The 288,358-nt window shown below is 39.8% G+C and overlaps 5 protein-coding genes and 2 long non-coding RNA genes across 7 annotated transcripts; 4 read left to right on the forward strand and 3 right to left on the reverse strand.

Annotated features, from left to right (window-relative positions):
- Positions 1–19,954: 19,954 nt before the first annotated feature.
- LOC125381582 (uncharacterized protein K02A2.6-like) lies at positions 19,955–21,556 on the reverse strand. Its single transcript, XM_048398640.1, has one exon. The coding sequence runs from the start codon at positions 21,554–21,556 to the stop codon at positions 19,955–19,957; it is 1,602 nt and encodes a 533-aa protein (XP_048254597.1).
- A 14,600-nt stretch (positions 21,557–36,156) lies between these two features.
- Positions 36,157–121,305, forward strand: LOC124126953 (blastula protease 10-like). Its single transcript, XM_048398641.1, has 6 exons — positions 36,157–36,238; positions 38,246–38,415; positions 42,333–42,474; positions 70,166–70,498; positions 89,832–89,998; positions 121,157–121,305. The coding sequence occupies exons 1-6, from the start codon at positions 36,157–36,159 to the stop codon at positions 121,268–121,270; spliced, it is 1,008 nt and encodes a 335-aa protein (XP_048254598.1). The 3' UTR covers positions 121,271–121,305.
- LOC125381509 lies at positions 78,054–83,103 on the reverse strand. Its single transcript, XR_007221828.1, has 3 exons — positions 82,809–83,103; positions 81,589–81,659; positions 78,054–78,147 (listed from the first exon to the last, which is right to left on the reverse strand). It is a non-coding gene; the product is annotated as an uncharacterized LOC125381509 (long non-coding RNA).
- On the forward strand, positions 103,635–108,364 carry LOC124147892. The gene is made up of 3 exons (XR_007221827.1): positions 103,635–103,963; positions 104,695–104,741; positions 105,105–108,364. It is a non-coding gene; the product is annotated as an uncharacterized LOC124147892 (long non-coding RNA).
- Positions 107,002–112,007, reverse strand: LOC124147891. Its single transcript, XM_048398133.1, has 2 exons — positions 111,753–112,007; positions 107,002–109,863 (listed from the first exon to the last, which is right to left on the reverse strand). Exons 1-2 carry the CDS (start codon positions 111,845–111,847, stop codon positions 108,429–108,431), a joined length of 1,530 nt encoding a protein of 509 aa, XP_048254090.1. The 5' UTR covers positions 111,848–112,007; the 3' UTR covers positions 107,002–108,428.
- On the forward strand, positions 121,297–188,246 carry LOC124120816 (deleted in malignant brain tumors 1 protein-like). Its single transcript, XM_048398642.1, has 5 exons — positions 121,297–121,335; positions 123,914–124,061; positions 150,840–151,172; positions 167,062–167,230; positions 187,264–188,246. The coding sequence occupies exons 1-5, from the start codon at positions 121,297–121,299 to the stop codon at positions 187,310–187,312; spliced, it is 738 nt and encodes a 245-aa protein (XP_048254599.1). The 3' UTR covers positions 187,313–188,246.
- On the forward strand, positions 187,335–232,278 carry LOC124127866 (blastula protease 10-like). Its single transcript, XM_048398134.1, has 5 exons — positions 187,335–187,430; positions 190,553–190,700; positions 216,580–216,912; positions 228,780–228,949; positions 230,364–232,278. Exons 2-5 carry the CDS (start codon positions 190,658–190,660, stop codon positions 230,448–230,450), a joined length of 633 nt encoding a protein of 210 aa, XP_048254091.1. The 5' UTR covers positions 187,335–187,430; positions 190,553–190,657; the 3' UTR covers positions 230,451–232,278.
- Positions 232,279–288,358: the final 56,080 nt, after the last annotated feature.

The following is a 288,358-nucleotide window of genomic DNA, read 5'->3' on the forward strand; positions in this document are numbered from 1 at the left end:
ACAGTAGGCTTACTGTTTGCTGCTCAGGACCAGTGACTTCCCACTTGAATCCACCAATGTGTGATTTTGCATCAAAATGTAAATATGAAATGTAGATTATGCAATGAATTTAATGAGACTGTCCAACACGTTGTCAATGGATGCCCCGCTTTGGCACAAACACAGTATCTTAAGCGACATGACAGTGTCTTGATCATTTGATTACCCTCTTCACCATGCTTGTGGTTATGACAGAGAGGTCCATCCATGGTACGACCCGGAATATGTAGAGGGCATCATGGAAAATGATAAATACAAAATTCTTTGGAATAGGCCCGTTTACAGCCTCAGATCTTGTCCTTTGTATCCCCCGCCCCAACGAAGTTGACGGGGGATATAGAAATGGGTTGCGTCCGTGCGTGTGTGCGTGTGTGCGTGCGTGCGTGTGTGCGTCCCGAAATTGTTTCCAGAGCATAACTATTTCTCTACGAAACTTTGCATGTCTATCAGACTCATGCTGAACTGGTGCCTTTTGCTATTTAGGAATTTTATAGATTTTTATTTTTTACGTTTCCATTGCAACAAGTTGGACTTAGGTTCTATAAGGGTGGTGCTCGTTTCCGGAGCGTAACTCAAAAAACGTTAAATAATTTCTTACAAAACTTTGCATGTTTACCAGACACATACTGAACTGGTGCCTTTTGATATATAGCACTTTTAGAAATTCTTATTGTTTATGTTTCCATGACAACAAGTTTGATTTAAGTTTTAATATAGGATTGGTTTACTTAAGTAGTATAACAAATAAACTGTTAAATATTTCCTTGCCAAACATTGCATGTCTATATATAAAGCGCATACTGAACTAGTGCCATTTGATATTAAGGAGTTTTAGAAATGTATATTTTAGAATTTCCATTGCAGCTTTTTTTACATGGGCAAGAGATATGTTGGGTCAGTTACCTGCAGCTGGTTTGGGACCATAACGTGTTAAAATGGGTGGGGGATATAGATGACTTTGTCAACTATATGCTTGTTTAATTTGACAGCTATGTGGTCACTGGTCATTGTCGCATTTTAGCAGATACTAGTACCTGGATAAGTGCAGTATATGAATGTATAATATTAAAATTATCATTAACACCATCAACATGGTCAAACCATGTCAAATAATTTATTTTGTTATTGTTTCGCTGAATATGATGAATAATACATCAACTGATGACCTGTTACTGTATTTGTGATTAAATATTCATATTCGTGACCATATATTCTTGATATGAATCGTATTCGCCTCACAGCGTATTCGTTGCAGCCCTAATATTTACAACACATTTATAGTCTCATTGTATCACTATAATCAGACTTATGGACAAACATGTGTTTTGTGTAAGCTCTGACATTTTTGTAGTTAATATGATGTTATACAGTCATCATATGGTTACATGTACACGGGGTACACTGCTAGAGCATTGACCTCACTTCTTTAGATGTTTTGTTTTTGCTTTTGTTGCAAACAAATTTTCATAAATAATCCACTCTTTGTGTTTCATATGTGATACATGTTTTGCAAGTGTCAAACTTTCATAAATTTTCTGTTTTGCAGTTACTTCAACTGAGTATGCCAGGTTTGACAGCTATGCGACGTTGTCATGGACTCTCCCGGATCCTGGGACCAGTGAGTTCAGTGTCTGTAAAAGTGAGACAAAGAAATGCCTTCTTCACGTCACAGGATATAATGATGTCAGAGCTGCCAGTGACAAGTTCACATCTAGAGTGAGATTCATTGGACACGTGTCAACATCAGGAACCGGTCTGTTCAGATTCGTGCTCTCTGATGTAACTCGGGAAGACGAAGGTCATTACAAGTGTTACAGAGGCTCACCAGACTCGGACGGACCACTCATCCCTGACTGTGGACAGAATCTTGTAATACTGGGTACGTAATCCATATCCATTCACAAAACATGCCTACAAAATGCTATTATTCTACTCAAGGCATACACTTTTTATGATATAGGAATTAACTTCTCTTCATGTTCAACCCTGTTCACTGTAAATTACAAACAATTAGTTGCCGCCAAGTAGTTTGGTAACTACCCATGCCGTGACGTCACATTAGCGGCCATATCACTTTTTTCCTGTGTGTGCTAGAGTCAACACCTACTATAGTAGTAGTGACAATCTAGCACATGGTAGTAGATCACAGTAACCGAAGATTATTCTAATAAGATTGCTATTGTAAGAGACATAAAAATAAATATATATTTAAAGTAATAGTGTTGCTGAAAGAGACTACACGCACGTGAGTATAGCTGGTGTTGGGTTTGTGAGGTCGCCATGCAGTTTCCCATCACCCCCGGTTGTAAGAAGTGTGATCGATTTATGATCATGGGAGATCCTCATGTAAACTGCACGAAGTGCAGAGGGAAAACTGCACATTGGAGAAGAGATGTGAGAAATGCACCCACACATGCGAAGAGATATTCTCCAAAATGTCAGAGGCTGCGACGAAGGCCAAGAGGAGAGAGGCGGTGATGAAGAAAATGGTTGATAAGATCACCACTGAAAAATCAGTATCAGCTCTGGCTAAGACTAAGAGATCATCGTCCACGGCCGTGGGCCATCCTACACAAGATCTACAAGCTGAGCCGCACGATATCCATGGACAGGCCATCCACGGCAACCAGCCATACCAGCCAGACGCCGTATGGCCCCACGGTATTCCACCCAACTGATAAGCCGTCCAACCATCCATCTGTGAAGACTCAGACTCCATGGGCCAGCCACCAACGGCTACCAATCCTACCGACCACGGCTTACCGTTTGATCATCCAACGGGACCCAAACCAGTCTCATGGACTCCACAGAATTACCCAGCTCGCTGCCAGCCGAATGACCAGCCAGCTGTGAGGACAGCCACAGCATGGCTACCATTGCCCAAGGGCTACAAGCCACGCAGACACTTATCATGCTGAAGTCATGGTCACCGGAGGTTGACGAGCGCTACGGGACAGAAGCTGAGGGATATGATTATCCACCACCAACAGGAGATACCCAAGGCTACTCAGAGCCAGAATCAGAGGGTTTGGAGGAGATAGACAACTCACCTCAACGATATCACAGCGAAGGCTACGCTTTTGTAGAACCGAATGAAGAGCTATACCACCTTATGCCTTCACTTCGGCTGCATTTGACAGAGGATTCACCACCCCAGGTGCCAGAATACAGGGGATGTCATGTGCCTGCTCCATCTCAGCATATTTATCAGACTTTACCTTGGCCCAGCTACGCGGGCGAGGTCGTAGATCAATAGACGAATAACATCCATAGATTCAAGCACGATGAACGTCTACCTCTTCCACCTATAAAACAGAAGTTATACAAGATGCACAAGGCTATAATTCCGGAGTTGCAACACTTGGATGAAGATTTCTTCAAATAAGTACGCAATCCCGACATGAATGTTACATTATCAGCATCACGTTTCAAGGATTTAGCATCGGTTGCCAGATACTCCATGGACATCAGGGCATATATAAATTGGTTTGTCGCTGGAATCAGACACACCATACCGCCTCTACAACCATCCTATGAAGGATGACTATGACTACTAGGACCGATCAAGTCGGACTAACCCACAGTCTCCATGATTCAGGAAGATTTACTGTCATCCCAAGTCTGGCAGGACTGCTTCAAGAAACGAGGATATAATCGCCGTGGAAGATCAAGGGGCAGAGGGGAAAGAAAATTCTGACTTCCTTACAACCCCCTCCGACGTTATAGGCCCTTTCCACTTGGCTACGTCTATGGATTGCGATTTACACCAAGGGTTTTTACTGCCTAGTCTTTTTAGTCCCGAAGAAGAACACAACCGAGATGAGGGCGCTAATAGATCTAAAGACCCTCAACAAGAGATATCTGGTGCTGCCTCCAAAAGTACAGATGGAGTCCATGCAGAAGTTGCGGTCGACGTTGAAGAAGGGAGACTGGCTTATCAGCCTAGATCTTACAGATGCATATCTTCACGTCCCATTACATCCATTATCCCGGAAATATCTTCGCTTCACAATCAATGGCTGACACTACAAATTCCAAGTCCTACCATTTGGGATAGCAATAGCACCTTGGATATTCACCAGGATTACAGTGCCAGCCATCTCTAGCTAGTTCGAATCTATGGTTATCTGGACGACTTCTTAGCGGAAGACCAAGGGAAAGATCAGCTACATCAGAACATGGTATTCTTGGTCCAGCTTATGACTTACCTAGGTTTTCTAGTCAACCCAGCCAAGTCAGAGATCACTCCGGTCCAAGACATTATATACATCGGAGTAAGATTCCAGCAAGACAGGGGATATCTATGTCCACCAGAGCATCGATTCGACAAGACTATTAAGATGACCCAATCAATCCCAAGTCAAACCAGCAAGTTGCTGAGGTGGTTGATGTCTCTGCCATGCAACTTGACATCTTTACAGGATATGACCTTCAGAGGAAGGCTGAGGCTATGTCCTCTACAGACATGGGTCAACTCTATACGATCGAAGGGGCTAGAATTCCAGTCTCAATTACCCCCAACTTTGCTACAAGACCTCCATTGGTGGAATCACAAAGAGCATGTGTGTGTGGCATGCTGCTGACTTATCCAACGCCAGAACATCATCTATTCACAGACGCACCAGATTCGGGATGGGGAGCTCATATGGACGATCTCACAGCACAGGGATCATGGAACACAGAGAAGATCCTTCATATCAACTGCAGGGTATGAAGGCCATATATTACGCATTATCATATAATGGGTAGGTTTCTCGGCAGGATAAAGCCAACGGATAAAAACGATATCCGTTGGGGTCATATGCGGATAGAGATGCAAATATCAAAGGTCAAGTAGGGACTACTTTCACTGTTTATAAACAAACATGGCGTCGCCCTCGTCATTTGGCGATCGAGTCAGAATTAACCATCGGGAATCTGGATAAACTACAGAGATAATTGCTTTCATTATCAAAAGAACAGTCTAATATACTGAAAATCGGTGTCTAACTGTGACGTAGCTAAGGCATTTTATACGTTTTGGCAACTTTGAAGATATAAATTTCGACACAATTTTGTGAGGCCACGAGGACTAGCCAAGTGGGATCAGTAGCCATATCTGTGCTTGTAGTCCTCTGCGGCTTGAACCGTTCTCCACAAATTAAAATAGTTGGATTTGGCCGAAATATGTTTAAATTGTTACCTTGTTTCGTTTTGTTGCTGTGTGTACATCTGACTACACTTCTTAACGTTTATGACAGGACAGACCGACTGTCAACAACGTCTGACCGTGGCTGTGACGTCTCATAGACTAGGATTAGAGTAGCTTCCCTTTGACAAAGGGCAGTTACTCCAGCAGACAGACCGATGGATTGCCGCGAAAGGCAATTATAAACACCCATTGCGTATATGTTGCTTTGCCACTGTATAAGAAAGAGATTTCAGTTGGAACTATATTGGCTACTGTCACTGTCCGACTGACACATCACTTACCCTCAGACGTAATAAATATTAATGCGCGCATTCCAGGAAAACTTGCAATGTTTCGGTATTGTTTGTGAGAGAGGGAAAGCGATTTTGAAGCACAGAATTGAAGAATGACATTATATGATAAAGAGGTTATCACGCCTGTGTGTTTGGGGATGGTAAATATCCTGCATTAGGAATAAACACTATGTATTTAGCTCGCCAATGCTCGCTATATGCAATGTTTATTCCTAATGCAGGAGGGGCGGTCAGGTAGCCTAGTGGCTAAAGCGTTCGCTCGTCACGCTGAAGACTGGGTTCGATTCCCGACATGGGTATAATGTGTGAAGCCCATTTCTGGTGTCCCCCGCCGTGATATTGCTGGAATATTGCTAAAAGCGCCGTAAAACCATACTCACTCACTCACTCCTAATGCAGGATATTTACCATCACCAAACACACTCGCGTGATAACCTCTATATCCTGGATTGAGAACACATCTTCATCTATCATAAGTTCTCATAGCAAGGGACAACATTAGGGCTGCAACAAATACATGATGAGGTGAATACGATTCGTATCACGAATATAGGGTAACAAATACGAATATTAACTCTTTCAACACCAGTCAACCAGAAGTGTTTACTGCTGGGACACCGAGTTCCCAGAGACTTTTGTGTGATAGATGAAGCCAACATTTATCAAAGAAAATTCCTGCTTGTAAAATATATTTGCTATTACATGTTATACACCATTTGAAAGGTCTGATCCTATGGTTTATAAATATGAAAGTTATGTTTTTCACATTATTTAAAATAATGCATTTACAACTTAATTAAATTCGTTGTAAATAAAAAATGTACGCTAACACGTTGTTAACATCCAGATTAAGGACCAAGGAAGCGAAAACTTGACGATTTTTGGAAAATATATGATTTCATAATATCCACGTACCTATTTCTGTTTTATTTTCATTGTTTACATAATTGGAAAATCATTTTAAAAAGAATTATAAATAGTTTCTGTCTTCACCCATTTCCCGATAACAGCGACTGTCCGCTCAGTAAAATGAAGAAATACCCCCGTTTTCGAGGTTTTGTATGAATAACACGTTCATCGAAGAATGGCATATGACACATCGCTGGAAAGCTTATTCCTTCATCTACAGGCTTGTAATTTTTGTCGTAAAAAATGTTAAATTGAAATGGAATATGTATTTCAGACATTGTGAAATGTGATAGATTTAATAAATGAATGATATTACAGGTAGGTCCATAAAAATATATACTATTTTGACGTGACTACGGCTTGGCCGGATAACCGGCCTGCGGTGTTGAAAGAGTTAATTCACGAATACAATAACAAGTCAGCAGTTGATGTATTATTTATTATATTCAGGGAAACATTAACAGCATAGATTATCTGACATGGTTTGTTAATTATTAATATATTATACATTTATATACTGTTAATTATTAAGATATTATAAATTTATATACTGTACTTCTCAAATGCGACAATGACCAGTGACCACAATACTGTTAAATTAAATATTATAAGAGTGTTGACTTTGAAGAAATCTAGGCATATAATGTGTTCTGATTAGGGCTGGTGATTTAGATCGATAATCGTAATTATCATCGATGGAAGAAGGTTGTGACGATTATCGATATGAATATAATGCTATCGATAATGACATGTATTTTTTCGACAAATAAAAGTTTTTACTGCAACACATTTGACTTATTTGTTTTGCTATCCTTGTAATTATCGCTAGATATAAACAGACAGATTCACCCTAACATACAGTTTTCTCCCCTTCGCTTGATGTTTAGTCGCAAATAAAAATCAAATGTTTGAAAAAGTAAAAAGTTCTGCTTTGAATCGAACGACGACGCCATTACGTGTTGATAGTGGGTAATTACAAATGTAGTCACAGGCATCTAAATGCGGAGTCAGGATTTTAGAAAATATGTATATTTTCGAAATAGTATGAAGTATCATGATTAAAATAGGTTTCATAATACTTTAATTCTTAAAAAGAATTCTTCCCATTCTATTTCCTAAAATTTCAAATTTTATGTCTATTTGGTAACTACGTATTCCAGTCTGTTTCGATTTTTTCAATGATCATGGTTTTCGTTTTTGCCGGTATTCTCAACTCACAGCCCACGTGAGGTCCACGTGGGGTTTGACATTTTTACGATATGGCAGCAAAAATTCCTAATTTCCCCGTTATAATCGCACGATGTTTGTTTAATATCAGTCTGCCACCCAATCTATTACGTATCACACCTGTGAACCTAGTACAACCTACTACGTAGCACACACCTGTACACACCTGACATTCACAATGGCGGAATATTTGATGATTTTTTATCTGAATAGTTTCGTGAATACTGTACATAAATGACAAACGACTATATCAGGTGAAATTACATTTAATTTCTCAATTACCGTATTTTCTTGAGTACAGTGCGCACCCATGTATAATGCGCACCCCTCTAGTGGGTTCAATATTTTGGAAAAAAAGAAATTTGAATATTATGCGCTGAAAAAAATTACACCGTACCCTTTCAGCGAAGTCCGGCACACGAACGGGTGATGAGAAACTTCGTCAGTACAAATTCGAAATTTGAGAAAAAAAATCACCAGACATGTTTATTTACCGTTTAAATAGTATTTATTGTTCTGCTAGGCATTGTTTTATATCCCGGGATTAAGATTACCTTGTGTATTTTCTCGTAAACTAAGCCGGAAACAGCAATCAGCTGTACACACGTTTTCTTGGAATCGACCGGTGATTCGGTCAAGACACACCCAATGAAATAACTTAATAGGATTTTTAATGCAAGGATCGGCAAAAATTGTATATGAAACTATTTTTTTTATCAAGAATCATATATTCCATTATTTTCTTAATTATATACAGCCTTTACTAAACATATTTAAAATAGATAATAAACCTAAGCGAAGCAGCTGATCGCGATTCCCGGGTATTACTTTTTACATGGACTCAGTCTGACCAGTCACCGTCAAGGCTCACGCGCACGTAATCGCGAGAATTTCATGTTGACATAGAATCGTCAAACAAAAACAAATATGACTTTTAACGAGTCAAAGTATGTCATTTATGATATATGTATCGATTCTCTGTTAACTAAAGTTCGTTTCAAGACGTCAATAGCGGTATTCTGACCGTGGTTGCTGTTAATAACGGTGAGTTGTGCGATCTTCCGATCGCTTCACACACGATTTCGCCGAAATTAATAAAAACAATATTAAAAGGAATACTCAAGAAAATACGGTATTCTCACTTTATAGAAATAATAATTGTCTTTGACGACATGAATCTTAAACTCAAATTGTTCATCGCTAAAAATGCGATGTAACGTGCGTATTGTTGAAACACTGAGTCTCCGGAGACGTGAAATGCCATTTTTCTGTAATGTCATTTTACCAAAATAGAATTCTTTGATATTTATCGATTATTGATCGATATGTGACTACCGATAATCGATCTGAGTAATCCATATCGATAACCAGCCCTAGTTCTGATAGATATTTTTAGGTACAGGGTATGTAAATGCTTGCATATTCATAAATATTCAAATCTAGTGGCCATGAGTAATGAATTCAATTCATATATAGCTATGGTTCGATTCACCGAATACGCAAGTGAATCGTAAAAACCCTAGACAACATCACAGTAGTGGCATATATTCAGAAGCAGGGAGGAAACAGATCCAACTCCAAGATGACAGAGACGACACGCTTGTTTGCCTTGGCAGAGTCCTTCAGTTGCCGGATGGAAGCGAGACATATACCCGGGAAACTGAAGATACTGGCCGACAGCCTCTCACGTTGGGGGAGAATAGATCTTCAGCTGGATAGCTCAGATATGGGACATACCATATATAGATCTATTCGCCACCTGCCAGAGCAACAAACTTCCAGTTTATGTCAGTCAAGTTCCCGACCCAAGAGCTCACCAGATCGATGCTCTTTTGATGGATTGGACGAATCTATTCGGCTACGCATTCCCACCATGGTCTCTCCTAGACAAAGTCATCCACAAGCCGGAGGCGACGGATTGCATTATAATACTGATAGGCCCAATATGGCCAATACTACTAAAGCTACTAGTTGAGGAACCAATACAGTTAACACTTCGTCGAGATCTGCTACGACAGCCCAAGTCCAGCATATTCCACGAAAATCTGCCCAGCCTAATTGCGTGGTACAATGCTCATGAGGTCAATCACTGGATTGTCTGGTCCAGACTAGATTATTTTCAGACCACCATCATATAGCTGGAATATTGCTGAGTGCAGCGTTAAACAACAAACAAACAATCCGGATACTCTGAGCTTGCCTCTGAAGCTGTGGCAAGATCGTGGCGACCTTCATCCTCCCTTTTAAAAGAAAACAGATGGGACAAGTTTGTCCAGTGGAGAAGACGACTAGGGATTATTGATAATGCTGTATCAATCCCTATGAAAGTGGACTTCCTTCTTCATCTACGTCAAGACACTAAATTCAGACAAGGGATTATAGAAGGTTACAGATTAGCCCTTCATTCTGTACTTCAACATGATGGATTATCTATCGGAAACCATCCCATCCTCAACAGATTAATGAATTCATTTCTACTAGAAGATATTAAGACCCCTCGTATCTTCCCCAAGTGGAATCTATCTGTGGTATTATCAGCACTGTTATTGGAATCTTATGAATTCATAGTGAAGACTACCCTACTTCAAAAAGCCAGGAAAACATCGTTTCTGCTAGTCATGGCTACAGCAGCAAAGTTTTTGAGTTACATGCCTTAGACTATTCTAGTCTTACCCATGATCAACATTGGACTTCTATAAATAAAAGATCGCTCCAAGAAATTGTAGCCAAGTTGGGTCATGGACACTATACAATTCCGGCATTGGAACCAACAGTGGATCACCCAAACACACTCTTATGTCCCATCAGAGCTCTCAAGTTCTATCTCTCGGCTTCAGACCCACATAGACGCCATCGAAAGGAGACTCTTTCTTTCCTGTAAGACCAACTGGAACAAGGATATCACAAAGGCTACTTTAGCAGGATAGATGAAGGCCACAGTTGCACAAAGCTATACACAGGCTCAGAATTCCATACCACGCCTCGGATCCTGCTCAGCTCAAGAAATAAGAGCCCTAGCCATGAATCACGCGTCATGGACTACAGTCTCTGTAGAACAAGTAGTGTCCAGCTATCAGTGGGCCTGACAGAACACCTTCACCAGCTTTTGCTTACGTACCGTGCAGCCGGACCTACAGGACATTTATTCCCTTGGTCCAGTGGTCGCGGCACAAACTATCGTCCAATTCTGAGAATACTTCTATTACATATGAATTACTCCCTCCAACCTCCCCAATTCATCTACATCTAATAGGAGATGAGCGAAAAAAGTGAGGTTGCCGCCATTGTGACGTCACGGCGTGGGTAGTTACGAAACTACTTGGTGGCAACTAATTGTGTGTAATTGACAGTGAACAGGATGTATGTTGAAAATCTGAAAATTTTAGTTAGTGTGATTGAAGCCAAAATACAGGATTAATGGCAGATATGTAATAGAGGTGGTATTCTTAGAATTATTTACAATGATAACTATTGTTCGATTTTGGCTGCAATCACACCATGCTAATTTTTCAGATTTTCAACTGGGGTCCTCTTCACTGTCAACTATACAATCTGTTGTCCCCGCCATAGCACCTCTAGCAGCCTACAGCTCTTCTGTGCGTAAAGTCGGGAAAACCTCACTTGTTTCCTGTGTGTGCTATTCAACACGTCTACGTATTTCTCTAGAACTCAGCTGTAGTCACACTATTCTAATACATTTCAGTATAAGTTTCTTAATCCAACTAATGATTTAGTGGTTTTATGGGCTTTGATTCATAAGTATTAGTTGCATAATATAGCCATGGGATTTCCCGGCGTCCTCTCCTCCTGAGTCAGCTTGTCACAAATATGGCCAATTTATGATCTCGGGCGACCCTCACGTAGAGTGTTGGAAGTGCAGAGAATCCACCTGTCCAGAGGATGATCGCTGTCCCCTCTGTCTCCCTCTCTCCAGGAAAGGGAGAGAAAAGATGCAGCCAAGAGAAAAGTGGATGATATTATCTCCCAGACTGAGAAACATCCTAGCTCTCTGCCTGATCAACCATCAGACACTAAACAGTTGTCTGTGCCGCTGACACATCCAGAGTTTCCGGTCACCCTGCTGGAGCTATTATTTGCTCAAAAGATTTGATTCCACCAGGGCGCAGAAGAATACCCTGGCCATGAGGCCACATGGGGGACTGTCCATGACCGTTCAGGTCCCCGCACAGCTCTACCAACCGTTTGTCTACGCCTACAGAAAGAAATCATGCCTCACAACCCATTGTGAAGGAGTCGACCAGACTGGGGGTAAATTAGCACTGATAGGTGTAAGAATGGACATAGCAAGGGGCAAATTGAAGCCAGCTAGGCAATTAGCCCTGACAAAGATCAAAGCAATCAGTCGCAAGCACTGGGCAGATGGGTTCCCTGGTCACGGTTCATGGCTGGCTGGTGTCTCCTGATGTCAATGGCTTCTTGTAGTTTCCTTTGTCGCCAGTTGTTGTTGTTGGTAGACAGGACTTTGGTGGCTTCCCACATGATATCTGTTATTACTCCAAAAATAAATGAAAGTTGCCTTCCTATTAGCCATGGCAACTGCTGCTAGGTTCTCTGAGCTACACGTACTCGATTACTCAAGCCTCACTTGTACCCCCAATGGGTCTTTTGTCACCTTGCGTTCTCTCCTGGATTTCGTAGCTAAGAACCAAGCTGCTGCTCTTGGCCCCTTGGGTCACAGACATTACACCATTCCTGCACTATGACCTACAGTGGATCATCCTGACAGTCTTCTGTGCCCCATAAGAGCTCTCGAGTTCTTTTAGCAGCTACAGTTGCCCATCGCCGACGTTGCTAAGGCCACCGTAGCTGGATGGCTAAGGCCCCATAGCCTCATGGTATCGCCAGGCCTCTCTCAGGATTGTGTTCTGCCTATGAAATCAGAGCTCTAGCCACAAGTCTTGCCTCATGGACTTCAGTTTTCTCAGAACAAGTGGTTTCAAGTTGTCAGTGAGAATCAAAGAAACTTTTACATCCTTTTACCAATGCGATATTCAGCACAATCTTAAAGGGATTTGGGGTGGAGGGATCATCACCTACAGCTTCAAAAGGTGGGTACACATTTCTTCCTCTGATGATAGATCCAAGCATAGGGATAATCATAAATAGGATCCACGGGTACTTATACCTCTCTATCAGCGCCAAGATCTTATCTGGTGGACTCAACGAGATCATGTAATGATTGGGGTTTCCTCTCACCCTACCTGCTCCTGAACACCACCTGTTCACAGATGCGTCGGATTCAGGTTGGGGAGCTCACATAGACGACCTCGAAGTTCAGGGTTTATGGACCGAGACTGAAACAGCTCATCACATAAACTGCAGAGAGATGATAGCAATCTATGATGCTCTCCAGACTTGAAAAGATCGCCATATCAAATTATCCGTACTGATTGCCACAGACAGAAGGCTGAAGTCCAGTTCGCTGATGAAACTACTCAGCTATTTGCCTTGGCTGACTCATTCAGCTGCCAGATGGATCGAGACATATTCCAGGCAAACTGAACATACTAGCGGACAGCCTATCCCTGAGAGGGAGGGTCGTACCCACAGAGTGGGCTCTTCCCCCAGATGTGTTTAACTGGATAACCTCCATTTGGGACACCCCACATCTGGACCTCTTCGTGACCTGTCTCAACCATCAACTTCTGGTTTATAAATTTCAACTCAGATCCAGATAGATGCACTATCCATGGATTGGACAGGACTGTTCGGTTACGAGTTCCCTCCATGGTCTCTCCTAGATCTCTCCTTGACAAGGTCATACATAAGTTGGAAGTAACCAATTGCACAGTCATTGGCTCGAACTTGGCCAAGCAGGACATGGTATCCCAGACTACTATCGCTCCTGATGGACGAGCCACTCACACTTCCACTTCGCTAGGATCTCCTGCGTCAGCCCAGGTGGAACCTATTTTACTCCAATCTTCCAAGCCCCCATCTCACCACCTTGAAAGTATCTGGTAGAGAATTCAGGCCTGCAGGTTCTCCCAAGCTGCCTCTGCTGCTGTCGCAAGATCATGGAGATCGTCATCCACCCAACTTTATGACAACAGATGGAACAAATTTGTCCAGTGGAGACACAGGTGTGGTCTAACTAATGTCACAGTGGACATTCCCATGGTTGCAAATTTCCTTCTACACCTATGACAGGATAAAAACTTCCGACATGGAACCATTGAATGATATAGATCCGCCCTCCATTCCGTTCTCCAGCTCGATGGATTAATGATCGGAACACATTCAGTGCTTAACAGACTCATGCGAGCATTCAGCCTAGAGGATATTCGCATTCCCCGGATCTTCCAAAAATGGAATATATCAGTTAAAATAAAAAATCAGTCCACGGCTACTGGTCCATTGGGTCATAGACATTATACTATTCCCGCCTTGGCACCTACAGTGGATCATCCTGATCGCCTCCTTTGTCCTATACAATCTCAAGTTCTATCTGACAGCCACTGATCCACATTGCCGACGTCTTCGACAGCTATTCCTCTCATGCAAAACCCACTTGGATAAAGATATCACTAAGGTTACGGTTGATGTATTAGAACCGCTAATAAATAGAGGTTATCACGCGAGTGTCTTTGGGGATGGTAAATATCCTGCATTAGGAATAAACATTGTATTTAGCGAGCCTTGGCGAGCTAAATACATAGTGTTTATTCCTAATACAGGATATTTACCATCCCCAAACACACAAGCTTGATAACCTCTTTATCATATAATGTCATTCTTTGATTCTGTGCTTCAAAATCGCTTTCCCTCTCTCACAAACATTACCGAAACATTGCGAGTTTTACTGGAATGCGCGCATTAATATTGATTACGTCACAGGGAAAGTGATGTGTCAGTCGGACTGTGACAGTAGCCAATATAGTTCCAACTGAAATCTGTTTTTTATACAGTGGCGAAGCAACATATACACAAAACAACAGTCCTCATTTTTGGAGCAGATATTGAAAACTGTACCATATTTCTTCACCAAACTTGACACATAGATAGATCTAGTGGTGAACTGGTGTCTTTTGATAGTTTGTGATTTTTAAACAAATTATTTTTTTAGTTTCCATGGGAACGACTTTGATTTAGACTGAAAATGGCGGTAGTCCTCGTTTCTGGAGCAGATCTTGAAAACCGTACCATATTACTTCGTCATACTTGGCACATAGATAGGTTTAGTGGTGAACTGGTGCCTTTTGATAGTTTGGGATTTTTAAAAACAATGTTTCTTTAGTTTCCATGGCAACGACTTTGATTTAGACTGAAAATGGCAGTAGTCCTCGTTTCCGAGCAGATCTTGAAAACCGTACCATATTTCTTCACCAAACTTGGCACATAGATAGATCTAGTGGTGAACTGGTGCCTTTGATAGTTTGGGATTTTTAAACAAATTATATTTGTTGAGTTTCCATGGCAACGACTTTGATTTAGACTGAAAATGGCGGTAGTCCTCGTTTCCGGAGCAGATCTTGAAAACCGTACCATATTTCTTCACCAAACTTGGCACATAGATAGATCTAGTGGTGATCTGGTGCCTTTGATAGTTTGGGATTTTTTAACAAATTATTTTTGTTGAGTTTCCATGGCAACGACTTTGATTTAGACTGAAAATGGCGGTAGTCCTCGTTTCCGGAGCAGATCTTGAAAACCGTACCATATTTCTTCACCAAACTTGGCACATAGATAGATCTAGTGGTGAACTGGTGCCATTTGATAGTTTGGGATTTTTAAACAAATTATTTTTGTTGAGTTTCCATGGCAACGACTTTGATTTAGACTAAAAAATGGCAGTAGTCCTCGTTTCCGGAGCAGATCTTGAAAACTGTAACATATTTCTTCTTCATACTTGGCACATAGATAGGTCTAGTGGTGAACTGGTGCCTTTTGATAGTTTGGGATTTTTAAAAACAATATTTTTTGAGTTTCCATGGCAATGACTTTGATTTAGACTGAAAATGGCAGTAGTCCTCGTTTCTGGAGCAGATCTTGAAAACCATACCATATTTCTTCACCAAACTTGGCACATAGATAGATCTAGTGGTGAACTGGTGCCTTTTGATAGTTTGAGATTTTAAAACAAATTTTTTTTTTAGTTTCCATTGCAACGACTTTGATTTAGACTGAAAATGGTGGTAGTCCTCGTTTCTGGAGCAGATCTTGAAAACCATACCATTTTTCTTCACCATATTTTGCACATTGATAGGTCGAGTGGTGAACTGGTGCTTTTGGATAGTTTGGGATTTTTTTTAAAAGTTATTGTTCGAGTTTCCATGGCAACGACTTTGATTTAGACTGAAAATGGCGGTAGTCCTCGTTTCCGGAGCAGATCTGGAAAAACATAATATATTTCTTTACAAAAAGGCCGAGTGAACATAGTTCACAGGAGCTAATGCATTGCACACACCCGACATGTCATATTGGCGGGGGATGTGAGTATTTCATGCTTGTTATCCGTTGGCTTTATCCTGCCGAGAAACCTACCCATTATATGATAAACAGATCTACCAGAAGTGACATCACAATCGGAAGGAATATAGAATGATGAGTTAGAATAGAACTAAAGACATCATTTCATGATTATCAGCAAATGATAAGGTACTTCAATTAAAGGTATTGCATATTGACCGATATAATCATAATACCCTATTTCAAGTCCTCTAAAAGAGATTCTAGAGTAATTACCTCTTGAAAGGGTTTGAATCTGGAAATATACAAGAACTCATATTGGATTGCTGTCAACTACACAGGGAGTTACTAGAGGCAGATCCCGCCTTATCCCTCTGGTATATTCTGGCTATGATGTAATAGAGGTAAAGGATTCGCAGGAATTATCAAACAATAGTTATCATTGTTAATAATTCTAAGAATACTACCTCTATTACATCAGTAAATACTCCCACCCACATCCCCAATTCATCTGCCTCCAGTGGTGAGATGTTTTGGAAAGAAGTGGCGTTTTTCCTGTCTTTATCCACAGAAGAGCTGAAGATCTACATGTGCTATTGGGGGGAAAAACTAGTTGTGTGTATAGTCTGGAAGGTAATTTAAGGTACCGACGTTTACTACAATATCTGAAAAACTATCGGACCTACTTCAGTCAAAGTTGGTATAAGATTATTAAACAGTCATGCATAACTGGATATTACATTTAAAGACAATCAGTGCATGAATAAAAAAATCTGTCTCTTTAGCTATCACTATATTTCATCAAAAACCAGACCTGTTCAGCAAGGGTGGAACGAGCATCAATTGAAACAGCCATCTGCATAATGCTACCCCTGCGTCACAGGGCAATATGACACAGTTGAACCAATCAACTCTACTCGAAACGGTGCACGGGATTCACGCACGTTGAGACACCCAACTCTAACACAGTATTCGTGCGTGCGTTATTCCCGTGCACCCTTTCGAGTAGAGTTGATTGGTTCAACTGTGTCATATGGCCCTGTGACGCAGGGGTAGCATATGCAGATGGCTGTTACAATGAATACTCGTTCCACCCGTGATGAACAGGTCTGGTTGTTGATGAAATATAGTGATAGCTAAAGAGACAGATTTTTTATTCATGCACCGATTGTCGTTAAATGTAATATCCAGTTATGCATGACTGTTTAATAATCTCATACCAACTTTGACTGGAGGAGGTCCAATAGTTTTTCAGATATTGTAGTAAACGTTGGTACCTTGAATTACCTTCCAGACTATAGTTGACAGTGAAGTGGATTTCTGTTAAAGATATCAAGAGGTTAAGTAATAGTGTTCTCTGCTGCCAAAATACAGGATTTATGGCTATGATGTAATAGAGGTTGTATTGTTTTTATTATTAAAACTGATAACTATTGTTTGATGATCGAATATGAAATTTTTTAAAATTATAAAGAAAATATCCAACTGCATGCCGCTGAACGTGAAGTGCCAAAAGTTAACAATGGCCGTTTCTGGTAATTGTGTGCCGATAAATGTGGTCGATATTTTCTCAACTCGCTTTATTTTATTTTTATGTAAATGAACTACTGAAAGTTTTGATATTTTGCAAGCTGAGCATTTATGAATACCATACATAACTTAAAATATATGCAAAGCCAACTCGTTAAACAGTTCTAGCAAGTTTCATTTTGGGGTGTCCTTCAACTATGTGCCTGTTGAATGGGTTTGACAGTTGCATTGAGAGCATTAATCATGCTGGAATTGGCAGAGAAATATTGTTCCACATTAAAAGTAATTATGTTATCTTCTGAAACAACTGTTTGAGCTTTTACTCATTCACACACTACACCATTTTTTTTATAAATCCTTTGATTTCTCTAATTTCTTGGTGAGAAGACACAATATAAACAAGCCATGTTAACAAGCCTTATTGTATCTACTTCAGGATGCGGTGGGCGCTACACAGGCTCTTCTGGCTCCATCTCCTCACCTAACTACCCTGGCAATTATGGCAACAAGCTGTTCTGTACCTACATCATTGATGCAGGAGAGACACTGATCACTCTTGTGTTTAAAGACTTCATTACAGAGTCATCAAATGATGTTGTCAAGGTATGTATAGATGTTGTTTTTTGAGGATGTATACTTGGTCATAATGGAATGATTTTGTTTTGTTTGTTGTTTTACGCCGCACTCAGCAATATTCCAGCTATATGACGTCAGTCTGTAAATAATCGAGTCAGGACCAGAAAATCCAGTGATTGATATCATGAGCATCATTCCACGCAATTGGGATCAATGACATGCTTCAATCAAGTCAGCGAGCCTGACCACCCTATCCCGTTAAGTCTCCTCTTACGACAAGCAATAAAAAAAAATACCTTTACAGACAGAAAATATGAGGTAACACTGGTATGATACTGATAGGACTGAGCCCATTCTTTGATCATCAATAAGATTTTTGAAAGGCTTTCAGTGTATGATTACACAAACAAATGGCATCATGTTTGTCAATGTTGAAAAATTGATCTACAGAATGTTACCTCTTCCACCTTAGGCATGTACTGTAAAGCATTGATTCCATAGCACTCACATGGATGTCACCAACAGAAAATATGAAGTTTTTAGTGTAATAGAAACACATAATGGTTGATTTATATGTCTCTGTAATCTTCAGCTAAGTGTTTGTGATGTGAGAGAATGTTAACAGAAAATATATTCAATTCAAGCAGTGATTAGCTATTTCCTGTAATAACCTCTGGTGATGTGATCATGAACACCTGTGTATCGATATATTAACCTACATGCATTGTGATGTCATCGGTGCAACACAAAACATCTTTGGTATTCTGAAAAAAATATATTTGTTTGCCGCTTTCTTCCAAAAGTCTGATTTAGATTGAATTAATACATGGGCCTGAGTGACAACAGTACTACATTGTGTAATTTATCAAAATGAAAACCCTTGGTACTTTCAACTGGAATCTTCTCTACCCCAGACATTGGCGCACTTTCAGACCTATCAGGGATTGTTATGTCCTCAGTTGTGGATGTTACTGATAGATCAGGCGTACCTGGCATAGTTATTAGCTGATCAACATGGCGCTTCCACTCAAAGTTCTCTACCTGAACCTTGTAAGTCACAGGACCTAATGCTTTTAGTACAACCCCCTGGAGCCATTGTTCGGTACGTCCCCTGTAGTCCCTCACCAGGACTGGGTCGCCAACTTCGAAATGCCTCCCAGCATCCACTTTCGGAGACACTTTTCTTTGAACTGAAGAAGCAAGATCCGGTCTCAGCAAGTCGAGTCGAGTATGAATACGCCTCCCCATGAACAGTTCTGCAGGGGTCGTTTTCGTTGTACTGTGAGGTGTGGTTCGGTAGGACAGCAGAAATCTGCACAGTTGCTGTTGAAGAGTAGACGTAGATGCCCTCGTGGATTTCATAGTAGTCTTAAACGTTCTGACGAATCGTTCTGCCTCACCATTAGAGCTTGGGTGGTACGTCGAGGACAGAATATGTTTTACTCCATTTTTCTTCAGAAATGTCTTGAACTCGTGAGAGGTAAACTGAGGTCCATTGTCAGAGATTAGCTGATCGGGAAGGCCATAAGAAGAAAAGAGCTTTCTCAAAACATTTATGGTACTTATTGTTGTTGTTGATTTCATCTGAACTACTTCAGGCCATTTGGACAAATCATCCACCACAATAAGAAAGTTCTCACCCATAAAGGGGCCAGCAAAGTCAACGTGAATCCGTTGATAAGGACGGGAAGGCCAGATCCAGGGATTCTGTCTGGTTGTAGGTGGGACCGGTTGTACACTTTGACAAGATGCACAGTTTCTAACTAGCTGCTCTATGTCCGTATCCAAATTTGGCCACCACACATGAATCCTTGCTCGAGATTTCATGCGAACAATCCCCACATATCCTCACAGCGCCTGAAGGTTTGAGTATCGGTACAATGGGAGCAGCCCATTCAGAATATTCCACTTTCTCAATGACCCCAATCTTCTCTAGTCTATCCAATTCCTCAGCTACCTTATCCTGCAGTGCATATGGCACAGTTCTTGGTTTATAGAACTTTGGTTTTGCTCCGGGTTTTACAGACAGATGAAGCTTAACACCCTTCACAGTTCCCAAACTGCCATCAAATAATGCTGAATACTTTGACAACAACTGTTCCAAGTCCTTCTGGGAATTGTCAACTCGCACGGTATTGACTCTGCCAATGGAATACCAGTCAAGCTGTATCTGAGATAGCCAGTTTCTGCCTAGGAGCGCCGGTCCACTTCCTGTCACCACATATACAGGTAAAGTGATAGACTGTTCATTATAGTCAACATCCACCTGTATTTTTCCCAAAACAGGGAACTTTTCTGCAGTATAAGTCTCCAAGTAAGGCAGGTTGGTGGTTTTCAGCGGAATATGCCTAAAATCTTTCTTGTACTGCTCCTCCGAAATCAAAGTTACTCCAGCTCCAGTATCCAACTCCAATGAAATGTTTGACCCTTCAACAGACATAGGAATGTAGATGGGCTTATCACCTGCAATAGATTTTACAGTGAATAAAGTATTACTCAATGTGTCCTCATAAGAGTCTGCATCCTCATCACTGCCATCAGGTAGCTCATGTTCCACTGTTGAATCCATATACCTGTCTTTGGATGATTTTTTCTTAAATTTTTCTGGTTTATGGGCCTTCTTCTCCTGTGGTTTCTCATGGCACCTCCTGCTAATGTGTCCTTGCTTCTGACAGATATGACATATGCTTTTCTTGTAATAGCAATTGTCACTGTTGTGGTTTTTCTTTCTACAGCGCCAACATTCACGGTTATCCCGAGACATCGATCCAACTTGCTTATCTGAATACTTCCGGTTCTTGTCAGACTTCACTAGTACATTCACTTTATGACTAAACTCATTGGTCTCCTTATTCGCAGCTTCCATACTCAAAGATATTTCCATTGATTTCTTTAAGTTCAAATCCTTCTCAGCAAGCAATCTACGTTGCATAGCTGCTGAAGCGAGTCCACACACAAACATGTCTCTCATTGCATCATCAAGAAATCCACCAAAATCGCAATGTTCACTCAGTTTGCGTAGTTCAGCCATAAATGCACTCACTGATTCACCAGAGTGTTGTTTTTGCTGATAAAACTTGAATTTTTCAGCGATAACTAATGGTTTGGGATTCACATGGCTTTTAACGACATCAACCAATTCTGTATATGACTTGTCAGCGGGTTTTGCCGGTGAGACTAAAGTCCTCATGAGGGAGTAGGTTTCCTTACCTACTATGGTAAGCAATATCGCTTTCCTCTTCCCGGCATCTTCAACATCGTTAGCGACGAAATACTGATTAAGTCTTTCAATATACTCAACCCAGTCTGCATTTTCAGACACTGAAAATTCCTCCATTCGACCATATGTCGAGGACGCCATTTTTAACAGCACAGCGCACACTACAACAAGCGCTATCAGTCCCATTAACACAGCGAATGTTCGTCACCAACTTACAGATTGATCTTCTTGGTACCACACATGTAGAATCCCATCCTCGTCGCCAAAATTGTAGTGTTCTTTCAATAACCAAGAGACAACCTGCCAACTTCCCACTTCGTTTATTTCTCAGACGACAAGTGACAATCGGTAGCCAAGCCCGAGCACGCATTGCACGTGCGTTACGTAACAACGTTTTCCGAACCACTGATTACATTACATGAACGACTTCTGTTTACCATCAGAATTTATCAAACAAAACCCTAATATTTTACATTATGTGTATCTTTGTAAAAATATTTTTTGATGTTTTTAAAGTCTCAAAATAGTCTTGACCTATTGTAGCAATGTACGGTACTGTGGCTTGAAGAGAGACAATTTTATTTTATCAGTGGTGATAAAGATACATATAAAACATACCTGCCTTATCATTGCCAGATCCCTGAATACCTATGATCAGGGTGATACTCTATCAGCAACATCATCGCAATGATTACTTCCATTCATAGACGTCCCAATCCATGGCCATCCAGATCAATGTTTGGTCACTGACACATGCACATCGTGGAACTTGGTGTGGGTGAGACACAAATCCTTCAGACATAAAGTGTCTCAGAGTTACATTTAACTTTTTTATTTGTTTCTTTCACAAAATAGTCCAACAGTATTTCTATATTCTCACCTACTATGCTTTTCATATCTGATATTGGAACTGCACATGTGGTACTGAGAGAAGAAATACTGCCTATTTTTGAAACGACATACTGATATATCAAATGGATTTGTATGCTTATGTATAACGTAACACTTTCAATGCGAAAATAACTTGTTGTAATGACAAAAATTGTTTTTCTTCTATGACATCAAAGACAGATTGGTATTAAAGTGCTCAAAGGTAAGGGACCCAACTCTACTATGCTTAGAACAAGGCCATTGTAACTCTTAAACATTGTGAAAATTTGCTTAAGATCCCAAGAATATGTTTTTGTATTGTTTTGTTCATGAGTAATGAAACTGTTCCAACGCAAATATCGATATTGAAGTCATGTACATGAGCTATCATCCCAAATCATAAGAGATGGTGATATCATACTACATATAAAGATGAGGAATAATGAAATGGATGGCTCTTGATGACATTGTTCTTAGATACTCATGTTCACCTGATTGTTTAAGTGTAATTTGACTCATGTTACCCAATTACTACTTGAGTATGAGTTTTATCATCAAATGTAATTGAAGCCTTTTGTTTGACATCATGGTGTGTCTTTCAAAACATCAGAGAAAGACAACATTTCTATATTGATTTGTATATATTTCAATAAAGTTTCACAGTATTAAAAAACAACGTTGGAACCAGAATTTGATGCTTTTATCATGGTATCCAAATCATGACAACCTTTGTCCAATATAACACTTATTTTAAAAGATGGGATACAGTGGAATCTGTCTTAACCGGACTTGCCTGGGACCGAGAGTTAAGTCTGGTTTAGACAAAAGTCAAGATTAGACAGAAAACTGATTCTAACAAAGAGTCATGTTCCTTGGTTTCTCGCTTGAAATGAAGATCGAAAACGTGTGTACATGTACACTAATACTGAAATGCTATTCCCAGAAGAAAGACTGACACCACAATATATACAACATACACTTACTGGATACAACTGATATATTAACATCATACTTGCTGGCGATGCCTTAAATCTAAGCTACACTGGCTACGCTTACATGTCTTATGTAGTCATTTGAAGGCAATAAACTACTAATCCAATATAATATCTTTGAGAATATCTAGAGTAAACGAGGAATATCTCAAAGAATGTGGCGATGACTCCTGGAAATTTGATACAAGAGTTGGCAATATTCATACACTACTATCATACAGTTTATGTACAAAACATGACGAACTGTCAGAATGTTTCATGAACTACTTGAGAACCTGATAGATTTCTTTCATCTGTTAAGGGCCCTACCTTAGCATAATTGCACCCATGTTATACATTTAGCTACTACATAGGGAGCCCGGGTTAGAATATGACCTCAGGACTCTTGCTGGTCATACATGGCAACTAGACTGGATCGGTGGGTCAGACACAGTGACTTTGTTGAATGCGTGCAGTCATACCCTGACTACGTGGGACTCTGCTCATGATATCAGTCACTCGATCACATACAGATTTACAGAATAGCAGAATACTGCTGATTGCAGTGTAAACATTCAAGCCAACAGATAAACACATGCATTTAACATGCTAAACTAATTAAATGATCTGTCACAGCACTTCAGAATTAACTGACCATGTTCCGTTTGTGCATGCCTTATTTCTTTATGTAAGAGCTTCTGGTGAGAAAAACACCTGGTGGGAAGACAAGTCTGCTTCAGGAAGATTTTGTGTGAAACTGAAATGTATGATATATTCTTTTTAGTGCAGTTTTGAAACTGTCTCTCAAATGCACATTATGTTTTTCGGTCCAGTCCACATGTGAAAGAACTTAAATTTAGGTAATAGTCGCATTATTTATATTCTGTCAGAGACTGAAGCAAAATATAATACATTGGTATTTAAACAACTCAACACCATTGGTCATGTACCCTGTCTGAGTTGCAAGCTCCTGGTTATACAGTACAAGTAATATACATGTATGTAGTTCTTCCTGTTCAAGGCAACGGTGATCAATACATTTAATGCGGTAAACAAAATCAAACCAAATTCCAAATGACAGAAGTAAGATATTCAGCGCACAATATAAAATCCAGGTTAAGTAACAAGGTCATAATAAACCATTAGATTTATACAGCTACATTAGCACAGTGTTAATTGGACCATCGATTGAAATAAAACCAGACAGTTAGTCAAACAAATGAGGTAAGAGTAATGGCCAAAAGAATTGATCAATATGGCTGCTGTGGCAGATCGTATTTGATACTCTTGAACAAATTGGGATGTCATCTTTGTTGGGAACAATTATGTGGAATTTCAGCTTCATTGATCCAGTGGTTTCTGAGATGATGTTTACTGATGATGTATTTTAATAGAATTTAGGAGCATGGTTAAAATGTAAAGGTGAACATTTAATATATTGCAAAAAACGTAACATATATTTTGAGCACCACTACTAACTGCACACACCAAATTTCATTAAATTTTAAACACATCTGACAGTAAGTTTCAGTTTTCAGTATTGTTAAACTGCATAGGTCAAATAAAGGTCAAAATTTAATATATTGATGAATATGGAACATGTGTTCAGCCCAGCAACTAGTTACACATCAACTAAATTTCATTACATTTTGATCAAAACTGACAGCAATGTCCAGGACAAGTTTCAGCTTGCAGTAAGGTCGAAGTGAAAAGGTCAAATCAAGGTCAAAATCTATAATATTGCAAAAAATGGAACATGTCTGTTGAGCCCCACTACAATTGCACATGCCAAATTTCATTTCATTTCATTTTCAACAAAAATGACCGAATAATGGTCTAAAATAGGTTTTCAATGTGACTGACAAGGCGGCCATATTGAAAGTTGGATTCCAACCTCTTTATTGGAATAAGTGTAAGGATTTTCAGTACCATTGGATCAGTGGTTTCTGAGTAGAAGATGTTTAGGACAAATGACTCACAAAAAGGCCACGACATAAGCTCACCTGAATTTCAGTCAGGTGAACTAAGAAGTAAAGTCTCTAGAATTATTGATCCATGCAATACATTGGGGCATGTTCACTCATGGTGTCGAAACATCAATTCATCAGGAAATGTAACGTGTCAGGTTATTAGAAGTATCCAGATTAAAAAAACTTTTATAATTTTTTCACCTATATTTACAGCAACCATGGTCAGATTACCGCCACTGATGCCTTGAAACGAACCTTAGTTGTCAGAGAATGTATACATAATCGTCAGACTTTGACATGTAAAAATTCTTTGTTATTTGACTATTATATGCCAACATACTGTTTTCGTGATCGAAATAGCAAGACTGCGGGAAGTCTCAAACAGTGACTCATCATAACTGAATCACCCGTAGACTGCACACAATATACGCAATAGCATTTTTTCTTAAAACATGTACCCAAGAATGGGATGTGTGCATCATACGTAAGTGCACACGCTACACAAGAAAATATGGTATATGTGGATGATTAATTCAGCTCTGATTGTCAAGGGCGTGTTTAACTTTGCTCTTGTGATAGGCTGATTGTTAATTCAGATGTCAGGTGTCATGTTGTTTCCTGGTACGTTCATTGGCAAATACATTTATAGAGAATTGCACAGTTATAAGGAAGAAAATTGTGGACGGTTTCCGTGACTCAGGGATGTTTTTTTATAGCAACACTGAAATTTTCATTTATTGTGTTAATTTAAAACATGATGTGTATTCGTTTCAATTTTTGACAGGATAATGTTTATGCAAATTTGACTTCATTTCCTTCAAATCATAGTTTGAAATGAGCCAGAGTTAATCCAATAACTGTTTAACGAGGTATACATATGAGACAGTCATTATCAATTTATTTTTTTCTCTTGAAGAAATTCACTATTGAAATGGAACGTTTTATTTTGTTCCTTTTTCATTTAAAGGAACCGTGCACTGAGGCTATGTACTATGTACTATAAGTTAATATCCAATATACTCAACTTGAACTGTAGATATATATTCTGTTATGAATAACATTGGGTATAAGTGTCACAGGTTGCAGGGTTAAAGATAACAACTCAAGTCTGAGGCTGAGTAGTCTGAGTAGAATTCAGGAAGGACAAGTGACATTTCCTTGTGGACTGCCACTTTTGCCATTAACCAGATGGCAGCTCTGCAGAAGATCTTTTTTCTGGACAAGTGCAAAATAAAATTAAATGTACTAGTCATCTAAGGTGCTGCAATATGCTGTGCCAAAAACTTATAATTATGACAAATCTTTCTACCTCCATTACGTCATTGCCATGATCATGTCTAGCTAGTTCAGTTATCTACTTTATTCAGCTAAATTAGGAACTTATCTTCAGTAAGTTGGTTGATTGGTTGATAATAACGCAAGTATAAAGTTTATGTTGTGAGTGTGAGCTGTCATGGCTTCCTTTATCTCTCCCTCCTCATGCAAGTTGTGTGGTCATTATATGATCATGGGAGAACGTCATTCTTCCTGCTGGAAGTGTAGATGTGTCTTTTGCTCTGTAGAGACGAGATGTGAGCAGTGCACCACCCTCCCTCTATTGGCCTTCAGCAAGTTGTTGGACTCCATTAGGAAGGCCAGAAGTAAGAGGTGGCTAAGAAGGCAGGGAACATCTTCATATCTTCTCCTTTCATCCCAGCCAGTTGTCTCCTAAAGTCATAACGCCTAAGACTCCTGCTCTGGGTGAACTGACCCCTGCCATCTCCATAAGTTTGCTGAAGCAACTTTTTGACGAGCAGGTCGGCAATGGAATTAGCGCTATTCACAGAGGGGGAATAACTGAAGTGCCGTCATGATGATCAGACTAAGAAGAATCCCCTGGCCAAGAGGCCTCATGTGAGACACACAAGACTAGCCCATCAAATTCATCCTCAACCCAGACTGCACGGTCATCAGATGGAGCACACGACAACACAGCACAAGCCCGTCATTGGGGTAGAAGCCCCAAAGCTTTACTCATACGTGCAGTCAGGCACAAATACAACTATCAACGGGGAGCCCAGTGTCTTTGCCAACCATTAGAGAACCAAGCCATCCACCGCATGGGCCAGATTGCCAGCACACACTCTATTAATTACAGAGCATATTGATAAATGCAGCATTAAACAACAAACAACCAATTATATTTGATGCTGCCATAATAATGGAACCTTTTACATGTTATACACGACCCATGAAGAGGTCTTCAGCAACCTATGCTTGTCATAAGAGGCGACTAACAGGATCAGGTGGTCAGGCTTGCTGACTTGGTTGATGCATGTCATTGTATCCCAATTGTGTGGATCGATGCTCATGATTTGAATCACTGGCTTGACTGGCCCAGACTCGATTATTTACAGACAGCCATCATATAGCTGGAATATTAGTGAGTGCAGCGTAAACAAAAAAACAACAAATAAGCATGTTATACACAACACATTTACAAGAGATGGGCAAGATAGGGTTCTTCCGTATCTTGTTATGTGCAATCAAGGACAGCAGCATAAGTCATTCAGTACATTCATAAGTAACTGGACATCATCTGGTGTATAATCTGTTTGACAGGGCTAGAAGGCATACTGTATCAATTTCTATAAAAAATAATTATGATATTCACTTGGGCAGGCCCACTATTTATGAAAACCAGGAAGTATCAAACACATGCATTATGAAACACTCCACAGCCAACTCTCATATAAAGTGACATCTCAGTTGGGGATGATTTAGTCTTACTGGATGACTGAATATGCAGGTGTCAAGGGTGTCTTGTGAGTACATGTGGACAGTACGATGACTCACATCAAGATGAACCATACAAGTAGCTGGATACTGTATCTCTCTGTTGTGTGTTGCATTCTCGTTGGAAAACTTCATAATGCCAATGGTAAGTGAATGCTCATATGTCCAGTTATAGTAATGTACTATAAAGAGAGGTTTCAAGTTTCAGTGTATTGATGTCAGTTACATTACACCTTTAGTATGGTTGCCTGTAACAAAACGAATCTGAATCAGACACACCGGGTGTTAATCACACGAGCAATGACCCATGTCATCTGAAGCTGATGACCCCAAACCTGTCATTACCACCCAATCCACTATTTTGTGTATCTTACATGCTGGATTAGCCATGGCAAAGTACTTTTACTAGTTTGATGATATAATTGGGGATAATGATGTTTAAAATGCTCTTGATAACAGTTAACCTCCCTTCACTTGTAGCATTGGCAAGTAAGAGGAAAAAAACACTTAACTGCGATTATAGTTAGTGAAAGCTTTAGTTTCTGTTTACTGACGTTGATACCTTTGAAGTTTTACTGCTTCTGCATTGATACAATCAAGCCATCTTGAAATTTTTTAGATACAAATAGTTGTGTAATTTGTGTTAAGATAAAAAACCAAAACAAACTTCCTTATTCTTTGTGCAAGTGCAAAGTCACCCTGTCACTATATATATAGTAGCTTTCAGTTGGTGCCAATGTATAAGTAGTTCTTATGAAAAACCTTATTCTTTTTGTCCCTGGTCGACATACTTCCACTTGAAGCGGGGACATAGTATTGGGCTCTGTCTGTATGTCCCATAGTTGTTGTTAGCAAATTATCTCCTGAACCTCTGCACGAATATGGTTCAGTGTCTGTGCCAAGGTATATTAGAGGTGTTTGCAGACCCCTGTTGATTGTGATGTTGTAGAACACAGTTAATATTAGTGATCTTATTTTCTAGGTCACAGAAAGCATTTTACCTATTTGCTGTTTGTTAGCGATTTTCAGTTCAGTTCAATGTCAAGGACATTGACTTATTGTCATCTAAAATGTCCCATAGATTTTTAAAAATTTGTTCATGATGTAGAAGAATGCCCTTTCAAAAGTTGATACAAATTGAGAATATTTCCAAATGACCTCAGCCATCAGCAATTTGAAGATTAATTATTAAGATATCTGAAATAATTTCCATGGATCAGTCAAGTTGGTTGAAAATGTATGAACCTGTGGAATCCACTTTGATGGTCACACCCCATCCATGATAATCATTGCCTTCAGTATATAGATACATCCGACCTCCCTGATTCATTTATTTACAAGTCTGGTCATTTTGCGCGACTGTTGTTTTATTCTGGTTTCTGTAACTGCTGTCATCATTTTCAGATATCACTTATCCATATATTTAAGCATTTGGAAAAAATATGTCGCTCATGTCGAATGTCCTTAAAGGCAAGGTCTGTTTAGAACACATGTCCTGAAGAAACATTTCAGTAGCTAAATGACTACACTGTACAGATTTTATTCAATTGTTTTGGAAAGTCCAAGAATGAAAGTGGCGACCTTGACCTCATTTAGGACAGTCGGCAGACCACACTTTATTTGGTATTTCGTGGCCGGGTATATAGCAACGGAGTTTGTCCGTCAGTCCGTCCATCCGTCAGTCCCTTATCTTCTCAAGTAGACACAAAAGTTCACAAAAAGTTCGAGAAATGAAATTTACACACAGATGTTACTGGTCATGATCTGAAAAAAGTTTGAAAATTGGTGTTCTAAATTTATTTTTTTACAGATTTATGGGCCTTGCCCCGTGCTTTTCAACTTGGTGTAAATTGCATGAAATGGGGACAACTTTTCTCAGAAACTACTGAAGTTACATGAATGAGGGTTTGCATGCTTATTAGTGGTGTACAGTATTGTATCCCGATGCACAGCCCATGATACGATGCATTGATTTGGAAAGCATGTATCGCGATACATACGATAATTTCATAACAAGGTTTTACTTACTGAGTATAGTTACTTGAGTATAGTGCCCACTTTTTTCCCCAAAAAACACAGCTGTGTAGAAGGGGGTGCGCATTAAACACGAATGAATGAGTTTTGATGTTTTTTCCCCCATGGAAAGACATTACCGTGAGCACTTAACACCAGAAATACCATGTCAACAAATCCATACTGAAGTACGCAAATAATTCCGGTAATTACACTGTCTGGTCATAAAAAGTGTTTTTGTCCCCCGCTGCGCGAAAGCGCAAGTGCGGGGTATATAATATTCACAACCGTCCGTCCGTAGGTACGTCCCACCTGTTTGTTGCCGCGATATCTAAAGAACTAAACACTAAAAAGTGTTTTTGTCCCCCGCCGCGCGAAAGCGCAAGAGTGGGGGATATAGTATTCACGACCGTCCGTCCGTAGGTACGTCCCACCTGTTTGTTGCCGCGATATCTAAAGAACTAAACACTGGATTGTCTTCATATTTGGAACTATGGTGTATATACAGACTCCGCAGACACCAGTCGGTTTTGGTTACCTTGACCCCATTTTCAAGGTCACAGCAGGCAAATCTGCTTTTGGAGTTGGAAAACGGTGTTGCCGCTATATCTCAAGAACTAAACTCTGGATTGTCTTCATATTTGGAACTATAGTGTATATACAGACTCCGCAGACACCAGTCGATTTTGGTGACCTTGACCCCATTTTCAAGGTCACAGCAGGCAAATCTGCTTTTGGAGTTAGAAAACGGTGTTGCCGCCATATCTCAAGAACTAGTCGCTGGATTGTCTTCATATTTGGTACTATGGTGTATATACAGGCAGGGGACATTTCGTCACTTTGTGACAAATACTTGTTTTGTATATCTGGACTTATGTTTGTAACTTATTTCATTAATTTTATTCAAAATTCCTTTTAATATTGTTTTAATTAATTTTGGTGAAATCGTGTGTGAAGCGATCGCAAGATCGCACAACTCACCGTTATTAACAGCAACCATGGTCAGATAACCGCTATTGACGCCTTGAAACGAACTTAAGTTGACAGAGAATGGATACATATATCATAAATGCCATACTGTGACACATTAAAAGTCATATTTGTTTTTGTTGGACGATTCTATGTCAACATGTAATTCTCGCGATCACGCGCACGTGAGCCTTGACGGTGACTGGTCAGACTGGTTTCCATGTAAAAAAAAATACCCGGCAATAGCGATCAGCTGCTTCGCTTAGGGTTAATATTATTACCGTATTCGACGTAATAAGCGCCCAGGGCGCTCTCAAAATAAAAAAATCGGGGGCTCTTATTGGATTATTATTTTAGTGAAAAAAACTGAGTTGAAAGATAAAATTCGTGGTTTATGCTGACAGCCTAAAATATTCATGTACGACAGATATATTTTTCCCGAATTTAATTGCCCATTATTAAGGGTGCATATAACACATGAGTGCGTATTATACGCGAATAAATAAGTCTTGTGTACATTGATCAATCGGAAGGGGTGCTAATTGGGATTGTTCAACGGCCATTATATCAGCAAATATCGCCGTGGGCGCTTATTAGAGCGCGGCGCTTACTACGTCGAATACGGTATTTGAAATATGTTTAGTAAAAACTGCATCTAAATGAACAAGATATTGGAATATATTATTCCTGATAAAAAAATAGTTTCAGGTACAACTCTTGTCGATCCGTGCATTAAAATCCTGTAAAGTTATATCATTGGGTGTGTCTTGACTGAATCACCGGTAGATTCCAAGAAAACGTGTGTACAGCTGATTGCTGTGTCCGGCTTAGTTTACGAGAAAATACACAAGGTAATCTTAATCCCTGAATACAAACAATGCCTAAATGAACAAAAAATACAATTTAAACGGTAAATCAACATGTCTGGTGATTTTTTTATCTCAAATTTCGAATTTGTACTGACGAAGTTTCTCATCACCCTTTCATTTGCCGGACTTCGCTAATTTTTATCTGCGAATAATATTCAAATTTCTTTTTTTCCAAAATATTGAAACTGCTAGAGGGGGGTGCGCATTATACATTGGTGCGCACTATACTCAAGAAAATACATGAAATATGTTTAACAGTTTCAAAGCCAGTTTGTTGTTTCAGTAAAGCATACTGTATTGCTGACAATTTGCTATAACAGTAAATAAACACCTTATATCTTCTTCAGCTGTACTTGTCACATCTTTTAGAGAGCAGAAAGACATCAACTTGGCTTAGCTTGAACCAGTAAACACTGTATCGTGATACGTATCGTATCGCGACCCCTGTATCGTGATATGTATTGTATCGCGACCCTCCCGTATCGTTACACCTCAAATGCTTATGTAAGACATACTTGTCAAGACTGAGTTCGGTAATTGGTGCGTGAATTATTTCTTTACAGAGTTACGCCCCATTGATCCATGAAATTTTACTTGGTGCATGTGCTGAAGTTAGGTTATGTAAGAGATACTTAGAAAGACTGAAGGGTTTTTTCCAGAGACGGCACCTTTTGTGTGTATTAATTTCACATTTAATCATTTTTTCTGATGACATAAGTGGCCAAAGTGGCTTTTTCTTCTGAAGGCTCAATAGGACTCTTTTTTTATAGTCTATGTTAAAGGAGAGGCACAGGCCACCAAACTGTGGATGCCCTAGCCTATAATAAAAACGAGATAAGAGTGGATTAAATGGCCGAGGGTGTGCAGGTACTACAGTAATCCCTCGCTACAACGCTACCTTTAGGGTCCAAATAATTGATAAGAATTATGAATGATCAGCGGTTTAGCCGAGGTGGAGTTGTAGGTAGTAGATGACCAACAAAACAGTATACATGCTCTGCCTACCTACCACCATCTACGTTGCACGTTTCAGAGTTTAAAAAAAGATTAGAATAGAAGTTGTTAATGATTCATAGTGTAAAAAACGATTTATCGAGTATTAATATGCACTAAAAAACACATCATATCCCTTCAGTGAATTCAGGCGAATAAACAGGTATAACAAACTTGGTCAGTTAAAAAGATGAAATTTGATATAAAAAATGACTAGACATGATGATTTACCATTGTATTTCCTGCTCTCCAAGACATTGTTTGATAAATATGCAGAGATTTAGATGACCGTGTGTATTTTCTCGTAAACTAAGCCGGAAATAGCAATCAGCTCTGCACACGTTTCCTCCCGATCTACCGGTGATTCAGTCAAAAAGTACTCAACTTCAAAGAATTTCGATGCAATGGTCGAAAGAAATTGTATCTGAAATTATTATTTTATCAGGAATAATATATTCCAATATCGTGTTTGTTATTTTAGTTGCAGCTTTCACTGTATATATTTAAAATTATAAGAACCATAAGCGTAGCACTTTGGTACAGATGGTATGCAGGATATGTTTACGTATGGAACAATCTGACCAGTCACCGTAGGGACTTCCCGCGCTACATGTATTTCCATTACGAAAACGTTATGTTGACATTTAAAAGTCCAACTGCCTCAAATATGACTTGTAACGAGTCAAGGTATGGCATTTATGATATGTGTATCCATTCTCTTGCTACTGAAGTTTGTTTCAAGGCGTCAATAGCAGTAACCTGACTGTGGTTGCTGTAAATAACTGAGTTGTATGTTGTATCTACTGATCACTTCGCATACGATTTCACCGAAATTATTGTGAACATTATAATAATTATTGAATGAAATTATGAATAAAATTAATAACTATATTGCAAACATTAGTCCAGATAAACAATGAACACCTTTTTATAACCAGATATTATAGTAAAAGGATTAACTTCAGTTCAGATTTGTTGACTATTTCCGGTGTTACATGATTGCGGTGATTAGCTGATAATGTTTTTGAGATTGGGGAAATAGTGGCAATAGTGTTAGCATCGGTACAGACATTCTTTGCCTTAAACAGAATATTATACCGGAGGCACTGCAGGATTAGGTAGCGGAGTAGGATCATCACTTTTGGGGCTTTGGTAGACTGTTTGTTGATGATTGCGACGACGGCTTGGTTGTCGCAGAAGAAGAGGACCTTTTCCAGTGAGATGGGGAATAGCTCCAGTAGGGGCAAGTCGCATGTAGTTCCATCCGTCACCCATTGGTTTGGCCATCTGCCACTAAACCATTTGCCCTCCAGGTAGGGCCCAAAGCCAGCCCCAGCGGCTGCATCTGTACACAGCTAAAGCAAATGGCTGTCTACCTGTAGTTGATCCTGAAACACTGAAATGCCATTATAACGGGTGAGAAATGTTAACCACATTTGTAAGTCTTCCTTGACCCAGTTGGTAATCCTAATGTGGTAAAATGGTTGTTTACTTTTGCTGAGCAGATCAATAAGCCTACGGCTGAATGCCCTCCCCATTGGTATAGTATAACCAGGGTATTTTAGAAAAAGGGTTTTTGGTATTTACTTAAAATGTAGTTTACTTTTGGGTAAAATATAGACGCATATGAGAGAAGTGATTGAGCAGGGTGAGGGCATCACCCCTGGGGCAAGTGATTATTGGTTTTGCTTCTCTTAAGTGATAGAGTATAAACTTTTCATTAGTACAATGAATTAGTAGAATTGGTCTTGAAAGGGGAATGTTAGAAGGGAGAGAGATGGATGGAACAAAATGGTTAAGACTTGTGGTGATCAAATATTTCTGAGTACTACTGCTTGATTGAAATGTCTAAATAACATGATTAAGTATCTTTTTCGGCGCCTTCCAGTCTGGCAGAGTACTTAAGGGAATTTGATTATATGAGTATGTCCGAGTTGACCAATGACCTTATGGAGGTAATCAAATTGGTTAGTCAGAAGGGCTTGATGGTAAAACTAATTACTGTGGAAATTGGGGAATGACCATTATGACTCATTTCTCATGATGTCAAATGTCATTTTGGAGGGATGAGCTAAAATTATCATCGATAGTATTTTGTAAGCATTTATCAAAATAGAACTCACCTTCAAATCTGATGCCAAGAAGAACGAAATTGGATTGGTGAAATGGTATAACTCTAAAGGCGGACGTAATGTCGAATTTTGCTGGTAATGCTCCCTTTCCCAGTTGTTGAACCATGTGAATAGCTTCATCAAATCTGGCATACACCACGGAGCAGGCCTCTGCGTCTATAAGGTCATTTATAGATTTGATCTTTGGATAGGATAAATGGTGAATTAGTCGGATTTCATCCGCGTGCTTACCTGAGTGTTGAACGTGGCCTGGCTGCTTCTTTGGCACCAGACCTATTGGGGATACTTGAACATTGTCAAGGTCCACTTCCTTTTGTAGCTTTTGTTTAATGTAGGTTGCCGTGTCTTTGTGAATCTCTGAACGCAAGTTTCGTGCAAGGCGGCTCGTGTGGCTACCCTGGAACTCAAGCTTGAAACCAAAACTAAAACCTACCTATAAGTAATCTGCGTCTCTATAATTGACCTTATATAATTGAGCATTTTGGTGTAACCAGGGTGCCATTTCATTGAGATCTACTGGGGAAGGGGCCATTGAATTTACCTTTCTTGTCTGACCAAGCCGTGTCACTGGCATCCATGTTAAGAGCTTCGGTGATTCTCCCTATGGTGGGTGAACCGAAGCCGAGCTGTACCTCTTGGTATGTGCTGACCGGGTTGGGTGCTGAATGTTCTAGTAACTGAAGTATTTTATCTAGTTGTTGGTTTACCTGGCTATCCGAGTTAGTAGCCTGCGCGGCATTTATAAGCTGTGCAGATTGCATGTTAATTGCGTTGTTGGGAGGAATTGTGGACATGCTATACTCCCGTTATTCGAAAACTCCCCATCGGCTGTGGCCTCCTGTACTTATATGAACTCCCTGGGTTTGCATCCAGGTTGTCCTTGCCTGCTTGGCACCCCTCATGAGTTGTGGTTGATGGCTGCTCTTTCTCTTGGGAGGCATCACGGAGAGTCGAGTTGATGAAGGTGGTAATCATCAAGTGGTAAATGTCCCTGGGGTGAACTTCGAGAGTGAAGCAAAATAAATTTGATACGATCGAGTGCTGAAATGGATGGTATTCGAAGTGTAAATCAGCAAATCAAACACGATTGTGAACAAAGAAAACGAACAAAGCGAGAGCAATTAGATATGGCGAAACGTGTGTATTTGAAGAGAGAAGTTGCACGAATGGCTATAGACGATGGAACAAAGGAGGGGTGACGCTTGTGCCCTAGGCACGGGGCAGGGTGCTGACCTGGGGGTGGGGGGATTGAGTTACAGCAGTAATTAGCCCATGGTTTGGATACGTGTGATAAAGCCACTTTGTAGTTAGTACAAAATGTAATTATATTCAATACTTTATGAACAAACAAAATTCTAATGTGCCCAATGGCGGGGGGTAGTGATAACGCTGTTTTGCTGTTGTGATATTGACCTTATTTTCAGGGTCTCAGTTTGATTGTTTGATTTTGCAGTTTGTACACATTTGGTAGCGAATATAATTCGGAAACCTACAGTTCTAGCTGATTTTTATGATGACATTTGATTCTTAAGGAAACCTGAATTTTATTTTGGAATAAAGAAAGCAAATGTTTCCAGTATGGAAATGTGGACCCAGCTTGTTATATAAAAATCCCTCTTTTTAGAAGAGAGTTGCCAAATAATAAGGGCCACAACAACTTTCAGTGTCACTTGGCCACCTGTTCTTCCCCTTTATTACTGGGTAATTATATATATAGTAATAATTAACTAAGTGGAGTAAGATTGAACACAGTTTTAATTGGTTAGCGCTTTCAACTCACCGCGTACAAGTCTCATCAGGCCATAGCTGAATAACGGACTTGAAGTAGTAACATACAGTTACGTGACGTCATAACATTTGGGAGAACTTTGACATCACAATACCAAGGTGACAATGGACAAATAACTTACGCCTTTACATTTAACTTAGGTGTGTATTTATGAATGAAATGTTGCTCTTTTTGAAACGATGTAGGTTCATGATCAAAATTTAGCTTATATAGCGGGAAAACTAAAACATTGCCACTTCCACATGTATCTAAATGTTCACTGAGTGGAATCTTACGTTTGTGTGGCTGCTTTTTTTGTGATGTACGAGTTTAGATTGATTGTTTGTAGTGGATGCAATGAAAAGTATATCAGAAAGACAGAACTTAGATTAAAAAGAATGAATCTTCACTGTTCACAAATAAAGCAGCCACACAAACTGTGTTCAATCTAACTCCACTTATTTAATTATTACTATATTGTGCCTGAGAGTTAGAACTTTACTGTGCTTTATATATATGAGCTTGAGTTACTCAGAGAAATTAGGACTAGTGTAATATATCAATGTTTTCAGAGGTGATAGTATCAGAAAAGTGTTAAACAGAAAAGTCTTTGCGAGGCATTTAGAAAATTGAGAACTAAGTAAGGATAAGATATATGGATGAACAGCCTCTTTTTTACAATAGGAGCGTATCAGTTGGTGATTTGCTTAGTGTCAGTGGGCTGGTGGCTTATAAATGCAACTTGCCTGTATTGAAAGTTGAAGGTCGGCATTTGTAAATACATGCAGAGTAGATAATCATTTTTCTCAGATTTAAAGCTATCTGATCACTGAGATAGCTTTTGCTCTCAGGTAAGTGAGTCACATATCAATGTCTGATTCAAAATTGTCAGTGAGGTAATGAAATTTTCTACAACAGAGTCGGGCAGGTAGGAATCAGTTTCACCTATCCCTACAGAAAGGTTACCAACAACTGGATAGCCATCAGGCAGCTATTTTGATCACTTGATGTGCTGTGATGTGTCACATCACTTACTTGATAACAGTGTTACAACCTACACCTAAACGTAGCTCCAATTGTAATAAAGAAGTTGTTCATCCATATATCCTTACTTCATTGAACAGAATTTGATACAAGATTTCTTTCCAAGTAGGAATTGTTGAGAGCAGTTTATCTGTCACACATAAGTAGGACATGTAATTCATCCTCTTTACACTTAGTTATTTGGTGATATAACGACAAAGGCTTTCTGCATAAGTTACACTTTTATATCTTTCCTTAACCTTGTATACTTTACTCTTTACTTTACTCTTAATTATGCTGGAATTGGCGGAGAAATACCTTTCCTCATTTAAAACTCATCATCTTATGTTTTGGAACTATCTTTTTAATTTATACTCATTCACACACTACAGTAATTTCACAGATTTCTCTAATTTCTTCATAAAAAGATACATTGTAAACATGCCATACATTCAATCCTTAATGTTTCTACTTCAGGATGCGGTGGGCGCTACACAGGCTCATCTGGCTCCATCTCCTCACCTAACTACCCTGGCTATTATGACAACAACCTGCACTGTACCTACATCATTGATGCAGGAGAGACATTGGTCACTCTTGTGTTTGAAGATTTCCTTATAGACCCCTATTTGGAGGATTTTGTCGAGGTATGTGTTGTTGTTATTTTGTTTAAATGTATGCTAGGTATTGTGCACTTTAATTTTAAAGCAATTAGAACCAATATGGCATGAAGGGTTATCTCCCAAAACCCCTACATCCCATTTCCCCTACAACCCAGTTCCCCTACAATTAGTTAAAACAACACGCGGCATTTACCTGTCTGGCATTATGAACTCACCTAAAGGAGAGATTAACGTCTGGAGTAGAGGTAGTAGAAATGAAAGGGGTAGAGCTTTAGGGGATTAGGGGACTTAAAGGAAAGTTAAAAAAAAAATTAATGTAAGTGTAATGAAAGATGCCTGTATGATGAGAAGACAATTTTTAGAAATTACAAAAATAACAATAAGAAGAAACAATTATTACACTGAGAAACTGAGATGAGACGATTTACAGTTGAGATGAAAAATGAACATTTTATTATAATGTATTATGAATTTTGAAAAATGAACATTTTATTATAATGTATTATGAATTTTGAATAATATCGTAATCGTAATTAAATATTTATCTCAATCTATTCGAGTTTCTTGGGTTGTTCCATTGTATGAAATAGGTAACAGACTAGGGATTAGCAGTGCCATGGACCATGAACTTTGTTGTCTTAAGCTGTAGGGGAAATGGGATGTAGGGGTTTTGGGAGGTTACCGCATGAAGCATGCAGATAAGTCTACCAGATTAGTGAATATTTTACAAAATACTTTTGCAGACAGCAAATAGAACATATTATAGCTAAAATGGATAGAATTATCATTAAACCGCCCGCACGTTATTAGAAATAAGCGGGCCATTGTAACTTGATAATGCCCTCATATTGCTTGACGACGGGCCATTATCAAGCCCGTTGTTCGGTGACGTCATAGGGTAGAGAAAATGACGTCACGTATTATAGTGACGTCATCTGGTTTGTTATCCCCCGCCGCGCGAAAGCGCGAAGCGGGGGATATAGTATTCACGACCGTCCGTACGTCCGTCCGTCCGTCCGTACGTCCGTCCGTACGTCCCACCTGTTTGTTGCCGCGATATCTCAAGAACTAAACACTGGATTGTCTTCATATTTGGAACTATGGTGTATATACATTTTCAAGGTCACAGCAGGCAAATCTGTTTTTGGAGTTGGAAAACGGTGTTGCCACAATATCTCAAGAACTAATCGCTGGATTGTCTTCATATTTGGTACTATGGTGTATATGGCGGGGGATATTTCGTCACTCTGTGACAAATACTTGTTCTATGACGTTTCCATATTTGTAAAATGTGGTCAGTGACATTCGTGTCGATTGCAGTAAATGTTTCAAAACTGATATTGTTGTTCTTTTAATTTGATAACAAATTCCATCCATTTTAGCTATAATAACGGTAACGCTCTCTTTCAGGGCATTATCATTGGCAGAAGCCCTCGGTCTTTTCAACTGCCCTCCTTCGTCGGGCAGTTAATGGAAGACCTCAGGCTTCTGCCAATGATAATGCCCGGAAAAATAGCGTTACCCTTATAATACTGATACGATACTGATATGAATGAGCCTATTTTCCAATCATCAATAAGAAATTTGAAAGGCTAATGATTACACAATCAAACAGCATGATGTTTGTCAATGTTGGTGAATGGATATAAAGAATGTTACATCTTTATATTGTAGGGCTGCACGGTATTACTGGTATACCGGTAAACCGAAATATGAAATTGAACCAATTACGTATCGCGATATGTTTGTGATGTAGCGGTATATTGACAATGATTTTGTGTTTTCAAATTTAACTTGCTTAACTCTTTCAACACCGTAGGCCTGTAGATCATCTATACGGACCAAGAAGCATCAAGTATCAAGACACCGTAGGCTGGTAGACCGTCCAATCCATAGTCATGTCAAAATAGTATATAATTTTATAAACCTACCTGTCATATCATTCATTTATTAAATCTATCACATTTTACAATGTCTGTAATACGTATTCTATTTCAATTATCATTTTATCATTTTTTATCGATAGATTAAGAAATTATTCACTATTTCCCGCAATGTTATTGAAAATAGGTAAGTGGATTTTATGAAATCTTATATTTGCCAAAAATCGTCAAATGTTTGCTTCCTTGGGCCTAAATCTGGATGTTATGAATGTGTTAGCTTACATCTTTTTATTTACAAGAAGCTTAATTAAGTTGTAAATGCATTATTTAAATAGTAGGATAAACATATTTTCATATTTATAAACAATAGGATCAGACCTTTCAAATGGTGTATAACATACAGCAGCAAAGATGTTTTACAAGCAGATATTTTCTTTGATAAATGTTGGCTTAATCTATCACACCATCAGAGAGTTAACTTACTGTAAAAGTCCAGTTTCCACCCTTGCCAAAGTAGGCTGGTATCATGGAGTTACATTTTGGCTGGACTAGCGGGTCTATGCATAGTCCAATCAAAATCGTGCAACGAAATTGAAACCCGGTTCGTAAACTGTCGTGCAGATTTCGGTCAATTGCAGGATTTGCAAAGCATGTGCACTGCCAACTCGTTGTCAACAGATTTTCCAAACCTTTTCATGTTTTTAATCAAGGTGCTCACGTGATTTGATGCACTTTGCGATGTAAGACCCGTTTTATCACAATATAGATCTTGATTATCGATCAGATCGTCTTGATTTTCCTTGAAACAAATGCAAGCGATGGAATCTGATTGGTCCATAGGAGAGGCTTAGAAGGGACATAACTCATAATAACCACTGGTGGCGCTACGATCATGCCAGGAATTCCAGCCTAGTTCGGCAAGGCTGGCAACTGGACTTTTAAAGTCAGTTAATTCTCATGCCTCAGGAAGATGCTATCACACAAGAGTCTCTGGAAACTCAGTGTCACAGCAGTAAACGCTTCTGGTTGACTGGTGTTGAAAGAGTTAAAACAACTGATATTGTCAGTCTTTTTACCTACGATGTCATTGTGATTAAACTGTGCGAACATCTCTTTGATAAACCATTACAAGCTTACGTTATCACAAAGACTGGACCAATATACATAAATACCTCCATTTCTTCCTGAACCTATGAGCTAAACGCATCCATGATATCACTGAGTCTAGATCATATACAGAGTGAGATCTTTCTATAATCCATACAATAAACTAATGTTCATTCATTAAGATATTGATGGGTGTTGGGAACAGTCCCTTTGAATATTTATGATTTAACACACACATTTATATACAGTTTGACAGATTATAATACTATGAATGTCAAAATTCATCACCACTTGCCAAGTTAACTAAAATGTCACCAGTGGGAAGTTGTCACAGATAAACACGAATGCTAACCATGTCTGATCTTCTTTTACCATCGAATGCATGAACTGTTTGAGACACTTCTTTCCATCACACAAAAGAAAACACTGCAACATAAATGTTTTGGCACACTGTGATATTAAAAATCAGTAACGTAGTCATCAAAATGCTTGGGCGGTCTCCTTTGTCTGACGGGATGCCTCTGAAGAGGTAGTCTGGGCATGTCCTGGACAGGTGTGCTATCATTGGAAATAATTCTTACAAATACAATACCTTAATTACATCAATGCCTGAAATCCTCTATTTTGGCTGTAATCACACTAAAATCTTTAGATTTTCAACAAGTCCTCTTCATTGTCTATAAGCTATCATCATGTTTGAGACCTAACACAGGAATTTGTAGTTATTATTGGTATTTTTATTTGTGTATAGCTGTGAATTCATGTGGACCGTTCAAAATGTACCCAGTATTTAATTTTGAGACGTCTCATTGTCAAAAATGTCCTATACTAATAGAAATGTGGAGTAAAACAACAAACGAAAAAGAAAAACAGATAAATCCAGAAAAATCTTCATTTCCTAGACCTACATGATGTAGATTTACATGTAATGACTCCATTTGTAATCTGCAGGTTTATGACGCCTCCGACAACCTCCTTGTCCAGCTAAGTGGAGACAGACGGGGCTACATTGTCCAGTCAGCCGTCTACTACCGTGTTGTGTTTACTACGGATGGATATTATACCTGGAAGGGATTTAAGGCTGTATGGACAGGTATGTAGATGTGTACTTCCATGATATTTTGCTTGCTTTGTAATTTGTCTCCATTTACTTCTTATCACTTCTATCACTTCACTATCCCCCTACCATGGGGCACATTAGAAATTAGTTCATATAGTAGTGCATATACATGGAGAAAGGGAGACTAACTTCAGAATCTTTTTTATACAAAAACTCAATCTTGACAACTTCACTGAAACTTCAATGTGAAAATATTTAAACCCACTGTTAGGAAGTAGGCTGGTTCAGATGCCCTTTGTAAATTGTGGTTTGTGTTTTTCTTCACAATAATTCACCATATATATACCTTGTACAAGTTCCTTTGTCAAGTAGTATGCCTCTCAATTAGGTAATTATGGTATCGGTTCTTTGACAACCATGTGCAGATCTTTTTTTTCGAAAATCCAACATAGCACAACAATTTCAGTATTTCGTTAATATGAGTATAAAGTTTCATCGAAGATATTAAAAGAAATATGGATATATGATCCAGAAACAACCCATCTGGTTGTAAAGGTACGCCCTGGTAATGAAAGAAACCTGAATTTTTGTTAAGTAAAAAAATATTAAATGGTTTCCAATTTATACTCTGGAAACTAAATGTGATTGCTGAATGGACGAACAGACTCATGGACAGACAGCACCCATTCCTATGTGCCCCTCTCACTTTGTGGCAGGGGATAATAAAATAGTTATTTGTCAGGTTTGCAGCACCTTTATTGCCTTATAATATATACCTTTTGTGGTGATATGACATGACACTAAAATGTATAATTCTTGCGAATCCTCTACCTCTATAACATCTTTGCCATAAATCCTGTATTTTGGCTTTAATCACACAAACTAAAATTTTCAGATTATCAACAGACATCCTCTTCACTGTCGATTACACAATTAGTTGTTCCCAATATAGCACTATAGCAACCCAAGCTATGATGTTCGTAATGGCGGGAACCTCACTTCTTTCCTGTGTGTGCTAGAGTCAACACCTATTGTTATAGTTGTAACTACCTATCACTTGGTATTAGTCACATTAATCTTAGATTGTTCCATAAGTTTTCTTAAAACAGACATATTAAGTCTATATCAATAGCTGCTTATTATAGTGACTATCGTACTCACGTGAGTACAAACCTGGTGCGAGGTGTTTGTGAGGTCGCAATGGAGTCTCCCACTTCTGCTTGTAAGAAGTGTGGCCTTTTTATTGTCACGGAAGATCCATCAACTGACAGTACCCAAGCTGACCGCTCGGACTGCACGGGACCGTCCAGCCGACCGAGACGAAGATTACATCATGGGACTGTCCAGATGGAGGACCATCATTCCCGTAAGGGCTCCGTTATACACAGGCAGTCATCACAAGCTGCACGGACCTTACTCATAGTAAAATCCTGGCCACCAGCAGATGATGAACCGCACAGGGAACATGTTGAGTGTATGGATTATGACAAACATCCTCCCCTCCCGGGAGTCACCCACGGTCATTCTGAGGTGGAATCGGACCTATATGAAGAGGTTAATCAGGCTGATGATTCACCCCAGTGCAATTATACAGAAGGATACAGCTTTGTTGAACTCATTGAAGAATTGTATCATCTTATGCCTGTACTCCAACCTCCAATGACCAAAAATTCACCACCTAAGATGCCAGAATACGGAGGATGTCATGTTCCTACATCATCTCAACACATCCACCAGACAGGCCAAGTTATGCAGGCAGGCCGGTAGATCAGGGGTCTGAAAATCTACTTAAGCTCAGACATGATGACCGGCTACCCTTACCCACATTGAAGTGGAAGTTGTATAAAATACATGATTCTCCACTTCCGGATCATCAAGTTTTTGGATGAAGACTTTATGAAGCCAGTACGCAACCCTAATACTAATGTCACGTTACCTGCTTCATGGATCAAGCACCTGTCCATCACGTCCAGACATTCAATGGACATTGGCGCTTATATCAACTGGTTTGTCGCCGGAATCAGGCACATCATTCCACCGTTGCAGACATCATATAAAGGCATATCCGGAGATACTTGTATGAATATTAGGACGGATCAAGTCGGACTCATTCTCAGCCTGCTAGACACTAGGGCTGTTACGATTTACTCACGTATTCAGTGAATCGAACCGTATCCATTCTTGAATTGAATTTGTTATTCGTGGCCACTCGAATCGAATATTTATGAATATGCAAGCATATGCATTTACATAAAAAAATACCCATAAGAACATATTTTATGCTTTGATTTCTTCAAAAGACAACACTTATACTATTTAATTTGACAGTATTGTGGTCACTGGTCATTGTTGTATTTGAGCATATACTAGTACCTGTATAAGTGCAGTATATAAATGAATAATATATTAATAATATATTAATAATTAACAAACCATGTCAAATAATCTATGTTGTTGTTGCCTCACTGAACATGCTGAATATAACAAATAATACATCAACTGCTGACTTGTTATTGTATTCGTGAATTAATATTCTTATTCGCTACCCTATATTCATGATACGAAACAGATTCGCCTCATAGTGTATTTGTTGCAGCCCTACTAGACACCATAGTCAGAATGTAAGAAGACTTACTCTCCACCCAAGTCTGGATGTCTTCACAGCTTCTCTGTGTTCAGCGTCAACAACTACTAGCACAGAATCGTTCAAAAGCTGTTTCAAACACAAACGAAGAGATTAATAATGTCACAACCAATATGTGCTCCCAAGACGTTCAGTGGCAATTTGGGACATGTCATAGACAAGATCAGACATGATACACCAGAACGATTTCAAACATCAACTATCAACCTAGCTGCCAAGGCACATGGATCTTCCTATCCCAGAAGCGTTCCTTGGTTCAGAAGGACTCGTCATATAAACAACCACCCGAGAAGAAGTTTGTCCCCTCGGGGAAGGATTCATTCATCCAACTGAGTCGGGGGTACGACAAGCGTCAGTCTTCTCAGTGCTCTTTTCATCTGTCCAACTATAAGAAACGAGGATCCTATTGCCGGGACAGATCCGGGGGCAGAGGTGAACGCAGGTTCTGAGTTCCTTGCCACCCATTCCGCCGTTATGGACCCTTTCGACATGGTTACGTCTACTGACTGCAATTAACGCCTACCATCCTTCAACATAATGCTGACTCCAGGGCCAGTGGGAGGGCGTCTTCTGTCAGCCACCGAAAATTGGAAGCAGATTACGCCCGACCGCTGGGTCCTAGCCGTCGTGGCTCATGGATAAAAACTGCATTTCAAGAAGCATCCCATACTGAAATCTCAAGCCGTTGGACGCAGCTTTTGTCGTGTCAGAGCCAAGCTAGCACAGCAGATCTGGCTGTCAGGAAGCTACTAAAGAAGTTAGCCCTTCGGAAACTATCAGAGAGCAACAAGACCAAAGGCTTTTATTCTCCAGTATTCTTAGTTCCAAAAAAGAATTCGCCTGACATGAGGATGATCCTCAACAAGAAATTTCTGGTACCTCTTCCATAGTTCCAGATGGAATCTGTATGGAATTGCGGTCGACTTTGAGGACAGGAGATTTGCTCATCAGCCTCGACCTACAAGACCCCCATCTTCACATCCCGATACACCCATCACGATTGAAATACCTTTGCTTCGCAATCAATGGTCAATGTTACGAGTTCCAGGTCTTACCATTTGGGATATCAATAGCCCATTGGCTGTTTACCAGGATTACAGCACCAATCATCAGGTTTGCCAACCTCCACCTAGTACGCATCCATGGCTACCTGGCTGATTTTCTGGCAGCTGACCATGAAGAAGATGAGCTACACCAGAACATGCTATTTCTGGTCCAGCTTATGACCTATCTGGGCTTCCTAGTCAATCACTCCAAGCCTGAGACCACTCCGGGTCAAGACATCGTTTACATCAGAGTGAGTTTCCAACTACACAAGGGATATATATGTCCACCAGAAGATCGATTTGTCAAGACTATTACTATGATACAATCCCTACCAAGTCAACCCAGCAGGTCTCTAAGGTGGTGGATGTCTCTTCTAGGCAACCTAACATCTCTACCGGTTATTACCTTCAGAGGAAGGTTGATGTTACATACATGGATCAGTTCACAATGATCCCACACCTAAGAGTTCAAGATTAACTTACCTCTCAACTTATTACAGAACGTGCATTGGTGGACTCACAGAGAGCATGTGATGAGCAGCATTCCTCTGACTTCTCCGAAGCCTTAACACCATCTATTCACAGACGCGTCAGATTCAGGATGGGAAGCCTATATGGACGATCTCACGGTACAAGGATCTTGGAGCACCGGAGAGAGGATCCTACATATCAACTGCAATGAAATGGAGGCCATCTATTACGCCATCCTGGCATGGAAGATATGTCTTTCCCAATCACCTATCCTCATAGCCAGGGACAACACCACAGTAGAGGCATACATTCAGAAACAAGGAGGAACCAGATCCAGTTCTCTGATGATGGAGACTACATGACTGTTTGCCGTGGCAGACTCCATATTCCCGGGAAGTTTAACATCCTTGCCTACAGCTAGGGGAGAATAGTAGCAACATAATGGACCTTACATCCCCAGATCTTAGTGTCCCATAACCAGGTCACCTAGATCACCTGCCAGAACCATTGACTTCCGGTTTATGTCAGTCCACAGTTCCCGACCCAATAGCTCAGCAGATCGATGCGCTATCGATGGATTGGACGGGTCTATTTGCATACGCATTCCCACCATGGTCTCTCCTAGACAAAGTCATCCACAAGGTGGAGGAGACGGAGTGCATAATAATCTTGATAGCACCAATCTGGCCCAGCAGAGCATGGTTCCCCACATTGTTTAATCTATTAACTCTTTCAACACCAGTCAACCAGTAGGGTTTACTGCTGGGACACTAAGTTCCCAGAGACTATTGTGTGGTAGATGAAGCCAACATTTATCAAAGAAAATAACTGCTTGTAAAATATCTTTGCTACTACATGTTATACACCATTTGAAAGGTCTGATCCTAGTGTAAGCTAACACGTTGTTAATGTCCAGATTAAGGACCAAGGAAGTGAAAACTTGACGATTTTCAGCAAATATAAGATTCCATAAAATCCACTTTCCCATTTCTGTTTTATTTTCATTGTTTACATAATTGGAAAATCATTTTAAATGAATTATAAATAGTATCTGCTCATCACCCAATTCCCGATAACAGCGGTTGTCCGCTCAGTAACATTAAGAAATACCCCCGTTTTCGAGGCTTCGTATGAATAACACAATTCGTCGAAGACTGGCATATGACACATTGCTGGAAAGCTTATTCCTTCATCTACACGCTCGTAACATCGCCTGGAGTTTTTTCATAGTTATTACAAGCTATTTCATTGGATTAAAATTGGTTTCTAATGACGCTTTCTTGCCGAAACCTGCTACAATGTTTGTGATTAGTCAAATTTGATCACGTGACCTAAGGCAGTCTATCAAATTACAGGTGTTGTACAAAGCTCGTTTATGATAAATTTGAGAAGTTGACGAAAGATTTTTGTTAAATCGTGTTATTCTTAGCGTTTGAAGCAGGAAATCACGATATATATTTAAAATATGGAACTTCGTGAATGTATCGTGCTAGGTTACAAGCTGTGACAAAGATTTTTCATGCATATATTTTTGCATTACACATCGAGTCCGAGCCGAGAATTCAAGGCGACGAAAGCCGAGATGTCATTTGACTTACATTACACGCGATCGCGCGAAAATATGGAAATAATAACTTAGATGTAAGTTTGAAAAAACTAGTGGGGCTGATAGACCAGTTAGGTTTGAATCGTCTAATAGCCTGGGGTACAGATCGAAGGCCTCCCGTATTTGGCATCTTGGTGTAAAGGGATGTGACGTCCATAGGGACAAAGATGATGTTGCTGTTTGGTGGGAGGTTGAAGTTACCTAGGGTCTGGATAAAGTGGGTGGTGTCCCTGATGTAGCTGGGATAAATGACAAGATCTAATCCTGGAATTCCCCCCACTCCCTCATTGTCTTTTGTTTCTCTCTGGAACAACAGCATTAGTTCTTACAGACTCTTTCTCCACACAAACCCAATTCTGATACACCAATCAAAACATGACTACTACTAACTTTGACATCTATCTCTATGACATCACAATCAGCACTCACAATCATGGAAGCCCTTGATTGCCCACAATGTTCTAAAAGTTACTCCCGCCAGGATGGACTACAAAAACATCAGGAGCGCTCATAGCTCCTACAGGTTCATCTGTGCAATATGCCAAAAGACGCCAGGACGATCATAAAAATCACCTGAAGCAACACGAACCACCATCATTGCCATCGGTACAACCAACATGGCTGATGGCCCATCGTCATTCACCATGGTTACTCATCCCAACATACAGTCCAGCATGTGTATTACCCCACCTTTCGTCAGATGGATGGATTTTCTAGATGATCCGATTGTCCATCTAGACACAGGACTCTGGCCTGTGTACAGGCAACAGAACAGGGAGGATATGGCCAAGACATCAACTCCCCGAAATGTTAGTAGACACCACGTGCCTACACTTAGTAAAGGCCACCTAGCTTTACAAATAAATAATTTTGATCCCATCTCAATGGTTTGTCTTGTATTAGGTCCACTGATCTAAGGTAGACTCCTTAATCCAAGCTGGGACTTCATCCAGTGATCACAAACACAACAGCAAAACAATAAGTTTTAAAATACAAATTTATTGAAGCAATCATTGCCAAAAGCGGCGTAAAACCAAACTCACTCACTCACTCATAACATGTCATGTCAACATCCACTTTTATTCGAAATTGTTGAATTATATAATGAACTTGCTACTGGGCATTATGGCATCTTCTTTTGTTGGCTACTCTGCCATGTTGGTGCAGCAGGGCGTGGAGTCATCCTACAGATGACATCCTTACCTTGTCAGCTTGCTGACGGGGTTTACCTCTTTGGTCATGTGGACAAGGCGTCCAACCTCGGATCAGAAGGTCCATGGTTCGAATCCCATCACTGGACACGGAAATTTTATGGCTGCTTCATTAGGATCACTGGTAAAGCAGCACTCAACAAATCTGTGACACCACTTATCCGCTACAGCGATAACAAAGCTGTCATCAGATGTTGCATTAGAGATCTAATGCAGAAGTGAGACACCCAAGAAGCTATAAATAAATTACATGAAATTAGGTGAGGATCCTTCCTTCTAAATCCCTTGTGATGAAAGCATTGCAGTCAAGCATGTCCTGCTTGACTGAATTGATTTTTCCATCACAAGGGATAACTAGTTCAAAGTTTCAACCATAATGAATCATTTTAATATCAGTTCTCATTTAGTAATTGTTTTTTAAGAAAAGAAATTGAATTTTCATAAATTTTGATTTATATGTTGTGTTTTTATATATGTATTGTCATGTATAGTGATGTATTTATATGATTCCATGGCTAGTTTTAATATCAATCTGTGATAAGTCTAGTTATTTTACTGTCTGTTGTTGCCAATATGACTTTAGATTTTAACTAACTCACTCACTTGTTGACATGTCCTACATATTTTGATTTGGGACTAATGTACATCCCTGATATATACTATGCAAAAACAGTAGGGGATAGTGGGAATCATCAAGACATATCTTCTGATCTATATCATATAAGCAAATGGAAATGATACAAGGGCTGCAGGATCTCATGGGTTCTAATGGCAGGTGTGATGAGAAGGTGGTGCACTCGGTTGTTAAGGTTGGGGATCAATTTTGAAATTTGCATTTTGCAACCAACCTCACTAATATTAGGTAAACCACACAGACATGCACGACTTCTTCGAGGCATGCAAAAGAGTTGCCCAATGTCAACTTGATTCATGTTGTTCCAACCCATGAAGATCCAAGTTAGAATTGGTCTTCAGCAACCCATGCTTGTCGTAAGAGGCGACTAATAGCTACGTATCCAAATTGCGTTGATCGATGCTCATGATATCAATCACAGGATTGTCTGGTCCAGACTCGATTATTGACAAACTGCTGGAATATTGCGACGTTAAACTATAAAACAACAAACAAACAAACAAATATATTCTTCCGCTCATCAGTGAGAGCAACACCGAGTTCATTGAGAGTAGTGGGTGGAATCGACATTGACGTACCGTATGTCGCTGTGTATAAGGCGACCCATCGTATAAGACAACCCCCCTGTACACGCCTTCAAAATCAACCCAAAATCCTACACTCTGTGTATAAAGCGACCTGGAATGAAGCACATCACAAGTGCGCACACAAACCTTATATTTTCTACGAAGATTGGTTGCGTGTGTACCTCCAGCACAACTAACTAGGCTTATGTTTGCTTCAGATTCACCGTGTTTATTCAACTATCACTTACACACACCGTCTCCAACGGTTGTTAATACAACTGTAAGAACAACAGGAATTGATTTCAGCTTCACCGGCTATCACATGTTAAGTCACATGTGCAATATGCAAATGCTTACCAGTACTTCCGTCTCTCTACTCACGGATGTTGATTGTTTTACCGTGTCAGCTGGCTTAACAATCTGCATCGAGGCGAGGGTCATTTCAACTTAATTTGCAGAAATTATTAAACTTTATTCAAGGAAAACAGATACAAATCATGTTTATGTATGAAAATAGTTATTGGAACAGTTATTTAGGACGAAATGCGAAGTTTTATTGTCAAATGCTGGGCTGGCTATCGAATGCCGGTTGAAATCGCCAGTGGAAGCTGAAAGTGAAACAACTGGAAAAAACCATGAGATCTTCGACTCCATGTATAAGATGACCCCCCTTCTTAACCCCCTCATTCTAGGTACGAAAAACTCGCCTTATACACAGCGATATACGGTACACGTCTGCCAATGAGGAGGAGGTCAGGACTGAGTGATGGCCATGGCATGACGTGGCTGTTTTGCTGTTGGAGGAATTGGGTCACAATCCTGGCACGACGAGCACATTCATTATCATCTGGAAAGATGACACGTTGTAAAACATGTTGTGCAAATGGCAACATGAGTTGTGCAATGATGTTATCCTGATAGTATTGACCTGTGACTCTGCCATGGACCATATGGAGCACAGTTCGGCCAGTCATTGTGATACCACCCCATACCATTATGGACCCATCCCAAAGATGATCATGCTGTTTGATATTAAAGTAGTAATGTCCATAAAATCCTCATTAGGACATTTCCAAACTCCATTACTTTGATCATGGAAGTTGAGAGTGTAACTCGATTTGTAGGAAAACATATTAGCCTAACATCGATTATCCCAGTGCTGACGTTCCCTACAGCACTAACGCCTCAGACTCGGATGACATGCAGTGAGTTGTGGGATGACACATGGACGTCAAGCACACAAGTGCTTTCTGTGCAGACGATTTTGCACTGTCTGGGCATGTACTCTTACACCAGTTGCCTGTTGCAACTGGTTCCTTATCTGAGTGGCAGATTGCAACCGATTTCCAAATGCCATCGTTGTGACTAATCTGTCCTGGGCTTGAGTTGTTGCCCTTGGGCGTCCAGAGCGGCATCGATCATCAATGTTATGTGTTTGTTGGTATTTGGCCCACAATTTGCTGATGACAGATTGAGGAACATGCACTGTTTGAGCAGTAATATTCTGACATGTGCTCACCTAGGGCACTTTGCAAACATCGCGTGATAATGCTGTCGCTTCCTTCATGAATAAATGTATTTAATAAAGTTGCTTTGTTCGAGGTGAGGTGAAATGGGGTTGGACGTCATATCAAGATTATTGATCTTATGTAACCTTAGGCGTCGGGTACTGTACCCTTCTACCTTTGGTCACTATCTCTGGTTAACCACTCCTTGGTTCTGGGGATAATGTAGCTCTCAAATCAGAAGTCAACTTGGGTGCTCCAGTCCATTTATTGAAGATAGAAGTTCTAGTAAATGTAAACTAGGTCCTCAGTTGTTTTCTTGTTGCCTGTATTACTTAAATACAACACATACCTAAGGGATGTATTGAAGAGCATGATAGCCTTTCTCGCCATCTGTTAACTCTACTGCTTTTCTGACCCGGAATTCAAATCTACAGAGAGAACCTCTCTGTTCAGCTGTGAGTTTCCGAATCCCCGCACTACTCCCGGACAACTAACAAAATACTATCTATCATAATTTTAGCTCCTCCCACAAAAATTATGTTTGACATCATGTGAAATGAGTCCTATCGCTCACCTCCTTATGAACCCCAATTTTCATTCCAATCAGTTTTACTATCAAGCTCCTCATAACCAAACCCTCAGTTAATTTCCTAAATCATTGATCAACCGAATGTAGCCGGGCGTGGTGTGATGTGTCCAGCCACTGGGCTGCTAGTCAAAACATGAGGCAGTTCTTGAAGATGATGATGATTTTATTCTTTTGTAGTAGATGGTGGGAGGGAAGCTGTAAACAAGAGTCCTCCCTCCATAAAGAGTTCATGCAGAATATGTTATAATTTAATTTAAGCCAAAAGGAAACAGATTAATTTATAAGGATATGTTGGGTAGCACATGGTTGAAGACCATGTGCTCAATTAATGTAACACAAAATGTGTGAGCTGGCAAATATTTAGATATGACAAATTAAATAATAATGCAATTAAATATATTTTACTTTAATGAAAAGCTGTGATACCCTTTCTATGAATATAATTGTTTCTAAAGCAGGATGGAAAGAGATAAGAATATTGAAATGTTTCTCACCTGTAAACAAGAGTCCTCCCTCCATAAAGAGTTCATGCAGAATGCATGAGGAGGGCAGGTGAGAAAGGAAGTTTAAAGAAGTGGACCAAAGGGCCAATCAGAAGAAAGGTAGCATCTGACAGGTATTAAAAGGAAGTCAAGATGCTTCAGTCACATAAAGTGGTGGACATGTCTAAAAATAGATAGGGGGAAGTCCAGGTGAAGCTGGAGAAATTACAGAGGCTGCAGAAGGGTATCAGGTTGGTGTTAGTTGGCTGACATTCAACTGCAGACAAGGACAACATATAATGAACATATAATGAACACAGAATGAAGTGATGGTGATAATAGATGAACATGTATGTATGTATGTATAGAATGAATCTAAGGGGGGTTATAAGTGGGTGGTACTTAGGGCTGGTGATTTAGATCGATAATCGTAATTATCATCGATGGAAGAAGGTTGTGACGATTATCGATATGAATATAATGCTATCGATAATGACATGTATTTTTTCGACAAATAAAAGTTTTTACTGCAACACATTTGACTTATTTGTTTTGCTATCCTTGTAATTATCGCTAGATATAAACAGACAGATTCACCCTAACATACAGTTTTCTCCCCTTCGCTTGATGTTTAGTCGCAAATAAAAATCAAATGTTTGAAAAAGTAAAAAGTTCTGCTTTGAATCGAACGACGACGCCATTACGTGTTGATAGTGGGTAATTACAAATGTAGTCACAGGCATCTAAATGCGGAGTCAGGATTTTAGAAAATATGTATATTTTCGAAATAGTATGAAGTATCATGATTAAAATAGGTTTCATAATACTTTAATTCTTAAAAAGAATTCTTCCCATTCTATTTCCTAAAATTTCAAATTTTATGTCTATTTGGTAACTACGTATTCCAGTCTGTTTCGATTTTTTCAATGATCATGGTTTTCGTTTTTGCCGGTATTCTCAACTCACAGCCCACGTGAGGTCCACGTGGGGTTTGACATTTTTACGATATGGCAGCAAAAATTCCTAATTTCCCCGTTATAATCGCACGATGTTTGTTTAATATCAGTCTGCCACCCAATCTATTACGTATCACACCTGTGAACCTAGTACAACCTACTACGTAGCACACACCTGTACACACCTGACATTCACAATGGCGGAATATTTGATGATTTTTTATCTGAATAGTTTCGTGAATACTGTACATAAATGACAAACGACTATATCAGGTGAAATTACATTTAATTTCTCAATTACCGTATTTTCTTGAGTACAGTGCGCACTCATGTATAATGCGCACCCCCCTCTAGCGGGTTCAATATTTTGGAAAAAAAGAAATTTGAATATTATGCGCAGAAAAAAATTACACCGTACCCTTTCAGCGAAGTCCGGCACACGAACGGGTGATGAGAAACTTCGTCAGTACAAATTCGAAATTTGAGAAAAAAAATCACCAGACATGTTTATTTACCGTTTAAATAGTATTTATTGTTCTGCTAGGCATTGTTTTATATCCCGGGATTAAGATTACCTTGTGTATTTTCTCGTAAACTAAGCCGGAAACAGCAATCAGCTGTACACACGTTTTCTTGGAATCGACCGGTGATTCGGTCAAGACACACCCAATGAAATAACTTAATAGGATTTTTAATGCAAGGATCGGCAAAAATTGTATATGAAACTATTTTTTTTATCAAGAATAATATATTCCATTATTTTCTTAATTATATACAGCCTTTACTAAACATATTTAAAATAGATAATAACCCTAAGCGAAGCAGCTGATCGCTATTCCCGGGTATTACTTTTTACATGGACTCAGTCTGACCAGTCACCGTCAAGGCTCACGCGCACGTGATCGCGAGAATTTCATGTTGACATAGAATCGTCAAACAAAAACAAATATGACTTTTAACGAGTCAAAGTATGTCATTTATGATATATGTATCCATTTTCTGTCAACTAAAGTTCGTTTCAAGACGTCAATAGCGGTATTCTGACCGTGGTTGCTGTTAATAACGGTGAGTTGTGCGATCTTCCGATCGCTTCACACACGATTTCGCCGAAATTAATAAAAACAATATTAAAAGGAATACTCAAGAAAATACGGTATTCTCACTTTATAGAAATAATAATTGTCTTTGACGACATGAATCTTAAACTCAAATTGTTCATCGCTAAAAATGCGATGTAACGTGCGTATTGTTGAAACACTGAGTCTCCGGAGAAGTGAAATGCCATTTTTCTGTAATGTCATTTTACCAAAATGGAATTCTTTGATATTTATCGATTATTGATCGATATGTGACTACCGATAATCGATCTGAGTAATCCATATCGATAACCAGCCCTAGTGGTACTTATGTGGCTATAACTCATTCAGAGTTAGCACCACCACCCGGCTACATACACCCCCACTTTGGGAAATGGCGACCTCGCCATTAAATAGCGGCAATGTATAATTACATCCTCACACCCAGACACTTTGTTTTACAACAAAATGCCCATCTGTCATCCACTTTGGCTTTGTTCGGGTTCGTCCAACTCGCCGAGGTGGTGGCTGTGGAGTTGACGGTCCTGAGCCAGGGATAGAACTGGTTGGTGCAGTTGGTGCTGGTGTGGATGGTGAAACTACTGGTGACACACTTGCAAATGGCGGGCTGATTGGTGGCAGTGCTGACACTGGGGATGATACTGACACTGGAGAAGGAGAACTCTCAATATCCATGTTGGTTGTTGAGATCTCCAGTGTTGTGTCAGTACTTGTGTCCTTAAGCTCGCCAGAAGATGGTGTTGAAACAGAAGTAGTAGTAGTCGTCGTCGATGTCGATGGTGTGCACCGTGGCCTGGGTATGGGCTGACCATTCGTACCAATGGGAAGGAGTAGATTACGGTGGAGTACACGACATTCTCTGGTTCCTTCCTTATGAACTTTAAACACAGGAATGTCAGCATGAGGTTGAGAATCAACCACGTAATACTCCTCTTCCCACCGGTTAGCCAGTTTTTGCTTCCCACGTATGTTGACGTTACGCACCAATACAATGTCACCAACCTTGATTGTAGCTCCGCGTGCCTTAAGATTATAGGCTTTGCGTTGTTTAGCCCGAGCCCTTTCAAGGTTTGCAGCTGCAAGCTCATATGCAGTGTGTAATTTGCGCTCTAGATCAGCAGCAAACTGCGTATAAGCTGGTGATGAAATATTGGCCAGTGATGTACCAAAAGCAGCGTCAACAGGCAGCCTAGGTTGTCTGCCAAACATGAGGAAGTAGGGAGTGAACCCCGTTGACTCATGGAGGGAACAGTTATAGGCATGAACTAAGTGAGAAAGGTGATCTTTCCACTTTGCCTTTTGCTGCTCCTCCAGAGTGCCGAGCATCCCTAAGAGCGTCCGATTAAACCGCTCACATAGACCATTACCCATTGGATGATACGGAGTGGTCCGCGTTTTGAGAATACCCAATATGCTGCACAGCTGTTTGATGATATCACTCTCAAAGTTCCGGCCTTGATCAGAGTGCAACTTCTCTGGAATGCCACAGTGAACAATGAAGTGATCAAACAGTACTTTGGCTGTAGTACGTGCCGTTTGGTTGCGAGTGGGAATGGCAACAGCATATTTGGTGAAATGGTCCGTAATGACCAGGATATTCTCATAACCACCAGAGGAGGGCTCCAAGCTGAGATAGTCCATGCACACCAACTCCATAGGTTGAGTGGTTTGGATGCTAACTAATGGTGCACGCTCAGTTTGGTTAGGAGCTTTACGAAGTATACACCTCTGGCAGCAGCGAATCCTTTTCTCCACATCCGTGATCATTCCCGGCCAGTAAAACCGTGTCCGGAGAAGAGCCACGGTCCTGTCCCTACCAAGATGTCCCATGCCGTCATGTAGATGGGTAATGACCTCATCTCTTTTAGACTGAGGAACAATCAATTGATAGTAGGGTACTACACCATCTGAAAGTTGTTGCCTGTGGAGAAGGCCATCTTTGACAGTGAGTGAGTCCCACTGCCTGAGAATGGATGCAGTGTCCCGGTCCATGGATTTGAGAGCCTCCTTGGTTGGACGCGTACCATTACGGATGAGTTCCAAAATCGAACAGATTAAGGAATCAGCTTGCTGATATGTTCTCATCCGTTGGCTAGCGACAATGTCAGAAGGTTCCATACCATCGACCGCCAACATACAATTCATCACCTCCTGATTGAGGGAGAGTGTCTCCACGGCACATGATGAGATGAGTTGCCCATTACAGAGAGCAGACACACTTTGAATGTCCATGGACTCACGCGGCAACCTGGACAAAGCATCTGCATCAACATTCCTTGCACCCGGAACATACTCAAGGGAGAAGTCATAAGTAGCAAGTTCTGCGAGCCAGCGATGCCCAGTTGCATCCAACTTAGCAGAAGTTAGGACATACGTGAGGGGATTATTGTCAGTCTTTACAGTGAATGAGTTGCCATACAAGTAATCATGAAACTTCTTGGTGACAGCCCATTTTAGAGCCAAAAACTCTAACTTATGAGCAGGGTAATTGCGCTCGGCTTTGCTGAGACTGCGACTTGCATAGGCAATCACTAGCCTTTGATTGTCTTGGGATTGGTACAGTACTGCACCCAAGCCATCCCCACTTGCATCGATGTGCAATTCAAAGGGCAGAGTGAAATCAGCAAAAGCCAAAACGGGAGCACAAGAAAGCCTGCTAATAAGCTCCCTGAAAGCTGACTGTTGAGCATCCCCCCATACAAATGGTTGGTTTGACTTGATCTTGCGCTTGGATCTCCCGCCATGACCAGCAAGCAAACTGGTTAGTGGCTTGGCAACTTTAGCGTAGTCTGGAACAAAACGTCTAAAGTAGCCGGAGAATCCAAGAAAACGACGAACATCTTCGACATTACGTGGAATTGGCCAGGTCTTCAATACTTCAATCTTCTCAGGGTCTGTTTTGATACCCTCCTCGGAGATTACGTGACCTAGGTACTTAACGGAGGTCTGCAAGAATTGGCATTTTGACGGCTTTAGCTTGAGCCCGTTCTTGCGCAATCTTTGAAAGATTGCTCGTAATCTATCAAGATGCTCATCAAAGGTCTTAGAAAACACAATTATGTCATCAAGATAAATGAGGCATTGGAGAAGATGAATGTCGCCCATACACCTCTCCATCAGGCGTTGGAAAGTAGCTGGAGCATTTGTCAGTCCAAAGGGCATAGAGTTACACTCGTAAAACCCAAGTGGGCCAACAGTAAAGGCAGTACGGGCCTTGTGCTCCTCATCCACTTCGACTTGCCAATATCCACTCTTAAGGTCAAGACAAGAGAAGTATTTTGCCCCGTGTAAAGCATCAAGAGTTTCCTCTATCCTTGGTAGAGCATATGAATCTCGAATTGTGCGACTGTTCAATTTTCTATAGCCAATACAGAAGCGCAGACTCAAGTCATGTTTGCGAACCAGGACAACAGGCGAGGCATATGGACTAGCAGATGGACGGATAACTTTAGCATCTAACATCTGCTTTATATGGTCCTTGACCTCTTGATACATAGAGGGCGGAATACGTCTATGTCTTTCCTTAAATGGAGTCTCATCTGTGAGTTCTATTCGATGGGTGACCAAGTCAGTATGTCCCATGTCCATATCAGACTTGCTAAACACATCGTCAAACTCATTCAGTAGAGAGCGCAATTGAGTTCTTTCATCTGGAGTGTGATTATCACCCAGAGAGTCCAGTTCAAATAACTCTTTTGGTAGTTTGGTAGGTACAGAGCCAGTATTACTGACGCCATCCTCAGGGGATAAGCCGTCCAACACAGCAACTTGTTCCAAATGACAAAGTACTGTTTTGGCTGGAATTGTAACAGCCTTGGTGGACGGGTTAGCGACCTCAACCTTGACCCGTGTTGTTGAGTGGGTAGACTGAAACCCAACAACACCAGTAACGAGGGTAAGTGAACCAGGAAGAACGGACTGTGTGGCACAAAACTCCATACCAATCTGTGGAGCACTACCCCTGCAAATACCTGTTATAATCTGGTTGCAAGACGGGGGTATGGTTATAGATTTAGTTGTCCGCACATTCTCAGTTCGGTTCAGGTCATTCCAACGCCTACTGAGCCACTGAATAGCCATGGTCCAAGGAGAAGAACTCCTAGATACCCTGTCACCAGGGTTGCTTTCACAAGCAGCACGCAGGACATTGGTCCCCAGGATAAGAGGTACCTTAGAGGTGAAGTCGGTAGTGGGCACCACAAGGATGAGTGCGGGTACCTCCACTACTTGACCCATGAAGTCAGGAGGTATAGCAATCCTAGCCTCAACATACCCCAAATAGGGTAGCTTGGCTCCCCCAGCTCCATGCACCTCTAGTAATGAGCTGATTTGGTGGAGTGGCAAGTGAGGGAGGTAAGCTCTGTAGAAGTTTTCAGAGATAGTGGTGACCATTGAACCAGTATCTATCAAAACATCACAGGCATGCTCCTCTACCTTCACATGCGCAATGTTTGGGTGCCCAACTAAATTGGAAGGCACCTTTCGTTGAGCGCTTTGGTTAGAGTCCTCAGACCGCTCCATAACTGGGACTCTTAGAAGTTTAAAGCAGGGCAATGCTGGTGACCCCTTTTGAGCCCTGGCCTTCCACAATCAAAACAGAAAACTGATGATTGTTGTGGAGGGGGTTTATCACCGACCTGCTTTACTAAAGGTTTATTTGTCTGGGCACCTCTGAAGGGAGCTTGGCCTTGACTCCTGGTGGGTGGTTTGTAAGAGGAGGCTTGAGCAGACCTGAGCTCAAGAGAGTGAACTTTGTCCCCGATAGACTTTAGACTCTTATCAAGGTCTTTAAGCCTAGAGAGCACATCCTCCATCTCCCGACCACATGGTACAAGAGTGGTAACGGGACACTGATGTGCCTCCTTAGGGGTAAGCAGTTCCTCCTCCACCCGACGTACAGCAAGCAGCAGTTGGCTGTACTCGAGACCAGAGTCAAAGTGATGACGAGTTGCCTGCTTCAAAGCATCCTGGGACAACCCCATCCAGAAACGGCTTCGAAGCAAGGTCATGGCAGCATTTGGTGGGAGCATTCCTGAGACTTCGATCTTTGAGATCAAGTCACGAAGTCTACAACTCCAAGCTGCAGCAGACTCGTTTATTTCCTGGCGAGCTGTGTAAAAGCGCTCCATGAGCGTCTCGCCAGGCATCACATTGCCAAAGACAATGTCCAACTGCTCGAAGGCAGAATCAAGGGTTGCCTCAGCAGGGAAACCACTGAGAAGATCTGCAGCAGAACCCTTGGCTGCTCTCCGCATGGCATTGAATATGGCGGTGTCAGAGTGAGCATTTTCACGTCGACACCCCAATATTTCAAGGCGCCACTGACTATATTTCACATCACCCTTTGCCCTATCCCCTGAAAATGTTGACAACCGGGGACTTGGTGCATTGATAATTGGCATGTACGAGGTGTGTGATATGGGCATAGTGGAATGCGGAGTTGCCAGGAACTGACTAGGCTGAGCAGTTGGAGTGTACCCAGGGTATAGAATGGGCATGGGTACATGTCTGTTGGGCCAAGCCTCATTTGGTGCCCCAGTCGGACGTGTAATGACACGCGACTGCTGTGAGTAAGGGGTTGATTATAGCTAAAGAGTGACCCGTAGGGCCTAGGCAAAGATTTCGGCAATTCTATCCTAGGGCTATGGTCTTGTGGGGGTATTGTCCGCTGGGAAGGCTCCATGGGTGACCATATATCAGGCAACAAAGGAGACCCCAGAGGTGAATGTGTTAGCAGTGACGGTAGCCCAGGTGTATATGGTTGAGGAACAACCCTTTGGCTATCCACAGGAGGTGGAGGCACATGCGGCCGAAACAACGTATCTCCAGACCCAACATCAGCTACATAAGTGGTCTGAGGTGGATGTGGATTAGCGTCATCTGCTAGACGGTAGAGTAAACTAGTACGGACTAAGGGATCAAGCTGATGGATGAAATCCACAACCTGATCAACCTGTGATCTAACATCACTGTCCGACTGAGCCATGATGTGTATGATAATACAAGTATGACAAACCTCCAAAAAGGCAACAAGGATCCTATACGTTGGGACCCAACAACAATATTATGAACCGAGGCGATCGCAAAGTGCAAAAACTCCTAAGTATTAGGAAACCAAGTGCAGGGCTCCTACAAAAGCAAGGATACAAGATGGACTATGGTGTGATATGGGTAGACTTACAACTGCGGGGAACTAACCACTACCCCAGGTAAGCAACAAAGTTCAATAGCAATGCAAGTAGCCGAACAACAATCAGGATGTAGTCACCTGAAGGACAACTTATGCATGTACTGAGGTCAGGTAAAATGAAACACTAGCCAGATGATCCCAATGGAAATGAAATAATCCAGCAAGCAAAGGCTACGTGGTGAGACTAACCTGGCAACAACTACAAAGTCATCCCAGATACAAGCAGTAACTGCAAGTACTACAGACCAGACAACCACTGGAAATAAGTCAAGATGCAGCAATAACTGAGTTGTACATACAGAAAGTAAATGTAACAGTAGATACTGACTGAACTCCACTGTCACATATGTAACTTACATATGAGGGGAAACTATACAAATATCTCCGATCACAGATATACTGTTACTCGAGATAATAGATATGCAATTGAGGGAAATACTGAGGACCTAATCACTGATGGTGTTCAAATATTTCAAACAGAAGATCTGATATGACTGATGATAGTGATGAAGCCTATAATGGGATATGGTATATGATGAAATGAAGAAACAAGACAAGACAAGACAAGACAAAATACTTATGGTAAACATGTTAGTGGTTTGCTGAAGAGAGATATGTCCACACGGAAGGAAAGACAGCAGGAACAGCATGGAAAAAGAAGTACTGAGGATAGAGTCTGACACAGGTAAAGTAAGAAGGGTATCAATGCAAATATCAAAAGTATTGACAGAAAATATATCAAGTAAAAAAAACAAACTTTGGATTTTGAAATTGAACTGTTTAAGTTAAATGTTAAATAATTTCAAATATAAATTTGGAATCAAAGTCAAATAATTACCAGCTACACTTAATATTAACCTGAAATTTTGATCAGTGGTGAAATTTTGAATAGATATGAACTCCAATTAATTTTTCAGAATAAACTTGTCAGTGAGATGAAAATGAATCTATACTATATATACATATAATTTAAATAAACACTGTAGACATAGAAATGTGGTAGAAATAGAATTTGTACTATAATATAATCAATACTCTGTAAAAGTCAATAGGATTATAAATTTCAAACAAATATAAACATGATAAACATATAATATATATCACAGGATAAATACAAAATATATAGGGTGGATCACAAATGTCTAGAAAGTCAGGCTCAAAAGTCAATGTCCTGAATTTGTGAAACACAAAAAAAATCAAAAGTCACAAGGTCCATACACTTCATAAAACATTGATGAATGAATTATTCATTCACATAAGTGTATATGATGTCCTTGGAAACTGCATGAACTCTTCTATGTTGAATTCCATCTAATGAATGATGAACTGCCTCTTCTCACTGTACAAGTGATGATGCTGATGAAACTAGCAGCCCCACGTTGGGCGCCATTTTGTAGCCGGGCGTGGTGTGATGTGTCCAGCCACTGGGCTGCTAGTCAAAACATGAGGCAGTTCTTGAAGATGATGATGATTTTATTCTTTTGTAGTAGATGGTGGGAGGGAAGCTGTAAACAAGAGTCCTCCCTCCATAAAGAGTTCATGCAGAATATGTTATAATTTAATTTAAGCCAAAAGGAAACAGATTAATTTATAAGGATATGTTGGGTAGCACATGGTTGAAGACCATGTGCTCAATTAATGTAACACAAAATGTGTGAGCTGGCAAATATTTAGATATGACAAATTAAATAATAATGCAATTAAATATATTTTACTTTAATGAAAAGCTGTGATACCCTTTCTATGAATATAATTGTTTCTAAAGCAGGATGGAAAGAAATAAGAATATTGAAATGTTTCTCACCTGTAAACAAGAGTCCTCCCTCCATAAAGAGTTCATGCAGAATGCATGAGGAGGGCAGGTGAGAAAGGAAGTTTAAAGAAGTGGACCAAAGGGCCAATCAGAAGAAAGGTAGCATCTGACAGGTATTAAAAGGAAGTCAAGATGCTTCAGTCACATAAAGTGGTGGACATGTCTAAAAATAGATAGGGGGAAGTCCAGGTGAAGCTGGAGAAATTACAGAGGCTGCAGAAGGGTATCAGGTTGGTGTTAGTTGGCTGACATTCAACTGCAGACAAGGACAACATATAATGAACATATAATGAACATATAATGAACACAGAATGAAGTGATGGTGATAATAGATGAACATGTATGTATGTATGTATAGAATGAATCTAAGGGGGGTTATAAGTGGGTGGTACTTATGTGGCTATAACTCATTCAGAGTTAGCACCACCACCCGGCTACACGAACATACTCATAACTCAAAGAACTTTATTATGAAAACTAAATACTCTGTCAGACTGGAAGGCGCCGAAAAGATACTTAATCATGTTAATCAGACATTCCAATCAAACAGTAGTACCGGTACTCAGAAATATTTGATCACATCAAGACTGATAATTTGTTCAATCCATTCATTTCCCCTCTGACACTTATATTGCAAGACCGGATTCTACTAATTTCATTTTACCAATGAAAAGTTATCTCTAGCAAAATCAATAATCATTTGCCCTGTGGGTGATGCCCTCACCCTGTACAGTCACTTCTCTCATATCCATCTGTATTTTAACCTAAAGCCTGATTTAATAAACTACATTTTAAGTTAATATTAAAAACCCATTTTTTCCAAAATACCCTGGTTATACTTACATATCGATCTGTCTGTCTGTCTGTCTGTCTGTCTGTACTAGTATTGGACTAATGCCGATTTGATAGTTCTAGCCAACTGAGATACCATGCTGCAGTGTAACATAAATATCCCACTCAGACACTGTATACCAACTCCAAGGGGACCAGTCCTTGATTTAACACCTTACTGCCAAGCGCCCGGCTTGGTAACAATATAAGTACCATCTTTTAACATCTTTTGGTAGGACTCGGCTGGGGATCGACCCCCAACATTCTTTCCTCCGTGCAGACGTTATACCACCAGAGGTTTGGTTCCAAGATAACAATATGCATCTGCATAAAAACATGTGACAATGGTAAATCAGGCACACCACCCCTTGAAATGTGCTGTCCGAGGTCATGTGTTTCATGACTGTCACAATGTTATGTTTGGTAGCTTCATTTCTTCGGAAATATTCCTGCCACATTTATCACTTTCTTTCATTGGTTTATTTTCATATCCCCTCGTTTCTTTTGCATAGTTTATATACTCTTCAAAAAAAGAAACGCAAAAACTGATATTTTTGGCCATAAAAACAAAATTAGTTGGGAAACATGTACGATTCGGAAAAACGCACCTAGTACATTAACAAAAGGGCCATGGAGCTGCACACACTGCATGTGCAGCAGCACTATGAACTGTATTAAAGTGCAGGGTTTTCGATTGCCTGGCATCTGTGTCAATCGAACAGTGACAGTTCAACAACATTGCCGAGATTTTCAATGTAGCGCCCAGCACCATCATAAAGCTATTAGATCGGTTTCAACAGCATGGGTCAACACATGATTGGCCAAGGTTGGGACGACCAAGAGGAACCACCCCAAGATCGCTACACCCGACTACGCCACCTACGTGAAAAGATGACCAAAGCCACCTCAATAGCATCCCAAATACCCAGACTGCGCAGAATCTCCGACCAGACCATACAAAACCGTTTAAGAGCAGCAGGTCTACAAGCAAGATGTCCTGTTAGACGTGTCATAGTGAGTCGACAACATCGTCAACAATGACTGCATTGGTGTTGTCAACAGGGTATGGCCTCAACTGCGATGGAGAGATGTTTGGTTCAACGAAGCATCAAGATTTCTCCTCCATATGGAGAGGATGGAAGAGCATAGGTCTACAGACGTCGGGGAGAACATTATGCAGGAAACTGCGTTTAGGGAGTGGACAGGTTTGGTGGGGGTAGCATTATGATGTGGGAGGCTATCTCTCATCATGGCAGGGCAGGTTTGGTCCATATCCAGGGCAATCTTACGGCTCAATGATACATCAACGAAATTCTCCTACCACATATGCTCCAAATTGCAGCAAACGGCAATGGTGTATCATTGTGCGAGAAACCTGGGTGTCATCATGGATCCGCTCTACAGCTTGGATAAACATATCACAGCCATATTCAAATGTGCATATTACCAAAGGACAAACTCATATCAACATCGGACAAAGGAAATTTCATTGTTGATCCAAGCTTTTGTCGTCTCCAGGTTGGTTTATTGTAATTCCCTCCTCTATGTTCTACCAAAGAGTGATGTAGTAAAACTACTGCATGTTCAGAATGCAGGTGCAAGAATTCTGACTAGAACACCTTAGCGAGAACACATGACTATAATAGCTGCCAATCCAAAATGGCTGCCAATCCATACTTACAGGAATTGCTTGTACCATACAAGCCAGCATGGCTCCCCGATCAAAAGATCATCATCGGCTAGTGACTTTGGTACCACTAGCCGATGATGATCTTTTGATCGGGGAGCCATGCTGGCTTGTATGGTACAAGCAATTCCTGTAAGTATGGATTGGCAGCCATTTTGGATTGGCAGCTATTATAGTCATGTGTTCTCGCTAAGGTGTTCTAGTCAGAATTCTTGCACCTGCATTCTGAACATGCAGTAGTTTTACTACATCACTCTTTGGTAGAACATAGAGGAGGGAATTACAATAAACCAACCTGGAGACGACAAAAGCTTGGATCAACAATGATAGGTCATTTCAACATGGTGACCCATTGCTATGAACAATCTGCCACAAGAAATCTGAGAAACAGAAAATCTCACAATCTTTAGAAAGACGCTCAAGACATGTCTCTTCAAGGGAACCTTTGTCTAGATCAGTCATGGTCTCAACACATTTCAGAAGTTGTTAATTTGAAAATGCACTGTACAAATTCTTAGTTTGATTTAATTAAGAAGTATAAAATCCTGGCCAACATCCATAAACACCACCTATCAAACAAAGTCTCCTTTTACCTAGCGAACTCCACATACGTATAATCACCCCTTGTCCTTCAATACCTAAACTTTTGTCTATATGCCTTGCAGACCAACTTCTAAGCCTTCAAAACAGCTTTTTTCACTTCATTATTGTTGAAACTAACATCAATGGGGAGTGCTGAATAAACTTCAGCTGTGCCCTTCGAAACACTTAGCAATAACATTACCCAATGCTCTTGTGGTCATATAAAGTACGTTGCAACCTTCTCAAAGTGAGTGGAAATCCGATTTATTCAACACTCTGATTTGCCCCTTACTTGGAGACACAACGAATGTCTCACCCTTAAACTTCATGCGATAGTTACAAACTTTACAATAACCCTGTGCAAAGCAACAAGGTACAGGGCAACTACTGAAATCATTTTGTTTAAATTTTAAAATCCCCTGCAAATTTAATTCAGGTCACGGACGAGCCCACAATTTCTTTTTCGAGCTGATTCCCAATTTGAAAGTAAGGTTAACCAAAGACTTATATACGTCTTTGGATTAACCCAGAAATCAAATGAAACTATTTCTGATTTCTCCAGATATATATTGGGCCTGAAATTATTATAGAAATCAAATTTATCATGTAATTTGTATTGAACCAAGCAATGTATAACACAAAAGCAAAAAAACTTCCAGGTATTCTTCTGCTCCATCTTGAATTTTCTGAATTTGATTTCTTTTTCTTGTGGAAGTTCCTGAATATATTTCCAATATTCTAAACAGTATACCCACCAAATATCCGACCCTCCGATTGTTTGCCACCCTGGAAGGCTTTTTTCTGAACTTGAAACAGGGGGTTCACAACATTGGAAGTTTGCAGATTAATGCCGAGGTGAAACCGGAATCTGTTGTACCATTGCATATTGAACAGAACTGTTGTTCTTATGAGAGATTGCATCAACAACCACTTCATACTTTCCTGGTACGCAGACTGGCTCTCTTCCCACTACTTTTACAGTACCCAAGATGGATCTTGTTTCAGATATTTTCATGAAACTCTTGATCCATGACTCATTGACAGACATCTTAGAGACCACATTTAAGTTCTGTCCATGCTCTTGAAGTAGCATGTCTCTACATAGTTTAATAACAGTCATCCCAAGTATACGTGGCACCTGCTTCCTCTGCTGCCTGGTTGCCAGATCAGAGCTGTTGTCAAGATTCGTCTTTTAGGAATTGTTTTTTGCAATGTGTCAATGTCCAGTTCAAAATATCTAATGTTTGGTTTCTCCAAACCGTTGGCTGCCTTAAGCATGAGCCACCCATGTTTTTGGAGAAGCTTAATACCGAATGGTTTGAAGAAATAGTTGAAGAAATATTTCGTAATTATTGACCCTGTATCTCACAGGTATTTGGTTTCCACCGCACCAACAACCCGACTCATGGCAGTAGAGGGTTTCAGTTTCCTGGCAACTGAGGTGAAGCTGCCCCTTGGTTACCTTGATGCTGGCCCCTGCCAGTTCCTCTGCTTCGCTAGTGATAACTGCCTCTACCATGTTCCTTGCCTCTGGCTCTGTGATGCTGATAATATTCCTATATGTACTTAGGGATGCAGGTTAGGGAAAAACTCCAGAATGCACATATCAAGGACAAACTTCGGGCAGGGTACAAATGTAGACTCAAGAAAATCTGGAGTTCAGAGCTGAACACCCGCAATAAAGTTAAAGCCACAAATACTTATGCTGTACCAGTCCTTTCATACTCTTTTGGTGTTGTTGATTGGACGAAAAAAGAAATTCAGGGTATTGACACCCTCACACAAAGAATCATGTCTGACAATAGATCCCACCACCCTCGCTCTTCCCCCAATCGCTTATATTTACCAATCATAATGGGAGGGCATGGTTTGATTAATGTGGAGGCTCTTCATGATAGAATTGAATTGTGCATTTTTGCACACATTTATTTGTCTGACGATCATCTTCTGAGGCATGTCAAGACTCATGATGACAACAAGGCATTCCACTGTTTTCATAAACGAGCTAAGGGTAAGGGACATAATCTCAATGTCAGTGTTTATTTTGTTGATGGTTCTGTACTGCTGGAGGGTACAGAAATAAGTGTCAACCAAGCAAAGTGCCATATCAAAACGGCCCAGACTCAGTTTTTCAAGGAGAGGCTATCTGAAGGACTACTGAATCGAGTTTATGTGCAGTGTGTTGAGAAGATCGGCAACCCTGCAGAGTCCTTCGCTTGGATGAAGTCGTCTGGCCTGAAAAGTGAAACAGTAGGCTTACTGTTTGCTGCTCAGGACCAGTCACTTCCCACTCATGTGTGATTTTGCATCAAAATGTAAATATGAAATGTAGATTATGCAATGAATTTAATGAGACTGTCCAACACGTTGTCAGTGGATGCCCCGCTTTGGCACAAACACAGTATCTTAAGCGACATGGTAGTGTCTTGATCATTTTTTTACCGTCTTCACCATGCTTGTGGTTATGACACAGAGGTCCATCCATGGTACGACCCGGAATATGTAGAGGGTATCATGGAAAATGATAAATACAAAATTCTTTGGAATAGGCCCGTTTACAGCCTCAGATGTATCCAGGCCAACAAACCTGATCTTGTCCTTTTTCATAAATCCAATGAAATCATTTATATCATTGAATTTTCTGTCCCTTTTGACACTAATGTGATTGACAAGATTGGCAAATATGCGGACCTTGCTTTCGAAATGTCATGCTTTCATCCCAAGTACCAAGTTGTCCGACTCCCCCTTGTTCTCGGTGTCTTAGGTTTTGTACCTCCCAATCTGTTGACAGACATTGAGAGAGTACCCAGGTTTGCTACCAGGAATACAGCCCTTCTGACAATCTGGGTAATGCACAGAAGGCTGCAGTGTTGGGGAGTCTTCACATTCTCCGAATAGTTTTGGGCGGGTTTAACTAGGCAGCGCTTCCTAGGAGAAGTCCCATTCACTGTCTGGGCTGCATGTAGAGGGGGCAAGGGCCCGGAGCTGATGATGAGCCTAACCAGCCTGACTGTGCCAGTACCACCCAAACCCTCTTTGCAGCATTTAATATTTTAATCTGTACATCATCATCATCATCATCATCATCATCATAATAATAATAATAATAATGATAATGATAATCTCGTGGATCAGCTTAAACTCTATGCAAAGGATGGTTGTGTTCAGTCAACATGGTCAAGGTGTAATGGATGATGTTCATGTGAATTTAAATGCTGAGTTAGAATTTGAACCAGACCAATCGGAGTAAGCTGACTTGAACAAATTAACTCCATAAAACATACTGAAATGACCCAAGCTACCTGTCATATCCCACAGCTGTTAATAGTTGCAGCTTATTCTTGTAAATAGAGTTGATTAAAGAAACGTCCACACTCTGGAAGCAGCTCTGTAGAGTAGATCAGCTGTATGGGTTCATTCCATTCAGAGCAACACTATACAGTAAAATGTCAGTACATTATTGCAGTACAATATATACAAATGTGCAGAATACAGGGAGTACACATAATTACTACACTGCCAAATTTATAATCTTATTTACACGTGTATGACTCTAATCAGACTTATGGAGAAAAATGTGTTTTGTGTAAGCTCTGACATTTTTGTAGTTAATATGATGTTAAACATGTGATGTCATCATGATGTCATCATATGGTTACATATACATGAGGTACACTGCTAGAGCATTGACCTCACTTCTTTAGATGTTTTGTTTTTGCTGTTGTTGGAAACAATTTTTCTTCAATAATTCACTCTTTGTGTTTCATAAGTGTACTCTCTGTCAAACTTTCATGAATTTTCTGTTTTGCAGTTACTTCATCTGCATATGCCAGGTTTGGCGGCTATGCCACATTGTCATGGACTCTCCCGGATCCTGGGACCAGTGAGTTCAGTGTGTGTAAAAGTGAGACAAAGACATGCCTTCTTCACGTCACAGGCCACAATGATGTCAGAGCCGCCAGTGATAAGTTCACATCTAGAGTGAGATTCATTGGACACGTGTCATCATCAGGAACCGGTCTGTTCAGATTCGTGCTCTCTGATGTAACTTGGGAAGACGAAGGTCATTACATGTGTTACAGAGGCTCACCAGACTCAGGAGGACCAATCATCCCTGACTGTGGACAGAATCTGCTAATACTGGGTACGTAATCCATATCCATTCACAAAACATGCCTACAAAATGCTATTATTCTACTCAAGGCATACACTTTTTATGATATAGGAATTAACCTCTCTTCATGTTCAACGTGTCTTCCTTTCTGTTTCATTCAAAGATCCTTGAAATAAAATGAAATGGAATCATGTTGTATGTAATTTTGTATGTAATGGAAAAACAGACAAAAAGAGAAAAATCATTGTTTTGCATCCCTACTGTTAAATAGCATTGTGAACAATTCTGAACCACAAGTTAGTTATGGATTCATTTACATGTCATTCCAACAAATTCATCTTCCAGTGTGTTGAATTTTACCTCTGATCATGAAAATCCTGTCAGCAATAACGCCAGAGTTCTATCTGTAAAACTAGAAAATGCTTCTGTGCATTCCTTAATTATCGAATATGGATCCTGCAGCATGGCGACAGGGCAAATAATATTCTTATCAAATCCTTCCATGATAACAAGGCGCAACCCATGGCAGTCAGCCTGCCTATCCCTATCAGCTGTTGACTTCAAGTGACTTTGCAGATGCTTCGTTCCTTTACATAACCATAATTAGGACTGCAGGACGTGAAACAAAATTTCCTGTAAAGCCTTTAATCAACTGGGCCCACTTAACAGAGCAACCTTAGTTACTATCAATCTCAGGTGCTGTCAATCAACTTTACAATCAACATACCTCATTCCACTTGCAGGGGCAGTCGGGTAGCCTAGTGGTTTAAGCGTTTGCTCATGACGCCGAAGACCCGGGTTCGTTTCCCTACATGGGTACAATGTGTGAAGCCCATTTCTGGTGTCACCGGCTGTGATATTGCTGGAATATTGCTAAAAGCGGCGTAAAACCATCCTCACTCACTCACTATTCCACTGATTCTGGCACAATTGAAAGACAGCTTAGATTTAAGACTGGGATCCTGGCTAAGATTGAAATCTTCAATGGTGAAGGTTCGAATATCTTTAGTTATGATACACTACACGTACCTCCCATCTCACCTCCCATCGCATCATTGCCATAAATCCTGTATAATTCTTATGAAATTTCTACCTCTATTACATATCTGCTATAAATCCTGTATTTTGGCTTCAATCACACTAACTAAAATTTTCAGATTTTCAACATACGTCCTCTTCACTGTAAATTACAAACAATTAGTTGCCGCCAAGTAGTTTCGTAACTACCAATGCCGTGACGTCACATTGGCGGCCATATCACTTTTTTCCTGTGTGTGCTAGAGTCAACACCTACTAAGTAGTAGTGACAATCTAGCACATGGTAACATGGTAGTAGATCACAGTAACCTAAGATTATTCTAATAAGATTGCTATCGTAACAGACATATAAATAAATATATATTTGAAGTAATAGTGCTGCTGAAAGAGACTGCACGCACGTGAGTATAGCTGGTGGGTTTGTGAGGTCGCCATGCAGTCTCACATCATCCCCGGGTGTAAGAAGTGTGATCGATTTATGATCATGGGAGATCCTCATGTAAACTGCACGAAGTGCAGAGGGAATACCTGCACATTGGACAAGAGATGTGAGATATGCACCGACACATGTGAAGAGATATTCTCCTAAATGTCAGAGGCCGCGACGAAGGCCAAGAGGAGAGAGGTGGCGACCCCATCATCTCCTGCTCTCACCCTGAGCCTCATCCAACAACTTCTGAGAGAACAGCAGGAGATGATGAAAGACATGCTTGATTCTAAGCTGTAGGATATGGATGCTAAGATCGCGATGGTAGCTCTGGCTAAGACTAAGAGATCTTCTTCCACGGCCGTGTCCCAGCCTACAAAAGATCTACAAGCTGAGCCACTCAATATCCATGGACAGGCCGTCCACGGCAACCAGCCATACCAGCCATACGCCATATGGCCCCAAGTTCCACCCGACCGTTAAGCCGTCCAGCCATCCATCCGTGAAAAAACCTTAGGGCCGCCGCACAGATTCCATGGGCCAGCCAGCAACGGCTACCAAGCCTACCGACCACGGCTGACAATCCAACAGGACCCAAACCAGCCTCACGGACTCCACAGAATTACCCAGCTAGCTGCCAGCCGACTGACCAGCCAGCTGTGAGGACAGCCAAAGCATGGCTACCATTACCCAAGGGCTACAAGCCACACAGAGACTTATTATGCCGGAGTCATGGTCACCGGAGGATGACGAGCCCTACGGGGCAGAAGCTGAGGGATATGATTATACACCCCCCACAGGAGATACCCCAGACTACTCAGAGCCAGAATCAGAGGGTTTGGAGGAGATAGACAACTCACCCCAACGTTATCACATCAAAGGCTACACTTTTGTAGAACCTAATGAAGAGCTTTACCACCTTATGCCTTCACTTCGGCTGCATTTGACAGAGGATTCATTATCCCAGATGCCAGAATACGGGGATGTCATGCGCCTGCTCCATCTCAACATATTTATCAGACGTTACCTTGGCCCAGCTGCGCGAGTAAGGTCGTAGATCAATCAACGGATAACATCCATAGACTCAAGCACAATGAACGTCAACCTCTTCCACCTATGAAAGGAAGTTATACAAGATGCACAAGGCTATAATTCCGGAGTTGCAACACTTGGATGAAGATTTCTACAAATTAGGTTACGTTATCAGCATCATGTTTCAAGGATTTAGCATTGGTTGCCAGATACTTCCATGGACATTGGGGCATATCTAAATTGGTTTGTCGCTGGAATCCGCCTCTACAACCATCCTATGAAGGAATTGCGCCGTGAACGCCCATGACTATTCGGACCAATCAAGTCGGACTAATCACAGTCTCCTTGAGTCGATCGTCAAGATTCAGAAAGATTTACTATCATCCCAAGTCTGGACTTCCTCACAGTTACTGAGACACCAGCTCCTATCCCAGATTAGGTCGAGGGCTGTATCTAGCCAGACCAAGAAGTTGATGACATTGCAACTTATATCAGCAAACACCACTTTCAACGGGAAACTCAGAAATGTGATAGATGAGGTGTAACAAGATACAGCCAAGCATTTCCAGACTTCAACCATAGACCTTGCAGCGAGAACTCATGAGTCATCACATTCTCACAAGAATAAATGGGACCATAAGTCATCTGTGCACAAACAGCCTCCTGAGAAGAAGTTAGTTCCCTCCAAGAAGGATTCGTTCCAGCTGAGGCTGAAGGTACGACAAGCCACAATCTTGGAAGCAGGTTACACCCGACCACTGGATTCTAGACAACGTGGCTCACAGCTTCAAGCTACACTTCAGGAAATATCTGAGTCTGAACATCCACGTCGTGGGTTGAAGACTTCACCTGACCGGTGCGAAATTAGCAGCTGCAGAATTAGCCGCCAGGAAGCTACTAAAGAAGCGAGCCATTCGGGAATTAAAGGAGTCCCAACAACACCAAGGGTTTTTACTCTCTAGTCTTTTTAGTCCCAAAGAAGAACACAACCGAGATGAGGGTGATCATGGATCTAAAGACCCTTGACAAGAGATATCTGGTGCTGCCTCCAAAATTCCAGATGGAGTCCATGCAGAAGTTGCGGCCGACTTTAAAGAAGGGAGACTGGCTTTTCAGCCTAGATCTTACAGATGCATATCTTCACTAACCAACCGACCGTCCACTTCTGCTCTACCCCCACAGGTGGCAAGACCGTTCAGGTCCCCGGACAGCTCTACCAACCGTCCGTCTAAGCCTACAGAAAAAAATCTCATGGTCACATCATGCCTCTCAACCCATTGTGAAGGAATCAGCCTTACCACATTAGCCTTACCTTACCTTACCTTACCTTACCTCCGGTTCCTGTGCAGACCACCCACACAGAACCCGTGAAGATGGCGGGTAGTTCCTGATGTAAAAGGGGACGAGGCTAGTCTTAAGAGGGGACTAACGGGATCAGGTGGTCAGACTCGCTGCCATAGTTGATACATGTCATCATATCCCAATTGCGTGGATCGATGCTCATAGTAGGGAGGTCAGGCTAATTTTGTTCATACATAATTTAATTCAGGTTTATACATCAACTTTTAGTTCATGTTAAAATGAATAAAAAACACTTTACCATTTTAATTTATGTCAAAAACTTTTTGAGATATGGCTGTTTTAAGGGGTGTAAAAAGCGGCCATTTTGTTTTCCAAAATGACCACCATTGAGTATGCATATATTTCAGGATTAAAAGGGGCCGGGAAAACAAATTGAAAAGGCATTTTCCTGTTTTTAATATATCATTCATCTGAAAATAAAAATCTCAACCAAACCATATATCATCAGCTCCATGATTGTATCATAACATTTAATAATTACAATTAAAAAAATGCAAAATAGCCATTTATAAGGGCAAAAATAGCCAAAATGACCACACTTTGTATGGTCTTAGAAATGCATTGACAATTAACTATCATTTTAAGATTCTTAATGTGATTCAAGAATAATATATATTAACAAAATATAAAGTTAAAAACAATTAAATCCTTCTTTATCATTGAAAAAAATCATCACAAAAATGTGACTTTATCATTTTTCATCTGAATATAGATGTGGCACCAAGCGATGAACGGAGTTCCTTCAATGACATGCACAAAAATGAACATAACTTTTTAAAAAACGAAGATATCTCTATGAAATTTGGAAGGCATGTACATCTTTCAATGCTCCATGTGTGGATACAGCAAGATATTACTTACTGCAAGTAATGAGATTTTCTCTCTTCTTGAAGTACAAAAAACACAATGCAGATATGCAGTTTTGATTGGTTTTATTCACATTTTCATTGTCATATGTTCATCGCCATACTCTCTCATCACAGTTTTCACATTTTTAACGCTGTTGTTCAGTATTGAATCACTAGATGATTGTATGCGTGATTGTATAATGTGGCTCTCACGGCTATGCTGTCAAAACATGCTTTGTGATTCTAACAGGTTACCGTATATAACAAAACAAGTCTTGTTTTCTCATTTCTTATTCAACAAGGATATATATTCATCAGAACTTTACATTGATGAATATGAATAGCATATGGATATCATAATGGATCATAACTGCAGATGAAGGAGGTCGCCCACGTGGTCAGCATATTCCATCTCACTCAGGTGTTGGTTCAGGAGCTGGATCTTGAGGGACGCAATACGTGCATCGATTGCCTTGTACTTCTTTCTTCGTGAAGGTTCTGACCACTGGTGAGATAGTCTCGCTCTCTCCATCAGTCTAGCCTTAAAGGCATCAACCTCAAACTCGAACGGTAGTGCGTCGTGGGAGTGACCCATGATCTCAATGGCGTGGAGCAACTCACCCTGAGTTGTGATCCTTGCAGTGCACTCCTTGACAATACAGGACCAGTATCTTCTTTCACCACGACTGCTCTTACACCGAAACTTAAAGCCATCATAGTATAAATGTACGCCTCCTCTGCTTACTTACTTACTTACTTTGGAGATTTAACGTGCGCTTTCCGACTGATGCGTATTTCGCACACGGGCCCGGCCAGGCCCTTTAATGTGTTTCCGAAAGGGGCGAAGGTGGTCTGTGCAACCCAAGAGGGGGGTTTTAGGGGTTGCTTATATAGAATTTGGGAATTTTGAGATTTGGAATAGATGCCGATGGGATTGGGGAGGAGAACTAAGGGAGCTGGGTATGGTGGATGTTTGTTTGTTTATGTGATTTTGATTTGGTGAGTTATTGTGTTTTTAGATGCGTTTTATTAGTTCCGTTTTGATTAAGAATACGCCTAAGGCCTTGAAGTTTTCTAGTTTATTTTGTGGGTTTAGTATTGCTTCTAGAGTTAGAGCCTTGTTTAGATTGAGGGTGGTTTGTAATGCGGTTCGATGTGTTAGGTAGTGTGTGCAGTGGATGAGTGCGTGTTCTGGGGTTTCTGGTTGTTTGCAGTGTGGGCAGTTACCTGTAGTGTGTTTTTTAAATTTTTTTAGGTGGTTATTTAGGTTGGTGTGTCCTGTTTGGAGTTTAGTGATTACTCTGTCGATTTTTTTGGATGGATGGAGTATTTTTGGTTTGGTTAGTGGTTTGCTGAGCACTTTTTTGATTTGGCTATTTGAGTTTAGATATAGGTTATGCCATTTTTTGGTGATTTTTTGCTTGTTTACACTTTTAATTTCTGATTTTGAGATGGGTAAGTTTAAGCTTATTTCTGGGATTTTGAGGGATAGTTTAGCTGCTTTATCGGCGTTTTCATTACCGTATATTCCTACGTGGGCGGGTATCCACATATTTATCCGTTTATTTGTTTGCCTGCCTTAGTTAGGTCGTTGGAGCTTTTAAGTATTTGATGTATTAATTTAGGTCGGTTTTTGGTATTTTTGTTTTGGAGGGCTTGCAGTCCACTTAGGGAGTCGGTAAGTATTAGGATTTTTTTGTGGTTTTTGGATTCTTGATTATGGAGGGCTGAGGCCATGCCCATTAGTTCTGCCGTGAATATTGATTGGTTGTTTGGGAGTCGGAAGGATTGTGTGGTTTTAGTTGGTTGTGTGGTATGGACTCCGAAACCTGTGTGTTTGGAGGTCGGATCTGAGGATCCGTCCGTGTAAATGTGACACCAATTTGGCCAATTTTCGTGTATGTATGCTAGTGTGGTAGTTTTAGCTATGTTTGGGTCGGTTTGTTTATTTATTTGGCTAGCTAGTGTTGTGTCTATTTTGGGTATTTTAAGTTTAGGGGTGAAGATATTTGATTGTTTGCAGTTTTGTTTAAGATTTTTAATTTGGTGTTCATTTAGGTAGTTTGTTATTCTTTGGGATATTGGGGTAAGTAAGGGGTGTTTACGAGCTAGAGCTTGGTTTTTGGGGCTGATGTTTTGGTTTATTAAGTTTTGGATGAGAGGGTTTGATTGGGACGCGGCCCAGAAATTTAACGCCTCCTCTGACACTTTCAATGAACTTTATTTGAACTTGTGCGTTTGCCATGGTTATGATATGGAGTGAACACGACATCACTTAAATATGTTATGAATAACAGGATGAACTCAATGTCAATTAAGACGGCCTTTGATCTCTAAAGAACACCACGCTTAGTAATTTAAATGTGAGATACTCATTTAAAGGTATCTCTAAAGAACACCACGCTTCGTAATTTAAATGTGAGATACTCATTTAAAGGTATCTCTAAAGAACACCACGCTTAGTAATTTAAATGTGGGACACTCATTTAAAGGTATCGGTAATCGGATTAATTAATTACCCGCTAGAATAGGTGAAATGCACTCAGCTGGAAATGTGGCCCTACCGGCAATAGCCATTTCTGAAATGTGGCGCTCCCGGCTAGACACCCAAAAAACATTATATCAGAAAATAAGTTGTTTTTGTTGACGTTAGTCAGCTGATGAAGGCAGTGCCTCACATGAGCTTGAGTGCTTCGCACATCATGGAATTAGTTCACATGAGGCATTGTCTTTATCAATCTTTATAAATCTAGCATGGAGGATATATGATTAATCTTGCCAAATAAATATTCAAGCTTGAGGATGAGGGAAATGTTATTCGACAACAGTTATTTGTTGTAAGAGAAGAGCATACCATGTTTCCAATTTAGATAATATCTAAACTGAACACACAGTAGACTCATCCCTTGAGTTACCGGTATGAATGCAGGGAGGGCTCCAACAACGAAAGACATTGGGTCAGGATTGGGTCACTGAAACAAGAAACATATCATGTGAAAAATTCATCACTATAATTTTCATACAATGTATCAAGTTTTTGGTGGTTATTTTCCCCACTAATGAAGTATAACCTTCCGTTCAAAGTGCAGATATCAAGTCCAGAATAAAAAACATATTTATTTTCAACAATTTTAACATTTTCTGGTTGTGGCCAAACAAGACTGCTTCCTTTCCGTCTCATAAATTTGACATTTGCTTTTTCAGAATTATTTTGAAAACAAATATTGAGGACAACACCAACAAACCACCCTTCATTGTATGCAACACAAACATAATCCCCTTCTTTAAATGAATAACAGTATGAATAAGTTTGTAATTTTGTTTTCTTTGTTGAGGTTTCAGTTGAAGTTTCATTTGATGGCGGTTGTTTTCTTTTTTCTCCCTGTAAAACAGGTGGACCAGTAGTACAAGTACTAGTACTTACATTAGACACATTAACTGAAAGCTTTCAGAATAATTTCTAAATTTGTACGTAGCTCTATACTAGAAAACTTCTTATTGTCTTTCTGAAATTGATAAAGCTTAATGAAACATTTTTGATAGTTTATAAGTTTTTCATATTTAATTAAATCTTTCAGAATTGACAACTGTCTTAATTCTGTTAATCCATTTAAAAGTCTATCCAAAGAAGAGACTAAACTGATTGGTCCACCATACAAATTGTTTACTTTATGGATGATAGACAGTCTATTTTGTATTGCTTGATTTTCCTTAGCAGCTTGTTTCTCTGCTCTCTCTTTTACTTTTTCTTTTATTTTTTGTTTAATAAGTCTTTTTCTTTCTCTGTATTTAACAAGCATTTCTGGTGCAGCTGACCTGGCTTTTCCAATTAATCTTTCTCTCTCTGCAGGTGACAATGAGTCAAGATAGTCCACACTTTTATTCAGTGACCAAAGTAAAATTCCCTCAATTCCAATTGTGTTTGCATTTGGCATTTTATGTATTAAACGATCAAGGCCTGAAAATAATCTTTCAGTTGCAATGTTATGTTTTGGAACACCTGAAGTTTCCTGAATGATAATTGCTGAAGGACAATGAAATCTGCCACCAGGTAAATGGTCTTTGAGCATACGCTCAGTTACGACAAGAAAACTTGTGCAGCCCACAGAGAGAGCTTGATAAGTTAGAGATTGAATATCTTCCTCAACATTCATGTACAAACTGTCATAAACATAATCTTTAACAGGTGAAATATTGTTAAATAAACATGAACTTCCATCCAGTAATTCGGAGGGATCACTTGACCATGTTTTTATTAAACTGTGAAAGATAGTATAATAGTATGAGACATCTATTGCAGTAATATTTTTTTTAACCATTAGCTTCATCAGTGGCGTCGTAATTTGTCTTTCCAGAATTCCCATAGCCCGGACACCAGCAATAATTAGTTTATCTTTAGCATCTAATTCAATGGCTTTCATTAGTTTGTTTTTATCAGGGCCTAAGGTGCTAATGAAATTAAGCATATCCTGTAAGTGGTAATATGCATATGAAGCATTTACAAATGGTACATTAAATCTATTGTGTCTGAATGAATCTAACAGAACTGGCTTTTCAATGAATTCAAAGAATTCTTTTGGTTTCCCACTTTTTTCACAGGCATCCTTACCAAATGCAGTACAAGTTGATCTAATAAATTCAAGGGCAGCACTACCTTTTCTGTGCCAGTTCAGTCCTTCTTCCCTTCCAATTTTATTTCCATTAGATTCTACCTTTTCCCATTCTTTAATGTTAGTCTCAAAGTTATCTTGGAGACCCAATATGAAATGAAATCCACAATAAAAATCATTAATTTGAATCAATTCCTTCTGTTTTTCTGTCGACAGTGATTTCCAGTTTGAAACATATTTAGGTAATATTCTGGAACGCCATTGTTCAATGATTTTGACAAATTTTTTATTGACTACATGTCTGTCTGTCATTGTGTTCTTAAACTTCACCAAAAAGTCATGAATGATATTTTCTTTTCCTTCAAAGGGATCCTTTTCTTCATTATCATCTATGCATGAAGCTAGTTCCTCTAACATAAGCTCTAATCCTTCCACCTGAGATTTAGCGTCTCCACTGTGATGATCCTGTAACGCTAGGCCAAACGTTTGCCCTGTGTTAGTTGTAGAAATAAAGTTTACATATTTATTGTGTTTTTTTGTGGTACCATCAGTCTGTAATGTGCAAACATTAGCATTTTTAATATTAACTGCAGCTATAGTCTTAGCTATGATTCCAGCCTCAGTTGACATATACTTCAGCAATGTAGCTTTAGGCAAATCTTCTAACTCAACAGATATATTTGCAAGTTTTTTTAAGACTGTCTGTATTATTCTTGGGATGTGTTTGGAACCAACACCATGATTCAACAGTTCATAGCACACAATTCTCACCTCATCTGTATAACTGCCATTTTTAAATGTTTCAATTTCTGGTTGTAGACTTCCAATCAACATATTTATCTCAGCATTTTGCAACTCCAATTCCTTCACTTCACTTTACTGAGCAATGGATTTGTTTTGATAGTAGGTCTTTAATGAACGAAGTCGTTGATAACGGTTTTGGATTTTTCTGCATTTTAACATCATAGATGCTAGCTTCAGTTTTTGTTGACTATTTTCAGATAATAAACTTGTAATTTTCTTTTGTTTCCTCTTTATTCGTTTATTAACATTTCTGACTGAAAAAGATTTGATCTTCTCAATAGTGTTCTGCTGCTGTGATTCAAGATATTTTACTTTCTTTTCACACTCATAAAGCTGTAATGATACATTCTTCTTTTTGTAGGTAATAGACTGAATATGATTCTTGAGAGTTTCATTTTCAACTAAAAGCTTATCATTTTGAGTTCTCATTGATTCTGATTGCCTCACATTAGAATTTGTTTTGGAACCAAGCATGGATTCAGAGGCAGAAGACACAGGACAAGCTACAACAGGATCATATTTAGATCCCAGAAATATTTCTTGTTGCTCTCTGTGGCAACTTAAGTTTTGTTTCTTTTTGTGAATAAAATCCCATTGAGACCTCAGTGTATGAGGATTAGGTTTTCTGTCCAACTTGTAAATGTATTTAATCCACAAAGAGCATTTATGATAACAAACATTTTTCCGAATCTTGTATGTGCGAAGAGCACAAACAATAGCTTTGTTTACAGAGTTTTGATTAACATCAATAGGCAAAGGGTTTTCAAGCCATTGTTCAGATATACCAATTTCTCTCAAAATTTGAGGGAACTCATCAGCAGGTAAAGAAACAATTGGATACATTAAAGATTCATAGTTCCAATCACGTTTGGAAAAATAGCAACACTTGTTACGGAGTTTCCTGAGGAAAGTCCGTACACACTTGCATGACTGCAAAAGATTTTCAAATACACATGTCAAATTGGTATTAAATGTGAAGTGCTGGCTGTCTTCTATCACCTGGCAAACCAGCATCCAGAATCCCAAGGAGCGGAAGACAGGTTGGCTGATCTCCTCCAGTGACCAGTCATCTGAAACACATATTTGGAACCATTTGAACTTATATCCATTTCAGCATCAAGGCAGATAAAAAGAAGCTATTCAAGCATTAGTAATGATAAAATATTATATTCTTGGGAAAAGTATATTTGCCTGACCTAATCACATTAATATTTCATAGGTCTTTTACAGGCTTGGGTTTCTGCGCCACTCCATCCAACTGTTGGATACATAATGACTAGTGAGATAGGATAAGTTTTTATACACAAAGTCAAAATATTATCACACACTGTCACACACTAGGACCATTCAACATTTTTCAAACAGTTTAATAAATGTAATGTTAAATCTGCACAGATCAAAGTGATGATAATCAAATACTTGTAATAAATAAGAGACTATCTGTTGTATGGCCTCTGATAAGATTTATAAATGTTTGGTGAATATGGATGTACATAATTAAATCATCTAGAATCTAATGGGAATTTTGGTAATGACTCTTCATATAATTTTTAATTCAGTTCAATTAAATTTAATTAAAAAAATTGTTTCAGATTTGATAAAAACCTAACTTTGCATTAAATCTTATTCAATGTCACAGGAGCTTTTGTTGTTCAGTATATTTTGACCATCACCCCTTTCGTGGGGTCATTTCTTTTATTTGTAGATATAAAAATACATTGTCAACATTTTCTTCCAATTGCACAGTAAATACTATGAACTAACAAGTTTTCAGCCACTTATCATTTAAGTTGTCAGATCAAAGCAAATCTTCGAAAAAATCTCATCTAAGACTAATGTAGTAAGACTACGACGGCCGGACACGAAGCAAACCGGAAGTGAAATTGTGAATAGTTTTCATGTTTCTATGACAGCAGTTCAGTCGACAGTTCACTGGCAAATTGCAGAATCTTGTTGACATGATCTCATTTAAAAGAGCCATCGTTTAAATATTTGAAGATGGTAAGCAGACATGAAAAGCCACACAAAATGCCTTCTTTAATAAAGTTGTAAACAGTCGTAGTATGAAACGTGGATTAGTCCATTCTGATACGGGTATATGTGCTGCTATGAAAATCTCATTGTACATAAAAATAAAATTTTACATGTTGTTATCACAACGATAAATGTATGTTGATTTTCTTTACAAATTAAAATGTCTACAAGCGAGATAGTCCTACCCGTTAAGTCAGGGCGTGTCAGCAAGTCCTGCACTTTCTCCCTTGACACCCCCACAGCGGACCAAGCCCACTCGGTCAGCGACTGAACTGTCTGCACCGCTGTGATGGAAATTGGGTCTAATTAGGATAAAATGTAAACAGAAAATGTTCCTAATATAACATTTCGATGGCAGTGGTGTTGTGAAGGAAATTTTAGGAATGTGAATGAACACAGGAAGTCTGGAATGTGTTGATTGTCATGATTTACGACAGAAGGCGACAGCAAGGTAAACACTTGGGCGAATTCAATATTACAGATGGGGGAGAGCAAGAAATTCTATAATCTTAATATTTGTTCCCCATCAAAGAACATTCATTCATATATTAAAATGGAAGCGTATTAGTAAGAATTAACAACATTCTACTTAATATAAGTTTTTAAAGGGGATTACCTGTTACATTGTCCGTGGGGACACTTCCATCATAAGCTTTGTCCCCTTCCACAATAAACTTGTCCGATTGCGAGTCGGCTGTCATGTCGGCTGCTAGATGTGAAAAACGATGGAACTTTGTTTGAAAAATAGTAGGTGTGCTTAGCATTTTTATGTTTTTTATTTATGAAATTTTGAAACTAGATAGTTTTGAAATGTGTAGTAGTTATTCGTTTTCCCGCCATTTTAAGACTTTCTCAGAAAATTTGAGTAAACTTACCTTTGAGTGATTTTGTTGTTTAAATTTCCCGCCACGATCTCCAGAACGAGGTCATAGTCGTAAAATAGACTCTTCCATCTGTCATGTGATATAAATATCGTTGTCATGTGAATCCAGGCACACCTCCTACTTTTACCCTGAACTTCAGGGGTACGAAGATTGGATGGTGCCATTTTGGCAAAAAGCTGACATACCCGGTAATCAAAAGAAGCTGCATACTTGAATAAACATTCTATTCATGGTGAAATAACAAAGAGAACAACACAAGAATAGGCATAATGTTTTATTAAGACATTCTTCATAAGCATGTATCTTCTTCTTATTTCTGTCAATGAAGCTGAAATGTGATGAAACTTGATTAATTTCTTTTAAAAAACAAGATGGCTGCCGTGCCTGACCTCCCTACTCATAGTGTCAATCACTGTATTCCAGACTCGATTATTTACAGAATGCTGTCATAGAGCTGGAATATTGCTGAGTGAGATGTTAAACAACAAATAAGGAAACCGACAGCACAGGCTCTGCCGAATTCCAAGCTACTGTTAAAGAGACAACTTAGTTTCTAAGAGAGGCCTAGTTTACGAAAAATACACATGGTAATCTTAACCTCTGCATATAAAACAATGCCTTGGAGAGCAGGAAATACAATTTAAATGGTAAATCATAATGTCTAGCGAAGTTTTATCTCAATTCCATATTTTTATCGACCAAGTTTTTTATACCTGTTTGTTCACCTGAATTTGGGGAAGGGATAGATCTACAACATGTTTTATAGCATACAACACTCGATAGATACATAGATCTAATATGTACAACTTCAACCTACGGGGATGTAGGTCACTTTGCCTGTGGGGACTGATGTTGACCTATGGCTACAAACTACACTTCCAGACCCAAACTCTTCTCATGTCTCGACTGCCATCAACACATTATTGGAGAAAAGAGCCCGAGGCAGTATCCACTACAAGGACATCAGCAAGGGCTTTTATTCTCCTGTATTCTTGGTATCAAAGAAGAATACCCTGGAAATGAGAATTATCATCGACCTCAAAATTGTGAACGAGAATTTTCTCATACCATTCCGCAGAGATCTTCTTTTTCAACCTAGATCGGACCTTGTCTACGGGAATCTTCCCAACCAAAATCTCACCACCTGGAAGCTGTCAAGAAAAGAATGCAGGCCTCCGGATTCTCCGAATCTGCCTCTTCAGCTGTGGCTAAATCATGAGATTGTCTTCATCTCTCCTTTATGACAATAGATGGGATAAGTTTATCCAATGGCGATGACAATCGTGATTAGAAAATGTTGCTGTTACAATCATTATGAGGAAGAGAATGTGGATGTCAACTTCTTTATTATAAGGAACACAACATTTCAGAGTATATGCTTACTCCTTCAAGAGGTGAATGAATGCCTTACTTACTTACTTTGGAGATTTAACGTGCGCTTCCCGACTGGGTTGGGGATTGAGGGTGGTTTGTAGTGTAGTTCGGTGTGTTAGGTAGTGGGTGCAGTGTATGAGTGCGTGTTCTGGGGTTTCTTGTTGTTTGCAATGTGGGCAGGTTCCTGTTGGGTGTTTTCTTATTATTTTGAGGTGGTTATTTAGGTTGGTATGTCCTGTTTGGAGTTTAGTAATTACTCTGTCGATTTTTTTGGACGGATGTAGAATTTTTGGTTTGGTTAGGGGTTTTTTGAGAACCTTTTTCATTTGGCTATTTGAGTTTTGATATAGGTTATGCCATTTTTTGGTGATTATTTGTTTGTTAACACTTTTAATTTCTGATTTTGAGATGGGTAGGTTTAAGCTTATTTCTGGGATTTTAAGGGATAGTTTAGCTGCTTTATCGGCGTTTTCATTGCCGTATATTCCTACGTGGGCGGGGATCCAAATGAATACTATTTGTTTGCCTGCCTTAGTTAAATCGTTTGAGCTTTTTAGTATTTGATTTATTAGTTCAGGGCGGTTTTTGGTGTTTTTATTTTGGAGGGCTTGTAGTCCACTGAGCGAGTCGGTAAGTATTAGGATTTTTTGTTGTTTTTTAGATTGTTGATTATGAAGGGCTGAGGCCATGCCCACTATTTCGGCCGTGAATATTGATTGATTGTTAGGGAGTCGGTAGGATTGTGTGGCTTTAGTTGGTTGTGTAATGTGGACTCCGAAACCTGTGTGTTTGAAGATCGGATCTGAGGATCCGTCTTTGTAAATGTGACACCAATTTGGCCAATTTTCATGTATGTATGCTAGTGTGGTGGTTTTGGCTATGTTTGGGTCGGTTTGTTTATTTATTGTGCTAGCTAGTGTTATGTCTATTTGGGGTGTTTTAAGTTTTGGGGTGAAGATATTTGATTTTTTACAGTTTTGTTTAAGATTGTTTATTTGGTGTTCATTTGAATGAATGCCATGAGGCAGAGAGCATATATATGTACATGTAAGGACAACAAAATTAATAAGATAACGAAAGGTGGAAAATAACAAAAGGTACAAGCTAACAAAGGAAGCCAACAGATGATTGGCGCTGATAGGTGATTAGCAATAGACAATGGAAGCCAACACTTAAGTTATCATAGCTAAGTAATTGGAAATGGACACTGGGCAAATTGGGGTAAATTATCACTGATAGGTGTAAGAATGGACACAGCAAGGGGCAAATTGAAGCCAGCTAGGCAATTAGCCCCGACAAAGATCAAAGCAATAAGTCCCATGCACTAGGCAGATAGGTTCCCTGGTCACGGTTCATGGCTGGCTGGTGTCTCCTGATGTCAATGGCTTCTTGTAGTTTCCTTTCTCGCCAGTTGTTGTTGTTGGTAGACAGGACTTTGGTGGCTTCCCACATGATGTTATGGTTTACGTTCTTCAGGATGTGTTCGGAAATAGCGGATTTCTGGTCGAGTTTGCTAACAGAGATTATCTGTTTATCTGTTATTACTCCAAAAATAAATGAAAGTTGCCTTCCTATTAGCCATGGCAACTGCTGCTAGGTTCTCTGAGCTACACGCACTGGATTACTCAAGCCTCACTTGTACCCCCAATTGGTCTTCTGTCACCTTACGTTCTCCTGAATTCGTAGCTAAGAACCAAGCTGCTGCTCTTGGCCCCTTGGGTCACAGACATTACACCATTCCTGCACTATGACCTACGATGGATCATCCTGACAGTCTTCTGTGCCCCATAAGAGCTCTCGAGTTCTTTTAGCAGCTACAGTTCCCCATCGCCGACGTTACTAAGGCCACCGTAGCTGGATGGCTTAAGGCCCCACAGCCTCATGGTATCGCCAGGCCTCTCTCAGGATTGTGTTCTGCCTATGAAATCAGAGCTCTAGCTACAAGTCTTGCCTCATGGACTTCAGTTTCCCTCAGAACAAGTCTGAATGACGTCTCAATGTGGATCAGTGGCCGACAACAAGAACATCCATCTGATTAGAGTGATATATCTATCCCATGTTATACATAAGTTGGAAGTGACCAATTGCACAGTCATCCTCATCACTCCAACTTGGCCAAGCAGGACATGGTATCCCAGACTACTATCACTCCTGATGGACGAGCCACTCACTCTTCCACTTCACAAAGATCTCCTGCATCAGCCCAGGTGGGACCTATTTTACTCCAATCTTCCAAGCCTCCATCTCACCACCTTGAAAGTATCTTGCAGAGAATTCAGGCCTGCAGGTTCTCTCAAGCTGCCTCTACTGCTGTCGCAAGATCATGGAGATCGTCATCTACCCAACTTTATGACAACAGATGAACAAATTTGTCCAGTGGAGACACAAGTGTGGTCTAACTAATGTCACAGTGGACATTTCCATGGTTGCGAATTTCCTTCTACACCTATGACAGGATAATAACTTCTGACATGGAACCATTGAATGATATAGATCCGCCCTCCATTCCGTTCTCCAGCTCGACTGATTAATGACAGGAACACATCCGGTGCTTAACTCATGCGAGCATTCAGCCTAGAGGATATTCGCATTCCCCGGATCTTCCAAAATTGGAATATATCAGTTGTCCTGTCTGCTCTACTAGCTGCTCCATACCAACCTCTTGGAAACACTACTCTTTTCCAAAAATCCCGTAAAGCTGCATTTTTACTAGGCATGGCTACTGCAGCCAGGGTTTCTGAACTCCACACTCTCAACTATTCCAGTCTCACTCACGCCCCCTACTGGACCTCCATCACCTTGCGGTCTATTCCGGATTTTATAGCCCAAAATCAGTCCACGGCTACTGGTCCATTGGGTCATAGACATTATACTATTCCTGCCTTGGCACCTACAGTGGATCATCCTGATCACCTCCTTTGTCCTATACAATCTCAAGTTCTATCTGACAGCCACTGATCCACATTGCCAACGTCTTTGACAGCTATTCCTCTCATGCAAAACCCACTTGGATAAAGATATCACTAAAGTTACGGCTGCTGTATTAGAAAAGCTGATCAACAGATCTACCAGAAGTGGCATTGCAATTGGAAGGAATATAGACCGGAAGTGACGTCATAAATGACGTCAGAGGTTCTAGAAACCAGTAGTGACGTCATAACCGGAAGTTACGTCACTCTCAGAATCTGCAACAAATGATGAGTTAGAATAGAACTAAAGACATCATTTCATGATTATCAGCAAATAATAAGGGACTTCAAGTGAAGGTATCGCATATTGACTGATATAATCATAATACCCTATTTCAAGTCCTCTAAAAGAGATTCTAGAGTAATTACCTCTTGAAAGGGTTTGAATGTGGAAATATACAAGAACTCATATAGGATTGCTGTCAACTACACAGGGAGTTACTAGAGGCAGATCCCGCCTTATCCCTCTGGTATATTCTGGCTATGATGTAATAGAGGTAAAGGATTCGCAGGAATTATCAAACAATAGTTATCATTGTTAATAATGCTAAGAATACTACCTTTATTACATCAGTAAATACTCTCACCCACCTCCCCGATTCTTTGTAAAGAAGTGACGTTTTTCCTGCCTTTTTGCACAGAAGAGCTGAAGAGCTACATATACTATTAGGGGAAAAACTAGTTGTGTGTATAGTCTGGTACCGATGTTTTTACAATATCTGAAAAACTATCGGACCTACTCCAGTCAAAGTTGGTATGAGATTATTAAACAGTCATACATAACTGGATATTACATTTAAAGACAATCGGTGCATGAATAAAAAATCTGTCTATTTAGCTATCACTATATTTCATCAACAACCAAACCTGTTTGTCACAGGTGGAACGAGCATTCATTGAAACAGCCATCTGCAAAATGCTACCCCTGCGTCACAGGGCCATACCACACAGTTGAACCAATCAACGCAACTCGAAAGGGTGCATGGGAATCACGCACGTTGAGACACCCAAAGCTAACACCGTATCCGTGCGTGCGTGATTCCCGTGCACCCTTTCGAGTTGAGTTGATTGGTTCAACAGCATTATGCAGATGGCTGTTACAATGAAAGCTTGTTCCACCCGTGACGAACAGGTCTGGTTGTTGATGAAATATAGTGATAGCTAAAGAGACAGATTTTTTATTCATGCACCGATTGTCTTTAAATGTAATATCCAGTTATGTATGACTGTTTAATAATCTCATACCAACTTTGACTGGAGTAGGTCCGATAGTTTTTCAGATATTGTAGTAAATGTTGGTACCTTAAATTACCTTGCAGACTATAGTTAACAGTGAAGAGGATTTCTGTTGAAAATCTGAAGATTAAGTAATAGCGTGTCTGCAGCCAAAATACAGGATTTATGGCTATGTTGTTATAGAGGTAGTATTGTTTTATTATTAAAAATGATAACTATTGTTGATGATCTAATATGAAAAATATTAAAATTATTAAGAAAATATCGGACTGCATGCCGCCCAACGTGAAGTGCTACAAGTCAACAATGGCCGTTTCTGGTAATTGTGTGCCGATAAATGTGGTCGAGACTTTCTTAACTCGTGATGTTTTATTTTCAGGTAAATAAACTACTGAAAGTTTTGATATTGAGCAAGCTGAGCATTTATGCATACATAACTTTAAATATACGCAAAGCCAACTCGTTAAACTGTTATAGCAAGTTTCATTTTGGGGTGTCCTTCGACTATGCGCCTGTCGAATGGGTTTGACAGTAGCATTGAGAGCATTAATCATGCTGGAATTGGCAGAGAAATATCGTTCCACATTAAAAGTAATTATGTTATCTTCTGAAACAACTGTTTGAGCTTTTACTCATTCACACACTACACCAATTTTGTTATAAATCCTTTGATTTCTCTAATTTCTTGGTGAGAAGACACATTATAAACAAGCCATGTTAACAAGCCTTATTGTATCTACTTCAGGATGCGGTGGGCGCTACACAGGCTCTTCTGGCTCCATCTCCTCACCTAACTACCCTGGCAATTACGACAACAAGCTGTTCTGTACCTACATCATTGATGCAGGAGAGACACTGATCACTCTCGTGTTTGAAGACTTCATTACAGAGTCATCGAATGATGTTGTCAAGGTATGTATAGATGTTGTTTTGTGAGGATGTATACTTGGTGATTATGGAATGATTTTGTTTTGTTTGTTGTTTTATGCTGCACTCAGCAATATTCCAGCTATATGCCGGCGGTCTGTAAATAATCGAGTCTGGACCAGAAAATCCAGTGATTGATATCATGAGCATCATTCCACGCAATTGGGATCAATGACATGCTTCAACCAAGTCAGCGAGCCTGACCACCCTATCCCGTTAGCCTCCTCTTATGACAAGCAGAGTGGCCATTATGGAATGAAGCGTGCAAGAAGATGTGCAAGATTAATGAATGTCTTAAAAAATACCTTTACAGACAGAAAATATGAGGTAACACTGGTATGATACTGATAGGACTGAGCCCATTCTGTGATCATCAATAAGATTTTTGAAAGGCTTTCAGTGTATGATTACACAAACAAATGGCATCATGTTTGTCAATGTTGAAAAATTGATCTACAGAATGTTACCTCTTCCACCTTAGGCATGTACTGTAAAGCATTGATTCCATAGCACTCGCATGCATGTCACCAACAGAAAATATGAAGTTTTTTAGTGTAATAGAAACACATAATGGTTGATTTATGTCTCTGTTATCTTCGGCTAAGTGTTTGTGATGTGAGAGAATGTTAACAGAAAATATATTCAATTCAAGCAGTGATTAGCTATTTCCTGTTATAACCTCTGGTGATGTGATCATGAACACCTGTGTATCGATATATTAACCTACATGTATTGTGATGCCATTGGTGCTACACAAAACATCCTTGGTATTCTGAAAAAAATATATTTGTTTGCCGCTTTCTTCCAAAAGTCTGATTTAGATTGAATTAATACATGGGCCTGAGTGACAACAGTACTACATTGTGTAATTTATCAAAATTAAAAGAACTAATTCATGTGTATCTTTGTAAAAATATTTTTTGATGTTTTTAAAGTCTCAAAACAGTCTTGACCTATTGTACCAATGTACGGTACTGTGGCTTGAATAGAGACAATTTTATTTTATCAGTGGTGATAAAGATACATATAAAACATACCTGCCTTATCATTGCCAGATCCCTGAATACCTATGATCAGGGTGATACTCTATCAGCAACATCATCGCAATAATTACTTCCATTCATAGACGTCCCAATACATGGCCATCCAGATCAATGTTTGGTCACTGACACATGCACATCGTGGAACTTGGTGTGGAGTAAGACACAAATCCTTCAGCCATAAAGTGTCTCAGAGTTACATTTAACTTTTTTATTTGTTATCCCCCCGACATATAATGACAGGGGGATATAGCCATCAGTATGTCCGTCTGTCTGTCTGTCTGTCTGTCTGTCTGTCTGTCTGTCCGTCTGTAATCATTGTTTGTCCGGAGCATATTTCCTAAACCGTACAACCTAGCTTCCCAAAACTTGGTACACTTACCAATCAGGCTCAGTAGAAGTGCCTTTTGCTATTTATAGATTTTTAGAATTTTATATTTTTGTCGTTTCCATGGAAATTGATGAACTTAGGAAATTTGAGGGTAGTGCTCTTGTCCGGACCATATCTCCCGAACCATACAACTTAGCTTCTCAAAAGTATTTACACCTATCAAGCAGGTTATGTAGTGGTGCCTTTGCTATTAACAGATTTTTTCTTTTTTTTTCTTTTTTCAATTTAAATTGATGAACTTAGGGTAATGTCCTCGTCTGGAGCATATTTTCTAAACCATGTGACAGAGATTCACCAAGCTTTATGCACATATCAATCATGTTCACTAGTAGTGCAGTTTGTTATTTATAGATTTTAATCTTTTTAATTTGTAGCCCCTGACATATAATGAAACAAGATGTTTAGGTTTGTTTTTTTGTCAATCCCAAACATACCATGTTTAGTGAAACAATTGTGACTGATGTGTTTCTGTGTGAATTATTTTCTATTAGTGTTAATCTGTAACCATCTTACTTTTAGTCAATCCCCAGCATACAATGTTGAGGGAAACATTTGTGACTGATGATTCTCATTATATCCCCTGAGTTATAATGTTGATGATGATATATTTGTAATAATGTCATGTTATTGTCATGTTCAAATGGTAGAAGGAAAGTTATTTATCTTTGCCATCTGAGGGAATTGATGGCACTCATGGCAACCTACTTCCTCGTAGTGAGTGCCGGTAACATGAACATCAACCGACATGCCACGTCGGGGGGATATGTCATCTTTGGATGACTCTTGTTCTTGTTTCTTTCACAAAATAGTCCAACAGTATTTCTATGTTCTCACCTACTTTGCTCTTCATATCTGATATTGGAACTGCACATGTGGTACAGAGAGAAAAAATACTGCCTATTTTCGAAACGACATAGTGATATATCAAATGGATTTGTATGCTTACGTATAACGTAACACATTCAATGCGAAAATAACTTGTTGTCATGACAAAAATTGTTTTTCTTCTATGACATCAAAGACAGATTGGTATTAAAGTGCTCAAAGATAAAGGGACACAACTCTACTATGCTCAAAACAAGGCCATTGTAACTCTTAAACATTGTGAAAAATTGCATTAGATCACCAGAATATGTTTTTGAGTAATGAAACTGTTCCAACACAAATATCGATATTGAAATCATGTATAGTAGCTATCATCCCAAATCATAAGAGATGGTGATATCATACTACATATAAAGATGAGGAATAATGAAATGGATGGCTCTTGATGACATTGTTCTTAGATACTCACGTTCACCTGATTGTTTAAGTGTAATTTGACTCACGTTACCCAATTACTACTTGAGTATGAGTTTTATCATCAAATGTAATACAAACCTTTTGTTTGACATCATGGTGTGTCTTTCAAAACATCAGAGAAAGACAACATTTCTATATTGATTAGTATATATTTCAATAAAGTTTCACAGTATAAAAAAACAATGTTGGAACCAGAATTTGATGCTTTTATCGTGGTATCCAAATCATGACAACCTTTGTCCAATATAACACTTATTTTAAAAGATGGGATACAGTGGAATCTGTCTAAACCGGACTTGCCTGGGACCGAGAGTTAAGTCCGGTTTAGACAGAAGTCAAGATTAGACAGAAAACTGATTCTAACAAAGAGTCATGTTCCTTGGTTTCTCGCTTGAAATGAAGATCGAAAGACGTGTGTACATGTACAATAATACCTAAATGCTCTTCCCAGAAGAAAGACTGACACCACAATATATACAACATACACTTACTGGGTACAACTGATATATTAACATCATACTTGCTGGCGATGCCTTGAATCTAAGCTCCACTGGCTACGCTTACATGTCTTATGTAGTCATTTGAAGACAATAAACTGCTAATCCAATATAATATCTAGAGTGAACGAGGAATATCTCAAAGAATGTGTCTCCTGAAATTTGATACAAGAGTTGGCAATATTCATACACTACTATCATACAGTATATGTACAAAACATGACGAACTGTCAGAATTTTTTATGAACTACTTGAGAACCTGATAGATTTCTTTCATCTGTTAAGGGCCCTACCTTAGCATAATTGCACCCATGTTATACATTTAGCTACTACATAGGGAGCCCGGGTTAGAATATGACCTCAGGACTCTTGCTGGTCATACATGGCAACTAGACTGGATCGGTGGGTCAGACACAGTGACTTTGTTGAATGCGTGCAGTCATACCCTGACTACGTGGGACTCTGCTCATGATATCAGTCACTCGATCACATACAGATTTACAGAATAGCAGAATACTGCTGATTGCAGTGTAAACATTCAAGCCAACAGATAAACACATGCATTTAACATGCTAAACTAATTAAATGATCTGTCACAGCACTTCAGAATTAACTGACCATGTTCCGTTTGTGCATGCCTTATTTCTTTATGTAAGAGCTTCTGGTGAGAAAAAAACCTGGTGGGAAGACAAGTCTGCTTAAGGAAGATTTTGTGTGAAACTGAAATGTATGATATATTCTTTTTAGTGCAGTTTTGAAACTGTCTCTCAAATGCACATTATGTTTTTCGGTCCAGTCCACATGTGAAAGAACTTAAATTTAGGTAATAGTCGCATTATTTATATTCTGTCAGAGACTGAAGCAAAATATAATACATTTGTATTGTAAACAACTCAACACCCTTGGTCATGTACCCTGTCTGAGTTGCAAGCTCCTGGTTATACAGTACAAGTGATATACATGTATGTAGTTCTTCCTGTTCAAGGCAACAGTCATCAATACATTTAATGCGGTAAACCAAATTCCAAATGACAGAAGTAAGATATTCAGCGCACAATATAAAATCCAAGTTTAGTAACAAGGTCATAATAAACCATTAGAATTATACAGCTACATTAACACAGTGTTAATTTGACTCCTGATTGAAATAAAACCAGACAGTTGGTCAAAGTGATATATTGAAGATTTACACAGTGTGCACGCTGGTTTTTATGTTTATACCTTAAAAAAATAAAATACTTTTGAAGTCAATTCTTCAAAATGAATAAGTCCACAATGATTACTTCACAGGCTGTTTTTTAATCATAACCATAAAAAGCTGTTGACAAAGAGACAAAATCAGTGACTTCAGTCAGCCCAATAATGCAACACAAACTCTGTCCACTCAATTATCAGCCACTCAGGAAACAGTAGTCTGCTAGTGGTCAGGGCCTAATTTAATTTAACTTAGTGGAAACAAACTGAACAAGAAAATTGCTTGGTTAGCCAATCAAATGCCACCAGAATTCATGTTCAAGATCATAATATTGTTCAATATACACTGGCAAAGTCGGTAATGACTTGCCGTATGTATGCCGTTTTGTAGACTGAAGCCGCATTCGGGTGATACACTGCTGACAGGTATCATCATAGCTACAGCTGCCAAAAAAGCAACATCTGGATTAACATCCTCGTAATCAGCCATGATAGCTTGACAATTCTGTTGAAGTGTGTGTACCAAGTCCCTCAACTGTAGTTTTGTAGCTGGCGAAATCCTGGTAGGCCGGTCGCCATCTATGATATGTGTGACGTCATTATTTATTGGACCAATCAAAGGGCTGAGATGGGTATTCAGCTGATTTAGGGAATCCCTTCCATAGTCATTCAATTCTTCTTGTGAATCTGGGAAGTGAGATGGGTTTGGGACTTTGTCAAGGCAAGTAAGGGTCAGACAGACTGTCTTCGGGAAATCTGGCATGTAATGTACTGCCCAATTAATCGATGAAGCCTGCACGTGAATTTTGAAAAGCCTGTACCGAATGTGAATCTGCATATGTTAGTTTCACACTACAAAACACGCCGTTTGCGATGTTGTCAATAAACGATGGCTCTTTTTCTCTAGGTGTTTCTAGCAATCCTTGCAGTGAGTCACAGGTTGAGTTCAAAATTGGCATTACCGATAACATGTAGGTTGTTGCAATAAATGAGTATATTTTGATTTTTTTCTGGATGTTGACTGCTGCACCATTATTTCGCTCTGCTGCTTCTTCTTCTATTTCCATGACAAGTGCAGACCAGTTACCTTTTGTCTCCTCAACAGCCCAATGGACAGCCAACGCACAATGCAAGGCTGTTTTACACTTGAAAATCCCAATCAGAAGACAGTTCACATAATCCGGCGTAACTTGTCACTGAATATTTGTACAATTTGTAAATGTTATTCAGTGTTTCTCTATAATTAGCGATAGTCTTGGATACTTTGGCTGCATCAAGGGATGCTGAAGCCACCCTATGGGTGATTCAGTGCACATAAATCATGAAAAGGCTGCTACCTTGTTGCAGTCGAACACCGACCCCTCTTTGCTGTCCAGTGATCACGCTTTCGTCATGAGACCCTAGACCGATAACCTTTCCGGTAGGAATGTTCCACTGTACTAACCCTTATTTCACCTTCTCTGTGACACACTCTGCCGCCCCACTGTGTACTGTAAAATTACCCAGAAATATTGTCTCATGTTTTCGGTTAAGCACTACTCTAATGAGCATTTTCAGTTTTTTTTCACTGTAACATTTACTGTTTCATCAATGATAATTTAATCCAAAGAACTTGCTTTCCTTTGTTATTTCTTTCCCATCCTTAAAAGTGCTTTCAACAAATGCATGTTCCATTTCTTCCATTGAATCATAATGTGTATAGACCCTACCACTTAACCCTGTACATCGATTTTTTTTCTACAAATCCAAGAGAACAGAAAATTTATTTGTAGCAGTATTTTCTTGTGCCATGGACAAAAAAGTTACTGTGTGATGCCCATTTCTTTGAAGGTTTTTTTATGGGAGGTTCAAACCTGATAAATTTATTGATGTCAACGTCTTTATCATGAGGAACGTTTCGGAGTATATACTTACTCCTTCATCAGGTGAATAACTCATAAAGATCCTCATAAAGAAGTTGATATCCATAAATTCTTTTCTCTTGCAGGATGTTGTTGTTTAGTAAACGATATGTTTTCCATACAATGCAGTTGAAAACAAATTACCTGAATATTTTAACAAAAATAGAGCTGTTCACCTGGATATGTAGTCAACAGTTTAAAATGGCAGCAAAGACAGACACTTAAATAGAGTTGCTGTCAGTATTGATATTCACATTTTTTCTGCATAAGTACTCAGGACTAAAAAGCTACCATTAAAATATAAAAGCAAAATATGAGGGTATTTAAGAACAAAACAAGATTTAAGTTTTAAATATTGCAAAAAGCAGAACATGTGTTCAAACTAAACAGGTACCAAATTCCATGACATTCTGAACAAATAAGGTAAGAGTAATGGCCAAAAGAATTGATCAATATGGCTGCTGTGGCAGATCGTATTTGATACTCTTGAGCAAATTGGGATGTCATCTTTGTTGGGAACAATCATGTGGAATTTCAGCTTCATTGATCCAGTGGTTTCTGAAGAGATGTTGTTTACAGATGATGTATTTTAAGAGAATTTAGGAGCATCGTTAAAATGTAAAGGTGAACATTTAATATATCGCAAAAAACGTAACGTATATTTTGAGCACCACTACTAACTGCACACACCAAATTTCATTAAATTTTAAACACATCTGACAGTAAGTTTTCAGTTTGCAGTATGGTTAAACTACATAGGTCAAATAAAGGTCAAAATTTAATATATTGATAAATATGGAGCATGTGTTCAGCCCAACAACTATAATTATACATAAACTAAATTTCATTACATTTTGATCAAAACTGACAGCAATGTCAAGGACAAGTTTCAGCTTGCAGTATAGTCGAAGTGAAAAAGTCAAATTAAGGTCAAAATTTGTAATATTGCAAAAGATGGAACATGTCTGTTGAGCCCCACTACTATTGCACATGCCAAATTTCATTTCATTTCATTTTCAACAAAAATGACCGAATAATGGTCGAAAATTGGTTTTCAATGTGACTGACAAGGCAGCCATATTGAAAATTGGATTCGAACCTCTCTGACCAATTGTGATTTCATTATTTATTGGAATAAGTATCAGGATTTTCAGTACCATTGGATCAGTGGTTTCTGAGTAGAAGATGTTTAGGACGAATGACTCACAAAAAGGCCACGACATATAAGCTCACTTGAATTTCAGTCAGGTGAACTAAGAAGTATAGTCTCTAGACTTATTAATCCATGCAATACATTGGGGCATGTTAACTCATGGTGGGGAAACATCAATACATCAGGAAATGTAACGTGTCAGGTTATTAGAAGTATCCAGATTAAAAAAACATTTACAATTTTTTCACCTATATTTACAGCAACCATGGTCAGATTACCGCCACTGATGCCTTAAAACGAACCTTAGTTGTCAGAGAATGTATACATAATCGTCAGACTTTGACATGTAAAAATTTTTTGTTAATTGACTATTATATGCCAACGTACTGTTTTCGTGATTGTAATAGCAAGACTGTGGGAAGCCTCAAACAGTGACTCATCATAACTGAATCACCTGTAGACTGTGCACAATATACGCAATAGCATTTTTTCTCAAAACATGTACCCAAGAATGGGATGTGTGCATCATACGTAAGTGCACACACTACACACAAGAAAATATGGTATATGTGGATGATTAATTCAGCTCTGATTGTCAAGGGCATGTTTAACTTTGCTCTTGTGATAGGCTGTTTGTTAATTCAGTTGTCAGGTGTCATGTTGTTTCCTGGTACGTTCATTGCCAAATACATTTATAGAGAATTGCACAGTAATAAGGAAGAAAATTGTGGACGGTTTCCGTGACTCAGGGATGTTTTTTTATAGCAACACTGAAATTTTCATTTATTGTGTTAATTTAAAACATGATGTGTATTCGTTTCAATTTTTGACAGGATAATGTTTATGCAAATTTGACTTTATTTCCTTCAAACCATAGTTTGAAATGAGCCAGAGTTTAACGAGGTTTACATATGAGACAAACAGTCATTATCGATTTATTTTTCTCTTGAGGAAATTCACTATTGAAATGGAACGTTTAATTTTGTTCTTTTTCATTTAAAGGAACCGTGCACTGAGGCTATGTACTATGTACTATAAGTTAATATCCAATATACTCAACTTGAACTGTAGATATCATATATACTGTTATGAATAGCTTTGGGTATAAGTGTCACAGGTTGCAGGGTTAAAGATAACAACTCAAGTCTGAGGCTGAGTAGTCGGAGTAGAATTCAGGAAGGACTAGTGACATTTCCTTGTGGACTGCCACTTTTGCCATTAACCAGATGGCAGCTCTGCAGGAGATCTTTTTTCTGGACAAGTGCAAAATAAAATTAAATGTGCTAGTCATCTAAGGTGCTGCAATTTGCTGTGCCAAAAACTTATAATTATGACAAATCTTTCTACCTCCATTACGTCATTGCCATGATCATGTATTTTGGCTGCAATCACGCTTTAACTAAATCTTTAGTCTAGCTACTTCAGTTATCTACTTTATTCAGCTAAATTAGGAACTCATCTTCAGTAAGTTGGTTGATTGGTTGATACTCACGTAAGTATAAAGTTTGTGTTGTGAGTGTGAGCTGTCATGGCTTCCTTTACCTCTCCCTCCTCATGCAAGTTGTGTGGTCATTGTTTGATCACGGGAGATCCTCATCCTTCCTGCTGGAAGTGTAGATATGTCTTTTGCTCTGCAGACACGATATGTGAGCCCTCTCCCTATTGGCCTTCAGCAAGTTGTTGGACTCCATTAGGAAGGCCAGAAGTAAGAGGTGGCTAAGAAGGCAGGAAACATCTTCATACCTTCTCCTTTCATCCCAGCCAGTTGTCTCCTAAAGTCATGGCGCCTAAGACTCCTGCTCTGGGTGAACTGACCCCTGCCATCTCCATAAGTTTGCTGAAGCAACTTCTTGACAAGCAGGTCGGCAATGGAATCAGCGCTATTCACAGAGGGGGAATAACTGAAGTGCCGTCAAGATGATCAGACTAAGAAGAATCCCCTGGCCAAGACACACAAGACATGAGACACACAAGACTAGCCGATCAAATTCATCATCAAGCCAGACTGCACGGTCGTCAGATGGAGCACACGACAACACATCACAAGCCCGTCATTGGGGTAGAACCCCAAAGCTTTACTCATACGGGCAGTCAGGCACAAGTACAACTATCAATGGGGAGCCCAGTGTCTTTGCCAACCATTACAGAACCAAGCCATCCACCGCATGGGCCAGATTGCCAGCACACACTCTATTAATTACAGAGCATATTGATGAATGCAGCATTAAACAACAAACAACCAATTATATTTGATGCTGCCATAATAATGGAACCTTTTACATGTTATACACGACCCGTGAAGAGGTCTTCAGCAACCTCTGCTTGTCATAAGAGGCGACTAACAGGATCAGGTGGTCAGGCTTGCTGGATCGATGCTCATGATTTCAATCACTGGCTTGACTGGTCCAGACTCGATTATTTACAGACAGCCATCATATAGCTGGAATATTAGTGAGTGCAGCGTAAACAACAAACAAACAAATAAGCATGTTATACACAACACATTTACAAGAGATGGGCAAGATAGGGTTCTTCCCTCTCTTGTTATGTGCAATCAAGGACAGCAGCATGAGTAATTCAGTACATTCATAAGTAACTGGACATCATCTGGTGTATAATCTGTTTGACAGGGCTAGAAGGCATACTGTATCAATTTCTATAAAAAATAATTATGATATTCACTTGGGCAGGCCCACTATTTATGAAAACCAGGAAGTATCAAACACATGCATTATGAAACACTCCACAGCCAACTCTCATATAAAGTGACATCACAGTTGGGGATGATTTAGTCTTACTGGATGACTGAATATGCAGGTGTCAAGGGTGTCTTGTGAGTACATGTGGACAGTACGATGACTCACATCAAGATGAACCATACAAGTAGCTGTATACTGTATCTCTCTGTTGTGTGTTGCATTCTCGTTGGAAAACTTCATAATGCCGATGGTAAGTGAATGCTCATATGTCCAGTTATAGTAATGTACTATAAAGAGAGGTTTCAAGTTTCAGTGTATTGATGTCAGTTACATTACACCTTTAGTATGGTTGCCTGTAACAAAACGAATCTGAATCAGACACACCGGGTGTTAATCACACGAGCAATGACCCATGTCATCTGAAGCTGATGACCCCAAACCTGTCATTACTACCCAATCCACTATTTTGTGTATCTTACATGCTGGATTAGCCATGGCAAAGTACTTTTACTAGTTTGACGATATTATTGGGGATAATGATGTTTAAAATGCTCTTGATAACAGTGAGTTACCTCCCTTCACTTGTAGCATTGGCATTGAAGTAAGAGGAAAAAAACACTTCACTGGGATTATAGTTAGTGAAAGCTTTAGTTTCTGTTTACTGACGTTGATACTTTTGAAGTGTTACTGCTTCTGCATTGATACAATCAAGCCATCTTGAAATTTTTTAGATACAAATACTTGTGTATTTTGTGTTAAGATATAAAAAACCAACAACTTCCTTATTCTTTGTGCAAGTGCAAAGTCACCCTGTCACTATAGTAGCTTTCAGTTGGTGCCAATGTATTAGTAGTTCTTATGAAAAACCTTATTCTTTGTCCCTGGTCGACATACTTCAACTTGAAGCGGGGACATAGTATTGGGCTCTGTCTGTATGTCCAATAGTTGTTGTTAGCAAATTATCTCCAGAACCTCTGCATGAATATGGTTCAGTGTCTGTGCCAAGGTATATTAGAGGTGTTTGCAGACCCCTTTTGAGTGTGATGTTGTAGAACACAGTTAATATTAGTGATCTTATTTTCTAGGTCACAGAAAGCATTTTACCTATTTGCTGTTTGTTAGCGATTTTCAGTTCGGTTCAATGTCAAGGACATTGACTTATTGCAGGGGTCCGGAAACCGTCATATGCGCCGGACATGTCCGATTGGGAATCTCAAATGTCCGGTTTAAAATATTGCTTACCGGACATTTAAATTTTTCTGTCCGGACATTTTAAAAAGTATTGTCCGGACATTCTTAAATTTTGACCGGACATGATCAACAGTTAGGACTGAGCAGTTTCTGCCGCAGTTGTAACACAATGAAGATTATCTACACTGACAAGCTTTGTTTGTTTTGATTGCTGTAAATACATCGTACCGACAATGATAGTCCAATCGGTCAATCACTGTAATAGGCAATAAACTGAGTTGACACTGATTAATCGAGGATTAATTACTGAGAACATCTTGTTAATTTGAATAAAATGTGTTTACAACTGTACATAAATACCTTGCATCATCAATGTACCTCATTATCCTCACAATGCTACGATACGTAACCTCAGACAAGAAGCGAAAGCGTGACGACAGCCAGTTGACCGATGCAGATCAGTCGAGCGGATCTGCCAAACCCTCAAAGTCTGAATGATCATTTTGTAAGTCGTGGCTAACGACTTTCACTTGGTTGACATACAATGAGGATTTGCAGATTTTATTGTTTTCAGTAGCTAGTCGTATATTGAATCTTGATTGACCGCCATTTTGCTTTCTGTGACGATTGATATCCAATTTTTTTATGGTCAATAATTAAGTACAGATGAAAAAGTATTCAAATAACTATTGCTATCAACGATAGTTTAGGATTTATGATTATATTATCTGTCTTGTTTTTAAATAATCTTTAGTTTAAAAAAAAACTTTTCCCGTGAGGTCACGTGATAACCAAATATGGGATAATAGTCTCGATCCAAATGTTACAACGCGTACACTTGAGCAGACTCATGAATATTAATTAGACCGTTCACAACGTTAACAGATCGTTATTATAACAGAAACAAACGTATGTTTTCCATATATATCTAAAATGATATTATTTGTTATTAATTGTCCGGTGAATTAAACAATTTAAATTGAAACAATTCATAATTCATCATATTATGAATACGTAACAACTTGTAATTTGTGTGTAAAAAGTCGTACTAAAATACGCTGTTTGAAGGGGGCGTGGCATAAATGTAAATGTCCGATTGGGATTTTAAATTTTCTGGACCCCTGACTTATTGTAATCTAAAATGTCCCATAGATTTTTAAAAATTTGTTCATGATGTAGAAGAATGCCCTTTCAAAAGTTGATAAAAATTGTGAATATTTCCAAATGACCTCAGCCATCAGCAATTTGAAGATTAATTATTAAGATATCTGAAATAATTTCCAAGGATCAGTCAAGTTGGTTGAAGATGTATGAACCTGTGGAATCCACTTTGATGGTCACACCCCATCCATGATAATCATTTCCTTCAGTATATAGATACATCCGACCTCCCTGATTTATTTATTTACAAGTCTGGTCATTTCGGACGACTGTTGTTTTATTCTGGTTTCCGTAACTGCTGTCATCATTTTCAGATATCACTTATCCATATATTTAAGCATTTGGAAAAAATATGTCGCTCATGTCGAATGTCCTTAAAGGCAAGGTCTGTTTAGAACATATGTCCTGAAGAAACATTTCAGCAGCTAAATGACTACACTGTACAGATTTTATTCAATTGTTTTGGAAAGTCCAAGAATGAAAGTTGCGACCTTGACCTCATTTAGGACAGTCGGCAGACCACACTTTATTTATTATTTCCTGGCAGGGGATATAGCAACGGAGTTTGTCCGTCAGTCCGTCCATCCGTCAGTCCCTTATCTTCTCAAGTAGACACATTTTCACAAAAAGTTTTTAAGTCTGAGAAATGAAATTTACACACAGATGTTACTGGTCATGATCTGAAAAAAGTTCGAAAATTGGTGTTCTAAATTTATTTTTTTACAGAGTTATGGGCCTTGCCCCGTGCTTTTCAACTTGGTGTAAATTGCGTGAAATGGGGACAACTTTTCTCAGAAACTACTGAAGTTACATGAATGAGGGTTTGCATGCTTATTAGTTGTGTAACGATACGGCGATACAGTATTGTATCCCGATGCACAGCCCACGATACGATGCATTGATTTGGAAAGCATGTATCACGATACATACGATATTTTCATAACACAGTTTTACTTACTGAGTATAGTTACTTGAGTATAGTGCCCACTTTTTTTTCCCAAAAACACAGCTGTGTAGAAGGGGGTGCGCATTAAACACGAATAAATGAGTTTTGATGTTTTTTCCCCCATGTAATGGCCAACATTCCTCAGTTATGCCCCTTTACTACTTCGCCAATAGATGGCGCCAAACGCTACGGTCCTGCGCGTACTTCCGGTATATTACGCGATTCATAGACATTTGCACGACCAACAACTACAACGAAGTATTTACGATGCCTTCGACGTGCTGCTGTGTCCCGGGATGCTGCAATCGAGGTGGTTTGTCGTTTCCGAGAGAACCCATGTTGCTGAAACGATGGTTGATAGCTATTCGGAGGAGCGACGAATCAAACCAAGGCAAGATGTGGAAACCGTCACCTCACAGTGTTGTGTGTCATTCCCACTTCAGACCGTCTGATTTCATTGCTGTAACTAGTTATGGTAAGATATTTGGGTACCTTGTTATGTTTCTATTCGTTGGCAGATTTAATAAACGTGCATGCCAATTATATTTGTTATATTTTCTTGCATTGAAATTACGAAGAGGGTTTTACGTGACTCAGAAATGTGTATCCAGTATGCAGAAATGTGAAGAATGGACGCAGACAAAATAGAATTTGTTCCGTCCCGCGGGACACACTTATTTTCACAGATAGTTTGATTTTGTCATTGAGTTAAATTGAGTAAAGATTCTTAAAACTTCGAAGTGTGTGATTTTTTTCACAATAATTTTAGTTCCCTCCTGTCAGAGTAGGCAAGTAAATTTTAGTATTGGCTAATTCTAATGTAATCATGTTTGTGTGTGTTTGCATGTGAACCTATGAGTATATTTCATTGTTTTTTTAAAACCAAGATAGAAATAATGTGTCATTTAGGCCTTACTATAGTAGCCATTTTTTTGCCAGTCAGTGATCATGGTTATGTTTAGGTTTGACCCTCATATATTTCATGCAAGGGCCTTTGAAATCAATTACTGGGGGTCTAGTGCATACCCAGTTAATTAAGGTAAAACCCTGTTTACCACCATTATATTCCTGTTTATGAAGTTGTTGATGTTTGACCATAACCCTTCTTAGTTTTCTTCTTTAATTTGTTGAATTGATGATTACCAGGAATGTCAACACATATTTGACGTTTTTGCCTTTAATGCGTCATGTTACATTTTCCTGCAGGTGCTTGTTTTCCACAGAGATGAGGCACAGATGATTCAAGAATACAGGTTCATGTTTGTTCACTTTTGATATGTATTTGTCAGAATAGTGTCATGTGTACGTGTTGAACTTATAGACACTTCTCTGTATCAGGCATTAGATGTATGTAATGTTGAGACTATATCTACGAAAATTGTCAGCTAATTTATATCATAATTTTCCTTAATTTAAATGTTTGTTTACTTTTCTAATGTATTGATGTGTATCACTATTATGTTCATAATGTGACAAAACATATCGTGCCCATAGAAATTTTTTATTTCCCTGCAAATTAACTTAAATCTAATCATAAAAAGCTATCTCACAACTGGTAGTAAAAAGATTGCACAATATCTGTTTGGAAAATAATAATCTACTACTGTTTTCCCCAGGGTGTACACCTCTGAGGAAACAGAGAAAACCAGATGCTGTACCATCAATCTTTCCCTGGACTGCATCAGCCAACGCACTTGAGGCCGATGGAGGATTAAGGAAATCCCGCATTGAAAGACGTGAGAGCCAAAAGAGGACATTTAAAGCAATGGATACAGATTGTGATATTGAATGTGATCTCAGTGAGGTAGCTGGGGAGGAAATAATTGACAATGTTGAGTTTGATGACATGAATACCGACTTAAACATTTGTTCTGCAGATAGTGCAGAGGTTGAATATGAAAGTACATCAGCTCAGACAGACAAATTTCCAATGCTTTCATTACAAAGTATTATGTTTAATGCTGCAGCAATTTTGTTTTATACAGGACTGTCAAACTATACAGACTTCACCTTTGTACTTGCAAGTTTGGGTCCTTGTGCATATCACCTAAATTATTTGTACAGCAAAGTTGACAGTATGACTATCAGTGTGGAAAATCAATTGCTTTTAACACTTATGAAACTGCGCCGACATAAGACTAACTTTGAACTTGGTCTTCATTTTGGAATTTCAGAGAAAACTGTATTAAATGTATGGATCACCTGGGTAAATTTTATGTAAAGACAGTGGAGTGAGCTTGATAACTGGCCAGAACGAGACTTAGTGCACTATTTTTGTCCTTCTGATTTCAAATCCAAATTTCCATCCACACGAATTATCATTGATGGTACTGAATGCCCTATCCAGAAACCAAAACGCCCCATAGCTCAGCAGTCTACATACTCAACGTATAAAAATCGAAATACTATCAAAATACTTGTTGGATCCACACCAGGTGGTCTTGTGTCATACGTGTCTCCTGCGTATGGTGGCTCCACAAGTGATCGTCAAATAGTAGAGCGTAGTGGTTTGACAGTGATGTGTGACCCAGGAGATAGTATTATGGCCGATAAAGGTTTCAACGTACAATATATTTTTGCACCAAAAGATGTTACCATTAATATGCCAACATTCTTCTCAAAGAAAAACCGTATGTCTGGCAAGACTGTTATGCGTGATAGGAAAATATCAAGCAAAAGAGTTCACATTGAACGTATTATTGGTCTGGCAAAAACATTCAAAATACTCACTGAACCTCTTAACAGTTCAGAAACCAAATTAGCCACAGAAATAACCACGGTTTGCTTCATGCTTTGTTCTTTCAAAAAGTGCATTGTTCCCACTACTTGCTAATCATTAAAAATATCTTTGATTCCAGGCGGACGTTAGTCAGACGTAGAGTATGGAGATTTGTTTCTAATTTCTTTCAAAAAGGCCTGTTATTTGCGTTTGCTACATGATTAAAGATAATTGTTGCTAAATATTCATGAGGATAAAGTTGAATGTAACATGTTATCGATTATGTATCATGTTGAGACTAGAATGGGAATCTGTGGTCAAAAAGCAAGTTTGAAGCAAATTTACCATTTGTGCAGCCACAATCTATCATACTCTTTTGTCAAGGTACAAACATAAATGTGTTAGTATCAGAGATTATGATAATGTAATGCTAAACGTCCTGTTCAATGTGGTGTTAAACCCATCTCACTCACTGAATTTGTTTTACATTTATGACATCAGTGACATGAATTTAAGAATGTTGACATTGTTTGGTGCGTACTGTTACATTATCCCCTGCCACAAAGTGGGAGAGACACATTTCTTGTCCGAGCATAATTCGGAAACTGTTTCATATGTCATTATGAAACTTTGCACATGTATCAAACACAAGTTGAACTGGTGCCCTTTCCTGTTTTCCATGGCAGCAATTTGGATTAAACCCAAATACTGGTTGCTTTTATTTCACGAACTTAAAATCTGAATAAGTTGAAGTGTATATTTCTGGATCATATATCCATTATTTTTTCAATGGATACATGTTTACTGAGAAACAAATTGTAATTTATTGTGTCCCATGGCTGTGTATTCTTGTTTCATATGATACTGGCAGCAGCTAGACCGGTCCAGATATTTGGCACATCTTAGTGCTGTTGCTTCAGCTCTCTCAGATGTTATAAAAGGCAATCATGACAAGAAAGAAGTCAATGACAATGTTTTTTTATCATTCCCTCAAACAGTTCAGCTGCAGATAATAATCACATGACAGTTGTAATTCCTCAGATATAGAGCTGAAGGAGTATGCTTCAAGCAGTGATGATATTTATGAGTATGGACACTGAATTGTGATTATGTATTGCACTGTATTGCACTGCTTCATCTATATTTAGATCTTCCAACTATTAACTACTGGAGTACTTAACAGATGGTTGCCATCGTCACAAAAGGAGTTAAAAGTTAATGTCACATCAATACTATTTCAGCCATATAGCGACAAGACCAAGTTGATATACACAATTTACTCATGAATGCAAAGGTATATTTAAAAACATTTTTTCATACACATTTGGACATAACAATATTTATACAGTTTTAAAACACGGGTTATAGGCCATCAGAAACCAAAGCTAGGCCACCTCACCGGGGATCATGGGGACTTACGGTGCCTCTGCTTCCTGCACGATACCCCAGCAGGATTTATGTCATTAACTAAGCCACTGGTGGTTGTGCTCAATACTAGCCAGTCAGCAATGATGTCAGTTGATTATAGCATCACATCAAATTTAAAAACAGGCAATTAATGATTCACATACATATTTAGATTATTTTTTTTTACAGACCATTTTTTCTTTCAAGTAGTTGATAATGAGGTGCCTGGTCATATAGTACTTTATCATCCAAAACTGGCTCCCACAGGAGATATCGCTTGGATGAGATCAAGCGATATCTACACTGTAGATATCGCTGCAATGAAATTACATCGGGTGAGATTCTCTATGTAACAGTAAGTATGAACTGACATCTGAGATTGTATTTATTTAGACTAGTGAATGCATCCATGTATGGGACCAGTGTGTACGTTGTGATATTTAGATTATCCAACTTATAAATACTGGAGTGATTAAGAGATGGATGCCATTGTCACATAGTACTGTAACAGTAAGTACTAAATGTCTTAATAAACATCTGAGATTGTATTTATTTACACAAGTGAATACATCAATGTATGGGACCAGAGTTCAACCTGGTTTTGTCTGATGCAACTCTTTTCACGTCAACATGCATCTGGTGAAATATCATCCTTAAATGGAGCCCCGCAAGTTTTTTCATAACTTTTTGTTTGTGAATGTCCATATATGCAGAATATAATATGTTCAGCATTAAACATTGAGACTACAATTCTGTCTTTCTTGTTTATAGGGCTGATGACCATTGACACATGAGTATCAGCAGTAACTGAAATTTACCAGGAATACCTGTCATAATCTCTGAAATAGAATTTGTCAAGTAGTGCCTTTTTGAAAAAGGTGTCATAAAATGCCACAAGTTTTTCAACCATGGATTCAATGAAATGGTCATCTCGGGATACAGTAAAATATTTCAAATCCTTCATCGTGTATACAATAAAAATGCACTGTTTTCTACCAGTACAGTAGAGCTGCCCTTGCACTTGAAAGAAATATGGCTTGCTTTTGTCAAGGGTAAGTTTTCCCTCAGATACCTTCAAATAGGGAACAGTTATCTCAGAGATTAGACGGTCTTTAGATGCAAATGGACATTTCACTTCAATGGTAGTATCATCACTGAGAAGTGAATCAGGTGAAGCTGCGAGAAATGGATGAACATCTGACACAAACATGCCACATGGTGAGGTTTTGAAACCACTTGACTTTTCAAAAGCTTTTATTGCCACCTTTTCATATTTTCTGCCATGTCTAAGTGGTGGACTTTGAATGTCCTCGAAAGGCTTAGTCATTGATCTAGCAAGTTTATGAAAATCAGTTTTGTCTGTTGCCAAACAAATTTTCCCAAAATTGGAAGAAGAAATTCTCTGTGTGTGTTCAGTTTTCCATTCCTCGCTCTTTGACTGTTTACGGGTTATTATTTCAAGGTTGGTTTTGTCCATATCTGATATTTCTGATATATTCTGGGATTTCAGGTATTGGTCAGCTAAAGATAACTTAAGATAATCATGATCATGATTAACAGCAAATGGATTTGCTGGAGGAAACATTTGAGCAACTGGAAATGTATTGACACTAGGGTGGTTCAACCAAACATTGCGGAAAAAGTCAGGGTAATTTGGCACTTGGCGATACTGAACTGGTCGTGGGTCAAAAATAACATTCAATTCACTGTTGCATAAATCAAGGTCAGTCGCCTTTATGGGACTGCCTTTATAGGGTTTACTTTTATGAAATGTTTGTAATCTTTGAGTACATGTTTCTTCAGTTAAAACATCGCCAGTTGTTGAAAACTTGTGCATAGCATATAACACTGCACAAATATGTTTGCAATGTCCTGATGGACCCTGGCCTGCAGCACACTCACACTGCCCCTCCACAACAGAACCATCGTCATCAATAGCAATATCGACTTTGTAAGTCACATGCTTCTTCATTTCAGCACAGCACTCAGACTTCAGGAAACACATGTTATTAGGTTTTGAATAACGAAAAAATTTCAAAAACCTACTAGTGTACAGATTCATTGAACTTGAACCAAGTTTCTTCTGAAAAGGCTGTAAGTAATAATTTATAGCTTCATATGCTAAAAAAGGAAGATGACTGTCTCCATTTACATCCCTATAAGTTTCAACTAGGGGCAGTGTCATTTCAAACTCAGCTTCAAGTTCTGGCTCTCTCCCAAAATTGCAGTTTCGGTCATAGCTCTCGAGTCTGAAAAACATTTGAAATAAACAACTGTAAAAGAAAAAACCTAATTGAAAAAAATCACTGTAAAATATATGGACTATTAAATTATTTTTGGAGTACACAAATGTCTTAATTTCCATTTTGTCAAAAAGTACAATTATTTTAAGAACAGATCCCTGTAACTCCAAAGTCAACAAATCAGTATTTCTGTCAGTAAGGAAGCTTAAGCCATCTCTGCATTGTTATCAGTACTAAAACTTGACTTTTGTACAGTAATAATATCTTTACTTGCACTACAGTAATTGTATATAATTTTTTTTGTTAGAAAACAAACAACATATAATAATACGGATATTAATTTTAACACAAGAATAAGACATTGTGTCACAAAATAAAAATACATGCAGTGAATAAGGATTCTTGATGTGTTTGCCTTCGACCGGAATCGAACCGATGTCTAAAGATTACTCTGTTAGACTACCATTCAAAAGCTTCATTACATCTAATTTTAATATTAGAAATATAAACCCTGTTATGCACATCAAAGTATGGACCCATCATACTGGTGAAGAAATAATAAATGTGTGAACCTTTCACACCTGTGGATGAAATAATAAATGTGTGAACCTTTCACACCTGTGGCTGAAATAAAAAATGTGTGAACCTTTCACACTTGAGGATGAAATAAATGTTCTAGGTGAAACGATACAGGGAGGTCACATCACAGTACATAAGGTCACATTTTTATGTCAAATTGTGTTGAAACTTCTTGACTAAATATTTCAGAGCAGGTTCAAAAGTAAATTTCTAGTAGTGAATTTGAAATGCTAATTACATCATATTTGCAGTACTTGACTGACACTTGGGTGTCATAAAACAAGTAGTAAGAAACTTAATTTAGCAAGTGTAAAAAAGTACTGTGTATCATGCATGAAAACTTGATGCACCAGTGCACCAATGTATCGTTTCAGCCCTAATAAATGTGTGAACCTTTAAAACTTCTGGCTTAAATAATAGATGTGTGTACCTTTCACACTGAGGAAATAATAAATGTGTGAACCCATCACACTTGCTAAAATGAATAAAACTATATGAAAATCTAAAAGGCACTCACTGTAAAGGACGATGAACTTGATAACCCTCAGCCTTTCTTCAGCCATCGGATGGTGCAGAGCTCAAGCAATTTTTAATGTTTTACAAATATTTCAGTACCTACCTCACGCTTTGTTACATCATGTTTTGGCCACAGATGAATCACAATTCCAAATATGTGTATAGCAACGAAGAAAGGGACGGGGGCATTATGATTATTTAAGATACATTTTTCGGGACATGTCATTTATTGGGGGTGGGGAGATAGGAGAAAATGTTACATGGATTGTGTGGGGGTTGGTGAGTTAAACGCGATGCAGTCCTTAGACCGCTTCCAAGATACTATCTCTGCTTAAATTTACTATGTATATTCGTATTATTGAATGATTGCCCAAATAATTATAGAATCTATAAACCGGAAGTTATCCCAACCGCATGTAAAAGGGTGTAATATTTTGCACACTGCCAGTGAGTCATTAATTCGAAGAATAAATTATTGTGACCGACACTTACCTTCCGTACAAGATCCGTGGTCACCGCTCTTTCCCTCGTCAGTGCATCTCAAAGCGTCCTTAGCAACGGGGGCATGTTGTTTACGTGAACGAAAACTGAAGCACTTATGTTGTCGGCATTATCGCGTCGATGCTTACGTTATTTGTTTAGCGATCTCAGTTGTCTAAACTAAACATATGTTCTACCAATGACCATGATACCAATATTGCACTGTGTAAAGTGACAAAATGGGGAATAGTTACTGTTACATTCTTATAAAATACCTGCTCAGTAAGAAAAGCCGAGAAACAGCAATATCAGAAACTTACCGTTCTATCAGATCGATTTTTCTTCCTGACACTCGAGCACCTCGTGCTTTGAGCTCAGTCTTCAGTTCGGGCAACTTCCAGCTTCCGTAATTCATGATAGAAATAGGCCTTCAAGTACTACCGGCTGTTTACAGAAAAGCAAGTGGGTCAATGTCGACTGAAGTTTATATGTTCCCGCGGATACAACGATGAATGTTGGACCGTAACTACCGCAGCGCCGCCAAGCGGGCAAGGGGGCGCAACTCCAGGAATGTTTGCCATTCTCGCCATCACGCGCACAGGAGCCTTGACGGTGACTGGTCAGACTGGTTCCATGTAAAAAATAATACCCGGCAATAGCGATCAGCTGCTTCGCTTAGGGTTAATATTATTATTTTAAATATGTTTAGTAAAAGCTGCATCTAAATGAACAAGATATTGTAATATATTATTCCTGATAAAAAAATAATTTCAGATACAACTCTTGCCGATCCTTGCATTAAAATCCTGTAAAGTTATATCATTGGGTGTGTCTTGACTGAATCACCGGTAGATTCCAAGAAAACGTGTGTACAGCTCATTGCTGTGTCCGGCTTAGTTTACGAGAAAATACACAAGGTAATCTTAATCCCTGGATATAAAACAATGCCTAAATGAACAAAAAATACAATTTAAACGGTAATCAACATGTCTGGTGATTTTTTATCTCAAATTTCGAATTTGTACTGACAAAGTTTCTCATCACCCTTTCATTTGCCGGACTTCGCCAATTTTTATCTGCGCATAATATTCAAATTTCTTTTTTTCCAAAATGTTGAAACTGCTAGAGGGGGGTGCGCATTATACATTGGTGCACACTATACTCAAGAAAATACATGAAATACGATTAACAGTTTCAAAGCCAGTTTGTTGTTTCAGTAAAACGGTAACCTCCCAAAACCCCTACATCCCATTTCGCCTACAGCTTAAGACAACAAAGTTCACGGTCCAGGGCACTGCTAATCCCTAGTCTATTACCTATTTCATACAATGGAACAACCCAAGAAACATGAATAGATTGAGATAAATATTAAATTACGATTGCGATATTATTCAAATTTCATAATACATTATAAAAAAAAATGTTCATTTTTCAAAATTCATAATACATTATAATAAAATGTTCATTTTTCAAAATGCATAATACATTATAATAAAATGTTCATTTTTCAAATTTCATAATACATTATAACAAAATGTTCATTTTTCAAAATTCATAATACATTATAATAAATTTCATCTCAAATGTTCAATTCACTCTTTATCCCAGCCTGAGGAAATGGCCAACTGCATCTAGAACCTGCATTGGGGATTTCACCTCTCTATTCAACTCGTCTATTCAAGACGGTTCTCCACCTCTCTGTACGCTCTCTTCCTGCCTCTTGGAGCTGCTCCAAAGTTGAGCTGTAAAATCTTAGCTCGTTCTGCCTGTTCCACTTTCCTGACTACCTCCACAAAATGGTAGATGTTGGGATGTCGGTGAGGGAGACCTCGGTTGAGTCGGTTATGAAAGCCTTCCAGGTTGTTGTTCGTCCTGGGACCTGTTGTACCGTGATGGTTCCACAGTGGTAGGGGGAATCATGCTCCGTGGTCGACCCAGGTAGTGACGATGTAGTCGTTGAAGGCGACAGCTCTCGGTACATCTGGTGTGGTGTCCGTTGCGTCAACCCACGTGTCCTCTGTAGCATTCCTCATCACGGTTCCTACTGTCGTGAGTCTTCCTCTACATGTGGACTTGACACACTACCAGTGTACGCAAGTCAGTCTCTCGACATTCTTAGTGTGAAGATAACCAATAGGACTTGGGGCTTTCCTCTCTGTGACATAACAAACTCAACATAGCGAAGCCCAGACATGTTGATGTCATGTTAGTCAGTTTCAAGTATCTATATACTAAACATAGCCATCTCAACTGTAAATCGTCCATCTCAGTTTCTCAGTGTAATAATTGTTTCTTCCTATTGTTATTTTTGTAATTTATAAAAATTGTCTTCTCATCATATAGGCATCTTTCATTACACTTACATAGTCCCCTAAAGCTCTACCCCTTTCATTTCTACTACCTCTACTCCAGACCTTAATCTCTCCTTTAGGTGAGTTCATAATACCAGACAGGTAAATGCCGCGTGTTGTTTTAACTGATTGTAGGGGAACTGGGTTGTAGGGGAAATGGGATGTAGGGGTTTTGGGAGATAACCAGTAAAACATACTGTATTGCTGACAATTTGCTATAACAGTAAATAAACACCTTATATCTTCTTCAGCTGTATTTGTCACATCTTTTAGAGAGCAGAAAGACATCAACTTGGCTTAGCTTGTACCAGTAAACACTGTATCGTGATACGTATGGTATCGTGACCCCTGTATCGTGATACGTATTGTATCGCGACCCTCACGTATCGTTACACCTCTAATGCTTATGTAAGACAATTACTGAGTTCGGTAATTGGTGTGTGAATTATTTCTTTACAGAGTTATGCCCCCTTGATCCATGAAATTTTACTTGGTGCATGTGCTGAAGTTAGGTTTTATAAGAGATACTTAGAAAGACTGAAGGTTTTTTTCCAGAGACGGGACCTTTTGTGTGTATTAATTTCACATTTAATCAATTTTTCTGATGACATAAAGAGGCCAAAGTGGCTTTTTCTTCTGAAGGCTCAATAGGACTCTTTTTTTATGGTCTATGTTAAAGGAGAGGCACTGGCCACCAAACTGTGGATGCCCTAGCCTATAATAAAAACGAGATAAGAGTGGATTAAATGGCCGAGGGTGCGCAGGTACTACATTAATCCCTCGCTACAATGCTACCTTCGGGGTCCAAATAATTGATAAGAATTATGAATGATCAGCGGTTTAGCCGAGGTGGAGTTGTAGGTAGTAGATGACCAACAAAACAGTATACATGCTCTGCCTACCTACCACTATCTACGTTGCACGTTTCAGAGTTTAAAAAAGATTAGAATAGAAGTTGTTTATGATTCATAGTGTAAAAAACGATTTATCGAGTATTAATATGCACTAAAAAACATATCGTATCCCTTAAGTGAATTCAGGCGAATAAACAGGTATAACAAACTTGGTCAGTTAAAAAGATGAAATTTGATATAAAAAATGACTAGACATGATGATTTACCATTGTATTTCCTGCTCTCCAAGGCATTGTTTGATAAATATGCAGAGATTAAGATGACCGTGTGTATTTTCTCGTAAACTAAGCCGGAAATAGCAATCAGATGGCTCACGTTTCCTCCCAATCTACCGGTGATTCAGTTAAAAGGTACCCAATGATACAACTTCAAAGAATTTTGATGCAATGGTCGGAAAAAATTATATCTGAAATTATTATTTTATCAGGAATAATATATTCCAATATCGTGTTATTTTAGTTGGAGCTTCCACCATATATACTTAAAATTATAAGAACCATTAGCGTAGCACTTTGGTACAGATGGTATGCAGGATATTTTTTTACGTATGGAACGATTTTGACCAGTCACTGTAAGGACTTACCGCGCTACATGTATTTCGATTGCGAAAACGTTATGGTTACATTTAAAAGTCCCACTGCCTCAAATATGACTTTTAGTGGGTCATGATACGGCATTTATGATATGTGTATCCATTCTCTTGCAACTGAAGTTTGTTTCAAGGCGTCAATAGCAGTGACCTGACCGTGGTTGCTGTAAATAACAGTGAGTTGTATGATCTAACGATCACTTCGCATACTATTTTGCCAAAATTATTGTGAACATTATAATAATTATTGAATGAAATTATGAATAAAATTAATAACTATATTGCAAACATTAGTCCAGATAAACAATGAACACCTTTTTATAACCAGATATTATAGTAAAAAGATTAACTTCAGTTCCGAATTGTTGACTATTTCCGGTGTTACATGATTGCGGTGATCAGCTGATAATGTTTTTGAGATGGGGGAAATAGTGGCAATAGTGTTAGCATGGGTACAGACAATCTTTGCCTTAAACAGAATATTATACCGGAGGCACTGCAGGATTAGGTAGCGGAGAAGGATCATTACTCTTGGGGCTTTGGGGGGCGGTCGGGTAGCCTAGTGGTTAAAGCGTTGGCTCATCACGCCGAAGACCCGGGTTCGATTCCCGACATGGGTACAATGTGTGAAGCCCATTTCTGGTGTCCCCCGCCGTGATATTGCTGGAATATTGCTAAAAGCGGCGTAAAACCATACTCACTCACTCACTCACTCACTTGGGGCTTTGGTAGACTGTTTGTTGATGATTGCGACGACGGCTTGGTTGTCGCAGAAAAAGAGGACCTTTTCCAGTGAGATGGGGAATAGCTCCAGTAGTGGCAAGTCGCATGTAGTTCCATCCGTCACCCACTGGTTTGGCCATCTGCCACTAAACCATTTGCCCTCCAGGTAGGGCCCAAAGCCAGCCCCAGCGGCTGCATCTGTAAACAGCTAAAGCAAATGGCTGTCTACCCACAGTTGATCCTGAAACACTGAAATGCCATTATAACGGGTGAGAAATGTTAACCACATTTGTAAGTCTTCCTTGACCCAGTTGGTAATCCTAATGTTGTAAAATGGTTGTTTACTTTTGCTGAGCAGATCCATAAGCCTACGGCTGAATGCCCTCGCCATTGGTATAGTATAACCAGGGTATTTTAGAAAAAGGGTTTTTCGTGTTTACTTAAAATCTAGTTTACTTTTGGGTAAAATATAGACGCATATGAGAGAAGTGATTGAGCAGGGTGAGGGCATCACCCCTGGGGCAAGTGATTATTGGTTTTGCTTCTCTTAAGTGATAGAGTATAAACTTTTCATTAGTACAATGAATTATATTAGTAGAATTGGTCTTGAAATGGGAATGTCAGAAGGGAGATAGATGGATGGAACAAAATGGTTAAAACTTGTGTTGATCAAATATTTCTGAGTACTACTGCTTGATTGAAATGTCTAAATAACATGATTAAGTATCTTTTTCGGCGCCTTCCAGTCTGGCAGAGTACTTGAGGGTATTTGATTATATGAGTATGTCCGAGCTGACCAATGACCTTAGGGAGGTAATCAAATTGGTTAGTCAGAAGGGCTTGATGGTAAAACTAATTACTATGGAAATTGGGGAATGACCATTATGACTCATTTCTCATGATGTCAAATGTGATTTTGGAGGGATGAGCTAAATTTATCATCGATAGTATTTTGTTAGTTGTCTGAGAGTGGTGCGGGGAGTCGGGAGCATACAGCTGAACAGAAAGGTTGGAATCAGAAATGATCCCGAGTCTGAAAAGAAGTAGAGTTAAACGTTCATCAGCAAAACCATGAGGCTCTTCAACGCATCATCTAGGTATGTGTGTTTACTTAAGTAATTCAGGCAACAACAAGAACTTATCTGAGGACCATGTGTGTATATTTATGATTAATTCTATCATAAATAAAAAGGACTTGAGCAAACCAGCTGACTTGTGATTTTGAGAAAGAGCTACATCATCCCTAGAACCAAGGAGTGGTTGATAAGTACAAGTGACCAAAGGTAGAAGGGTAAAGTACCCGGTACCTAAGGTTACAATAGCCCTGCACATTAAGTTAAGTTTGCCTATGAGGGACTGAAGGGCCCTTTTTGTGACCTTTATGTTATCAGTCGACAGGATGTCTTGGATTTCCCCTGTCACCTCCTTGATCTTTGACTCAGACTGTCAGACTTGTTGTGGGCAATAGGGACCCCAAAATGTTCCAGTTTATGTATGCATCTGGTAAGGTTGTCTAAGCACTGTCTGGCGCCTGCTGTGCCTGCTGTTAGGAAGTCGTCCAGGTAATGCATAATCTGGCGCTTTGGTAGATGGGATTGCATGCACCATTGCAAGAAGGTACAAAATGTTTCAAATATGGCGCAAGATATGGAGCAGCCAAATGGTAAGTTACCAGGGTTAGAAATTGGCACTAGTCCTATAGTCCTTGCCAAATTGCCCAATAGTAAGGGTATCCTAAGGACTAGTAGAATTTTGACATTTTTAAAGGTTTTGCTATATGCTATCATTATAAGGACTAGTGGACTGAAACTGTTAGTTTCTACCGCCGGTAAGCATTTATCGAAATAGAACTCACCTTCAAATCTGATGCAAACAAGAACAAAATTGGATTGGTGGAATGGTATAACTCTTAAGGCCGACTTAATGTCGAATTTTGCTGGTAATGCTCCCTTTCCTAGTTGTTGAACCATGTGAATAGCTTCATCAAATCTGCCATACACCACGGAGCAGGCCTCTGTGTCTATAAGGTCATTTATAGATTTGATCTTTGGATAGGATAAATGGTGAATTAGTCAGATTTCACCCGTGTGCTTACCTGAGTGTTGAACGTGGCCTGGCTGCTTCTTTGGCACCAGACCTACAGGGGATACTTGAACATTGTCAAGGTCCACTTCCTTTTGTAGCTTTTGTTTAACGTAGGTTGCCATGTCTTTGTGAATCTCTGATTGCAAGTTTCGTGCAAGGCGGCTAACGGCTACCCTGGAACTCAAGCTTGAAACCAAAACTAAAACCTACCCATAAGTAATCTGCGTCTCTATAATTGACCTTATATAATTGAGCATATTGGTGTAACCAGGGTGCCATTTCATTGAGATCTACTGGGGAAGGGGCCATTGAATTTACCTTTCTTGTCTGACCAAGCCGTGTCACTGGCATCCATGTTAAGAGCTTCGGTGATTCTCCCTATGGTGGGTGAACTGAAGCCGAGCTGTACCTCTTGGTATGCACTGACCGGGTTGGGTGCTGAATGTTCTAGTAACTGAAGTATTTTATCTAGTTGTTGGTGTACCTGGCTATCCGAGTAATAAGCCTGCGCTGCATTTATAAGCTGTGCAGATTGCATGTTAATTGCGTTGTTGGGAGAATTGTGGACATGCCACACTCCCGTTATTTGAAAACTCCCCATCGGCTGTGGCCTCCTGTACTACATGAACTCCCTGGGTTTGCATCCAGGTTGTCCTTGCCTGCTTGGCACCCCTCATGAGTTGTGGTTGATGGCTGCTCTTTCTCTTGGGAGGCATCACGGAGAGTTGAGTTGATGAAGGCGGTAATCATCAAGTGGTAAATGTCCCTGGGGTGAGCTTCGAGAGTGAAGCAAAATAAATTTGATACGATCAAGTGCTGAAATGGATGGTATTCGAAGTGTAAATCGGCAAATCAAACACGATTGTGAACAAAGAAAACGAACAAAGTGAGAGCAATTAGATATGGCGAAACGTGTGTATTTGAAGAGAGAAGTTGCACGAATGGCTATAGACGATAGAACAAAGGAGGGGTGACGTTTGTGCCCTGGGCACGGGGCAGGGTGCTGACCTGGGGGTGGGGGGATTGAGTTACAGCAGTAATTAGCCCATGGTTTGGATACGTGTGATAAAGCCACTTTGTAGTTAGTACAAAATGTAATTATATTCAATACTTTATGAACAAACAAAATTCTAATGTGCCCAATGGCGGGGGGTAGTGATAACGCTGTTTTGCTGTTGTGATATTGACCTTATTTTCAGGGTCTCAGTTTGATTGTTTGATTTTGGAGTTTGTACACATTTGGTAGCGAATATAATTCGGAAACCTACAGTTCTAGCTGATTTTTATGATGACATTTGATTCTTAAGGAAACCTGAAGTTTAATTTGGAATAAAGAAAGCAAATGTTTCCAGTATGGAAATGTGAACCCAGCTTGTTATATAAAAATCCCTCTTTTTAGAAGAGAGTTGCCAAATAATAAGGGCCACAACAACTTTCAGTGTCACTTGGCCAACTGTTCTTCCCCTTTTATTACTGGGTAATATATATATATATATATAGTAATAATTAACTAAGTGGAGTAAGATTGAACACAGTTTTAATTGGCTAGCGCTTTCAACTCACTGCGTACGAGTCTCATCAGGCCATAGCTGAATAACGGACATGAAGTAGTAACATACAGTTACTTGACGTCATAACATTTAGGAGAACTTTGACATCACAATACCAAGGTGACAATGGACAAATAACTTAAGACTTTACATTTAACTTAGGCATGTATTTATGAATGAAATGTTGCTCTTTTTGAAACAATGTAGGTTCATGATCAAAATTTAGCTTATATAGCGGGAAAACTAAAACATTGCCGCTTCCACATGTATCTAATTGTTCACTGAGTGGAATCGTGCGGTTGTGTGGCTGCTTTTTTTGTGATGTACGAGTTTAGATTGATTGTTTGTAGTGGATGCAATGAAAAGTATATCAGAAAGACAGAACTTAAATTAAAAAGAATGAATCTTCACTGTTCACAAATAAAGCAGCCACACAAACTGTGTTCAATCTAACTCCACTTATTTAATTATTACTTTATTGTGCCTGAGAGTTAGAACTTTACTGTGCTTTATATATATGAGCTTTAGTTACTCAGAGAAAATAGGACTAGTGTAATATATCAATGTTTTCAGAGGTGATAGTATCAGAAAAGTGTTAAACAGAAATGTCTTTGCGAGGCATTTAGAAAATTGAGAACTAAGTAAGGATAAGATATATGGATAAACAGCCTCTTTTTTACAATAGGAGCGTATCAGTTGGTGATTTGCTTAGTGTCAGTGGGCTGGTGGCTTATAAATGCAACTTGCCTTTATTGAAAGTTGAAGGTTGGCATTTGTAAATACATGCAGAGTAGATAATCATTTTTCTCAGATTTAAAGCTATCTGATGACTGAGATAGCTTTTGCTCTCAGGTAAGTGAGTCACATATCAATGTCTGATTCCAATTTGTCAGTGAGGTAATGAAATTTTCTACAACAGAGTCGGGCAGGTAGGAATTAGTTTCACCTATCCCTACAGAAAGGTTACCAACCACTGGATAGCCATCAGGCAGCTGTTTTGATCACTGGATGTGCTGTGATGTGTCACATCACTTACTTGATAGCAGTGTTAGAACCTACACCTAAACGCAGCTCCTATTGTAATAAAGAAGTTGTTCATCCATATATCCTTACCTCATTGAACAGAATTTGATATAAGATGTCTGTCAAAGTAGGAATTGTTGAGAGCAGTTTATCTGTCACACATAAGTAGGACATGTAATTCATCCTCTATACACTTTGTTACTTGGTGATATAACGACGAAAGCTTTCTGCATAAGTTACAGTTTTATATCTTTCCTTAACCTTGTATACTTTACTCTTTACTTTACTCTTAATTATGCTGGTATTGGTAGAGAAATATCTTTCCACATTTAAAAGTGATTATCTTCTGTTTTGGAACCAACTTTTTAATTTATACTCATTCACACACTACAGTAATTTGTTTTTAAGTTCACAGATTTCTCTAATTTCTTCATAAAAAGATACATTGTAAACATGCCATACATTCAAGCCTTAATGTTTCTACTTCAGGATGCGGAGGGCGCTACACAGGCTCATCTGGCTCCATCTACTCCCCTAACTACCCTGGCCATTATGGCTACAACCTGCACTGTACCTACATCATTGATGCAGGAGAGACATTGATCACTCTTGTGTTTGAAGATTTCTTTATGGGTAGTCTAGGCCCCTATTCGGAGGATTTTGTCGAGGTATGTGTTGTTGTTATTTTGTTTAAATGTATGCTAGGTATTGTGCACTTTAATTTTAAAGCAATTAGAACCAATATGGCATGAAGCATGCAGATAAGTCTACCAGATTAGTGAATATTTAAAAAAAATTCTTTTGCAGACAGCAAATAGAACATAATACTGATACGATACTTATATGAATGACCCTATTTTCCAATCATCAATAAGAAATTTGAAAGGCTAATGATTACACAATCAAACAGCATGATGTTTGTCAATGTTGGTGAATGGATATAAAGAATGTTACATCTTTATATTGTAGGGCTGCACGGTATTACTGGTATACCGGTAAACCGAAATATGAAATTGAACCAATTACGTATCGCGATATGTTTGTGATGTAGCGGTATATTGACAATGATTTTGTGTTTTCAAATTTAACTTGCTTAACTCTTTCAACACCGTAGGCCTGTAGATCATCTATACCTACCAAGAAGCATCAAGTCCCAAGACACCGTAGGCTGGTAGACCGGCCAATCCATAGTCATGTCAAAATAGTATATAATTTTATAAACCTACCTGTCATATCATTCATTTATTAAATCTATCACATTTTACAATGTCTGTAATACGTATTCTATTTCAATTATCATTTTATCATTTTTTATCGATAGATTAAGAAATTTTTCACTATTTCACGCAATGTTATTGAAAATAGGTAAGTGGATTTTATGAGATCTTATATTTGCCACAAATCGTCAAATGTTTGCTTCCTTGGGCCTAAATCTGGATGTTATGAATGTGTTAGCTTACATCTTTTTATTTACAAGAAGCTTAATTAAGTTGTAAATGCATTATTTAAATAGTAGGATAAACATAACTTTCATATTTATAAACAATATAGATCAGACCTTTCAAATTGTGTACAACATACAGCAGCAAAGATGTTTTACAAGCAGATATTTTCTTTGATAAATGTTGGCTTAATCTATCACACCATCAGAGAGTTAACTTACTGTAAAAGTCCAGTTTCCACCCTTGCCAAAGTAGGCTGGTATCATGGAGTTATATTTTGGCTGGACTAGCGGGTCTATGCATAGTCCAATCAAAATCGTGCAACGAAATCGAAACCCGGTTCGTAAACTGTCGTGCAGATTTCGGTCAATTGCAGGATTTGCATAGCATGTGCACTGCCAACTCATTGTCAACAGATTTTCCAAACCTTTTCATGTTTTTAATCAAGGTGCTCACATGATTTGATGCACTTCACGATGTAAGACCCGTTTTATCACAATATAGATCTTGATTATCGATCAAATCGTCTTGATTTTCCTTGAAACAAATGCAAGCGATGGAATCTGATTGGTCCATAGGAGAGGCTTAGAAGGGACATAACTCATAATAACCACTGGTGGCGCTACGATCGAGGCCAGGAATTCCAGCCTAGTTCGGCAAGGGTGGCAACTGGACATTTAAAGTCAGTTAACTCTCTTGCCTTGGGAAGATGCTATCACACAAGAGTCTCTGGAAACTCAGTGTCACAGCAGTAAATGCTTCTGGTTGACTGGTGTTGAAAGAGTTAAAACAACTGATATTGTCAGTCTTTTTACCTACGATGTCATTGTTATTAAACTGTGCGAAGATCTCTTTGATAAACCATTACAAGCTTATGTTACCACAAAGACTGGACCCATATACATAAATACCTCCATTTCTTCCTGAACCTATGAGCTCAACGGATCCATGATATCACTGAGTCTAGATCATATACAGAGTGAGATCTTTCTATAATCCATACAATAAACTAATGTTCATTCATTAAGATATTGATGGGTGTTGGGAACAGTACCTGTGAATATTTATGATTTAACACACACATTTATATACAGTTTGACAGATCATAATAATATGAATATCAAAATTCATCACCACTTGCCAAGTTCACTAAAATGTCACCAGTGGGAAGTTGTCACAGATAAACACGAATGCTAACCATGTCTGATCTTCTTTTACCATGGAATGCATGAACTGTTTGAGACACTTCTTTCCATCACACAAAAGAAAACACTGCAACATAAATGTTTTGGCACACTGGGATAATAAAAATCAGTAACGTAGTCATCAAAATGCTTGGGCGGTCTCCTTTGTCTGACGGGATGCCTCTGAAGAGGTAGTCTGGGCACGTCCTGGACAGGTGTGCTATCATTGGAAATAATTCTTACAAATACAATACCTTAATTACTTCAATGCCTGAAATCCTCTATTTTGGCTGTAATCACACTAAAATCTTTAGATTTTCAACAAGTCCTCTTCATTGTCTATAAGCTATCATCATGTTTGAGACCTAACACAGGAATTTGTAGTTATTATTGGTATTTTTATTTGTGTATAGCTGTGAATTCATGTGGACCGTTCAAATTGTACCCAGTATTTAATTTTGTGTGTCTGCCGCGAGCATTCTCGAAAATGTCATATACTGATAGAAATGTGGCGTAAAACAACAAACGAAAAAGAAAAACAGATAAATCGCGAAAAATCTTCATTTCCTAGACCTACATGATTTAGATTTACATGTAATTACTCCATTTGTAATCTGCAGGTTTATGACGTCTCCGACAACCTCCTTGTCCGTCTAAGTGGAGACAGACGGGGCTACATTGTCCAGTCAGCTGTCTACTACCGTGTTGTGTTTACTACGGATGAATATTATACCGGTACCGAGAAGGGATTTAAGGCTGTATGGACAGGTATGTAGATGTGTACTTCCATGATATTTTGCTTGCTTTGTAATTTGTCTCCATTTACTTCTAATCACTTCTATCACTTCACTATCCCCCTATCATGGGGCACATTAGAAATTAGTTCATATAGTAGTGCATATACATGGAGAAAGGGAGACTAACTTCAGAATCTTTTTTATACAAAAACTCAATCTTGACAACTTCACTGAAACTTCAATGTGAAAATATTTTAACCCACTGTCAGGAAGTAGGCTGGTTCAGATGCCGTTTGTAAATTGTGGTTTGTGTTTTTCTTCACAATAATTCACCATATATATACCTTGTACAAGTTCCTTTGTCAAGTGGTATGCCTCTCAATTAGGTAATTATGGTATCGGTTCTTTGACAACCATGTGCAGGTCTTTTTTTTATAGAAAATCCAACATAGCACAACAATTTCAGTATTTCGTTAATATGAGTATTAAGTTTCATAGAAGATATATTAAAAGAAATATGGATATATGATCCAGAAACAACCCATCTGGTTGTAAATGTACGCCCTGGTAATGAAAGAAACCTGAATTTTGGTTAAGTAAAAAAATATTAAATGGTTTCCAATTTATGCTCTGGAAACTAAATGTGATTGCTGAATGGACGAACAGACTCATGGACAGACAGCACCCATTCCTATGTGCCCCTCTCACTTTGTGGCAGGGGATAATAAAATAGTTCTTTGTCGGGTTTGAAGCACCTTTATTTCCTTATAATATATCCCTTTTGTGGTGATATGACATGACACTAAAGTGTATAATTCTTGCGAATCCTCTACCTCTATAACATCTTTGCCATAAATCCTGTATTTTGGCTTTAATCACACAAACTAAAATTTTCAGATTATCAACAGACGTCCTCTTCACTGTCATTTACACAATTAGTAGTTCCCAATATAGCACTATAGCAACCCAAGCTATGATGTGCGTAATGGCGGGAACCTCACTTCTTTCCTGTGTTTGCTAGAGTCAACACCTATTGTTATAGTTGTAACTACCTATCACTTGGTATTAGTCACATTAATCTTAGATTGTTCTATAAGTTTTCTTAAAACAGACATATTGAGTCTATATCAATAGCTGCTTATTATAGTGATGATCGTACTCAAGTGAGTATAAGGCTGGTGCGAGGTGTTTGTGAGGTCGCAATGGAGTCTCCCACTTCTTCTGCTTGTAAGAAGTGTGGCCATTTTATTGTCACGGAAGATCCATCAACTGACGGTACCCAAGCTGACCGCTCGGACTGCATGGGACTGTCCAACCGACCGAGATAAAGATTACATCATGGGACAGTCCAGCGGTTTGATGGAGGACAATCATTCCCGTAAGGGCTCCGTTATACACAGGCAGTCATCACAAGCTGCACGGACCTTACTCATAGTGAAATCCTGGCCACCAGCAGATGATGAACCGCACAGGTAACATGTTGAGAGTATGGATTATGACAAACATCCACCCCTCCCGGGAGTTACCCACGGTCATTCTGAGGTGGAATCGGACCTATATGAAGAGGTTAATCAGGCTGACAATTCACACCAGTGCAATTATACAGAAGGATACAGCTTTGTTGAACTCATTGAAGAATTGTATCATCTTATGCCTGTACTCCAACCTCCAGTGACCAAAAATTCACCACCTAAGATGCCAGAATACGGAGGATGTCATGTTCCTACATCATCTCAACACATCCACCAGACATTGCCTTGGCCGAGTTATGCAGGCAAGGTGGTATATCAGGCGTCTGATAATCTACTTAAGCTCAGACATGATGACCGGCTACCCTTTCCCACATTGAAGTGGAAGTTGTATAAAATACATGATTCTCCACTTCCGGATCATCAAGTTTTGGATGAAGACTTTATGAAGCCAGTACGCAACCCTAATACTATTGTCACTGTAATTTACAAGCCTTTTGTATATTTCAGTCAGTAGACAGTGAGATGAATCATATTGTACATGTTGTATGTGATACAGCATACCACCGTAAAGATATACGTTATTGCTACATGAATTGACGTATATCACCACTGATCTTACTGACTGTTTGTTTAATGTGCAAAAACAAAATGTGAACACGTTCTAAATCACCTGGTTTCGATTTGGCAAGGTGATAAATCGTGTGACGTCACCTATATTCATGAGTCTGTTCCACAAAACTACTTCTTGAAGCATAATGGCTTAAATCTGCCTTGTATGGCTACAAAATTACATCTAGTCCATGTAAATGCATTGTATATTACTACAGGGCATGACACGTAGTAAAATAACTTCTGACACTGGTGAAGTGCAATTCCCCAAGTTCCACCGACCGTATCCTCGTGCGAGAGATTACTTCCGGTATGACGTCACTATGTTGACAGTTTTATCGGTTGTAGTTTTTCTGATACGAGAGAGTGATAGCCGGTTCAAGCCAAGATATGTGAGTTGACATTCAAGTATTTTATATTTATTGTACATTTTCCTAACTGAATGAAATACTGAAAAGAATAATTATATTCTTGTAATGTAATAAATGTTATTCAGGGTTAGAAACTAACAGTTTTTGTCCACTAGTCCTTATAATCATAACATATAGCAAAACCCTTAAAATGGACCAATTTCTACTAGTCCATAGGATACCTTTACTATTGGGCAGTTTGGTAAGGACTACAGGACTAGTGCCAATTTCTAACGCTGGTTATTGTGCAATTCTTAATTGTGAAATCATTCTTGAAAAGTTAAATAATTAAAACTGTGTGGTTGGTGGTATTGGGAGTGATCCACAATTTGCTACCCAAAGCTGTACCCCAATACCCACCCCCTGAACCGTTACAGTTTTATGGTGGCAGCGGTGGGATCCGTTGTGGATCTCATATATAAATAAAGTAAGAATAATATTTCACAAATATTCCAAAAGATAATGTTTTGTGACAAATAATTATAAAATGGAAAATAATTCATCTATCACTTCCCTGTCAAGGAGAGTGGATCACGTTAATGATCCGGCTGGAAATTTACGCTCTCGCCAAGTGTCCAATATTTCGGAGCTAAGCTCTGGTGAAAATACTGGTACTCGGTTTCCAGATGTTGACTTTGGTCAAGGCATGAACGGTCTGAGCAACTCAATGCTGTTAGTCCAGAAAATTCACCTGCTGTTAGTTCAGTAGGTAGAGTTCAAAATGATCTGCAGGTAACGAGACGACCAGAATATTCTGACCCTAGGGTGAATACTTGCCATCCAGGTCTCACCTGCTGTTAGTTCAGTAGGTAGAGTTCAAAATGATCTGCAGGTAACGAGACGACCAGAATATTCTGACCCTAGGGTGAATACTTGCCATCCAGGTCACACAGTGAAGATTGTTTGCCAAATGTTCCTAGTGTGTACCCTGAGAATCAGTTTTCACAGAGTAGTCATAACTACCCATACACCAGACCTGTCAACCCCTCATCATGACAATGTGGGAGATTTGACTTCAAAATTGGGGAGATTTGCCTCTAAAGGGGGAGATTTTTAAAATAGTGAAGATAAGATAATTTCCAACTTTTATTTTTAATAATGTTACAAAAAAACACAAATATTTTGAAACAATAAATAATCAATAAGTTTTTTATACGTACAGCTTGCTTAATTTCCGTTTGCACTTTCCTCCTCCAAAAATAAACCCAGCACAATCTACCCATATAACTTTCGTTCCAAGATCATCTCAGATAAACGCTAACAGATATTGAAATTTCACAATCGGTAGCTTGACCAGTTGACGACGTGTTCCATCCGACGAGTTGTCAGGCTTCGTTACGATGCAGGTTTTCTGAGTATTTGCCGCGATGTTGGTTAAAAATTCGCAAAAGAAATATCAAATGCATTTATCTAGATGCAACATCATCGCCCCTAATTTCAATAAGATATACTGGGTTTTTTCTGTCTGCGGTAGTCTGTTGACACTCCCATTACTTCGTTTCTTAAATTTCCTAGAAATGTTTACGTTATTCCATTCCAAGAAATATTGGGAAGTACTACCGGTATTACGTTTTACTACAATTTATGAATGAAATGAGTCTCGTTGTCGTTGTTGACCTTTCTGACCTTGACGTGTATTAATCTCATTGGTTGACTAGTACTGTTGTATGCAAATTAGAATGCAGATCTGGGACGCAAGCAAACTATTAGCCAATCAAATCGTGTAAAATAATCACATAATACATTCTCGCGAGATTTGATAAAGTTCTATTTTGATATTTTCTGTGCACACAAGTCACGATGTCAGTCAAAAGGAAATTTATAAGTTTCACTTTCAACTTTGACTTTGAAACCCTAGCTGTGAGGAAGCCTGATCGTGTAACTCATTGTAATTTCGACTACCGAATCAACCAATCACGCATAGTGTTGTTTCTGAAGACGGCGCTTGCAGGACATATTGTATTTTCATTTCCAAGAGTTCAATGACGTAACTTTGGGGTATGTTGATGTTTTAACAAAGTTTCTGACAAATCTGATAACCAATAAAGTCATGTATAAATGGACCGGCCATATGTATCAACGTTCTTAAATTATAGGAAGAATAAACACGCTAAGAACATGAAGACAAAAGTTCATGTCATGAAGTGATGAATACTTGGCTGATTTTTCATTTCAAGTTCAACCCTTCAGGCACCTGTTAGGACTATCCGAGTTTACATTGTTCAATCGTTCACCATTTGAATTTAATTACCAGTTGATTACTGGACAAAGGCCCATGTGGGTCCCCCTGCGGGTGGCTGTGATAAGGGTCGCTAATACGGGAGCCTACCAGACAGATCGGGACGCAAACGTCCCGTTTATTGTTTTGACTCACGGGACAATGGAGGTGAATTTTTTAGATAATGAAGAATTCTGTTTTGCGGGAGAAATAGTCCATCATGCGGGAGACTGGGAGATTTCATCAAATTGCGGGAGTCTCCCGCAAAATGCGGGAGGGTTGACAGGTCTGATACACTGGTCAGACCGGGTACCCAGTACTTGCTCCACCACCAATGGTGAGTTCAGACCAAAATCTAATTGGTCTCGTGTTACAATCGTCTAGTAGTGTGCTGGGTCTTGCACAAAGGATTGACACTCTGGACAGATACCCCCCAAGGGGAGATCATTCGATTGGAAGAATATCTCTCCAATTGCCTAAATTTAATGGCCAAGGAAATTATCAAGCTTTCGAAGCACAGTTTAAGAATCTGCCTGCACAGTCATGCTGGGATAGTACCCAGGCAGCCCAAATGTTGAGATGTGCTCTGGAGGGTGTAGCCCAGCAGTTTTATGCAGGCCTTCCTGAGCAGGAGCGACTGGATTACCACTACCAGTGGCTTTCACACACTCTGCGCAGGCCGAATGGAACCACTCTTTCAGATGTTAAACGTGAAGAGCTGATGAGGCGAAGCCGTAAGTCTGGTGAGAAAATTGCCGACTTACGAGATGATCTCTGGCATCTTGCTCAGGGTGTATACCCTGATCTTCCTTATGAACTTCAGGAGAGGTTGGCTCTGGATGCACTGAAGAGGGCTGTGGATCAAGACTTGAGACTCCGGTTCATGGACCGAGGTGTACGTACCTTACAGGAGGCGGTGGATGTAGCTGAGCTGTACGAGTCAATTGTAGGCAAACCTGGTCAACAGAGGTCCTTACCCTTCACAAGGAAGGAGAGTTCATTTTGACTCAGAGTTGGAGGAGGAATCTGTCAACCAGAGACTTACTACTCTGACGAGTCAGCTGGCTGATCTTCAAAAGACAGTAGAGAAGCTTGCATCAATGCAGGTACAGCCAACTGGCTCACGAAGTCGCACTGGTAGAGGAAGAGCAGTTGAGAACAATAAGAGCAAAACATTTCAGAACAATGAGGGGCGACCTCAATCCTCTCAAAATAGGAGAGAGCATTCCAATGGGCGTAGTTATTTGCGATCCCCTAGTGCTTCTAGGAGAGGAAACACTACCTGTTTCACATGAGGTGAGAACAGTCATTGGGCTTCCGAGTGCCCTCAGAATTCCGAGACAAATAGTTGTCAGGGAAACGGTACCCCAACGACCCGGACTTAGGTCGGGCTTTGGTGGAGAGTTCTGAAATAGAAACCACAAATCCTAAGGAAGTGAGAGCTAATAAAGCAAGTGGTCAGATGGAGGGAGAGATTTGTCTGGTTTCTGGTCAAGGGGAGATAACCCCTGATTCCTCCCTTAATCCATCTGACCCAGTCAAGGTGAAGGCAAATTTTCAGGCTTGTTTTAAAGTAGGAGATAAGGGCCAATTAGTGAATGTCAAGATTGTCAATATTTACTTCACTTTGCTTGTTGACACAGGTAGTCAAGCAAGCGCTTGCCGTCTTCAGTAGCTGTCAACTCAATTGACATGGTTCTGGAGGCTGTTAATGGGAGCTTATTCCAAGCACATGGAATATTCAAAGCACATGTTTACATTAGTGATGACATGAACCCCACTGTGGAGGAATTCCTGGTTGCAGAGGTTGATAATTCCCATGATTTTGATGGCATTCTGGGTATAGATGTACTGGATAGACTGGAGGGTCTGATCGACATCCCTGATCCAGGATCCGGTTGATGGGCAGGTGGTTACCAACTGTGAGGGCTGAAACCACTGACATCGTTGCAGATGATGTCTCTTTGCCGCCCCAGTCTGTATCTTTTATCCAATTTAGCTTGCCTCAACTTCATCGGGAACGGTCCTCAATCCTGATAGAACCTTCCAGGGAGATTTTATTATCCCCCGCCACGAAGTGGAAGGGGGATATAGAAATGGGTGCCGTCCGGCCGTCCTTCCGTCCGTCTGGCCGGCCGCCACATTTCGTTTCCGGAGCAGATCTTGAAAACCGTACCCTATTTCTTCACCAAACTTGACACATAGATAGATCTAGTGGTGAATTTGTTGCTTTTTGATAGTTTAGGATTTAAAAAAAATATTTTTTTTCGAGTTTCCTTGGCAACGACTTTGATTTTGACTGAAAATGGCGGTAGTCCTCGTTTCTAGAGCAGATCTTGAAAACCGTACCCTATTTCTTCACCAAACTTGGCACAAAGATAAATCTAGTGGTGAACTGGTCCCTTTGATAGTTTGGGATTTTTAAAAAAAGTTGATTTTCGAGTTTCCATGGCAACAACTTTGATTTTGACTGAAAATAGCGGTAGTCCTCGTTCCCGGGGCAGATCTTGAAAACCGTACCATATTTCTTCACCAAACATGGCACATAGATAGATCTAGTGGTGAACTGGTGCCTTTTGATAGTTTGGGATTTTTAAAAAAGTTATTTTTCGAGTTTCCATGGCAACAACTTTGATTTAGACTGAAAATGGCGGTAGTCCTCGTTTCCGGAGCAGATCTTGAAAACCGTACCATCTTTCTTCATCAAACTTGGCACATAGATAGGTCTAGTGGTGAACTGGTCCCTTTGATAGTTTGGGATTTTTAAAAAAAGTTGATTTTCGAGTTTCCATGGCAACAACTTTGATTTTGACTGAAAATAGCGGTAGTCCTCGTTCCCGGGGCAGATCTTGAAAACCGTACCATATTTCTTCACCAAACATGGCACATAGATAGATCTAGTGGTGAACTGGTGCCTTTTGATAGTTTGGGATTTTTAAAAAAGTTATTTTTCGAGTTTCCATGGCAACAACTTTGATTTAGACTGAAAATGGCGGTAGTCCTCGTTTCCGGAGCAGATCTTGAAAACCGTACCATCTTTCTTCATCAAACTTGGCACATAGATAGGTCTAGTGGTGAACTGGTGCCTTTTGATAGTTTAGGATTTTTAAAAACAATTTTTTTCGAATTTCCATGGCAACGACTTTGATTTAGACTGAAAATGGCGGTAGTCTCTTTTCCAGAGCAGATCTTGAAAACCATACCATATTTCTTCACCAAACTTGGCACATAGATAGGTCTAGTGGTGAACTGGTGCCTTTTGATATTTTGGGAATTTTTAAAAACAATATTTTTCGAGTTTCCATTGCAACGACTTTGATTTGGACTGAAAATGGCGGTAGTCCTCGTTTCCGGAGCAGATCTTGAAAACCATACCATTTTTCTTCACCATATTTTGCACATTGATAGGTCTAGTGGTGAACTGGTGCCTTTTGATATTTTGTTTTTTTGTGAAAAATTTTTTTTTTCAAGGTTTCCATGGCAACGACTTTGATTTAGACTGAAAATGGCGGTAGTCCTCGTTTCCAGAGCAGATCTTGAAAAACGTACTATATTTCTTTACAAAAAGGCCCAGTGAACAAAGTTCACCGGAGCTTATGAATTGTACACACCCGACATGTCATATTGGCGGGGGATGTGAGTATTTCATGCTTGTTCACACATTGGTATAATCATGGGCAATTCAGTAGTCACAAATGGTAATAAGGCAGCTACAATTAAGGTTATCAATGTTCTTGTGACCAAATACACTTTAGCTAAGGGAAGAATTATTGGTCAATGTCAGTGTGTCAATGTATTACCAGATAGGCAAATAAAGAAAGTATCACAAGTTAGTGTTAAAAACTTGTTAGTGCCTGATCATTTAACAGATTTATTTGATCGCAGTAAAACAAACCTCAGCTCTGAGCAGCAGGATGAGCTGAGAGATCTCCTGTACTCACACAGAGATACATTCGCAAAAGATGATGATCTTGGTGGAACTAACCTTGTTAAACACCATCAATACTGGTAATGCGAGACCTATCAAACAGGCTCCACGTCGTCAGACGCTGGCGAAGCAAGAGGCGGAGGAGAAAGAAGTGGCTCGAATATTAGAGCAAGGTGTAATCAGTCTCTCGAATAGTCCTTTGGCTTCCCCCGACAGTTCTTGTGCAACGCAACGACGGCCGTTGGGGATATTGTTGTGATTTTAGGCTCGTAAATGAGGTTTCTGGGAAAGATTCCTACACCCTACCACATATTGCAGACTGAATTGACAGTCTGGGTGGTGCCAAAATGTTCTGCACAATGGATTTGCAAGCAGGTTACTGGCAGGTAGAAATGGATCCTCGTGATCGGGAGAAAACAGCCTGTCACACGTTACGGACTGTTTGAGTGGAATGTCATGCCCTTCGGCCTATGTAACGCCCCAAGTGTGTTCGAGAGACTTATGGAAATGGTGCTTAGAGGTCTCCAGTGGAATGAGTGTCTGTGTTTCCTGGATGATATCATTGTCTTCGGAACTACTTTCGAAGAAACAATGTTCCGGCTTCAATCAGTTTTCCACCGTCTGATCTCAGCTGGCCTGAAATTAAAGCCTAAAAAATGTCACCTTTTTAAAGAGAGAGTGGATTTCTTAGTCCATGTTATTTCGGCTGATGGTGTTCACACCAAGCCAGAGAAAATAGAGGCAGATGTTGGCCTACCCCAAAGTCCCGAAAGGAGATACTACAGTTTTTGGATCTGGCTAACTACTATCGGAAATTCATAAAAGATTTCTCTAAAATTGCCAGGCCACTGACCAAACTTACCAGTCCATTGGTTGATTTTCTTTGGACTGAGGAGACTGATCTAGTTTTCATCATCCTGAAGGAAGCACTTACCTCAGCACCAGTTCTCGGATTTTCAATGCTTGAAGGCGAGATAACTGTTGACACAGATGCATCCGGTGAAGGTATAGGTGCAGTTCTGTCACAAAATCAAGATGGCAGAGAAGTCGTTCTTGGCTACTACAGCAAAAGACTCACACCAGCAGAAAAGAATTACTGTGTCACCCGTCGAGAATTGCTGGCAGTAGTAACTGCATGTCACCATTGCCATCCATATGTCTTTGGTAGGCCTGTCACTATCAGAACTGACAACTCTGCAGTGGTCTGGGCTAAAAGAATTAAGAGGCCTGTCAACCAGATGGCTCGCTGGCTACAAGAGCTAGGCAACTATGATTTGACCGAGGTACACCGACCAGGCCGCAGACCTCAGGCACCCTGTCCCCAATGTAAAAGGGAGAGTGGACCTTGCAGCATAGGGTTAGTAGAGTCGAATCTTAGCTGTTATGCCATCACCAGATCACAAACTGCCAAACAGGATGAAGATACCTCCTGTTCCAGCTCAAACCAATTGGGTAGAGTTGAGGGAAAATTCCTTCAGTCCTGAGGAGATTCAGGACCTGCAGCTTCAAAATCCCGATATCAGCCTAATATTCAAGGCTAGAGATCAAAATACCCGACACTGTTTCAGGAAACTGTTTCAGGATATTCTGAGGCATGCAAAGCGCTGTGGGGTCAGTTTCATCGACTGTCGATAAGGGAGGGTGTCTTACACAGAAGATGGGAGAGTCAGGATGGAAAGGATTGGCATTGGCAGATAGTTGTACCAACCGTCGAGTGGTGAATTATCCTCAAAGCATGACTCACCTTTGGGAGGCCATCTTGGGGTGGCAAAGAAGATTGTCGAGGAGTGGGTCTGTCGCTATGGTACCCCAGCTCTTATACATAGTGATCAAGGTAGACAGTATGAGGCTAACCTGTTCCAGGGACTATGTAAATTGCTGGGAGTTGTTAAAACTAGGACAAATTCTCTCCGACCACAGGCAAATGGCCAGGTTGAGCGGTTTAACCGAACACTGGCAGCCATGCTTAGCATTTATACTGAAGGGAGACCAAGGTCCTGGGACTAACGTCTCCCCTTCGTAATGGCTGCTTATTGAAGCTCAAAGCATGAGTCGACAGGTTATACACCAAACAGGTTGGTGCTCGGTAGGCAAGTGTGGATGCCTGACCGCCTGGTCACAGGAAATCCTAACGAGAATTTGAGCTACAAATTCATTTCAAAGTGGTGTAAAGGTTGGGTTGTCACTAAGCAAATTGATTACGTCACACATCGTATTCAAAATGGTCCAAATAGATCCTCCAGGGTTGTTCATGTTGACCGGTTGTTACCGTACGAGGGTAATGACCCACCCACATGGTGGACTCCTGAGTATAAAGATTGAGTGAATACCTCCCAGTGAGCCATCCTGAAACATTCAGACATGAGAATTAGTTTGTGTAAAAATAAAACAAAACAAATGCAGTTACAATAGCCTATGTCAAGGTGTATAACATTGATGAGATATGGTATGTTCTGTTGATTGCTTCTTATTGATTTATTTACCCTGGATGCTATCTGGATTTAAAATTTGGGCGTGTTGGACGCTTTCCAGTAGATATTCCAGAGAATGACCATTTAGAACGCATGAGACATAATGTCTTATTTTACCTAATGGTAGATGTTGGATCAACCGTTAGTATTAACGAGACTTATATGACATGTTATTGTTGTAATAACATAGGAAACGGATATCTCTGATTTACACCTATGCCAATTATATTGAAATGTAAACATTCATAATTAACTTAATATATTCAAACTTATAAATTCTCCCAGGGCTACCAATGTTCAAGAGAAGGATATCCTTGACCTTGGTGATGAGGACATGAGCTTTGATCAAGATGCTCCGTCTCCGTCGCCAACATCCCTGGAAGTTGTTACTTTCAGGAGTGGAATGGAGTGCCCGGCATGCCCTGACAAGGAGATGTTTGTAAATGTACAGGCTTTCGACAGGCACTGGTTGATGTGCCATACTCAGCACCTGACTACATTCTTCTGCCCCTTAAGGGAGTGCCGATCAGTTTATGTCAGGGTCGCTGACCTGACCAGTCACTATGGTGTGGTGCACGCCGGACGTAAAGGGAATCCGGCCAACCCCATGCAGGTCTGCAGAAGAGCTCGGACGAAGGTGATGGTGAATCGATGCTTTGTTGACCCAGGCAATCGTCTTTCCAACTAACTCAGCAAAGAAGAGCGCAACGAAGAACGTAACTGGGAAGAAGATACGATCACAGGTTACCCAGGTACCTGCAACCGTGAAACCTGGAGACCATATACCCAAAGCTGAGCATAAGTTCAGCACTGGAGAGGCAGTTCCGGCCAGAGAGCCGAGATCCAACCAGATAACAGACCAGTCCACGCAGTGGGAGGTGGCCTATGACAGGGCCCAATTGGATATTCAGATGCTCAGGCAGGAAGTCGAGCATCTGCAACGACGTCTGGCCAAAGCAACGCCCTCATGGCCTACTGCAGCTGACATCCCGCGGTCACGACCAGCTCTGGACATCTTCATCAATTCTTGCAGGGAGGCCCTGTCAGTTCTTCACATGGCCGAAGACCAGAGGTTCATGGAACAGCTGAACCTGCGACATCAAGCAGATGCATATATCCTGAGCCTGCAGAAGTGAGACAGTGTATCTGTTGAACTCTGGGATTGTCTCTCAGACTGTGTATTTTGGACTTGTAAAATGTTTTATTCTTCTGTATTGTAATTCATGTATGTTCTTGTGGAAATGTAAGTGAATAAGTAAGTATACTGGTGTGCAACAGGTATATACTAAAATTTATGTTTCACTATGTCCAATAGGAAAGGTATTAGACCAATATTCCGTGATATTATATTGTTGTGCAATATCAATTGTATTAGACATATATCCACTATCATTAGATTGTTGATAACTCGCGGTCGAGTTACATTTAAAAACGGGGAATATTGTAATGTACAAGCCTTTTGTATATTTCGGTCAGCAGACAGTGAGATGAATCATAATGTACATGTTGTATGTAATACAGCATACTACCGTAAAGATATACGTTATTGCTACATGAATTAACGTGTATCACCACTGATCTTACTGACTGTTTGTTTAATGTGCAAAAACAAAATGTGAACACGTTCTAAATCACCTGGTTTCGATTTGGCAACATGATAAATCGTGTGACGTCACCTATATTCGTGAGTCTGTTCACTTCTGTCACTGGTGGAGTGCAATTTCCCCACGTTCCACCGACCGTATCCTTGTGCGAGAGATTACTTCCGGTATGACGTCACTTTGTTGACAGTTTTATCGGTTGTAGTTTTTCTGATACGAGAGAGTGATAGCCGGTTCGAGCCGAGATATGTGAGTTGACATTCAAGTATTTTATATTTATTGTACATTTTCCTAACTGAATGAAATACTGAAAAGAATAATTATATTCTTGTAATGTAATAAATGTTATTGTGCAATTCTTAATTGTGAAATCATTCTTGAAAAGTTAAATAATTAAAACTGTGTGGTTGGTGGTATTGGGAGTGATCCACAATTCGCTACCCAAAGCTGTACCCCAATACCCACCCCCTGAACCGTTACAGTCACGTTACCTGCTTCATGGATCAAGGACCTGTCCATCGCGTCCAGACATGCAATGGACATTGGCGCTTATATCAACTGGTTTGTCGCTGGAATCAGGCACATCATTCCACTGTTGCAGACATCATATGAAGGCATATCCGGAGATACTTGTATGAATATTAGGACAGATCAATTCGGACTCATTCTCAGCCTGCTAGACACTAGGGCTGTTACGATTCACTTGCGTACTCAGTGAATCGAACCGTATCCATTCATGAATTGAATTTGTTATTCGTGGCCACTAGAAACGAATATTTATGAATATGCAAGCATATGCATTTACATAAAAAAATACCAAAAGAACATATTTTATGCTTAGATGTTTTCAAAAGACAACACTCTTATACTATTAATTTGACAGTATTGTGGTCACTGGTCATTGTTGCATTTGAGCATATACTAGTACCTGTATAAGTGCAGTATATAAATCAATAATATATCAATAATATATTAATAATCAACAAACCATGTTAAATAATTTATATTGTTGTTGCCTCACTGAACATGCTGAATATAACAAATAATACATCAACTGCTGACTTGTTATTGTATTAGTGAATTAATATTCGTATTCGCTACCCTATATTCATGATACGAATCATATTCGCCTCATAGTGTATTCGTTGCAGCCCTACTAGACACCATAGTCAGAATGCAAGAAGACTTACTCTCCACCCAAGTCTGGATGTCTTCACAGCTACTCTGTGTTCAGCGTCAACAACTACTAACACAGATTAATAATGTCACAACCAATATGTGCTCCCAAGACGTTCAATGGCAATTTGGGACATGTCATAGACAAGATCAGACATGATACAACTGAACAATTTCAATTTCAATTTCCTATTGCTGGGACAGATCCGGGGGCAGAGGTGAACGTAGGTTCTGAATTACTTGCCACCCATTTTGCCGTTATGGACCCTTTCGACATAGTTACGTCTACTGACTGCGATTTATGCCTACCATCCTTCAACATTACGCCCGACTGCTGGGTCCTAGCCGTCGTGGCTCGTGGATAAAAACTGCATTTCAAGAAGCATCCCTTCCTGAAATCTCAAGCCGTTGGACACAGCTTTTGTTGAGTCGGAGCCAAGCTAGCACAGCAGATCTGGCCGTCAGGAAGCTACTAATGAAGCGAGCTATTCGGAAACTATCAGAGAGCAGCAAGGCTTTTATTCTCCAGTATTCTTAGTTCCAAAAAAGAATTCGCCCAACATGAGGATGATCCTCAACAAGAAATTTCTGGTACCTCCTCCAAAGTTCCAGATGGAATCTGTATGGAATTGTGGAGGACTTTGAGGACAGGAGATTTGCTCATCAGCCTCGACCTACAAGATGCCCATCTTCACGTCCCGATACACCCATCGTGATGGAAATACCTTTGCTTCGCAATCAATGGTTGTTGTTACGAGTTCCAGGTCTTACCATTTGGGATATCAATAGCCCCTTGGCTGTTTACCAGGAATACAGCACCAATCATCAGGTTTGCCAACCTCCACCTAGTACGAATCCATGGCTACCTGGCTGATTTCCTGGCAGCTGCCCAAGAAGAAGATGAGCTACACCAGAACATGCTATTTCTGGTCCAGCTTATGACCTATCTAGGCTTCCTAGTCGATCACTCCAAGCCTGAGACCACTCCGCGGGTCAAGACATCGTTTACATCAGAGTGAGTTTCCAACTACACAAGGGATATATATGTCCACCAGAAGATCGATTTGTCAAGACTATTACTATGATACAATCCCTATCAAGTCAACCCAGCAGGTCTCTAAGATGGTGGATGTCTCTTCTAGGCAACCTAACATCTCTACCGGTTATTACCTTCAGAGGAAGGTTGATGTTACATACATGGATCAGTTCACAATGATCCCACACCTAAGAGTTCAAGATTAACTTACCTCTCAACTTATTACAGAACGTGCATTGGTGGACTCACAGAGAGCATGTGATGAGCAGCATTCCTCTGACTTCTCCGAAGCCTTAACACCATCTATTCACAGACGCGTCAGATTCAGGATGGGAAGCCTATATGGACGATCTCACAGTACAAGGATCTTGGAGCACCAGAAAGAGGATCCTGCATATCAACTGCAATGAAATGGAGGCCATCTATTACGCCATCCTGGCATGGAAGATATGTCTTTCCCAATCACCTGTCCTCATAGCCAGGGACAACACCACAGTAGAGGCATACATTCAGAAACAAGGAGGAACCAGATCCAGTTCTCTGATGATGGAGACTACATGATTGTTTGCCGTCGCAGACTCCATATTCCCGGGAAGTTTAACATCCTTGCCTACAGATAGGGGAGAATAGTAGCAACAGAATGGACCTTACATCCCCAGATCTTAAAAATATGGAAATAATAACTTAGATGTAAGTTTGAAAAAAATAGTGGGGCTGATAGTTAGGTTTGAATCGTCTAATAGCCGGGGCTACAGATCGAAGGCCTCCCGTATTTGGCATCTTGGTATAAAGGGATGTGACGTCCATAGTGACAAAGAGGATGTTGCTGTTTGATGGGAGGTTGAAGTTACCTAGGGTCTGGATAAAGTGGTGGTGTCCCTGACGTAGCTGGGATAAACGACAAGATCTAATCCTGGAATTCCCCTCATTGTCTTTTGTTTCTCTCTGGAACAGCTCTTTCTCCACACAAACCCAATTCTGATACACCAATCAAAACATGACTACTACTAACTTTGACATCTATCTCTATGACGTAACAATCAGCACTCACAATCATGGAAGCCCTTGATTGCCCACCATGTACTAAAAGTTACTCCCGCCAGGATGGACTATAAAGACATCAGGAGCGCTCATAGCTGCTACAGGTTCATCTGTGCAATATGCCAAAAGATGCCAGGACGATCATAAAAATCACCTGAAGCACCACCATTGCCACCGGTACAACCAACATGGCTGATGGCCCATTGTCGTCCACCATGGTTACTCATCCCAACATACAGTCCGGCATGTGTATTACCCCCACCTTTCGTCAGATGGATGGATTTTCTAGATGATCCGATTGTCGATCTAGACACAGGACTCTGGCCTGTGTACAGGAAACAGAACAGGGAGGATATGGCCAAGACATCAACTCCCCGAAATGTTAGTAGACACCACATGCCTACACTAAGTAAAGGCCACCTGGCCTTACAAACAAATAATTTTGATCCCATCTCAATGGTCTAAACTGATCTAAGGTAGACTCCTTAATTCAAGCTGGGACTTCATCCAGTGATCACAAACACAACAGCAAAACAATAAATTTTAAAATACAAATTTATTGAAGCAATCATTGCTAAAAGGGGCGTAAAACCAAACTCACTCACTCACTAATAACATGTCATGTCAACATCCACTTTTAGTCGAAATTGTTGAATTATATAATGAACTTGCTACTGGGCATAATGGCATCGTCTTTTGTTGGCTTCTCTACCATGTTGGTGCAGCAGGGCGTGGAGTCATCCTGCAGATGACATCCTTACCTAGTCAGCTTGCTGACGGGGTTAACCTCTTTGGTCATGTGGACAAGGCTTCTGACCTCGGATCAGAAGGTCCGTGGTTCGAATCCCATCACGGGACTCGGAAATTTTATGGCTGCTACATTGGCGCCCACTGTGGGGCTGAGCACGTTCATATTAAATTTGAGCAAACTAAGCCTCAGCACCCTACTATGCGGCCCGGGACGTGCCTTCTGTTGACGGGGGAGTATGCAGCAGGGCGTGGAGTCATCCTACAGATGACATCCTTACCTTGTCAGCTTAGTGACTGGGTTAACCTCTTTGGTCATGTGGTCAAGGCGTCTCACCTCAGATCAGAAGGTCCGTGGTTCAAATCCCATCACAGGACTCATTTATGGCCGCTACATTGGGATCACTGGTAACTCCATGGCTGATGCTGCAGCTAAAGCAGCACTCAACAAATCTGTGACACCACTTATCCACTACAGTGATAACAAAGCTGTCATCAGATGTTGCATTAGAGATCTAATGCAGAAGTGGGACACCCAAAAAGCTATAAATAAATTACATGAAATTAGGTGAGGATCCTACCTTCTAAATCACTTGTGATGAAAGCATTGCAGTCAAGCATGTCTTTCTTGACTTAATTGATTTTTCCATCACAAGGGATAACTAGTTCAAAGTTTCATCCATAATGGATCTTTTTAATATCAGTTCTCATTTAATAATTGTTTATTTAGAAAAGAAATTGAATTTTCATAAATTTTGATTAATATGTTGTGTATAAAATACAGGATTTTTATAACGGGCAGAATAAATGTGATAACAGAGATTGTTAGTAGATGACCCTCAAAGGGGTTTGAAGTAGTGTAAAATGATTGACATACCCTGCCAAGTAGATTTTAAGTACCACTTTTTTATTTGTAGACTATGTGCTGTTTTTATGTTAGGCTAAATGTGACAATAATCGCCAAAACCTGAAGGGATGATGTTAATCCTGCAGGGGTCCATGCAAGTAGCAGAAGTACTGTAAGTCCCCATGGTCCCAAGCATGGTGATCTCACTCGATAGCCTGTTTTTATATATGTATTGTCATGCATAGTGATGTATTTATATGGTTCCATGCTAGTTTTAATATCAATCTGTGATAAGTCTAGTTATTTTACTGTCTGTTGTTGCCAATATGACTTTAGACTTCAACTTACTCACTCACTTGTTCACATGTCCTGCATATTTTGATTTGGGACTAATGTACATCCCTGATATATACTATGCAAAAACAGTAGGGGATAGTGGGAATCATCAAGACATATCTTCTGATCTATATCATATAAGCAAATGGAAATGATACAAGGGCTGCAGGATCTCATGGGTTCTAATGGCAGGTGTGATGAGAAGGTGGTGCACTCGGTTGTTAAGGTTGGGGATCAATTTCACCTCACTAATATTAGGTAAATCACACAGACATGCACGACTTCTTTGAGGCATGCAAAAGAGTTGCCCAATGTCAATTTGATTCATGTTGTTCCAACCCATGAAGATCCAAGTTAGAATTGGTCTTCAGCAACCCATGTTTGTCGTAAGAGGCGACTAATAGCTACGTATCCAAATTGCATTGATCGATGCTCATGATATCAATCACAGGATTGTCTGGTCCAGACTCGATTATTGACAGACTGCTGGAATATTGCGGCGTTAAACTGTAAAACAACAAACAAACAAACAAATATGTTCTTCCGCTCATCAGTGAGAGCAACACCGAGTTCATTGAGAGTAGTGGGTGGAATCGACATTGACGTACCGTATGTCGCTGTGTATAAGGCGACCCATCGTATAGGACGATCCCCCTGTACACGCCTTCAAAATCAACCCAAAATCCTACACTCTGTGTATAAAGGGACCTGGAATGAAGCACATCACAAGTGCGCACACAAACCTTATATTTTCTACGAAGATTTGTTGCGTGTGTACCTCCAGCACAACTAACTAGGCTTATGTTTGCTTCACATTCACCGTGTTTATTCAACTATCACTTACACACACCGTCTCCAACGGTTGTTAATACAACTGTAAGAACAACGGGAATTGATTTCAGCTTCACCGGCTATCACATGTTAAGTCACATGTGCAATATGCAAATGCTTACCAGTACTTCCGTCTCTCTACTCACGGATGTTGATTGTTTTACTGTGTCAGCTGGCTTGACAATCTGGATCGAGGCGAGGGTCATTTCAACTTAATTTGCAGAAATTATTAAACTTTATTCAAGGAAAACAGATACAAATCATGTTTATGTATGAAAATAGCTATTGGAACAGTTATTTAGGACGACTATCGAATGCCATTTGAAATCGCCAGTGGAAGCTGAAAGTGAAACAACTGGAAAAAAACATGAGATCTTCGACTCCATGTATAAGAATTACCCCCTTTCTTAACCCCATCATTCTAGGTACAAAAAACTCGCCTTATACACAGCGATATACAGATATACGGTACATGTCTGCAAATGAGGAGGAGGTCAGGACAAAGTGATGGCCATGCCATGACGTGGCTGTTTTGCTGTTGGAGGAATTGGGTCACAATCTTGGCACAACGAGCACATTCATTATCATCCGGAAAGATGACACGTTGTAAAACATGTTGTGCAAATGGGAACATGAGTTGTGCAATGATGTTGTCCTGATAGTATTGACCTGTGACTCTGCCATGGACAATATGGAGCACAGTTCGGCCAGTCATTGTGATACCATACCATTATGGACCCATCCCAAAGATGATCATGCTGTTTGATATTAACGTAGTAATGTCCATAAAATGCTCATTAGGACATTTCCAAACTCAATTCCTTTGATCATGGAAGTCGAGAGTGTAATTCGATTTGTAGGAAAACATATTAGCCCAACGTCGATTATCCCAGTGCTGACGTTCCTTACAGCACTAACGCCTCAGACTCGGATGACATGCAGTAAGTTGTGGGATGACACGTTGACGTTGAGCACACAAGTGCTTTCTGTGCAGACGATTTTGCACTGTCTGAGCATTCACTCTTACACCAGTTGCCTGTTGCAACCGGATCCTTATCTGAGTGGCAGATTGCAACCGATTTCCAAATGCCATCGTTGTGACTAATCTGTCCTGGGCTTGAGTTGTTGCCCTTGGGCGTCCAGAGCGGCATCATTCATCAATGTTATGTGTTTGTTGGTATTTGGCCCACAATTTGCTGATGACAGATTGAGGAACATGCACTGTTTGAGCAGTAATATTCTGACATGTGCTCACCTAGGGCACGTAAACGTTCAGCACTTTGCAAACATCGCGTGATAAATGCTGTCGCTTCCTTCATGAATAAATGTATTTAATAAAGTTGCATTGTTCGAGGTGAGGTGAAATGGGGTTGGACGTCATATCAAGATTATTGATCTTATGTAACCTTAGGCGTCGGGTACTGTACCCTTCTACCTTTGGTCACTTTCTCTGGTTAACCATTCCTTGGTTCTGGGGATGATGTAGCTCTCAAATCAGAAGTCAACTTGGGTGCTCCAGTCCATTTATTGAAGATAGAAGTTATAGTAAATGTAAACTAGGCCCTCAGTTGTTTTCTTGTTGCCTGTATTACTTAAATACAACACATACCTAAGGGATGTATTGAAGAGCCTGATAGCTTTTCTCGCCAACTGTTAACTCTACTACTTTTCTGACCCGGAATTCAAATCTACAGAGAGAACCTCTCTGTTCAGCTGTGAGTTTCCGAATCCCCGCACTACTCCCGGTCAACTAACAAAATACTATCGATGATAATTTTAGCTCCTCCCACAAAAATTATGTTTGACATCATGTGAAATGAGTCCCATCGCTCACCTCCTTATGAACCCCAATTTTCATTCCAATCAGTTTTACTATCAAGCTCCTCATAACCAAACCGTCAGTTAATTTCCTAAATCATTGATCAACCGAACATACTCATAACTCAAAGAACTTTATGATGAAAACTAAATACTCTGTCAGACAAAAAGATACTTAATCATGTTAATCAGACATTCCGTTTAAACAGTAGTACCGGTACTCAGAAATATTTGATCACATCAAGACTGATAATTTGTTCAATCCATTCATTTCCCCTCTGACACTTATATTGCAAGACCGGATTCTACTAATTTCATTTTACTAATGAAAAGTTATCTCTATCACTAGCAAAATCAATAATCATTTGCCCTGTGGGTAATGCCCTCACCCTGTACAGTCACTTCTCTCATATCCATCTGTATTTTAACCTAAAGCCTGATTTAATAAACTACATTTTAAGTTAATATTAAAAACCCTTTTTCCAAAATACCCAGGTTATACTTAAATATCGATCTGTCTGTCTGTCTGTCTGTCTGTCTGTACTAGTATTGGACTAATGCCGATTTGATAGTTCTAGCCAACTGAGATACCATGCCGCAGTGTAGCATGAATATCCCACTCAGACACTGTATACTAACTCCAAGGGGACCAGTCCTTGATTTAGCACCTTACTGCCAAGCGCCTGGCTGGGTAACAATAAGTACCATCTTTTAACATCTTTTGGTAGGACGCGGCTGGGGATCGACCCCCAACCTTCTTCTCTCCGTGCAGACGCTATACCACCAGAGGTTTGGTTCCAAGATAACAATATGCATCTGCTTAAAAAATCAGGTACACCACCCCTTGACTGTGATGTCCGAGGTCATGTGCTTCATGACTGTCACAATGTTATGTTTTGTAGCTTCATTTCTTCGGAAATATTCATGCCACATTTATCACTTTCTTTCATTGGTGTATTTTCATATCCCCTAGTTTCTTTTGCATAGTTTATATACTCATCAAAAAAAGGAAACGCAAAAACTGATATTTTTGGCCATAAAAACAAAATTAGTCGGGAAACATGTACGATTTGGAAAAACGCACTCAGTACATTAACAAAAGGGCCATGGAGCTGCACACACTGCATGTGCAGCAGCACTATGAACTGTATCAAAGTGCAGGGTTTTCGATTGCCTGGCATCTGTGTCAATGGAACAGTGACAGTTCGACAACATAGCCAGGATTTTCAATACAGCGCCCAGCACCATCATAAAGCTATTAGATTGGTTTCAACAGCATGGGTCAACACATGATTGGCCAAGGTTGGGACAACCAAGAGGAACCACCCCAAGATCGCTACATCCGACTACGCCACCTACGTGAAAGGATGACCTAAGCCACCTCAGCGGCATCCCAAATACCCAGACTGCGCAGAATCTCCGACCAGACCATACAAAACCGTTTAAGAGCAGCAGGTTTACAAGCAAGATGTCTTGTTAGACGTGTCATATTGACTGCATTGGTGTTGTCAACAGGGTATGGCCTCAACTGCGATGGAGAGATGTTTGGTTCAACAACGAATCAAGATTTCTCCTCCGTCGAGAGGATGGAAGAGCATAGGTCTACAGACGTCGGGGAGAACATTATGCAGGAAACTGCATTCAGGAAGTGGACAGGTTTGGTGGGGGTAGCATTATGATGTGGGAGGCTATCTCTCATCATGGCAGGGCAGGTTTGGTCCATATCCAGGGCAATCTTACGGCTCAATGATACATCAACGAAATTCTCCTACCACATGTGCTCCCAATTGCAGCTAACGGCAACAGTGTATCATTGTGCGAGAAACCTGGTTGTCATCATGGATCCGCTCTACAGCTTGGATAAGCATATCACAGCCATATGCAAATGTGCATATTACCAAAGGACAAACTCATATCAACATCGGACAAAGGAAATTTCATTGTTGATCCAAGCTTTTGTCATCCCCAGGTTGGTTTATTGTAATTCCCTCCTCTATGTTCTACCAAAGAGTGATGTAGTAAAACTACTGCATGTTCAGAATGCAGGTGCAAGAATTCTGACTAGAACACCTTAGCGAGAACACATGACTGCAATAGCTGCCAATCCAAAATGGCTGCCAATCCATACTTACAGGAATTGCTTGTACCATACAAGCCAGCATGTCTCCCCGATTAAAAGATCATCATCGGCTAGTGGTACGAAAGTCACACACCAACACATATGGTGATAGGTCATTTCAACATGGTGACCCATTGCTATGAACAATCTGCCACAAGAAACCTGAGAAACAGAAAATCTCACAATCTTTAGAAAGACGCTCAAGACATGTCTCTTCAAGGGAGCCTTTGACTAGATCAGTCATGGTCTCAACACATTTCAGAAGTTGTTAATTTTAAAATGCACTGTACAAATTCTTAGTTTGATTTGATTAAGAAGTATAAATTCCTGGCCAACATCCATAAACACCACCTATCAAACAAAGTCTCCTTTTACCTAGTGAACTCCACATACGTATAATCACCCCTTGTCCTTCAATACCTAAACTTTTGTCTATATGCCTTGCATACAACTTCTAAGCCTTCAAAATAGCTTTTTTCACTTCATTATTGTTCAAACTAACATCAATGGGGAGTGCTGAATAAACTTCAGCTGTGCCCTTCGAAACACTTAGCAATAACATTACCCAATGCTCTTGTGGTCATATAAAGTATGTTGCAACCTTCTCAAAGTGAGTGGAAATCTAGAGGGACTAATCTAACATTTCTTGTCTCACATCAATGTAATTTTGAGAGGAATTATTTCCATTTTGCAGTCTCTTTTGCAAAAGCTGAATTCCCTCATATTTCCATCTCAACCAAATATTCTACATGTTTCTTAATTTCACTTTTTTTCATTTCTATGACACTTTACAATTCCGATTTATTCAACACCCTGATTTGCCCCTTACATCGAGACACAACGAATGTCTCACCCTTAAACTTCATGCTATAGTTACAAACTTTACAATAACCCTGTGCAAAGCAACAAGGTACAGGGCAACTACTGAAATCATTTTGTTTAAATTTTAAAATCCCCTGCAAATTTAATTCAGGTCACGGACAAGCCCAAAATTTCTTTTTCGAGCTGATTCCCAAATTGAAAGTAAGGTTGGTTAACCAAAGACTTATAATACGTCTTTGGATTAACCCAGAAATCAAATGAAACTATTTCTGATTTCTCCAGATATATATTGGGCCTGAAATTATTATAGAAATCAAATTTCTCATGTAATTTGTTTTGAACCAAGCAATGTATAACACAAAAGCAAAAAACTTCCAGGTATCCTTCTGCTCCATCTTGAATTTTCTGAATTTGATTTCTTTTTCTTGTGGAAGTTCCTGAATATATTTCCAATATGCTAAACAGTATACCCACCAAATATCAGACCCTCCGATTCTTTGCTATGCTGATTTGGAAGGCTTTTTTCTGAACTTGAACAAGGGGTTCACAACTTTGGAAGTTTGCAGATTAATGCCCAGGTGAAACCGGAATCTGTTGTACCATTGCATATTGAACAGAAACTTTTGTGTTTATGAGAGATTGCATCAACAACCACATCATACTTTCCTGGTACGCAGACTGGCTCTCTTCCTACTACTTTTACAGTACCCAAGATGGATCTTGTTTCAGATATTTTCCTGAAACTCTTGATCCATGACTCATGGACAGACATCTCAGAGACCACATTTAAGTTCTGTCCATGCTCTTGAAGTAGCATGTCTCTACATAGTCTAATAACAGTAATCCCAAGTATACGTGGCACCTGCTTCCTCTGCTGCCTGGTTGCTAGATCAGAGCTGTTGTCAAGATTCCTCTTTTAGGAATTGTTTTTCGCAATGTGTCAATGTCCAGTTCAAAATATCTAATGTTTGGTTTCTCCAAACCATTGGCTGTCTTAAGCATGAGCCACCCCTGTTTTTGGAGAAGCTTAATACCGATTGGTTTGAAGAAATATTTCGTAATTATTGACCCTGTATCTCACAGGTAATTTGTTTCCACCCCACCAACAACCCGACTCATGGCAATAGAGGGTTTCAGTTTCCTGGCAACTGAGATGAAGCTGGCCCTTGGTTACCTTGATGCTGACCCCTGCCAGTTCCTCTGCTTTGCTAGTGATAACTGCCTCTACCATGTTCCTGGCCTCTGGCTCTGTGATGCTGATAATAGGCCTATATGTACTTAGGGATGCAGGTTAGGGACAAACTCCAGAATGCACATATCAAGGACAAACTTCGGGCAGGGTACAAATGTAGACTCAAGAAAATCTGGAGTTCAGAGCTGAACCCTCGCAATTAAGTTAAAGCCACAAATACTTATGCTGTACCTGTCCTTTCCTATTCTTTTGGTGTTGTTGATTGGACGAAAAAAGAAATTCAGGGTATTGACACCCTCACACAAAGAATCATGTCCGACAATAGATCCCACCACCCTCGCTCTTCCCCCAATCGCTTATATTTACCAATCATAATGGGAGGGCGTGGTTTGATTAATGTGGAGGCTCTTCATGATAGAATTGAATTGTGCATTTTTGCACACATTTATTTGTCTGACGATCATCTTGTGAGGCATGACAAGACTCATGATGACAACAAGGCATTCCACTGTTTTCATAAACGAGCCAAGGGTAAGGGACATAATCTCATAATCTCAATGTCAGTGTTGTTTTTGTTGATGGTTCTGTACTGCTGGAGGGTACAGAAATGAGTGTCAACCAACCAAAGTGCCATATCAAAACAGCCCAGACTCAGTTTTTCAAGGAGAGGCTATCTGAAGGACTACTGAATCGAGTTTATGTGCAGTGTGTTGAGAAGATCAGCAACCCTGCAGAGTCCTTCGCTTCGGCTGGCCTGAAAAGTGAAACAGTAGGCTTACTGTTTGCTGCTCGGGACCAGTCACTTCCCACTCGAATCCATCAATGTGTGATTTTGCATCAAAATGAAATATGAAATGTAGATTATACAATGAATTTAATGAGACTGTCCAACACATTGTCAGTGGATGCCCCGCTTTGGCACAAACACAGTATCTTAAGCGACATGATAGTGTCTTGATCATTTGATTACCGTCTTCACCATGCTTGTGGTTATGACACAGAGGTCCATCCATGGTACGACCCGGAATATGTAGAGGGCATCATGGAAAGGATAAATACAAAATTCTTTGGAATAGGCCCGTTTACAGCCTCAGATGTATCCAGGCCAACAAACCTGATCTTGTCCTTTTTCATAAATCCAATGAAATCATTTATATCATTGAATTTTCTGTCCCTTTTGACACTAATGTGATTGACAAGATTGGCAAGTATGCGGACCTTGCTTTCGAAATGTCACGCTTCCATCCCAAGTACCAAGTTGTCCGACTCCCCTTTGTTCTCAGTGCCTTAGGTTTTGTACCTCCCAATCTGTTGACAGACATTGAGAGAGTACCCAGGTTTGCTACCAGGAATACAGCCCTTCTGACAATCTGGGTAATGCACAGAAGGCTGCAGTGTTGGGGAGTCTTCACATTCTCCGAAAAGTTTTGGGTGGGTTTGACTAGGCAGCGCTTCCTGGGAGAAGTCCCATTCACTATCTGGGCTGCATGTAGAGGGGGCAAGGGCCCTGAGCTGATGATGAGTCTAACCAGCCTGACTGTGCCAGGATCACCTAAACCCTCTTTGCAGCATTTTATTTTTTAATCTGTACATCATCATCATCATCATCATCATGACCCAAGCTACCTGTCATATCCCACAGCTGTTAATAGTTGCAGCTTATTCTTGTAAATAGAACTGATTAAAGAAAAGTCCACGCTCTGAAAGCAGCTCTGTAGAGTAGATCAGCTGTATGGGTTCATTACATTCAGAGCAACACTATACAGTAAAATGTCAGTACATTATTGCAGTACAATATATACAAATATGCAGAATACAGGGAGTACACATAATTACAACACTGCCAAATTTATTATCTTTTTTTCACGTTTATGGCTCTAATCAGACCTATGGAGAAAAATGTGTTTTGTGTAAGCTCTGACATTTTGTAGTTAATATGATGTTATACAGTCATCATATGGTTACATATACATGAGGTACACTGCAAGAGCATTGACCTCGCTTCTTTAGATGTTTTGTTTTTGCTGTTGTTGGAAACAAATTTTCTTAAGTATTTCACTGTTTGTGTTTCATACGTGATACATGTTTTGCAAGTGTACTCTCTGTCAAACTTTCATGAATTTTCTGTTTTGCAGTTACTTCAACTGAGTATGCCAGGTTTGGCGGCTATGCAACGTTGTCATGGACTCTCCCGGATCCTGGGACCAGGGAGTTCAGTGTGTGTAAAAGTGAGACAAAGACATGCCTTCTTCACATCACAGGCTACAATTATGTCAGAGCTGCCAGTGACAAGTTCACATCTAGAGTGAGATTCATTGGACACGCTTCATCATCAGGAACCGGTCTGTTCAGATTCGTGCTCTCTGATGTAACTTGGGAAGACGAAGGTCATTACAAGTGTTACAGGGGCTCACCAGACTCAGGAGGACCAATCATCCCTGACTGTGGACAGAATCTGGTAATACTTGGTACGTAATCCATATCCCTTCACAAAACATGCCTACAAAATGCTATTATTCTACTCAAGGCATACACTTTTCATGATATAGGAATTAACCTCTCTTGATGTTCAACGTGTCTTCCTATCTGTTTCATTCAAAGATCCTTGAAATAAAATGAAATGGAATCATGTTGTATGTAATTTTGTATGTAATGGAAAAACAGACAAAAAGAGAAAAATCATTGTTTTGCATCCCTACTGTTAAATAGCATTGTGAACAATTCTAAACCACAAGTTAGTTATGGAATCATGTGTATGTCATCCCAACAAATCCATCTTCCAGTGTGTTGAATTTTACCTCTGATCATGAAAATCCTGTCAGCATTAAGGCCAGAGTTCTATCTGTAAAACTAGAAAATGCTTCTGTGCATTCCTTAATTATGGAATACGGATCCTGCAGCATGGCGACATGGCAAATAATATTCTTATCAAATCCTTCCATGATAACAAGGCGCAACCCATGGCAGTCAGTCAGCCTGCCTATCCCTATCAGCTGTTGGTGGGGTAGCCTAGTGGTTAAAGTGTTCTCTCGTCACGCTGAAGACCCGGGTTCGATTCCCGACATGGGTACAATGTGTGAAGCCCATTTCTGGTGTCACCCGCCGTGATATTGCTGGAATATTGCTAAAAGCGGTGTAAAACCATCCTCACTCACTCACTATTCCACTGATTCGGGCACAATTGAAAGACAGCTTAGATTTAAGACCGCGATCTTGGCTAAGATCGAAATCTTCAATGGTGAAGGTTCAAATATCTTTTTTGACTTTTCTCTACAGTTGTCTGCTAAAGTGCATGGCTTGCAGCACAAACCATGAGTAGAACCAGTTATGATACACTACATGTACCTCCCATCTCACCTCCCATCGCATCATTGCCATAAATCCTGTATAATTCTTATGAAACTTCTACCTCTATTACATATCTGCCCATAAATCCTGTATTTTGGCTTCAATCACACTAACTAAATTTTCAGATTTTCAACAGACGTCCTCTTCACTGTAAATTACAAGCAATTAGTTGCCGCCAAGTAGTTTCGTAACTACCCATGCCGTGACGTCACATTGGCGGCCATATCACTTTTTTCCTGTGTCTGCTAGAGTCAACACCTACTATAGTAGTAATGACAATCTAGAACATGGTAACATGGTAGTAGATCACAGTAACCTAAGATTATTCTAATAAGATTGCTATCTAACAGACATATATAAATAAATATATATTTGAAGTAATAGTGCTGCTGAAAGAGACTACATGCACGTGAGTATAGCTGGTGGGTTTGTGAGGTCGCCATGCAGTCTCCCATCACCCCCGGGTGTAAGAAGTGTGATCGATTTATGATCATGGGAGATCCTCATGTAAACTGCTCGAAGTGCAGAGGGAAGACCTGCACATTGGAGAAAAGATGTGAGAAATGCACCAACACATGCGAAGAAATATTCTCCAAAATGTCAGAGGCCACGACGAAGGCCAAGAGGAGAGAGGTGGCGACCCCATCATCTCCTGCTCTTACCCTGAGCCTTATCCAACAACTTCTGAGAGAACAGCAGGAGATGATGAAAGACATGCTTGATTCTAAGCTGTAGGATATGGACGCTAAGATCGCGACGGTAGCTCTGGCTAAGACTAAGAGATCTTCGTCCACGGCCGTGGGCCAGCCTACACAAGATCTACAAGCTGAGCCGCACGATATCCATGGACATGCTGTCCACGGCAACCAACCATACCAGCCAGACGCCGTATGGCCCCATGGCATTCCACCCGACGGTTAAGCCGTCCAGCCATACATCTGTGAAGAAACCGTAGGGCCGCCGCACAGACTCCATGGGCCAGCCAGCAACGGCTACCAAGCCTACCGACAATGGCTGACAATCCAATGGGACCCAAACCAGCCTCACGGACTCCACAGAGTTACCCAGCTAGCTGCCAGCCGACTGACCAGCCAGCTGTGAGGACAGCCAAGGCATGGCTACCATTACCCAAGGGCTACAAGCCACACAGAGACTTATTATGCCGGAGTCATGGTCACCGGAGGATGACGAGCCCTACGGGGCAGAATCTGAGGGATATGATTATACACCCCCTGCAGGAGATACCCACGACTACTCAGAGCCAGAATCAGTGTTTGGAGGAGATAGACAACTCACCCCAACGATATGACTTTTGTAGAACCGAATGAAGAGCTTTACCACCTTATGCCTTCACTTCGGCCGCATTTGACAGAGGATTCACCATCCCAGATGCCAGAATACGGGGATGTCATGCGCCTGCTCCATCTCAGCATATTTATCAGATTTTACCTTCGCCCAGCTACGCGGGCAAGGTCATAGGTAGATCAATCGACGGATAACATCCACAGACTCAAGCACGATGATTGTCTACCTCTTCCACCTATGAAAGGAAGTTATACAAGATGCACAAGGCTATAATTCCGGAGTTGCAACACTTGGATGAAGATTTCTACAAATTATGTTACGTTGACAGCATCATGTTTCAAGGATTTAGCATTGGTTGCCAGATACTCCATGGACATCGTGGCATATATAAATTGGTTTGTCGCTGGAATCAGACACGCCATACCGCCTCTACAACCATCCTATGAAGGAATTGTGCCGTAAACGCCCATGACTATTCGGACCAATCAAGTTGGACTAATCCACAGTCTCCTTGAGTCGATCGTCAAGATTCAGGAAGATTTACCGTATATGACCGCGTATAAGCCGAATTTTGAGGACCAGAAAAAAGATTCTGTAGAAAGGGGTCGGCTTATCCACGGGATACACTTTCATGATAGTATTTTTCAGATCGTGATCTGTCAGAAACATCGGCTGAATGACGGTCCGATAGATTACAACTTCCCGAAAGTTTGGAAGTTGCCACAACTAGAGCCATTATTGTTATAAATTATCAATAAAGTTATTATTATACACCAATGTTGTCATTATTAAAAAAATGTTATGCATGTTACTACTTCCGATAATAAGTTTTCAATTGAATGTTCAAAGTTTATCGTTCTTCGTCAACTCCACAATCTTTACATGTAAACAATATACGTAATTCACAGCTATAACATATAATCCCCAGATAAAATCGCCAATAGCTATTACGTACGTTTTGCAAAGTTCATAAATTGATAGTGAACAAGTGTCTACCTTTATTGAAAGGGGCAAATAAACAACTGTATTGGCGAGTTATTCCGTTCGCCATTTGCAAAAACATGTGATCAGCTGTTTCCTGTGACGTCACAAACGGTGACCACTGTGATTGCTTCCTGTTGTTTAAAGCAACACGGTACACAAGGAAATCAGCATTGATAATAACGGGCCGATTGCTATTGTCATGTTGTTTACACAAACATTTTCAAGTTGTGGGTGCTTAGCGATCGTGTTGGGAGTAGGGGCTTAATTTCTTTGTTTTCGAGAGATTAGTTTAATAAACTGGAAAAGCCTGTGAGTAAGTGATGGTCATTCAATGTGTTCATAGTATGATAGTTTATTTAATTCAATTGGATTAACATACAATAGTGGTGTAAAGGGGGTTATAAAAGTTGGTATATTTTTACTGACTGACATTTTCATCATGAGTTTTAAACGAAAACGCCATGCTTACGATGCTGAATTCAAACTGCGAGTTTTCGCTCCAGCTGATATATTTTCTCACGGGTTCAGAATTCTATATACACCGATTCACAAAATGGCGCTTGGTTGTTGATGGCAACTATAACGATCATTATGAGATTAAAAAAACCCACGAGAAACAGCTTCCCACATTATGAAAGTGGATGACTGGTTTGTTAAATCTTTATTAGAAATAATAATGACTTTTTCAATATAATTACAACGTTTTTCATCTTATATTTTTGAATATCTGCGAGTACCGGCACATGTCTTGCAGTCCGACTTCGCAGTGTTTTTTGTCTTTCAATTCCTGATTCGGCTTATCTGCGGGTCATATCATTTTCTTTCGTATTTCAATGGTCAAATTAACACCTCGGCTTATCTACGGGGTCGGCTTATCCGCGGTCATATACGGTACTATCATCCCAAGTCTGGACTTCCTCACAGTTACTGAGACTACAGCGACAACAGCTCCTATCCCAGATTAGGTCAAGGGCTGTATCTAGCCAGACCAAGAAGTAGATGACGTCGCAACCAATATCAGCAACCACAACTTTCAATGGGAAACTCAGAAATGTGATAGATGAGGTGTAACAAGATACAGCCAAGCATTTCCAGACTTCAACCATAGACCTTGCAGCAAGAGCTCATGAGTCATCACATTCTCACAAGAATAAATGGGACCATAAATCTTCTGCGCCCAAACAGCCTCCTGAGAAGAAGTTTGTTCCCTCCAAGAAGGATTTGTTTCAGGTGAGGCGGAGGTACGACAAGCCACAATCTTGGCAGGACTCTTTTCCCCACCCATGCTTCAAGAAACGGGGATATAATCGCCGAGGAAGATCAAGCGGCAGAGGGGAAAGAAAATTCTGACTTCCTTACAACCCCCCCTCCGACGTTATAGACCCTTTCCACTTGGTTATGTCTATGGATTCTGATTTACGCCTACCATATTTCAACATAACACCGACTCCGGGCCCAGTGGAATGGTGGGCGCCTTCTGTCATACGCCGAAAATTGGAAGCAGGTTACACCTGACAACTGGATTCTATACAATGTGGCTCACAGCTACAAGCCACACTTGTCTGAGTCTGAACATCCACCGTGGGTTGAAGATTTCACCTGACCGATGCGAAATTAGCAGCTGCAGAATTGGCCGCCAGGAAGCTACTAAAGAAGCGAGCCATTCGGGAATTAAAAGAGTCCAACAACACCAAGGGTTTTTACTGCCTAGTCTTTTTAGTCCCGAAGAAGAACACAACCGAGATGAGGGTGATCATAGATCTAAAGACCCTTGACAAGAGATATCTGGTGCTGCCTCCAAAATTCCAGATGCAGAAGTTGCGGCTGACTTTGAAGAAGGGAGACTGGCTTTTCAGCCTAGATCTTACAGATGCATATCTTCACTAACCAACCGACCGTCCATTTCTGCTCTACCCCCCACAGGTGGCAAGACCATTCAGGTCCCCACACAGCTCTACCAACCTTCCGTCTAAGCCTACAGAAAAAAACCTCATGGTTACATCATGCCTCTCAACCCATTGTGAAGGAATCAGCCTTACCACAGTCCGGCTCCTGTACAGACCACACAGAACCCGTTAAGATCGGGGGTAGTTCCTGATGTAAAAGGGGACGAGGCTAGTTTTAAGATGCGACTAACGGGATCGGGTGGTCAGACTCGCTGCCATTGTTGATACATGTCATGGTATCCCAATTGCGTGGATCGATGCTCATAGTATCAATCACTGGATTCCTGACTCGATTATTTACAGAATGCCGTCATATAGCTGGAATATTGCTGAGTGAGGCCTTAAACAACAAATAAGCAAACCGACGGCACAGGCTCTGCAGATTTCCAAGCTACCATTAAAGAGACAACTTAGTTTCTAAGAGAGGCTTAGTTTACGAAAAATACACATGGTAATCTTAACCTCTGCGTATAAAACCATGCCTTGGAGAGCAGGAAATACAATTTAGATGGTAAATCATAATGTCTAGCGACGTTTTATCTCAAATTCCATATTTTTACCGACCAAGTTTGTTATACCTGTTTGTTCACCTGAATTTGGGGAAGGGATAGATCTACGACATGTTTTATAGCGTACAACACTTGATAGATACATAGATCTAATACCGTATTCGACCCATTAAGCGCCCAGGGCGCTTAAAAAAAGACAGAAGGGGTGGGCGCTTATTGGGACCAATTCAGAGTCAAATTGGCATAAATTCATCAGTAAGCCTTACCGTATTTTCTTGAGAATAGTGCGCACTTTTTTTCCAAAAAAACACAGCTGTGTAGAAGGGGGTGCGCATTATACACACATGAATGAGTTTTGATGTTTTTTCCCCCATGGAAAGACATTACTGTGAGCACGTAACACCGGAAATACCATGTCAACAAATCCATACTGAAGTTCGCATATTTTTTATGTAATTACACTGTCCGGCTATAAAAAGTGTTCTTTGTATATCTGTACTTTTGTTTGTAACTTATTTCATTAATTTTATTCAAAATTCCTTTTAATATTGTTTAATTAATTTCGGCGAAATCGTGTGTGAAGCGATCAGAAGATCGCACAACTCGCCGTTATTAACAGCAACCACGGTCAGATTACCGCTATTGACGCCTTGAAACAAACTTAAGTTGACAGAGAATGGATACATATATCATAAATGCCATACATTGATTCATTAAAAGTCATATTTATTTTTGTTGGACGATTCTATGTCAACACGTAATTCTCGCGATCACGTGCACACGAGCCTTGACGGTGACTGGTCAGACTGGTCAGACTAAGCTTCTTCGCTTAGGGTTATTATTATTTTAAATGTGTTTAGTAAAAGCTGCATCGAAATTAACAAGATATTGGAATATATTATTCCTGATAAAAAAAATAGTTTCAGATACAACTTTTGCCGATCCTTGCATTTAAAATCCTGTAAAGTTATATCATTGGGTGTGTCTTGACCGAATCACCGGTAGATTCCAAGAAAACGTGTGTACAGCTGATTGCTGTGTCCGGCTTAGTTTACGAGATAATGCACAAGGTAATCTTAATCCCTGGATATAAAACAATGCCTAGCTGAACAAAAAATACAATTTAAACGGTAAATCAACATGTCTGGTGATTTTTTTATCTCAAATTTCGAATTTGTATTGACAAAGTTTCTCATCACCCGTTAGTTTGCCGGACTTCGCTGAAGGGGTACGGTGTAATTTTTTTCTGCGCATAATATTCAAAGTCACAAATATCTAAAATAAACAGAATACATTCATGCCCCACTTATAGGGACTTCAAATATCCGGGAACCGAGGTTCCCGGACAATTTTCATTTAAAACAAAACAATTACCATATACATTTTCGGAACCGGGAAGGGGGTGCTTATTGGGGGAGGGGCGCTTAATGGGTCGAATACGGTATATACAATTTCAACCTACGGGGATGTAGGTCACTTTGCCTGTGGGGACTGATGTTGACCTATGGCTACAAACTACACTTCCAGACCCAACCTCTTCTCATGTCTCGACTGCCATCAACACATTATTGGAGAAAAGAGCCAGAGGCAGTATCCACTACAAGGACATCATCAAGGCCTTTTATTCTCCTGTATTCTTGGTACCAAAGAAGAATACCCTGGAAATGAGAACTATCGACCTCAAATTGTGAACGAGAATTTTCTCATACCATTCCGCAGAGATCTTCTTTTTCAACCTAGATTGGACCATGTTTACAGGAATATCTTCCCAACCAAAATCTCACCACCTGGAAGCTGTCAAGAAAAGAATGCAGGCCTCTGGATTCTCCCAATCTTCCTCTACAGCTGTTGCTAAATCATGAGATTGTCTTCATCTCTCCTTTATGACAATAGATGGGATAAGTTTATCCAGTGGCGATGACAATCGTGATTAGAAAATGTTGCTGTTACAATCCTTATGAGGAAGTGAATATATGGCTGTCAACTTCTTTATTATGAGGAACACAACGTTTCGGAGTATATGCTTACTCCTTCATCTGGTGAATGAATGCCATGAGGCAGAGAGCATATATATGTACATGTAAGGACAACAAAATTAATAAGATAACAAAAGATGGAAATAACAAAAGTTACAAGCTAACAAAGGACACCAACAGATGATTGGCGCTGATAGGTGATTAGCAATAGACAATGGAAGCCAACACTTAAGTTATCATAGCTAAGTAATCGGTAATGGACACTGGGCAAATGGGGGTAAATTAGCATTGATAGGTGTAAGAATGGTCACAGCAAGGGGCAAATTGAAGCCAGCTAGGCAATTAGCCCTGACAAAGATCAAAGCAATAAGTCCCAAGCACTAGGCAGATAGGTTCCCTGGTCACGGTTCATGGCTGACTGGTGTCTCCTGATGTCAATGGCTTCTTGTAGTTTCCTTTGTGGCCAGTTGTTGTTGTTGGTAGACAGGACTTTGGTGGCTTCCCACATGATGTTATGGTTTACGTTCTTCAGGATGTGTTCGGAAATAGCGGATTTCTGGTCGAGTTTGCTAACAGAGGTTATCTGTTTATCGGTTATTACTCCAAAAGTAAATGAAAGTTGCCTTCCTATTAGCCATGGCAACTGTTGCTAGGTTCTCTGAGCTACACGTACTGGATTACTCAAGCCTCACTCGTACCCCCAATTGGTCTTTTGTCACCTTACGTTCTCTCCTGGATTTCGTAGCTAAGAACCAAGCTGCTGCTCTTGGCCCCTTGGGTCACAGACATTACACCATTCCTGCACTATGACCTACGGTGGATCATCCTGACAGTCTTCTGTGCCCCATAAGAGCTCTCGAGTTCTTTTAGCAGCTACAGTTCCCCATCGCTGACGTTACTAAGGCCACCGTAGCTGGATGGCTTAAAGGGGCACTGATCTAACGCAATTCCCCGGGACTGGTTGTTGCCTTTGTTATTGTTTTTTCCCAGTGAGTACCCGGATGTATAGCAGAAATCTAGACTAGTTCGCGACCTCTGCTGCGCCATTCGTAAGCGCATTAGTCACTTTTATGGGTAGTAATAAGGGCGTATGGTCACATTGATCAACAAGATGAAATACAACTTTCGGGATGATAAGGAAATGTAGGTATCTTTGTGGGTAGCATCGGTAATGGTGACGAAGTTTGGATAAGTCACTTGCTTGGTAATTTTGCGATTTTTGTTTACACTATTTCGACTTGCAACACAAAGTAAATATTTCACCTGAGCATTGCTTTTTTATTGTGTGTATATTTTTTTACTGTCAAAATGTGTAACAAATTTATTAAACGTCTAAATATTCAGTTATTTTACAAAGTTACTGAAAAACATTTCCATCTGTATTATTATGATAACAAATTCCAAACATTTTGATGTTTAATGTCATCACCAAGAGACTGAAAATGTTACGATGAAAAGTACATTTCTATGATGTTTGGCTTTAAATCCTACATAATAATCTGTAATGTTTGTAGGCCCTTTTGATCGTCTTAACTCTTTCAACACCAGTCAACCAGAAGTGTTTACTGCTGGGACACCGAGTTCCCAGTGACTCTTGTGTGATAGATGAAGCCAACATTTATCAAAGAAAATACCTGCTTGTAAAATATATTTGCTACTACATGTTATACACCATTTGAAAGGTCTGATCCTATGGTTTATAAATATGAAAGTTAATGTTTTTCACATTATTTAAAATAATGTATTTACAACTTAATTAAATTCGTTGTAAATAAAAAATGTACGCTAACACGCTGTTAACATCCAGATTAAGGACCAAGGAAGCCAAAACTTGACGATTTTCGGCAAATATATGATTTCATAATATCCACGTACCTTTTTCTGTTTTATTTTAATTGTTTACGTAATTGGAAAATCATTTTAAAAAGAATTATAAACAGTTTCTGTCATCACCTATTTCCCGATAACAGCGACTGTGCGCTCAGTAAAATGAAGAAATACCCCCGTTTTCGAGGTTTCGTATGAATAACACGTTTGTCGAAGAATGGCATATGACACATCGCTGGAAAGCTTATTCCTTCATCTACACACACGTAGCATCGACTGGTTTTTATTCGTAGTTATAAGAAGAGATTTCATTGGATTAAAATTGGTTTCTAATGACGCTTTCTTGCTGAAATCTGCTACAAGTTTCGTGATTGGTCAATTTTGAGCACGTGACCTAAGGCAGCCAATCAAATTACAGCTGTGATACCAAGCTCGTGTTCGATAAATTACAGAAGTTTGCGAAAGAATTTTGTTAAATCGTGTTATTCTGAACGTTTTGAGCAGGAAATCACGATATATATTAAAAATATGGAACTTCGTGAATGTATCGTGCTAGGTTACGAGCTGTGACAAAGATTTTTCATGCATATATTTTTGCATTAAACATCGTGTCCGAGCCGAGAATTCAAGGCGACGAAAGCCGAGATGTCATTTGACTTACATTACACGCGATCGCACGAAACGATGGAAATAATAACTGAGATGTAAGTTTGATTACTTTTAGATATATTTTTGTTGATTTTATTTATTACTTTGTATAATATATTTAAAGATTTGTTTAACACGTCTTTATTTTCCTCTTTGACGTGTTCGATGTGGACCCGTTGTCGAAATGTGTGTCCGAGAATTTTATTTCCAATAACATCGCGAGAAATAGTGAATAATTTTTTAATTTAACGATAAAAAATGTTAAATTGAAATGGAATATGTATTTCAGACATTGTGAAATGTGATAGATTTAATAAATGAATGACATTACAGGTAGGTCCACAAAAATATATACTATTTTGACGTGACTACGGCTTGGCGGGATAACCGGCCTGCGGTGTCTGGGGACTCGATGCTTCTTGGCCGGATAACCGGCCTACGATGTTGAAAGAGTTAATCAATCTGGACAGATTTTTAAGTCAAAATGACTGAAATATTTACACATTTTATAAATTGCCTGAGAGAATCACATTTTACAAATTGACGGTAATATATACACGCTTACAAAGGAAAAGACCTGTGAAAACAACCTTTATTGCGCATTGAAGAATTTCCCAGCCAGGATGTAGAGAAGCAAGAACGAATCGGTTCAAATGAAGGAAAACAAAATGCAAATACCATAATTACAACCTACCAAATTTATGTGTATAAATTTTAGCAGCTTCCTTGTTCGAGGAATGTATCCGTGAATATCCACACAAAGGAACAATATCCCACTCGTCTGCAGCTGTACAAAGAAACTTATTCGATGTCACGTGTCTCTGTAACGATCAAATATTTTAAAAGATATATATCGTTTCGGGATATTATAACCCGTGTTCGTTTCTCAACTGATCACTTAGATTGTTTCAGGTGTTTCACATAGGTGTCAAGTCTCAATGGTCGGCTGAGAAAGCCCACGTGACAACTATTTTCATAACGTCCACGGTTCCTAAAAAATCCATTGAGTGATTGATAACAATGATCAATCAACGTATTATCAGTTAACCCTTTGAACAAAGGATGTTGTTTTTACATCGGCACTTCACGCCATGATATGAGTGTATTCCCTTTGTTTTAGTAAACCTAGACATGTAAACACTCACTTTTGACATATCCACTGTGCAAGATAACAGTGATTAATCAATCAACGTATTTTCTGTTAATCCTTTGATGACTACGAACGATCCGTTGATTTACAAGAAAAAGTAAATCAACTGATCATTCATCTCTTGCTGGGCTGCCACGTGCATATTACATAACACACTTTTCACCTCACTTTAAACCTGGATTTAGATTGAATAATTACCCCAGACACAATAAATGCCAAACGGGAACCTTTGTCAGGAAATCTAAGTGGTGCTACCACTAATTGTACCTGTAATAAATTCATTAACTGAGCATCAAGTGAAAGACGACAAATACACAAGTGTAGGGTTATACGAGAAAATGTGGATGACAACAAGGGAGTAGTAATCGTATTATCGACGCAATCCGAAATCCAAAAATGCTTTGACTGCATGGATACTTTTTTAAGTATTAAAGTATAACCATCTGGGGTATTTCCAAATGACGACATCCGATGAGCTCCGTTGTTCTTTTTGTCTGTTTGTTTAGGCTGAAGAAATTAATTAACATGCGCCCTTTGTCGAAATATTTATAGATCACAGTCAACCAATCAGTGTTTATGCAAAAATGCGTAAAACCAATATTGCCTCCAGCCTCCAGTTTATTTAGCTGTCCTTGCAGACGGTAGCCCAGTCTCTGGTCACGCTTAGTTGCGTTGCGTATCATCCGGGTACTCACGGGGAAAAAAACAATAACAAAGGCAACAACCAGTCCCGGGAATTGCGTTAGATCAGTGCCCCTTTAAGGCCCCATAGCCTCATGGTATCGCCAGGCCTCTCTCAGGATTGTGTTCTGCCTATGAAATAAGAGCTCTAGCCACAAGTCTTGCCTCATGGACTTCAGTTTCCTCAGAACAAGTGGTTTCAAGTTGTCAGTGAGAATCACAGAAAACTTTTACCAATGCGATATTCAGCCAAATCTTAAAGGGATTTTGCGTGGAGTGATCATCACCTACAGCTTCAGAAGGTGGGTACACATTTCTTCCTCTGATGATAGATCCAAGCATAGGGATAATCATAAACAGGATCCACGGGTACTTATACCTCTCTACCTGCGCCAAGATCTAATCTGGTGGACTCAATAAGATCATGTAATGACGGGGATTCCTCTCACCCTACCTGCTCCTGAACACCACCTGTTCACAGATGCGTCGGATTCAGGTTGGGGAGCTCACATGGACCACCTCGAAGTTCAGGGTTTATGGACCGAGACTGAAACAGCTCATCACATAAACTGCAGAGAGATGATAGCAATCTATGATGCTCTCCAGACTTGGAAAGATCGCCTCATCAAATTATCCGTACTGATTGCCACAGACAACAAGATGGTGGTGGCCTACATTCAGAAGCAAGGCTGAACCAAGTCCAGTTCGCTGACTACTCAGCTATTTGCATTGGCTGACTCATTCATCTGCCGGATGGATCGAGACATATTCCAGGCAAACTGAACATACTAGCGGACAGCCTATCCCTGAGAGGGAGGATTGTACCCACGGCGTAGGCTTTTCACCCAGACGTATTTACCTGGATAACCTCCATTTGGGACACCCCACATCTGGACCTCTTCGTGACCTGTCTCAACCATCAACTTCTGGTTTATGTAAGCTCGGATCCCCAGATAGATGCACTATCCATGGATTGGACAGGACTGTTCACCTACGCGTTCCCTCCATGGTCTCTCCTAGATCTCTCCTTGACAAGGTCATACATAAGTTGGAAGTGACCAATTGCACAGTCAGCCTCATCGCTCCAACTTGGCCAAGCAGGACTACTACCGTTCCTGATGGACAAGCCACTCACTCTTCCACTTCGCAAAGATCTCCTGCGTCAGCCCAAGTGGAACCTATTTTACTCCAATCTTCCAAGCCTCCATCTCGTCACCTTGAAAGTATCTTGCAGGGAATGCAGGCCTCCAGGTTCTCTCAAGCTGCCTCTACTGCTGTCGCAAGATCATGGAGATCGTCATCTACCCAACTTTATGACAACAGATGGAACAAATTTGTCCAGTGGAGACACAGGTGTGGTCTAACTAATGTCAGAGTGGACATTCCAATGGTTGCGAATTTTCTTCTACACCTATGACAGGATAATAACTTCCGACATGGAACCATTGAATGATATAGATCCGCCCTCCATTCCGTTCTCCAGCTCGATGGATTAATGACAGGAACACATCCGGTGCTTAACAGACTCATGCGAGCATTCAGCCTAGAGGATATTCGCATTCCCTGGATCTTCCAAAATTGGAATATATCAGTTGTCCTGTCTGCTCTACTAGCTGCTCCATACAAACCTCTTGGAAACACTACTCTTTTCCAAAAATCTCGTAAAGCAGCATTTTTACTAGCCATGGCTACTGCAGCCAGAGTTTCTGAACTCCAAGCTCTCAACTATTCCAGTCTCACTCACGCTCCCAACTGGACCTCCATCACCTTGCGGTCTGTTCCTGATTTTATAGCCCAAAATCAGTCCACGGCTACTGGTCCATTGGGTCATGGACATTATACTATTCCTGCCTTGGCACCTACAGTGGATCATCCTGATCGCCTCCTTTGTCCTATACAATCTCAAGTTCTATCTGACAGCCACTGATCCACATTGCCGACGTCTCTGACAGCTATTCCTCTCATGCAAAACCCACTTGGATAAAGATATCACTAAAGTTACGGTTGCTGTATTAGAACAGCTGATAAACAGATCTACCAGAAGTGACATCACAATCAGAAGGAATAAAGACCGGAAGGGACGTCATAAATGACGTCAGAGGTTCTAGAAATGACATCAAAACCAGTCATAAAAGAGGAATTTACCTCTTTTAGAACCAGTAGTGACGTCATAACCAGAAGTTATGTCATTCTTATAATCTGTGACAAATGATGAGTTAGAATAGAACTAAAGACATCATTTCATGATTATCAGCAAATAATAAGGTACTTCAAGTGAAGGTATCACCTGTTGACTGATATAATCATAATACCCTATTTCAAGTCCTCTAAAAGAGATTCTAGAGTAATTACCTCTTGAAAGGGTTTGAATCTGGAAATATACAAGAACTCATATTGGATTGCTGTCAACTACACAGGGAGTTACTAGAGGCAGATTCCGCCTTATCCCTCTGGTATATTCTGGCTATGATGTAATAGAGGTAAAGGATTCGCAGGAATTATCAAACAATAGTTATCATTGTTAATAATTCTAAGAATACTACCTTTATTACATCAGTAAATACTCCCACCCACCTCCCCCATTCTTTGGAAATAAGTGCCGTTTTTCCTGCCTTTTTGCACAGAAGAGCTGAAGAGCTACATGTGCTATTAGGGGAAAAACTAGTTGTGTGTACAGTCTGGAAGGTAATTTGAGGTACCAACGTTTACTACAATATCTGAAAAACTATCGGACCTACTCCAGTCAAAGTTGGTATGAGATTATTAAACAGTCATACATAACTGGATATTACATTTAAAGACAATCGGTGCATGAATAAAAAATCGGTCTCTTTAGCTATCACTATATTTCATCAACAACCAAACCTGTTCATCACGGTGGAACGAGCATTCATTGAAACAGCCATCTGCATAATTCTACCCCTGCGTCACAGGGCCATATGACACAGTTGAACCAATCAACTCAACTCAAAAGGGTGCACAGGAATCACGCACGTTGAGACGCCCAAAGCCAACACAGTATTCGTGCGTGCGTGATTCCTGTGCACCCTTTCGAGTTGAGTTGATTGGTTCAACAGCATTATGCAGATGGCTGTTACAATGAATGCTCGTTTCACCCGTGACGAACAGGTCTGGTTGTTGATGAAATATAGTGATAGCTAAAGAAACAGATTTTTTATTCATGCACCGATTGTCTTTAAATGTAATGTCCAGTTATATGTGACTGTTTAATAATCTCATACCAACTTTGACTGGAGTAGGTCAAATAGTTTTTCAGATATTGCAGTAAACATTGGTACCTTAAATTACCTTCCAGACAATAGTTGAGAGTGAAGAGGATTTCTGTTGAAAATCTGAAGATTAAGAAATAGCGTGTCTGCAGCCAAAATACAGGATTTATGGCTATGATGTAATACAGGTAGTATTGTTTTTATTATTAAAAATGATAACTATTGTTTGATGATCAAATATGAAAAATTATAAAATTATTAAGAAAATATCGGACTGCATGCTGCTCAACGTGAAGTGCCACAAGTCAACAATGGCCGTTTCTGGTAATTGTGTGCCGATAAATGTGGTCGATACTTTCTTAACTCGTGATGTTTTATTTTTATGTAAATAAACTACTGAAAGTTTTGATAATGAGCAAGCTGAGCATTTATGCATGCATACGTAACTTAAAATATACGCAAAGCCAACTCATTAAACTGTTATAGCAAGTTTCATTTTGGGGTGTCCTTCGACTATGCGCCTGTCGAATGGGTTTGACAGTAGCATTGAGAGCATTAATCATGCTGGAATTGGCAGAGAAATATCATTCCACATTAAAAGTAATTATGTTATCTTCTGAAACAACTGTTTGAGCTTTTACTCATTCACACACTACACCAATTTTGTTATAAATCCTTTGATTTCTCTAATTTCTTGGTGAGAGATACATTATAAACAAGCCATGTTAACAAGCCTTATTGTATCTACTTCAGGATGCGGTGGGCGCTACACAGGCTCTTCTGGCTCCATCTCCTCCCCTAACTACCCTGGCAATTACGGCAACAAGCTGTTCTGTACCTACATCATTGATGCAGGAGAGACATTGGTCACTCTCGTGTTTAAAGTTTTCATAACAGAGTCATCGAAAGTGATGTTGTCAAGGTATGTATAGATGTTGTTTTGTGAGGATGTATACTTGGTGATTATGGAATGATTTTGTTTTGTTTGTTGTTTTACGCCGCACTGATCAATATTCCAGCTATATGACGGCGGTCTCTAAATAATCGAGTCTGGACCAGAAAATCCAGTGATTGATATCATCAGCATCGTTCACCGGAATTGGGATCAATGACATGCTTCAACCAAGTCAGCGAGCCTGACCACCCTATCCCGTTAGCCTCCTCTTACGACAAGCAGAGTGGCCATTATGGAATAAAGCGTGCAAGAAGATGTGCAAGATTAATGAATGTCTTAAAAAATACCTTTACAGACAGAAAATATGAGGTCACACTGGTATGATACTGATAGGACTGAGCCCATTCTGTGATCATCAATAAGATTTTTGAAAGGCTTACAGTGTATGATTACACAAACAAATGGCATCATGTTTGTCAATGTTGAAAAATTGAGATACAGAATGTTACCTATTCTACCTTAGGCATGTACTGTAAAGCATTGATTCCATAGCACTCGCATGGATTTCACCAAGAGAAAATATGAAGTTTTTAGTGTAACAGAAACACATAATGGTTGATTTATATGTCTCTGTAATCTTCAGCTAAGTGTTTGTGATGTGAGAGAATGTTAACAGAAAATATATTCAATTCAAGCAGTGATTAGCTATTTCCTGTAATAACCTCTGGTGATGTGATCATGAACACCTGAGTATCGATATATTAACCTACATGTATTGTGATGTCATCGGTGCAACACAAAACATCCTTGGTATTCTGAAAAAATATATATTTGTTTGCCGCTTTCTTCCAAAACGTCTGATTTAGATTGAATTAATACATGGGCCTGAGTGACAACAGTACTACATTGTGTAATTTATCAAAATTAAAAGAACTAATTCATGTGTATTTTTGTAAAAATATTTTTTGATGTTTTTAAACTTTTTTTATTAAAGTCTCAAAATAGTCTTGACCTATTGTAGCAATGTACGGTACTGTGACTTGAAGAGAGACAATTTTATTTTATCAGTGGTGATAAAGATACATATAAAACATATCTGACTTATCATTGCCAGATCCCTGAATACCTATGATCAGGGTGATCCTCTATCAGCAACATCATTGCATTGATTACTTCCATTCATAGACATCCCAATCCATGGCCATCCAGATCAATGTTTGGTCACTGACACATGCACATCGTGGAACTTGGTGTGGAGTGAGACACAAATCCTTCAGACATAAAGTGTCTCAGAGTTACATTTAACTTTTTTATTTGTTTCTTTTACAAAATAGTCCAACAGTATTTCTATATCCTCACCTACTATGCTTTTCATATCTGATATTGGAACTGCACATGTGGTATTGCGAGAAAAAATACTGCCTATTTTCGAAACGACATACTGATGTATCAAATGGATTTGTATGCTTATGTATAACGTAACACATTCAATGCGAAAATAACTTGTTGTAATGACAAAAATTGTTTTTCTTCTATGACATCAAAGACAGATTGGTATTTAAGTGCTCAAACATAAAGGGACACAACTCTACTATGCTTAGAACAAGGCCATTGTAACTCTTAAACATTGTGAAAATTTGCTTAAGATCACAAGAATATGTTTTTGTATTGTTTTGTTCATGAGTAATGAAACTGTTCCAACACAAATATCGATATTGAAATCATGTACATTAGCTATCATCACAAATCATAAGAGATGGTGATATCATACTACATAGAAAGATGAGGAATAATGAAATGGATGGCTCTTGATGACATTGTTCTTAGATACTCACGTTCACCTGATTGTTTAAATGTAATTTGACTCATGTTACCCAATTACTACCTTAGTATGAGTTTTATCATCAAATGTAATTCAAACCTTTTGTTTGACATCATGGTGTGTCTTTCAAAACTTCAGAGAAAGACAACATTTCTATATTAATTGGTATATATTTCAATAAAGTTTCACAGTATAAAAAAACAATGTTGGAACCAGAATTTGATGCTTTTATCATGGTATCCAAATCATGACAACCTTTGTCCAATATAACACTTATTTTAAAAGATGGGATACAGTGGAATCTGTCTAAACCGAACTTGCCTGGGACCGGGATGTAACTCCGGTTTAGACAGAAGTCAAGATTAGACAGAAAACTGATTCTAACAAAGAGTCATGTTCCTTGGTTTCTCGCTTGAAATGAAGATCGAAAACGTGTGTACATGTACAATAATACCGAAATGCTTTACCCAGAAGAAAGACCGACACCACAGTATAAACAACATACACTTACTGGGTACAACTGATATATTAATTTTAACATCATGCTTGCTGGCGATGCTTTGAATCTAAGCTACAGGGGCTAAGGCCACATGTGTTATCAATTCATTTGAAGACAAATTGCTAATCCAATATAATATCTTCGAGAATATCTGCAGTGAAAGAGGAATATGTCAATGAATGAGGCGATGATCATGACACTACTATCATACAGTTTATGTACAAAACATTACGAAATGTCAGAATTTTTCATGAACTACTTGAGAACCTGATAGATTTCTTTCATCTGTTGAGGCCCTACCTTAGCATAATCGCACCCATGTTAATATTGTTATACATTTAGCTACTACATCGGGAACACGTGTTAGAATATGACCTCAGGACTCTTGCTGGTCATACATGGCAACTAGACTGGATCGGTGGGTCAGACACAGTGACTTTGTTGAATGCGTGCAGTCGTACCCTGACAACGTGGGACTCTGCTCATGATATCAGTCACTCGATCACATACAGATTTACAGAATAGCAGAATACTGCTGATTGCAGGGTAGGCATTCAAGCCAACAGATAAACATATGGATTTAACATGCTAAACTAATTAAGTGATCTGTCACAGCACTTCAGAATTAACTGACCATGTTCCATTTGTGCATGCCTTATTTCTTTATGTAAGAGCTTCTTGAGAGAAAAAAACCTGGTGGGAAGAAAAGTCTGCTTAAGCAAGATTTTGTGTGAAACTGAAATGTATGATATATTCTTTTTAGTGCAGTTTTGAAACTGTCTCTCAAATGCACATTATGTTTTCCGGTCCAGTCCACACGTGAAAGAACTTAAATTTAGGTAATAGTCGCATTATTAATATTTCCGGTCCAGAGACTGTCAGAGACTGAAGCAAAATATAGTACATTGGTATTGTAGACTACTCAACACCCTTGGTCATGTACCTTGTCTGAGCTTGTAGTTCTTCCTGTTCAAGGCAACGGTGATCAACACATTTAATGCGGTAAACAAAATCAAACCAAATTCCTTAATGACAGAAGTAAGATATTCAGCGCACAATATAAAATCCAGGTAAAGTAACAAGGTTATGATAAACCATTAGAATAATACAGCTACATTAGCACAATGTTAATTTGACTCCTGATTGAAATAAAACCAGACAGTTAGTCAAAGTGATATACTGAAGATTTACACGGTGTGCACGCTGGTTTTTATGTTTAATCCTCCAAATAATCAAATACTTTTGAAGTCAATTCTTCAAAATAAACAAGTCCACAATCATTACTTCACAGGCTGTTTTTTTAATCATAAACATAAAAAGCTGTTGACAAAGAGACGAAATCAGTGACTTCAATCAGCCCAATAATGCAACAGAAACTCTGCCCACTCAATTATCAGCCACTCAGGAAACAGTAGTCTGCTAGTGGTGAGGGCCTAATTTAATTTAACTTAGTGGAAACAGACTCAACAAGAAAATTGCTTGGTTAGTCAATCAAATGCCACCAGAATTCATGTTCAAGATCATAAGATTGTTCAATCTACACTGGCAAAGTCGGTAATGAACTGCTGTATGTATGCCGTTTTGTAGACTGAAGCCGCGTTCGGGTGATACACTGCTGACAGGTATCATCATGGCTACAGCTGCCAAAACAGCAACATCTGGATAAACATCCTCGTAATCAGCCATGATAGCTTGACAATTCTGTTGAAGTGTGTGTACCAAGTCCCTCAACTGTATTTTTGTAGCTGGCGAAATCCTGTGTGTGACATGTGTGACGTCATTATTTATTGGACCAATCAAAGGGCTGCCGCCCCACTGTGTACTGTAAATTTACCCAGAAATATTTGTTGATTTACCGTTTAAATTGTATTTTTTGTTCAGCTAGGCATCGTTTTATATCCAGGGATTAAGATTACCTTGTGCATTTTCTCGTAAACTAAGCCGGACACAGCGATCAGCTGTACACACGTTTTCTTGGAATATACCGGTGATTCGGTCAAGACACACCCAATGATATAACTTTACAGGATTTTAAATGCAAGGATCGGCAAAAGTTGTATCTGAAACTATATTTTTTATCAGGAATAATACATTCCAATATCTTGTTAATTTAGATGGAGCTTTTACTAAACATTTTTAAAATAATAATAACTCTAAGCGAAGAAGCTGATCGCTATTGCCGGGTATTATTTTTTACATGGAACCAGTCTGACCAGTCACCGTCAAGGCTCGCGTGCACGTGATCGCGAGAATTACGTGTTGACAGAGAATCGTCCAACAGAAATAAATATGACTTTTAATGAATAAAAGTATGGCATTTATGATATATGTATCCATTCTCTGTCAAGTTAAGTTCGTTTCAGGGCGTCAATAGCGGTAATCTGACCGTGGTTGCTGTTAATAACGGTGAGTTGTGCGATCTTCTGATCGCTTCACACACGATTTCGCCAAAATCAATTAAAACAATATTAAAAGGAATTTTGAATAAAATTAATGAAATAAGTTACAAACAAAACTTCAGATATACAAAGAACATTTTTTATTGCCAGACAGTGTAATTACATGAATAATTTGCGAACTTCAGTATGGATTTGTTGACATTGTATTTCTGGTGTAACGTGCTCACAGTAATGTCTTTCCATGGGGGAAAAAACATCAAAACTCATTAATTCATGTATAATGCGCACCCCCTTCTACACAGCTGTGTTTTTTGGAAAAAAAGTGCGCACTATTCTCAAGAAAATACAGTAAGGCTTACTGATGAATTTATGCCAATTTGACTCTGAATTGTCCCCAATAAGCGCCCACCCCTTCTGTCTTTTTTTAAGCGCCCTGGGCGCTTAATGGGTCGAATACGGTATTGATAAATATGGAGGATGTGTTCAGCCCAACAACTATAATTACACATAAACTAAATTTCATTACATTTTGATCAAAACAGACAGCAATGTCCAGGAATAGTTTCAGCTTGCAGTAAGGTCAAAGTGAAAATGTCAAATCAAGGTCAAAATTTATAATATTGCAAAAAATGGAACATGTCTGTTGAGCTCCACTACTATTGCACATGCCGAATTTTATTTCATTTTATTTTCAACAAAAATGACCGAATAATGGTCTAAAATAGGCTTTCAATGTGACTGACAAGGTGGCCATATAGAAAGTTGGATTCGAACCTCTCTGACAAATTGTGATATCATAATTTATTGGAATAAGTATAAGGATTTTCAGTACCATTGGATAAGCGGTTTCTGAGTAGAAGATGTTTAGGACGAATGACTCACAAAAAGGCCACGACATATAAGCTCACTTGAATTTCAGTCAGGTGAACTAAGAAGTAAAGTCTCTAAAATTATTTATCCATGCAATACATTGGGGCATGTTCACTCATGGTATCGAAACATCAATACATCAGGAAATGTAACGTGTCAGGTTATTAGAAGTATCCAGATTAAAAATACATTTACAATTTTTTCACCTATATTTACAGCAACCATGGTCAGATTACCACCACTGATGCCTTGAAACGAACCTTAGTTGTCAGAGAATGTATACATAATCGTCAGACTTTGACATGTAAAAATTCTTTGTTAATTGACCAATATATGCCAACGTACTGTTTTGTGGATCGTAATAGCAAGACTGTGGGAAGCCTCAAACAGTGACTCGTCATAACTGAATCACCTGTAGACTGTGCACAATATACGCAATAGCATTTTTTCTCAAAACATGTACGGGTATATCGCTGTGTATAAGGCGAGTTTTTCGTACCTAAAATGAGGGGGCTAAGAAGGGGGGTCGTCTTATACACGGAGTCGAAGATCTCACATTTTTTTCCACTGGCGATGTCAACCGGCGTCCGATAGCCAGCCTAGCATTTGACAATAAAACTTCGCATTTCGTCCTAAATAACTGTTCCAATAACTATTTCCATACATAAACATGATTTGTATCTCTTTTCCTTGAATAAAGTTTAATAATTTCTGCAAATAAAGTTGAAATGACCCTCGCCTCGATGCAGATTGTCAAACCACCTGACACAGTAAAACAATCAACATCCGTGAGTAGAGAGCCGGAAGTACCGGTAAGCATTTGCATATTGCACATGTGACCTAACATGTGATAACCGGTGAAGCTGAAATCAATTCCCGCTGTTTTTACAGTTGTATTAACAAGTGTTGGAGATGGTGTGTACAAGTGATTGTGGAATAAACACGCTGAATGTGAAGCAAACATAAGCCTAGTTAGTTACAACATAGTTAATTGGCGATTAAATTACTCACCATTGTCTCTTATATGTTATTACTTCATAAATACATTTTATTTTACGGGCACCAATTTGGTGTCGTACCGTGTAAACACAAAATGGCGACGTGTGCTGGAGTTACACACGCGACCTATCATTGTAGAAAACAACAACAACGCAAGATAAACATATTTGTATTGCATATATAAGGTTTGTGTGCGCACTTGTGATGTCCGTGTGCGAAATACACTACAGTCGGAAAGCACACGTTAAATTTTCTATATCAGTCAGACTTGTGATGTGTTTCAATCCAGGTCGCCTTATACACGGAGTATAGGATTTTGGGTTGATTTTTAAGGCGTGTACAGGGGGGTCGTCTTATACGTGGGGTCGCCTTATACACAGCGATATACGGTACCCAAGAATGGGATATGTGCATCATACGTAAGTGCACACACTACACACAAGAAAATATAGTATATGTGGATGATTAATTCAGCTGTGATTGTCAAGGGCATGTTTAACTTTGCTCTTGTGATAGGCTGTTTGTTAATTCAGTTGTCAGGTGTCATGTTGTTTCCTGGTACGTTCTTTGGTAAATACATTTATAGAGAATTGCACAGTAATAAGGAAGAAAATTGTGGACGGTTTCCGTGACTCAGGGATGTTTTTTTATAGCAACACTGACATTTTCATTTATTGTGTTAATTTAAAACATGATGTGTATTCGTTTCAATTTTTGACAGGATAATGTTTATGCAAATATGACTTCATTTCCTTCAAACCATAGTTTGAAATGAGCCAGAGTTAATCTAATAACTGTTTACAAGGTTTACATATGAGACAAACAGTCATTATCGATTTATTTTTCTCTTGAAGAAATTCACTATTGAAATGGAACGTTTAAATTTGTTCATTTTCATTTAAAGGAACCGTGCACTGAGGCTATGTACTATGTACCGTATATGACCGCGGATAAGCCGACCCCGTAGATAAGCCGAGGTGTTAATTTGACCATTGAAATACGAAAGAAAATGATATGACCCGCAGATAAGCCTGGGATAAGGAATTGAAAGAAAAAAAACACTGCGAAGTCGGACTGAAAGACATGTGCCGGTACTCGCAGATATTCAAAAATATAAGATGAAAAACCTTGTAATTATATTGAAAAAGTCATTATTATTTCTAATAAAGATTTTAACAAACCAGTCATCCACTTTCATAATGTGGGAAGCTGTTTCTCGTGGGTTTTTTTAATCTCATAATGATCGTTATATGTTGCCATCAACAACCAAGCGCCATTTTGTGAATCGGTGTATATAGAATTATGAACCCGTGAGAAAATATATCAGCTGGAGCGAAGACTCGCTGTTTGAATTCAGCATCGTAAGCATGGCGTTTTCGTTTAAAACTCATGATGAAAATGTCAGTCAGTAAAAATATACCAACTTTTATAACCCCCTTTACACCACTATTGTATGTTAATCCAATTGAATTAAGTTGTAATCTATCGGACCGTCATTCAGGCGATGTTTCTGACAGATCACGATCTGAAAAGTACTATCATGAAAGTGTATCCCGTGGATAAGCCGACCCCTTTTTACAGAATCTTTTTTCTGGTCCTCAAAATTCGGCTTATTCGCGGTCATATACGGTACTATAAGTTAATATCCAATATACTCAACTTGAACTGTAGATATCATATATACTGTTATGAATAACATTGGGTATAAGTTGCACAGGTTGCAGGGTTAAAGATAACAACTCAAGTCTGAGGCTCAGTAGTCAGAGTAGAATTCAGGATGCACTAGTGACATTGACATGTGGACTGCCACTTTTGCCATTAACCAGATGGCAGCTCTGCAGGAGATCTTTTTTCTGGACAAGTGCAAAATAAAATTAAATGTGCTAGTCATCTAAGGTGCTGCAATTTGCTGTGCCAAAAACTTATAATTATGACAAATCCTTCTACCTCCATTACGTCATTGCCATGATCATGTATTTTGGTTGCAATCATGCTTTAACTAAATCTTTAGTCTAGCTAGTTCTGTTATCTACTTTATTCAGCTAAATTAGTAACTTATCTTCAGTAAGTTGGTTGATTGGTTGATAATAACGTAAGTATAAAGTTGGTGTTGTGAGTGTGACCTGTCATGGCTTCCTTTATCTCTCCCTCTTCGTGCAAGTTGTGTGGTCATTATATGATCATGGGAGATCCTCATCCTTCCTGCTGGAAGTGTAGATATGTCTTTTGCTCTCCAGAGACGATATGTGAGCAGTGCACCACCCTCTCCCTATTGGCCTTCAGCAAGTTGTCGGACTCCACTAGGAAGGCCAGAAGTAAGAGGTGGCTAAGAAGGCAGGGAACATCTTCATACCTTCTCCTTTCATCCCAGCCAGTTGTCTCCTAAAGTCAGGACGCCTCAGACTCCTGCTCTGGGTGAACTGGCCCCTGTCATCTCATGAAGTTTGCTGGAGCAACTTTTTAACAAGCAGGTTGGCAATGGAATTAGCGCTATTCACAAGGGGGAATGACTGAAGTGATGTCAAGATGATCAGACTAAGAAGAATCCCCTGGCCAAGAGGCCTCATGTGGGACAGACACATGAGACTAGCCCATCAACTTCATCATCAACTCGGACTGCACGGTCAGATGGAGCACACAACAACACAACACAAGCTAGTCATCGGGGGTAGAAGCCCAGAAGATTTACCCATACGGGCAGTCAGACTCATGTACAACTATCCACGGAGAGTCCAGTCTCTTTGCCAACCATTACAGAACCAAGCCGACCACTGCATGGGCCAGATTGCCAGCACACACTTTACTAATTACAGAGCATCATCCCTTGCGGGGCCATCAAGGTCACCTTGCTGGATCTTCTTAGAATCCTACGGTTTCAGCAACAACCACCAGACGGGATACAGCGCTTACCAGCAGCAACACCAGCTGCTTATTGAGGGACCAATGTCAACGGACTTCTACCCTTTCGGAATTATTGGAACATCTCTACAATCTTATGTCCTGCCAGAGCTAGGCAACCTAAGACAGAAGAACAGAAGTTACAACAGATGCCAGAATACACTGGCTGTCATGCCCCAGCTCTGTCCAGGCATGTTTATGATACTCTTCTGAGTGTCATTCCACCACAACCGGAATCATACGAGAGTATCAAGGGAAGCACACTGCAATCCATCAGGATGGATCAAGTTGGACATGCAGAAGGACACATCAACCAGCCAAGATGGATCCAGAGGCAACAGCTACTGTCACAGATGTGATCTTGTGCTGTCTCGGATCATACTAAGAGGATGGTTATGTCAGAACCCATCATGGCACCCAAGGTTTTTAATGACAAGCTCCGGGAGATCATTGATGAAGTCTGTCAGGATACAACAGAACGGTTTCAAGTATCCATGATAAACTTGGCAGTAAAGGCCCACGAACCATCCTTTCCGTGCAAGTGTCAAAGAGAACCGGCTCAGGAAGCCTGCATGTAAGTTTGCCCCCTTGGGGAAGGATTCTTTTCAATCCAGTCACGGAAGGGACATATCTCAGTATACATCAGAGTCCTCACATCAGCCTGACTATACACAACGAGGGAATAACCGAAAAAGTTCCACACCAGTAGGTCAGGGAAATCGCAAGCTCATTCCCAACCATCCCATCGTTTCCGATCCTTTCAACCTGACTATAACTATAGACTCCAATGTACGTCTACTGACTTTCAACATAATGCCGACTCCAGTTACGTGGGAGAGCATCTTTTGTCATATGCTGGAAATTGGCAGCACTTCACATCCAACCACTGGATTCATATTTACAGGTCACAGTCATATTGATGAATGCAGCATTAAACAACAAACAAACAATTTTATTTGATGCTGCCATAATAATGGAACCTTTTACATGTTATACACGACCCGTGAAGATTCGGGTTAGAGGAGGTCTTCAGCAACCCATGCTTGCCGTAAAAGGCGACTATGCTTGTCGTAAGAGGCGACTAACAGTATCAGGTGGTCAGGCTCGCTGTATTTGTTGATGCATGTCATTGTATCCCAATTGCGTGGATCGATGCTCATGATTTCAATCACAGGCTTGACTGGTCCAGACTGGATTATATACAGACTGCCATCATATAGCTGGAATATTGCTGAGTGCAGCGTTAAACAACAATCAAAGAAACAAATAAACATGTTATACACAACATATTTACAAGAGATGGGCAAGATAGGGTTCTTCCCTCTCTTGTTATGTGCAATCAAGGACAGCAGCATAAGTAATTCAATACATTCATAAGTAACTGGACATTATCTGGTGTATAATCTATGGTGGACAGGGCTAGAAGGCATCATTTTCTATAAAAAATAGTTATGATATTCACTGGGGCAGGCCCACTATTTATGAAAACCAGGAAGTATCAAACACATGCATTATGAAACACTCCACAGCCAACTCTCATATAAAGTGACATCTCAGTTGGGGATGATTTAGTCTTACTGGATGACTGAATATGCAGGTGTCAAGGGTGTGTTGTGAGTACATGTGGACAGTACGATGACTCACACCAAGATGAACCATACAAATAGCTGGATACTGTATCTCTCTGTTGTGTGTTGCATTCTCGTTGGAAAACTTCATAATGCCAATGGTAAGTGAATGCTCATATGTTCAGTTATAGTAATGTACTATAAAGAGAGGTACATTTTTGCATCCTTAACACTTGTGTAACCAGGGTATTTTGGAAAAAGGGTTTTTAATATTTACTTAAAATGTAGTTTACTAAATTGAGCTTTTGGGTAAAATATGTAACCTTAGGTTCCGGGTACTTTACCCTTCTACCTATGGTCACTTCTACCTATCAACTACTCCTTGGTTCTAGGGATGATGTAGCTCTCTTGAAAATCACAAGTCCGATGGTTTGCTCCAGCCTCTTTTTATTTATGATAGAATTAATCATAAATATGTATACGTGGTCCTCAGATTAGTTCTTGTTGTTGCCTGATATAAATACAACACATACCTATATGATGGTTGAAGAGCCTGATGGTTTTTCTGATGAACGTTACCTCTACTTCTTTTCTGACTCGGGATCCCAAAACCACAGTGAACCTTTCTGTTCAGCTGTCTCCTCTCCTCCTTCATTGTATTGATGTCAGTTACATTACACCTTTAGTATGGTGGCCTGTAACAAAACGAATCTGAATCAGGCACACCGGGTGTTAATCACACGAGCAATGACCCATGTCATCTGAAGCTGATGACCCCTAACCCGTCATTACTACCCAATCCACTATTTTGTGTATGTTACATGCTGGATAAGCCATAGCAAAGTACTTTTACTAGTTTGACGATATTATTGGGGATAATGATGTTTAAAATGCTCTTGATAACAGTGAGTTACCTCCCTTCACTTGTAGCATTGGCATTGAAGTAAGAGTAAGAAATACACTTCACTGTAATTATAGTTTGTAAAAGCTTTAGTTTCTGTTTACTGACGTTGATACCTTTGAAGTCTTACTGCTTCTGCATTGGTACAAACAAGCCATCTTGGAAAAGTTTAGATACAAATACTTGTGTATTTTGTGTTATGATAAAAAAAACCAACAACTTCCTTAATCTTTGTGCAAGTGATTACTGCCAAAAATCACCCTGTCACTATAGTAGCTTTCAGTTGGTGCTAGTGTATTAGTAGTTCTTATGAAAAACCTTATTCTTTTCGTCACTGGCCGACATACTTTTACTTGAAGTGGGGACATAGTATTGGGCTCTGTCTGTATGTCCCATAGTTGTTGTTAGCAAATTATCTTCTGAACCTCTGGATGAATATTGTTCAGTGGCAGTGCCAAGGTATGTTAGAGGTGTTTGCAGACCCCTGTTGATTGTGATGTTGTTGACTTTTGTTTAAAGTTCATGGGAAGTATTTGTCCAATTTACTGCTTGTCAAGCAGGAAATCTCCAGAACCTCATGATGGTGTCTTAGGGATGTTTGTAGAACACAGTTGATATTAGTGATCTTATTTTCTAGGTCACAGAAAGCATTTTACCTATTTGCTGTTTGTTAGCGATTTTCAGTTCGGTTCAATGTCAAGGACATTGACTTATTCTCATCTAAATTGACCCATAGATTTTTAAAAATTTGTTCATGATGTGTAGAAGAATGCCCTTTCAAAAGTTGATAAAAATTGTGAATATTTCCTAATGACCTCAGCCATCAGCAATTTGAAGATTAATTATTAAGATGTCTGAAATAATTTCCATGGTTCAGTCAAGTTGGTTGAAGATGTATGAACCTGTGGAATCCACTTTGATGGTCACACCCCATCCATGATAATCATTGCCTTCAGTCTACAGGTAAATCCGACCTCCCTGATTCATTTATTTACAAGTCTGGTCGTTTCACACAACTGTTGTTTTATTCTGGTTTCCATAACTGCTGTCATCATTTTCAGATATCACTTATCCATATATTTAAACATTTGGAAAAAATATGTCGCTCATGTCGAATGTGCAAGGTCTGTTTAGAACAAATGTCCTGAAGAAACATTTCAGCAGCTAAATGACTACACTGTACAGATTTTATTCAGTTGTTTTGGAAAGTCCACGAATAAAAGTGCCAACGTTGACCTCATTTAGGACAGTCGGCAGACCACACTTTATTTATTATTTCGTGGCAGGGGATATAGCAACGGAGTTTGTCCGTCAGACCGTCCATCTGTCAGTCCCTTATCTTCTCAAAGTAGACACATTTTCTCAAAAAGTCTTTAAGTCCGAGGAATGAAATTTTACACACAGATGTTACTGGTCATGATCTGAAATTAGTTCGAAAATTGGTGTTGTAAGTTCATTATTTTACAGACTTAAGGGCCTTGCTCCGTGCTTTTCAACTTGGTGCATATTGCAGAAACTACTGAAGTTACATGAATGAAAGTTTGCATGCTTATCTAAGACATACTTGTCAAGACTGAGTTTGGAAATTGGTGCGTGAATTATTTCTTTACAGAGTTACATCCCTTGATCCATGATATTTTACTTGGTGCATGTGCTGAAGTTAGGTTATGTAAGAGATACTTATAAAGACTGAAGTTTTTTTTCCAGAGACGGGACCTTTTGTGTGTATTAATTTCACATAAAATCATTTTCTTCTATGATATAAAGCAGCCCAAGTGGCTTTTTCTTCTGAAGGCTCAATAGGACTCTTTTTTAATAGTCTATGCTAAAGGAGAGGCAAAGGCCACCAAACAGTGGATGCCCGTGCCTATAATAAGAACGAGATAAGAGTGGATTAAATGACCGAGGGTGTGCAGGTACTACAGTGATCCCTCGCTACAACGCTACCTTCGTGGTCCAAATAATTGATAAGCATTATAGACAATCAGCGGTTTAGCTGAGGTGGAGTTGTAGGTAGTAGATGACCAACAAAACAGTATACATGCTCTGCCTACCTACCACCATCTACATTGCACGTTTCAGAGTTTAAAAAAAGATTAGAATAGAAGTTGTTAATGATTCATAGTGTAAAAAATGATTTATCGGGTATAAATATGCACTAAAAACACACAAGGTATCCCTTCAGCGAATTCAGGCGAATAAACAGATATAACAAACTTGGTCAATTTGATGAAATTTGATATAAAAAATCACTAGACATGATGATTTACCATTTAAATTGTATTTCCTGCTCTCCCAGGCATTGTTTTATAAATATGCAGAGATTAAGATGACCGTGTGTATTTTCTCGTAAACTAAGCCGGATATAGCAATCAGCTGTGCACACATTTCCTCCCTATCTACTAGTGATTCAGTCAAAAAGTACTCAATGATACAACTTCAAAGAATTTTGATGCAATGGTCGAAAGAAATTGTATCTGAAATTATTATTTTATCAGGAATAATATTCCCATTATCGTGTTTGTTATTTTAGTTGCAGCTTTCACTGTATATATTTAAAATTATAAGAACCATAAGCGTAGCACTTTGGTACAGGTGGTATGCAGGATATGTTTACGTATGGAACAATCTGACCAGTCACCATTCTTTGCCTTAAACAGAATTTTATACTGGAGGCACTGCAGGATTAGGTAGCGGAGTAGGATCATCACTCTTGGGGCTTTGGTGGACTGTTTGTTGATGATTGCGATGACGGCTTGGTTGTCGCAGAAGGAGAGGACCTTTTGTACAGGTGGTATACAGGATATGTTTACGTATGGAACAATCTGACCAGTCACCGTAGGGACGTCCCACGCTACATGTATTTCGATTGCGAAAACTTATGTTGACATTTAAAAGCCAAACTGCCTCAAATATGACTTTTAACGAGTCAAAGTATGACATTTATGATATGTGTATCCATTCTCTTGCAACTGAAGTTCGTTTCAAGGCATCAATAGCAGTAATCTGACCGTGGTTGCTGTAAATAATGGTGAGTTGTACGATCTAACGATCACTTCGCATACAATTTTGCAGAAATTATTGTAAACATTATAATAATTATTGAATGAAATTATGAATAAAATTAATAACTATATTGCAAACATTAGTCCAGATAAACAATGAACACCTTTTTATAACCAGATATTATAGTAATAGGATTAACTTGCATACTTCAGTTCAGATTTGGTATTTCCGGTGTTACATGATTGCGTTGATCAGCTGATAATGTTTTTGAGATGAGGGAAATAGTGGCAATAGTGTTAGCTTCGGTACAGACATTCTCTGCCTTAAACAGAATATTATACTGGAGGCACTGCAGGATTAGGTAGCGGAGTAGGATCATCACTCTTGGGTCTTTGATAGACTGTTCGTTGATGATTGCGACGACGGCTTGGTTGTCGCAGAAGAAGAGGACCTTTTCGTTTGCTAGTTGCTTGCCCCCAAATTGGATTGCCAGTGAGATGGGGAATAGCTCCAGTAGTGGCAAGTCGCATGTAGTTCCACCCGTCACCCACTGGTTTGGCCATCTGCCACTAAACCATTTCCCTGCAGGTAGGCCCCAAAGCCAGCCCCAGCGGCTGCATCTGTAAACAGCTGAAGCAAATGGCTGTCTACCCACAGTTGATCCTGAAACACTGAAATGCCATTACAACTGGTGAGAAATGTTAACCACATTTGTAAGTCTTCCTTGACCCAGTTGGTAATCTTAATGTGGTAAAATGGTTGTTTACTTTTGCTGAGCAGATCAATAAGCCTACGGCTGAATGCCCTTGCCATTGGTATAGCTCTGCACATAAAGTTAAGCTTGCCTATGAGGAACTGAAGGGCCCTTTTTGTGACCTTTATGTTATCAGTCGACAGGATGTCTTGGATTTCCGCTGTCACCTCCTTGATCTTTGACTAAGATTGTCAGTTGTGTAGTGGGGCAGACAGTCTTGTTGTGGGCAATAGGGACCCCAAACTGTTCCATTGTATGTACACATCTGTTAAGGTTGTCTAAGAACTGTCCAGGTAGTGCATAATCTGGCGCATTGGGAAGTGGGATTGCATGAACCATTGCAAGAAGGTACTAAATGTTTCAAATATGGCACAAGATATGGAGCAGCCAAATGGTAAGCATTTATCGAAATAGAACTCACCTTCATGTCTTATGCCAACAAGATCGAAATTGGATGGGTGGACTGGTATAATTCTAAAGGCTGACTTAATGTCAAATTTTGATAGTAATGCCCCCTTTCCGAGTTAGTTTTTGAACCATGTGAATAGCTTCATCCAATCTGGCATACACCACGGAGTTGGCTTCTGCGTCTATAAAGTCATTTAAAGATTTGATCTTGGGTAAGGATAAATGGTGAATTAGTTGGAATTCGTCTGTGTGCTTACCTGAGTGTTCAACGTAGCCTGGCTGCTTCTTTGGCACCAGACCTATTGGGGATACTTGGAGGTTGTCCAGGGGGATGTCCTTGAAGGGCCCCGCCATCCTGCCAAGGTCCACTTCCTTTTGTAGCTTTTGTTTGACGTACGTAGCCTGCCGTGTCTTGGTGAATCGCTGATCGCAAGTTTCGTGCAAGGCGGCTCGTGTGGCTACCCTGAAACTCAAGTTTGAAACCAAAACTAAAACCTACCTACAAGTAATCTGCATCTCTATAATTGACCTTAGCATATTGGTGTAACCAGGGTGCCATTACATTGAGATCTACGGGTATGGGCCATCGAATTTACCTTTCCTGGCGAGTGGTTTGCTGTCAGGGATAGTTTGGTTGGCCTTGTTTGGGGTCTGTTCGACCCCATTCCGTCGAAAGCAGGTCCAGGAGCTGTGAGAATTTCTGTTTCACTTTCCACATTTGTGAGAGTACTTACAGTTGTGCCTGCTACAACCAAACTTCTTAAAGTCCCAGCATACCTTACTGGCGATGTCCCCCTGTGTCATTGTGCCCCGACCGCCTGACTGGTTGTTATACTGGCTGCTGACCATGTACTTCAGCTGAAGCTCCCCGTCAATGTTGTACAAGCAGTGTGAGGGGTCTCTTGACATTCTGTGTTGGAATTTTTGGTTGTAGGTTGAGCAGGCTTCCCCTCCAAATCTAAGCGCCGCCATCCTTATTGTTAGCTCACTGGGTCCGAAGGCCATACCGTGGTGTCCGTCGTCTGTCTGTCCTTTGTCCGTACGTCAACAATTTATTCTAACGACTTCTTCTTCCGAACCACTAATTGGATATTAAATTTGACTGGAAGCATCCCTAGGTAGTGGGGATTCAAAATTGTACAAATGGTGGGGCTGACCCCAAAGGGGGTGAGGGGCGGGGCCAAATAGAGGTAATTTGGCTATATTGCTTTAAACTACTTCTTCTCTGGAACTAAGAAATAGATATCAACCATATTTGGTTGGGAGCATCCCTAGGTGGTGGGGATTCAAAATTGTACAAATGGTGGGGCTGACCCCCCCAAGGGTCTGAGGGACGGGGCCAAATACAGGTAATATGGCTATATTGCTTTAAACGACTTCTTCTCTGGAACTAAGAAATAGATATCAACCATATTTGGTTGGGAGCATCCCTAGGTGGTGGGGATTCAAAATTGTACAAATGGTTGGGCTGACCCCCCAAGGGTCTGAGGGACGGGGTCAAATACGGGTAATATGGCTATATTGCTTTAAACGACTTCTTCTCTGGAACTAAAAAATAGATATCAACCATATTTGGTTTGAAGCATTCTCCGGTGGTGAGGATTCAAAATTGTACAAATGGAGGGGCTGAGACACACCCACCCCCCACCCCTCAAGAATGTTTCATATCTAAAAAAATGTATATGCGTCAGTGTGGTTTATCAACACATGTATACTGCTTATTCACGCTTGGAGTGCCAGACTGAAATTGAACATTATGATAGCCCTCAGCAGGGATAATAGAGGTCATACTACGAGGCATATGAAGATCATACATAAATACGTTTAAGTTACATAGGCAGCAGGCTAGATTATTTACAGCAATACAGTTCAAATATTGTGTTCAATAAAAGAAAATGTTGATTTTTAACACTCTTATTTTTGTACTATTAAACAAACTGTGGACTTTGAAGATATTTTCGCTTATTGTAATAACATCAAGGTAAAGATCATATCTTTCTCTGAAATCCATGGGCATAGTTGCTGTCAAACATAAGAACGTAATCAGGGCGGCCAGCTTTGACTTGCCTTAAAGTGAGTTTAAACATGTCAAAAGCGATTGACCCTACAATATAGGGTCATTTACTCCAACGTTCTAACTGTCAATCGTCTTAACAGGACCATAGCGATTGTTATATATCGACGACCTGTCTAAAGTCAGTTCACTGAAATTTAAATAATTAAGGCACTTGCAGTGACAAATTAACAAGTAATCAATGAGATAGTATAGAAATACTGGTAACGCTAAACAACTTCATTGTAAATAGACAAATGCACCTGTGAATGGTCAAGGTTTTACATACCGAGTGAAACAAAGACGAGGTGCCAGCCTACACTGGAAATGCTGTATGCTGCATGTCCAGCCTCCAACAACACCTCCAGTGAACTTTTCGCGATTCCGAGCCTTGCGCACAACCATTGTCATGACCTGGTTGAGTGACTTCCTTCCATCAAAGTGAAAGGATTACCCACAGAGAAAGAAAGTATTAAAATCCTAAAGATATCCTATCCAAATAAGTACTCACAACCAATTTCCTCTAATAGTAAACTGTCACCTTTGGTATCCCCAACAATACTCACCATGGTCATTGGGCAAATGTAAAAATCACAAACCCTAACGAGATTCTGTCTACATGGTCACACCCGGTGATTGTGAAGATCTAAAATTCTATCAACAGTGAGACAAAATGGCTGTTCATATTCATTTCCAATATCCTCTTAGAATTAGTGATAAATGTTAAGTCCCACACAAAACTTTCTCTTAATAATTCTACAAAATACCAAACAGAAAGTGGGGTGTGGGAAAATGGGACATATTCCTACATGAAATAATAAGACATAAGCAGTGATGACTGTTCTATCATAATTGTACTATCTAAAGCATAAAATTTGGCGAACGAAAAACGTTATATTTGCATTTGCATTGAACACAGGTCAATGGCCGCTCATTAACTCAAGATTCACATCTCACTGTTTTGATTTATCTCTTTATCCATTTGATATATTTTCCAACTTCAACTGAAACCCAGTCCCGTGTTACACGCGTGGCACACGCGTGTGCAAAGAGTGACTCACGTGTGCTCAACGGGTTGCACACGTGCTGCACACCCATTGCACACGCGTGTGCAACGGGTGCTCAACCCCTGTGCAACCCGTGTCACATCCGTGTTACACACGTTCTCAACGCTTGTTAGGGTAATGAACTTTTAGGCAGTAGTGTATATCGGCATTTGTAAATACATGCTCAGTAGATAATAATTTTTCCCAGATTTAAAGCTTCATAATCACAGAGATAGCAGGTAAGTGAGTCTGGCAGGTAGGAATGAATTTCACCTATCCCTACAGAAAGGTTACCAGCTATTGGATAGCCGTCAGGCAGCTATTTCGAACACTGGGTCTGCTGTGATGTGTCGCATCACTTACTGGATAACAGTGTTAGAACCTACACCTAAACGTAGCTCCTATTGTAATAAAGAAGTTGTTCATCCATATATCCTTACTTCATTGAACAGAACTTGATACAAGATGTCTGTCCAAGTAGGAATTGCTGAGAGCAGTTTATCTGTCACTCATAGGCAGGACATGCAATTCATCCTCAATACACTTTATTTAGTGATATAAGGACAAAAGCTTTCTGCATCAGTTACAGGTTTATATCTTTCAGCAACCTCGTATACTTTACTCTTTACTTTACTCTTAATTCTGCTTGAATTGGTAGAGAAATATCTTTCCACATTAAAAAGTGATTATGTTATGTTATTTTACCAACTTTTTAATTTATGCTCATTCACACACTACAGTCATTTGTTTTTAAGTTCACAAATTTCTCTAAGAAATAAGATAAGAAGATGCATTATAAACAAGCCATGTACACACACCTTATTGTATCTACTTCAGTATGCGGTGGGCGTTACACAGGCTCGTTGGGCTCCATCTCCTCACCTAACTACCCTGGCAATTATGACAACAACCTGCACTGTGTCTACACCATTGATGCAGGAGAGACATTGGTCACTCTTGTATTTGAAGATTTCAATACGGAGTCATGTTGCGATTTTGTCAAGGTATGTATAGTTGTTATTTTGTTAAATGTATACTAGGTATTGTGTGCTTTCTTTGTTAAGCAATTAGAACCAATATGGAATGAAGTGTGCAAGTATCTGTACCAGATTAATGTATCTTTTAGAAAATAGTTTTACTGACAGCAAGTAAGACATAATACTGATACAATACTGATATGAATGAGCCTATTCTGTGATCAACTGTAAGAATTTTGAAAGGTTTATGATTACGCAAATAAAATAGTATGATGTTAATTGTTTGTCAATGTTGGTGAATGGATATATAGAATGTTACCCCATGTGCTGGAGTGCATTGATTCCATAGCACTCACATGGATGTCAACAAGAGTGAAATATGAATGTTTTGGTGTAATGGAGACACACAATGGTTGATTTATATTTCTCTGTATTCATCAGCTAATTTTAAGGTCACCTGACTGAAATTTCCCATACTTGTTCCCACCAATAATGACATCTCAATTTGTTTCAAGAGGTTCCAATTCAATTTGCAATATGGCCACCACTTCAGCCATATTGAAAATGCTATTTGTGGCCGTTTTTCAAACATTTTCTATCAAAATGTCATGAAATTAGTACTTGTGTAGTTAGTAGTGGGGCTAGTCCGTATTTTGCAACATGTCAGTGGATCTTTGCATTTTGACCATGCTCCTAAATTATTTCAAAATGCATTTCCCAGCACTGTAAACATCTTCTGCTTAGAAACCCACTGGACTAATGAAGCTGAAACTTCATATATTTGTGTCCACCAACCCCCCGGCGCAAACAGTGCACATTCTTCCAATACCAAGTCTTTCTCACGTTTGACAGTAAACCAATTCATCATAGTACTAACATTGGTTGGAATGTGGCTATCTGTTTGAGGTAATTCACTAGTGGATTGACCCGCCAATAAGCATTTGCCATTATTATACTTCTGGCGAAATTCCGGCATGTGGAACTCACAGCTGACTGTTATACAATAATCCTGTCCATGTCTCTGGGGATTATTCTGCGCCATCACACAAAAGAAAACACTGCAACATAAATGTTTTGGCACACTGGGATATTAAAAATCAAACGTAGTCATCAAAATGCTCGGGCAGTCTCCTTTGTCTAACAGGATGCTCATGAAGAGGTAATCTGGGCGCGTTCCTGGACAGGTGTGCTATCATTGGAAATAATTCTTACAAATACAAAACCTCTTACATCCATTACATCAATGCCTGAAATCCTCTATTTTGGCTGTAATCACACTAAAATCTTTACATTTTCAGCAAGTCCTCTTCATTGTCTATAAGCTATCATCACATTTGAGACCTAACACAGGAATTTGTAGTTATTATTGGTATTTTTATTTGTGTATAACTGTGAATTCATGTGGACTGTTCAAATTGTAACCAGTATACTAACTTAATTTTGATTTGACATTCTTTATCGTATATACCTTCAGCAGATTGATAATCATTTTGACTTTCAAGATCGATCATTTGCCTGATTATTCGATCAATTTTTCCATCACTAATGATATGTTTTAGTGTTGTTGTTTTATTTATCATAATTCTATCATTTTCAAAAAGGTACTGAATAGGGCTGCAACGAATACACTATAAGATGAATGCGATTCGTATAATGAATATAGGGTTACGAATACGAATATTTATTCACGAATACAATAACAAGTCAGCAGTTGATGTATTATTTATGATATTCAGTGAAACAATAACAAAATAAATTATTTGACATGGCTTGTAAATTATTAATTTATTATATATTAATATACTTCACTTATCCAGGTACTAGTGTCTGCTCAAATGCGACAATGACCAGTGACCAAAATACTGTCACTCAAGAAATCTATGCATATAATATGTTCTTATGGATATTTTAAGGGTCAGGGTATGTAAATGCACATGACTGCATATTCATGAATATTCGATTCTAGTGACCACGAATAACGAATTCAGTTCATGAATGGATACGGTTCGATTACGCGAGTGAATCGCAACAGCCCTAGTACTGAATACAATTTTGAAAAGAGATGAATTTCAAACTTATGTTAACTTTTTTTTAAATCAAGCTAACAGTTTGGACAACTATGGTCATTTTGTTTCAAATTTTATTAAAAATAAGCATGACAGTTTTGTTTTTCATTTATTGGAGTATTATCACATATTCAAATCAAAGAAACTATCATGCTGTTTTTAATTTATATTGCATTCAAATAGAGAAATGTGTTTGCATTTAAAAAATTTCTGTTGAAGATAAAATACTCAACTCCCACACTGTTACTGAACTTGTCATGTGTTTTGGTGTGCCTTTGGATGTATGATACAGGATATTTACCATCCCCAAACACACAAGCATGATTATCTCTATGTCTTGATAGGGGAATAGTTACCAGGAAGGTGTTATGTATGTAACCAGCTTCTCAGAGAAAAGTATATGTTCGTTGGTTTTTGTATTATTTCTTGTTTAAATGCAAACTTCATTTATTTGCACTGACAAAGAGAGTTAATTTGCATTGTCTTAAACTGTTAAACAATTTCAGTTTGGCAACAGTATGGACATTTATTAGGTTTGTTTGTCATTTATGAATAATTGATTTCATTAACAATTATGATTAAACTGGTATTTTTTGTCACTTTGTTCAATTCATTGATAATGCAATGTCTATTGATAGAATAATATTAATGACTATAAAAAAATATATCCTTTTTTCTTCTCTTGAAAATCACGCTCTTTGTGAAATCTACTTATATCCAATTGTTTGTATTCATAATGGTTACATAAATTCAGGACCTGTGAAGATCCAGGTTAGAATAGGTTATCAGCAACCCATGCTTGTTGTAAGAGGCGACTAACAGGATCGGGTGGTCAGGCTCGCTGACTTGGTTGATGCATGTCATTGTATCCCAATTTTGTGGATCAATGCTCATGCTATCAATCACTGGATTGTCTTGTCCAGACTCAATTATTTACAGACCGCCGTCATATAACTGGGCTATTGCTGAGTGCGGCGTAAAACAACAAGCGAAAAAGAAAAACAGATAAATCCAGAAAAATCTTCATTTCCTAGACCTACATGATGTAGATTTACATGTAATTACTCCATTTGTAATCTGCAGGTTTATGACGCCTCTGACAACCTCCTTGTCCAGCTAAGTGGAGACAGACGGGGCTTCATTGTTCAGTCAGCCGTCTACTACCGTGTTGTGTTTACCACAGATTATATGAATGATGGGAATGGATTTAGATTTAAGGCTGTATGGACAGGTATGTACATGTGTACTTCTGATATTTTGTTTACTTTGTAATTTGTCTCCTTTCAATTCTTTTCATCATTACCTTAGAGTTCATACAAGGTTTTTGTTGTTGATGTACATGTTACCTCTGAAAACATGCTGTATATTGCATTCTTCCAAAATGTCTACAGCTATTGCAGTCTGACATGGGTAACCTTAGACTGCAATGAATCTCCAGCATGCTCACTTGATGTTCGAGCTCAACTTAAGTTTAGGAAATCAAACCTGGGATCAGGGAAAAATTAAAGCCACTGGAAATTCAGTGTTATGCAAGTGCATTCTGGCTGATGTGTCCTGTTTTTACATGCTTTTGTTTGACTGGACTGCTATTAGAGTCAATTAAATGTAAGGAAACTTTATTTATAATAACAGTGTATCTTTCTGTGGCTATACTTCATTTATAGATAGTGACTTATAACCCTGTTTTCTCAGAACTGTTTACTTCTAATAACAGTGTATCTTTCTGTGGTTATATTTCATTTATACACTATGATTTATAACCCTCAGAACTATTTACTTCCAACACAGTGTATCCTTCTGTGGCTATTCTTCATTTATAACTTATGTATTCTTGAAAAATTCTTCATGTTGCAACAGCCTGTGAGGAGAACACTTTGTATTGAAAGGGCACTTAGTAAGATTATCCAACTACTTCAGTGATATTCTTATAGGATTTACATTAATACCAAGAAAACAGCATTATCACTATCCCCTTGCCATGGGGCACATTAGAAATTTGTTAGTTCATACAGTAGTGCATATATGTGGAGAAAGGGAGGCGAAATCCAGAATCTTTTTTGTATGGCATAAATTTTTTAAAACTAAATCTTGACAACTTCACTGAAACTTCACTGTGAAAATATTTAAACCCTCTGAGGAAGTAGGCTGGTTCGGATGCCACTTGTAAATTGTGGTTTGTGTTTTTCTTCACAATAATTCACTTATACCTTGTACAAGTTCCTTTGTCAAGTGGTATACCTCTCAATTAGGTTATTATGGTATCAGTTCTCTGACAAACGTGTAGATTTCTTCTTTTTTAAATCCATCATAGCACATAATTTCAGTGCTTCGTTATTATGGGTATAAAGTTTCATAGAAAATATATTAAAAGAAATATGGATATATGATCCAGAAATGAACACTATAACCCATCTGGTTTTAGAGGTACGCCCTGGTAATGAAAGAAACCTGAATTTTGGTTAAGTCCAACTTGTTGCCATAGAAACAGCCAAAGGCACCAGTTCAGCATTTGTTTGATACATGTGCATAGTTTCGTAATAAAATATTAAATGGTTTCCAAGTTATGCTCTGGAAACTAAATGTGATGGCTGTATGGATGAACAGACTCATGGACAGACAGGACCCACTCCTATGTGCCCCTCTCACTTTGTGGCAGGGGATAATAAAATAGGTCTTTGTTGGGTTTGCAGCACCTTTATTTCCTTATAATATATCCCTTTTGTGGTGATATGACATGACACTAAAATGTAAGTTTGTTGTTCAACGCCACACTCAGCAGTTTCCAGCTATATGATGATTGTCTAGACTAGACAATCCAATGATTGACATCAGGAACATAAAACCATGCAATCGGCAAACCTGACCACCGACAAGCATGGGTTGATAAAGACAAATTCTAACCTTTTCATACTTTCAGAAGTTAAGATTAAGCGAACACAAAATTTGTAAATTTTCTTGAACTTACCTGAATAACATGATTGAATGTGAAATGTATTTCATACCAGCAGGGACCATATACTGAGGGACAGGCCTCGGGGCTAATTGGAGACTGTTCACTGACGCGTAAGACCAAACACACTTTCACGCAAGACTGTGCGAGACTCAAAGATTTACATGCGAGGGTTTTGTGAATAGACTTAATCACCCATTCATACAATGTGTGAAACCCTTTTCTGGTGTCCCCACCGTGATATTGCTTGAATATTGCTAAAAGCAGCGTAAACCATACTCACTCACTCACTATATATTTGTAAACTTTGGGTTAGGATGATAGTTTTCTTGATTTGTTAAAGCTCTGCACGCTAACGTCGAACCCATTCGACAGAGGTGTCAATCCCCGTGCATCTGATGTCGAACCCATTCGACAGGCGAATAGCATAACAACACCCCAAAATAAAACTCGCCATATCTATTTACCGAGAAGGCTTTGCGTAACATTTAAATTACGTATGACATGCATAAATGCTCAGCTTGCTCAATATCAAATCGTTCAGTCATTTATTTACCTCCCAAAAAAAATATCGGGAGTTAAAAAAGTTTCGGCCAAACTTCTCGGCACACAACTACCAGAAACAGCCATTGTTGGCACTTCACGTTGAGCGGCATGCAGTCCGATATTTTCTTTATAATTTCATCATTTTTCCTATTCGATCATAATTTTTTGTTTCCTGACGAAAGGAAAACACTCATGTTCCTTTATTTCTAAAATTTATCAACTTTCGGTGTAACTAATTGTAAACAAAAACAATCTGAATCGTAACATCATCGATTGGATGGAACTTGTACGATCATGGCAACGGCGGTAAACAAACAACTCCACATGCATAGTTATCCCGTTAGACTATTACAATCATTTTGTTACATCTAACTTAATTTTCATTTTTCAACAGAATTTCATTTTTAAAGAGTTTGCAAATGATTTCTTTTGGGCGTGGCCTAACTCGCGATTTGTTGAGTTGAACAAAGTCAACAAACACTGCGAAAAATGACAAATATTGGATGATACGCAACATCTGAACTGATATACATTCTAGGTAAACCATTCAATAGCAAAATAATGCATTTTACGAGAAATAATCAAAATACTTGCAATTTTAGCTATCATTTCTGAAACCGGAAGCACGTACCGCATGTGACACATTGAAGCAAAATATGCAAAAGTTGGTAAGCTATCATAAAGAAACTCCGAAATAGATTCAAATTCAAAAGAAAATACATAATTTACTATTTTTCGTCAACAATTTACTATTTATTGATCTGGAGAGCAGTCTTCACTCCTATTTGTTTCATATTTCTTCGTGATTGTCGCCTTCAAATGTGTAAGTCTTAATCCGAAACCGTAATGGATTTCACGCTCGATGATTTTAATTTTAAAATATTTTCTAAAAACGAACGCAACGGAGAGCGATACAACGTATTGATATGCCATAATAATAACATAATATTGTTATTGGTCTAACATTACAAAAAGAACAATTTAAATATTAAAGATGTTGTTGAAAACTTTCTGAGAACCTCCCGTCCTCTGAACCGATAAAATTTTGGTACACAACGAGGTAGTGTAAATATATATAGATTCTAGGCTCCTATATATGTGATTTTGTACCCAAAACAAATTAAATTGTACCCAAAATACTTTGTGAATTTGTACCTAAGAGAATAAGACAAAAAGATCTATAATTATATTTATGTTTTCATGTAGATGAACAGAACACATAATAAAATATTTCATCTAGTTCCAAATATGATTATGACTGTGATCCTTGAAATTGATTGTTTAGTTTTGAGAGAAAATTGACGTCTTGTCACTGAAGGAGAGGCCAGTTAAGTTGGTTAAACCTAAGTTAGAATGAATTGTTTTGATAGGAAAGTGATATTATGTTAAGTTTAAGACACCAAATTAATGTATATCTTTGAAATAATTCTAGGTAGATCTACAAAATCACATACCCATTTGGGTAACAAACTACTAGAAATTTTGGGTACAAAAGTCACCACTGTACATTTCAACTGATTTTCGTGAATCAATGGGATAAAAAAATTTCGTCTGAATGATTCCTTTTCTCATTTTTAAAGACAAGAATTTGTTTTACATAACAAAACAGGCAGATCTACACGGATCACTTTTAGTCCTAAAAATGTGAAAAATATGGACACCTCAGAAATGAGGGCTTATAAGGTTATAATTCTACCTAACTAGTCACATGGTTTGACTTAGATCTAGGTCTATCTAAGAAAAGTCCTTATGAAAATCTTTTTTTATTTTTTTTATGACACTGACATTTCTGGCACTTTGACAAAGAGTATTCAAGGAAAGACAGATATGTTTTTGAATGAAAATATGACTTTCCTTTATAATTTTTTTTTCATGATGACAGGGGAACTTTTATACACACCAGCTGAGGAAGTTGTGATACTGTGATTGCATACAAAGAAAAAACAGGTTGGAAGCAGTACCTGTATGTATAAAATAGACCACATAAGGTGAACAAAAGTAATGGATTGGCTGACTGGAAAAAATACATCTGGCAAGGGTAAACATGTACACAGGCATGTCTCTTTTCATTCCAACCAGAAGACTGAGATAGCATTTTCTAAGAAACCTATGGCAAACTTACCAGCTCATGTGCCACCATGGTTCTTGTGATTAAACAAACAAAAATGTCATGTACTGTTACAAGTACTGTTACTGTAATTAAATTAAATTAATTCCTATTAAATTATATTTCAGAATTGTTTTATTAATATTTGGAAACAAACCACATAATGCACAAGATTAATGTCCATGTTTAGTATGTATCAGGGGTCCGGAAAATTTAAAATCCCAATCGGACATTTGCATTTAGGCCACGCCCCCTTCAAATAGCTTATTTTAGTACGACTTTTCACACACATTACAAGTTTACGTATTCATAATATGATGAATTATGAATTGTTTCAATTTAAATTGTTTAATTCACCGGACAATTAATAACAAATAATATCTAATATCATTTTAGATTTATATGGAAAACATACGTTTGTTTCTGTTATAATAACGATCTGTTAACGTAGTATACTATGTATATGTTAAGGATCTGATTTATTCATTATTCATAGAATACTAAAATTAAAATGATGACATCAGAGAGTTACTTATTCACATAGTTGATTTTCAGAGTGCAAGATAATAATTGTTGAATAAATATGTTTAAACTAAAGATAATAATTGAAGTTTGATCAGTTACACTGTGCTGATGCAAAGACTAATATTTACTGTCCCCACACACCATCATTGTGGGAAAAATAACTATTAAATATAACTTAAAATTTTAAAACCTGTAAACAGCTGTAAATAATTAAACAATTACAAATCTATCATCAATACGCGATCATGGTGGTCTTCATATTTTTGGAATAAATTTAGAAATCCTTCGTGAAACTGTTCTAAAATCATGCTAGAATCTATGAATGTATTCCCGAAAGGAAAACTATCCTAAATGTAATGTGGAACTAACACCGAAAATATGTACGTAGCATTTTATTGCTTATATATACCCTATCATATTCAGCAATGCGGGGATGTTATTTTGAAACACGTTTCGTCAAGCCCATTTTCGCACACCTGTTGTTGAGGGTGATCTTGCTGATCGACGATATCCATAGACGTATTATGTGGGATACACTTGTTGTAGTGAAACTTATCAGCGTGTACATCGCAGAAATATGAATCATGTCCCATTTATATTCACAACATTGAATGGTGATTCTTAAATATCAACAGAAGTTCAAATAAAAGATACCGAGAAACTTGCATGTGGCATGTTGATTTATCGTCTACCGTTTCCGGGTCACGGGAGCATGCAAGGTCTAACGGATTAACTAATACGCGAATTATATCGTCAAAGTCACATTTTTATTTCATGTTAGTGGTGATTACTGATACTGTGTATCGACTTATATTTTTGCTGTATGTGATAGGCGAACTATTTCAAAATTTATTGTAATTGTTTTGTTTCGAAAGCTTATCAGCAGACTACCCCTGTCTGTGACATCACATCGGGTGACCTTTGCACTTATTGAAATAGTGCTTTCAGAATTCACGATCTTTATTTTCATTTTTTTCTCGTCATATTTATTGGAATATGACGAATAAAACATTCTTCGATTGAGAAGATCGTCAACTTTTGCCAAGTTATATTTATAAAGGCAATGTAAACTTTGTTGATATTAAAATAGCAATAAGTTATGCGGAAGTCGGGCGAAGCGCGCCATGTTTGATTTTAGGACGTCTGCTAGCATCATTGACACGGGTTGTTTATTTTTGTATATCGTAAATATTCAACCAAAACGCTTGAAATTAGGATTAGTGAATATTTGTAAGTCATTAATTGTTTCCTGCAAATTTTATAACATGACACGTCAGATTAACCCGAATATTCGTATTTCTGCAACCGACATGATGACCTCGAAAATTAAGTTATTTTACTGTTTAAAGTTTAGATAATAAATTCACTGAAATGGTTCATAATTTACCATCGCACTGATATATGCCGATTATAAAACTCGAATTTTTACTCAATTAAAATTAAGATATCGGAGATATGATTATTGAAATCAATTTGCACAAATGTTATGATATTAAAAGGTTCCTAGCATGAAATGCAAACCACCTTCAATAGCGCAATTCAGGTAAGTTCAAGAAAATTTACAAATTTTGTGTTCGCTTTGTACTTAACCTTGGTATGATTGAAAACACCAGGATATTTTTATATAGAATTGTGTAGTTTTCTATCGGGAATAAATGTGCAAAATATTTCTTCAATTGGCCCTTGTTTAATGAGGCACCGACTGTTTGAAATCACCCACCCTCTTTAGAGCGCCTTATGCTAAAATTAATCCAGCAGACAGGGGTAAGAAGTGTGAAAATAATTCAGCAGGCTAAAGGTTAAAGGACACTTATTTCTTATAAATAAATATATGTGTATGTTAACATTCTTGTAAATTCACGAACGGACACATCTGGTACCATATCACATTGCTCTATCGTTCACAAAGTAAATGGTGGCCTGCGAACAATTCACAATTGATCCATTTCCGGTACAGATTGGTCCATTAAATTTGAAACAATGTCCTTAGTTACTGGAGCCAATAAGAAGATTTATTATATTTCTTTGTCCTGTAAAAGACATCCTTTAGAAAGTAATGACTAAAATTATGACCTTATTGCTTTATGTCGACCACACTTCATTCTGCTACATCTTATGGTACATGCATCTTGGTTAAACATCAATATACTAAAGTCAAAGTGGATTTTGACATTCGATTACTATTTTGAGCATGCTGTTATAAGTTTGGGCTATTTTTAGAAAAAATCGAATATTCCTGGTTGAGACAGTGTACTCTGAGTTTACATTATAAATACATATTTTCTCTTTGTGATGACCGGTAAATTTGATTAAATATTTCACTCATTTTCAAAATATTGAAAAAGTTAATTTTATTCAGAACTAATTGGGATATAAACTCACCATTATTTACAGCAACCATGATCAGATTACCGATATTTATGCTTTGAAATAAACCTTAGTTGACAGAGAATGGATGCATATATAATAAATGCCATATTTTGGCTGGTTAAAAGTTATATTTGTTGTAGTTTGACCATTATCAACATTCTTTTAGCGATAAAAATCGCAAGGCAGCTTGAAACCCGTAAATCTGTTCCATACGTAAAATATATCCGGCACAGGCAGTATACCAAAGTGAGATGATTATGGTTATTATTATTTCAAATATATATAACAAAAGCTGAAACTAAACTAACACGATATTGGAAAAATAATAGTTTAAGATAAAATTTCTTCCAATCATTGCATTACAATACTTTAAGTGACGTTATTGGGTATTTTTCAACTGAGTCACTTGTAGATCTGGGAGAAATGTGTGTAGAGCTTGCTATTTCCAGCATAGTTATCGAGACAAATCAAACGGTGATCTTAATCTCTGCATTAAAAACTATGCCAAACAGAACAGGAAATAAAATTCAAATCGTAAATCATCATGTCTAGGGTTTTTTTGTCGCAAATTTCACATTTTCATTGACCAAGTTTATCTTCATGTTCCTTCCCCTGAAGCTATATGATGTAGTTTTTGACTGAGTTTAATGCTTGAAAGATCAGTGTAGGCTTAATGTGAGCTTGTGGAATTAACTCTCGACATTCAAGCATTGCGTAAGATTGTTTACTAGACTTTGGAAGTCTTCAGATTAGAGTATGTGCACATAATGTCCTGATGCATGACATACTATTTCCTGAATAGCACAAGGTTCCTGTTCAGTGTATGCCTGATGTGTATACATTCGTTTATATACTAAATGCTATTGAAAACGAAACGTGCAGATAGTGCTTACTTTATGACAGTGAAATGAAACCATCACTAATGACAAACATAACCATCACATGAAATGTTTACAAAAAAGTCCTTAAGAAACACGCCAGTGGATGACGTCACTGTGGATGACGTAATAGAATCCACTGCCACCATGGATCAGTACCTGGTATGTCCACCGTGTTTGTTTGTTTGTTATTTAACACCGCACACAGCGCTATTCCAGCTATATAACACCTTGTGCCTGTAGTCGCAGAGGCATGGACTGACACAGACACCTTGGGAAACGTTGTGGGATGTTCTGCCACTGATGTTGTAGGGACGGTGTCACTGTTTGAGATGGTTGCTGTTGAGTTCGAACTTTTCGTCTAAGTTCGTCCCACTAGTGTTCATTTGGGTTCATGTCAGGTAACATGGCAGGGCAGTTCATCACATATCTTGGCATGAAGTGTATATGTAAAAACAAGATACTTTGTTCAAAGGATTAGCCGATAGTAGGTTGATTGATTGCTTATTGTTATCTACCTCAATTGATTTTTAAAAAGTACCTCGGACATCATTTAAATAGTTGTCACGTGTACTATTTTAGCAGACCAATGAGGCTTGACACCTGTGTGAAACAACTGAAACAAGCTTACGTGATCAGTTGAGGAACGAACTTGAGTTATAATATCCAGAAATGCTGTATATATTTTAAAATATAAGATTGTTACAAAGACACTGGACATAGAACAAGTTTCTTTTGTACAGCTTCAGATGTGTGGGATATTATTCCTTTATTTTGATATTTACGGATACATCCCCCGATCCAGGTAACTGCGTAATATTATACATATATCTTTTGTCGGTTGTAATTATGCTGTTTGCATTTTGTTTTCATTCATTTGGTGTAGCATTGAACAGAATCGTTTTGTTCTTTGATGCAAGACAGACAACACCAAGTCGTTTCAGAAGCCTTTTTGTTTGTAGGCGTGTAGATGTTACAGTCAATATGTAAAATGTAATTAACTTTGGTAATTTATAAATGTCTAAATATTTCTGCTTACAAACTGACTGAAAAATCAGTCCATTAATTTAAGTCTGACTAAAAATTATCAAGAAGTTTATAACGGCTTAAGAACATCACAATAGACTAATTATGCTGGGACTAGAAGCCACAAAATATAGAAATGAACTTATTTCTCTTTTTTAATCATAACATTTTCAGTCACTGGGTATGAAATTAAATATAAAAATTTGTTATCATAATAAAATAAATAGGCCAATTTTTCAGTCAATTTGCAAAATAACAGAATATTTAGGCGTTTAATCAATTCCCTAAGTGAAAATTTTAGTCATTTTACACATTTTGACTGTAACATATACACATGATAAAATAAGCAATGCTCAGGTGAAATCTTAAGTTTTGTGTAACAAGTGAAAATAGTGTACACAAAAATCCCACAATACCAAGCAAGTAACATATCAAAAGTTTGTCACCACCACCAATGCTACCCACAAGGATGCCGACATTTCCTAATTAATTCCAAAACAAAACTATTTCATTTTGTTGATCAATGTGACGATATGACCTTATACTTTAAGAAAAGCCACAAATGCGCATATGGTTTTCGCAGCACAGGTCGCGAGCTAGTCGAAATTTCTGGGATATCATCCACGTATCCAGTGATGGTCTGAGGGGTGATAACTCGATGGTTTTAATTTGTATAGTTTGTGAAAGAGTTATGTGATAGAATAGAATACACATATGTACCAATTAGGTCAGTATCATGAGCAGATAAAAAATCAATCATTACATGATACTGTTTGGCAGGATTTTGTCCCTTGTAGACAATAACGCTACAATGCAGTTAGTGTCAAAATAAGAAAATATCATTAGGAAGGCCTCCACTCACAGCCTGAGTAGTGACACTCCTTGTCAAGGTCCTAAAACTTCTTATATTGTTACTTCTTTTATTCATAATTCTATACCAATTAAGAAGAATATTCTTGTTATACATTAATCCGTACAGTTTGCATCATTTTTGTTTCAATCATCAACTCGGGAAGTTAACTTCGTCATGCAGGTTTGGGGACATGTCAGCTGTGTGTGCACTGTGTGACCGCCTGGTGTATGTAATTTCGTACCCCAAACAAATTTGTACCCCTAAAAATAGAAATTTCGTACTCCAAACCGCAAGTAATTTTGTACCCTTATGCAATAAGCAATAAATTATGTTATGTGAAAAATTTCTTTGCAATAAGCAATACATTACGTTATATAAAATATGAATCTAGATGTACACAGAGATTACTACATGTCAGATACCATTTATATTACACCTCAAAACGTATCAAAGATAGGCTTTGAAACCACAAGTTGTAAGATAAATGGCTGCTCACAGTCACGAGTGCAGTAATCTGTTTCTTACGCACACTAAAATCGCACCTTTTTAGCATCGATGCACTTTGTGTAATCTCATGATCGCAGTGGCGCATTAATACATAATACAACAGTCATTATTGACCTCATTCGACGTACTACTATCTACATGTGACCCTTGAAGATCCGGGGTAGAATAGTCTTCAGCAACCCATGCTTGCCGTAAAAGGCAACAATGCTTGTCATAAGAGGCGACTAACGGGATTGGTTGGTCAGGGTTGCATGTATCAATCACTGGATTGTCTGGTCCAGACTCCATTATTTACAGCCAGCCATCATATAGCTGGAATATTGCTAAGTGCGGTGTTAAACAACAAACCAACCAACTCGTTAATAATGTGACCCATCACAAAAATGTTTTCACTGTATCTGTGGATTATCAAGGCGATGTTGATAATAAGACTAGATAAGATCAAAGAACCAGCTGGATGCCAACTTAATAATTTCACCTCAAAGTAGTTACCAGATATGTACAACAATGTTTACTTCCACATGACATGACCACTGTGACCGACTTTTGCAAAAAAAGGTGTACACTACGAGGGATTTTCAGAGGAGAATTTTTGTTGGTCAAGGGATCGTATCTATAAAAATGTGTCGTGTAAATAATCAGAAACACTCTGACAATCTGCATACTGTTATTTGTTTTTGTCTTCCAATGTAACCAAGTGAATTCGTGGGGAAATGGAGATAACTACTGTCGTAGTTGAGCCTGATTTTGCGTCAGCGAATCATGGCGTCACACAGGATGGAAACTTTTACGATTTCTGTTGAATTTACCTGATCATTGTAATGTATATAGGTTTAATTCCATAATGTGTGCTACGATACTCTTGTCATGAATATTCTCAAACACCTGAGCCAAATTAAGCTACAATTAGATGAATGGAACTCTCAAAATAAGAGAGAATGCTACACAGTGTAAAATCTAAATTTTGCTATCTTTACATTTCAAACAAGTACAGTTTTCCAAGCACACCATTCGTTTCCACACCTAATTTTATTTTTGCTTGTTTTCTTCTAGATAATTTGTATTGGTGACAGAAATTTTACAATTCTAAAATGTATGAGGAATTTAGGGATGTAGGTTACGCAGCTGAGTTTGAAATACCTGATGTAATAGTGAGTGAGTTAAAATTTAACGTAGCATCAGCATTATTTCAGCCATATAGTGACTGAGACCAAGTGGATATTTTCACAAGTGAGTCACTAATGCAAAGTTATGTTTAAGAACAAATTTTATCAAACATTTATGGGCATAACAATTTTAAACACTTTAAACACCGGCTATAGGCCACCAGTAACCAAGACAAGCTAGGCCACCTCGCTGGGTATCATGGGGACCTACAGTGCCTCTGTTTCCTGCACGAGACTCCAGCAGGAATTACTTTCATCACCTGATGTTTTAGGCATCTCATAACTGGCATACCTGATATGTGATTTTGTAAACGTTATATCCAATATGACAAAAAGGACACCTCAGCGTTTGTGTTCCGTATTTTCTAGGCTTATCGGCAACGTTTCAGACTTATTATTGGTAATTTTATGCAAAACAGATAGATATCTAACCGTGATCTATAATATGCTATTTTTGAAATTCAATTCTTCGAGTAAATATCTGATATTTAGATTTCTAAACAAACGGTAAATAATGAACACCCTGAACAGCTAAATGGCTAGATTTACGATGTACCTAATTTTCAGAGATTGCTTACAGTAATTTTGCTTTGCCTAAAATGACAGTGGATCATATCACAGAACAGGGATCAAATTTCCAACATTCGACTTAGAAGTGAGGGTTGATGAGGATGGACATATATGTGGATGTGGCATCCAGGGGTTAACAATGAAGCATGAGTAACTTATCAATGACTGAAAATCAGGAAAATAGTCGTTATAATCTGACCTCAGGTCATCACCATGAAGTAGCCAATCAGGGGCCTGGAATTTGATCTCACACATGTTTGATACTAGTTATTATCCCCCGCCGCGCGAAAGCGCGAAGCGGGGGATATAGTATTCACGACCGTCTGTACGTCCGTCCGTCCGTCCGTACGTCCCACCTGTTTGTTGCCGCGATATCTCAAGAACTAAACACTGGATTGTCTTCATATTTGGAACTATGGTGTATATACAGACTCCGCAGACACCAGTCGGTTTTGGTGATATTGATCCCATTTTCAAGGTCACAGCAGACAAATCTGCTTTTAGAGTTGGAAAACGGTGTTGCCGCGATATCTCAAGAACTAAACACTGGATTGTCTTCATATTTGGAACTATGGTGTATATACAGACTCCGCAGACACCAGTCGGTTTTGGTGACCTTGATCCCATTTTCAAGGTCACAGCAGACAAATCTGCTTTTAGAGTTGGAAAACGGTGTTGCCGCGATATCTCAAGAACTAAACACTGGATTGTCTTCATATTTGGAACTATGGTGTATATACAGACACCGCAGACACCAGTCGGTTTTGGTGACCTTGACCCCATTTTCAAGGTCACAGCAGGCAAATCTGCTTTTGGAGTTGGAAAACGGTGTTGCCGCGATATCTCAAGAACTAAACACTGGATTGTCTTCATATTTGGAACTATAGTGTATATACAGACTCCGCAGACACCAGTCGGTTTTGGTGACCTTGATCCCATTTTCAAGGTCACAGCAGGCAAATCTGCTTTTAGAGTTGGAAAACGGTGTTGCCGCGATATCTCAAGAACTAAACCTCTCGATTGTCTTCATATTTGGAACTATGGTGTATATACAGACACCGCAGACACCAGTCGGTTTTGGTGACCTTGACCCCATTTTCAAGGTCACAGCAGGCAAATCTGCTTTTGGAGTTAGAAAACGGTGTTGCCGCGATATCTCAAGAACTAATCGCTGGATTGTCTTCATATTTGGAACTGTAGTGTATATACAGACACCGCATACACCTGTCAGATTTGGTGACCTTGACCCCATTTTCAAGGTCACAGCAGGCAAATCTGTTTTTGGAGTTGGAAAACGGTGTTGCCACAATATCTCAAGAACTAATCGCTGGATTGTCTTCATATTTGGTACTATGGTGTATATGGCGGGGGATAATTCGTCACTCTGTGACAAATACTTGACTCAAATGGATTTCTCAACCAAAGCTGTGAAGGAAATCTCAATAACAGAATGACCTGGCCTGAATCAGCACCAAATGGAAGTCCATCAAGCTAACTGCAACTGAACACAATTATAGTACCTCTTTTCATATCTTAAAGGCACACCACAATTCGTGTTTGTTTGTTTGTTTGTTTGTTTGTTGTTTAACGCTTCACTCTAGCTATATAGAGTATGGGTTGCTGAAGACCTATTCCACCCCGGAATCTTCACGGGTCCCACAATTTGTGAAAACTAGAATTTTTGTTTTATCCATATTAATAAACAAATGATAATACGTTTCTGCAAACAATACACATTGTCTTGTAATGGAAGACCCGTGAAGATTCCGGGGTAGAAAAGGTCTTCAGCAGCCCATGCTTGCCGTAAAAGGTGACTATGACGGGATCAGGTGGTCAGGCTCCCTGACTTGGTTGATGCATGTCATCGATCCCAATTGCGTGGATCGATGCTAATGATATTAATCAATGGATTGTCTGGTCCAGACTTGAATATTTACAGACCGCCGTCATATAGCTTGAATATTGCTGAGTGCGGCGTTATACAACAAACCAACCAACCAACTAACATCATTGGCAAATAGAAAAAGTAGAACAATTTAAATGGTATCTGGATGAAACTGTATTCCCAGTCCATATTTTAGCTCTATCACTCGTGCTAAATTGTTTATGAATAAGGCAAACAATAAAGGGCTGAGAACACAACCCCATCTTAAACATCAACCACAAGTATATACAGTCAAGTCTCGTTAATCCGTCAATCGGCTTGATCTGACGCTAATGATGGGAACCGATTAAATCTGTGCTATTTAGACCCGTTAATCCGACAGTCTCGCACTCCGACTCCGACACACCTAAATTGCAACGAATTACCGAAATCACTCATTAATCAGTCTCGTTAATCCGACACAGTCATCAGCGTACTCCGTGGTCATCTCTCCGCAAGTACACAGCCCGTGTTTTGATGCGAGACAAATCGGTTGGTAGCTGCGTATTACAACGGCTGCAGAGATAAACTTGCTTAACAATAAACAATTAATGCTTTAAATAAAAAGAAAACAGGATAAATCACATGCTTAGATTACCTCAATCTTATTAACTCTTTCATCACTGACTGCCCCAGAGTTATGTCCCTTGAGACCCTGCAGTCCCTGACACTGACAAGGCCTGTACACTGGCCTCCCTGGCAGTATTATTGGAAAATCACACTATCATTTTTGATGCACTTTTTCTACCAGAAACTTGCTTTTAATATACATTTATCATATACCATTGTAAGGAGGATTAAGTATACTTTAATATTCTTTGTTGTTATTGTCTCTAACCTTTGTTATTTTCTAATTACAGTGTTTACAAGTGAAATAAAACTTGAAAACACTGAAAAAATGAAAACAGACAATGAATTTTGGCTCAAATTGTATTACAAATCACAAAAATAAATCACAGATACAAGGTAAACATAACACAGTGGTCTTGTCATCTTGGACGGCACAGGTAATCCCAGGTGTTACAGGTAAATTCTCTTCATGCACATCTGTAAACAAATAAACAAGTTTACAACTCTTGGTACTGACTTTGTTTTCTATACTGATGTCACATATTACTTATGATACACTTACAGCCTCTTAGGTAAACTCGTTAACACAGGTAAACTTGTTAACGCAGGTAAACTCGTTAACACAGGTAAAAACACAAATATTTGATTTATTTTGTTCTTTTTCAGGATTTGAAACAAAAATTAAGTATTTAAGTTTTAAAAAAAATATTTATCACATTATCTGAACATTGAACCACAGCTACTATAAGAATGACATCACAGGGAAGATAACACAGATTGATCTGAAGAGGGAAAGATTGTAAAAGGACGGAAAGATCGTAAATTCAAGTTCTGCAAATATACAAGTTGTGATAACATATTTACAATACACTGCTATTTACAATTGCATAATAAATTAAATCAGTACTTTATTAAATCAATTAATAAATAAATAATCATTATAGTTACTCAAATTTAAATTAAGATGTAAAAAACAAGAAAACAAACATGAATATGGAAATAAATTTTATTCAAATTGAGCGAAATATAAGGACATACGACAAACCGGCAAACTACAATTCGGATTGCGATCAGAAAAATAATTTTTTAAAAAAAATAACAGATATGTCATGCCACTCACCTTTGTTGTTGTTGTGATCTCTCGTTCACGTGTCAGTGGCTGGATTCTCATTCGTCGCACAGAATCATTGTAAAACAGTTGGAAAAAATCAATAGCACGACTCTTCACTCACCGTGTCAATATATATTCTTGAGTCCGGTCGCCTCTTCAAAATCCCTCATGTCTCCACTATTGTGGTCCCTCTGCCACTCCCATTCTTGAAAGTTGGCGGGGGGACACCTCGTCGAAACCGTCAAAATCTTCACCAAAATATTTGCGAAATTCCCTCTCCCCTTCGCGTAAATTATTCAATTCAAACACATTATTATTCCCGATATAGTCGTTGTTAATCATCTGATCGCTATCCAAATCGTAGTTGGCCGCCATTACGCTTGATTTACGATTCAAGCGAGAAAAATACCTGTCGCGAAAACAGGTGACATACCCGCGATTTTCGCGCCAAAAAGACGGGGAAATTCCATTGAATGACGTGTCAATACGTGTAGATCTCGTTTCCATATTTAGATCGAGATTACACACGAGAAAGGAAGTAGAAAGAGCGATTTTGTAAACACGCTCGCGCCGCCCGATTTATCGGGCAGCCGGGTTCTGGGCCACGGCTTATGCTGCCCGATTTTACGGGCAGCCGGGTTCTGGGACACGGTTTATCCTGCCCGATAAATCGGGCAGTCGGGGCGAAAGGGTTAAAATCAGATACAAGTTCTCGCTCTCGACAAACGTTCCATTACAGGTCACGTCAGAACAAGCTTTCGCGAACTATGACCTACCAAGGAAATGACCAACAGGAAGTTGATGTTAGCCACTTAAAAAGCAGCTTTCTTAAGCTTTAGGTACCAGTTTCAAATTTGTGACTTCCATTCCTGACTATGCTTTTTAAAGTATTTTGGATAAGTCATACACTCCGTAACAGTTGTTTTGTGTTAAACTTTAGAGGTTGCATGATTAGAAAACATATTCCGCCAACAATGTAACATAACGATATGAATATTTATTTTATATTTTTTATTACGTGTTTGAATCCTTATATCTATCGTGTAGTTATCTGATTTTTGATCACGAACCTTGATACTACTTAATTTCGTTTATCCGACATACTCATTAATCGACATAATTATATGCAACCATCGATGTCGGATTAACGGGACTTGACTGTATTTCAGAAAGATACTGTTGTCGAATTACCAACAAGCATGTACATTGTTATAAAAAGATTGTATACAATTCTTACAAAACTTCTACCTCTATTACATCTTCAGATGTCAACACACGTCGTTTTCACTGTCAATCACACAATAAGTTGTTCCCCATATAGCACAAAAGCAATCCAAGCTATGACATGAGTAATGGCAGGAATCTCATTTCTTTTCTGTGTGTTGTAACATCTAGCACTTGGTAGTAGTCACATTAGTCTAAGATTACTCAAATAGTTTTCAATAAAACAGAAACAGTAAGTCAATATTAATAGTTGCTAATTGGATTGACGATCATACGCACGTGAGTATAACCTGGCGTGAGGTGCGTTGTAGGCCGTAATGGAGTCTCCCTTTACTCCTGGTTGCAAGAAGTGTGGTCCTTCATGATCACAGCAGACCCTCATCGTATGTGCTGGAAGTGCAGAGAGGTCATGTACAGAGGAGCCTAGATGCGAGCAGTGCGCCAACTTCTAAGAAAGCCTTCTAAAAGTGAGCTGAGGGTGTAACTAAGGCTAAAAGGCGTGAAGGGGCCAAGAAGAAGTTAAAGCCATTACAGCTGTCGACAATGATCAGATCTCTGAATCTACCCCAGTGCCTCCTACAACTACTCAGCAAGAAATCATCTCCCGCAATCTCCATGAGCCTGATACTACAATTATTGAAGAATAGATGGACAGCTCTGGCTAAGAAGAGTTCCCAGGTCAAGAGATCACATGGGGGACAGCCATCCATCTGTCTTTGCAACACACACGGCCATAAAGCCTACCCCAGCCAACAGATCAGCCGGCCGACCAGCCGGGTGTAAGCTTGCAGGCTTTTCCCTACCTTGATACACGGGCAGCTATATCGTCGCTTGGGTCCCAGCAGCTAGCTGTGTACCGCAAGGCCATACTCCCCAGCTGAGACACTGTACGGTCACCACACGTACTCCAGGACAACCCAGCTGACCGACCAGCCGTCCACCAGGCCGACTGTTAGGACACCCTACGCTTACAGCACAGACTCCACTGCAAACTCGCCGACTGTCGATCGGCCTACCATATGATCTCTATCAACAGACGGTACCCAAGCCAGCCGCACGGACCACACAGGACCAACCAACCGAGATGAGGATTACCGTACGGGACCCTTTACACACAGGCAGCCATCACAAGCCGCACAGTCTTTAATCATACCGGAATCCTGGACACCGGCAGATGACGAACTGCATGGGAAATATGTGGCGGACTATCATGACTACCCTACCCCCACAGTCACTCGGAGGTGGAAGCGGAGTATTATGAAGACATAAATCAGGTTGACGACTCACCCCAGCGGGATTATTCGGAGGGATATACATTTGTGGAACTAATCGAGGAGTTATGTCACCTCATGAATACTCCAACCTCCTATGACATATATATTTGCCACCTAAAATGCCGGAATATGGGTGATGTCATGCTCCTACATCATCTCAACACTAGGGCTTCCATGAGTCAAATTTTTTGGACTCGAGTACCCGAGGGGTGAAACTCGACTCGTGCTCGAGTACCAGAAAATAGGACGTCCTTTAAGAATATTGGTTCATTAGATCAAAATTGCCATCTAAAAGTACTAAAACATGTTATAAGTATAATTGAACTGCACTGAAAACACAGAACACATGATGCTCCACTTCCGGATTATCAAAGTTTAGACGAAGACTTTATGAAGCTAGTACGCAACCCTAATACTAATGTCCCGTTACCTGCTTCATGGATTAAGGATCTTTCCTGGATATCCAGATACTCAATGGACATTTGCGCTTATATCAACTGGTTTGTTGCCGGAATCAGACACATCATTCCACCATTACAGACATCATATGAAGGCATACCCGGAGAGACTATTAGGACAAATCAAGTTGGACTCATCCACAGCCTGCTAGACACCATAGTCAGAATGCAGGAAGACTTACTCCCCACCCATGTCCGATGCTAGTGATATCAATCACTGGATTGTCTGGTCCAGACTTGATTATTCCCAAGTCTGGATGTCTTCACAGCGTCAGCGTCAACAAATAATAGCACAGATTCGTTCAAGAGTTGTTTCCAGCCAAAGCAAGAGATTGATAATGTCACAACCAATTTCTGCTCCAAAGACATTCAACGGCAAATTGGGACATATCATAGATGAAGTTAGACAAGATACCAGGAAAAAGCCTCCTAAAAAGAACTCTGTGAACGGGTGCGTCAATACGTCTACCAGGGATTTGGCATTGGTTCGCTGACAACACAGTTTTTTCACGTTTTGTCATGTCCAGACACGGGCGGAGAATTGACTTAAGTGGAAGAGCGGACTGCCATCAGTTGTCGGATGGAAGCGAGACATATTCCTGGGAAACTGAACAGCTTTTCTCTTACCTCCTCTTTGCTTGGATAACCACATTATGGGACACACCTTGATCTATTTGCCACCTGCAAGAACCATCAACTCGGGTCTATGTCAGCCCAGTTCCCATCCCAAGGGCTCACCAGATTGATGCACTATCTATGGATTGGACAGATCTATTTGCATACACATTCACACCATGGTCTCTCCTGGACAAAGTCATCCACAAGGTGGAGGAGATGGATTCCAACATAATCCTGACAGGGCATGGGCGGCCCAAACTTCCTAAGTGCCGCGATTTGCTTTGCAGAGTTGCGCCATTGGGCAAGCCAGAAATCTATGATTGTGGGTTCAAATCCCGGTTCGCCCAAATTATGTTTCTAGGTTGTCAGAACCATACCCGTGCTCGTGGGTTCACCGAAGTGGTAAACATCTGAGACCTGCATTACTTTGGGCTTTCCTCCCACATCAAGCTGACACGCCGCGGTATAACTGTAATACTGTTAAAAGTGGCCTTAAACCCATTGCACTTACTCACCCACTCACTGATAATCCTGATACCACCAATCTAGACAAGCAGAACAGGGTTCCCCAGATTATTATGTCTACTGATGGAAGAACCTCTCCAGTTACCCTTCCGTCAGGATCTGTTACGACAGCTCAAGTCCAACCTTTTCTACGACATTCTGTCCAGGCTACATCTAAACCCCTGGAAGTTATCACGCAAAATTCAGATATCTGGATACTCTGAGCTTGCCTCGGAAGCTGTGATCAAGATCATGAAGACCTTCATCCTCTCTTATATATGACAACAGATGGGATTACTTCATCCAGTAAAGAAGACGACGAAAGAAGGGATTATCACTACCGTATTTGACGTAATAAGCACCCTGGGCGCTCTCAAAATTAGAAATAGAGGGCTCTTATTAGAATATTATTTTGGTGAAATAAAAAAGAGAGTTGAATGATCGTAAATTAAGTGGTTTATGCTGACAGCCTGAAATGTTCATATACGACAGATATATTTTTCCAGAATTTAATTGCCCATGATTAAGGGTATATATATATATAACACACGAGTGTGTATTATACATGAATAAATAAGTCTTCTGTTCATTGATCAATATGCTATTTGGGATTGTTCACTTGCCAATATATTAGCAAATATCGCAGTGGGCGCTTATTAGAGTGGGCTGCTTATTACGTCGAATGCGGTAATACAATATCCATCCCTATGATAGCAAATGTTTGTTCTACTACATCTACATCAGGAAAATAAGTTCCGTCATTGGACAATAGAAGATTACAGATCGGCTCTTCACTCTGTAAATTCAACATGACGGACTCTTAATCGGAAACCATCCCATTCTAAACAGACGACTGAGATCCTTTCTACTAGATGTTCGCACACCCCGTGTCTTCCCAAAGTGAAATCTATCTGTTGTACTATCAGCACTTTTAACGGAACCTTACGAGCCCATGGCTGAGGCTACCTTACTCCAAAAATCCAGGAAAGCATCCTTCCTCCTAGCCATGGTGACAGCAGCAAGAGTTTCAGAACTCCATGCCTTGGACTATTCTAGTCTCACTCATGATCAACATTGGACCTTAATCACTCTAAGATCGCTACCAGATTTTGTAGCCAAGAATCGGATTTGGAAGCCAAGAATCAATCAACCACAATGGGGCTGTTGGGCCATAGACACTATACCATTCCTGCATAAGGACCAACAGTGGATCACCCAGACAGACTTTTATGTCCCATCAGAGCTCTCTCGGCTACAGACCCACATAGACGCCATTGAAGGAGACTCTTTATCAGTCCAACAGAGACATCAACAAGGCTACAATAACGGCTGGCTTAAAACTACCGTTGCAGCGAGTTATACACAGGCACAGTATTCCACACCACGTCTTGGATCCTGCTCAGCTCATGAGATCAGAGCCCTAACCACGAGCCTCGCTTTATGGACATCAGTCTCAGTAGAATAAGTAGTTTCCAGCTGTCAGTGGGCCTCACAGAACACCTTCACCAGCTTTTACTTGCATGCCGTACAGCCGGACTTTAAGGGCATATATTCCCTTGGTCATTTTGTCGCGGCACAAACTATCGTCCACCAATAGTTTTACCCCTTCTATCGAAAAAAAGGATCTGACACAAGCAGCATCAGAGGTGAGTACACCCTGATTATTCTTTCTATTGGGTGTAGGATGGATTAGAAGCACCTTTAATATCCACTATCACCATTTGACCAGAAGTGATGTCATTACTGGAAGTGACGTCAGCACCAAAAATCGCAGAACAGGGTTCTTCTAACTTGGCAATGACGTCTTTGGGTAGAAATAGACCTAGAGAGATGTCATTACCATAAAAAGGGGAAGTGACATACCGGAAGTGACGTCATAACAGGAAGTGACGTAATCGCCCGTATTAAAGTCACAAATCAAAGTTTATTACAATCAAGATCAGCAAATATAACTGTAAATCTGGTAAAAATATCACATATTTGACTGATTCTTGACACATTTCTTATTTTCAAGTCCTCAAGGGGAATTTCAGAGGAAATTATCTCAAGTAGGATTAGAATCAGTAAATAATGGTTTCCAGAAGAGGATTGCTGTCAATTACACTGGGAGTTACTAGAGGCAGATCTCACCGGGTCTCTCTGGTATAGAGGTAGAAGTTCGTAAGAATTATCGAACAATAGTTATCATTGTTAATAGTTCTAAGAATGTTCGATATTTTAATTTTGGTAGACTATTATTGTTGAAAAGCTGACCTTAAATTTTTCTGAAAAAGCCTCTGCTAGGTCTACAAAATAGTGTTTAAATGTTATCTGAAGTAAGGGTGCATGAAAAGAGGTGCCTCATGTATTCTTGTCACCGAGAGTCACTATAGACTGGTTACTGTAATCCAACACCAAGAAATAAAGAGCTATGTAAATTGGTTTGAGATGTCAGAGCATTAGATTATCGGAAACTTACAACTCCAAATATCCCACACTTAACCAGTATGAGAAAACCAACAAAATTAATGTGGTTTGTGGTTGTTTTGTTGTTGATACATTTTCAGTAATATCCCTGAGGACAAGAATATCGACCCTGTGAAGCTTCCTGGGTTGAATAGGTCTTCTGCAACCCATGCTTGCCGAAAAAGGCGACTATGCTTGTCGTAAAAGGCGACTAACAGGATCGGGTGGTTAGGCTCGCTGACTTGGGTGATGCATGTCATCGCTCCCAATTGTGTGGATCGATGCTCATGATATTAATCACTGGATTGTCTGGTCCAGACTCGATTATTTACAGACTGCCATCATATAGCTGGAATATTGCTGAGTGCGGCGTTAAACAACAAACCAACCCAACCAAGCCGTGTGACGTTATATCAAACACATTGCAACTGATAGAATAATATATAGAATAACCTTCTTCCAACTCGGAATTACAGATTATTTGTCCCTCATGAAATAATGTCCAAAGCTACTTGCCATGGCTTGGGACTTAATAAAGCATTTCACTCAGGACTGATCGTCTGTTATTCCTGGATGCTCTCTTTACTCTGTATCTGACCCGTCATTGTCAGAGTGTCTGCCATGCGCATTCTAGAAAATGTCATACACTAATAGAAATGCTATACTTTTACATGTTTATGTTTCCTGCTCAGAAATACTGTATATCTTTCATGCATCATGCAAAGAACATGTGCAGGGAAAAATTACTGAAACAGCAACAGCAAATATGGTAAAATTACTCCTACCAGTATGTCTCTTTGACCCTTGGAGATTCAAGGTAGGAATATGGGGTTCCCAACAACCTATGCTTGTCGCAAGAGATGACGTACTGGATCACGTGGTCAGGCTCTGTGCCGTGGTTGATTGCATGTCATCGTGTGCCAATGGCAAGGATGTTAATGATATGTCAGGACCAGATCATTTACAAACAACCTTCATCTGGAATTTTAATGAGTGTGGCTTTAAATAACAAACACATGTTTGTTGGTGATCTACCTCCAGTTGCTGGTGATCTAAAGCCTGCTTTTAAAGTGAATTGTCATGAATAGTAATATCTTTTCATGGTAACATACTAGTTTTAAATATATTTCTGTGATAAGTTTAGTTTTTTTTACTGTCGTCTAAATTGGTGTATTATTAATGTATAAATTGCTCTAGTCACAATATAGCTGAAATACAGAAGATCACTCACTCAAAGTATTACTAAGTTGGCTGAGGATCACATTTTCCAAATTTGAAAAAAAAATCCCAATGACAAATACAAATAACCATTGACAAAATCGTGCAGATCAACTGTCAATAGCGTGTATGTGATCCACAAGATGCGATGACAGCCTTGCACCGTCATCTCATGCTTCCAAAAAGCGTCTGGATGGATGCCAAGGTAAGATTGTTCCCCTCTTGTGTGAGAGCAATTCCGAGTTCTTGTAGAAAACCCGAAACACAGGACAACGTGATGGGACACCTGAAGCATGTTCCAAAGGTGTTCGATCAAGTTGAGTTCCAGTGACCGAGCTGGACACACCATATGGACAATTGTCTCTTGCTCAAGGTAAGCATCAACCACTCTGGCATGATGGGGACGTGCTTTATGGTCCATGAGGATGAAGTCCGGACCAACTGCACCAGCATACAGTCTCACTCACACATCCAAGATCTCATCCCTGTAACACTCATCTGTCATTGTGTCCATCACTTACACATGGAGATAGTTCTCCCAGCCCAGCTGATTCCATCCCATTCCATTTTTGAGCCACCTCCCCATCTGTCATGTTCGGCTATGTTAGCGTTCTGAAATAGCTCTCCTGCTCTATGCCACCCCCGAGCACGTCAATCAGTGAAGTCTAAACAGTACCGTGACTCGTCTGTGAAGAGTGCGGATGTCCAATCATTGATTGTCCAATTGGCATGATCTCTCACCGAATCTAAACATGCTTGCCTGTGACGCTGGGTAAGAGGGATGCGAATGCATGGTCTTCTTGACTGACGGCCAGCCTCCTGGACTGCCTTAGTTGAAATGTTTACTCCATTGGCATTCTGCAGTTCATTTCTGAGCGTGGTTGCCGTCACAAAGTGATGATGTTTTGCTGAGAGCAAGAGAAACCGGTCATGTTGCTGTGTGCTGGAACGTTCACAACCATCTCCATGTCGCTGGGCTGCTCAACCATGAATCTGCTACGGATTCCATCCTTTGACTCACACCAAGGACGTTGACAATGTGGCGTTGTATTGCTAACTCCTCGACTGTCAAACGATGTCGTTGATGTTGAAGGGGCATTTCTGTTTTCAGTAATTGCTATCAACGCTTGTCAGGCTTTCAAACAACGGAATGCAAGGTTCCAATGACAAACAGTCACAACGGTGGCAGCTGTGGTTATCATCCATCACGTGCATATGGTGTCCATCACAGCATGCCATTACCTTGTTAGTGTGGTAGTGTGGCTCCAGAGGGGTCACCCAATCATTGTGTACCTGGTGTTCTTCCAATATCACTTCATATCATAATTTCATGTTGCATAAAAGATGTGATCCTTAGCAAACTTTGAGTTGTATATAATATTGTAATGCTAAAAGAAAGGCAGAGTACAGGTATATAAACACTGCCACATATACACTCTTATTTCCCCATGTATGACCATAATCAGGCTGATGGAGAAAAATGTCTTTTGTCTAAACTCAGTATATATATATATATGTTATACAGTATAGATACAGTATATATACAGTAATCTGTGTTTTAAATGTACATGAGGTACACTGCTAACTTAATGTGTTGTTTTTTTTTGCCGTTGTTGCAAACAAAGTTTTATAAATAATTATACCCCCGTTTACGAAGTAAATCGGGGGTATATAGCGTTCCGTCCGTCCGTCCGAGCTTTTGTACGGCCCATAACTTTTTAACCATGCACCCTAGCCTCACATTTACCACAATGAGTACTTGTGCCTTTTGCTAGTTTGTAGATTCTGAACTTTTTAATTTTTGCCCTTTCCATGGAAACATTAAGAAACTTAAACTTTTAGGGTAGGTGTTTTGTACGGCCCATAACTTTTTAACCATGCACCCTAGCTTCACCAAACGTGCTACACACATTAACCACAATGAGTACTTGTGCCTTTTGCTAGTTTGAAGATTCTGAATTTTTAATTTTTTGCCGTTTCCATGGACACATTAAGAAACATCAAGAATGTATGTTGTGCTAAGCATTGATTATCCCACACTAGTGCATCCTCATGGGGTTACAAAGGAAAGGGGAGTTCCTCTGACTTAAAGCAACAGGTATATTTCATTAATTAACAAACTATTTACTATTTGTTGTTGACCAGCGGGGATAATGGGGGTATGTGAGCTTTGCTCACTTCTTTCTTGTTCACACTGCGTTTCAAAGGTGATAGATGTTTGCAAGTGTCTACCTTGGTCATACTTTCAAAATCTTCTGTTTTCCAGTGACTACAAATGAACATGCCAGGTTTGGCGGCTATGCCACGTTGTCATGGACTCTCCCGGAGCGTGGGATCAGGAAGTTCAGTGTGTGCAAGAGTGAGACAATGAAATGTCTTCTTCACATCACAGGATATAATGATGTCAGAGCTGCCAGTGACAAGTTCACATCTAGAGTGAGATTCATTGGAAACGTGTCATCATCGGGAACTGGTTTGTTCAGATTCATGCTCTCTGATGTAACCTGGGAAGACGAAGGTCAGTACAGGTGCTACAGAGGCTCACCAGACTCAGGAGGACAAATCATCCCTGACTGTGGACAAAAGTTGGAAGTGCTGGGTACGTAGTATTTAAGAAATTCCTGTCTACGAACTGATACAAGTCCGTTCACAAAAATGAAATCTTGCTTTTTTCTTTTCTAGATGCTTTTCCCAAACAAAATTTATGCTGGATAGTTAATAGATAAAATATCTGGTTTTGCCGCTATAGGTGAACAAATATATAGTCATCATACCTTGTCACAGCTCCAGTTTGACACTGTAACTGTATATGTTTACTTTTTGTTGTTCAAGCAAATATCAATGCAAATACAATTATTACACGCTCAATATGTGTGCTTGTTAGTGTCACTGTTTGCTGCTCTAAAACAATGAAATCCATCATATTATGAGGATTTAGAAAGCTATAATCATCCATTTCTTTAATTTGCTTGTTTTACTGACATATCTGTTAGCTCCTTATTTCAATATTTCAAACTAGCAGCTCAATGAAAAAAACAATCCTGACATTATTTAGTTTGCTGGGATGTTTTGCGGCTGTATGTATATATTTTGCATTCATTATAAGGACACAGACATGTTGCAGATAATTCATGAAAAGATCATTTTTGCAGTAAATAGGATACAAAAGTCAATACCATTTTTTATCAAGTAGTAAATCCGTTGGGAATATTCTTCTTGCTGAAACTCGGATTAAAATGATTCCACTCCAGGGTTACACTTACAGTCTGGTTCAAAATTATTGAGAATTTAATGTCATATTCAAAGAAGCATACATAAAATATCAATATTGACACGTGTTTAAACATGTGGTATGGTCAAAGGGAAGCAACTCTTCTTCAATTTTAGAAGTTGCAAATTAGAGTTATCTCCCTTGATTATGGAGCAGACGACTTTTCCTGATATATGTCAGAAATGAGTGCAGAGGAGAAAAGAAGGTTGATTCTACAGCTCCATGATGTAGGCATCACTGATGCTGCTACATTAGCAAAGAGCACAGATACTCCTCATTCTACAGTGCATGGAGTTAAGAAGAATATTGGAAACGGTTCAGGAATTGAGCACAGAAAGGGAGCGGGGAGACCTCGAAAACTGGTGTTTGGTGATCGTGTGAGACTAGGTATTTTGTGTTCTAAAAACAGAAGGGCGAATATCTCAAATACCAAACATGATATGGTAAATAGAGGGACAGTAAATGTATCCAAATCTACAGTAAGAAGAAATTTGATTGAATTTGGATGGGAAAAAAAGAAAGGAATTGCCTCTCCGCAAGGATAGACGTGTAGAGTGGTGTTTGGCGCATGAAAACTTTGACTGGAACAGTGTTATTTTCACAGATCAGAGCTCTGTATGGGTGTATCCTAACAATGTTAAAATGTGGACAAAATGTCATTCCGTTCAATTGTACCAGAGACCAAAGTACAGTCCGAAGTTTCATGTTTGGGGAGGGATATCTTCACTTGGAACAATGCCCATGTGTGTCTTTGAGGGTAATTTAACCAGTGAAAGGTATACAGACATTTTGGAAGCTCACCTGATCCCAAATGCAGATGTTTTTTATGGAAATACTTAAATTTTGCAACAGGATAATGACCCCAAACACGCCGCAAGACATGCACGGCAGTGGTTTGTGGACAACAATGTGACCGTTTTGGACTGGCCTAGCTACAGCCTGGACTTAAATCCTATAGAAAATGTGTGGGGACTCATGAAGGAGTCGATGAACCAAAAGGGATTGACAAAAGTTGATGACATGAAGCGCGAGGTGGTGCGATATTGGGACTCTCTCACCCACAAGACTCTAACCTCTCTCATAGGAAGTATGCCCAATCGTATAAAACTGTCTGGGAGCAAATGGTGGTCTGAAAAAATATTGATGTTACTATGATGTGATTAAAGAAGGTTTGTGCTCACTTAAAATATGTTTTATTTTTTGTAGGGGAAATTTTCATATTTACAATTTTAAAGATTTTTCAATTCTCAATAATTATGACTCATACTGTATTATGAAATAGGAATTAATCCTGTATTTTGGCTTCAGTCACACTAACTAAATTTTCAGATTGTCAACAGAAGTCCTCTTCACTGACAATCACACTTTTAGTTGTTCCCCATATAGCACAATAGCAACCCAAGCTATGATGTGCGTAATGACGGGAATTTCTCTTCTTTTCTGTGAGTGCTGGAGTCAACACCTATTTTTGTAGTTGCAAAGATCTAGCACTTGGTAGTAGTCATATTAGTCTAAGATTATTCTAATAGTTTTCAATAGAACAGACACAGTATGTCAATATTAATAGTTGCTAATTGGAGTGACGATCGCACACACAGTGAGTATAAGCTGGTGTGATGTGCGTTGAAGCTTGTAATGGAGTCTTCCTTTACTCCTGGTTGCAATGCTCATGATATCAATCACTGGATTGTCTGGTCCAGACTTGATTATTTACAGACCACCGTCATACAGCTGGAATATTGCTGAGTGCAGCATTAAACAAAAAACCCACACCAAACCTGGTTGTAAGAAGTGTGGTCTTTCATGCATCATGGCAGATCCTCATTGCACCTGCTGGAAGTGCAGAGGGGTCATATGTACAGAGGAGGCTAGATGCAAGCAGTGTGCCAACAGCTACGAAAGCCTTCTAAAAAGTTGAGGCTGTAACTAAGGGTACCGCAAGGCCATACCACCCAGCTAAGACACTGTAAGGTTACCACACGGACTTGGTAAACCTGCTGACCGTCCTACTAATGATCACCATCAACCGAGGGTACCCAAGCCAACCGCATGGACTACATGGGACAGTCTAACCGACCGACATGAAGATTATCGTACACAGGCAGCCATCACAAGCCTTACGGGCCAAAATCATACTGGAATTCTGGACACCAGCGGATGAAGAAACGCACGGTGAACACGTGGAGTGTACAAAATATTACAAATATCCACCGTCCTGGAGCTATCTACGGACGGTCGGAGGCGAAAGCGGAAGCAGAGTTTTATGAAGAGATTAATCATGCTGACGACTCACCCCAGTGGGATTATATGGAGGGATATATTTTGTGCTCATGGAGGAGTTACATCACCTCATGACTGCACTCCAACCTCCTATGACAGAAGATTTGCCACCTAAGATGCTATGGGGGATGTCATGCTCCTATATCATCTCAACACATCCACCAGACATTGCCTTGGCCGAGTTATGCAGGCAAGGTAGTAGACCAGATGTCGGAAAGTCTACTCATGGTAAATGCATCCACACCACATGATCCAGGATTCCAATATCTGGATAAAACCTAGCAACCTTTTTGTTATAATACGAGGCAAATACATCTTTATCATATGGACCCCATATACTCTGTATGTGCTGATATACAAAATCAGTGATTCCCCAATCGTCCGTGTCCACAAGCTTGCTAAGGTAATCTGATCTCTCATTTTCTGACCGGGGTATCCACTGCATTTCCAACTGAATCTGACCTTGGAGACAAAGATTATAAATTTCCATTGCAATGCTTTGAAGCCCAGATTTCATAGATCATTTAGCTACAATCGATTCAACATTTTTATTATCAGAAAACCATTTGATTCTGTGTGACTTCAGCAAAGGGAGAAAACTCTGCAGAACCAAATACACTGCCTTTAATTCCCTGTGTGTAGAACTCAACACAGCTTCTTCCACCGACCACTGCCCATGAGACTGCTCATGAGACTGCTCCTCACCAAACTGCACGCAATACCCTCTGTAGCCGACACTACTGGCGTCACTGTATACCACTCCTGTACTATAGACTGATCACACCATGTTCTCTCTGTATATTTATTTATCTCATGTAACCAGAACTCAAGTTGATGTTTGCTGTACTGTGTCAAAACAACAAACTCATTCCATGATGTTATACTCACCGTCTACATAGACAAAGCCCTAGTCATGAGCTGAGTGACAAATTCTACAACCAATTTCATGCTTATCACCTGCCCCACTTTTCTAACTGGGACAAACCCGCTACCTTTCAATAACGGGATGATACTCTGATGTAGCTTATCAACCTTCCGATGAGGGATTGATAATTTCATACACTTCGTGTCAATTAATAAGCCTAGCCATTCCATAACCTGACATGGAGCCCACAAAGATTTTTCACTTTTTGGTACAAAACCGGACTTCATGAGATCTTGCTTGACAGCATTTCCAATAATTGTAGTATTAGCCATAGAATCACTGGACAAAATACCATCATCAAGAAAAGTAAGAATTCTATAGCCTTTGTAACGCCAATACTTTACCAACTGACGGGTCACCTTGGTGAAATCATAAGGCGCCAATGTAAGCCCGAATGGCAAAACAAAAAACTTGTAATATGTCTTTTTTTTACCAGTCCCCCATGAGAAACATTAGTACTGGGTATGAAGAGGATATATGTCAATATGGTGATAAGCCGAGTGAATATCAAACTTTACAAGCGAGTCATTTTTGTTTATGTACATCATGGCTGTCCTCCAATCTTTATATTTCACCGATTGTTTCCATACATGCTTGTTGACCCATGACAAGTCTAAGATCAGTCTCTTCTTACCTGAAGATTGGATTGACACTGACAAAGGATTAACAAATGTAGGCTTTATATCACACTGCACCACTAAACCTTTTTTGAGTAATTTTTAGACAGCCTCTGATACAAACTCTTTGTGCAATCTCGCAGACTTGTTGTTGCCTAAAACCGTATTGGGTGGTGTTGAATAAAACAGAATATTGTATCCATTTTCTTTGATATCATTGACGTAGTCTGAACTTCCGATTTGACGCCAAAAAGCAATGTTTTGTTTAAGCCTATCCTTCACAATGATTTCTGCATGGCCCTGTTCATATTCAAAATAATCATCAGTCAGTAACACATGATTATCACTATTACCTACGTCATACTTAACTTGTGAGTCAGTTTCTTTATTAGTAAAATGGGCAGATCCTCCTCCTCGTCCTGTAGTCTGAGCGGGTTGTTGTTCTCCGGACATCAGAAATTGACGTCTGAAATGGCCAAATCCCCCACATGAGAAGGTCGCTCCACTTGTTGAGTTCCTCCAAAAGGGCTGATTGAACATGGAGAAGCTGTTGACTGCCGCTGGCTCTGCAGAAGAGACAGTAGCACTAGGAGCACGACCACCACGTGGTCTATAGTACGGACTGCGTGTAGAACGCCCCATCTTAGACTTGATTTTCTTGACAGCTTTATTTTCTGCTCTTGTAATTTTCTTGTCGTCTTTGGAGTCATCGCCACATCTCGTGCAACATAATTTTTTATAGTCTCCCATCTACCCTCCGATGTATCGGCAATCTTAATAAGCTTGTTTCTCTGCTCGATCCGTGTTTTTTCCGTCTCAGCAAGCTCCGACGCGTAGTCATATTTCTTAAATTCTAAGGCAAACTTTAACTTATCTAAATTGTCCAAAGTTTCAGTATTGAATGAGTGTTGTATTCTACAACCTTCTCGTTTCCACACAAATTCCTTATCAGCTTTCAACTTGGATGTCTCTTTGGTCGTTTTCTCAAATTCTTCACGAAAACCAACATATGTGTATAATAGTAATAGTAACAGCTGAAAAATACAGAAACGCTTTGTTATCATTTTACTCAATATTTACTTTTATAAGACACCTTATGCTAAACAACATGTTTCAATTGTTTACTATAGATTCAACAATTATTTACTGTACTTTCAACATTTTAATAAACAACCCAGTTTTACATTACATGAATATTTAAAAGTAATCTTGGCATATAGTCCCTTTGTCTCAAAATCGTACCGATGAAATGCAAAATAAATATATATCCGAAAGCAATAACTCGTCTTCAGTGGCTTGTTAGTTATTTATTTGTCCATACAAACTCGTCACCATAATTTCAGACAGTCATGAGGGGTAGAGAGAAGTAACAAACTATCATGTAACTGTTAACGATTAAATGTCTGTTATAATGTCAGCTACATCATAAAGGATGACAAGGCATGTCATGAGTGACCTCGTTTACTGTAGCCATGTTGTGGGTGAATACAAAATCCAGAATGGTTAACAATTAAAAACATTGGTGATTACTATTACAACATCCCTTTCCTTTAAGAGATACACAATGATCTGCAGATAATTTGTAATGGCATAATTAGCAGCACAAGAAAGTAATTAAAGTCTTTTGATCCATGGTTGTTGAGGTGAGGGTCACTGTCTTGAGCATATTTACACTGACTCTTAACATACACATATAATGTGATATTTAGTGATGAGAATTTTCAAGCACTTTTACGCATTTTGAGTCAAGAATTTTTAAATTGTTCTTGTCTTAAGTCCTGAAATCTTGTGGTCACCTTGATGGGTCTGTCTGAGTGCGATGTTCTGGTAGTCTGAGTTAGCTGTCATGGCGACTGATTTACGACACCCATTGTCTGAAGAACATTTAATTGCAAAGGCTCATTACCCTGGAGCCATGACATCTATATGCCTTGAAACATTTTATTGCTGTTATTTATAAGATGCTAATCCTAATTGTTAATCACCATTTTTGTGTACATCGACCGTCTGCCATCCTGAACAGGATGTGCAAGTATGTCACTGATGATTTACTGTTTACATTTATATTTATTACTTACTGAATGTCAGGTGACCTTGGCTATATTAGCCTTGGTCCAGAGGAGAAAAGAAAGGTCTTACCCTTAGCCTAGCTAGGGTTAGGCTGGGTGCTCCGGGGCACCTAGACACCAACCACTACCACCATGTGCTGACCTGGCACAAAGTGTCTTTTGTATGTATATATCTACATGTATAAAGTAAAACTGTATATACCGCACGCCATCGTCTCCAAGTTGTCACTTCCTACTGAGAACCATATGTCGGCCCCTTGCATATATACGAGTACACAAATTGTTCATTAATCAACGTCAGACCGACGCGTTGTTAATTTGGTGGAGCTATCGGGTATGACAGACTTCTTAGTCTGTCCTTTCCTGTACCTCTTTGCAGCATGGCATATGGTTCACAATACTGTAGGAAGTGACAGTCTCTTATTGAAAGGATATACTACCTTCCTGAAGGCCAATCACCAAGAACAAAGAAAAGGCCTTTAACAAGATTGAAGAAAGAACAAGAACCTCTCTGATCAAGAACAAGTTCTCCGATCCCAAACCTTCCCTGCTCGAATATCTTAGCAACACTGCTAAGACTTCCCCTTCAAGATGTCGTTCCTGCACATGACCTAAGAAAAGAAGTATACACGCCTATCCCACAGAGACCCGTCCACAGCCATCTTCATGCAGACCCTGCACAATAGAGAAACCGCCTCACGGGCACCTACAAGATGGACACTGTGTACAAGATATCTCATTGGGACTTACTAATTTGTGTTTACTTACATGGACTCAATCAAGGATATATATTGTGTGACTGTTGAATAGTGCAACCAGGTATGTTTAATCAAAGCCAGTATATTAATGCAAAAATGTGTCTTTCTAAAATTCAGTTTTGTATGTGTGCAATATACTCCAAATTACATCTTTAGTCAAGTTAGATCTTTGAAGTTATTGTGTAGGGAATCTTTGAAATGTCTCCAGGCCACGCCAGACATATAGTTGCAGCTAGGGCCCAGACAAACCTAAGCTGTAGGGTTATCGAGTCACACCTCTAAGCTCGACTCGTAATTTCAAAAATCTAAATGACAAAATTTGTCATTTGTTACAAGTAATTAATGTGCACAGTTTGGTACAAAATTGAATGTATTGTCTAGGACTTTGAATTCAGATTAGGGATATTCTTGGGTGAGCCACCCCCACACATATGTATATTGTATGTCAGTGTTAAGTAATTAACAGCACAGCAGTATTCAGCATTTCAGAATTTTGATGTCGGAATTAAGGATATTTTTTTTCTTGGGCATCGCACCCACAATATCTGGGCAAGCTCCGCAAAGACACGGGAAGAGCACCCATTGTACTTAAAAGGGCAATAGTACCCACAAGTACCGTTTGAGTCACGCGGTAAAGCTAGACTCCTGGTTTCAAATTTCTTTATGCGAAGTATTTGCTGAGATGTTTAATTTGTACTTTTTATGACATTACTCATTATCATTATTCGGTACTGAGTCGCACCGCCAAGCCAGACTCCTGAATTCAAAGAACCTTCAATGATATATTTATTGAATCTGTGCAAAGTGGTAATTACCTTGTAGCGAAATTGCACATTACAAAGATCACTTGGTTAGTTTTCGAACTGGCACTAAATCAGATTGGCTAGATGATCACTTTCATATCATTGCATAGATATATTTGTTGCATAAGGATTTCATGTAACTGATTTTGTTCACATTTGCATGGTTGTTTTTGTGGTGAAAATGTTAACACATATATCAATTTGGACTCATGTAAGCTTGGGGTCCAAGCTTCATGTAACGGAGGGAAGTTGTCATGGCGACTTATTTACGACACCCATTGTCTGAAGAACATTTAATTGCAAAGGCTCATTACCCTGGAGCCATGACATCTATATGCCTTGAAACATTTAATTGCTGTTATTTATAAGATGCTAATCCTAATTATTAATCCCAATTTTTGTGTACATCGACCGTCTGCCATCCTGAACAGGATGTGCAAGTATGTCACTGATGATTTACTGTTTACATTTATATTTATTACTTACTGAATGTCAGGTGACCTTGGCTATATTAGCCTTGGTCCAGAGGAGAAAAGAAAGGTCTTACCCTTAGCCTAGCTAGGGTTAGGCTGGGTGCTCCGGGGCACCTAGACACCAACCACTACCACCATGTGCTGACCTGGCACAAAGTGTCTTTTGTATGTATATATCTACATGTATAAAGTAAAACTGTATATACCGCACGCCATCGTCTCCAAGTTGTCACTTCCTACTGAGAACCATATGTCGGCCCCTTGCATATATGAGTATGCAAATTGTTCATTAATCAACGTCAGACCGACACGCATTGTTATAGCTTTGTGGATTCCGTTGTCTTGGTGACTGGACAAAGAGTTTTCATCACCTCAGTAGTTGTGGGTGTAGTAATTGGTGGTTTCCTTGCTGCTGACTGTGGCTAATTGTTAGGTGACTGTCCAGACATGTCTGTGAACCTTGGCGACATCTCGCTCACATCAGAGCGATTTCTTCGGAGTGTGTTGCTGCCGGCAGGACTGACGTAGTATGAATGTGGCTTGTTCTCGTCTTTCCTCGTATTCTGCCTGGTGTCCAATTTCTGGTCTTGTGGTTGTATGTTCAGACTGGTTGACCACGTACCAATGCTGTAGATGTGTCAGTAGTGCATGGTTAACATGGTACCTCTTCATTGTGTCCTGACTGGGTGTTAGACTGTTTCTTTGTGCCTGGGTGGTGATGTGCGGTGCTTGTCTGGACGGCAATGTTGTGGAGAGTGGTAGTTTGAATAGAATCTCTCCTGGGGATGGAATTTGATGTGAGACGGGTTGCTGTCAGGAGAAGTAGAGCTTTGTCTATATCCTGGTTTTCCTCTTTACACTTTCAGATGAGTGGTTTCATGGTTACGACTGTCCTTTCTGCAAGACCATTTGACCTTGGGTAGTGTGGTTCACCATAGTTGTGATTTACACTGACTACAACAACTTTGACTTCGACTAAAATCAAGATTATTTAAATGATAAAATAAAGACAAAATCATTGATGCGAATGCGTCCAAAAATAAACATATGCGGAGATAAGTGCTTTTACAACAATAATACATTGGGTAAGATACTCTGCAGGTGACGGCATATCACCCTCCCGCTATTATAGCTGCCATCAGTGTGCAAGCGGTCATAAGAGAAATTCCGAAAAGTTTTCCCTCTAACCCCAAATGTAGTGACATTTATGTTTGTCTGCATGTCTTGTGAATGACATTACAGTGAACTGGGAAAGGTTTCGACTAACTTACTATTTCCCAGATGAATTTAAATAAATGTGTATTATCAGATTAGTTTAAGATTGCAGACTAACGGAAAAACATCCAACTTTCCCCTTACATTCTCATTGTACTAATTAAAGGATAGTTGAAATGAAATAGAACTTGAATGGAAAATGACATCTGCAAAAAAAACGGATTTAGCTTGGGAAAGTGTACCAATCTTCTCTTGTTCGCAAACATTACATTCAATCAGTTGTGAGTTCAGCTCCATGTATAGTTCATGTGCCAAGCACAGTGGGGAGCTGTCACTGGTAGTAGAGAGCTCCTCGACAAAGCTAGTACTGTGAGGAGCTTAAAGACATATGTACAAAGTGAAACCACTCATTCACTGAAACCTTTTTCTTTTTAAGGTATTTGTTAGTGACACATCTCAAGATTTCCTTTATAGATTACATTCATATAAGGTGGGCAGGTCATTTTGGTGTGTCTGCAGAACTCTCCAGGGTCAGACAGCTACGCTGTCCCTTAATAGATCTTTGTAAGGATGAGTAAAAGCAAATGAAATTGTAACCTGACTGTCTAGTGTATTTTGCTTTATATGTTGAGTGACACAACAAAACAATGTAAAGGTTTGTCATAAAGTGGCCATGAAATATGTGGTTGTCCAAAAGTTTTTTTTATAGAACTCTGTTTCAATCGGCTGACCTAAATAAATATCGATATTCAATTTGTCAAATTACCTACTAGTTTTAACATTTGTAGGTACAAACAATCAAACAAATAAATAGATAAATATTTGCAGCTGTTCATAGTGAGACTCTATAACGGCAAGAGGTTGCTTCAAATTATGTGATTTTAGCATTCCGATTTATTTTATGCCTTAGTGGGATTTGGGGATGAAATGATCCCCAGCAACCTCCGCTGGCTATATGAGACGACAAAATGCTTTGGATGGTCAAACTCTGTAACTCAGCTCGGTTGATTGCTTGTATTTGTACCTCCACACAATATCGATACCTCCACACAAAATCGATAACTGGATTATCTGGTCTAGATTATTTACAATATTCATAACATTCATTTTGCGGAAATTTTGCAGTGTGTCATTAAACAACACACAATATGTGTGTTTCAATATGATTTGTTAATTAGTCATTGATCTTGTGTGGACATTTACTGATTTCACAATTTTGTTGGGAATTTACTTAGGAATCACATTGTAACACATGTTATTCATTATAGAGATCACATATACTTCAGTTGCGCAGTTTTAGAACATTTTAGAGAAATGTGGAGAAAGTTAGTGTGATATATCATTGTTTTGAGAGGTGTTAAATTAATATCATTGAAGCGTTTCAAAGAATGTGATTTAACATATCTGTGCGGTAAGGACTTTCTGAGAGCAGTTTTAATTGCCACACATGAGAAGGACATGTAATTTGTCGTCAGTAAACTTTGTTATTTGGTGATAAAATGACAAATACTTTCAGCAAAGGTTACAGTTTTATTTGTTTCAGCATCAACATTTCGCCTAAATTCTAAATTAACTGCATCTAAACCTTGTATAATTAACTCTTAATTGTGATGGAATTGGCAGAGAAATGTCTTTCCACATTTAAAAATGATCCGTGAAGACCAGGGGTAGAATGGGTCTTCAGCAACCTATCATTGCTGTAAAAGACGACTATGCTTGTCATAAGAGGCGACTAACAGGATCGGGTGGTCAGGCTCGCTGACTTGGTTGATGCGTATCATCGTATCCTAATTGTGTAGATCGATGCTCTAGATCTACAATTATTGGATTGTCTGGTCCAGACTCGATTATTTACAGACCACGGTCATATAGCGGCCATATTGCAGAGTGCATATACAAGTGATTATGTTACAATGTATGTTTTGCACCAATCTTCTAACCTTTCATTCATTCACACATTTCATCCATTTGTTTTTGATTCCTTAGATTTCTCTAATTTCAAGAAGATACATTATAATCAAGCTATGCACACACACCTTATTGTATCTACTTCAGGATGCGGTGGGCGTTACACAGGCTCCTCTGGCTCCATCTCCTCACCTAACTACCCTGGCAATTATGACAACTACCTGAACTGTGTCTATATCATTGATGCAGGGGAGACATTGATCACTCTCGTATTTGAAGATTTCTATGTGTCGTTGTATTGGAACGATGTCGTCAAGGTATGTACAGTTTTTTTTATTAAGATATATCAAGATGAATACAAGGTAGTGTGTGCTTTATTTATAAAGTAATTAGAACCAATATATGGAATGAAGAGTGAATGTACATGTACCAGATTAATGATCTTTTAGAAATTACTTTTACAAACAGTAAATAGGAAGTAATTCTGATATGAATGAGCCCATTCTGTCGAGTGAGTGAGTGAGTGAGTAAGGTTTTATGCCACTTTTTTAGCAATATTCAAGCAATATCACGGCAGGGAACACCCGAAAAGGGCTTCAGACATTGTACCATTCTGTCAAACATGGGCTACATAGAAACAGGTTTGATTCCATAGCACTCACACTGAATGCCACCGACAGTGAAATATGAATGTTTCAGTATAAAAGAAACACTGAATGGGGGATTTATTTCTTTGTCCAAGTATTCTTCAGCTAATATTTAGCTCAACTGACTGAAAGTCAAGTGAGCTTATGTCATGGTTTGTTTGTCCATTGCAAACACCCCAATTTGCTCTATCTCCTCACCTAACTACCCTCTCAATTATCTCAACAACCTGTACTGTGTCTACATCATTGATGCAGGAGAGACATTGATGACGCTTGTGCTGGAAGATTTCTTTACGGTGTCATTGCACGATGTTGTCAAGGTATATACATATGCCGTTTTGCTACTATGTCTACTTTTTTTGCTTTTTTTTGGTTTAACGCCGCACTCAGCAATATTCCAGCTATATAACGGCAGTCTGTAAATAATCGAGTCTGGACCAGACAATCCAGTGACTGACATCATGAGCATCGATGACATGCATAAAAAAAGTCAGCAAGCCTGACCACCCGATCCCGTTAGTCACCTTTTACAACAAGCATAGTCGCCAACGATGTATACTAAGAATTTACGGTTTATTAAATGAAGCAATAATAACCATGAGACAATGGAGAACAGAAAATCTATATCCATTGTTTCATCCTTCAAGGGAAATATCGATATTGATATCAGGTACCTGCAGCTATCATCACAAATCATAAGAAACAGTGATATTGTACAATATATAAAGGAAAAGTGAAAAGATTGGTATCATCTAAAATTCTCCGATTGATTTCCGAATTCACCCGAGAGTTTCACTCATGTTGCCCAAATACTAATTGAGTACGAGTTTTATCATGAAATGTAATAATAGCTTTTTGTTTGACTTCATGGTGTGTTTTATGTCTTTAACGATGTAAGACAAAGACAAAATGTCTGTATTGATTAGTATATATCTCAATAAAATTGTGTTCATAGTCAAAAACAACAACAACAACAGAGGAAACAGAATTTGACGCTTTCATCATGGTATTCAAATCAAGACAACCTTTGTCCAATGCAACATTTATTATCAAAGTTGAGACACACTGAAATCTGTTTAAACAGGACTTGCAGGGGACCTGGATGAAAGTCAGAAAGTTTAGACAGAAGTTCATTCCAGCAAAGAGTTATGTTCCTTGGTACCTTGCTTGAAATGCAATTTGAAGACATTTGTACATGAACAATAATACCTAAATGCTTTTCCTTGGAGAAAGACTGACACCACAAATCAAAACAACGCACACTTACCGGGTACAAATGATATCTTAACATCATACTTGCTGTCATGGCCTTGAATCTAAGCTACAGTGGCAACGCCCACTTGTCTTATACAGTCATTTGAAGACAATAAACTGCTGATCCAATATAATAATAGGACCCTTGTTCGTCATACATGGCGACTAAACTGGATCGGTTGGTCTGACGCAGTGACCTTTTTGGATGCATGTCATCATAAACTGGCGTTGCTCATGATATCAAATAGTTTTGTCTGGTCCAGACTTTCAATCACATACAGATTAATGGAATAGCAAGGTACTGCTGACTGTATTGTAAACATAAAAGCGACCAGATACAAATATGCCTTTAGCATGCTTAACTAATTAATGGATCAATGACAACTCATCAGAATTAACTGAAATCTTCCGCCGTCTTCTGTTCTTTTATCAGCAATATATTTTATTTGCATCAAGTGAATCATCAGTCAGTCAAAAGCTATTGTTTTCTCACATTATAATGAGTCAATTTAAGTGCAATAATTCTTCATGTAAGTGTTTCTTTAGAGAGAAAAAGAACAGGCGGGATGACAAAATCGCTTAAGGAAGAGTTTGTATGAAAGTGAAATGTATAATATATTATTTTTAGCACAATTTTAAAACTGTCTCACATGTGCATAATGTTTACCGGTCCAGTCCACATGTTAAAGAAGATAAGGATATGTTATTGTCGCATTATTAATATACTGATAGAGACTGAAACGAATATGATACATTTGTATTTTAAACTACTAAACACTAATGGTCACTGTGAGAGTTGCAAGGTCCTGGTTATACACTACAGTACAAACATAAATGCATATGGTGGTTTCTGTCCAATAGCGGTAAACAATATCAAACCAAGTTTTTGTATGACAGAAGTACAATATTCAATACACAAATACACAGTCCAGGCTAAGTAACACAGTCATTAAAAAACATTTTATAGTGCCCCTACATAAGCACAGTGTTTATTTTACATCTGATTAGTCAAAGTGATAAAGGTAAGATTTACACACCGCTATTTAAGTTTATACCTCTATAAACGAAAATACTATTGAAGTCAATTCTTTTAAATAAATAAGTCAACAATAATTATTTCAGAGACTGCTTTTATTTTTATTTTCATAAACACTATAGACAACGATACGAAATCAGTGACATCGGTCAGGAAACAGAAGTCCGCTAGTGGGCATGTTCTAGTTCATGTTAAATTTATGGAAACAAAAAATTGATTGGTTAGCCAATAAAATTCCATGGAATCACTTGCAACTTATTTATTGATAATACGATTTAGTTTAATTTTTTGTACTGTCGAGGCTTAATCTACGTGTCCTTGGGACCTAGGGGCCAACATTCAGCCGCAAGTGCTCAACCAAAAAATCTTTGAATTTAACCTAAACAAGACCAAAAAAAATCACCAAGGTGGCCATTTAGAAAATCGGAATCAAACCTCTGGGACAAATTCAGGTTTCATCAGTGCTGGGAACATACATGTGAAGTTTCGTCATCATTGGACCAGTGGTTTTATGAGAATATGCAAGATGCAAGATGGACACCGGACCAAAAGACCACAGTAAAAAGCTCCTTTTACTTTCAGTCAGGTCAGCTTCTAGACACTGATTAAGCTATGAATAGTTTGAATAAACAGCATCAAAAGTTACTATGAGGCCGATTGTGCAAGTCAGTTTATGGGAGGTTCAAAGTCAATAGAAATGACATGAAACAGTATACCAAACGTGATGTGGAGTACGCTTGTTTTACGTTTTCAACTGTCACACTGTCCTATTTCTCCATACCACACGACATTAAATATTGATTTTCAATCTCTTCTAATACTCCAAATGTGGTAGTTTTAAATAAGTCATTGTCTTGCAATGTTGTTCAGTGAACAATATTTTTTCTTACATAATTCATTTCAAAACTAATTCCCTACTAAACTAATATTTGGAGAAATAGTTCAGCTCATCTGGATACCTACTGAACAGTTTAATATGCCAGCAAAGACGGACACTTGACAGGTTGCTCTCAGAATTGATATTCAAAATGTTCTGCATAAATGTTAAGTGAGTGAGTGAGTATGGTTTTACGCCGCTTTTAGCAATATTCCAGCAATATCACACCGGGGGACACCAGAAATTGACTTCACAGGTTTTACCCATTTAGGGAAATCAAACCCATACCTTTGGCGTGACGAGCGAATGCCTTAACCACTAGGCTACCCCACCGCCCCTTAAATTCCGAGGACTACAAACTACCACTAAAATTGTGGTTTTAAAGGATGCTATCACGCTTGTTTTTTTTTAGGGCCTTACTAAACATCACTTTTTAAAACAAAAATATGGCCCAACTGAGCTACCGACAGTTTAGCAAATTGACATTTGGAGGGTTTTGCTTTTTAATTTACACTTCCTAAGCACAAAATACTTCTTCTAAGACTGCCAACGAGAGTCCAAATAGCACATTGATCAATTTCATTTGGCGTAAAACAATCTTTGAAATGTTGCTTGGGCAGAGGCCAGACCAAAGGTCATACAACTAAAGTGATAAGGACCACAAGCTGTCACAAATGCACTTGTGGGCTTACTTTGTTCATTCAGAGCTAATTGCCAATATCCCGCTGTCAGGACAATAGTTGTATAATATGTCCCATGTTGAAACTGTGTTTTGGGGTGCCAAGGGACCCTACATCAGTTTCCTGAGCATAAATTATACTCAGCTTCAGTCCATCTCAGAATACACAACTACTTGGGCAGGACAGGACACACTCGTATTAGAGTGGGTAACTAAAACGACCGAAATTCGTCTATAGTTATTCTTTAGTGTTTCCCTTCCTCTTCTATATATATTCTGTCATGTGTGATTAAAGGATCCAGTCAATTTCAAAATTTTCGTGGGAAATTGATGTGATTGAACCTGAACTTAACAAGCATCTGGCACATATGCAATAGAGGTAGGGTATTCGCAATACTTATCACTTTTATCAAACTTTTGTCCAGTGACAATCAAGCGACACTGGCCTTACACAGGCTCAGTGGCCAACATAAACTGGGTGGATGGTCAAGCAACCTACAATGTATAGGTGGACAGCCCGTTGGATGAGGGTCATCTCCCGCTGCAGTAACTAGAACCTGCATTTGGAATTGTTTCCGGTCGACTCTGAGATGTCGTCTGTGAAAGACCAGTCATTCCACTCAACCACATTACTTTAGCCATTTGCAAGCATGTGTCCATCAGGATGCTTCCACTCAAAGTGCATGCCGATATGATAGTTTACAAAAACATAAGTAAACAGATATATAACTTTCAAAGCTCATCTAAGCACAGCCATTCTGTAGTATCTTGCAACTGCAAAACGTTACTTCGACGGACTTAACCTTTCTCCGATTACAACTTAATGTGCCTTTCTGTTTCATTCAAAGAAACCTTGAAGTGAGATATGTTTAACACCGATAGTGTCATATTGGAAAACAGACAAGAGGACAATCGTTGCGTTTTACATTGTACATCTCTACTGTTGAACAGCATTATGAACAGTTCTGATACACAAGATAGTCATGGTTTAATGTAATGATGGCAGATATTCTAACAGACAAATCCGATGTTGTAATGCTTGTAGACATGGCACCTTTTGTCCGACCTTAAAAGATATTGCGATTTTAATATTAACAAAGTTCACATTGCTTTCTGATATACATCTTTGCGGACATTGAGGATCTTCTAAATCGGCGTGTTTCATTTGTCCTTTTTTTTTTAGTATGACAAGAGAGAAACGAAAACATAGATCGTACAATTCGACAGCAATCTTTCAGTAATTGGAAAGGTCACCAGATGTATTGTCACAGAAGGAGCAATCTACTTCCTTGTCAAATTTTAAATTTAGAAATGTTTTTTTCTGTCACTCCCTGAATAACACAAGACTACATAATACCAGTAATTACAACTAATATGAAATAACAATGTGACTTTGACTTTTATTAAGTCTGTTTAACCTTACATCCTCATGTGACCCAGAACTGCAAGAAAATGGTGTTATAAAAAATGTTATTCACAAAAACTTAATGCATATGTTAATAAAACACTAAAAAATATTTTCCGTTTAGTCTTAAATTAAAACAAATTGTTAAAAATAAATACGATATTTGCTGCTTACATCTTTAGCATGGTTTTAAATTAAGTACAATTCACATATCATTTATAAATGCATTCCATATATGAAAATACCTCCTTGGTTGCATATGGGTGATTTGTTCATGCTTAATTATTTACAGATGGTTGGAATGGTTGAGCATTTTCAGCAAAATGTTTATATCAATTAGTTTTGTATTTCATAATTGATTATACAAACACTAATAATCAATCAATGCATAAAAACTAGTGTGATTGATCAATCTTCAATTACAGTATTTGAGTATCATGTTGATAGTGTGTGTGTTGTGTATTGTGTATTTTGTGTCCAAACAAAACAATGATAAAACTAAATTAACAACCGTAACACAAATGTGACAAATAATATTCTTTTCAATCACGAAGATCCTGGTGGCACGTTTGTTGGTGAGATGCTAGGTTATTAGAGTGAGTGAGTTTGATTTTACGCCGCTTTAAGCAATATTCCAGCAATATCACGGCGGGGACACCAGAAATGGGCAGGTTATTATAAGTATGCAGATTAGAAAAAAACATTTACCATGTTTTCACCTCTATTTACAGCAACCATGATCATATTATCTTTCATAAATGCCATCATACATTGACAAGTAAAAAGTCATATTTGTTGTTTCACTGTTACATGTCTACATAATGTTTTCGCGATCGATATAGCAAACGGCGGGAAGCCTCAAATGACACGTCAAACTGCCCCATGCGTAACATATATACAACAATAAACCAAAGTATATAATAGATAGTTATTTCAATTTTAAATATGTATAGTAAAGGCAACAAACAAAATTACAAGTGATTAGAATATATTATTACCAGTGTTATACTAATTTCAAACACAATTTCGTTTGAAAAAATATGCACAAAATTGTCTTCAGTTATAATATTAGGCATTGTTTTACTGACTCACAGGAAGACTGCCCAATAGCAATGCTTTTCGAAACGTACCCAAGATTGGGGTGTGTGCATAATACTCAAGTGTGCACTATACACACGAAAATACAGTGTATTTCGATGATTAATTCTACCCTGATTGTCAAGGGCGTGTTTAGCTCCGCTCTGGCGATAGGTTGATTCTCAAATCGGTGGCAAGATGTGATGTTGTTTCCTGGTTGTTCATCAGCTTATACATTTATTAAGCCTTGCAAAGTTATAATGAAGACAAAATTGGACGGTTTCCGTGACTCAGGGATGTTTTTGATAGCAAGACGGGCTTTTCATTTGTTGTGTAAATTTCCAAATCATTTCAATTCATTTCAATTTTTGACAGGATGCTGTTTATGCAAATATGACCTCATTTCCTTCAAATTTAAGTTTGAAATGAGCAAGAGTTGATCCAATAACTGTTTAACACGATATGCATATGCGGCAGTCATTTATGATCATTTTCATTTTCCCCAGAACGTTCTTTATTAAAATGGTACATTTACAGTGAGGCCGGTATACGACCCCAAGTCTGCAGCAAATTTCCAAATTGGAATTTTAACATTCCCAAAGTTAAGATACAATATACCCATCTTGAACTAGAGATAAGATTTATACTGTAATGATAAGGTTGGGAACATGTAACATATTACACAGCTTGCAGGGTTTAAATTTAATATCACAAGTGCGCAAGTCTGAGACAAGTAGAATTCAGGAAGAACAAGTGACATTTCAATCAGGTGGTATCTGTTTTGGCTTATGTGACACAGTTTCTAGGAAACATATTAATCAGAAGTTTGAGTCAGACAACACATTTGTTGACATCATGAGCAACGATGATACAAAGTAACCAAGTCATTAAGTCTATCCACCTGTCTAATTTTGTCGCGTCTTACAACAAGCAGTAGTTTACTGGGGACCTATTATAAATCTAGTCCCCAAGGCAACTTGCTTTAAAGATAATGAGGAGTATCAGGTAGAGTAGGTGATGTTGTTCTTGCTTCTATATGGCCTACTCACTGCACAGGGTTTATATTGTTGCTGCGATATCTACAGTTCAATAAATGCCGATAATCCACACACATACACATGAGTCATGCCTGCACTGCTGTCAACATGCAGTGACACTACCACGAATGTTATCAAATGAATGCCATGAGAAACGGATTCTCAAAGTATTGCGGCAGACGATCGTTTGGACTCTAAATCTTTTGTGCAGCTGATCAGTAACTTATATTTCCTCTTAGGAGGTTAATGACAGCAGGGAGCATGCGTGCCACAGTTCTCAAAGGCGCCGAAATTCACTGTCCAGAGTTGCGTCTCTCAGATGTCATCTTACATGCCAGTAATTGTGGTCTACCATGTTAGGATGTTTAGCGGTTCCTGAATCCTCTGTCCTGATAGCATCTGTTTAGCATCTAGGGGTTGACCTGGTATAACGAGTCAAAGAACAAAGTTTTCATGTGTTGGAACAGTCGAGCAATAAGGACATATTTGAATATTTACCACTTAAAATTAAATTGAAGAAATATGATTATTGTCTATGTGTTACATCTAAAGGACTATCCCTAAAATGAAATATGTGATTGTACAAACATATGCATATGTGTGTGTTGATTGCCGCAGAGTCTGAAACACAAATGCTATGGTATGTTCATATTTCAAAAGAATTCCTCGCAATGATAAGTAAACTTGCCATAGCATCTAAGTAACCTTGTGCTTTTTGTTGATAAACTTTATGACTTTTTTAATCATCTATATTCAAGCCGAAATGGGCCAGCGTGTCACGGGCAACCACGGCAGTGGTTGACAGGATGGACAGCATTCAACCACACATATGGTCCTTTTGCTGCAAAATCGTACCAATGAAATGTAAAATAGATTTAAATCCGAAAACAACAATTCGTCTGAATAGACATGAAAGTTATTTATTTGTCCATACCCACCCACCATAATGTCAGACATTTTCATGTAATTGTTGTGTTTCAGTGTCATTCGTTACAGTGGTGTCTGTACAACTAACATAACAGCTACATGACATTGTGGAACATATGGGTACTATAAAAACTTCTATTTCCATTGTCACTGTCACTGTAACTGTCAACTGAAAAATGTTTTGACTGAAAAATATTGCAGCAAATAGACTATAGGTAAAATGACACAAATATAGAGAACTAACATATTGTAACCATTAGATCATAATTAGTTGTCTGTCAAAACGATAACGGGGTACTCAAGACTTATTCTACCTCAGAATCCCAACGGGACAGTGAGTGAGTGAGTGATATGGGTTTAACGCCGCTTTTAACAGTATTCCAGTTATATCCGGCTTGTCAGCTTAATGTTGGAGGAAAGCCCGAAGTGATGCAGGTCTCTGACGTTTACAACTTCAGTGAAACCCACGCGCACGGGTATGGTGCTGACAAACCTAGAAACATAGTCGGGGCGTACCGGGATTCGAACCCACAATCATAGGTTTCTGGCGTGGCCAAGGGACGCAACTCTGCACAGCGAATCACGGCGCCTCAGACGACTGGGCTATCCATGCTAACCCCCATTGGGGGACAAGCTGTGTCAGTATATAAAGTGAATGCAAGATAAAACCTACAGGCAAGTACTAGTGATGAAAAGGATGAAGCAAAGACACAGACTGAAGAGTATGTCGACAAATAGAATATGTTGACCATTATGTTTCATGTTTTCTTTCACTAAATATTTGTTAACCTACTTTGCAAGGACAAGTGGGGTATGTTGCTTCTGGTCATGTGATAATGATATTCTTTTTTATTTTGATGACCCTGTGGGGATTCTGGGTTAGAACTGTTCCCTAGCAACCAATGTTGGCTGTAAAAGGTGGTCCCACATTTCATCGTACCCCGATGGTGAGGATCCCTGCTCACAATATCAATCACTGAAATCAATCAATCACTGAATTGTCTGGTCCTGACTATTTACGTGCAGCCGTCATACATGTATAGCTGAAATATTGCTCAGTGCAGTTGATGATGCCATAATAATAGAACCTTTGACATGTACTACACAACATATTTACTGGAGCCTGCAAAATAGGGTTCGCTCATGTACATCAGCACGGATAATACAGGACGTTTAAAAGTACCGGGAAATCATCTGGTGTAAAACTGGTGATGACCTAGAGTGAATGCATACTCTATAATTTCTTTTATAAAACTTAATCATAGTATCACTGGGGCGGGCCCACTATTCATGAAAACAAGGAAGTATTAAACAACTGCATAATGAAACACTCCACCGCCAGCTCTCATGTAAGCGACATGTCAGTCGAGGATGATTTTGTTTACTTGTGGAGAGCATGACGACTGACATCAAGATGAACCATTCCAGTAGCTGGAAACTGTATCTCTCTGTTGTGTGTTGCATTCTTGTTGGGGGACTTCACAACGCCGATGGTAAGTGAATGTTCAATTACAGGCACTATTTATATAAGCATATGGACATGTTGGCATCTTTAAGAATCCTCGAAAGAGTGAATATCAGCAACACTTCACATCATTCATGACATCCTCTAAATACTTGAATCATGAGAAAAATACAGTTGTTGATAACATAAGAAATACCAGAGACCATATAATAGAGGGACGGCCCTCATCAACAGTTTATCATAAAACCATCAGCACTACCGTCTGTCATGTAACTGACACACCCCGACACCCTGCTGTTAACCTCCCTGTACCGCTGCAGATGCTCGATAGATGCGCACACATTCACGAATGACCATTCTGGTAACCAGTAAACAATATTATATAATATCCGGAGCAATAGTTAATTCCCTTAGCCGAGTTTTCTCCGACTACGACAAGCGACATTCCAATAAAAGGACGTCTCTTAGCGGATTACAAAGATTTTTTTATATCATATCTCTCCTTAGCACATGTCAGTTGGCTGCAAATTATTTGCTGAACATGTTTGTCTTCCGGGACATTTATTTCAATTTACATTCGCCACAGCAATGGACGAGTTCATTCACTGGGACGATTTCTTCTTGGACCTACATGTAGATATGCCACTTGAAGAATTCCCGCTCTAAGACCAGGGGTTGGTTTCGGATGACTCTTGGTCTGAATAGAATCACAGCGATGTTACCGCTACAAAGCCGTCGGTAATACCTCCCAAAAAGTTTCACTCAACGAAAAGGATAGGTTTTCGAGGGCGTGGGAAGAAAAAGCCGTTCCGATATCAAAAGTATTTTATAACGTATTCTATTTGTTTTAAAAATCAGTTAATATATCACATTTTATGCCGCAATTATTAACTATTATCAATAAAAAAATATACCAAATCTACTACGAACGACACAGACAACTACGATCCGGTAATTTGCACAGGAACTCAGGAAGTGTAAATAAAACTCCTCAAGAAGCAATGAAGAGACTTGTAACATGCCACCATATTCCCGATGTTCACAAAATATATCTTCAGATTAACTTTATATCTTAAAATAAATCCAGGCTAGATTTATTCGCAAAAATGCATGGTCACCGACCGGTGTAAATACTCATGTTAGCTAGAAAAAATGTTTTTATTTCATGTAAATTCGCTTCGATTTATAATACTAATAGTTCCAGTGAATTAAAAATACAGTAAAGTACGTTTATAACGAACACGCTTATAACGAACTGACCTATATAACGAACTTATTTTTTAGTCTCGACAATTTGTTGTATAAATGCTGTGTATATGCCTATAACGAAATACGGATATCACGAACTAATATTAGTGGTCCCTTTGAGTTCGTTATAACCGTAGTTTACTGTACACATTAAACTACGAGCGTTGTTAAATGAATTTTCGATGTGTCCGACAATGGGCTTCGCAAGTGATCAAATGTTATTGGTTAATACCAGTATGCAGTGATAATGGGGTTTGCCGGAACGAGATATATTTTTTCAAAGGGAGGCTACTGTTAAATTCCAAAGCAAAGAGGGCGATTGTAATTTTACAATCCTTATTTAATATTACCCGATTAGTTTGATATTTCAGCATACAAATAATTAGGTATTTCAGGTATAACAATATAGCTTCAACGAGCATGGTACCAGATATATGCTAGTATATCGTAAACTGTAGTAACGTTTGTACTTTTCCAAATTGTTTCATCATGGTTTTCTGTTTACATCTGATCAATGAAAAACAAACTTTAAACTCTAACCTGGAACGAGGTATGCAACTATTACTATTAATACAAAACATCACAAACTCTGACATATGTAGATGTGTTTATCATAGAAAAGGACAGTAGACCTTCTGTTTATTTTACTGAATGCCCCTTGGGCCTTGTTTCGAACTTCTCTCCCGACGACTGCCGATATAATCCTTCTTCTTTCTTGGCATTTACAATGCAATTGATAATTTTATAACACAAATATTTCATGTAACAGATTTTTATTTTTGTATGATGTTTTCATTGTTGTGTAAATACACAAAGTAAGTAGTACCTTAGTACCTTACTACCTAAGTAGTATCATATTTACATTATTATGATTGGGTTTAGGCCTAGATCATATAGCTCATAATCAATATTTACACAGCATAAAATAAAAAAATAGATTAAATGTAGTCATGATTAATAAAGACAAAATCTACAGAAGATAACAATTATAAATCATCGTCAAAATATGTAGCAATCTTCTATATGTGATAGAAGCCTAACTGAAACAAAGTTAATAGGTATGTTAAACTTATGAAGACATGGCGAAAACGATGGTAAACAAAAGTACGCGTCCTACAAAAACAATTCTTATATCATACAATATGTCACTTTGTTGAATGTTTCAAAAGATATATGTGGACGATAATCACAGACGAAATGCATGTTATGTCGTCTGCTATATGGTAATTTAACTTAAACTATATGATGTAAAATATGGGTTTGCGCCAAAAATCATTTAAAAAACACAAACGATCGTACCTAAAAAACTTTGGTTCCACGCAATAGGAGATATCGAGATAAATGTAAAAATATTTATTTCAGTACCGAAAATAGGAAAACATTCGTCTGTAAGCATGCGAAAATTAAGAGTTGTGGTCTAATTATTTCGGAAAAATTCAGATTTAGTCGCATTTCTGGAGTCAAAATCTGACATTTCGCAATCGCCCTTAATTTAAACTAATTTTTAACATATCTCCTTTTTATACACCTCAGTAACCAAGGACTTTCATTGCGAATTAGAGGCCGTTATTGAAAATCAAAATCTGCTCTTTTGCCGATTTTACATGTGTGCCATTTTGTTCTCTCGGACAAAGACAAAGCGTGATCACAGTCATCAAATACAGTGACAACGACATGCTACAGGTAACGAACAAATCTCAGTTGTAATGTTGACAATGCTAAGAAATACATGAGTGTAAATATGTATTGTGAAATATATCTTTTGCATGGTAAAACAAGGCGACAGCGATGACTGCAGTGAACGCGTTTCTGCTCGCTTCCGGATAGGTTGCGCAGTACAAGCCGTAGCACTAATGGTTTTGCGCATAGGCTAGAGGGCCGTCACTCTATTATATGGTCTCTGGAAATACACTCTAAAGTATGCTCATTGTACTACACTATTACTTTTGGCATCTTGTCCAACCGGGTACCCCTTTGATCAGTAGGCTATCAGAGATCTATTTTTTCCTCCTGTTTAAGGAGACAGCACGAACTAGTTTATTGTGACATAGAAATCATGCTTGCTGTGAGCACGGACTTGTATAACTTGTTATATAGGTCTATGCTGTGAGTGACCAGACATTCGTCCCTCCATGTCAACGTTGCTTGTTACCTCATGTGTTACATGTGTGTTATGCACAGGACCACATGTCAACAGCATTAGATGATGCACACTCAATCCCACCATCTCGTTTCCACCGATTTTATTTGTGTAATTTTACATCTGTGAGAAGGTTTCATTGAATTGATGTCCGTTACATGACACCTTTGTTATGATGGACTGTAACAAAACAAATCTGAATTTGACGAACTGGCTATTAAAAGCACAAGCAAAGACCCATGTCACCTGAAGCTGCAATAAGTTAATCCAGAAATCTGTACGTAAAATAATTCTGTGTGAAACCAACAAAGAAATGTTGTAGAATTAACAATTGTAGTATATAATTAACTAGGTTTACAAATTACTGCAGCAAAGTACATACAATGGCAGTATATAATACAATAGCAGCGGTTTTAGCAAGAAAGACAAGGATAGCAGTGTTCACGTAGCCGCAACAGTGATCAAGTTTCCAAAATAAGCCTAGACTGGATATCCAGGTTAAAACTAATGATCTTCACAGAACCGCTGGTCCTGACGTAATGTGAGATGAGACAGACACACACTTGCCCCTTTATAAAGTCTAAATCCCTTCTAGAAAAATCTGTATGATGCTGGATTAGTCTTTGAAATGTATGTATGCTTCTGTGTTGGTAAAAAGCAAAGCAATGCTGGATGATTTTGATATAAATAATTTTGTTTTTTGAGTTTTGAATGATAAAAATACTTTCTTTATCAATTCTTATCCTCATACAACCTATTGGAAATTCCTTCTCTCGTCAATCGCATAACACAGAACCCAAAATGTGCCCCAAATGAGAAGAGTTTTGTTCCTTTACACCTTTTTGTGATTTTTAACCACATGGTTGGTGGATGGTTTTGGTCATCGAGTGTTATTACAAGTACAGCCCTGGTTGATAATATCTTTTATTACTGTTTGTTTGCTGCATTTCTGAATATATACTCAAAGAAAAAAGTTAAGCACACCCTAATATATTCCATTATTGTTTGGTCCCAATGTTTCTAACAGTCATGAAAGATATAATTATGGGAAGAATCATGTTTTCTCGAGATGATGTAATCAGTCATGCGTGACGAAAGCTCACGTGCCATGCATGGTATGCCGGTGTGGCAAGCTACCCTCGAGTATCTCTAAAAGCAGTATATCCAAACGTTAAAATTGCTTTCTTAAGCTCAGTTTTAAACAGTTATTCCATGACATTGTGTGACCATGACACGAAGGCGATTATCAAACGCCACAAGATGGCAAATAATCGGCATGCATATTTGGGGTATCATCACACTGTCGTAAGCCGTTTAGTCGAGAAACATGCTCAGACTGGTGATGTACAGGACCGTCCCAGATCCAGAAGACCTCCTGTTACGACACATCACGAAGACAGGGACGTTCTTCGTCTCATACGCCGAGAACCCTTTTTAACACGTACTCATCTGAAACAGCTGTGGTTGCCTAATCTTCGTTTCAGCACCAGAACCGTCAGGATCCGGCTGAAAGCAGTAGGACTGAGGGCTAGACGAGTCATAAAGCGTCCCTTGTTGAGAGATCACCACAAAGCTGCTCGTTTAGCATGGTGTATTGCACGACAGAACTGGAATCTGAGAACTTGGAGACGGATACATTGGTCAGATGAAAGTCGCTTTCTGCTCCACGTCACTGATGGAAGAATGAGAGTTTGGAGGCACCGGAACACGGCCTACACCCCCAGGAACATTTAACCAACTGTTGCATATGGCGGGGGCTTGGTTATGGTTTGGGGGTGTATCTCTCATGATTGCAGGTTGGATTTGGTCACCATAAGGGGCAACTTAATAGGGGCTCAGTACATCCGGGACGTTTTGAGGCCAGTCGTAGTTCGTCATTTTGACAACCACCCTCTTGCTACCTGACCTCAGTACATGGATGACAATGCCAGGCACCATCAATAGCATGCAGTCGTGGATGACATGAGGGCCAATGCAATAACGACTATAATCTGGCCAGCAATGAGCCCAGATTTGAACCCCCTTAAACATATTTGGGATATTCATGGGCGGTGCATACAAGCACGAGGTCCTCCTGTACAAGATTTACGTCAATAGGAAGCAGCATTGCATCAGGAGTGGTTGTTGTTGACCCATCAACAGATCCAACGTCTGACTGGAGGCATGAGACCTAGGGTGGAATGCGTCATCCTTTCCATTGACTAGACTTTTGTTGCCTTCCAGGAGGCAGTCGCAACTACTAGTCTGCACTTTGCCTCTGCCACCTACTTCACCGCTTCAATGACTTTTACACCAATTTCATTGCTTCAGAGAGCTGCATGGCTGCAAACATCAGTGTCACAATACGTCAAGAAAATGGGATCAACACACTGCAGTCGACTTTACTGGACAGGACGTTGCAGTTTTACAGGTAGCTTAACTGTTTGCCACTGGATGCCAGAGCTCGTCATATCCCAGTGTTGACAAACATGCTGTCGAGACAAGAATAGTCCACTCCAAAGACTACATCCAAGCATTTTATGTGACAAGAGTTGGTCGGACTCAACACCGACCTCTTTGACACGAGATGTAATCACAAGCTTCTCAGACCTACTAACTTGTCATCATGTTGCACATATCTCGTGGAAATAAATACCTGAATATGCTTTTGCGCTGCTACCCAAAGTCTTGCAGAAGCTCGGGTGATGCAGATAGTCTGCTTGCTTTTGGTAACTCACAGGTTGTCTTCGAGCTGCAAGACAACTCTTCAATCCACAAATGAAGCAGGCACATCTCAGGCACTGTGGTTGATCCACAAAAGGCGTTTCTGATCTTGAGGTACACAGGCAGTAGTGAAGGCACATTTAAATTCTACCAGAGTGCTTGATGACTGTAAATGGGATTTGTTTTTTAGGCTACTGTCGCACAAGGGGAATTAATCCCATGGAGGCTACATATCAGGGTATTGGTGATTTTTAGTTGTACTGGCATATAAGCAGTTGCAGGGAGGTATCGTTGGTACATATGTAGAGGATACGCATTTTTATCAAAGAAAATTAGTACTGCTCTAGAGAAAATGGAGGTGGTTAAGATAGTTTGCCTTGAGGATAAGAAAGACTGCTTCAGACCTCCTGCATGGGATATGGGTGTGGTTTTACAATTTTGTATAACAAATCCCTAAGAGCCACTTGTATTGAAAAATCAGTACAGTTTATTGTGCAGAAAACTATACTGAACAGCAAAAGTTCCCATGACATTGAATATAAGATTTAATGCATAGTTATGTTTTTTGCGAAATCTGAAACAATTTCGGTTTGCAACAGATAAAAGACTCCTGTAAGTGTTCAAATGGTTTAATTTGCCATACTGACTTGCTAGATTTCATAAAAAAACCATGAACATGCCAAAATGTCAATTTACAAATCAATAGAGTGTGTGTCTACCTCTGGTTGCGATGCAAGCAACACATCTTCGTCTCATGGAATGGATCAGGCGTCGCAAAAAGTCCTGTGGGATATCTGTCCATATATGCTGGAGCATGTTTCGAAGTTCCTGGAGTGTCTGTGGATCACGTGGTTGACGTCGAAGACGCCGATCCATCTCATCCCAAATGTGCTCGATTGGTGAGAGATCAGGGGAGCGAGCCGGCCACGGATACAGTGTGAGGTGACAGTAGTTTGATTGAGGAATACCGTTCGCTTCATAAACTTAATTTGAACTTCTTCATATGTTATCTAACTTCCATGAAATCGAAAGCAGGAAAACCCAAATAACTCACATTCAAATGGATCACCGACGAAGATTGTACAGGTTCCAAGAGTTGTTACACGAGTTTGCTTGAATAAAAAATGTGAATCAGCCGTGTTATGTATACTGACTCAAAATAAAAACTTCACATTTTTAAAAGTAATCCCATATATGATATACAACGGACAAATGTATCAGAGAAGATAATTTTTAATCATTAATGTCCAAAGAAGGATTTTAATTAAAGGTTGTAACCATAATTTGTTCCAAGCACCTACGGTATTCGGTAATAACATCAACAGTTTAAATCATAAGTCCCAAGCACGAAAATCTGATGGCACACAAGTTCAGTAGCGTGTATGGCAACCATGTGCGTTGGCAACTGCCACACAACGCCTCCGCATGGACCTTGTGGTGATCTTGCAAATTCTGTGGTTGGTTCTGGAGAGTGCGCAGACTACTGCCAAGAGCATCCCAGACGTGTTCGATGGGATTGAGGTCGGGAGACCTTGACGGCCAGTCCATGACGTTGACTCCCGCACTCTGAAGGAAATTCCTTGTCAAAATTGCTGTGTGGGGTCCGGCATTGTCGTGTTGGAAGATCAAACCGGGTCCATGTGGTGCCATAAAAGGCAGAAGTTCCGGTGCCAGTACCTGGTCACGGTAAGCAGCAGCGTTGAGGTTGCCATGGATGAGAAGAAGCCTGGAACGTGCATTGCCACAGAGAGCACCCCACACCATGACACTTCCACCTCGAAATCTGTCAACTTCCTGTACACAACACTGGGCGTAACGTTCATGGCGGCGCCTCCACACCCTCGCCCTACCATCACCAAATCGAAGATTAAATCGGGATTCATCACTGAAGACGACTTGATTCCAATTCCTCTGAGTCCATCGTAAGTGTCGTTATGCCCACAATTAACGTTGACGTCTGTGTAATTGAGTCAGAATCGGCCTGCAGTATGGCCGTCGTGCTTGAAGGTGAGCAGTTCTCAGACGGTTTCGAAGAGTTTGCGCACTCAGTTTACCCCTAAACAGTTAATTTCTGGTTGATGTAGCCGTCAAAAATCGGTTACGGAGGTGACGTAAGACAACCTGACGATCCTCTGCATGTGACGTCACACGTGGTCGACCTGGGCGAGGGCGATCATCGGTGGTACCCGTTTGCTGTAGACGCGTCTGTAAATCATAAACACTCCGTCGACTCCAACCCATCGTCCTTGCGACTTCAGCTACGGACGTTCCAGTCTGCAACATGCCGATGGCACGTTCACGTTGCACATTTGAAAGGCGTGGCATGACAAATGGCCGTAAAGACTTTTGTTTTCTTGTGTTTTTCTTTTTTTTGTTTATGACTGCTAAGGCTAAAAACACGTGCGGTATTATGGCCACGTGACCAGTTGCACGTGAAAAACCACGTTTGCCATTATAGTGCTGTGCACATGATTTTGATCGGTTCACCTGCGCAAAAACGGGTGTTATCTGAAGACAATACGTGGCCATTACTGTTTAAATACACAATAAGGGCCCCCAATGATAATTGGTCAAAATGTTAAAATTTTAGGATTGTGAAGTTTATAATTTGGTTCAGTACTAATATTTACCACGACTGCTATTACTGGACCTTTTCACTAGGTGGGAGAACAGTGGTTGGCTTTTAATCATAAAATATTGTCGCAAGGTTACCAAGAACAAATATGCCGTCATACACAGTTGATGACTGTCATAACTGCTTGATCAACTTGTGTAAACAAACTGACGACACTTACCGCGGAACTTGGTGAGAAGCACTGTCGAAATTTAGTCTTAATTACATTGTTTATTTGATCTTTGTTGTGCATTTCATTGTTTCAATTCACGGACAGTGAACCTAACATATCAATATACTCCCTAATGTCCAGATAATAATGCAACAGATTATTAATGCGGGACACTTGCATTTTTCCTAATAATTTTTATTTCTTATGAACGTCAGTTTTACGAACATGTGACCGGCCTCTCGCCCAACGGAAAAACACACATATCGTGTAAACTTCACGCACGCACGCATGTTTTTTACATTATAAACAACACGCTTTATTGCATCTACTTCAGGATGCGGAGGGCACTACACTGGCTCATCTGGCTCTATCACCTCACCTAACTACCCTGGCAATTACGGCAACTACTTGAACTGTGTCTACATCATTGATGCAGGAGCGACATTGATCACTCTCGTGTTTGAAGTTTTCAATACGGAGCAATGTTGCGATTTTGTGAAGGTATGTATAGTTGTTATTTTGTAAAAATGTATACAATTTATTGAGAGCTTTCTTTCTAATGCAGTTATAACCAATATGAAATTATGTGTGCAAGGGAATGTGCCAGATTTATGAATCCTTTAGAAAATACTTCACATACAGAAAGGATACGTTACTGATAGAAATGAGCTTATTCTGTGATCATCAATAATAATTTTGAAAGTCTTATGATTATTAAATAGCATCATGTTTGTCAATGTTGGTAAGTGGATATATAGGCTGTTTTAGCACTTGTAACTCAGGCATGTGGTATATAGTAACAGGTTTGATTCCATTACACTGAAATGAATGTCACCAACAGTTAAATTTGAACGTTTTGGTATTAGAGAAACATAATGGTTGATGTATATGTCCCTGTGTTAACAGCACATGGACACATGTTATTTCCACATACTTTAGTAATTACAGTATTTTTATTCAAAAGGCTGTAAAAAAAATTCACTTAGCGATCTCAGGTGATGCTACTCAGGTTGAATCCCAGAGCTTGGTTCAGTAGATTTTTACTCCTTTTCAATAACGTTCTGATTTTTATGATTGGGGGTGATTTTAATGCAAGAACTGGGGCATTAAAGGAATACATGAATTGTGTCATTTTGACTATTATCATAACAATGAAAACATAAATTATCATTGCAAGAGAAAAACCAGTCTATATTATCCACCAAAACTGATTTCCATTGAAAATTATATGAATGGACCACTGAAAATCAGTGATGACATCAGGTTTTCGCCAGGTCCTGCCCTACGGTAGCACACGCCTTTTACAGAGGATATTGCACTTGATAGAAACTCTCAGGATAATAAGATAAATAGATTTGGTAGGTTACTTACAGACATGTGCAATGCACTTGTCCTCTGTGTTGTGAATGGTCGGTTAGGGTCAGATGCATTGATTGGATCAATGACAGTTTTTGAAAGTATTGGATCCAGCCTTATTGATTATTACTTGCTATCAACAAATTAATAGAATTCATCCAAGGTTTCACGATTGATGATAGTAGATCTGAATATGAATCATTTATGCTAATTTTGTATTAATAATGTTTTGATGAAATGTTTGAAAATGAATCATTAGATGTAAGCATTAACATCCACACTGTTACCATACACCTCCTTACCATAACGAAACATGTCCTGTTAAACACACCTAGATACATCTTTTGATCATTCAAGTAATCTCTTGTCCTAATAGGTGAATCGTTACAAACAAGATGTCATATGTCTGACCAGCGTCTCTCACAAAATATAACTTTTCATGGTTTTTGTTTCATTTACTGTTTACATGCTAACTAATACACATACTTTGTCATAGCATTAGCTGGCATATAGTGGTGGTTTCCTGTACACCAGTTTACGATTTTTTGTATTCAGTATAAACTGATGAAATAGGTTGAAGTTATTCTATCATTAATTCATTCATTTAGTAATATAATAAAATATAATAATGACCATGATAAAATCCTGGTATTAAAGATCAACTGATCAACTCCCACACTATGCAACTGCTATTCATGAATAATTAGACATGTGCATGATTGACCATACTGTTACCATGCACCTTCCTACAATGACCAAACATGTCCTGTAAAGACAAGAAAACATTAAAAAAGACAACACAAGGCTAAGGGCCATACTGTTACCAATACATAACTACTTACATTATTAATGATGATTAAACTTGCATTTTTGTCAGTTTGTTAAATTCATTGTTCCTGCAATGCTCACAAATAGACTAACATCAAGGACCATAAACAATATGTTTCATATTTGCCTCCCTTGAAAATCACACTGTTCGTGAAATTGAATCATATCCAATTTTTCCTTATAATTTCATAAATCCATATAACAATAATTACTTAAGCCTACATGATGAAGATTTACATTGAGTTACTCCATTTGTAAATGCAGGTTTATGACGCCTCCAACAACCTCCTTGACGTTCTAAGTGGAGACAGAGGGGGTTTCACTGTCCAGTCAGCCGTCTACTACCGTGTCGTGTTTACTACAGATCATAGTAGTGTCTCGAATGGATTTAAGGCTGTTTGGACAGGTATGTAGATGTGTACTTCTATGATATTTGTTTACTTTGTAATTTGTCTCCTTTCACTTCTTTTCTTCATTATCTTCCAGTTGACAAATTGCGTTCTTCTGAAACATCAACAACTCATGCAACCTGAAATGGGTAACCTTCGATTACAATGGATCTTCAGCATGCTTACTTTATTGTCTGAGACCAAATGTCCAGAGATAAGCTGAACTTCAGTTTAGGTAATCAGACCAGGCCTATGGAGTTATTTGAATCCTTTTAGTTTTTCAGTATGCAAATGATTTCTGGCTGAGTCATTTTTGAACATGCTGTTGTCAGAGTGGACTGCTCTTTGTCTCACTGAATGGAGAGGAAACGTGTATCCCTGCCTCCTCAGAACTATTTACTTCTAATAACAGAGTATGTTTCCTTGGCTATACCTTTTTATATAGTTTTCATGTTCCAACAGCCAGTGAGGAGAACAGTTTGTGTTGACAAGCACCAAATAACCCTATCCAACTACGTTCGGGAGATTTATATAGGATTTACATAAATGGTAAAATTGGTCTTTGCCAGATTTGCTTTGGTTGCCAGCACCTTCATGTCATCATTTCCCCCCTTTTGTGATAATATAGCATGACACTTACGTGTTTGTTTGTGTGTGGTTTAACGCTGCACTCAGCAATAATCCAGCTATGTGTCATATAATCAAATCTGGACCAAAAAATCCAGCGATTGACATCTTGAGCATCGATCCACGCAATTTGGATTAATCAAACTGATAACCAGATTTGAACCGGATCTTATATGTGTGCGCTTCATGAGTTTTTTTTTAATAATTAGGATAACAACTGTCAAACAATTGCTGCCTTTAACCATTACCCTGCTTAATTTCTTGCACACTTCTTAACCATGCCTGCTGTAAAGAGTGGGGCTTATTGCAAACCTTCAAGGCTTCATCGAACAAGGGTCAATTAAACCAAAACTTTGCAGATATGACTGATAGAAAACTACGCATTTTAATAAAAGTATATCCTCACATTTTCAAACAGAGGTTAAGACCGAAGCGAACATAAATTTGTACATTTTCTTGAACATACCTGAATTACATGATTGAATGCGGAATGCATTTCACATAAGGAGCCTGTTGAAAATGTGTTGATTTTAATATTCATATCTTAAATTTAACTGTGTTTACATTTATACTTTTTGCTATCGGCTGTTACATCTCTTGACTGGTACTCAGGAACAACACAAGAATATTAAAGTTTTCAAGTTTATTGAAAATCTAACCACACGATGATTATGAGTTACCAGAACTCTGTTGAATATATACCAGATACTTCCTTGCTAGCTGGGTGCTGAGAGTGCCATGCCTGCGTCTGCAAGTGCGAGGTGAATATTAGTATGTAACGTAATGGCAGCTGCAAATCAAATTCTGAAGAAGGAAGTTTAGGAATATGAACCAGGAACGCTTTAACACGTCACTACTTGCACGTTAAGTAACAAATAACTTAGCAATATGTGTAAAAATTTAATATAGTTTTGGAATTGTTTGTGAAATGTAGCACAACTTGGGGTATATGAGTCATAGAAGGACATCACACAGTCAAAGTAAAAGACAATATATTCTAACATAAAACTTACCTTACCTTTGTGTTCTTTGCCCTTGGTTGTGTCATGGATTGTAACATCATAGTCTGCAGTTCCTTCAGCATCGGAAAACATAGAAAGATTTCTGTAGATTAGTCCACACCCTGTTCCATACTATCATGCTTTCCGTTGCCATCCAAACGAGGACACCACACAGTAAAAGTAAAAGAAATTTTATATTCTAACATAAGAGTTGCCTTACATTTGTGTTCTTTGCCCTGGGTTGTGGCATGGTTTGTAACATCATAGCCTGCAGTTTTTTCAGCTTCTGAAAACAAAGCAAGATTTCTGAAGATCAGCTTTACACTCTGTCCTTCACTATCATGCTTTCCTTTGCCAACCAAATGAGGACACCACACAGTGAAAGTAAAAGACAATATATTCTAACATAAAAGGTGCGATATCTTTGTGTTTAATGTCTTAGGTTGTGGCATGAGTTGTAACATCATAGTCTGCAGTTTCTTCAGCATCTGAAAACACTGCAAGGTTTCAGAAGATCAGTTCTACACCCTGTCCTACACTATCATGCTTTCCGTTGCCAACCAAATGAGGACATCACACAGTCAAAGTAAAAGTCAATATATTGTAACATAAAAATTGTGATATCTTTGTGTTTAATGTCTTAGGTTGTGGCATGAGTTGTAACATCATAGTTTTTTCAGCACCTGAATACTGAAGAATTTTGTAGATCATTTCTACACCGTGTCCTTTACTGTCATGCTTTTCCCTCCCAAACAAATGAGAACATAACACTGTCAAAACAAAAGAGAATATATTTAAACATGACACTTGCTATACGTTTGATGGATGGAAAGAAGGACAAACAGATGGATGGATAGACAGGCAGCACCCATTCCAATAAGATTTTACATATTTACCATTACATCCAAAGGTTTTAGAGTTGAGGTCAAACGGGTCTGAATCAATGTCTTCGTCTACATCCGAAACATATTGATAAAATATATACACATGATAAATGTAAATGAGTTTCTCCTGCATTCAGAAACAGCATATTTGGTGTTTTTCAAAGCATGTTCTGCATATTTTTTCATAATGAAACTGAAAAGGGATCATAGGTTATCGTTCCTATCCTATTAGCTTGCCATACTTAAAAGCCTTATGAGCCCTCCTGGTCACCAGAGGATAGTATCAAAACCACATTGTTCCCACATCAGATATTTTTGCATGCCTGATAAATCATTGACAAAGGAGAGTCTAATAAAAGACATCAGCATAATTTCATAGAACAAACAATGGAGTCGAAGGACCAATATCTTGATTAAACAGAAGTGGAGGTGGTGGAGGGGGGAGGAGGGTTCTTTTTTGTTGTGGTGGGTAGGTAAAGCATTGATGAAAGCATTCTTTTCGGGAGAGACGGGTGGAAACAAACTGGATACAAACTGGACAAGGCTTGTCTCTGTTTTACATTACTCTCCTTGATTTCTATACTAGATAATAATACGGTCCACTCCAACAGTCGGGTATGTTAATTCCGCGTTGTATAGTTCGTTGTAATGCTGCAATAGCCTCAGACTTGTTCTTAAACCAGTGCGGGCTCTGTGAAAAGATCGTCTTCGATTCATTAAGTGGGTAGGCCACTATTGTCCACAAATAGACTTTACTCATCCACGGACATTGTTGACACGTAAGCCACGGACATTGTTGAGTGAGGCAATCGGTACATGTCACTTCAGGACAGTACAGGTAACTGAGACTGTTGGTCTGGCACTTCAGACAGGTGTATTGAGACGACATGGTTGATCTCTCATTCAGTGCTAGGACGGTGACGGTGTGCGTGGCTTCGCTCCTTTTTTATAGGAGAATCCCTGAAATCCTGCTTCCTGATTGGTCCGTTCCGGCGCCTTGTCTGAGCCTCGGTTTTTTCCAAACCGGACAGACCCTTGTGATCGGTGTACAGTCAGTATAACAGGGATGTACAGTTAGTCTTACAGAGGTGTACAGTCACTCTTACATAGGTGTACAGTACGTCTTACAGGGGTGTAGTCATTCTTACATGGTTGTATAGTCAATATTACATGGGTATGCAGTCACTCTTACGGGGTGTGCAGTCAGTCTTAAGAGTTGTACAAACAGTCTTACAGAGATGAACAGACAGTATTCCAGGGGTGTGCAGACAGTCTTAAGGGATGCACAGTCAGTCTTAAAGGGTTGTACAGTCAGTCTTACAGGGGGTGTACAGTCAGTCTAACAGAGTTGTACAGTCAGTCTTACAGGATTGTACAGCCAGTCTTAAGGGTGTACAGTCAGTCTTACAGAGGTGCACACTCAGTCTTACATAGGTGTACAGTCAGTCTTACAGGGGTGTACAGTCATTCTTACAGGGGTGTACAGTCATTCTTACATGGTTGTATGTCAATATTACATGGGTATGCAGTCACTCTTACGGGGTGTGCAGTCATTCTTAAGGGTTGAGCAGTCAGTCTTACAGAGTTGTACAGACAGTCTTCCAGAGACGTAAAGACAGTCTTACAGGGTTGTACACTCAGTCTTACAGCGTTGTACAGTCAATCTTACGGGATTGTACACTCAGTCTTATAAGGGTGTACAGTCAGTCTTACATAGTTAGACAGTCAGCCTTACAGGGTTGTAGTCAGTCGTAAGGGTGTACAGTCAGTCTTAAGGGGTGTACAGTCAGTCTAACAGAGTTGTACAGTCAGTCTTACAGGATTGTACAGCCAGTCTTAAGGGTGTACAGTCAGTCTTACAGGGTTGTACAGTCAGTCTTACAGGGGTGTACAGTCATTCTTACTGAGTTGTACAGTCAGTCTTACAGGATTGTACAGCCAGTCTTAAGGGTGTACAGTCAGTCTTACAGGGTTGTAAGTCAGTCTTACAGGGGTGTACAGTCAGTCTTACTGAGTTGTACAGTCAGTCTTACGGGGTTGTAAGTCAATATTACAGTGGTGTACAGTCAGCCTTACAAGGGTGCACACTCAGTCTTACAGGGGTGTACAGTCAGTCTTACAGGGGTGTACAGTCAGTCTTACAGGGGTGTACAGTCAGTCTTACAGGGGTGTACAGTCAGCCTTACAAGGGTGCACACTCAGTCTTACAGGGGATTACAGTCAGTCTTACAGGGATGTACAGTCAGTCTTAAGGGGTGTTCAGTGAGTCTTAAGGGGTGTACAGTCAGACTTACAGAGTTGTACAATCAGTCTTACAGAGTTGTACAGTCAGTCTTATATGGGTATACAGTCAGTCGTAAGGGGTGTACTGTCAGTCTTAAGGGGTGTACAGTCAGTCTTGTATATGGGTGTACAGTCAGTCTTACAGTCAGCCTTACAGGGATGTACAGACAGTCTTAAGGGTTGTACAGTAAGCCTTAAGAGGGGTACAGGCAGCCTTACATGGGTGTACAGTCAGTCTTACAGGGGTGTACAGTCACCCTTACGGGGATCTACAGTCAACCTTACAGGGATGTACAGTCAGCCTTACATGGATGTACAGACAGTCTTAAGGGTTGTACAGTCAGTCTTATATGGGTATACAGTCAGTCTTACAGTCAGCCTTACAGGGATGTACAGACAGTCTTAAGGGTTGTACAGTCAGTCTTAAGGGTTGTACAGTCAGTCTTATATGGGTATACAGTCAGTCTTACAGTCAGCCTTACAGGGATGTACAGACAGTCTTAAGGGTTGTACAGTCAGTCTTAAGGGGTGTACAGTCAGTCTTAAGGGGTGTGTACAGTCAGTCTTAAGGGGTGTACAGTCAGTCTTAAGGGGTGTACAGTCAGTCTTAAGGGGTATACAGTCAGCCTTAAGGGGTATACAGTCAGCCTTACATGGTTGTACAGTCAGTCTTAAGGGGTGTACAGTCAGTCTTAAGGGGTGTACAGTCAGTCTTAAGGGGTGTACAGTCAGTCTTAAGGGGTGTACAGTCAGTCTTATATGGGTATACAGTCAGTCTTACAGTCAGCCTTACAGGGATGTACAGACAGTCTTAAGGGATGTACAGTCAGTCTTAAGGGGTATACAGTCAACCTTAAGGGGTGTACAGTCAGTCTTAAGGGGTGTACAGTCAGTCTTAAGGGGTATACAGTCAGCCTTAAGGGGTGTTCAGTCAGTCTTAAGGGGTGTACAGTCAGTCTTAAGGGGTGTACACTCAGTCTTAAGGGGTGTACAGTCAGTCTTAAGGGGTATACAGTCAGTCTTAAGGGGTATACAGTCAGCCTTAAGGGGTGTACACTCAGTCTTAAGGGGTATACAGTCAGTCTTAAGGGGTGTACAGTCAGCCTTAAGGGGTGTTCAGTCAGTCTTAAGGGGTATACAGTCAGTCTTAAGGGGTATACGGTCAGTCTTAAGGGGTATACAGTCAGTCTTACAGTCAGCCTTAAGGGGTATACAGTCAGCCTTAAGGGGTATACAGTCAGTCTTAAGGGGTATACAGTCAGCCTTAAGGGGTATACAGACAGTCTTAAGGGGTATACAGTCAGTCTTAAGGGGTATACAGTCAGCCTTAAGGGGTATACAGACAGCCTTAAGGGGTATACAGTCAGCCTTAAGGGGTATACAGTCAGTCTTAAGGGGTATACAATCAGTCTTAAGGGGTATACAGACAGTCTTAAGGGGTGTACAGTCAGCCTTAAGGGGTATACAGTCAGTCTTAAGGGGTATACAGTCAGTCTTACAGTCAGCCTTAAGGGGTATACAGTCAGTCTTACAGTCAGCCTTAAGGGGTATACAGTCAGTCTTAAGGGGTATATAGTCAGTCTTAAGGGGTATACAGTCAGTCTTACAGTCAGCCTTAAAGGGTGTACAGTCAGTCTTAAGGGGTATACAGTCAGCCTTAAGGGGTATACAGTCAGTCTTAAGGGGTATACAGTCAGTCTTAAGGGGTATACAGTCAGTCTTACAGTCAGCCTTAAGGGGTATACAGTCAGTCTTAAGGGGTGTACAGTCAGCCTTAAGGGGTATACAGTCAGTCTTAAGGGGTATACAGTCAGTCTTAAGGGGTGTACAGTCAGCCTTAAGGGGTGTACAGTCAGCCTTAAGGGGTATACAGTCAGCCTTAAGGGGTATACAGTCAGTCTTAAGGGGTATACAGTCAGTCTTACAGTCAGCCTTAAGGGGTATACAGTCAGTCTTAAGGGGTGTACAGTCAGCCTTAAGGGGTATACAGTCAGTCTTAAGGGGTATACAGTCAGTCTTAAGGGGTGTACAGTCAGCCTTAAGGGGTGTACAGTCAGTCTTAAGGGGTATACAGTCAGCCTTAAGGGGTGTACAGTCAGCCTTAAGGGGTATACAGTCAGTCTTAAGGGGTATACAGTCAGCCTTAAGGGGTATACAGTCAGCCTTAAGGGGTATACAGTCAGTCTTAAGGGGTATACAGTCAGTCCTCAGGGGTATACAGTCAGCCTTAAGGGGTGTACAGTCAGCCTTAAGGGGGATACAGTCAGCCTTAAGGGGTATACAGTCAGCCTTAAGGGGTATACAGTCAGCCTTAAGGGGTGTACAGTCAGTCTTAAGGGTTATACAGTCAGCCTTAAGGGGTATACAGTCAGCCTTAAGGGGTATACAGTCAGCCTTAAGGGGTATACAGTCAGCCTTAAGGGGTATACAGTCAGCCTTAAGGGGTGTACAGTCAGTTTTACATGGGTGTACAGTCAGTCTTAAGGGGTATACAGTCAGCCTTAAGGGGTATACAGTCAGCCTTAAGGGGTATACAGTCAGCCTTAAGGGGTATACAGTCAGTCTTAAGGGGTATACAGTCAGCCTTAAGGGGTGTACAGTCAGCCTTAAGGTGTGTACAGTCAGTCTTAAGGGGTATACAGTCAGTCCTAAGGGGTGTACAGTCAGTCTTAAGGGGTGTACAGTCAGTCTTAAGGGGTATACACAGTCAGCCTTAAGGGGTGTACAGTCAGTCTTAAGGGGTGTACAGTCAGTCCTAAGGGGTGTACAGTCAGCCTTAAGGGGTATACAGTCAGTCCTAAGGGGTGTACAGTCAGTCCTAAGGGGTGTACAGTCAGTCTTAAGGGGTGTTCAGTCAGTCTTAAGGGGTATACAGTCAGTCTTAAGGGGTATACAGTCAGTCTTAAGGGGTATACAGTCAGTCTTACAGTCAGCCTTAAGGGGTATACAGTCAGCCTTAAGGGGTATACAGTCAGTCTTAAGGGGTATACAGTCAGCCTTAAGGGGTATACAGACAGTCTTAAGGGGTATACAGTCAGTCTTACAGGGGTATACAGTCAGCCTTAAGGGGTATACAGACAGCCTTAAGGGGTATACAGTCAGCCTTAAGGGGTATACAGTCAGTCTTAAGGGGTATACAGTCAGTCTTAAGGGGTATACAGACAGTCTTAAGGGGTGTACAGTCAGCCTTAAGGGGTATACAGTCAGTCTTAAGGGGTATACAGTCAGTCTTACAGTCAGCCTTAAGGGATATACAGTCAGTCTTACAGTCAGCCTTAAGGGGTATACAGTCAGTCTTAAGGGGTGTACAGTCAGCCTTAAGGGGTATACAGTCAGTCTTAAGGGGTATACAGTCAGTCTTAAGGGGTGTACAGTCAGCCTTAAGGGGTGTACAGTCAGCCTTAAGGGGTATACAGTCAGCCTTAAGGGGTATACAGTCAGTCTTAAGGGGTGTACAGTCAGTCTTACAGTCAGCCTTAAGGGGTATACAGTCAGTCTTAAGGGGTGTACAGTCAGCCTTAAGGGGTATACAGTCAGTCTTAAGGGGTATACAGTCAGTCTTAAGGGGTGTACAGTCAGCCTTAAGGGGTGTACAGTCAGTCTTAAGGGGTATACAGTCAGCCTTAAGGGGTGTACAGTCAGCCTTAAGGGGTATACAGTCAGTCTTAAGGGGTATACAGTCAGCCTTAAGGGGTATACAGTCAGCCTTAAGGGGTATACAGTCAGTCTTAAGGGGTATACAGTCAGTCTTCAGGGGTATACAGTCAGCCTTAAGGGGTGTACAGTCAGCCTTAAGGGGGATACAGTCAGCCTTAAGGGGTGTACAGTCAGTCTTAAGGGTTATACAGTCAGCCTTAAGGGGTATACAGTCAGCCTTAAGGGGTATACAGTCAGCCTTAAGGGGTATACAGTCAGCCTTAAGGGGTGTACAGTCAGTTTTACATGGGTGTACAGTCAGTCTTAAGGGGTATACAGTCAGCCTTAAGGGGTATACAGTCAGCCTTAAGGGGTATACAGTCAGCCTTAAGGGGTATACAGTCAGTCTTAAGGGGTATACAGTCAGCCTTAAGGGGTGTACAGTCAGCCTTAAGGTTTGTACAGTCAGTCTTAAGGGGTATACAGTCAGTCCTAAGGGGTGTACAGTCAGTCTTAAGGGGTGTACAGTCAGTCTTAAGGGGTATACTCAGTCAGCCTTAAGGGGTGTACAGTCAGTCTTAAGGGGTGTACAGTCAGTCCTAAGGGGTGTACAGTCAGCCTTAAGGGGTATACAGTCAGTTCTAAGGGGTGTACAGTCAGTCCTAAGGGGTGTACAGTCAGTCTTAAGGGGTGTACAGTCAGTCCTAAGGGGTGTACAGTCAGCCTTAAGGGTTGTACAGTCATTCTTAAGGGGTATACAGTCAGTCCTAAGGGGTGTACAGTCAGTCTTAAGGGGTGTACAGTCAGTCTTAAGGGGTATACAGTCAGCCTTAAGGGGTGTACAGTCAGTCTTAAGGGGTATAGTCAGTCCTAAGGGGTGTACAGTCAGCCTTAAGGGTTGTACAGACAGTCTTAAGGGGTGTACAGTCAGTCCTAAGGGGTGTACAGTCAGTCCTAAGGGGTGTACAGTCAGTCCTAAGGGGTGTACAGTCAGTCTTAAGGGGTATACAGTCAGTCCTAAGGGGTGTACAGTCAGTCCTAAGGGATGTACAGTCAGTCCTAAGGGGTGTACAGTCAGTCTTAAGGGGTATACAGTCAGTCAAAAGGGGTGTACAGTCAGTCCTAAGGGGTGTACAGTCAGTCCTAAGGGGTGTACAGTCAGTCCTAAGGGGTGTACAGTCAGTCCTAAGGGGTATACAGTCAGTCCTAAGGGGTGTACAGTCAGCCTTAAGGGTTGTTCAGACAGTCTTCCAGAGACGTATAGACAGTCTTAAGGGTTGTACACTCAGTCTTATAGCGTTGTACCGTCAGTCTTACAGAGTTGTACAGTCAGTCTTACGGGGTTGTACAGTCAGTCTTATAAGGGTGTAAAGACAGCCTTACAGGGGTGTACAGTCAGTCTTACATAGTTAGACAGTCAGCCTTACAGGGTTGTAGTCAGTCGTAAGGGTGTACAGTCAGTCTTAAGGGGTGTACAGTCAGCCTTACAGGGGTGTATTGTCAGTCTTACAAAGTTGTAGGGTCAATCTTAAGGGGTGTTCAGCGAGTCTTACAGGGGGTGTACAGTCAGTCAGTCAGGAACCTTTCCTCCGGGAATGTAGCTGGGGTGAACATGGAACGCATGCTTCACTTGTTAGAAAAGTACATCATTAGTATAGATGCCACATGAACCATCACCAGAGCCTTTCAGGAACCTGCATCATTAGTAGATTCCACATGGTCCACCACCAGAGCCTGTCAGCAACCTACATCATTAGTAGATGTCTCATGGACCACCACCAGGGCCTGTCAGCAACCTACATCATTAGTAGATGTCACATGGACCACCACCAGATTACGTCAGTAACGTACATCACAAGTAGATGCCACAGGGACCACCGTCAGAGCCAGTTAGTCACGGACATCATTAATATAGATGCCACGTGAACCATCATATGCCACCATATGCCACAACCAGAGTCTGTTAGGAACGTACATCACTAGTAGATGCCATATGGTCCACCATCAGAACCTGTCAGCAACCTACATCATTAGTAGATGCCACAGGAACCACCCGCAGATTCCGTTAGTAACGTACATCATAAGAACAGATGCCTCGTGAACCATCACCAGAGTCTGTTAGTAACGTACATCATTATTTAGTAGATGCCAATTGAACCACCACCAGAGTATGTTCGTAAAGTATATACCAGTAGATGCTACAGGGACCACCACCAGAATCTGTTAGTAGCGATATATCACTAGTAGATGCCACATGGACCACCTCCAGAGTCTGTTATGAACGTACATCATAAGTAGATGCCACAGTGACCATCACCAGAGTCTATTAGTTACATACATCATTCGTAGATGCCACAGTGACCATCACCAGAGTCTGTTAGTAATGTACATCATTATTAGATGTCACATGAACCACCGCCAGAGCCTATTAGTAATGTTCATCACGAGTAGATGCCACATGGACCCCAACCAGAGCCTGTTAGTAACGTACATCACGAGTAGGTGCCACATGGACCACCACCAGAGCCTGTTAGCAGAGTCTGTTTGTAACGCACATCACAAGTTGATGCCACAGGGACCTCCACCAGAGTCTGTTAGGGACATACATCATTAGTATAGATGCCACGTGAACCATCACCAGAATCTGTTAGTAACGATATATCGCTAGTAGATGCCACATGGACCACCACCAGAGCCTGTTAGTAATGTTCATCACGAGTAGATGCCACATGGACCCCAACCAGAGCCTGTTAGTAACGTACATCATCAGTAGATGTCACATGAACCACCACCAGAGCCTGTTAGTAACGTTCATCACGAGTAGATGCCACATGGACCACCACCAGAGCCTGTTAGCAGAGTCTGTTAGTAACGCACATCACAAGTTGATGCCACAGGGACCTCCACCAGAGTCTGTTAGGGACATACATCATTAGTATAGATGCCACGTGAACCATCACCAGAATCTGTTAGTAACGATAAATCGCTAGTAGATGCCACATGGAACACCACCAGAGTCTGTTAGTAACGTCAATCACTAGTAGATGCCACAGGGACCACCACCAGATTCCGTTAGTAACGTACATCATTAGTATAGGTGCCACGTGAACCATCACCAGAGTATGTTAGTAACGTACATCATTAGTAGATGCCTCATAAACCACAATCGGAGTCTGTTAGTAACGTACATCACTAGTAGATGCCACATGGACCACCACGAGAGTCTGTTAGTAATGTACATCACTAGTAGATGCCACAGGGACCACCACCAGATTCCGTTAGTAACGTACATCATTAGTATAGGTGCCACGTGAACCATCACCAGGGTCTGTTAGTAAAGTACATCATTACCTATAGTATAGGTGCCACGTGAACCATCAGCAGAGTCTGTTAGTAACGTACATCATTAGTAGATGCCACATGGACCACCACCAAAGTCTGTATATTCACCCCGGCTACATTCCCGGATGGAAGGTTCCTGACTGAGTGACTGTACACCCCCTGTAAGACTGACTGTACACCCATGTAAGGCTGACTGTACATCCCTGAATACTGACTGCACACCCTTAAGACTGTCTGCACACCCCTGGAAGACTGACTGTACACCCCTGTAAGACTGACTGTACACTCATATAAGACTGTTTGTACATCCCTGTAAGGCTGACTGTACACCCCTGTAAGACTGACTGTACTCTCATATAAGACTGTCTGTACATCCCTGTAAGGCTGACTGTACACTCATATAAGACTTTGTACATCCCTGTAAGGCTGACTGTACACCCCTGTAAGGCTGACTGTACATCCCTTAATACTGACTGCACACCCATATAAGACTGACTGTATATCCCTGTAAGGCTGACTGTACACCCCTGTAAGACTGACTGTACACTCATATAAGACTGTTTGTACATCCCTGTAAGGCTGACTGTACACCCATGTAAGACTGACTACACCCCTTAAGACTGATTGTACAACTTTGTAAGTCTGACTGTACACCCTTTAAGACTCACCGAACACCCCTTAAGACTGACTGCACATCCCTGTAATATTCACTGTACAACCCTGTAAGACTGTGCAAACCTGTAAGGCTGACTGTACACCCATGCAAGACTGACTACACCCCTTAAGACCGATTGTACAACTTTGTAAGTCTGACTGTACACCCTTTAAGACTCACCGAACACCCCTTAAGACTGAATGTACATCCCTGTAAGACTGACTGTACAACCCTGTAACACTGTGCAAACCTGTAAGGCTGACGGTACACCCATGTAAGACTGACTACACCCCTTAAGACTGATTGTACAACTTTGTAAGTCTGACTGTACACCCTTTAAGACTCACCGAACACCCCTTAAGACTGACTGCACATCCCTGTAATATTGACTGTACAACCCTGTTAGACTGTGCAAACCTGTAAGACTGACTGTACACCCTTATAAGACTGACTGTGCAAACCTGTAAGACTGACTGTACACCCTTATAAGACTGACTGTACACCCATTTTAGACTGACTGTACAACCATGTAAGACTGACTGTACACCCTTATAAGACTGACTGTGCAATCCTGTGAAACTGACTGTACAACCCCGTAAGACTGACTGTACACCCCTGTAAGACTGAATGTACAACCCTGTAAGACTGACTTACACCATGTAAGACTGACTACACCCTTATAAGACTGACTGTACACCCCTGTAAGACTGACTGTACACCCCTGTAAGACTGACTACACCCTTATCAGACTAATTGTACAACCCTGTGAGACTGACTGTACACCCCTGTGAGACTGACTGTACACCCTTAAGACTGACTGTACAACCCCGTAAGACTGACTGTACACCCCTGTAAGACCGAATGGACAACCCTGTAAGACTGACTTACACCATGTAAGACTGACTACACCCTTATAAGACTGACTGTACACCCCTGTAAGACTGACTGTACAACCATGTAACACTGAGTGTACAACCCTGTGAGACTGACTGTACAACCATGTAACACTGACTGTACAGCCCTGTAAGACTGACTGTACATCCTGTAAGACTGAGTGTACAAACCTGTAAGACTGACTGTACACCCTGTAAGACTGAATGTGTACAACCCTGTGAGACTGACTGTACAACCCTGTAAGACTGACAGTAATCCCGTAAGACTGACTGTACACCCTTAAGACTCTGCACACCCCTGTAAGACTGACTGTACAACTCTGTAAGACTGTCTGTACAACCCTTAAGACTGACTTACACCATGTAAGACTGACAGTACAACTCTGTAAGACTGAACAACCCTTAAGAATGACTGCTCAACCCTTAAGAATGACTGCACGCCCCTTAAGAATGACTATACCCATGTGATATTAGCTATACAACCATGTAAGACTGACTGTACACCAATATACGACTGTACATCCCTGTAAGGCTAACTGTACACCCTTATAAGACTGACTGTACACCCCTGTAAGACTGACTGTACAACCATGTAAGACAGTGTACAACCCTGTGAGACTGACTGTACACCCATGTAAGACTGACTGTACAACCCTGTAAGACTGACTGTACACCCTGTAAGACTGAGTGTACAAACATGTAAGACTGACTGTACACCCTGTAAGACTGAGTGTACAATCCTTAAGACTGACTGTACAATCCTTAAGACTGACTTTACAACCCTTAAGGTTGACTGAAGATCCCGTAAGACTGACTGTAGATTCCTTAAGACTCGGTGAACACCCCTTTAAGACTGACTGTACACCTCTTAAGACTGACTGTACAACCCTTAAGACTGACTGTACAACCCTTAAGACTGACTGTAGATCCCTTAAGACTGACAGTACACCCCCTGAAGACTGACTGAAGATCCCTTAAGACTCGGTGAACACCCTTTAAGACTGTCTGTACACCCCTTAAGACTGACTGTACAACCCTTAAGACTGACTGTACAACCCTTAAGACTGACTGTAGATCCCTTAAGACTCGCTGAACACCTCTTAAGACTGACTCTACAACTTTGTATGACTGATAATGTCTAACTATGTAAGGCTGACTTACACCATGTAAGACTGACTGTACAACTCTCTTAGACTGAACAACCCTTAAGACTGACTGCTCAACCCTTAAGAATGACTGCACGCCCCTTAAGAGTGACTATACCCATGTGATATTGGCTATACAACCATGTAAGACTGACTGTACACCCATATACGACTGTACATCCCTGTAAGGCTGACTGTACACCCTATAAGACTGACTGTACATCCCTGTAAGGTTGACTGTACACCCCTGTAAGACTGACTGTACACCCATATAAGACTGACTGTACACCCCTCAAGACTGACTGTACATCCCTGTAAGACTGACTGTACACCCCTTAAGACACCCCCTTAAGACTGACTGTACACCCCATAAGACTGACTCTACAACTTTGTAAGACTGATAATACACCCCTTAAGACTTGATGTACACCCTTAAGACTGACTACAACCCTTAAGACTGACTGTACAACCCTTAAGACTGACAGTACACCCCTTAAGACACCCCCTTAAGACTGACTGTACACCCCATAAGACTGACTCTACAACTTTGTAAGACTGATAATACACCCCTTAAGACTTGATGTACACCCTTAAGACTGACTACAACCCTGTAAGACTGACTGTCTAACTATGTAAGTCTGACTGTACACCCCTGTAAGTCTGACTGCACCCCTGTAAGGCTGACTGTACACCCTTATAAGACTGAATGTACAACCCTGTAAGACTGACTTACACCATGTAAGACTGACTACACCCTTATAAGACCCATGTAAGACTGACTGTACACCCCTGTAAGACTGACTGTACACCCATGTAAGACTGACTACACCCTTATAAGATTAACTGTACAACCCTGTGAGACTAACTGTACACCCTTAAGACTGACTGTACACCCTGTAAGACTGAGTGTAAAACCCTGTGAGACTGACTGTACACCCTGTAAGACTGAGTGTACAACCCTGTGAGACTGACTGTACACCCTGTAAGACTGAGTGTACAACCCTGTAAGACTGACGGTACACCCTGTAAGACTGAGTGTACAACCCTGTGAGACTGACTGTACACCCTGTAAGACTGAGTGTACAACCCTGTAAGACTGACTACACCCTTATCAGACTAATTGTACAACCCTGTGAGACTGACTGTACACCCCTGTGAGACTGACTGTACACCCTTAAGACTGACTGTACAACCCCGTAAGACTGACTGTACACCCCTGTAAGACCGAATGGACAACCCTGTAAGACTGACTTACACCATGTAAGACTGACTACACCCTTATAAGACTGACTGTACACCCCTGTAAGACTGACTGTACAACCATGTAACACTGAGTGTACAACCCTGTGAGACTGACTGTACAACCATGTAACACTGACTGTACAGCCCTGTAAGACTGACTGTACATCCTGTAAGACTGAGTGTACAAACCTGTAAGACTGACTGTACACCCTGTAAGACTGAATGTGTACAACCCTGTGAGACTGACTGTACAACCCTGTAAGACTGACAGTAATCCCGTAAGACTGACTGTACACCCTTAAGACTCTGCACACCCCTGTAAGACTGACTGTACAACTCTGTAAGACTGTCTGTACAACCCTTAAGACTGACTTACACCATGTAAGACTGACAGTACAACTCTGTAAGACTGAACAACCCTTAAGAATGACTGCTCAACCCTTAAGAATGACTGCACGCCCCTTAAGAATGACTATACCCATGTGATATTAGCTATACAACCATGTAAGACTGACTGTACACCAATATACGACTGTACATCCCTGTAAGGCTAACTGTACACCCTTATAAGACTGACTGTACACCCCTGTAAGACTGACTGTACAACCATGTAAGACAGTGTACAACCCTGTGAGACTGACTGTACACCCATGTAAGACTGACTGTACAACCCTGTAAGACTGACTGTACACCCTGTAAGACTGAGTGTACAAACATGTAAGACTGACTGTACACCCTGTAAGACTGAGTGTACAATCCTTAAGACTGACTGTACAATCCTTAAGACTGACTTTACAACCCTTAAGGTTGACTGAAGATCCCGTAAGACTGACTGTAGATTCCTTAAGACTCGGTGAACACCCCTTTAAGACTGACTGTACACCTCTTAAGACTGACTGTACAACCCTTAAGACTGACTGTACAACCCTTAAGACTGACTGTAGATCCCTTAAGACTGACAGTACACCCCCTGAAGACTGACTGAAGATCCCTTAAGACTCGGTGAACACCCTTTAAGACTGTCTGTACACCCCTTAAGACTGACTGTACAACCCTTAAGACTGACTGTACAACCCTTAAGACTGACTGTAGATCCCTTAAGACTCGCTGAACACCTCTTAAGACTGACTCTACAACTTTGTATGACTGATAATGTCTAACTATGTAAGGCTGACTTACACCATGTAAGACTGACTGTACAACTCTCTTAGACTGAACAACCCTTAAGACTGACTGCTCAACCCTTAAGAATGACTGCACGCCCCTTAAGAGTGACTATACCCATGTGATATTGGCTATACAACCATGTAAGACTGACTGTACACCCATATACGACTGTACATCCCTGTAAGGCTGACTGTACACCCTATAAGACTGACTGTACATCCCTGTAAGGTTGACTGTACACCCCTGTAAGACTGACTGTACACCCATATAAGACTGACTGTACACCCCTCAAGACTGACTGTACATCCCTGTAAGACTGACTGTACACCCCTTAAGACACCCCCTTAAGACTGACTGTACACCCCATAAGACTGACTCTACAACTTTGTAAGACTGATAATACACCCCTTAAGACTTGATGTACACCCTTAAGACTGACTACAACCCTTAAGACTGACTGTACAACCCTTAAGACTGACAGTACACCCCTTAAGACACCCCCTTAAGACTGACTGTACACCCCATAAGACTGACTCTACAACTTTGTAAGACTGATAATACACCCCTTAAGACTTGATGTACACCCTTAAGACTGACTACAACCCTGTAAGACTGACTGTCTAACTATGTAAGTCTGACTGTACACCCCTGTAAGTCTGACTGCACCCCTGTAAGGCTGACTGTACACCCTTATAAGACTGAATGTACAACCCTGTAAGACTGACTTACACCATGTAAGACTGACTACACCCTTATAAGACCCATGTAAGACTGACTGTACACCCCTGTAAGACTGACTGTACACCCATGTAAGACTGACTACACCCTTATAAGATTAACTGTACAACCCTGTGAGACTAACTGTACACCCTTAAGACTGACTGTACACCCTGTAAGACTGAGTGTAAAACCCTGTGAGACTGACTGTACACCCTGTAAGACTGAGTGTACAACCCTGTGAGACTGACTGTACACCCTGTAAGACTGAGTGTACAACCCTGTAAGACTGACGGTACACCCTGTAAGACTGAGTGTACAACCCTGTGAGACTGACTGTACACCCTGTAAGACTGAGTGTACAACCCTGTAAGACTGACTGTACACCCTGTTAGACTGAGTGTACAACCCTGTGAGACTGACTGTACACCCTGTAAGGCTGAGTGTACAACCCTGTAAGACTGAGTGTACAACCCTGTAAGACTGACTGTACACCCTGTAAGACTGAGTGCACAACCGTGTGAGACTGAGTGTACAACCCTGTAAGACTGACTGTAATCCCGTAAGACTGACTGTACACCCTTAAGACTGTCTGCACACCCCTGTAAGACTGTCTGTACAACCCTTAAGACTGACTTACACCATGTAAGACTGACTGTACAACTCTGTAAGACTGAACAACCCTTAAGACTGACTGTACACCCTATAAGACTGACTGCTCAACCCTTAAGAATGACTGCACGCCCCTTAAGAGTGACTATACCCATGTGATATTGGCTATACAACCATGTAAGACTGACTGTACACCAATATACGACTGTACATCCCTATAAGACTGACTGTACATCCCTGTAAGACTGACTGTACACCCCTTAAGACTGACTGTACAATCCTTAAGACTGACTCTACAACCCTTAAGACTGACAACACACCCCCTTAAGATTGACTGAAGATCCCTTAAGACTGACTGTAGATCCCTTAAGACTCGGTGAACATCCTTTAAGACTGACTGTACACCCCTTAAGACTGACTGTACAACCCTTAAGACTGACTGTACAACCCTTAAGACTGACTGTACAACCTTAAGACTGACTGTACAACCCTATAAGACTGACTGTACATCCCTGTAAGACTGACTGTACACCCCTTAAGACTGACTGTTCAATCGTTAAGACTGACTCTACAACCCTTAAGACTGACAACACACCTCCTTAAGACTGACTGAAGATCCCTTAAGACTGACTGTAGATCCCTTAAGACTCGGTGAACACCCTTTAAGACTGACTGTACACCCCTTAAGACTGACTGTACAACCCTTAAGACTGACTGTACAACCCTTAAGACTGACTGTACAACCTTAAGACTGACTGTAGATCCCTTAAGACTCGCTGAACACCCCTTAAGACTGACTTTACAACTTTGTAAGACTGATAATACACCCCTTAAGACTTGATGTACACCCTAAGACTGACTACAACCCTGTAAGACTGACTGGCTAACTATGTAAGGCTGACTGTACACCCCTAAAAGACTGACTGTACAACTCTGTAAGACTGTCTGTACAACCCTAAGACTGACTTACACCATGTAAGACTGACTGTACAACTTTCTTAGACTGAACAACCCTTAAGACTGACTGCTCAACCCTTAAGAATGACTGCACGCCCCTTAAGAGTGACTATACCCATGTGATATTGGCTATACAACCATGTAAGACTGACTGTACACCCATATACGACTGTACATCCTATAAGACTGACTGTACATCATGTAAGGTTGACTGTACACCCCTGTAAGACTGACTGTACACCCATATAAGACTGACTGTACATCCCTGTAAGACTGACTGTACAACCCTTAAGACCGACTTTACAACCCTTAAGACTGACAACACACCCCCTTAAGACTGACTGAAGATCCTTTAAAACTGACTGTAGATCCCTTAAGACTCGGTGAACACCCTTTAAGACTGACTGTACACCCCTTAAGACTGACAGTACAACCCTTAAGACTGACTGTACAACCATTAAGACTGACAACACACCCCCTTAAGACTGACTGAAGATCCCTTAAGACTAACTGTAGATCCCTTTAGACTCGGTGAACACCCTTTAAGACAGTCTGTACACCACTTGAGACTGACTGTACAACCCTTAAGACTGACTGTACAACCTTAAGACTGACTGTAGATCCCTTAAGACTCGCTGAACACCCCTTAAGACTGTCTCTACAACTTTGTAAGACTGATAATACACCCCTTAAGACTTGATGTACACCCTGTAAGACTGACTGTCTAACTATGTAAGGCTGACTTACACCATGTAAGACTGACTGTACAACTCTCTTAGACTGAACAACCCTTAAGACTGACTGCTCAACCCTTAAGAATGACTGCACTCCCCTTAAGAGTGACTATACCCATGTGATATTGGCTATACAACCATGTAAGACTGACTGTACACCCATATACGACTGTACATCCCTGTAAGGCTGACTGTACACCCTCTAAGACTGACTGTACATCCCTGTAAGGTTGCCTGTACACCCCTGTAAGACTGACTGTACACCCATATAAGACTGACTGTAGAACCCTGTAAGACTGACTGTACACCCCTTAAGACTGACTGTACAATCCTTAAGACTGACTTTACAACCCTTAAGACTGACTGTACAATCCTTAAAGGGGAAGTGTACACGCAAAAATCACTTTCTTTCTTTTTCTAAACCAAACGCAATTTTAGAATTAGTTAGTATCTGTGTTTGAAAATTTACACTCATTTTTTTTCACAGTGAAAGTAGGAAGCTCACAATAGTGTTAAAATGATATGCCGTTATGAAGCCTTCGTTTTACGAGCGAAATAGGCCCGAGTTATCCCCCTTAGATTATGACGTAATTGGTGCCAATTCAACTGGGTCCCTGTCTATTCTCAACGCAAAAGATATCAAGGACCAGTTTGCGGTAAAACAACATGGTCTACGACACACTCCGGCGCAGTGGTGACTCAGCATAACACAATTCTGGCTGGCATCTGAGACGCTAGAATCACAAAACTGTACCTACACCACGTGAAGCGGCTCTAACAAAGCATGATGACATCATAATGTTTATCAATTGGCACCAATGACGTCATATTCCAAGGGGCATAAGCCATGGTGTTTTTGTTATGGAAATAGAACACTTGGTAAATGTGAAAAATATAAATCGTTTTAATGCAAAAAATATGTTAATTAAATTTGATGTTTTTATATTTTTGTCTATAACACTTCAATGTTAACACTTTTAATGTGGAAAAAGTACAAGAAAAATTGGTTCATTTCCGTGTGAACTTGCCCTTTAAGACTGACTTTACAACCCTTAAGACTGACAACACCCCCCCTGAAGACTGACTGAAGATCCCTTAAGACTGACTGTAGATCCCTTAAGACTCGGTGAACACCCTTTAAGACTGAATGTACACCCCTGTAAGACTGACTGCACCCCTGTAAGGCTGACTGTACACCCTTATAAGACTGACTGTACACCCCGGTAATATTACTGTACAACCCCTTAAAACTGACTGTAACACTCTGTAAGACTGACTGTATACCCATGTAAGTCTGAGTGTACAACCCTGTAAGACTGACTGTACACCCTGTAAGACTGAGTGTACAACCCTGTGACACTGACTGTACTCCCTGTAAGACTGAGTGTACAACCCTGTAAGACTGACTGTACACCCTGTAAGACTGAGTGTACAACCCTGTGAGACTGACTGTAATCCCGTAAGACTGACTGTACACCCTTAAGACTGTCTGCACACCCCTGTAAGACTGTCTGTACAACCCTTAAGACTGACTTACACCATGTAAGACTGACTGTACAACTCTGTAAGACTGAACAACCCTTAAGACTGACTGCTCAACCCTTAAGAATGACTGCACGCCCCTTAAGAGTGACTATACCCATGTGATATTGGCTATACAACCATGTAAGACTTTACATCCCTGTAAGGCTGACTGTATACCCATGTAAGTCTGAGTGTACATCCCTGTAAGGTTGACTGTACACCCCTACAAGACTGACTGTACACCCATATAAGACTGACTGTACATCCCTGTAAGACTGACTGTACACCCCTTAAGACTGACTGTACAATCCTTAAGACTGACTCTACAACCCTTAAGACTGACAACACACACCCTTAAGACTGACTGAAGATCCCTTAAGACGGACTGTAGATCCCTTAAGACTCGGTAAACACCCTTTAAGACTGACTGTACACCCCTTAAGACTGACTGTACAACCCTTAAGACTGACTGTACAACCCTTAAGACTGACTGTACAACCTTAAGACTGACTGTAGATCCCTTAAGACTCGCTGAACACCCCTTAAGACTGACTTTACAACTTTGTCAGACTGATAATACACCCCTTAAGACTTGATGTACACCCTTAAGACTGACTACAACCCTGTAAGACTGACTGTCTAACTATGTAAGGCTGACTGAACACCCCTAAAAGACTGACTGTACAACTCTGTAAGACTGTCTGTACAACCCTTAAGACTGACTTACACCATGTAAGACTGACTGTACAACTCTCTTAGACTGAACAACCCTTAAGACTGACTGCTCAACCCGTAAGAATGACTGCATGCCCCTTAAGAGTGACTATACCCATGTGATATTGCCTATACAACCATGTAAGACTGACAGTACACCCATATACGACTGTACATCCCTGTAAGGTTGACTGTACACCCCTGTAAGACTGACTGTACACCCATATAACACTGACTGTACATCCCTGTAAGACTGACTGTACAATCCTTAAGACTGACTTTACAACCCTTAAGACTGACAACACACCCACTTAAGAATGACTGAAAATCCCTTAAGACTGACTGTAGATCCCTTAAGACTCGGTGAACACCCTTTAAGACTGAATGTACACCCCTGTAATATTACTTTACAACCCCGTAAGACTGACTGTAAAACTCCATAAGACTGACTGTATACCCATGTAAGTCTGAGTGTACAACCCTGTAAGACTGACTGTACACCCTGTAAGACTGACTGTAAAACTCTGTAAGACTGACTGTACACCCTGTAAGACTGACTGTACAACCCCGTAAGACTGACTGTAAAACTCTGTAAGACTGACTGTATACCCATGTAAGTCTGAGTGTACATCCCTGTAAGGCTGACTGTACACCCTATAAGACTGACTGTACATCCCTGTTAGTTGACTGTACACCTCTATAAGACTGACTGTACACCCATATAAAACTGACTGTACAACCCTTAAGACTGACAACACACGCCCTTAAGACTGACTGAAGATCCCTTAAGACTGACTGTAGATCCCTTAAGACTCGGTGAACACCCTTTAAGACTGACTGTACACCCCTTAAGACTGAATGTACAACCCTTAAGACTGACTGTTCAACCCTTAAGACTGACTGTACAATCTTAAGACTGACTGTAGATCCCTTAAGACTCGCTGAACACCCCTTAAGACTGACTTTACAACTTTGTAAGACTGATAATACACCCCTTAAGACTTGATGTACACCCTGTAAGACTGACTGTCTAACTATGTAAGGCTGACTGTACACCCCTGTAAGACTGACTGTACAACTCTGTAAGACTGTCTGTACAACCCTTAAGACTTACTTACACCATGTAAGACTGACTGTACAACTCTCTTAGACTGAACAACCCTTAAGACTGACTGCTCAACCCTTAAGAGTGACTATACCCATGTGATATTGGCTATACAACCATGTAAGACTGACTGTACACCCTATAAGATAGGGTAATATCACTGTACAACCCCTGTAAGACTGACTGTAAAACTCTGTAAGACTGACTGTACAGGCATGTAAGACTGAGTGTACAACCCTGTAAGACTGACTGTACACTCTGTAAGACTGACTGTACAACCCTGTAAGACTGACAGTAATCCCGTTAGACTGACTGTACAACTCTGTAAGACTGAACAACCCTTAAGAATGACTATACCCAAGTGACATTGGCTATACAACCCTTATAAGACTGACTGCACATCCCTGTAATATTGACTGTAGAACCCTGTAAGACTGTGCAAACCTGTAAGACTTACTGTACAACCATGTAAGACTGACTGTACAATCCTTTAAAACTGACTGTACAACTCTGTAAGACTGACTGTACACCAATATACGACTGTACACCCAGTAAGACGGAGTGTACAACCCTGTGAGACTGACTGTACAACCCTGTAAGACTGACTGTAATCCCTTAAAACTGACTGTACACCCTTAATACTGTCTGCACACCCCTGTAAGACTGACTGTACAACTCTGTAAGACTGTCTGTACAACCCTTAAGACTGACTTACACTATGTAAGACTGACTGCTCACCCCTTAAGAATGACTACACACCCCTTAAGAGTGACTATACCCATGTAATATTGGCTATACAACCAAGTAAGACTGACTGTACACCCATATACGAATGTGCATCCCTGTAACGCTGCCTGTACACCCTATAAGACTGACTGTACATCCCTGTAAGGTTGACTGTACACCCCTGTAAGACTGACTGTACATCCCTGTAAGACTGACTGTACACCCCTTAAGACTGACTGTACAACCCTTAAGACTGACTGTACAACCCTTAAGACTGACTGTACAACCCTTAAGACTGACAGTACACCCCTTAAGAAACCCCCTTAAGACTGACTGTACATCCCTTAAGACTCGCTGAACACCCCATAAGACTGACTCTACAACTGTGTAAGACTGATAATACACCCCTTAAGACTTGATGTACACCCTTAAGACTGACTACACCCCTGTAAGACTGACTGCACCCCTGTAAGGCTGACTGTACACCCTTATAAGACTGACTGTGCAATCATGAGAAACTGACTGTACAACCCCGTAAGACTGACTACACCCTTATAAGACTGACTGTACACCCCTGTAAGACTGACTCTACACCCCTGTAAGACTGACTGTACACCCCTGTAAGACTGACTGTACACCCATGTAAGACTGACTACACCCTTATAAGACTAACTGTACAACCCTGTGAGACTAACTGTACACCCTTAAGACTGAGTGTACAACCCCGTAAGACTGACTGTACACCCTGAAAGACTGAATGTACAACCCTGTAAGACTGACTTACACCATGTAAGACTGACTACACCCTTATAAGACTGACTGTACAACCCCGTAAGACTGACTGTACACCCCTGTAAGACTGAATGTACAACCCTGTAAGACTGACTTACACCACGTAAGACTGACTACACCCTTATAAGACTGACTGTACACCCCTGTAAGACTGACTGTACAACCATGTAAGACTGAGTGTACAACCCTGTGAGACTGACTGTACACCCATGTAAGACTGACTGTACAACCCTGTAAGAGTGACTGTACAACCTGTAAGACTGAGTGTACAAACCTGTAAGACTGACTGTACATCCTGTAAGACTGAGTGTACAACCCTGTGAGACTGACTGTACAACCCTGTAAGACTGACAGTAATCCCTTAAGACTGACTCTACACCCTTAAGACTCTGCACACCCCTGTAAGACTGACTGTACAACTCTGTAAGACTGTCTGTACAACCCTTAAGACTGACTTACACCATGTAAGACTCTGCACACCCCTGTAAGACTGACTGCTCAACCCTTAAGAATGACTGCACGCCCCTTAAGAGTGACTATACCCATGTGATATTGGCTATACAACCATGGAAGACTGACTGTACACCCATATACGACTGTACACCCTATAAGACTGACTGTACATCCCTGTAAGGTTGACTGAACACCCCTGTAAGACTGACTGTACACCCATATAAGACTGACTATACATCCCTGTAAGACTGACTGTACAACCCTTAAGACTGACTGTACAATCCTTAAGACTGACTTTACAACCATTAAGACTGACTGTACAATCCTTAAGACTGACTTTACAACCCTTAAGACTGACAACACACCCCCTGCTGACTGTACACCCTGATAAGACTGACTGTACACCCCTGTAATATTACTGTACAACCCCGTAAGACTGACTGTAAAACTCTGTAAGACTGTCTGTATACCCATGTAAGTCTGAGTGTACAACCCTGTAAGACTGACTGTACACCCATGTAAGTCTGAGTGTACAACCCTGTAAGACTGACTGTACACCCTGTAAGACTAAGTCTACAACCCTGTGAGACTGACTGTACACCCTGTAAGACTGAGTGTACAACCCTGTAAGACTGACTGTACACCCTGTAAGACTGAGTGTACAACCCTGTGAGACTGACTGTACAACCCTGTAAGGCTGACTGTAATCCCGTAAGACTGACTGTACACCCTTAAGACTGTCTGCACACCCCTGTAAGACTTTCTGTACAACCCTTAAGACTGACTTACACCATGTAAGACTGACTGAACAACTCTGTAAGACTGAACAACCCTTAAGAATGACTGCACGCCCCTTAAGAGTGACTATACCCATGTGATATTGGGTATACAACCATGTAAGGCTGACTGTACACCAATATACGACTGTACATCCCTGTAAGGCTGACTGTACACCCCTTAAGACTGACTGTACAACCCTTAAGACTGACTCTACAACCCTTAAGACTGACAACACTCCCCCTTAAGACTGACTGAAGATCCCTTAAGACTGACTGTAGATCCCTTAAGACTCGGTGAACACCCTTTAAGACTGACTGTACACCCCTTAAGACTGTCTGTACAACCCTTCAGACTGACTGTACACCCATATACGACTGTAGATCCCTGTAAGGCTGACTGTACACCCTATAAGACTGACTGTACATCTCTTTAAGGTTGACTGTACACCCATAAAAGACTGACTGTACATCCCTGTAAGACTGACTGTACACCCCTGAAGACTGACTGTGCAATCCTTAAGACTGACTGTACAATCCTTAAGACTGACTTTACAACCCTTGAGACTGACAACACACCCCCTTAAGACTGCCTGAAGATCCCTTAAGACTTACTGTAGATCCCTTAAGACTCTGTGAACACCCTTTAAGACTGACTGTACACCCTTATAAGACTGACTGTACACCCCTGTAATATTACTGTACAACCCCGTAAGACTGACTGTAAAACTCTGTAAGACTGACTGTATACCCATGTAAGTCTGAGTGTACAACCCTGTAAGACTGACTGTACACCCTGTAAGACTGACTGTAAAACTCTGTAAGACTGACTGTATACCCATGTAAGTCTGAGTGTACATCCCTGTAAGGCTGACTGTACAATCCTTAAGACTGACTCTACAACCCTTAAGACTGACAACACCCCCCCTTAAGACTAACTGAAGATCCCTTAAGACTGACTGTAGATCCCTTAAGACTCGGTGAACACCCTTTAAGACTGACTGTACACCCCTTTAGACTGACTGAACAACCCTTAAGACTGACTGTACAACCCTTAAGACTGACTGTACAACCCTTAAGACTGACAACACACACCCTTAAGACTGACTGAAGATCCCTTAAGACTGACTGTAGATCCCTTAAGACTCGGTAAACACCCTTTAAGACTGACTGTACACCCCTTAAGCTGACTGTACAACCCTTAAGACTGACTGTACAACACTTAAGACTGACAGTACACCCCCTTAAGACTGACTGTAGATCCCTTAAGACTCGCTGAACACCCCTTAAGACTGACTTTACAACTTTGTAAGTCTGATAATACACCCCTGAAGACTTGATGTACACCCTTAAGACTGACTACAACCCTGTAAGACTGACTGTCTAACTATGTAAGGCTGACTGTACAACCCTGTAACACTGACTGTACACCATGTAAGACTGAGTGTACACCCTGTAAGACTGAGTGTACAACCCTGTAAGACTCACTGTACACCCTGTAAGACTGACTGTAATCCCGTAAGACTGACTGTACACCCTTAAGACTGTCTGCACACCCCTGTAAGACTGTCTGTACAACCCTTAAGACTGACTTACACCATGTAAGACTGACTGTACAACTCTCTAAGACTGAACAACCCTTAAGACAGACTGCTCAACCCTTAAGAATGACTACACGCCCCTTAAGAGTGACTATACCTATGTGATATTGGCTATACAACCATGTAAGACTGACTGTACACCCATATACGACTGTACATCCCTGTCAGGCTGACTGTACACCCTAAAAGACTGACTGTACATTCCTTTAAGGTTGACTGTAGATCCCTTAAGACTTGGTGAACACCCTTTAAGACTGACTGAAGATCCCTTAAGACTGACTGCAGAACCCTTAAGACTGAGAACACACCCACTTAAGACTGACTGAAGATCCCTTAAGACTGACTGTAGATCCCTTAAGACTCGGTAAACACCCTTTAAGACTGTCTGTACCCCCCTTAAGACTGACTGTACAACCCTTAAGACTGACTGTACAACCCTTAAGACTGACTGTACAACCTTTAAGACTGACAACACCCCCCCTTAAGACTGACTGAAGATCCCTTAAGACTGACTGTACAACCCTTAAGACTGACTGTATAACCCTTAAGACTGACTGTACAACCCTTAAGACTGACAACACACCCCCTTAAGACTGAATGAAGATCCCTTAAGACTCGGTAAACACCCTTTAAGACTGACTGTACACCCCTTAAGACTGACTGTACAACCCTTAAGACTGACTGTATAACCCTTAAGACTGACTGTACAACCCTTAAGACTGACAACACACCCCCTTAAGACTGAATGAAGATCCCTTAAGACTCGGTAAACACCCTTTAAGACTGACTGTACAACCCTTAAAACTGACAGTACATCCCCTTAAGCCTGACTGTACAACCCTTAAGACTGACTGTACAACCTTAAGACTGACTGTAGATCCCTTAAGACTCGCTGAACACCCCTTAAGACTGACTCTACAACTTTGTAAGACTGATAATACACCCCTTAAGACCTGATGTACACCCTTAAGACTGACTACAACCCTGTAAGACTGACTGTCTAACTATGTAAGGCTGACTGTACACCCTTATAAGACTGACTGTACACCCCTGTAATATTACTGTACAACCCCTTAAGACTGACTGTAAAACTCTGTAAGACTGACTGTACACCGATGTAAGACTGAGTGTACAACCCTGTAAGACTGACTGTACACCCTGTAAGACTGAGTGTACAACCCTGTGAGACTGACTGTACACCCTGTAAGACTGAGTGTACAATCCTGTAAGACTGACTGTACACCCTGTAAGACTGAGTGTACAACCCTGTGAGACTGACTGTACAACCCTGTAAGACTGACTGTAATCCGGTAAGACTGACTGTACACCCTTAAGACTGAGTGTACAACCCTGTAAGACTGAGTGTACAACCCTGTGAGACTGACTGTAATCCCGTAAGACTGACTGTACACCCTTAAGACTGTCTGCACACCCCTGTAAGACTGTCTGTACAACCCTTACGACTGACTTACACCATGTAAGACTGACAGTACAACTCTCTTAGACTGAACAACCCTTAAGACTGACTGCTCAACCCTTAAGAATGACTGCACGCCCCTTAAGAGTGACTATACCCATGTGATATTGGCTATACAACCATGTAAGACTGACTGTACACCCATATACGACTGTACATCCCTGTAAGGCTGACTGTACACCCTATAAGACTGACTGTACATCCCTGTAAGGTTGACTGTAGATCCCTTAAGACTCGGTGAACACCCTTTAAGACTGACTGTACACCCCTTAAGACTGACTGTACAACCCCTAAGACAGACTGTGCAACCCTTAAGACTGACTGTACAACCCTTAAGACTGACAACACACCCCCTTAAGACTGACTGAAGATCCCTTAAGACTGACTGTAGATGCCTTAAGACTTGGTAAACACCCTTTAAGACTGACTGTACACCCCTTAAGACTGACTGTACAACCCTTATGACTGACTGTACAACCCTTAAGACTGACAGTACACCCCCTTAAGACTGACTGTAGATCCCTTAATCGTCGCTTAACACCCCTTAAGACTGACTCTACAACTTTGTAAGTCTGATAATACACCCCTTAAGACTGACTGTACAACCCTTAAGACTGACAGTACACCCCCTTAAGACTGACTGTAAATCCCTTAAGACTCTCTGAACACCCCTTAAGACTGACTCTACAACTTTGTAAGTCTGATAATACACCCCTTAAGACTGACTGTACAACCCTTAAGACTGAATGTACAACCCTTAAGACTGACTGTAAAACCCTTAAGACTGACAGTACACCCCCTTAAGACTGACTGTAAATCCCTTAAGACTCTCTGAACACCCCTTAAGACTGATTTGACAACTTTGTGAGACTGATAATACACCCCTTAAGACTTGATGTACACCCTTAAGACTGACTACAACCCTGTAAGACTGACTGTCTAACTATGTAAGGCTGACTGTACACCCCTGTAAGACTGACTGTACAACTCTGTAAGACTGTCTGTACAACCCTTAAGACTGACTTACACCATGTAAGACTGACTGTACTCATAGACTGAACAACCCTTAAGACTGACTGCTCAACCCTTAAGAATGACTGCACGCCCCTTAAGAGTGACTATACCCATGTGATATTGGCTATACAACCATGTAAGACTGACTGTACACCCATATACGACTGTACATCCCTGTAAGGCTGACTGTACACCCTATAAGACTGACTGTACATCCCTGTAAGGTTGACTGTACACCCCTGTAAGACTGACTGTACACCCATATAAGACTGACTGTACATCCCTGTAAGACTGACTGTACACCCCTTAAGACTGACTGTACAACCCTTAAGACTGACAACACACCCCCTTAAGACTGACTGTAGATCTCTTAAGACTCGGTGAACACCCTTTAAGACTGACTGTACAACCCTTAAGACTGACTGTACACCCATATACGACTGTACATCCCTGTAAGGCTGACTGTACACCCTATAAGACTGACTGTACATCCCTGTAAGGTTGACTGTAGATCCCTTAAGACTCGGTGAACACCCTTTAAGACTGACTGTACACCCCTTAAGACTGACTGTACAACCCCTAAGACAGACTGTGCAACCCTTAAGACTGACTGTACAACCCTTAAGACTGACAACACACCCCCTTAAGACTGACTGAAGATCCCTTAAGACTGACTGTAGATGCCTTAAGACTTGGTAAACACCCTTTAAGACTGACTGTACACCCCTTAAGACTGACTGTACAACCCTTATGACTGACTGTACAACCCTTAAGACTGACAGTACACCCCCTTAAGACTGACTGTAGATCCCTTAATCGTCGCTTAACACCCCTTAAGACTGACTCTACAACTTTGTAAGTCTGATAATACACCCCTTAAGACTGACTGTACAACCCTTAAGACTGAATGTACAACCCTTAAGACTGACTGTAAAACCCTTAAGACTGACAGTACACCCCCTTAAGACTGACTGTAAATCCCTTAAGACTCTCTGAACACCCCTTAAGACTGATTTGACAACTTTGTGAGACTGATAATACACCCCTTAAGACTTGATGTACACCCTTAAGACTGACTACAACCCTGTAAGACTGACTGTCTAACTATGTAAGGCTGACTGTACACCCCTGTAAGACTGACTGTACAACTCTGTAAGACTGTCTGTACAACCCTTAAGACTGACTTACACCATGTAAGACTGACTGTACTCATAGACTGAACAACCCTTAAGACTGACTGCTCAACCCTTAAGAATGACTGCACGCCCCTTAAGAGTGACTATACCCATGTGATATTGGCTATACAACCATGTAAGACTGACTGTACACCCATATACGACTGTACATCCCTGTAAGGCTGACTGTACACCCTATAAGACTGACTGTACATCCCTGTAAGGTTGACTGTACACCCCTGTAAGACTGACTGTACACCCATATAAGACTGACTGTACATCCCTGTAAGACTGACTGTACACCCCTTAAGACTGACTGTACAACCCTTAAGACTGACAACACACCCCCTTAAGACTGACTGTAGATCTCTTAAGACTCGGTGAACACCCTTTAAGACTGACTGTACAACCCTTAAGACTGACTGTACAACCCTTAAGACTGACAAGACACCCCCTTAAGACTGACTGAAGATCTCTTAAGACTGACTGTAGATCCCTTAAGACTCGGTGAACACCCTTTAAGACTGACTGTACACCCCTTAAGACTGTCTGTACAACCCTTAAGACTGACTTACACCATGTAAGACTGACTGTACAACTCTGTAAGACTGCCTGTACAGCCCTTAAGACTGACTTACACCATGTAATATTGGCTTTACAGCCATGTAAGACTGACTGTACATCCCTGTAAGACTGACAGTACACCCCTTAAGACTGAAAGTGCGCCCCTTAAGAATCGGGGCCTACACCTACACCTATGTAAGACTGACTGTATACCCCAGTAAGATTGACTGTACACCCTCAAGACTGACTGTAGATCCCTTAAGACTCGGTGAACACCCTTTAAGACTGACTGTACACCCCTTAAGACTGACTGTACAACCCTTAAAACTGACAGTACACCCCCTTAAGACTGACTGTAGATCCCTTAAGACTCGCTGAACACCCCTTAAGACTGACTCTACAACTTTGTAAGTCTGATAATACACCCCTTAAGACTTGATGTACACCCTTAAGACTGACTACAACCCTGTAAGACTGACTGTCTAACTATGTAAGGCTGACTGTACACCCCTGTAGGACTGACTGCACCCCTGTAAGGCTGACTGTACATCCTTATAAGACTGACTGTACACCCTTAAGACTGACTGTACAACCCCGTAAGACTGAATGTACATCCCTTAAGACTGACTTACACCATGTAAGACTGACTGTACAACTCTGTAAGACTGAACAACCCTTAAGACTGACTGTACAACCCTTAAGACTGACAGTACACCCCCTTAAGACTGACTGTAGATCCCTTAAGACTCGCTGAACACCCCTTAAGACTGACTCTACAACTTTGTAAGTCTGATAATACACCCCTTAAGACTTGATGTACACCCTTAAGACTGACTGTACAACCCCGTAAGACTGAATGTACAACCCTTAAGACTGACTTACACCATGTAAGACTGACTGTACAACTCTGTAAGACTGAACAACCCTTAAGACTGACTGTACAACCCTTAAGACTGACAGTACACCCCCTTAAGACTGACTGTAGATCCCTTAAGACTCGCTGAACACCCCTTAAGACTGACTCTACAACTTTGTAAGTCTGATAATACACCCCTTAAGACTTGATGTACACCCTTAAGACTGACTACAACCCTGTAAGACTGACTGTCTAACTATGTAAGGCTGACTGCACACCCCTGTAGGACTGACTGCACCCCTCTAAGGCTGACTGTACATCCTTATAAGACTGACTGTACACCCTTAAGACTGACTGTACAACCCCGTAAGACTGAATGTACAACCCTTAAGACTGACTTACACCATGTAAGACTGACTGTACAACTCTGTAAGACTGCCTGTACAGCCCTTAAGACTGACTTACACCATGTAATATTGGCTTTACAGCCATGTAAGACTGACTGTACATCCCTGTAAGACTGACAGTACACCCATATACGCATAAGTGTACACCCCTTAAGACCGAAAGTGCGCCCCTTAAGAATCGGGGCCTACACCTACACCTATGTAAGACTGACTGTATACCCCAGTAAGATTGACTGTACACCCTTAAGACTGACTGTAAAATCCTGTAAAACTGACTGTACACCCCCTGTAAGACTGACTGTACACCCATGTATTCGTTAAATTACATGACCTTGGGGTAAAAGGTAAATTATGGAACCTCCTTTTCCATAGCTATACAGACAGCTGTGCTTTTATATCCTACAACGGAGAAAGATCTGATGAGTTTCCCATTAAACAAGGTGTTGGGTAAGGTCGAGTTATGTCAGCATGGTTCTTTCTCGTTTTCATAAATGACCTTATATGTGAACTAAGGAAAGCAAACGATGGCCTCTCTGTTTATGGCATCTATATACCCTGTGTGTTATTGGCCGATGACACAACGCTCTTGTCTACAACCCCACGGGGCTTACAGTCTTCCCTTGATTCAGTTCGTTTATATACCAACAAATGGAGACTCACCTATAATGCCTCCAAGAGTAAATCACTTGTATTCTGCAAAACACGCCAGCGTCATAATAAAGTAACCTACAAATTTGGCGATGCAATAATTGACACTTCCGACTCCGTCAAATATGGCGGAATAATCATAAACAGTAATTTATCCTGTAAAGAAAGAATCATGACATGTTGCTCAAAAGCAAGAAAATGTGTTAATTCACTACGATCACTCGGCCTCAACGATTCAGACCTCCACCCAGTTGCATGTGTCAATATATGGAAAAGAATGATTTTATCTACAAGCTTTTATGGATGTGAATTGTTACCAGCCTTATACGGTAAAGAACTTGAAATGATTGAATGTACACAACGTTACTTTGCTCGTCATATACAAGGATTTGGTAAAAGACATCCAACCGATTCGTCTATTTCTAACTTGGGAATGTGGTCAATGAATGGCTACATTGATAAATGTAGACTACAATTATTAGGAAGGCTCTGCAATAACGATTGTAACTCAATAACAAAAGACCTATTTTGTGCTCACATTGCTACCAACGCTATTGTCAATATTAGCCGTCCAGTAAGCATATGCAACATCCTTCTCTATACTGCTAAAAAATACCATTTGGATAACTATATAAAGGGATATACTGATAGCGGTTCATTCCCAACTAAATCGGCTTGGCGAGCTCTTGTAATCAGACGTCTATCAGAGAATGAACAGTACATCTGGAGAGAGACTAGCACAGAGACCGGATCTTTCACGATACCATAAAATTCATAAACGGTTACAAATGCATGTTCTTTATAATGTAATGTATCTCTACCCACATCTAAGACAACCCCTGCAACTTTGTATTAAAATCGAATCAAGATCAAAAATATCGAAAGAATGTAACCATTGTAATAGACATTATTATGACTATGATTGCCATATTATCTTGAACTGTGAAATGTTTATGCCTGACAGAAATAATTTCTTCTCATGCCTGATTGATAAACTTGATGTAGATGTATACGTGAAAATAGATATGCTTGACGATGATGATATGCTTTCATTCTTTCTCGGTGCAGATGTCCATGACTTGACTAACGAACTTGATTACGATACTTGGCAAAGCATCATAATGTCTTTCTGCCACTTCATATGGAATTTAAAGAAACACCTTATGTATATCTACTAGACACCTTACTGCTCTCAAAATGTACATTGTAAATTATTTATTCATAGCAGTGTATAACATGATTTCATTGTATATAGTCAAGTAATTTCATTGATGTATTGTAAATAATGTATTTGCCCATGTAAAATCTTCGGATTCAACTCTGGAGGAAATAAAGAAATTCATTCGTTCATTCATTCATTATAAGACTGACTGTATATCCCTGTAAGGCTGACTGTACACTCCTGTAAGACTGACTGAACACCTGTAAGACTGACTACACCCCTTAAGACTGATTCTACAACTTTGTTAGTCTGACTGTACACCCTTTAAGACTCACCGAACACCTCTTAAGACTGAATTTACACCCTTAAGACTGTCTGCACACCCCTGTAAGACTGTACACCTCTGTAAGACTGACTGTACAACCCTGTAAGGCTGACTATACACCCCTGTAAGACTGACTGTTCACTCATATAAGACTGTACATCCCTGTAAGGCTGACTGTACACCCATGTAAGACTGCCTACACCCCTTAAGACTGATTGTACAACTTTGTAAGTCTGACTGTACACCCTTTAAGACTCACCAAACACCTCTTAAGACTAAATGTGCACCCTTAAGACTGTCTGCACACCCCTGTAAGACTGTACACCTCTGTAAGACTGACTGTACAACCCTGTAAGGCTGACTGTACACCCCTGTAAGACTGACTGTACACTCATAAAAGACTGTCTGTACATCCCTGTAAGGCTGACTGTACACCCATGTAAGACTGACTACACCCCTTAAGACTGATTGTACAACTTTGTAAGTCTGACTGTACACCCTTATAAGACTGACTGTACACCCCTGTAAGACTGACTGTGCGCCCCTGTAAGGCTGATTGTACACCCTTATAAGACTGACTGCGCACCCCTGTAATATTGACTGTACAACCCTGTAAGACTGTACAACCCTGTAATATAACTGTACAACCCCGTAAGACTCACTGTAATACTCGGTAAGACTGATTAAATCCATGTAAGACTGACTGTACAACCCTGTAAGATTGACTGTAATCCCGAAAGACTGACTGTACACCCATGTAAGACTGTCTGCACACCCCTGTAAGACTGTCTGTACAACCCTTAAGACTGACTTACACCATGTAAGACTGACTGTACAACTCTGTAAGACTGTACAACCCTTAAGACTGACTGCTCAACCCTTAAGAATGACTGCACACCCCTTAAGAGTGACTATACCCATGTAATATTGGCTATACAACCATGTTAGACTGACTGTACACCCTTAAGGCTGACTGTACAACCCCATAAGACTGACTGTACAACTCTGTAAGACAGTCTGTACAATCCTTAAGACTGACTTACACCATGTAAGACTGACTGTACAACTCTGTAAGACTGTACAACCTTTAAGACTGACTGATCAACCCTTAAGAATGACTGCACACCCCTTAAGAGTGACTATACCCATGTAATATTGGCTATACAACCATGTAAGACTGACTGTTCACCCATATACGACTGTACATCCCTGTAAGGCAGACTGTACACCCTATAAGACTGACTGTTCACCCCTGAAGACTGACCGTACACCCCTTAAGACTGACTCTACAACCCTTAAGGCTGAAAGTACATCCCCTCAAGACAGACTGTACATCCCTTAAGACTCGCTGAACACATCTTAAGACTGACAGTACATCCGTTAAGACTGACAGTATATCGCTTAAGACTCGCTGAACACCTCTTAAGACGGACTCTACAACTTTGTAAGACTGACAATACACCCCTTAAGACTTGATGTACACCCTTAAGACTGACTACAACCCTGTACGACTGACTGTCTAACTATGTAAGGCTGACTGTACACCCCTGTAAGGCTGACTGTACTGCGGTAAGACTGACTGTACATCCCTAACTGTCTATACGTCTCTGGAAGACTGTCTGTACAACCCTTCAGATAGACTTACACCATGTAATATTGACTATACAACCATGTACGAATGACTGTACACCCTTAAAACAGACTGCTCAACCCTTAAGAATGACTGCACACCCCTTAAGAGTGACTATACCCATGTAATATTGGCTATACAACCATGTAAGACTGACTGTACATCCCTGTAAGCCTGACTGTAACCCTATAAGACTGACTGTACATCCCTGTAAGGTTGACTGTACACCCCTTGAAGACTGACTGTACACCTTTAAGACTGTCTGCACAACCCTGTAAGACTGTACACCTCTGTAAGGCTGTCTGTAAGACCCTTAAGACTGACTTACACCATGTAATATTGACTATTCAACCATGTAAGACTGACTGTACACCCTTAAAACTGACTGCTCAACCCTTAAGAATGACTGCACACCCCTTAAGAGTGACTATACCCATGTAATATTGGCTATACAACCATGTAAGACTGACTGTACATCCCTGTAAGCCTGACTGTACACCCTGAAGAATGATTGTACATCCCTTAAGACTCGCTGAACACCCCTTAAGACTGACTGTAAAACTTTGTAAGACTGACAATACACCCCTGTAGGGCTGACTGTACACCCCTTAAGACTGACTGTACACCCTTATAAGATTTAAATGTACAACCCAGTAATATTGACTGTACACCCCCGTAAGACTGACTGTACACCCTTGTAAGCCTGACTGTACAACCCTATAAGACTGACTCTGCATCCCTTAAGACTGACTGTACAAGTTTCTAAGACTGACAATACACCCCTATAAGGCTGCCTGTAAACCCCTTAAGACTGGCTGTACACATATGTAAGACTGACTGTACAACCCTTAAAGACTGACTGTACACCCCAGTAAGACTGACTGTACAACCCTGTAAGACTATCTGCACACCCCTGTAAGACTGTACACCTCTGTAAGACTGTCTGTTCAAACCCGTAAGGTTGACTGTACACCCCTGTAAGGCTGACTGTACACCCATGTAAGAGTAACTACACCCCTTAAGACTGA

This window comes from Haliotis rufescens, unplaced genomic scaffold (genome assembly GCF_023055435.1).
Source record: "Haliotis rufescens isolate VD_foot unplaced genomic scaffold, xgHalRufe1.0.p SCAF_18, whole genome shotgun sequence".
Classification (NCBI taxonomy): Eukaryota; Metazoa; Mollusca; class Gastropoda; order Lepetellida; family Haliotidae; genus Haliotis; species Haliotis rufescens.

What these genes read in the sequence shown, in the direction of transcription:
- LOC125381582 (XM_048398640.1), bottom strand. Translation starts at nt 21,556, where the DNA reads ATGGCGTCCTCGACATATGGTCGAATGGAGGAATTTTCAGTGTCTGAA.
- LOC124126953 (XM_048398641.1), top strand. Translation starts at nt 36,157, where the DNA reads ATGGAACAAAGGAGGGGTGACGCTTGTGCCCTAGGCACGGGGCAGGGT. An exon ending in GGGGGGATTGAGTTACAGCA is followed by an intron (nt 36,239 to 38,245) that starts GTAATTAGCCCA and finishes TTTCTACTTCAG; the next exon opens with GATGCGGTGGGCGCTACACA. An exon ending in CATCGAATGATGTTGTCAAG is followed by an intron (nt 89,999 to 121,156) that starts GTATGTATAGAT and finishes TTTCTACTTCAG; the next exon opens with GATGCGGAGGGCGCTACACA.
- LOC124147891 (XM_048398133.1), bottom strand. Translation starts at nt 111,847, where the DNA reads ATGAATTACGGAAGCTGGAAGTTGCCCGAACTGAAGACTGAGCTCAAA. An exon ending in AAAATCGATCTGATAGAACG is followed by an intron (nt 109,864 to 111,752) that starts GTAAGTTTCTGA and finishes AATGTTTTTCAG; the next exon opens with ACTCGAGAGCTATGACCGAA.
- LOC124120816 (XM_048398642.1), top strand. Translation starts at nt 121,297, where the DNA reads ATGGGTAGTCTAGGCCCCTATTCGGAGGATTTTGTCGAG. An exon ending in ATTCGGAGGATTTTGTCGAG is followed by an intron (nt 121,336 to 123,913) that starts GTATGTGTTGTT and finishes TGTAATCTGCAG; the next exon opens with GTTTATGACGTCTCCGACAA. An exon ending in ATTTAAGGCTGTATGGACAG is followed by an intron (nt 124,062 to 150,839) that starts GTATGTAGATGT and finishes TCTGTTTTGCAG; the next exon opens with TTACTTCAACTGAGTATGCC.
- LOC124127866 (XM_048398134.1), top strand. Translation starts at nt 190,658, where the DNA reads ATGAATGATGGGAATGGATTTAGATTTAAGGCTGTATGGACAG. An exon ending in ACAAAAGTTGGAAGTGCTGG is followed by an intron (nt 216,913 to 228,779) that starts GTACGTAGTATT and finishes TATCTACTTCAG; the next exon opens with GATGCGGTGGGCGTTACACA. An exon ending in ATTGGAACGATGTCGTCAAG is followed by an intron (nt 228,950 to 230,363) that starts GTATGTACAGTT and finishes CTGTTTAAACAG; the next exon opens with GACTTGCAGGGGACCTGGAT.